Below are 233,955 nucleotides of genomic sequence, written 5' to 3'. Positions count from 1 at the left end.
ATGCAGCACAATAATACACAGTTGAAAAAACGGCCGTTAATGACGTGATGATGTCATAATGTGAATTGATGCACATTAAATTGATTGGAATCTTGTCTTCGCCACCCGGCCCTTCATACAGAATATCTTCTCCGGAAAAGCTTGTGTACACGGTAAGTTTATAATTTGTCAAGTAGCGTTGCAATTGTCGCAATTCTTCCACGGATCCCCCATGATCTAAATTCACTGAGGATCTGGATAAAAGTTCATGTACGGCTGGGAGAACGACACACTTGCTCTGGTCCTGGTATTGTCTGTACAGTTTCTTGTTCGTATCCTTATATTTCTTTAAACCAATAGCAATCACAATTGCATACGCTAAACATTTCTTGTCGGTGTTTTTTACACGTAAAATGCCTTCCTTGCGTTTTAATAATTCGTCGTTTGATAAAAGACCTCGACGCATTCTTCCAAATCCACGGGGCACATCCACATGATGAAAATGGACAATGAACGGTTCGTTCATGAGAAAACTATCGTTACTTTGAAGGATGCGATCAAAGGAAGCCCATAAAGTCTCCAGTGTCAAATTACTTGCATGCCGGAAAGATAAATAAAATGGCTTGTTCTTCTCATCGTGGGATAAAATCGATAATCCAACCATCGATGATTCGTCGACGTTTTCCAATAAATAATCCAACATCTGTTGAAAGGAGGCCTGAACCCACTCCACAATATCGGTGCCACTGGCCGGAGCATTAATTTGAATTTCCAGCATTCGTCCTTCGAGATTAAAACGCCGATAATGTCTATTGATTTCTCGCAAGACAGTAAAGCCAGAAGTAGCCATATTCAAATAGGGAAAAAAGGTAAGGTAAGCAAAAAAGGAATAGGCAAAGAAAACAAATATCTAAAACGAGAGAGAAAAAAAGCACGAATTAAAATTGAATTCAGAGATCACTACATTATCAAAATGACTACACGATCAATCCTAAAAGAATTATCATATCTCAAATAGTTCTACTACTGAAACGTTTTATTGTCGTCATACTGGAAATCAAACCCGGACCAACATCAACATGTAAATGACCTAAGTTTCTGTAGTGATAAAAAGAATGAATGAAATTGTTTTTCTAACTGTGCTGAGAGAATCATTTTTCCTCTGACACTGAACTTTAAAACGTATGACGAACATGAAACGAAAACAAAATCTCATGCGCTTGCTTTTCTCGAGCTAAGGCAAGAAAGACTCGAATTCGTTTCTCGGCGGGAGATCAGATCCCACATTAAACTGCAAGTCCACGTCTCACGTTGTAGGGAACAAATTCGTGCGTAGTTTCTTTGTTTACTTTCAGAAACTGAGCTAAGTGGTTAGCGTTACGCAACTCTGGCCCTGGTTCAACACCCAGTATGCGCTCAGATTCAACATTAAGCTGTATTCCTAGCACCCCACTACTGAAGGGACGCTAAACCAAAATCAACAAATTTCTTGTGCTTACTTCTAATGTGTGGAATTCCTAATTCGATCCCCGGTCAAGTAAGTGAGTGTTATTCTTCCATTTGCTAAATAATTCATGTTAAAATAAAACAGTGATAACAATGTTATCCTCATGCAAAAGCACTCCATTGATGTTAAGAAAACGCGGTTGATACTTACCTCAAATTCAAGGAACGGAGTAAAGTCACTCTGTCACAAGAGGTACACCTACGTTCATTCAAGATCTTCGTGGAAGTAGGACTTCAAAAATGAAATTAAGAAATTTATTTAGATCTAAAACGTGTTCAACTATAAAGTGACATCACTATCAGCCAATCAGAAACGAGGAAAATGAATCAATGACATCACGGAGAACCAATGAAAACACAGCTTTCATCATGTATCATGAGCCGAAACGTGATGTAAGAAGCAATCTGATTGGTTGTGACATTATTCACGTTTTTCTCCTTACACATCAATCGTTACGACATCTAGTATCGCAATTTTGATCATGACATCATACCGTTGACTCGTTAGTTTCTTACGACATTCAAATTACCACATCTAAAATGTGATTCATTTTCCTTAAACTTGATTGAAAAAATGTAACACTCATCGATATGTTACGAAACTGTCTTTGACATAAATGTAAAGTAGTCCGTCAGCTGAGAAAAAAAATGCTGATGTAGTATAAGCACATGCTGCAATTTCACAATAACAAGCTTCTATGCGTAACAACGAGCAGAAATGTGTAATGTAACATAATCTGTCCATGTTCTTTTCATACGCAAAACTGCTTGCACTGAAGTTGGCATGGTAGCTCAGCGTTTTTTTTTTCTGATGTGTGAGGTCTCTGCTTCAATCCGCAAGCAAGTAAGTTTATGATGTTTTCTCATTTCTCATCATCGTTTCAAGTGGGACGATAACATTTCCTGAAACTAGCACCAAGAATCAAACTCGGGACCATTGCATAGTAATCAACACACGTGTACGATGGCTCAGCGCTTGTCTCTACTGTATGAGGTCCCTGCTTCAATCCTCAGTCAAGTAAGTTCATGTTTCGTCCTATCATCTCTCACCGTTTTCGCGGGGACGTTAAATTCAACATTTCCAAGAATCAAACTCGGGACGATTCCAAGGTATCCATGTTTACCCCTAAAGCGGAACAAAATGCCCCCTAAAAGGGAACGAGGTGGACCACCCAAATTTTGTAGTAATATATATTAGGGTCCAGTACTATGATACCAAATGTTTAAATTTGGCAATTTCTAAAACTTAAGGGGCGGGCCAAGGTACCATTCCTGGGGGTGCACATATGTACTTATGTTTCATAATAGGGAATGGACTCCTATACATGGCCATATAACCATATAAGGTAATAGGATCTCATCCAAGGAAATGAATTAGGTCAAAAACCAAACACGTGGTACAACGTATTGCTTACGTTTATATTTTGGCAATTTTGTACCCCTAAAAGGGAACGAGATAGACCACCGAAATTTATAGTGATCTATATTAGGGTTCTATACTATTATACCAAATGTTTAAATTGGGCAATTTCCAAAATTTAAGGGGTGGGCCAAGGCACTCCTGCCAAATTTTTAAAGGGGTGCACAAATGTACCTATGTCTTACAATAGGAAATAAACACCTGTATACACCCATATAAGGTAATAGGACCTCATCCAATGGAATAAAATGAGCCAAAAAAACCAAACATGTGGTTGTACTAAAATTTTGGCAATTTTGTACCCCTAAAAGGGAACGAAGTGGACCACCCAAATTTATAGTAATACATACTAGGGTTCTATACTATTGTACCAAAATGTTTAAATTGGGCAATTTCCAAAATTGATGGGGTGGGCCAAGGTACACCTCCCAAAAATTTAAAGGGGTGCAGCAATATACCCATGTCTTATGAAAGGTAATGAACCCCTGTATATGCACATATAACCATATAGGGTAATAATACCTCATCAAAGGGGATAAATTAGGTCAAAAAAAACCCCGAAATTTGAATTTTTGGCAATTTTTTACTCATAAAAGGGAACGACATAGACACCCAATACTGATAGAGGTACATACTGTGGTCCTAGGCTACCACACCCAATTTTTAGATTTGGCAATTTCCAAAATTTAAGGGGTGGTCCTATGTACCCCTGCCAAAATCTAGAGGGGTGGTCCTAAGTACCCCTAGGTCATTGACACAGGCCAGGGACCATGGGTCCTGGGGGTGGTCCTATGTACCCCTGCCAAATTTTAGGGGGTGGTCCTAGGTACCCCTAGGTCATTGACCCCGGGCCAGGGACCATGGGTCCTGAGGCAGGGACCCAGGGGCCAAAAAGTTCGGCAAAGTGCAGCCAATACTACTATTGTGAAATAGATAATTCAGGAAGTAAAGATGAGGTCGATCGATTCCTCAATCCTAACTATATATATATATATACTTCCGATTGACGCGGAAAGTTGAAATCTGGCATGACACACCGGAAAATTACCACAAGTGAATATTTTTAATTTTTAGAAGGGATGAAGAAACTCCTTATGTTATTTAAATGGGTCTTTTTTTGGACCTATATCTCATATGAAGGGTAAGGGGAAAAAACAAGGAATGTCCATGTGTGTGCTTTATCTGGTTCTTTGTCCTATCTGTTGGTGACTATTGGTACTATTTGAACTTATATGCCATGCATGCGTAGATGGCGAAATGTCCATGTAAATAGGGGCTAAGGATTTAACTACCCTATTCATTTTACGCGGTTTAAAATATAAAAACGCTGTTTTCTCGAAAATGCAGTTTTGTGACATTCCTCCTTTTTTCCCCTTACCCTTGCAATAAAAATTTGAAATTCGTTGTACTTGTACGTTGTCTTTAACGTTACCAAAGTGAATCACCAAAAATAAAAAAGTTCCAACTGTAGTGTGATTTTATGGGCAGTTGAAAAATCTTCCCTATGTTATTTATGTAGGATATCTACATCATAGATTTATTAGGCACTTTCTGTAAGACTACAATCATGAAATTTGACATAGTTGTAACTTTCTTGGGACTAACTCACAGAAAAATCTCCAAAAGTGAATGTATTTATTTTTTGGAAGGGGGATGAAGAAATTCTCTGTTATTTAAATGGACCTTTTTTTGGACCTATAATTTCATATTTTAGGTACTTGGAATTGGAATAAAAATTGAAGATCAGTATGCTTGTACGTTTTCGTTAGCGATACCCAAGTAAATCACCAAAAATAAAAATTTCCAACTTTAGAGTGATCTTACGGAAAACTGAAAAATCTTTCCCATGTTATTTATATGGGTTATTTTCTACACCCCAAACTGTTTAGGCACTTCCGACAGGATTAGAATGATGAAATTGGGCATGATTATAGATTTCCGAGACTAACTTACAGGATACTTGCCAAAAGTGAATGTTTTTAGATTTTAAGGGGTATAAGGGGGGGATAAAGAAATTCCCATGTTATTTAAATGGACGTTTCCTTGGGATACAAAAGCTTATCTTTTAGGTCATTGAAATAGGAAAAGAAACTTAATTTCAGTAGAATTGTGGGTTTAAGAAATGCGAGGTCGTAGGCCGAGAATACGCGGGAGTTTTGGGAGCGAAGCCTCCAGCTGGTCAAATTCAGGAAATATTAAGAGCAAATGCTCGAAATTCACTCTTGATGCAAAGGCTGATAAATAAGAGATGCGAGACCGTAGGCCGAACAAAGCCTGGGGTTTGAGGACCAAGCCCCAAGCTAGCCAAAGGCTAGTAATCTTTGTACAATCAAAAGTTATGATAATCTCCAATTCAGCCTTGCGTTCTGAACAAAGACGTTTGTGTCTTATTTTCTCCCCTTACATAGCAATTTGCTCCGAATTATTTGATTAAGTATTGCCAACCTGACAATTTTCATATGAGCATTTATAAGCATTTGAATCTAATGTTCGGCTCTTATTTGATTTTTATCTTATCATAGATTCACAAAACCACAAACTAAATATTTACAATTATTTTGTTAGAAACTATTTTTGAAGTAGTAAATGTTATAAAAAAAAAACGAGCTCTATAAATCCGTTATTTCATTACCTATGGCTGTTGGTAGAGACATTGTGGAAGAGTGTGCGTATTAGGGTCAAAATGTTATAGACAGGGGCGTCATTGGGGTGGTGTAAGGAGGTGCAGGCGCACCCCCTGACTTGACCTATGCTAGTGTGCTAGTGATGAGTGCAAGAGTCTTGGTCTTGCAGTTTTTGCAAGAGTCTTGCATGCAAAACCAAGACCAAGACCAGGAATTCCGATGCAAGACCAAGACCAAGACCAAGGGGTGCAGGACCAAGACCAAGACTCTTGCGCAAGAGTCTTGTACAAGTATCGGCACTACTCTAATTTTTTTATAGAATGTAAAAAAGAAGATTAATTTCTTGGCTTCAGTTAAAATGCTGCTGCAGTGGATGTGTTCCCAGTAGTTTATGCAATCCGTGTGCCCCTGTAGCATATACCTAATCTCTTTCCAGCCTTAGAAAAAAGTAGATGTAAACAAACCCGCCTGACTACCAGTGGGTCGATGACCAGTGATTGGTTGTTGGTCTCATTGCACTAGTATCCTACCGCAATACAATCCCTACTAAAATAACAATTTCGTATAAAGATATCTAAATTTATCTTGCATTTTGTGATAAAGAAGCATATATATAATATTTAACAACATATATAGCTTTATTTCAACCTCACCAGTACTTGAACATATAGTATTTACTGCGCATGCGTATGCATTTGCGCACCGATCCCGCTCATTTGAAATTGCAGAATGCAGAGTTCCATGGCGTCCATATTTGTCTCGTGTTATAAAACTCAAAAGAGGACAACAGGAACAGAGGCAATCTCGTTTATATAACAACTTGAGGAAATGCATATTTCCAACATAGCAGTAGTCAGTGTCAGTATGTTAATTATTTACCAACCAACTGTAACCTTACACTTTGGAAATTGTGCGACGACAGCAAGTAAGCAGGCGATCTTGCTGTTCATCGTCTGTCGCTGCCGAAGCACGTGTGAACCGCGGAGTAATACATTTCGCTTTGTTTACGTCTACTTTGTTCTAAGGCTGGAAAGACTATACAGTATGTCGTTTTCTGAATTGATTGTTCGTGTTTTCTGTAGAGATTGGTCTCGTTTTCAAGCTACACAGGTGTCATCTTGCGCCATGTGAGCTTTTCTGGTGGACAAACACTGTGTACGTGGATTTTCTCGGCGTTTTTCCGTTTCCTCCTACTTTCTTTATTCTACCATTTCAATCATTTCTCATCATTACCGTCTCCCTTAGTCTTAGTGAATAATCGTGGGACGTTAAACTAGATACTTCATTTCATCTCAAAGCATATTAGTGGTGTTCTTCTTCCAAAACTAAAGATAAATGTAGTAATGAACATCGGTAACACCGTACACCATAGGTGTCGACTACATGGGTATGGCCTTGGCTCCGAGACTCAAGCATCCGTTGGAAATTTTTAATATGTGCTCATAAAATTAATATCAAAATAACATTTTCATGACATTGACAAAAACTTAGTGCATGTGACGGCAAGTTTGATTTCATGGGAGGATGCTTGTACGTTGAATAATTGTTTATTAATATAACTTTTAGCCTCCTTAGGAGTACGCTACATCGAGGATTGAACGATATAACAAGACCCGCAACCAGAAGGAGGCTAGGGGGGGGCTGGCCCCCATAAACTTTTCGTGACCCCTCCAGACATCAGTACAAAAATCACAATTAAGATACTTTTAAGGAAATTTTTAATGACTTGCCCTCCCCCCTAACATATTAGTGCCCCCAAACCTCTATGGCTGGTTTCGGGCCTGGATATAACATTATACTATCTATATTATAAAATTGAAAGTGACTGTTTTTGTGACTCCTAATCTCTTGAACCACCCGACCGATCTCGATCAAATTTTCAACATAGATGAGGTTTGGGCCTGGAAATGTTTCCATCAGTTCACTTTGACGGTAAAACTTATGGGAGGGGATAAGGGGGAGTTATCAAATAATAAAAAATAAAAAAAAAATAAAACTTAATAACTCTTGAACCTAAATACCAATCTTGACCAAATTTTTAACATAGATAAGGTTCAAGCCTGGAACGTTATCTGTCAGTTCACTTTGACGGAGCAACTTAGGGGTGAAGGAGGAAGGGTAGATGTACAAAAATCAATATAAATGAAAATAAAAGTGACTAACTTTGTAACTTAATAAATCTTGAACCGATTTCAATCAAATTTTTAACACGTATGAGGTTCGATCCTGGAAAGTTTTTTTACGAGTTTGTTTCAGTTTGATGGTAGAAGCTAGGGGAGGAAAAGGGGAGGGGGAGGTATATATAAAGTAAATAAAACTTAATAACTTTTGAAACACCCGACCGATCTTGGTCAAATTTTCAACATAGATGAAGTTCAAGCCTGGAGCAATTTTTATTATTTTACTTTGACGGTGCAACGTAGGGGAGGGGAGGAGGGAGATATATGTAAAAAAAAAATAAGTGACTGTCTTTGTGACTTCATCACTCTTGGACCAGCTGATCGATCTCAATCAAATTTTCAACATGAATGAGGTTCGAACTTGGGGTGTTTTTTATGAAATCACTTTGACGGTAGAACTTAGGGAGGGGGAGGGGATAGAAAATGTACAAAAATAAATAAAATTTAATAACTCTTGAACCACTCGACCGAACTCGATCTCATTTTCAATATAGATGAGGATCGGACCTGAGATAGTTTCTGTCATATCACATTCACGGTGCAGTTTAGGAGAGGAGGAGGGGAAATATATTTTAAAATGATCGAAAATGACCGATATTAAAATGGAATCTATAGTTTTGGGGGTCGCTGAGGTAAACAGTGACACTTCTGATGCTGTTTAAATCCAAATTCATCCCAGCAACTTGGGGAGAGAAATATAAAAATAATCGAAAATGACCGATATCAGAGAGTAAAAAGTGACTGACTAACAAAATATATTATTATTATTATTATTATTATTATTATTATTATTATTATTATTATTATTATTATTATTATTATTATTATTATTATTATTATTATTATTATTATTATTAAGTTTAACCCAACGAAGTGGGTAATTGATGCTAGTAATAAATATTCACAAGTGAGACTTCAAATAACTTGGAGTTTGATGCCGTTATTTTGTATTTCTAATGCAGGTCAACAGTATTTATATAAATTGAGTTTACACAAAAGGCATAGACAGTTGAGTCGTTTTCAGTTTTCACTCAAATTATTCTAAAATATTAAGAGGTTTGATAATAATAATTATTATTTTAATTTTCTCTCTTTTTATTTTTATTTTGGACAATATTGCTAAACGTATGATCATCATCATAATAGCTATTCTGCCATTATTGACAGGTTTCTTGCTGCAATTGAGAAGGTTCGACGGTCCTCAGCTAGTCTCTTCGTCTACACGTAGCAATTTTCTGTTTTAATACCTTCCTTCAACTAGTCTCCTTCGCTCTCTCCCCCTCTTTCCTTACAGAATATCCTCTAGCACGTCCCTCATAATTCCTCCTCAGCCAATATCCTAATAAGTTCCTCTTCCTCCTCTTAACAATATCTAATATTCTTCTTTTTTCCCCTACTGCTAATATTTCTAACACCTTCTCATTCGTTTTACGTTCAACACAGCTAATTCTTTCCTTTTTTTCTCCATGCCCATATTTCGAAAGCCCGCAATTTTATCATCGCTTTTGCGTGATGTCAATGTGTCTGCTCCATAGAGTACATATTGGAATCAGTAAAACAAAATTTCAATATTTAATTGGAAGGTTGTTTAATACAAGCATTAGCTAATCGTGGTTGAAAAGAAAGATCAGACGCCTCTAGAGTGTAAAAATAATTTTGCAATTCATGGTATTTCAATAATCTGTGCCTTGTTTTTCTTTTATGCGTCTCAGGGGTAGCCTTCCCAGTTTGGGAACCAGTGGAGTGTTAGGTCTGTTAAAAAATATAGAAAGATTACGAAACGTTGTGATTTAGGCATATCTTATAAGTAGTGAAGCGTGGGCGCCCATTAAAAAAATAAAGGTCATCACCTATGTTGTACACTATCATCATATTTACACGAAGGTAAACTATGTTACATTTAGAAACATGCATTGTATTTCCGTTACTATTGGCACATTGGAGAGTTTATTATCCCTTATATCCATAGTAAGATTTACCTATGAAAAGCTTGAGATTTCTTAAATGCAAGACTTGCAAGACTCTTGCGTGCAAGACCAAGACCAAGACCAAAACCAAGACTGGATATGCAAGACCAAGACCAAGACCAAGACCACCCCGATCTTGGTCTTGGTCTTGCATTTGCCCAACACTACGTTGCATCCCCAGTTTTCAAGGAAAATACAGTTGAATTTATAAGTGAAGATTAAAAGCATCATAAATTTTAAAGTTCTGAAATTATAAGGCAGCAACACTAAAGCAAAAAAAATAATCAAATTTCGGTTACTATTAATGCTAGAAACATGATTCTTTTTAAAAATTCAGAGTCTTGAAGTTATCCCTCCCCCCCTAAAAAATGAAAAGTTCGTAGAGCTGTTAGAAAATTTATAGACATTTTAAAAGTAATATCTTGAGGGAAAAACTAGAACGTCATTTTGTAATTTTCAAACCTTTATTTCTCAAAATCCCCGTGATGGGTTTTAATGAAGTTTTTTTTTTTTTTTGTATGAAAGTTTATTACATTTATTTTTCACATATTTTTGTTGGTAAATAATTTCAAGACAATCTGAATAAAAAAAGAATCATGTTTCTGCCATTAGGAACCGAAATATGATTTTTTTTTAAGTTGAAAAAAAAGGGGCCGTTGCCATAGAAACACCGTTTCCATAACAACGAATCCCGTCACGGCTCGTCAATCTAAAACTGATTGAGGGAAGAAAGAATCTGCAACAAATGTGATGCACGGAATAAGTCGTGAGTGGGAACCCTTCACCCCTGGTGGGGATGTTCATGAAGCTATCAGCTTATGTCTAATTATATTGGAATATAATATCCATTTCTTAATTTCGAACATACTAGGTTCGATCGAAACGAGAAAACTTTTTATCGGACTTCTAAAGAAAATAAAATAAAATAAATAAATACATGACCGTGTTTATTACATATAGAATTCCCAGTCACGACCCCCTTTTCAGTTTTATTTAAAAATAGAAGAAGAAGATGAAGAAAGGAAAAGGAAGATAGAAGAGAAAAGAGGTAAAGTAAGAAGGTGATAAAGAGGAAACTGTTACTGGATATTTTGAGAAATATGGTAAAGGGAAAGTGAATAATTATCGAATTGGGATCATTTCCAATAGCTATTGGGTGAATATTTGGTATTAAGGTGATCAAAGGTAGACACATGTTAACCCATACATCCCCGACCTAGATCCATTTGACCCCAACTACCGTATTATCCCAATCTAGCTCTGAGATATATGAGAAAGTTTAATTTAACCGTTTATTCAATATTTCCAGAAGTTCTAGACTAATATCCAATATTTAAAAAATGAACGACGAAGTTGATGGCATGTTAGAATCGACCACAGAGAAAAAAAAATCAGAGTATCACATATTTGTCGAAGATTTTGACTTTCACAGTTCTCCCATGATGATCATTCGTTCAGGCTACTTCGGTCCTTTTTACTTCCTTCATAGAGCCAACTTAAATTAAGTTAGTATTGACATTCAATGACTTTAATTGCCAACTACCATTAATTATAATAAGTCACACATATATGTCAAAATAATTGGTGCACTTAATACTAAACCTACATTTCACTCACACACACATTCATACAGGACAATGTATACTTCGGGTTGTATTTAGTTGAATTAAACTAACCTAACTACATTTATTACATTTCAATAAAAGAAAACTTAGTTTGACATAACAGGAAAAATTTAATACATGAAAAGAATGTTTCATAAGCATGCACAGAAATCTGCTACTTTCAACAAGATCAAATAACACATTTCTCTTTCTAGATATATTAAAAGTTGGATTACATAAAAAAAATTCGACAAAACACGAAAGACAAAAATAAAGAAAAAAAATTCAAAGGTCAATATATTTAAGATTCAGTGCAATGAATACATATCATTGCGGAAAAAGAAAGAAAAAAAATATAATTGGTTAATCATTCTTTAAAAAAAAAACACTTTAGTAGCATTTTATTGAGTCTCTGTCCCAAGAGGAGACATTTCGACAATTTTATGAGTCTTTGTTCTCACGTCGATAATAACTCCTTTTTTTTTTAACTCTCTTTACGCACTGTGATTTGTGTCCATGAGAGTATTTAATCGTTTTTGTTTTAACTATAGACAAATAGTTGCTTCATATCACATATATATTTATATTTCTCATTTCGTCACTTGACGCACTTGATATAAAATTTCAAAGTTTATCAAGATTAAAGAAAAATTATCGAATCCAGTCACAGACATTGGGAACATATTTCCATATTCCTGTATTCACACTACTAAATTATTAACCTAATTTCAGTTCGTTGAATTTAAGATCACTTTTTTTTTCTAGTATAGATCGTGTAGTCAAAGATTCTAGTCACTGAATAGTTAGGTTTCCGATCGTAGGGGAAGGATTTGTTTCATAGTTTACTGATAAAAGATTCGTTGGTGGGGCACACTGTTTCGTAGCTTACTAATTTCACTATGATCTCGCAAAATAAATGTGGATAAGGATTAGGGTTATTTTTACTTATCTTACGACCTGCTACTTGTTTTATTTACATGCAGTATTTAACATGATATTCAACTTTAATAGTTACAAACATCAATAACAACTCAACAAAATGTCATTTATTACAATTTACGCGGTAATACTATATATCACAAATAGTTGGTAAATGTCGGGTGTCAAAAATCTATGGCAACCTAACAAAACCAGGGTAAATACCGAGCCCTTTACATACATACTCGCATATATATATATATTCATATTACTCAATATAATAAATTTCACTTTAATATCCATCGTAGTATTTCGTCGACATTTAATATCTACATAACCTTTTTATATTCGATAAGTATTCATATTTTATTGGCTCAAAAACAAAACAAAAACCCTGACTATCAAAATTCACTTTTTTCCTCATAAGGTTGCAACATTGTACTTTATATGTAAACCCGATAATCAATAATCATTCTCAATTTACTAAAGATCCGCGTATATAAAAAAAAAAATAGTTGGTATTATTTAATAAGTTGACATAAGAGGTGGAAATACAACAAATAGAGCAGGCACGTAACTTTTAAAACTATGTAAGTACATATATAGATGTATATACAGAAAAAAAAATCAATGTTATTCGAAACTAGTGGGCCCAGACTACTAATACATACACACTATATGACCAATCAATAGAAATAAAACCAGAAATCAGTCGTCAATGGGTATAATTTGTACGATCAATGAATAACAAATGTTTCTAGGAATCTGAAAGCATAGTGTACCTTCTCGTCAGTTTCTCTCGTGGTGGATTAAATATCGCGAAAATGGTCCTGAGTTGTGCTGCAATACCTCCACGAATTGCATCCCTCGATGTCTCAGTTAGTACATACGATCGAAATAAGTGATATGAATATTGTACGTTTTCATGAGTTTCAGAAACCGGGGGGGGGAGGTTGAAAAATTAAAAAAAATAACTCTAGAGGTAATGAAGACAGAGAGAGAGATAGAGAAGAAGGAAGACGAAGAATAGGGGCGCCAAAGACTTAAGTGAGAAATAACTAACGCTACAAAGATAAAAGTCGAATTTCGCTCTCAACAAAATCCATAGCCAAAATATTCTTAACATGCCAAAAGGGTGGTCTACTCAAATACGTAGACTCAAGGAGCGCCCTGCTGCCAAGGATGCAAGTTCTGTGTCCATCAGATCCCAATCCCACAAGAGTTTGGTTGTAAGATTGAAATCCGATCCCCGTATCCGGCCCAAACCAGCAGGGTCCCGAAAATCCTCCGGAAGGTTAGAGACGGCGTTGATTTAGAATTTCAAAAGAAAAAAAATCATCCGACCTCTTGGAAACTAGAAGATTCCAGAATAGTAATGAAATTAGAGTAATAGCTAAGATATCCCTAATTAGTTTGCCAAAATAAAAAAAAATTAAAAATAAACTGAATTTTGGATCGGTGATTTCAATAACCAAACATCACCGATGGCTACCCTGCGCAGACATGCCACAGTCTGGGACGTCGTTAATTTCCCTCATCTAATTAAACTAAGAAAAGACATGAAAATACTTAAGGGGACTAGGGGTCGACGTCCGGGTACGCTAATGACATGAATATTAATTTAGTAGCAGTTGATTTAATCGGATAGTCCGAACTGAGTTATATGAACACTGCACAATAAATAAATAAGGTAAGCAACGAAAAAAAAAATCTCGGAGAGGCAATGAATGTTAAAGGTACAAATGACCGAAACCTGTACTTTTCGATGATCACAGGAAATAGCAGTTGGTTTTCTTAATTATCATTTCTGTCAACCTTTAGAAGTAATTCCCACATGATGCTACCCTATCTATTGAAAGTTTTAAGATCCGGGGCTGTTAATATGAGGTACATAAATGCGAAGTAACACACAATTCCCAACTACAATTTACTATCCAAGTAGCAAACTCGGTTGGATGAATGTACTGGTGTAGAAGTCAAAACGCGAGAGATTTTTTTTTTGTAAACATATTCATATTTTCACTACATAACATACACTAGGCCTATCCATTTAAATATAGGTGTCATCATCTCATTCATATTTTATATCATATTATTAATATATCATTACATTCATTCATTATCTACTAATTTTCGCGCGAAGTAATATTTTACAGACACCCTATTTCATACATTTTACACGCAGGCCATACACATATTTACATTACACAGTAATAAATATATATAACTATCACAATCTATCACGCTCAAACTACTACACGATAACATTCATCGAACCACGTACTCTTTGTTTCGAAGCACCCAAATTGTATTTACTTCGCAGGTTTAAAAAAATCATACGTGTATTCACTGAAAGTTAAATTGTCAACGATGATTTTATTTCTGATATGCTGATAAAACTAAAGCAACAATGGAATTTTCTACAGCCACGGGAAAAGAGAATTTAATACTACATTTTGAAACAAACAGTAACAGCATATGGGCTTTACTTCTATTAAGAAAATAGGTATTCTTTATTTCAGTAGATATTTCAATTACTACTGGACCTAGCAAGCTGAAATTTTCAGTACAGTAAGATCTCATGCTATCTTATATGAATGTATACTCATCTGAACCGAAAACCATGTCCACGGGATGTAATTTAGAAATAAATGGCCAAAATCAAACAATCTAGATCACTAAGTCATGCGATGTCGTAATGTCAACAAACAATTGATTAGCGAAACCGGACGCAATGGCGCTGTAGTGGAGGCATAATTTACCGTGTACTGAAATATATACTTGTACTCATTAATCAGAAATTTAATATTTACTCCGGTTTAGTATACTTCGAGTTAGACAAATGGTACTAAATTAACGCATATTTATACACTGTCCTAACCGAAAATTCACACACTCACACAAAACTACTAACTACATACACCACTGTTAGTACTATACATAAAGACAACTAACTAAACCAAACATGCACCATTTAATTACATGCATGTTGAAGAAAGTAACCTAACATATTAGATTTAAAATACATTACTCCCTCGTCGGTATATACAGTCGGCTCTATTAAACTTAAAGGGGGGCAAAATGAGAAAGGTAACCCTAGGTCCAATTGACCTGACCAATTGTTTACATAATGATTACTAAAGATTGAGGCCCTGGGGGCACTTTAACGAGATTTATGGAGGGACCCTTCCCCTGCGAGGGGAAAAGGCCCTAAAACAAACAATAACTAACCCATCCCCCCGCTAGAACTGGTTCAATTTGGAAAAGGGGATAGGAGCCCTTTTAAGCTAACTTAAGCTGCCATTATGATTATTTACATCACAACTATCAAACCTACTACGTACATGCAATTACTAAATAAATAATAAAAAATCACATTTACTGTATACACGAACAACATGCACTAAACAGGTCGTAATTTCCCTAATCCCTAACTGAATATATGGTTTGAAAGAAAAGGAAAGTAAAGTCACTATTTCACTCTGTATATTCTAGCTGGGCAGCAAACATGGCTTCCTAGAAAACAGAAATCCGGAAGTCAGATATTTTCCCCTGATTTTACAGTTCTTTGAACAAAAATATGTGTTTCTGGCTCCTATATGATCACACGACGTTTATCAATGAAATTAACTGGATATTACCTTAAGTTCGTTTGAATTTCAGTCCTAATGAAGTCAAAATATGGTGATCACTTCCACAGATAGTGCTTCGTGACGTGTCTTCGATTATTCTGATAACATTGCGCCGAAAAAGCCAGAGGTAGGAGAATTCCTCCAATCAGAACGAAAACTTTAGCCGCGGAAATTACAAAGCAAATAGAAATTTGGCAAATCCAGATATAACCGGATCTGAAAGTGACTATGGACTAGTGAGAGGGGGTGAGGGAAAGATTAGGTACCTGACTAAATTCTACATTGGTCTGAAATTAAGAAAATTTTATATCCAATGACGGAACTATGTTTCGGTATGACGTCAGAATGGTAAACCTTGTAACTATTCAACTTATATATCCGAAAATGGGATTTACACTTAATCAAAATATAAATAAAATATATTATTCAGTGGGAATATGGTTACTAATGAAACCTTTCGATTCATTATATTTAATTCGAAGTAAAGAGAGTAAATAAATTGTGTAACTAAACCGAAATTGAATAAAAATTACTAGGTACAGGGTGCGTAAAAAAAATTGCCATTACTTTCAACTGTAATGGTACATTACAGTTTTCCCCGGCCCATTAACAAAATTTTGTTAGAATAACAAAATTTTGCTAATTGGGAATACTAACTACTGATGCTTGTTAAATTAACACACTCATTCATCCCATTCAAACGTTACCAGTCACATTAGGACAGTATATTATATCTACTTGGGGTATTGCGCGAGTAATTCACTACGTTTATCTTCTGTACAATTGAAAATCTTTAAATTTCGAAAATTGTGAGTTCCGATACTTTCTTTTTTTTCAGTAGTGTTCATATAGCAATAGAGCGGACAGAAGTTCTAACTGTGACATCAACAGAGACAACTCGTGAGGCTTCACTCGCCGAGTAGCATATCAAATGACATTAGGATGCAGTTTCCCGACGATCACTCCCATTTAATATTGTTCTAGGCTCACCGTTACCACGCACTTGCGAAGGGACTGAATTCTGGGGTCGATTTACATTATTGTTACTATTATTGTTATTATTATTGCCCTGACTATTACCGTTCTCCCTTCTTCCGTACGTCCTGTTAAAATTCCTCCTGGTGTTATCGCCCCTATCCGGGTTCGATTCCATGTTGGTACGGTCATAGGGACGATAACTCCGGCGATTGTTGAACATGGGCCGATTCCTGAATAGTCGCCGGCCATTAGTGTTGTTTTCTGAGCCATACCCACTAGGATAACGAGATCCAGCTTGGGTATAACTCAGGAAATCTGTCTGGCAACTTGCCGTTACCTTCGTCTTCGTCGGTTTTAGAATCTTTGCCTGTCGGGCGAAGTATCGTTTTGGTGGACCACCAACTTCCTTGCCGCACAAGGCAGCTAAACGTGAGGTGACTTCTCGCACCGTTTGGCACAAGTGGGACGCTATGGCCCGGGACTCATCGGGTGGAAGAGCGTTAACTATAATATCTACCAGTTCGGCCTGAGAGGGATGTTCAGCTATCTGATAATATAGTTCAATGATTTTCCAAGCATAGTCCAAAAGGGACCCATACTTGGAGCGATCATACCGGAGTGATTGTAAGTTTCTCTTTTGGAGCCGCTCGATGTGCTCATTACAATACTCTTCTTTGAAAAGAATCAAAAAATCACTGAACGTCCGGATTTGGTATTTAACCGAGGCAAACCATGCGCCCGAAGCGGCGATCAAACATTTTTCGACTATTTGTAGGCGTTCCCCATCAGTAAGTTTGTACATATCTAGATATTGCTGCAATCTTCGCAGGAAAACTCGAGGTAACCCGTTAGCAATGTTCCCATCGAAAGTGGGAAAACGTTCAATATCCCGGAGGGAAACTTTAGAGCTCATACTATACGGGGCAGGAAAAGAATCTATTGGAATCAACGCGTTATCCTGAGCGGTTGGGGTTGTCACCGGATTTGCCACCGACGGAGTGGTCACCGAACTGAACGCTCCCATATGACCAAGAGAGGTTTTATAATTAGTGTTGACCATGTGAGGTTCGAACTTAGGACCCACCACGGCAGTAACCGACGGTCCGGCACATCTCCTTTCCCCTCCTGGCAGCACGCTGTAAGATTGTACCATTCCAAAGGTAGAGTGAGCATTTACGCTAGTGACTGTTGTAGTCACAACACTCGACTGCATCGGTACATCGAAATTACTCAACCATGATTTCGAGGTTGGCTGATGCGGGGGACAATACATTGCTGTGTCCCGTGCATCAGGCAACACTTGACTCTTTCCCGGGAGGACGTTACTTGTTTCTGGGAAAATTTTCCCTGGAGAATCGCCATCAGGAAAAGGATAGGAGATATCAGACTTGACGATTTCCAATTTAGTAATATTCTCCTTAAGACTGTCTACTTCGGTTTGAATTTGACTAATTCTTTGATCAACCGACTCTAGTTTAGTTTCTATTGATAGGTTGGATATTACAACATTTAATTTACTTATTTCAGCCTGCTGCTGTTCAACCTTTTGTTCGATGTTACAAAATCTTTTGTTTGTGCTCTCAAACCTTACATCTATTTCATTTAATTTTTCATTTGTTTCGTCTCTGAGCTGCTCGATAGAATGTTGGGCCTGATATCTAACCTGCTCTAGTTCAGTAGACGTTTGCTCTTTCAATTTGCTAATCGAAGAAGCAAAGTCTAAACAGATCTGGTCAAATTTATTGTTTAGTACCTCGAATCGAGCATCGGTCTCTCGTTTGGAGGTATCAAACTTTTCATTTATTTCACGTCTCATTTCTGCATTCTCACGCCTCAGATCTGCACTATTTTGATCTAACTTCTCGTTTATCTCATTTATCTCACGCCTCATATCTGCACCGTTCTGTTTCAATTCATCAAATTTGTTGTTCATCATTTGCATCATTTGGCGAATTAATGCAGACGTGTCAGACCCTCCAGATGACATTCCTTCCTTCGGGTTTGCCGTCTGATCCCGAGAATCACTGTGATTTCCATTCTTTTCCTCATCATCGAGGTCAGATATCTCCGCTGGAGATATTTGGCCTCGGTCCTTTTCACAATCCTCACAATATTTTATTATTTCGCCGGTTTGAACTTTTTCTGCATTTTCAGCAGTATCATCCAAATTGGTGCAAGCAAAGTGGATCCATTTTAGTCCACAACCGGTGCATCTTATTAATCTCCGCGGGGCGCGAGATCTTTTCTCTTTTTCATCTAACGTGCATTGAGTGCACGTGACTTCACATTCGTCCTGTGACAAAACAACTTTTTTCTTTGTTGCCATAGCTTTGACACACTATACACTTTACAAAAGACAAGATATATATCAAAAATACACATATACTATAAAATACTTATTCGCTATCAAGACAAGTATTATTCATAAATTAAAGGACTCCCATTCTCTTTCCTTCCTTGAAACCCTTCTAGCGTTTAGTTCTATTTTAGAAAAAATTTTGACACTCCTTCTCTTTTTCCCCCTTAGAAAAGGAAGCAAAAATGACAAAGTAGCCAACGACTCTACTTGTTTCATTTGACTATAAAATTTCTCTTATTAATTTCAATGTTGTAATCAATTCAACATGCCTTCAACCTCACTCTTTGACATTCTTAAAAAAATTCAGATCTATCGGTCGCCATTTAAACTGAGATCTGTTGCCATGGGAACAAACGTTGCCATGACAAACCATTCTTGTCGCGGTTCACCAATTCAAACTGATTGGCATGATAACTTGTATTATTCAATAAGCATTTTCAGATCCGTTACCACAGCAAACATGCGTTACCATGGCAACAATCCTGTCACGGTCGCCACTCTAAAACTGAAAAAAAAGGGGCCGTTGCCATAGAAACACCGTTTCCATAACAACGAATCCCGTCACGGCTCGTCAATCTAAAACTGATTGAGGGAAGAAAGAATCTGCAACAAATGTGATGCACGGAATAAGTCGTGAGTGGGAACCCTTCACCCCTGGTGGGGATGTTCATGAAGCTATCAGCTTATGTCTAATTATATTGGAATATAATATCCATTTCTTAATTTCGAACATACTAGGTTCGATCGAAACGAGAAAACTTTTTATCGGACTTCTAAAGAAAATAAAATAAAATAAATAAATACATGACCGTGTTTATTACATATAGAATTCCCAGTCACGACCCCCTTTTCAGTTTTATTTAAAAATAGAAGAAGAAGATGAAGAAAGGAAAAGGAAGATAGAAGAGAAAAGAGGTAAAGTAAGAAGGTGATAAAGAGGAAACTGTTACTGGATATATTGAGAAATATGGTAAGGGGAAAGTGAATAATTATCGAATTGGGATCATTTCCAATAGCTATTGGGTGAATATTTGGTATTAAGGTGATCAAAGGTAGACACATGTTAACCCATACATCCCCGACCTAGATCCATTTGACCCCAACTACCGTATTATCCCAATCTAGCTCTGAGATATATGAGAAAGTTTAATTTAACCGTTTATTCAATATTTCCAGAAGTTCTAGACTAATATCCAATATTTAAAAAATGAACGACGAAGTTGATGGCATGTTAGAATCGACCACAGAGAAAAAAAAATCAGAGTATCACATATTTGTCGAAGATTTTGACTTTCACAGTTCTCCCATGATGATCATTCGTTCAGGCTACTTCGGTCCTTTTTACTTCCTTCATAGAGCCAACTTAAATTAAGTTAGTATTGACATTCAATGACTTTAATTGCCAACTACCATTAATTATAATAAGTCACACATATATGTCAAAATAATTGGTGCACTTAATACTAAACCTACATTTCACTCACACACACATTCATACAGGACAATGTATACTTCGGGTTGTATTTAGTTGAATTAAACTAACCTAACTACATTTATTACATTTCAATAAAAGAAAACTTAGTTTGACATAACAGGAAAAATTTAATACATGAAAAGAATGTTTCATAAGCATGCACAGAAATCTGCTACTTTCAACAAGATCAAATAACACATTTCTCTTTCTAGATATATTAAAAGTTGGATTACATAAAAAAAATTCGACAAAACACGAAAGACAAAAATAAAGAAAAAAAATTCAAAGGTCAATATATTTAAGATTCAGTGCAATGAATACATATCATTGCGGAAAAAAAGAAAAAAAAATATAATTGGTTAATCATTCTTTAAAAAAAAACACTTTAGTAGCATTTTATTGAGTCTCTGTCCCAAGAGGAGACATTTCGACAATTTTATGAGTCTTTGTTCTCACGTCGATAATAACTCCTTTTTTTTAACTCTCTTTACGCACTGTGATTTGTGTCCATGAGAGTATTTAATCGTTTTTGTTTTAACTATAGACAAATAGTTGCTTCATATCACATATATATTTATATTTCTCATTTCGTCACTTGACGCACTTGATATAAAATTTCAAAGTTTATCAAGATTAAAGAAAAATTATCGAATCCAGTCACAGACATTGGGAACATATTTCCATATTCCTGTATTCACACTACTAAATTATTAACCTAATTTCAGTTCGTTGAATTTAAGATCACTTTTTTTTTCTAGTATAGATCGTGTAGTCAAAGATTCTAGTCACTGAATAGTTAGGTTTCCGATCGTAGGGGAAGGATTTGTTTCATAGTTTACTGATAAAAGATTCGTTGGTGGGGCACACTGTTTCGTAGCTTACTAATTTCACTATGATCTCGCAAAATAAATGTGGATAAGGATTAGGGTTATTTTTACTTATCTTACGACCTGCTACTTGTTTTATTTACATGCAGTATTTAACATGATATTCAACTTTAATAGTTACAAACATCAATAACAACTCAACAAAATGTCATTTATTACAATTTACGCGGTAATACTATATATCACAAATAGTTGGTAAATGTCGGGTGTCAAAAATCTATGGCAACCTAACAAAACCAGGGTAAATACCGAGCCCTTTACATACATACTCGCATATATATATATTCATATTACTCAATATAATAAATTTCACTTTAATATCCATCGTAGTATTTCGTCGACATTTAATATCTACATAACCTTTTTATATTCGATAAGTATTCATATTTTATTGGCTCAAAAACAAAACAAAAACCCTGACTATCAAAATTCACTTTTTTTCCTCATAAGGTTGCAACATTGTACTTTATATGTAAACCCGATAATCAATAATCATTCTCAATTTACTAAAGATCCGCGTATATAAAAAAAAATAGTTGGTATTATTTAATAAGTTGACATAAGAGGTGGAAATACAACAAATAGAGCAGGCACGTAACTTTTAAAACTATGTAAGTACATATATAGATGTATATACAGAAAAAAAATCAATGTTATTCGAAACTAGTGGGCCCAGACTACTAATACATACACACTATATGACCAATCAATAGAAATAAAACCAGAAATCAGTCGTCAATGGGTATAATTTGTACGATCAATGAATAACAAATGTTTCTAGGAATCTGAAAGCATAGTGTACCTTCTCGTCAGTTTCTCTCGTGGTGGATTAAATATCGCGAAAATGGTCCTGAGTTGTGCTGCAATACCTCCACGAATTGCATCCCTCGATGTCTCAGTTAGTACATACGATCGAAATAAGTGATATGAATATTGTACGTTTTCATGAGTTTCAGAAACCGGGGGGGGAGGTTGAAAAATTAAAAAAAATAACTCTAGAGGTAATGAAGACAGAGAGAGAGATAGAGAAGAAGGAAGACGAAGAATAGGGGCGCCAAAGACTTAAGTGAGAAATAACTAACGCTACAAAGATAAAAGTCGAATTTCGCTCTCAACAAAATCCATAGCCAAAATATTCTTAACATGCCAAAAGGGTGGTCTACTCAAATACGTAGACTCAAGGAGCGCCCTGCTGCCAAGGATGCAAGTTCTGTGTCCATCAGATCCCAATCCCACAAGAGTTTGGTTGTAAGAATGAAATCCGATGCCCGTATCCGGCCCAAACCAGCAGGGTCCCGAAAATCCTCCGGAAGGTTAGAGACGGCGTTGATTTAGAATTTCAAAAGAAAAAAAATCATCCGACCTCTTGGAAACTAGAAGATTCCAGAATAGTAATAAAATTAGAGTAATAGCTAAGATATCCCTAATTAGAGTTTGCCAAAATAAAAAAAAATTAAAAATAAACTGAATTTTGGATCAGTGATTTCAATAACCAAACATCACCGATGGCTACCCTGCGCAGACATGCCACAGTCTGGGACGTCGTTAATTTCCCTCATCTAATTAAACTAAGAAAAGACATGAAAATACTTAAGGGGACTAGGGGTCGACGTCCGGGTACGCTAATGACATGAATATTAATTTAGTAGCAGTTGATTTAATCGGATAGTCCGAACTGAGTTATATGAACACTGCACAATAAATAAATAAGGTAAGCAACGAAAAAAAAAATCTCGGAGAGGCAATGAATGTTAAAGGTACAAATGACCGAAACCTGTACTTTTCGATGATCACAGGAAATAGCAGTTGGTTTTCTTAATTATCATTTCTGTCAACCTTTAGAAGTAATTCCCACATGATGCTACCCTATCTATTGAAAGTTTTAAGATCCGGGGCTGTTAATATGAGGTACATAAATGCGAAGTAACACACAATTCCCAACTACAATTTACTATCCAAGTAGCAAACTCGGTTGGATGAATGTACTGAAGAAGTCAAAACGCGAGAGATTTTTTTTTGTAAACATATTCATATTTTCACTACATAACATACACTAGGCCTATCCATTTAAATATAGGTGTCATCATCTCATTCATATTTTATATCATATTATTAATATATCATTACATTCATTCATTATCTACTAATTTTCGCGCGAAGTAATATTTTACAGACACCCTATTTCATACATTTTACACGCAGGCCATACACATATTTACATTACACAGTAATAAATATATATAACTATCACAATCTATCACGCTCAAACTACTACACGATAACATTCATCGAACCACGTACTCTTTGTTTCGAAGCACCCAAATTGTATTTACTTCGCAGGTTTAAAAAAATCATACGTGTATTCACTGAAAGTTAAATTGTCAACGATGATTTTATTTCTGATATGCTGATAAAACTAAAGCAACAATGGAATTTTCTACAGCCACGGGAAAAGAGAATTTAATACTACATTTTGAAACAAACAGTAACAGCATATGGGCTTTACTTCTATTAAGAAAATAGGTATTCTTTATTTCAGTAGATATTTCAATTACTACTGGACCTAGCAAGCTGAAATTTTCAGTACAGTAAGATCTCATGCTATCTTATATGAATGTATACTCATCTGAACCGAAAACCATGTCCACGGGATGTAATTTAGAAATAAATGGCCAAAATCAAACAATCTAGATCACTAAGTCATGCGATGTCGTAATGTCAACAAACAATTGATTAGCGAAACCGGACGCAATGGCGCTGTAGTGGAGGCATAATTTACCGTGTACTGAAATATATACTTGTACTCATTAATCAGAAATTTAATATTTACTCCGGTTTAGTATACTTCGAGTTAGACAAATGGTACTAAATTAACGCATATTTATACACTGTCCTAACCGAAAATTCACACACTCACACAAAACTACTAACTACATACACCACTGTTAGTACTATACATAAAGACAACTAACTAAACCAAACATGCACCATTTAATTACATGCATGTTGAAGAAAGTAACCTAACATATTAGATTTAAAATACATTACTCCCTCGTCGGTATATACAGTCGGCTCTATTAAACTTAAAGGGGGGCAAAATGAGAAAGGTAACCCTAGGTCCAATTGACCTGACCAATTGTTTACATAATGATTACTAAAGATTGAGGCCCTGGGGGCACTTTAACGAGATTTATGGAGGGACCCTTCCCCTGCGAGGGGAAAAGGCCCTAAAACAAACAATAACTAACCCATCCCCCCGCTAGAACTGGTTCAATTTGGAAAAGGGGATAGGAGCCCTTTTAAGCTAACTTAAGCTGCCATTATGATTATTTACATCACAACTATCAAACCTACTACGTACATGCAATTACTAAATAAATAATAAAAAATCACATTTACTGTATACACGAACAACATGCACTAAACAGGTCGTAATTTCCCTAATCCCTAACTGAATATATGGTTTGAAAGAAAAGGAAAGTAAAGTCACTATTTCACTCTGTATATTCTAGCTGGGCAGCAAACATGGCTTCCTAGAAAACAGAAATCCGGAAGTCAGATATTTTCCCCTGATTTTACAGTTCTTTGAACAAAAATATGTGTTTCTGGCTCCTATATGATCACACGACGTTTATCAATGAAATTAACTGGATATTACCTTAAGTTCGTTTGAATTTCAGTCCTAATGAAGTCAAAATATGGTGATCACTTCCACAGATAGTGCTTCGTGACGTGTCTTCGATTATTCTAATAACATTGCGCCGAAAAAGCCAGAGGTAGGAGAATTCCTCCAATCAGAACGAAAACTTTAGCCGCGGAAATTACAAAGCAAATAGAAATTTGGCAAATCCAGATATAACCGGATCTGAAAGTGACTATGGACTAGTGAGAGGGGGTGAGGGAAAGATTAGGTACCTGACTAAATTCTACATTGGTCTGAAATTAAGAAAATTTTATATCCAATGACGGAACTATGTTTCGGTATGACGTCAGAATGGTAAACCTTGTAACTATTCAACTTATATATCCGAAAATGGGATTTACACTTAATCAAAATATAAATAAAATATATTATTCAGTGGGAATATGGTTACTAATGAAACCTTTCGATTCATTATATTTAATTCGAAGTAAAGAGAGTAAATAAATTGTGTAACTAAACCGAAATTGAATAAAAATTACTAGGTACAGGGTGCGTAAAAAAAATTGCCATTACTTTCAACTGTAATGGTACATTACAAAGTGTTCTTACAAAATGGAAAATATGACGTCGCGACTGTTAAAAATGAGAAATGACAAGCATAACTTGCATTTGACGAGATACACAAACTCACTAAATTTTCTATCGTTACATTAGCTTGAAACACAGCTTGTGAACGATTTTTTTTTTTATTATTATTATTTGGTATGCGTCCCTTAAAAGCTTATTTTCGTAATAGAATTGGTCATCAGAGTCTTAGTAACTTCGCCGTCCTATCTGTTGAACGAAACACCACCAAAACTCTGCATGGAGAAGACATCGTCAATAAGTTTGACCCTGTTCATGGGAATCTACGTATTTGCTTTGCACTGATATCACGTCTCCAGGTAAGTGCAAATGCTTTTTTTTATTATTTTTTTTTTAGTTTCCTCTCTTTTTTTCCTCCAACTTGATTATCTTTATTTGTTTAACTTTTATCAATGGTATCTGTATCTACAATTGGTTTCGTTGTTATAAATGAAGCTATTGATTTGTTGCTACTATGCGCACATATCCACCACATATGCATCAAAGCTATACAAGATATGGAGTTACATCTTTAAGGGTCTTAGGCACGTAGCCAGGATTTCGTAATAGGGAGGGGGTCCGTGAGGAAATACTGTCGTTATCACACCACGGGCTCGATCATACTAAACTATTTTACTGGTAACTTATGTTGGTCCGTTTAGTCAGTATTTCGTAATAGGGGGGAGGGGGGCGTGACATGAAGTACTGTGGTTACACACCAGGGGCTCGATCAATCTAAACTATTTACTGGCAATATACCTATATTGGTTTGTTAGGACACTAAAATGAGGATATGTCAGTAAGTATTTTAATAACAAACTATGAAGAAATCTCGAGTAAAAGAATATGAAAAACGTTTTGAAATATATACCATTTTCCGAGGTCATTCGAACTCAGTTCTTGTCTTCTTTCTTCTTTTTTTCATCTTCATTTAATGTCGTCAAGGATGGCAACGAGATCTCTTTCGGCAGTAAACACATCCTATAAAATGGATTAGTGATGCCGAGAAATTGAAAATTTCTTCAACAAGTATAACTGGAATCTATGTTGCCATCCATTTGATCGAACCAGTTTATCGATCGTCATTTGTAGTCCATAGGATTAGCATGGAACCAAATGGAATTCGAAATGCTCCATTACAATAATATACATTTTTAACTTGAATCTCCCGTTTCCTTCACACATAGTTCTTCATAAGAAAGAGTAACCAAACGCGTGCTGTGGCCTTTTATTTTTGATGCTGGTTATTCTTTTTCTTTTTTCTTTTTGTTTCATCCTTCCTTAATATTTTTTTTTCATTTCCGGCTAAAGGAGGGGTCCGGACCCCCCGGACCCACCCCTTGGCTACGTGCCTGAGGGTCTTCACTATAGCGAAATTAACTACCGCTAATTTTAGAGCTTTTCTGTAATATCTTCAAAACAAATAAAAACATTCGAAAAGTAGAAACATAGTGAACTAGACAATACGATTTTGCATTTGATACCTTTACCACAATTCGCCTATTTACTTTTGGTATTCCGCTATTTACAGAGCCCGCAAAAAATTATAAATCTATCAACAGTTGCAAATCGAAAGCAGATAGATGAGTTGTGATAACGGTATCACATGCAAAATAATATTGTCTAGTGCACTACGTTTTTGTTTTTAGAACGTTTTTATTTGTTTTTAAGATATTACAGAAAAAAATCTAAAATTAACGGTAGTTTAATTTCGCTGTAGTGAAGACCCTTAAGTGAAACTGAAAACATAACCAGAAATCAAACTCAGATTTTCTACTCCGACGGTTCATTTAACCCTGAGGGAGTTTCAAAACTGAAGTAAGAACCACATTTGAACTTACATAATTCTAAAAATATTTTTTTTCTAGGAGGTCGTGGTGGCTCAGTGGTAGAGCGTTTACCTCTGGTGCTTGGGGTCTCTGGTTCGATCCCAAATCGCGCCGTGTGGATTTTGTGGTGGACAAACACCGTGCTCGTGGGTTTTCTCGGGGTTCTTCCACTTTCTTCATTCCACCATTTCCTTCATTTCTCGTCGTCACCGTCTCCTTTAACCTAACCGGCATAAGCGTGGGACATAGAACTTAAAAATTTCATTTCATTATTTCGATTACGAAGAATACTCACGCCACCACTGAATGTGTTCATTAGGCTTTATATGAGTTTCATTTTGCTATCCCAAACAGAGTAACCGTGGATCGAGTCCCTTTTCCTGTCCCTCTCTGGACAATTGTTAAACGCTCTTTGTATACACACAATCTCGAAATCCTTGATCAGTGCGGTTTGTGTCTCATGTAACTTTCTGTAGTGTTTCGGTTTTCTCTTTAATCAGTAGCTCTATCTCTTATAGCCTACAGTGAGCAAAAAAAGTATTCGTCTCAAAGCGCACACAATATAAATCGTCTCATATATTAAAGGAAAGAAGACTATCACACAATAATACGCTCATAGGTTCGTCTATATCTCCCAGCATGAAATAAAGGAAGAAACAAAGGAAACTTTATCTTTCCTTTTATACAGGCTACAATAAAGAATAGAGACGTCACACTTATTGCCAAAAAAGTATTCGTCTTATATCTATAACTGAAGCAAAACACTCTTCGTAAAGCGTGTCTTTGGGTACTATAGCTGCAGACGCTTGTGTCAATTGGTGAACTGTAGTCAAAGAGTGTGTGTGTGCGGTGTGTGCTGCTATTGGAGTCAACAACGAATAGAAAGCAACCAAGGGAAGATGAAGATGGGCCGGAAATCAAAAGAAACAAGTGAAAAAGGAAGACGAATGATGATACGATTGTTTGGTAAGGGTAAACCCTTTAGTTAGATCAGTGATAGACCCCCTATGATTGGTCAGCCTATTGCCACCATTAAAGGCTTCATATATAAGTTTAAAAAGACAAAAACATATAAGAATCTATTGAGATTTGGGCGTTCATCACAACTAACGCAGCAAAATAGACGTCTCATCGTACGTAAAGTTAAGAAGAATTCGAAGTGAGTGCATCACTCATAGCTGCGGAGCTCGAACAGGAGTCTCCAGAGAAAGTATCAGTCCAAACCATGAGAAACGTCCTCTATGAAGCTGGATATGGAGCCCGAATAGCCCACAGAAATCCATATATCAGAAAAGCCAACACAAAAAAGGGCCAGGAGTATGCAACATCACAAAGAAACGACATATTCGACTTCTGGATAAGTTTTTTTTTTTCACTGATGAAGGCACATTTCTTTTGTTTCAATCAGATGGACGAGTTCTTTTATAAAGGAAGAAGAATTGTGAACTTGAGGAAAATAATATTACAGCTACAGTGAAGTATAGGGGCGACTCAGTATTTGTGTGGGGGTGCATGAGTGCGTACGGGGTTGGAAGATTGTTTCATTCTGAAAATAATGGATCACACAGCATATATGAACATCCTGAATACACATCTTCTCACGGGCAAATGGACCTAGTAGGGGATTACATATTCATCCAAGATAACGACCCGAAACACACTGCGCTGAATACAAAGCTGTGGCTCTTATACAATACTCCGAAGTTGATGGAAACCCTTCCACAATCAACGGATATAAATCTAATTGAGCAGCTATGGCACCTTCTGGAAACAAACATACGAAAACACCATATTTCAAATGAGACTGATCTTTAAAACGCATTGTTGTCGAAATGGAGGAAAATTACCTGCGTAACAACAGAAAATCTAGTTAGATCAATGCCAAGGAGGTTGCAGGAGGTCATACGGCGAAAAGGAGAACCCACAAAGTATTAAAAAGTGGAGCACAACGACCCAAGCTATTGCAGATGAATAGTATTTGTTAATAGACGAATACTTTTTTGTTCAGTTCATTTTGTTTGTACGTCTTCGTATGCGTTGAATATGAAATAACTTTATTTCTATGTTTGGTATATATAAATGTAGTGTAATGAAATATCTGTATTTCGTTCTTCCTTTTACTATTGAGTTGAATGCAAATTATATGCGTACAAACATTTCAGTTCTTGTCGGACGAATACTTATTTTGCTCACTGTAGGTACTGAAAACGACATTTAAATTCAAACCAATCAATTAGTCTTTCGCCTCGCCATATTGTTTTCATTATAGTGACGTTTGTGTTCAACAACTTCTTTAGCCTAAACAGAATAACCTTTGAACGTAAAATTAAATGAAGTACACAATAACGATGTTGGACAATAAAATGATTTTGTTTTCTGGCAACCCTGCTAGAATTACAGAAACTTGGATACGTATTATTCTGTTTTCTTTCTACTTTATCAAGAGGTTGATTGACCCAGAGAGATTAAAATAAATAAATAAATAAAATCTCTCGGGACTCTACTTCACTGAGCATGGTTAAGAGAAAGGATTTGTTGTAATTTTGTGTTCAAGAGGAAGAAGTATGGATGCCAAAACACGTAATGAAGAGTGATAAGAAATAAAAATGCGGGTAGAAATGGAGAAAATTACATTGGTAATAATAATAATAATAATAATAATAATAATAATAATAATAATAATAATAATAATAATAATAATAATAATAATAATAATAATAATAATAATAATAATAATACAGTATAAACCCGATTTTAAGTTCTCGCAATTAACGAAAGATTAATTTGGTATCGACAAGTAACGCTATACACATAAACTTTTAAATCCTCATTTAAATAAAACTATGTGAGTAAATTTCTCACATTTGTCAAAAAAAAGTACATAGAAAGTATTCATATACATCACTCACCTGACGTCATATATTTCGTAGAATCGAAAACCCACTTGTATGTGGGTATTTCGGTGAGTGTCGACGAAAGCTAGGTCATATATTTATCACTATCGACTGACATTAGCATCGATATTGCTTTTCTGAGGTCAAAACTACAAGATGGCCTCAAAGTCCCCTTGTCCCTTGGTAAATGCTAACGTAAGTTTTCCCGTTACCCCTTTATAAATGCTAATGTAAGGTTTTCCATTGTTTCAGATTATGTGATGATATAGGCGGGCGTGAATAGAAGACGCAAGTTTGGGTTCTTCTTTTCGATGGTGTTATGAATCACCAGCGATACCTGGACATGTTGCAGAACTAGTTTGCAGAGATAGAGTGGGTCTAGTGGGTCAAGTTTTCTGAGTGGATCAGTGGGTCGTGGGTCAACAGCATGTGACCCACTGCGATCCACCGACTGACTCTGACCTGCCGACCCTCTCTGCTCACTGCATTGTAGACAGTATCTTCTGAAAACTGGTAAATTTGTCTGCGTTTTATTTTCAAGACCTCCATTTCCCTTCATTTTCCATTTGTTTCTATCTACTTACCTGAGGTGAGTATATCTAAGTGAAAAAAGAACTTCAGGCACTTTTGGATATTGATATTTGTAATTGTAATAATAGCAATATGACTTATACTATTATTTGGCTTTCGAGGCCTGTGAGTTTTTAGAGGAGCTAACTACTGGAAAAAATACATTTTTGAATCACTGTAATATATAAATTATTATATAAAAAATTGAACGTAACTATGTGTGCCTGACCATCACGGCCAATATGCAAAGTCAAATGAAATTACTTTTGGTATGTACAGTAGGCCTAGTTGAGCCTTAATCCAGACTATAGGATGTTATATAGTAACAACCTCCAACCGTCGTGCCTAATTTGCATGGGGATGAATTTATGTTTGACGTTTGGAGATCGCTACTACTCACCATCTGAAATGAGTAGGTTCGAAACGGGAGCAGAGAAAAACCACACAAATTTAACTTTCATTTAACTATCTGTATTATACGAAATATCAAGTGTGAATGTTGGTAGTGTAGACTGTGTATAATCGCGTCAGATCACATATCGTTAACATTTAAGAATTCAGTCACGAATAACTCGAACATAGCTGAGATACACATACCTTGCTGATAGATGATTGCCTGGACTGGATGTTGAAGTTCTATAACAATGAATGGCTCGTGCTGCGAATAGTCGGCGAATAGTAGAGTCCGACTATAACCCAACCATAATCCAAGTTAATGGTTGTACTAGATAATGATAGATCTTCCTAGATCTACTCCTGGATTGGATTCGCAGTTGACTAATTAACTGCGATGAGCTTACAAGTGGTTCTCTCTGTCGATCCTTCACTTCTGATCCTAATCCTCTCGGACCAGAGGTTTTTATTCTCCGTTTCCAGACATTCTGGAATTCTCGTTGTTGACTTTCTGTTTATCTCAGCTATTGGTAAAACATTGGTTTCACCCGAATTACATCGTGATCAAATTCTCAGACCAACAATTTTCTGCAAGTCTGACGGTTATGCCACAGTCAAAGTGTGTCACTGTTACGTACAGAGTTTCACATTGATGACATTTCAATTCTTTTAACCATAACATTGCAAATCACAATAAACATACAAACTGACGACTTAGCGTCTAGCCATAACACAACAATTACATCCAACGCATTTACAAATTATTGACATACGTCAACAAATAAACACAAACACGTGTTTATACTACATGACAACATTTCATTACTATACTTGGATACAACATTTAATAACTGAGATTTTCTATCTCCAAAATAATATGTCCCAAAACCATATATCTCTACATCCCCCCCTTCAAAACGAGGGAACTGCGTTCACGAATAAATTTCTGTATAGAAATTGACAAAATATTTGGTATAACATACAAACAAAATAATCGAATATATTTGTCCATCACCTATATATATATGCATGTTAAATTAACCATTTATCATACATAGAAAATCTGTCAAACATCATTTATTTATTTACATTCATTCTTTTTTTAAAAAAAAATCTTGACGAGAGTCTTTATAAAAAGTATCGGCTCCTGCCATCCATTGTATTATACATGAAACTATATGTAACTATATGTTACTTCCTGCGCTCTGAAACGCACATATATATACTTTTTATTCTCTTGTTCTCGTAATTTTCCATTGCATTTGGTAGCAAAGTTCAACTCAGTGTTTGTTACCACTGCACTTATATCACAAATGTCAGTGTCTTCACCACTGATGTATTAATGAACACATAAATACTTTATTATACACTCTTCACTTCCTAATGATACACTAATATATTCGGTAACAACGTCCCATCTCGTTGTCTGAATTTAAAACACAATTACAAATTTGAAAATATAAAAATCACTCACTGTTGGTATCATTCCTATTCGTACAGTTAGCAACTCTGCGTAGCTTCCATGCCGTAAACTGATTATTCAGCAAAGTTTTTGGCAATGACATTGAAACTGTTCCACGTAGTATCCTTTTAGTTGCGTCGCGTCGTTACTTACAGTTGACCATGAAATCGTGTCTGTACCGTTTTCGTTCAAAAAATTCGTCACAAAATCAAGATTTCACATGGACAGAAATATACTTTTTCACTTTTCGAGTTCGTGGATAAATGTTCATCCGCTTTTTCGGTCTCGAAATTCGATAAGTTCGTGATTTCTGGTGCATCATTCTGGATTTTGGTGTCGTGGAATGCTTTTTGTGTATCTGCTACATTTGAATTATTTTGTGCTAATTCTATGTGCTTTGGATAGTGATCTGAATTATTTTCTGTGTTACTAGTGTGTTTTCTAGTGTTATTTTTATTAACAAGTGCATAGATCGAAGTTGAAGCGTAATATTTTGTGTGCTTAATATCATCATATATCTTATTTTTATTTTCAACTTTTCCTATCTGTTCTTTCTTCTCATTAAATTTACGTAATTTAAAAATTAAATACAATATAACTATAAACGTCCCTAATACCAATACGGTTAAAGTTGTTAATGCTACAGTAACTATCATAGTCTTCTGCTCCATATTGCCTGTAAATATAAATGACTAGTTGTGAAAACCCGTTTTTGTCTATTTTAAAACCTAACATTACTAAATCTTTGTCTACGGTCACTTTTCGTAAAATATTACGTTTTCTTACCATAGGCCTACTTTTAATGTTCTAAATCTGTTCATTATTCCCTATAAAATGCACAACTGATGCATATTCTGAACAATGACTGATGTTCTAACAGTTATGTAACCCTTCGAGTACTAAAATGTTACCCTTGTTACATTTTAATTCGTTTAACGTCGTATTTTCATTTTTTTCATAGTCGTGAAATCCTACATTTTCACGCATATTTATGTTTTTAAATACACCTTACTACTGCTTTTACTGGTATATGTAGGTACTAATATCTTTATTGATGTTTATTCCATCATTTTTTAACATTACAAAGCTTTATTTACTGTGAATTCATTCGTATTGCATCAAAATTGCCGTGAATCAGAGTTACTTATCATGTGTAGGCGTGGCCTGTTGCTAAGGATCGGCCATCTTGGCTCGGAAGCTCCACCCATAGTTACGGATTCCTCTCTCGCTGTGAGGAGCGATTCCATCCAACGCAACTTCTCCGTAAGTAGTAACGACCGCTATAATTTGTTACTTCTCTACACATGAATATTCAGTTAACTAATGAACTGAATACTTTAATTATTATAATAATAATCGATATGCCAATTGATTATTCTATAACTATTACGGATCAATAATTTTTACTCTTTCTTTCTTTTTTTAAAAAAAACTTGAATTTAAAAAATGAATTTAACTTAAAATAACTTGTTTACATACAACTTAACGACAATTATAGACATGATGCATTACGACTGTATTCTCTTTTGACTATTTCTCGTCTATTATCTATAATTTTCTACTTTTCTCTTTTAGATGTTTACTTCTTTTAACGACTTTTTATTCATACTTTTTACGACTTCTATTCTTCATTCGTAAGCTTACTTATCTAGTTTTATGTTAATAGCTTCTATAATATTCACTATTTATCTATTTATCTAGCTTTTACTAATAGATAATTCTTTCTACTTTTCGATGTTTTTCATAGCTTAGAGCTACTGATCTCACTAATTTTAGGCTGTTATATAACTTAGTCATTATCTATTTACATGCTCTTATCTATTTTTATCTATGATCTTCTATTTACTATGCTTATTGTTTACTGCTTTTCTTACTTTACCAAAATACTGAGTTTTGTCGTATTAGTACCGCGTAACCATTCTCGTTTAAAACTTATTCGTTTCACCAATTTGAATAGTCTACTCCTAGTTTGTCTAGGATCATATTACCTAAGCTTTCCGACTCGTGACTACCACATGCTGTTGGTAAGTATTTCTACATGTTACCAATTGTTCCATATATTAATAAAATAATTCTTTTCAGGTTTTTATTGCAACATAGAATTTTTTCTGTTTTTTTTTCAAAATAACATTCTTCTTCATATCCCAAAATGTAAAACTCTTTTTTTTCAACCCAAGCACATACAACATCGATTTACATGATATGCTTTACCTCATTAATACTTATTGATGATTATTATGATTATGATTATGATTATGATTATAATGATGATGATGATGATTATTATTATTATTATTCTTGCTTTTGAACTTTATACTGCCGAATTGATTTATAAAGCTTACAATACAATACTAATAGCAATAACGTTGTTGATATTAACGCTATGATTATTCCAAATATTACGTACATAATATAATCTGTTTTTAGATGCAGTTCTGGGATTGATGTATCGATTTTAATTTCAATAACTTTTCGGTTAGACTATTTAACTCCTGCGTATGTAACGAAAAATTAACTTGTCTCTCCGTGCAATTACCAATTAATTTAATATGTTTATTTTGAACTTGTATTATACGTTTAGTTGAAATTACCAGCTCTCCTATTATTATGTTGTCAAATTTATCATACTTTATGAAACTTGATTTAGATTTAGTTTGATCCAATTTTGTAGAAGTAACTTCTTGATGTACACCCACTTTCGTCATGTACGCCTCCTTTTCAACAGAAGAGTACATCACGCCTGCGTGTGTATATCTGAATATCACATTCCCCAAAAATTTCTCAGAATTCGGCTGGCATCCTTCCAAAGAATTATTTAAAATAATATTATTTAGACACTTAGCTTCATTATCCATAGTTATGCTTTCACAAAAGTACAAGAAACATTTAAATTCACATTTATTTTTATCCAATGAATGATATTTACCTTCCGCCAAGTAAACTGCTTCCGGTAAATCGTACAATATTCTGATATTATTTATTAAGTAGCCCATAGATATTATGTCATACATGATTGAGATACTAGTATCATATATTATTGGAGTTTTTAATATTAAATCAACATTATTTTCCTCATAATGATATTTTACTAAATATACGCTAGACATCTGGTAAAACATCCCAATGTCTGACCTATAAATAGTATTCTTCAAAACATCATGAAGACTTATTAATCTTTTTACATCAGCATTAGATAATATATGATATGTTAGTTGATTATTTAATATACTGTTTATTATTTTATTTACCCTCTCTTGCACAAGATGAGCAAACAAGTTTGCCATTAGGATTGGTGTAAATAACAATATAGCTCTTGAATTTTATTTTTAAAATCTTGCAATACGTGTTGCACTTTAACTACAATTCCATGGACTACAGAAATTTCATTATTAAATGATGCTTTTAGATTTTTAATTTCACTTGTTAGCAAGTTTTCGTGTTTATTTAATTTATCAATTGAATGAGACAATTGTTGATTATGTATTAGATTATATGTCGATAGACCTATAGACGATAATCCCAGTAACCACGAAAATATGAACCTTTTATTTCTATGATTATTACTACATCTAGTTTTTCCATTTTCATAAACAAAATGACATGGTAACAAATTTACAATATTTTGTCTAAATTCTTTTTCTTTTACAGCATAATCGTTAAGAATATCATATGCATCAGTACACTTGTCATGCACTGGCACAGCCTCTTGAAAATTTAAGTGCAACTTTACAGTGGTATACACCATGTTTGTAGCATGTACGGCATATGCATTCTGCATTAACGCTAATCCAATTTCCGTTAACGTTATCTGTTGATGTTCCTCCTCTGCTATGCCCATACTCATCAATAGTATTTCCAAAATTAAAATCTTGAACATGGTGTTGACTGTAAATAATTGAAACTTAAAATTACTACTTGAATTTATTTTATTTATTTTAATAATTTTTTAACTCTTTTATTTAGTTAATACTTATGTTTATTTATTTATTTATTTATTTTATTTACGTTGTATGCGTACCTTGGATTATTCAACAAACCAAACAAATTTACGAAATATCTCTAATTTTAAAAAAAATTCCCTATGTTTTTAATCACTCTAAATACTGTAAACAAAACATGTTTACCAGTTCAGGGGTTTTTCAGATGGAAACCAAAATTTCCTTTGATTTCGGTCACGGACTTTTGTTGATAAACGGCGGTCCACCTCACCGTCCACTGACAAAAACATTTTGTTTACAGATCCCTAACAAACAAACTTATATACTTAATTTATTCTTGTTTTTGTTGCAAAAAATTTTTTAACTTTTTGTGATGTAGTCATTGAGTCACTAAACCTCTTGGTTTTTTCCCACGCGTTGTTTACTTTTTTTCTTTTAGACATCACTGTCTAAATCCGAATCATCATCTTGCTTATCAGACTCTTCATCATTCGCGCTAATAAATGGTTTTAAACGCCGAATGTCAATCGTGTCAACCTTCTCTTGACCTTTCTTCGTCTCATACTTTACTTTATATGAATTGCTATTCATTTTTTCCACTATAACACCACGAGTATTAAATCTTTTCCCAAAACAAGCTGCAATGCCTGCTCTCGGCATCTCACGTATCCATACCTTTTGACCAATGTCAAAATTAGGTTGAGAAAACTTCTCAATCTGTTTCTTCTGAGACTTAAACCGTTTTTGCAAATTTTGGTATGCTACCTTCCTTGCTTTTTTAACAGTTCTTATTCGCTCATCATTCTCCACATACTCACAGGGAATGTCCAGATCTTGTTCCAAGAACGTTCTGGGTTCACGTCCTGTTAGCAAATAATAAGGCGAATGTTTCGTTCCATCATGAACTTGAGTGTTCATGGTGAATACTATGCAAGGTAGGATTTCATCCCAATTTGTAAATTCACGGTCTATGTAGTGCTTCATGACTTGCTGTATGGATCCTATGGCTCTTTCTGATGTTCCTATGTTATAGTGCGCATCCGTGTTGGCGAAGTTTCACTTCATTCCAAAACGTTCTGCCATTTCCTCCATCACTCGGCTTCGGTGGGTGCTATGCCTGTCCATCGCTAGAATCTAAGGAATGCCGTGTTTCGTGATTAGCTCTTCAAAAATCACTTCTGCTATAATCTCGGATGTTATTGCAGGAACTGCCTTAGCAATTACATAACGTGTAGCACTATCTACAAACACAATCACATATTTATTACGATGATTCTTAGACCTTTTAAATGGCCCAATCTCGTCCATAGTTACATGCTGGAATGGCATATAACTTGGGTACGTCTGTGGATGCAATGGTGTCCTACCTGCCTTACGCTTTTGAATCTGACAGCTTACACATTGGCTGACCTTCTCCTGATAAAACTTTTTCATATTAGAGAAGTAAATCGATTTTAATGCCCGATTGTAGCATTTGGTATAGGAGTAATGACCTCCTCCATAAATCGAACAGTGCAGGTTTTTAAACACTTGCTCCCTTAATGAAAAAGGAATGCACAATAGAAATTTCCTTCCACTTGCCATCCTTTGTGTTCTGAAAAGTTTTCCATCTTTTACCACATACCAACGTGCTTGCCTCTCAGCTTTCTCGTTTGCTACCTCAGGATGTTCAACAGCATTCATAATGGTTCCGAAGAAAGAATCCTTTCTCTGCAATTCAGCTACGTCTACATCATCATCAAAGGTGATGTTTACTTCCAGATCTTCGGTTTTCACTGGCAATGCATCCAAATCAATATCTTCAGCCGTGGGTTGAATATCAGTATTCCTCGACAATACATCGCTCGGGTTCTTCTCACCCGGACAATGCACAGGTGTATACTGGTATTGTGCCATTTCTAAACTATATCTCAATAACTTTGGTGATAATTTAGGTGTTGTTTGCAAATATTTAATGCATCTACAATCTGTATACAATTCGAACTCTTTGTTATATAGATAGTAATTGAATGCTTTAAAGGCACTCACCACTGCCAAAATTTCCAACTCTACTATGTGTCTTCTAGCTTCATTCGGTCTCAATACCCTACTATAATATGCGATTGGGGTCCATTCTCCATTTACTTGTTTCTGCATGAGAACTGCTCCGATTGACTTCGTCGACGCATCTGTATACACTCTTGTCTCTAGATTTTCTCGGAATGGCGCTAGTAATGGTGCATTCAACAATGCATCTTTTAATTTTTCAAAGCTGTTTTGATGCTCCTCGGTCCATACGAATTTATGATTTTTCCTCAGCAACGGTTGAAAAATTGCTGAAATTTCTGCGTAATCTTTGCAAAATTTTCGTACGTAATTTGTCAAACCCAGGAACGATTTGAGTTCCTTTGCGCTTGTTGGTGGTTTACACGCTTTTATGGCCTGTATCACTTTTGGACTAATTTCGTATCCGGCCTCACTTACAATGTGACCCAACGCTAAAACTTTTTCCTCCATAAAGTGACATTTTTCCACTGACAATTTCAAGCCATACTTTCACAGTCTTTGAAAAATAGAATGCAATACTGACACCATTTTTTCTTGATTGTAAACATAAATGAATACGTCATCCATGTAATATGACACCGCTTCCGGATTAACGTTAGCTAATGTCATAGCCATGATCTTTGTGTATACGGCTGGAGACTGAATGTAACCCATGGGTAATTTGGAATATTGGTAAGCACCGACGCCAGGAATGTTGAACGCCGTGTACTTCCTAGACTCCTTTGAGATGGACACAGTGTGATAGGCACTTTTAATGTCAAGTACACTGAAGAATTTATGACCACCCATACATGTTAGAATCTGATGTATGGGCGGCAACGCCACGGAATGGAATTTTACGTGCCGATTCAACGCCCGACAGTCGAGCACTGCTCTTATCGCTCCATTAGGCTTTTTAACGAACAACATAGGTGAATTATAAGAGCTATTACTCTCCTCGATGATGTTCTGTTCGAGCAGGATGTTTATTTGCTCTTTAACTTTGTCTTTCATCGCAATTGGGATCGGATACTGTTGCCTTCTAAAAGGAACTTCCGTTTCCAATTCTATTTTGTGTTCTACGCCTTTTACTCTGCCTAACTCATTATCTCTCCACGCAAAAACATCTGCATAATCGTAACAAAGCTTTTCCAATTTCTTTTTGACTTCAGGTTTAGTTTTTTCGCCAAATTTTAATCTTGTCTTGTCGTAATTTTTCGGTGCGTCTAACACTTCCTCAATTTCATCATCCGTTAGCCCTTCCTGTCTCAATTCCGTCTCACTAATACATTCTTCCGCATCTCCAATCTTCAAATTCCTTGTTAACATTATTGTCTTGTTCGATGGATTAATGATCTCTAATTTCTGATTTTCTTTTGATAATATCGCTCTAGGTCTAAATACATTATACTGTTTTTCTAATAACTTATCAGGCTCTAACAGATACTCGTTACTCGCCCAAGAATTTACTAGATTGACTTCAACAGTCGTTCTAGTCCTTGGTAACAGTTTAACTCTATGTTCTAAAACCCATTTTGGTTTTAAACTTGTCTTTACACTTATCGCGATATTATCGGAAACTGTTCTTGGTTTTTGATCATTCTTACAATTTTTAGTCGGTCTCCCGAACCTTTAAACTAAGATTTTACTGTTCCCATAGTCTATTTGACAATTTTGTGTTCTCAAGAAATCGTTCCCTATTAACATTTGATACGGAAAATCCTTTATTATTCGGAACTCTTGATGAAATGTCAGATTAGATATTTTAAATTTAATTATAACCAATTTATTGATTACGAGTGTGTTTTGCGTTATACCCCTAATTTTCGTTTGTTTTGGAATAATCCGCGCACTTGGTGGCACTAATTTTTCATTGATAATGGAAATTTGTGATCCACTATCAAGTAAAGCTTTAATTTGTCTGTTTTCTATTTCTAATGGTAAATATACCATATTATTTTCCAATTTTACTGAGGCTATAACATCTCGTGTTCTCACATTTCTGTTACCAGTAAATGTGCCTCGCTCATTTACAGATGTATTCAGTTTAAATGACTAGGTCCTGCAGGTTGGTAATATGTTGTACCATTCACTTGGGCAGGTACAACTTGCACAAACCTCTGCGGATTATGATTATCTGAATATTGCCTTTGTTGACAACAAGAATTCTGACAACTGCTTTGCCAGTTTCCTTGTTGACCACGTCCACGATTATTTCGCCAGTATCCGCCTCTATTACCACGTCTATTATGAAAACTATTGTTTCCTCTATTACTATTTTGACCTCTATTATTATTATTTGACCAATACCTGTTTTTATTTCCGCAATAATTATTCCTATTATTACCTCTATATTGTCGATTGTTTTTAAAATTTTGATTTTTCCCTTGTTTCTAATTTGATTATCCTGTTTTTCTTCTTCTTGCGTTTTTGCTGACAACGCGATTTGCAACTTATCGATCTTTTTCTCCAATTCCGCGATTTGCGTTAGACTTTGCGGCTCTTGTTTAATTTTGTGTTCTTCTTTACTTTTTCTTACAACCACGTGATCCAACTCGGACTCACTTCCTTCATCTTCGACTTGTTCCCTGATCTTTTTGACTAAGTCTTTTATTGTAACCTTTCCTGTTTCGCGCTTCACCCGCTTCGCGATTTTACATTTGTTTTTCTCGATCTTTTGTAGATCGTCTACAAACTTGTCTAAATTAGAGTAGGCTACCGTCCCTACTTTCTCCATGTAGTATGGATGTAACCCACTAACTATTATTCCAATTTTTTTCATATCCGTCATATTTGGGTCTAACCTCTCGCAAAGAACGAGCATGTCATATACATAGTTTATGACAGCTTCGTCTTCTTGTTGCAAACGTTCTTTAATCCTGTCTTCAATATCGAGCGTCACATTCGATTTAGTAAATTCCTCGACGATTTCTGCCTGTAAATCCTTATATTGGATTTCCGCTATATTCTTCCGTTTCAGGAACAACTTTATCCATTGTCTCCCTACTCCTTTAAAAATGTTTGGTATCAACTCTTTCCTTTTGTTTTCGGCGATACCTGCCATCTGACACGCATCGTCGAACTCATCAAAGAAAGAAACGATGTCACTATCGTTTTTCAAATCAAATTTTGGTAATTTATTTATGTCCGCGTAAAAAGTGATGTTCGAAGCCATTTTAACGTCCTTACTTTTACTGTTTACTAAATTCTCATCTAAATTTATAATAGAGGGAAAATCTTCCGACACGGATTTTATTACTGGACTACTTGGAAAGTTGAACACCGGTTCCTTACTTAAAATAATTTTGGGAGTCACGGCTGTGTCTTGACTACTAGAATGTTTTCGTCGTTCAGGTGTCCTTACACAAAATAAATTATGTACTTCAATATTAATTCCCTTACTTGCCTCTTGTGCCCTCGTCAACACAGTACTTCCGGTCATTTATTAATATATATACTTAATACAACTTATATCTTTGACTACGTAGTGTAGGAGGGTGATGTGGGTTAACCTGATAACTTTATATACTAGAGTCACTGTCTAAGCCTTTCGAGATCCGAACCAAATCTCGCATTCAACTGGTGAACGTTAAAACTACCTTGACTAAATTTTACCATACTAAATTACTTAATCTACAATTAATTTTGAGCCGGGACTCGAACCAAACATGCCTTCACCACAACAATGGTGGGCCTTACACTTAAAACTAAAACTGTACCGTCGCGGGATTCGAACCAAAGCTATCTCCACCATAACAAGGTGGATCATACATTAGGACCGCTACCAAAACCAGCAAATCTCCACCATAACAACCTCCAACCGTCGTGCCTAATTTGCATGGGGATGAATTTATGTTTGACGTTTGGAGATCGCTACTACTCACCATCTGAAATGAGTAGGTTCGAAACGGGAGCAGAGAAAAACCACACAAATTTAACTTTCATTTAACTATCTGTATTATACGAAATATCAAGTGTGAATGTTGGTAGTGTAGACTGTGTATAATCGCGTCAGATCACATATCGTTAACATTTAAGAATTCAGTCACGAATAACTCGAACATAGCTGAGATACACATACCTTGCTGATAGATGATTGCCTGGACTGGATGTTGAAGTTCTATAACAATGAATGGCTCGTGCTGCGAATAGTCGGCGAATAGTAGAGTCCGACTATAACCCAACCATAATCCAAGTTAATGGTTGTACTAGATAATGATAGATCTTCCTAGATCTACTCCTGGATTGGACTCGCAGTTGACTAATTAACTGCGATGAGCTTACAAGTGGTTCTCTCTGTCGATTCTTCACTTCTGATCCTAATCCTCTCGGACCAGAGGTTTTTATTCTCCGTTTCCAGACATTCTGGAATTCTCGTTGTTGACTTTCTGTTTATCTCAGCTATTGGTAAAACATTGGTTTCACCCGAATTACATCGTGATCAAATTCTCAGACCAACAATTTTCTGCAAGTCTGACGGTTATGCCACAGTCAAAGTGTGTCACTGTTACGTACAGAGTTTCACATTGATGACATTTCAATTCTTTTAACCATAACATTGCAAATCACAATAAACATACAAACTGACGACTTAGCGTCTAGCCATAACACAACAATTACATTCAACGCATTTACAAATTATTGACATACGTCAACAAATAAACACAAACACGTGTTTATACTACATGACAACATTTCATTACTATACTTGGATACAACATTTAATAACTGAGATTTTCTATCTCCAAAATAATATGTCCCAAAACCATATATCTCTACAATAGCTTTCATTATAATACATATCCTAAGGATGTGGTAGCAGTGACGATGTCAGATTTAATTTCTTAGGGGGCAAAGGACTGGCAGATACATTTTTTTGGGGGGGAGTTCATACCAAAAATGATAGTTTTATTATGTTTATTTACATTACAGTACAACATGTATTTCTTGTTGATTAGCATTAAATTACAACATGTATTTCTTGTTGTTCTCATATTATATAATTGTAAATTAAACTTATTTCAAGTAAAATTTGGAACAAGTAAAGTAATGCCTGTACATGAAATATTTTTCAATGCAACTTTTGATAGCCCAACCTAAATTCAATGACTTACATATGCTACAAGTAACACATTCGTTTATATCATACCTAATTATATATATATATATATACAGTGCGTTCCACGAATAACACTAAGGTCCACCTCCTGAAGAAACGAAGGCAGATAGAAACATGAAACCTTTTGGAACCTTCAAGGAACTTAAAAGGCAACATTATGCTGAGAAGGAGAATCTCCCACAAGGGGGACTAAAGGGGGTTACTGGGGGTAACTCAAAAATTTTAAATAGCAACCCCCATCGTGTGGTACTTCGTTTGAAAGGTAATCACGAGTAAAGACCACTTAAGAAAATTGTAAGTCGCTAGCATGTCCGTAGCCAACATGGCGGCCATCCGTAAACTATGATCGAAGAAACATTGCAAACCTGTAAGCAGAGAGTAACATAGTATGATTTGGAACATACCTCATTAATGCAGGAGATGCTCGAAGTGTGCACCGCCCACTTCCTGGCAGTAGTGTAAACGTTGGACGAACTCCTCTCGAACACGGATGAAAGTCATTACCGGTATAGAATGACAGGCATCACCTATGCGTTGGTGCAACTCCGCAATGCTGTTCGGCTGCGTGCGGAACACTATAGTCTTTAAATAGCCCCAGAGAAAAATGTCCGGTGGAGCAAGGTCTGGCGAACGGGCTGGCCATTCAATGGTGCCGCGACGACCAATCCATCGTCGCGGAAACTCACTATCTAAATAGTCACGTACAAGGCGGTGAAAATGGGCAGGACAGCCGTCATGCTGAAAAACGGGCGGAATCTCTCCAAATTCTTGCGGATTCTCTTCCATTGCCTCGACAATCAACGGTGCAATAAAGTCCTGCAGCAGCCCCAGGTACTTCTCACCCGTTAATATTCCATCGATGAAGAGGGGCCCGATTATGTGATTACCTAAGATACCCGCCCAGACAGTCAGCGACTCTGGGTGTTGAGTGTTGCCTTCACGAAATACATGAGGGTTTGTGTCACACCAATATCGGCAGTTATGCCTGTTGACCTTGCCATTCAAGTAAAACGTACTCTCATCGCTGAAACACACGTTTGTCAGCACAATGATCCCACTGCCAATGCCTCACACATCTGCTCACAAAACTCGATACGCATATCGGGATCATGTTCACTTAACTCCTGGACCATATGTAGTTTGTATGGATGGAACGTATGTTTTTTTTAAAGATTCTGTATGTCGTTGTGCGTGACACACCAAACGTTTGAGCCACAGTTGTTATGGACTGTTGAGGATGCACATTCAGCTCCGCCAACACTTGTATCTGTGTTTCTTCCGTAGCAACACTAGGGTTTCGAGGCTTTGGGGCATTGGTCACACTGCCTGTCGTAAAGAATTTGATTAATAAATGGCGTACAGAAGAAACACTAATTGGGTTGCGCACATTTTGTTCATTGAACAACCGTGCTGTTGCACTGTACGAACGATTCGTAGCACCAAAGAGTAACACAATTTCAATTCTCTGTTCAAGAGACCACATTATGTATGCAATGTAGGATGGTCAAACGCACCTGCACAAACACACGTCTACGTCCTTCAGACCTACTGTTCCGGGTTGTAATGTAGCGCACTGTTGGTCGGAAAAGCACATCTGATAGTGGTGCACGAGTAAACAGAGTAGCTTTGCTAAAGTACGTGTGTCCAACATCAAAGCGCCACTACGGGCAACTCGTCGTTATGAACTACATCTCCTCGTCCGTAAGAGTAGCAGTTCGACAGTAGTGCAACGGTAAAGTGTTGGTTCAGTACACGTGCGGTCAGGGGTTCGAGCCTCGGAGGGTTCAGATTTTTCAATAATAGTATGGTACTTTCTTTTCTATCGGTTTCAGTTCAATTTGCATGTTTTGTATTTGCAATACTGTTATAGTGTTAGTTGTGTGGTATGTGTATTGTGCATTCGTTCCGAACTAGACCTACGTTAGACTTTAGAGTTTGTTGTGGACACGGTCTGGTCTCTATACGCGATTACTTTTCCAGCGAGGTACCACACGATGGGGGTTGCTATTCAAAATATTTAAGTTACCCCCAGTAACACCCTTTAGCCCCCCTTGTGGGGGATTCTCCTTCTCAGCATAATGTTGCCTTTAAGTTCCTTGAAGGTTCCAAAAGGTTTCATGTTTCTATCTGCCTTCGTTTCTTCTGGAGACGAGCTTTAGTGTTATTCGTTGAACGCACTTCGACCGTCCTTTACAGATGGCCGCCATGTGGCTACGGACATGCTAGCGACTTACAATTTTCACAAGTGGTCTTTACTCGTGATTAACTTTCAAACGAGGTACCACACGATGGGGGTTGCTATTTAAAATTTTTAAGTTACCCCCAGTAACCCCCTTTAGCCCCCCTTGTTGGTGATTCTGCTTCTCAGCATAATGTTGCCTTTTAAGTTCCTTGAAGTTCCAAAAGGTTTCATGTTTCTATCTGCCTTCGTTTCTTCAGGAGGTGGACCTTAGTGTACAGTTTTGAAAAACGCATCTCTGTATGTACAAATACAAATTTTCATATTAACAACGGAATTCTTATTGTGTTTTTCAGGCCTTTGAAGTGATTATGTGTGCCCAATCAGCGAATTTCAGGGATATGAGATCACAGCTGTCATAAGTTTTTTCGTTCCACCAAGGAAAGTCACCGGAGAAAATTCATGTAAAAATCCGTGAAACACTACGGGACTATCCCCAATATATACAGTGGTGAAAAAGTGAGTGACACAGTTCCAGACTGGTGATTTCTCAATAGATAATGCTTTACAACCAGAATGACCAAAAGTAGTGACTGTCCCGAAATCATTGGTGAAATTCGTGATATTATAGTTGAAAATTGCAGAATTTCACCAAAACGTGTGCCAGAGATTGTGGGCATTTCTCTGGAATGCGTCGGTAGCATAATTCATAATGACTTGGCCATGCACAAGTTCTCGGCATAATGATTTTCAAAAAACTGTTAGGAGATTAAAAGAGTGAAAGAGTAACGATATCAAGGGAAGCCTTTCACTATTTTGACCGGAATGTCTATCAATTTCTATCACGAATTAAAACCATGGACGAAATAGGCTGTACCACTACAATCCTGAAACGAAACAACAGCCAATGGAGTGGTAGCACTCCCCTCGCCGCAAGAAAAACAAGAGACAGAAGTAGACTGAGAAACTGTTTGCAACATTCTTCTCGGATACGAATGGAGTCGACTACCTGCGCACGGGTTAAACATTTAATGCAGAATCTCTGCATTACTTGCAAAAGTGAAAAAAAAAATGAAAGTGCAACGGCGTGGAAAATGAAGGAATTCAGTTTTTTCAGGGAAATGCACCTGCTCATCAAGCACTGCAAACACAACTGACATTGCATACACAAACATAACTTTCAATGTCTAGATCATCCTCCTTATTCCCCAGATTTAGGTTCGTCTAACTATTAATTATTACCCAAACTCAAATAACACTTGAAACGACGCCATTTTAGATCTGATAAGGGTAGTGTTAAGAACAGTAGTGCGAGGATGTCTCCAGATTCGTTTAACTGGTCTGCAAAAACTGCAGCACTCTACAAGGAAATGTATTGAACCTTCGGGGGCGGGAGAGAGCATATAGAATAATTAAAATGTCATCATTCAACGTGCACTCCTTCTGGGTTGCACGTTGAGCACTAATCTGCTACATAGTAAATGCATGGATAGTACAAGTTGATAAAGAAATTAATTATTATACCAACCTATAAAATACCATATGTAGAATGTTTTAAGATTTTAGGAGTCTGGGGGGAGGGCAGTTTGGGTGGCAGTCAGGGAGCAGGAGTAGCCTCCAGGGGGACGCTCGTCCTCTTGTCCCCTCTGGTGTCGTCATTGGGTGGTGGGAATCCGAATTTTTGCGAAAAAAAATGGAGTATCTCGCAAGCCATTAAACTTACAGAGCTGAAATTCAGTGTATTAACTCTTTATTGAAAATAAACAGAATGTTTCCTAGCATTTTTTAAAACTCTCCTTTATGGGGGAGGGGGGCATTTTCTATATATGGAAAATTGGTAGTGGGTTGATTTGTGAGAGTGATCGAAAAAGATCGATATTAGTTGAGAAAAAAATCAGAAACAAAAATACAGTGCTTAGGTTCATATATCCACTGTTTGCTACTATAATAAATGTTGAAACTTATGTTTATTATATGGAGCGTTTACAGCACAGGGTAATCAACCCATAAAGTTGTGAGAAAATAGACATAAAATTTGTACTGTAAGCTTAATTACACGGAAATTTTAAGTTTGGACTTTACGCATAATTATATAGAAAAACATACACTATTTTTCACTTTACGTTCGTCTACTTACCTTGATTTGGGACTTTCAAATTTCATCGTTTTTTTCCACTGAAAAGTACCGATAATTCAACAACTAATTAATTGAAATTCATGGTAATTTGGCCCATGACAAACAACAGTGTGGTAATTGAAGGGGAAGAAGGTGGAAATTCAAAAGCACCTCTGAACACTTCCCCGGAACCTCGTTCCCTTTTGCTTTCTAAGGGGAGGGGGAGGGAACTTGGTAATGACATCAAACTTTCATGTGTCAATACAAGAATTAAATTGATAAACAAATAAGAAATCATCAGTTTATCAGGCTTTAATTGATAATTTGTGCGCAAGATTCCCTATCGAAGGTGTGGTAGACTGAAGTTTCTGTTATCCATGAGTCGACATTGCCAACTGACATGGTCAATTTGGTAAAAATGTTGTATGGTGATAGAGAGGTGATACTTCTTGCTGAGTATTTCAAAACTGACCGAGAAAATTCGTTATCAGACTGAAGTCTAACAAGCAGATTGTCGATGAGGAGTTGCAGAAATTTCTACGTCGGGTAGTAGTATTATCAATTTCCACGACAGAGCGCGAACGGGGATTTCCTCTTATGAATTTACAGATGACTGATATTAGAAATAGACTAAGTGCAAAAACATTGTCTAACTTGTTAATCAATGTTAATGGCCCGCCGCTAGACAAGCTCAAAGTTAACGAGCTAGTTATTTCTTGGCTGAAGGATGGAAATCTTTCTGCTGATGATGATTTACTACGAAAAAGTTCTGTAGGCCAACAGAAAAAAAAAACGATTTCAGATTTGGTTTAAGCTGGCACATTACGAGTTATGGAAAATGTATACTTGTATTACTAATGGCTTATTTGTGTTAGTGAACTTTGTACCTAACTTTTAATAAGTCTCTTCTTTGATTTTTATAAACTAGAAGGTAAACTACTTCGAATAAATATTCATAATAATTGCAATTATGTCCACGTAACAAATTTAACGTGGTGATTACACAAATTACAATTATGAGCATACTTTGTGGAGATACTCTCACAGAGGGTACCCGAGCACCTTTATACGCTATGAAAAACTGTTTTTCAAGTCTTTTGTGCTAAAAATACTGTGAACTAAGAAATCATAACGTTTTCCATATTGTACAGGAGAAGTTTCTTTTGGAATGCGTTGAGAAATTAACACTTCCAAAAATACTCTCTTAGTACAAGTATATTTTAGGCACACACTACTTTCTCCCCCATTCCACCCCGAAATGCTTCAATTTCCACATTGACAAACACTTTACCATTTTATATCGCAAAGGTCAGATCCACCGTTATTGTAAGAGAGTGGTACTTGCGCGATTGACCGTAGAAACTCAAACTCCGATTAGTGACAATTTCACATCCTTGTTTTATTACAAGTGTAAACTCTTTAGTCAGTTAGTCAGTAGAGAAGAGGCCGTGGATTGTCAGAGTTAATGACGATGGATTTTGGTGAGTCAGAGTGGGTCACAGTGGATGATAGTGGTTCATGATGGGTGGTGGGTCAGAGTGGGTCACGGTGGGTCATGATGGGTCATGGGTCAGAGTGGGTCGCGGTGGATGGGGGATCAGTGGGTCGTGGGTCAAGTTTGCATTGACCCATGCCAACTCTGCTGGTTTGTTCCTCTCTTGGAGAAGCACGGAATCAAAGAGAGAGATAGGATACCTGCCCATTATGCCTTCGCCGTATGCGAATATCTTAAGGAAGTCTTTTCTGGGCGTTGGATTAGTCGTGGTAGTCCGGATCTGCCCGCACCACTTACCTGGTCACCACGAAGCCCAGACCTCACCACCTATGATAATGCGCTATGAAGGGGTTCAAAAAGGGCATCGTTGCAAAAAACCGTTGCGATACCACTACCGAACTGACAGAAACTGTGAAACAAGTTTTCACTCAAGTTATACCTGCAATGCTCCGCAAAATGTCGCACAGAACCTGGCGGAGTATTATCATTTGTCATGAGAATGATGGTCAACAGACTGATCCTTTGAACATTTAATGCTTCCTATTTCAATAAAACTTCTCGAAAGCATTGTTGTTCATGTCATTCAGTTCTTTCCATGTAGTTATTTACGTAAGTTTACTGTTTTATGTTACTGATTTTCAGAGGTAAATGGACTTTGTGTCCATCCTTTATCAACCACTTCAGGATTTATAGTAACTTTTGTTACCATGCCGTAGTATCATCTTTGACCGCTTATTTAGGTTCTATAATAGGCATCTAAGCCATTTTAGATTGGTCAAGTCAAGAACATACCAAAGAACACCTCAGATCCGTTTTGGGGCCGGATGATCAACTTGACGGCGCCAAATGGGGGCGGAGAAGCGTGACATGTTTTTCTTAGGACAAATTTTTAAAAAAATGTCATGCCTTTAGTTTCAAAGATATCAGGTTGAAACTTTGCATAGAATTGTGTGCAACTTTGAGTATTTCTAATATATTTTTGAGATCCCTGAGTGAACCTGGGCCCGAGCCCTAGGGATGTAACTATTTCGCGGGGGCGTTTAATAAAGGGTCCGTTGAAGGCAGGTTTTACTGTATATATATATAATGGGTCGCCTTTAGACTTTCAAAAAATTCTCCCGACCTTAGTTTTCAAAATACAAGATTGAAATTTTGCATATGTATTGTGTGCATAGCTATGTATTTTTCATAAAAAAAAGAAAAGAAAAGAAAATCAGATCCCTACGTAAACCCATGCCCAAGCCAAAGAAGCTCAAAAATTTTGAATTCTTTTCTCGAAAAACTCCCAGTTTTCCCTGATTTCCTCGTTTCTGGTTTATAATACGGACAAACAAATGGCGCCTTTGGAAAGGATGCTCTATTCTGAAAGAAGCGAGATATGAACCATGATCCTACGATAAATAGTAAAGAAACAGTAGGTGTTTAAGTGAAAGTGTAAAATTTACCTAAAAAAGTGGAAACCCTAAACGGGTTAATGTTAGCAGTTCTGTTTCTTCAGAATTTTGTTAGTATTTGTTTTAATGTCTTTGCTTATTTTTGTTCTGGATTTCAGTACGGTATTTTTCAGTTTTGGGGAGGTGAAAATACTGATAAATGTATATGTTTTTGAAAGTAGTAAGTCGAATTTAGTGGTTCATTATGTGGCAACGTGTTTGAAGCAAGATGTTTCTATATAGCAAAATATTTATTAAAACATAATTTTTTGGTATTTTTTTAAAACATAGGAATTAAGAATAATATTGTGTTTCGATTTTTAAAACTTGATTGCTTTTTTTTATTTATTTGATATACAATGTTTTAGATTGTTGACTTTGGTCCTTATTGCTATTGAATGATAAAGTTTAATTTAAACAAAATATGATTTATTGGTTCAAGAATTAATATATAGTATATGGCTAGTGGTAACAAATATATTATCCCCTCGCGGCATGCCAATTTTTACTACCCTGTCCACAGCTCAGACCAATGGGTTAGAAAGAAAAACAGAATTACACTACCATCTTCAGTTCCATTCTTTAAAAGGTTGGATTCTTGCTTATTTGTACGCTCGGCAGTCTTAGGTTGAAGAGACGTGATGAGATGCGGAGCGATGAGATGACTCCGCTGATTTTACCCACCTTTATGTTTGATAGTTTATTTTTGTTGTTGTTTAGTTTTTATTTGGTTTTTAAAAGTTACTTTCATAGTTATTTATTTAAAGGTTGGATGTTAGCATGCGGGGTCAGGTTTAAGTTAGTTTTATTTTAGTTTTCGTTTATTGGCAGTTATTTAGTATTTTAAAATATATGTTTAACACTTAATGATAAAATTTTTCTTTGTCCTTTCTGGCGAGTATGTAAAAGTTACTTTAATAGTTATTTATTTAAAGGTTGGGTATTAGCATGCGGGGTTAGGTTTAAGTTAGTTTTATTATAGTTTTTGTTTATTGTCAGTTATTTACTATTTTAAAATATGTGTTTAACACTTAATGATAAAATTTTTTCTTTGTTCTTTCTGGCGAGTATGTAAAAGTTACCTTAATAGTTATTTATTTCAAAGTTTGTTATTAGCATGCGGGGTTAGGTTTAAGTTAGTTTTATTTTAATTTTTATTTGTTACCAATTATTTACTATTTTAAAATACGTTTTTACACTTAATAAATTTTTTTCTTCGTCCTTTCTGGCGGGCATATAACAATTGGATGGCAGTAACATGACAGTAATATGAAACCCAATGTACCCTATTTTAGTTTTATTACTTGTTTGACCTTGGGAAACTGTACAAGGACGTCTATATACACTAATAATTATTTACAGTAACTTCATCTTTAAGGTCTCATTATTTATATAATCTATGTAATTTACCTAATTGTTTGTTTTACTTTTTTATTTATGTATAATTGACATGTCCGCTTCCAATGCATTGTAATGTATGACAAAATTACGAAAATAAATAATACAATACGATACAATATACTTATGTAAATATTTTAATTTTGTATTATCTTTAAAATGAATAACCCTTAAAAGTGTAGCTGAAAAACATTCAGATATACTGAAAACATAAAATGTATTACAACATTAAAGATCTCATATTATACATCTTCATGAAATTCTTTATAATGCTCACTTCTTTTATACTAAACCAGGGATGCAAATAAGCAACAAATTTTTACTAGTCTAAGCAAAAAGCTACTAGCCCAGATCCCACAATAGAAATCATTTACTTACCTTCAGTATGATATTAAATACTCGCCGGCACCGGAACCGGGCGAGTGGTTATTTGCATCAATGTACTAAACCCTTACTTACCAAAAAAGTCTCATTTAAGGATTTAAAGCAAGAAAGAAGAAGAAAGAAACGAAATACTCCAGCAATTCGTTAAATTGGGGTAAATATGAAGAAAGAAAAAATTAAAGATATTATATTGTCCTTATGGCGTATTAGTCTTCAACTACATCATGTACCTCAGGATCATTAACAAACAGCTATTATTATTATTATTATTATTATTATTATTATTATTATTATTATTATTATTATTATTATTATTATTATTATTATTATTATTATTTCAGTAGCTGGCGCTAGGGTGACAATATAAGGTTGTACCGTGAATGGACTGCGACCTTTCAGCGAAAGCCCCACGAAACACCTTGGCACCTTATGTAACATGCAAAGAGGTGTTGTCGTGGAACAAAATAACTTCATTTAACAATATGCTAGGTTCAACGATACCGACTTTCCAAAATTTATGTGGGTGCATATCAATGGCGGGACGTGTTATGTTTTTAGGGAAGTCTCGATATTTTTTGATTGATTTCCTTTTAGTTAATATATTTTATGAACAAAGCCATCTGTGCTCGATTCTATTCACAATATAATTCCATTTTTTATTGTAGGAACCAAGGGACTCCTTTTGACTTGTATAGAGACAGGCAAGGAAGAGGAGAGAGTGTTGCTTGGTTCCCTTTGCACAAACGCATTTGAAACAAACAATTATGTTCTAGAGGTTAGAAATTTTAACTTCCATGGTCGTGTTTTAATTGCTTACTTTTTAATAATGGCAAGTGAGAAATATTCATTTTATTTTGTTTCTATGAAAGTAAAAATCTTGTGGGTGCAGCACACCCACGTAGTCGGCGCGCATGGCTAGGTTGCTTACTTTAGATGTACTTCATTGAGATTTTGTAACATACAACGCCATTTAAAGAAGTAAAACCAAGATCTACGTATTGAAAAGGAGATTGTTGCAAACATAGCTTTCATTTTCAGTACTCTTTATGATAATAATAATAATAATAATAATAATAATAATAATAATAATAATAATAATAATAATAATAATAATAATAATAATAATAAATTATATTAACATATGTGAACATAATAAATTTTCATGATTCTTTGTTATGATACTTCTTTTCTTATATTAATGAGCATATATGCAAAATATTTTAAACCATGCGCTAATGTTCTTGTCTATATTGTACTAAAATTTTTACTATTTCCGATCGCTATCCATGAAAACATTTTGCAATAACTTTTTTATTTTTCTTCTCAACGCGTAAGAATTCAGAAAATAACTGTTGATCACATTTGATTTCATTTTAAAGGAACCGAAAGGTAATATATGAAGGTAAGCTGAGAAAATGTTCTACACCAGTAATTCCTAATGGGTCGCGACTGTAACGTATGACGTTCCATGTTTACGTTATTATTCTTACCTAGGTCTGATGCAAATTCAATTTACTATATTGTGATTTTTCTTTAATATTTTTTGTAAATATGTCGAGATGGATTTATGAACTTTTGCTACATGGTGTACTTGAAGGGCACGTGTATCTACGTAAGCTTCTATTGTATTGCCCTCTGGTGGAATTTTTTGTGGTTTCTGGCCATTGTCATTGATGAACAGGTCAGAAGCCATGAAATCTACTTTACGTATGGGAGCAATATTTTTCGACGAAAGCAGCACTAAGTAAAATAGTTGGTTAATTTGAGTTACATTTTGTATGGATATATTATAATTAATTTATTCTATATGGTGCTTGACTGTTAATTTTTAAGTGAAGACATTATCAAGAGTATTGGATTGAAAATTTTAACTTTGTGTCGGCATTACACGGAATAGTCAGCCATATGCAATACGTGATGCAACAGAAAACGTAAGTATAGAGCCTTTCCTTTATATTAATTAAATAATTGCTTTAACTAGTCTCTTTGTTCGCTCAATTGATACCCTTTTACTTTTTAAATCAAACTTGCTATACCTTACGTGAATTTTTGTCTGTTGTATCACGAGGAATTTCTGGTTTGTAAAGCCATTCTAGTGACCCATCGAGGTAAAACGGGATTAACTTAGTATAGTCTGTTAAATACATATAATACCATTCAGGCATGGTATCTTCTATTGAGAAAACTTTGCTGTAATTGTTTTACTTGGATTGTTATTTTGTATCGTTAATTTTGTTGGAACGGTTATTGTTAAAATCTACATATATTCTCATGGTATTTTTGAAATTATCCTTTAAACAAAAATAGTCTTAAAATCTCAGATTATTGAATTTTGAATAATAATAATAATAATCAGTTAATAGCTGCATTTTTTTATTAGACAGACTTGACTCGTTATAATTGGTGTAGAGGAAACTTTTTTCTTTATTGATATTGCATATCCCTCTCCCGAATGTATGTGTGTTGTTAGTTTATAACATACAACACAGAATTACATTACACGACCCATTATGAGTACTGTGATTATGTTTGCTGACTTGCTAAGTCCTCCTAAGGAAACATTTGTTAACGAATTTTAGGATTTCAATAAAGATAAATAACATAAATCTGGATGTAATGTAATGTTTATTTTGCTCTTTATCTTTCATTTGCATAATCACAAAGCAAAAAAAAAAAAAATTTGGGGTGGGGGAGGTCTGTGATTGAAGCAAAGAGAAGGAAGAATATATTGATGCGGAATTAGATTTACGACTTGAGTTAACCAATAAAATGCACTTTGCACTAAGATAATAAATAGGCCAAAAAAGAGACGAATTTTCCTTTATTCTTTCACCACAAAATCAAAAGTAACAATAAGAATTAAGAGGGAGTGACAGCAGGAAATATATATTGTATTGTATGTTCATCTTTTTTTCATATATTAAGTACAAGAATACGTACTGTACGTATGGTTCGGGTACGTCATAAAGTTACAAACTATCTTAATCTCTACATAGTTCACATACGTATTTTCACCACTCTTACAAATACAAATAGTTGACGTAGTTCCGTATACTATACAAATTAATAGTCTTCTTTACATTATATAATTCCATAATTAAGATGTTCAGCTACCGAATAAAAATAATGCTACAGCAAAAGTTTTGGCATCTGTTTTCTAAATTTTCCCGTTCTTTCTACTGCTGTAATGTTGGTGGGTAATTTATTATACAGCTAATTTACATAATCTCGGACCTTGTTTATATAAGGAAGAGTTATGAAGAAGCATACGGAAGTGTTTCTTGTTTCTGGTGTTATATGAGTGTTTATTTTCATTTACTACTGAAATATAATTTTGTATTTATTCTTACAAAAATAACTTAATATTATGAACATGACAGTAAACTGCTCAGAAATCCTTCTGAATAATTCTTGGATGGTTGTGGAATTCCCAATGGATGTGACTGACATTTTCAGCTCTCGCGGTGAAATGTCGCACACGTCCGTTTTCACATTGTTTGGAATTCATTCCACGAAATGTGGTGTACTTCGAAAGATGATTCCATACCTATTCCGTGAATGAGTTTGTTCAATGAGGCATTTTTCATAAGAGTAAGATTTCGTCTAATTCTTTTCCTGGTGGTATAGTTCCACGAATTGAGGCAACATTGCCTCTTTGTATGGCCATGCTTATACATTGTGTTAGAAGGGAACTGGTTCTGTTAACTCCAGTTAGAAGAGTAATTCGTTGACCAACTTTCTTGATAAAATTGAGACCTTCTTTGCCCCAAGCTCCACTGGTTTCCATAGCTATAGTTACGAATTGGTATTTGTCAATTAGGTTACTATATTTGTATCTCTTTTCTGTTTCTTTTCTACTAGCTATGGTGCCAGCTTGAACCGATGAAAAAGGTATATTGGAAGGAGCGAACGTGTCGGCGCATGTGAAGTCCCAGACCAAGGCTTTACCTCTTTTCCAAGGTATCAATGTTAATCCATCAGGCCTCTTGCCGTCTGATCGATTGCATCCAGTTTGTTCTCATATTGAAGGTACTCCTGCTGAGATAAGAGCTCTCATTATTAACTCGTTAACCATAGAATGTCGTGGGTGTCTGCCAGCACTTTTTATACATTAAAGTCCGTGTAGTCCTCTTTCATCTACTGGGCTCCAGCAAGCGAAACATTTATGAGGTACGCATAACTCTGCACCTAAACGTAATGCTATAGCAATACGGGAACTTTCATTGGGTAGATGAAGTCCTAGCGAAGAAGATGGTAGGGCCTTAAGCCAATAGCCTGCTTCAACAGATGTGACAACGAGTAGTCTGACTTTGTCCTCTAGGTTATTGGTTGAATGTATTGTGTAAGAGGAGTGCGATTTGATGATAGGATCATCCCATGATGATTGCTTTGTCCTTGCACCAGGCACGTAGCCAGGATTTTGTAATAGGGGGGAGGGGGTCCGTGACATGAAATACTGTGGTTATCACACCAGGTGCTCGATCATTCTAAACTATTTTACTGGCAACATATATTGGTTCGCTTAGCCAGGATTTCGTAATGAAGGGGGGAGGGGGCGTGACATAAATACTGATTATCACACCAGGAGTTTGATCAATCTTAACTATTTTACTGGCAACATACCCATATTGGTTTAATGGGCTTGGCTTATCTTCGTTTAATGTCTTCAAGGATACAACGAGATCTGTTTTGGCAGTGAAGACATCCTATAAAATGGATTAGTGTTGCCGCGAAATTGACAACTGGAGGCCTAACTGGAATGTATGTTGTCAGGCTCATGTTATTGGTGATTGTGGGCCTTTCTTAAGTTCTATCTGAGAGTTTATCTGATCGAACCGGTTTATCGATCGTCATTTGTAATCCATAGGTTTAGCATGGAGCTAGATGGAATTCGGAATGCTCCTTTACAACAATATCCATTTTTAACTTGACACCCCGTGTCCTTCACACAAAATTCCTCATAAGAAAGAGTAACCAAACGCTTGCTGTAGCTTTTTATTTTTAACGCTAATTCTTATTTTTCTTGTTTCTTTTTATTTAATCCTTTAATTTTTCATTTCTGGTTCCGAAGAGGGGGTCCGGACCCCCCGGACCCATCCCTTGGCTACGTGCCTGCTTGCACTTAGTGGAGGAAGTTCAGAGCTGACTAGTAGAGCCCATGTAGAAGATCACTCTGTGATTTCTGAGTCTATGTATGGGTGAAGGTGCTGTTGAAGTAATGATTCTATGAGGCTTCGGGAACCCTGGAGCGAGGCCACAAAGGCTGGAATAGCTATGTCTAAGGTTCGACGAATGCCCAAGCCGCCATTATTAACAGGAAGAGAAGGCTGGAGCCAGCTGTTATCTTTCAGAGCACAATTGGGTATAGACTCTAGTCCAGATTTTATGGCGTTGTCATAGTTCTAAAAGGTCTTCATCTTTCCATGTTGGAAAGCATCGAAGGAAATATAATATTCTTTTAATAAATACTACTGAAATACAACTCTCAAAGTTTTTTCTTTTAACAAATAGCAAAATGTTATACTTGTGTATATATATATATAATATGGTAATGGTAGAATACTGGGTTTTTAAAATATTCTTTTACACGATTCGCTTGGCTTTGCGTTTACAATAAGTCTAAGTGCTCTTTTTTGTAATACAAATATACGTTTACTAGCTGTACTGTTTCCCCTAAATATTATTTCATATTTAATGTGTGACTCAAATAAATTGTTCGTGCAATGCTTTCATTAAATTATGTTTATAGTAAAGCAAATAGTTCTAACATTATTGGCTAGTAATTGGATATAAGTGTCCCATTTTAGCATTTTCATTTATCGACAACCTAAAAAATTTTCGTTACATTGATAATTAATAATACTATTTCCAATGTTAATTTCCTGTTGGTTTTTTTTTTTCTCACATGATAAAAGTTACTGTTATCGTTTAGTTTGTATTTACTTTGAGCTTGTTGTGGTTAAACCACTGTGGTAAATTATGTTTGTTGTATCCTTAATTTTAAAGATCATCTTTCCTTTTTTATTGTTTGTAATAGCCAAGCTTGTATCGAGAGCGAAAAGAGTTGTTCTTATTGATGGTAGCGCTAGAATTAAATCGTTAATAAATATTAAGAAAAGAGTTGGTCCTAATTTGATTTGATTTGATTTTCAGTTTAGTGTTTCTTTCAGCAGCGAGGGTATATGAGACGTGAACCTACAGCTTGACGTGAGATCCGAACCACATGGCTCCCGGTAGGAGTCTCCCGTGTCAACAACTAAACCTAATAATGCCCTTGTTGTACTCCAGAATATACATTATTATTCTCTTACACATATGTTCTTCCAATTCCATTTGAATTTGTATATCGTGTCTCAACTGCTTGAGAGCGAGTTTCAAAATAAGGTTTAAACCAATTGCTTACGTGATCTGTAATATCATAATTTTCCATTTTCCCTGGAAGTTCTTTGTACGGAGCTAAATCAAAAGCTTTTTTTTAGATCAAAGAATATTTCAGTATATGTATGTATAAAACCGTATAATAAGTTGCCTGCAACACTAACAAATGAACATATAAATAGATTTAAAAGTAAGTTGTGTAAGTTGTGCAATTGGTTAGTTGCGACGCTCTCTTTTTCTTTACAAGAGTATTTTAAATGTTCAATAGAAATGCAACATATTTCCTAATTTCGTGTTGAGCTACTATTTAATCTATGCATATCGTTATTGTCATTCATTTCATCATTGATTTAGTTATAAATTATTATTCATTTATACTTATGTACCAATATTATATCATATTTTAATGTTGTCTATTGCTATATATAGCTTCACGACATTAAAATTCATTATTATTATTATTATTATTATTATTATTATTATTATTATTATTATTATTATTATTATTATTATTATTATTATTTATTATGCATATTTCCATCTAGTGTTTCTCGTATGTAATCTAATTAACTAAAAGCTGATTACACATTGCCGATTCTATGATTTTTTTTTTTTTTTTTAAAGAAAACAAAGTTGTGGAACGGGTCTATAATTATCAATGTCTTTTCTCGATTCCTTTTCTGAAATGGGATTTAACTTTAGGTTATCTGGGAATATACCTGATGTGATGAGAAAGAGAGATTTATCAGAAAGCATAGTAGTTCTGAAAAAAAAAAAAAAAAAAGTAGACTTGATTTACACAATAGCTGAAGGAATCCCATCTAGACCAATCTTATTTTTCAACCTGTCAATAAATTTTTGTGTGTAATTAACCGGTAGGATTTCCAAAACGTTCTTTCATACTTACGTAATTTGGAATTTTGTGTATGTGGTAGCTTTATCGTAGTAACGTTGTTAATTTTGTTGGCTATATCAACAAAATAGTTGTTAAAAATGGCAGCTATTTAACCAGGACTATTTATTCTGTTTTCTTTTCTAGTCAGGTAATTTTATATATCCTTTCGTGCTATTTCCTAAAATAATTTCTTTCTTGATTAGTTTCTGCGCAGCTGAGGACTTACTGTCATAATTTTTAATAAAATTTTCGTTATATTTTGATTTGGCTGTTTTTATCACCTTTCGATAAATTTGTTGATACTGGTAGTAGTAAGCGTTGAATTCAGGAGAGGTATTTCCTTGTCCTTTTTTATACTTAAGTTGTCTCATTCTTACATTTCATTGAAACCAGTTGTCACCCACCGTTTATTATGCTAAAGTGCTTTTGAAGTGTGCCTTTTCGAAAAAGCTACATCAAAATAATGTGAACACGTATCTAGAAAATAGCTCAAAGCCTCATTGGCCTCTCTATGGAAAGTATCTAGAAAATAGTTCCAAGCCTCATTGGCCTCACTGTGGAAAGTATCTAGAAAATAGCTTCAAGCCTCATTGGCCTCACTGTGGAAAGTATCTAGAAAACGATTCAAAGTCTCGTTGGACTCACTGTCAAAATGTATTTAGAAAACATTTCCAAGCCTCATTCGCCTCACTATGAAAATGCATCTAGAAAACAATTTCAAGCCTCATTGATCTCACTGTGAAACTGTATCTAGAAAAGAATTTCAAACCTCATTGGTCTTACTACATGAAAATACCTCATTCAAGTTTTCATTACTTAATAAGTAATGAAAGTAGGGCTTATTTTTGCACATCAAATTCACTTTTTTGTAACACTTTGGAGTTGATTAATACTCCTTTTGCTTCATTATATTTATTTTATATTATTGAGTTTGATGATCCGTGAATCCTGTTTCAAAAATGTGAGCTTCATATAATTAGTTCTATCCAGTAATGTAGTGTATAGTCAATGGCTGACTTTGCAGATTCCGTAATGGTTGTCGTTGTATTAACCCTAACTTCTAAATTAAAGGTCTGGAACTGGTTTAACACCTGGTAATTTATATTATTACTTAGGAAGTTTATATTTATAATCCTTGTTAGAATTGTTCCCTTTTACTTGTTTTGGGAATATTTTAGCATAATTTCTACATTTTTAAGAAATATTATTAGGAATTCTATACATATATATAATTATTGTATTAAACTCAGGCAAATCAGTTACACATGATTCAAAATATGTTTCAATATTCAAGTTTTCAAATATTTACAATATTTTGCTTGTATTTTACATTACAAAATACACACGACCCGCCTATGTCCGTATTTTCCCATCCGTAGAAAGACACTAATCCAAATTTTGACAGTTTTAAATAGCTTAGTTCATTGCTTTTTTAACCAGTGTTCTGTTAAACAAAGAATTTTTGTCCCAATCAACTTATCTTCAAGGAATATTTGAATCTTGTAATTTTATCAATGTTCAATAGAATATATTTAAACATACATCGCTTTCTTTATTTTTTGCATTCAATTTATTTTTGTTACGAAGTACACCCTCCATTCCAAAAGAAACCGAACTTTTGAAAACATATAGTACCACTAGTGCCATCTGTTGTAATATTTTACCGGTAGATGGCGTAGTCCCTCATTGACAACTGGTATAAATGTCATGACATTTGGATGCACGGCAACAAAGTTATTGCGTTTCAACTGTCAGTGTGTTGTGTACATCGGTCGGAAAATGAGTTTCAAACAACGAGCTGCAATTGAGTTTTGTGTTAAACTGGGTAAAACTTTTAGTGAAACGCACCAAATGCTACAAAATGCATATGGTGATGAGTGTCTATCCCGTACGCAAGTTTACGAGTGGTTCAGGCGATTCAAATCAGGTAGAGAGACGCTGGATGATGACGAAAGATCAGGCCGTCCCAGAACCGGATTATCGGAAGAAAACATCGAAAAAGTGCGTGAATTCATCAAACATAACAAAAAATCGTCGGTGAAAGTTATTGAAATGGAATTAGGCATTCCTCAAACAACCGCATACCGCATTTTGACCGAAGTTTTGGGCCTTAAGAAGGTTAATTCGCGGTTTGTACCACACAAACTCACCGAAGACCAAAAAGTTGATCGAATTGTGCATTGCAAAGACATTGTTAAAAGTGCTCGGCAGGATCGAAACTTCTTGAAATCGATTGTAACTGGTGACGAGACGTGGTGTTTTGAATATGAGCCCGAAACAAAGCGGCAAAGTGCTGAATGGAGAGCGCCGGATGAAGGAACACCCAAAAAAAGTCGCTTGGTGAAGTCAAAAGTTAAGGTGATGCTGATTTGTTTTTACGATTCAAAAGGAATTACCCACAAAGAATTTGTTCAGCCCGGCCAGACAGTCACTGGAGAGTTTTACTTAGGCGTCATGAAGCGTTTGCTGGCAAGAATTCGTCGTATTCGGCCCGAATATCGCGAAATCGGCAGTTGGACTCTTTTGGACGATAATGCACCATCACATAGTTCGCGACTTGTAACTGAATTTTTGGTCAAAAATCACATTATTCGGTTGCATCATCCGCCCTATTCACCAGATCTCGCTCCGTGCGATTTCTATCTGTTCCCGAAACTGCATTTGGCGATGAAAGGAAAGTGGCACGCATCGATTGATGCCATTGAGAAGGCGACGACCGCCGTCCTAAAGACCATTCCAATAAAGGACATGGAGAAGTCGTTTGACAACTTGTTGGAGCGTGCAAATATGTGTATCGATGCAGAAGGGGAATACATTGATTAATAAAAATGATTTGTTCCAAAATGTACATTGCTTTTTTGTTTTTTTTAAAACGTTCGGTTTCTTTTGGAATGGAGGGTGTATTTATATTTTGAAATCATGATCATACCAATTAGCAGGATCTAAGACTGTGGAAGGTAAGTTAATATCCACTGCAGATTATGATTTAACCTTAATTGTGTTGTTGTCAGCTATTCTTACTGTACATTTTTGTCTCTAGTGTTAAATAAAATAGATACATGTACTTTTTATACCATGAAATAAATATTATTGTTTTGTAGCATAAAATAATCTTTATTCCTTAACTTTTCTGCCTTCGTCTATTTGACTTTATTCGCCTTCGTCTATTTAACTTCTGTTTATGTTCAGTTAAAGTATCACTGGCTGACATTGACTCGTTGTGCTAGTTCCTCACATATGAAATGTGATGCTGCAACCCAACAGATCAGATCTTTCACTACACTTTTAATATGATAGTGACAACGCAAGGGTGAAGTAAAGAGATCCAATCCTTTCTCACCTAAAGGACAAGAATCACAAAGAGAAGGCAATTTGGATTTACGATAAGTAATAATAATAGTAAAACTTTTGAATCAAAATATCATCTTTAATTTTTTAAATTGTATCTTTGTAATGTGTTGTATCATTCCTGGTGAGCGTGACGATATGATTTATGTACATTATAGAAAATTTTCTCACGTACAGTTTAAATACCTCCTCCAAACAATAATCCTGGTTACAATTATACACGAAGCTTAATTCTTCTTTTTAGTACCGATGCGATAAGGGATAAATTCTGCTGGTAAATGTGAAATGGAACGACAATTTGTGTTTGTATCGAAGGGAAGCACTTCCACTGGGAATCAAACACTCGTTAACCACATGAACACTAAGGGAATCGCAGGAGTCTGTGTATTACAATAATAGTAGCTCTGCGGCCTACTACAGGAAGCTATTCCCATATGGCTAGGGCGAATGAACAAGATATCTTTTAATTTTAGCCCTAAAGACTACCGACAAACATATTCGCTTGTGCAACGTTAAAGTCTTATCTAGAAGAAACTATTTTTTTTTAAATTAACCTATTTCACGATGCTTTAATCGTATGCAGGTGAAATGGTCACGTGTAAGGTTCTTTTCTTAGACACAATAAATGAGATCTATTGCGGTGTTATTATGCTTCTCACAAGTCTCAGATGACACAATATAGGAGCAGCTTCGGTAGGCTTTGTTTAACGTATTCTAACTTACATTAGAAATCGGATTCTTCGATTTCATGGGCCGCGGTGGCTCAGTGGTAGAGAGTTCACCCTGCTCCCGCCAAGTGAACTTTGTAGTGGACAAACACCGTGTGCGTTTGTTTCCTCGGGGTTCTTCAGTTTCCTTCCACTTTCTTCATTCCACCATTTCATTCATTTCTCATAATCACAGTCTTCTTTAGCCTAGCCGGCATAAGCGTGGGACGTAATACTCAATGATTTCATTTCATTTTTTCTTCAATTTCAGTAGTTCCGTAATTTTTCTTTTTCCTTCTTTTTTTTAAGTTTTAAGTATTTAAAAAGGGCTTTAATTTTTGGAATTACACAATTACGGTTTCTAAATCAAATGAATATTAATTAAAAAGTATACTGTATGTGCCTGGGGCCAACAAGTCTACAAATGACATTTAAAACCTCTTCCCTTCCCTGTTCTTATCAACCTTATAACATTAACACGTAATTCTGAAACAATTTTGTGCCCAAATAAATAACTCATTCCACTTCCCACTCGCTTTTCTTAAAACAAATAAATAAATATTCTCCTTTCTATCTTTCAAGTATTTTATTCTAAAATATAAATTTTTATTCTGAACGTTTTACAGTAAGACCTATATAAGGTGTTGAAATCTTTGATAGAAATAGCCAATCCCCAAGTATTGTTTTGTTTAGAATAAAGGTAGATCATTTTCTTGAGGCAGATTACAAGTAATCACTGCAACGCACGCTATTTCCTCGTATATATATATGTACTTTTTTATTTTAGTCTTTCTCTCCCTTCCTTTCTCTTTGTTTCTTTGTTCCGTGTTATAAAGTTTTTTCTATAAGGTTATGACTCAATTACTAATATAAATAGAAAGTCGCCATGCAATAATTTGTTTAAAATAAAATTAAAATAATAGTTTCGTGGAGCAGACTATCGGTAACTAGGAACCTAAGTGCTCCCTCGTATATTATGTTTTCGTCATTTTCTTAATTAGAAACGTATAATGTTTTTCTGTACTTTATATATATATATATATATATATATATATATATATATATATATATATATATATATATATATATATATATATATATATTATTTTCTTTCATTGTATTTATCCTTCTTAAATCAGTGTATTAAATGACTGGGTGTATGAAACAAAGAGTTAGTTAAGTAGTAAATATATGATGAAGTATTTAGCGAAAGTGTCCCGTTTTTTTCTTAAGAAGGAGAATTTTGTAAGTTAGTTTGGCGTAGGCTTTAAAACTATTCAATTAATTTAGAGGATTTTAAGGTGAATATATTATTAACATCCATTACGTTTGGAAGTACCACTTCAAATACGTTGATAAAATAGAGAATTTAATTATGTTACTACATTTTATGCCCCTGAACCATTTTATATAGAGTAAAGTGAAAAGTGTGATACACATAATTCAAATATGTCGTTCATTTCATTAATTTCGAAAACTAAATTTGAATAAATTGATTAATACTGGAACATAACAATTATTACATATTTCTTCTGAACAGATGTGGATCATCATTATCGTAATATTGCTCATTTCTGACCGTCGTGATCCCACTGAATTTGCAAGTCACACGTCTAATGTACTGGCATCGTTTTGTGCAATCTTTAGCTTTCTTTAAGGCTCTTTCTTTAGCCAGGGGTTTCCTGCTACATAATGGAGTAGACCAGGCACATAGCCAGGATTTCGTAAAGGGGGAAGGGATCCGTGACGAAACACTGTGGTTATTACACCAGGGGCTGCATCGTTCTAAATTATTTTACTGGCAACATATATTAGTTCGTTTAGCCAGCATTTCGTAATGCAGGGAGGAGGGGGGGGAGGTGGTGACATGAAATATTGTGGTTACATACCAGGGGCTCGATCAATCTAAACTATTTTACTGGCCATATTGGTTTGTTAGGACAACAAAATGAGGATATGTTAGTAAGTATTTTAATAACAAACTATAAAGAAATCTCCAGTAAAAGAATATTTTTAAAATATTGAAAAAGATATAGTCTTCCGAGGTCATTCGGACTCGGTTCGTCTTGTCTTCTTTCTTCTTTTTCTTATCTTCGTTTAATGCCGTCAAGGATAGCAACGAGATCTCTTTCGGCAGTAAAGACATCCTATAAAGTGGATTAGTATTGCTGCAAATTTGAAAATTTTTTTAACACGCGTAACTGGAATCTATGTTGTCAGGCTCATATTATTGGTGATTGTGGGCATTTCTTAAGTTCTACCTGAGAGTCTATCTGATCGAACCGGTTTATCGATTGTCATTTGTAGTCCACAGAATTAACATGGAGCTAGATGGAATTCGGAATGCTCCGTTCCAATAATGCCCATTTTAAACTTGAACACGTTCCGTTTCCTCCACACAAAGTTCCTTATAAAAAAGAGTAACCAAACGTTTGCTGTAGTTTTATATTTTGAACGCTTATTCTCCTTTTTCTGGTTTTTTTTTTTTTTTTTTTTTTATATATATATTTTATTATTGCTCCTTAATTTTTTCATTTACGGTTTCGAAGTGGCTACGTGCCTGAGTAGACCGTATTGTCAGCGACTCCACACCGAATGTTGGGTGGCTGAAAATAATCTAACTTTCCACAAGAGCCAACGGTTTCGGACGAATGAGCTCTCTTGGCACTCTCAACAAAGGAAATGCCATTGGAATCCATTAGCATATGTTCTCGATGTCAGGAGAAGTTATCAAAGACGTCTGTTCCCAGGTTAAGAGCGGCCTGTACATATGGGATCAGTTTACTATCTCCCACGCAAACTTGGTATGATACACATGTCTTCCTTTTGATAACAATTTACACAAATTTCTTCTAGAACAGTGCTTCTCAAACTTTTCTTAAGTGAGGACCACTTTTATTAATCAGAACATAATGTTCTGTCTTGGAAATCTACAAATGTCAAGATTAAGCTTACGACAGGTTAATGCTTTGTCCACGCTTTTCTATCAGTTCTTTCTTGTTTCCCTCACTTATTGATTTTTAAATGTACTGTTTCTATGTCTTAGTAAATACCATCTTTAAATGGAAAAATCCACTAAATGGTAAATTTTAGGAGGAAATGTGAACTTATGTTGTAAACGATTCTAAGATTACTTAATAATGTACTAAATATTCTCTGGAATTTATTAAATAAGACTAAGTAAAGATATTTTCATTATATTTGTTGTGCACGTTTTCAGTTCGAACTGGATTATGCACCATATTTTGGGCAAAAGCTGTGGAAAACATAAGATATTCCGAATTGAGTAGCGAGTCATAGACACCATTTCAGGTATATAGTAAGGAGAATCCTGTACATATTTTTAAAATAAACTAACACTTTTTCTCCATTGTGTAATTATGTGATAAGACAGCTTAAGAAAATACCAGTAAACTATGTTTGGTTGGATGTACAAAAAAAAGAAAAAAAAAAACCTGCTATTTGTATGCCTGTTATTAAATCCTTATCAGAGCTCCTTTGTGGCTAAACGGTTAGCGTATGCGCCTTTGGTGTGGGAGACACGGGTTCGATTTCCGGCAGGGGCTCATATGGTTCGGATTCCACATTAATCAGTAAGTCCCGTCTCATATAGCCTCGCTGCTAAAATGGACATTAAACTCAAAACCAACTCAAGAAATCCTTTGATCAAGTATAACATTCCAGCTTATAGATTTATTTGCATCGGCTGTTCCGAGCTTAAGGTATAAATAAAAGGACATTAACAACAAATAATAAAGAAACTAAGTCTACCTGATGAATAACCTATAAAATACAATGAACTGATCAGTACGTTACTGTATACCTACTTTTGGGCCACCCTGTATATCAAAATGCATAATCATTTGTTAGAAAAACTAAAACAAATATTCTTACCTTGATAAAGATTTGGTAAAAATATTTTACGTGTTAGTGCTAATGTAATTAAAAAGATTATTTACAGGAAAGCGTTAAGACGAATTTACGTATAGCACTATAGCAGTGGTTCTCAAGCTAATTCCTATCACGACAGCGATCCCCTTATAATTTCTGATTGGTAATAACCTTGTGTGGAATATTTAATACCTATTGCGGAGATCTCACGATATCCATCTATTTCTATAATAGTAGAATCTATTTCTTGTATATAGTGGATACAGTAATTTCCCTCAAAGAAAATGGATTATAACCAAATTTGGTCAGTTCATTCATATTACAAATATCAAATCCGATCCATCATATTGTTTCAAAATAGAGGACGTTTGAAAATTTTAAAACTTCATAACTACATTTAATTTTGAGTCATATGATAAAAAAATTAAGTGATTTCTAATTTTTGTTTTTTTAAAAAACTTGGGCAGTCTTTTAAAATGTTATTGGGTATTTTAATTTTCGAGAGGCTGCCACCTTTAATTACCTCATATTGTGAATTTAGTACATTGTTGTGTATGTGTTCAGTATTACCAGAAGCTGTTAAAGCAAAATGTTTACATTTAAAATTTAGGAAACAAATGAAACCACACACCAAAAGTATACTTTCATTGTGGCCAGCTTGCTGGAAAAAGACTATTCGCTCACACACATACGTGCACAATTCTGCAAAGAATAACAAAAGATCCTAAACACAAGCAATCGCTTGTATTGCCCACAGAATAATTTGTCTATTGTTGATTTATCAACAAACGCAACACAGCTATTGCGGATTAGTGTTTTCAATGTTAATTGTATTTCAATATGCAGGTTTTGTTTCATTTGTATTTTTCTGGTATTTCAATAATGCAGTTCTCATTAGTTTCATATCGTACCTCTTTCATTTAAATTGATTTTTGAAAACTTTGCACTTGTTAAAAATGTTTACTATACCTATTTTTTCTTGTTCTTAACAGTATGTATAAAAATAAAAATACGCCTATCCGAACAAAATTCAAAATGATATTTAAAAATATTTTCCTTTATTACATTGTAATTATATTTATTTCATCCGCTTATCTTCGCGTGCCTTTATATCCTCTTCAGGTTCTACCTGTCGTATACGACACAAGCTGAAATGTATGACTGAAGTGTATGCTTGCAGAGCCATACGACACAAGCAATTCTCAAGTTCTCAGTTTTCAAAATTTCAACTTCAGTGAATTTTTAGTACTAAATGATAATAATTAACTACATAAAGAAGATTCGTAAAAGCTTCTGAGAGTGGACGTGAAGAGTATATAATGGTATATAATGGCGCGAAACCCTGCACTATAGTATTGTTTGTGGCTTTTATCTCTTTAATTTTCAAAATTACATTTAAAGATAGTTGTGCTAAATGCTTATAGCATAAATAAAAGATGACCGAACATCTAAAAAAAAAAAAAAAAAAAAAAAAAAAAAAAAAAAAAAAAGTAACTGAATTATTGAACTCGACTACAAAAAGCTTCAGTGGAAAGCATGTGATATTTAAGGAAATACAAAATGTGATGTGATATTTAGTGACCCTCCTCCATCTGACACTACTTCTCTGAATTATTTTAAGTTATTTTTAACATATCGTAGAGTTACTTGTTCAGAAAATAAATATGTACTTCGTACAGAAGTGTTGAGCATCTATAAATACTAGTAAGAACGAACTTGAGCAATTCATTAGAACACATATTATCTGGCAGTTTACAAGTTCCCTACCACTAGCTACCACTAGCTAGAGACTAGAGACTTTACTGGCCAAATCGCACATGGTTCCCGATTATTTCTGATATTACGTCACGTAAGCTTAGGAATGCATTTCATGTAAATGACAATACACAATATCCACGCTGAAGTGATCCATGCTATGATAAACTGTACAAAATTTGGCCATTCATTTACAAAGTGCAACAGAATCTTTGGAGAACAGAACTAGATAACAATATTGTACAATACGGTACTGTCGATAAAATACTGATTCCTTTTAAAGGCAGAAGCAGCTTGAAATAATATATTAAAAACAAAACTTGTAAGTGGGGTATAAAGGTTTCTGCATGTGCAGGCATGAGTACAGTTGTATATGATTTCGAAATTTATGTCGGAAAAGGAATTTTGACAAGTGAATCTGAACTTAGTATTAGTGGTGATATCGTTATGCGTCTTGTTGAACATTTACCAAAGAACAAAATTTAAAGTGTCATATTACAATTGATTATACTACATCCCCTTCTTTCTAAGCTGAAATTACAAGGACTATTACATTTGCTGTTGGTACTGTCAGTCCCAATTGCTTGCCAAATGAAACTTTAAGTCTGACAAAAGTCTCAAAACAACTAGTCGTGGAAACTTTGATTACTAAACTGAAACAACAATATAATTACGTTAAAATTGTATGACAATAAGTTAGTTGTTTCATTTTACGTAGGTATTGAGTCAGTAGATAAAGTAAAATGGAGATTCTTGGCTGAAAAGGGTCATGTAAAGGTGAGGTGACCATCAATTATCAAGGAATATAACGAAAGGATGGGAGGTGTTGATTTCCATCACATGATTGTTGAATTATACAGAATATATATAAGGGCAAGAAGATTATGTCTTAGAATTGTTTCATTTAATTGATATGTGTGTTGTCAATTTCAAGTTATTGAATAGGTGTCAGTTTGATCAAAGATGTGTTGGCACACATAAGAAGTTACTTGAGTTTCTCGCAGATATTGAAAATGCACTTCCCATAGTTGGAAAAGATATGTCGAGGAAATGTGGTAGACCTTCCACTGATAAAACACCTTAGGTCAAGAAGACAATCGGCATAACGCTTGGCTTAGGTGTTACATTCGATGCCATTTTTCACTGGCTAATTCATGCTGAAAAAAAGTAAGTTTCAAATTCTGCATCAAAGCAAAATCAAGGATGCAGTGGCTAACATATGGTGTAGTTTTGTGATTGACAAAAAAAGAAAAAAGTTTCATTAACTACCATAAAAAATAACCTGTTTTCAACAGTGCATAAAATACATATTCCTATATACATGTTTCTCTTTGGAATTCTGATTTTGAATGAAATAGATAAAATATATACAAGGATATTTATGTCCTACTGTTTGTATCACGAGTTTTGAGTTGAGTTGATTTTGAGTTTAACGTTCCGATCAGCATCGAGGCTATATGTGATGTGGAATCCGAACCACATGAGCTCCGCCGGGAATCGAACCCGGGTCTCATACAACAAAGGCGCGTACGCTAACCGCTTAGCCACGGAGGAGCTCACGAGTTTTATGAGTAAAATATACTAAAAATTTCTCCATAACTAGTAAGTATTTTAAAATATAAATTCAATTATTTCTTCAATGGATTATTTCTGTTTAGTTATCAATACTTTTTTTTATATAATATTTTGTACCACTAGAAATCTAGAATATAATACATATATCTAACTCAAAGTATAATACTAAACAATTCTCAATACCAGCATATTTTATATTATATGCATCGAGGGATAACGTTTGGAGCCACGATTTTCCTGCCAGTTGGAGTATTGAAAACTAAAGTATGAACATTTTATGATAAAAATAAGCCTACTATTAACTAAAAAGAAGAAAATAAATATCTTTTTATTAAGATAAACTAAAATGTTGGTATGAAAGGGTTAAAAATGTTCATGAATAAATATACATATTGTTTGAAACAACACCGACAACGTTTGGGAGGTGATTTCTGATACCAAGATAAAACAAAAAATATGAACTAACTTGGGTACAGAAATGCATTATTTCGGAGTTATAGGGTGCCAAAAGCATGAAATAACTGAACTTTAAATGATTACGTCTCCAATACTATTGAACCTAGCATAGTCGGGTTAAGACTTCACTTAGGAACTGATATGTACATTATCCAAAAATACATGTTTCAGAAACCTGTGGTACTCACGCAACAATTTTTATTGAGGAAGTTTGGCTACGGGCATATAATTTGAAGTACTCACCAATTACCTCTATAAAAATTGTTGCAGAAATACCTCAGGATTCTGAAACATAGATATTTGGATAGAGCACATATTAGTTCCTAAGTGAAGTCTTGACCCGACTACGGAAGGTCCCATAGTTTTGGAGATATGGATTTTTAAAGTTCATTTGTTCATATTTTCATCAGTCTATAATTCCGAAATGGCGGATTTCTGCACCCAGATTGGTCTATACCTTTTTTTCTTATCTTGGTGTCAGAAGTCACCTCCCAAACGTTGGCGTTGTTGTTTTGAAACACTCTGTATATGGAGAAATAGAAACATGGAAAATTAGGATCTGTTGCTGCCAGAAGAAAGAGAAAATTGATTAGTCTTTGATATATTGCAGATACTAGTTCACAAATATCTGTCCTTAAGGCACACAAAAGTGAATGCTAAAACCATAAATTGTAGAAATGTTCACGTGACAAAGTGGAGGTAACAGCACCAATCCTTACAAACGAGTTTTACTTTGTCCTAAGATTTCTCATTCGTAGTGTTACAGCTTGTAAATACACTTTTCAACTTCTAAACTCAGAATAAGTCCCTTACTGATTCTCCTTTAGAAACATGATTACCATGTAACTATAGCAATTTGAATCTCAAGATAAAAATTGCTTTGCGTAAAATGGTAATAGGAAAAGAAGTCTACATTGAGAACTAGTAGAAACATTTATATATGTTTAAAATTATATGTATATATATTATTTAAAATATATATTATTAAGCAAATAAATAAATAAATAAATAAAATAAAAATTAAATAAATAAATAAATAAATAAATAAAAGGGTTTGTAATAATGTTAAGACTAATGATTTATTTTGAGAAACAATTTTTTAATACAAACTAAATTAAAATTTGTTTTGTCATATAAGTAATATATCTCCATTATATATCTTTTCCTAAGTGTAACGCTATGTATGCACTTTTGTAAGAGAAGGATGAATATACATTTAAACAAGTTGGGATTTTAAAATATTTTTCCATAATTGTTTTGCGTACATTACTATATGAGAATTAAATAATATTAAAATTTTATACTGGGTCTAATAAAAGTTCGGGTTTAAAATCTATTAGAGTGTGTTACAAATGTAATATATACAGGATGACTGGTAATTAGACCTTCCCTTGAAGAGGATTATTCTGCAACTAATTTGGAACAAATTTGTCCCTATAAACCGGGAAGGTATGTGATTATTATTATTATTATTATTATTATTATTATTATTATTATTATTATTATTATTATTATTATTATTATTATTATTATGTGATTTGCCGATTTATAACGAAAACCAGCAAATTGAGAACAAAGTACTCCACTCTGCTCATTAAATGGATACCTCTCTAAACTGATAAATGAAGACTACTGTAAAAGGAAAGGAAACAACTAAAATCATCAGGAAAAGTTAGACATGAATGGATCATGAATCGCAAATCATGGTATTGTTTCTTTAAGAAAACTCTTTATATCAAAGTGAATAAAGGAAATTAAAAAAAAAAAAAAAAAAAAAAAAAACTCGTTTAAATGTCGTCAGTATAGCACTAATTTAAATTTGATTCTTAAGTTCACTTGAGCATGAGAAAATTGTTAATGTAGCGAAATAAGTGAGAAAAACACACAAAGTAATCAAGTTTAATGAAAGAAATTTTAAGAAAAATAAAATTACAAATTACAAATCTTATTCGAATTGCCCTCTTGGTTGCATATACAAGTACGCAATCTGCGACGCACTTCAACCACTGTCACTCGCGATGACAGCGTGTCTTTATGTGTTGAGCGGCTGCCACGATTTTCTCTCTCATTTCTTCTACGGATGCTACCGATATGTAGTATGCCAATTTTTTCATGTGGTTCCAAATGTAGAAGTTACAGGTCGGTAAATCTTGACTTCGCGTTAGCCATGGTATTAGAATCCATCAAACTGGTTATACACGAGGAATGGTAAGTTTTTTTTTTTTTTTTTTTTACTTTTTTATAATAGTATTTTGTTTGTAAGCTACTAGAAAAGTGTCACAGGCTACAAGGATATGGAATATGTGCTTTTCTTTCTGCTGCAAAACTTAGACTGCATCATGTATGATATGTTTGAAGAGAGAAAATTGTCATGCTGGAAAAAGGATCTGACAAGAAGAGGCATGGTATACTAGTGTGATTTCTGCCCAGTCCACTTTTACCGAGGAGTGAGCACTAAATCACTAAACGAGTAACGATTGTCCACTCAGATGGGTCGGTTAAGGTGGCGCGACACCATGACCCTTGTGACTTCTACAATTCGGGGTCATAAGCCAGATGCCACATACCATACACAGATACTATTCGTAGAAAAGTTGAGAGAATCGGTCTTAGCAACCGCCCAGCACATAAAAGATACGCTGAAATACGTCGTAAGCTATGTATTTGAATCCCAACCAAGAGAGGAAATTCGAACAAGTTTGCTAACTTATAAAGGTATTTTCGATTTGTTTCATTGAATTTAATTACTTTGCAATCTTTTCCCCATTTATTTCTCTACGCTGAGTACTTTCTCACTCTGAAGTTAATTTACGAATCAAATTCAAATTAGTGTTATAACGGATTTTTTTTTTTTTTGTCTAGGTCTTTCGAAACTTGGCAACATTTGTACCTTTGTAGAAAGCTTATGAAATGAGGTAGATATTTTAGCAATTTGTACACCAAGTGTTGTCACGTTTTCTGAGTTAGCCACTCTGATATAAAAGAATTCCTCTAAATAATACTTTTTTTTTTTTTTTTTTTTTTTTTTTTTTTTTTTTTTACAGTAGCACTTTATTCATCTGCCATTAAGAAAAGATCAGTTTAATAGTCAAAGTGGAGTAGTTTGTTCACAAGTGGTCGAGTATAATATTGTGGTCCAGTAAATTGACGAAATGGAATATTGATTAAAAACATTAGGCGCTCTTCCTAAAAATGTTACTTAAACATTGCCCTGAATGGTTTTAAGCTTATTCGTTAGTCTATTATCTTTATTTCCCCTTCCAGAAAAAATAGTGACCTATTTTATAAAAGTAGCGTTTATTAAAACTTTTTTTATGATTATTATTTTTCACTGTTTCTAGGTCTTTATTCAATATCTCACACTCACTTAAAAGGACACTTATGGAGGAAGGTAATATTTCCTAAGTTTATTGTTTAAGATATTACAGAAATATTTCTAACCAGTACTGCATCATTCTGTTATGTATTGATTAATTCTTAATTAAGTGATAATACCTTCACACGTACACAATCTAAATATATTTATTATGCCTTAATTTATTTTGCAGTGAAACAATAACCAAGAATGTTACTTGCATTTACAACCACTGTATTTTGATTTGGTTTATGTATCTGCAAAATTTCAGAGGGCTAGTTAATACTGGAATACGTAATATTTAAGTAGAAATTTGACTCTTTAACAAATACTAAAATAGGAAAATATCCTAACAAAAGCAGTGCAAAAATAGTTTGCTGTTATCAATTCAGTTATGCAATAACACGATTTTTCACATAGGATATGAAATTCAGCTGTATAAAGATATCTTTCCCCATACGTATATGCAATTCAATTATATACCTAGATAAAGATGCGCTAACCCATATAGCGCATATAGAATAATCCATATAGAATATGCAATTTAGTTTTGTAATGATACTCTCCCCCATACAGGATATGAAATTCAATTATGTACCTAGATAAATATATGCTTCCCCATACAGTACATGCAGTTCAGTCATGTAAAGATACCATCTCCCATACAAGATATGCAATTCAGTCATGCAAAAATACCGTTTCCCATGCAGGATACGCAATTCAATCGTGTAAAGATACTGTCCCCCTTACAGGATATGCAATTCAGTCATGTAGAAATACCATTTCTCATACAGGATATGTAATTCAGTCATGTAAAGATACTGTCCCCTATACAGGGTATGAAATTTACTTCTGTAAAGATACCCTTCCTCATATACAATATACCATTGTTATTCACGGGCAGTATGAAAAGAAGGCTTCTTTCTTTCATGATCTCGGCACTCAGAGGCAGACATGCGATCAGCACCAAGCTCCGGGCAGCTATACTACACACTCTCTCAGACATCTGTTTGAGCTACATTTGCACGAGGATAGAAGAAGAAAATAAATCCTCCAACACAAAGATCGAACACGGGCCATCTAATTGGTGAACTTCTTACCAACTACTCTACGGTGACTCTAATTCAGTTATGTATTCCTATAATATTCAGATATCACAGGAAAAGCCTGCTTCTTACAAGGGAAGAGAGGGAGATTATATATCGAAGTGGAAGATGGCTTATACACCAATCGAAAGAACTAACGACACCTATCGCGAAACTGTAATAAATATTTTCCGAATGCATATACTGTGTGAGTTATATTAATATAAGGGTGTCCAGAAAATGCGTTTCCACCTCTAGAATCGTAAACGGTGAGACAGATGCCAAAACAGGAAAACACGTGTTTGATCATTTTAAAAGTACAACGTATCAAAGCGAAAAGTGTTGTCCCAGGGCCACCCGCAGAGTCCCAGGCGGAGTCCAACTCAAAAATTGCAAATGGTAAGGGGGTCAAAGTAACACGTCGTTGGAAACGTGCTGGGAAATGAAAGAAGACGGAACAAGTGTCCACTCTCTAAAATTACGCGGTGCAAAATGGCGGTTGGTCAAAATGTCACCAAAAACGTCATTGTAAAGTTTATGGCCAACCCCCTAAAAACCTGAAACAGTGAGACAGATGTCAAAACAGGAAAACACGTATGTCATCATTTCAAAAGTACAATGATTGAAAGTAAAACTATTTGTCCCAGGTCCTGCACAGGGTCCCAGACCTACTCAAAATTTTCAAATGACAAGGGGGATCAAATAGCATATCGTTGGAAAGCTGTTGTTAAATGAAAGTAAATGAAATAAGTCTGGGCGCTCTACTATAACACTGTGCAAACATCTTTCTTTTTAGTTCTTCTTTCTGTAGTCGTGTTTAAGTTTGTTTTCACTTTAATTCTTGTACTCAACGGAAAGAAAGGTATGTCCCTATTGTAAGATTCTGCTTTTTGGGACCTGTAATGTGTAACAAAATAAATAAATATAATAAAATAAAATAAAATAAAGAAATAAAAGAAAATAAATAACATTTGACATCTTCGAGCATAGAACTGACTAGGTAATATATAGGTATAATAGTAGTACTTATACTCTTTGTCTGGATTATCAAGTATAAAATGATTAAAAAAAAAAAAAAAAAAAAAAAAAAACTTTCTTGCAGCTGGAACAGCGAATACGTGCAAATGTCTCACAATGATAAGTGTCAATTGCAAAATGGAAAGCAAATGCGCTTGGAGAATCGAAATGAGGATTACACTCATGTCCAAAATTATTGTCGCATGTCTACAAATATGCTATTGTAGGAATATAATTTGATAACGAATTCGCCGGGTATTTCTTATAATGTTAGTGTGTGTATGATCAGCAAAGACATGTATGTGGCAAATTTCATGTCAAAAGAGCAGTAAATAAGAACAATACAACGAAAAAGAAAACTTTCTTGTCCAAGATTAATTACGGGAAGGAGTAAATCCTTAAAAACGAAACATTAGTAAATCCACCCTGCTATACAAATGTGAACAAAAACTACAGACTGTGTTCTCATATCACTGTGCTTATTTTAATCTCATAATTTCTATGTTTTAAAAAGTTATTCATATATAAACCATAACTGTCATAAAAATAAATTCTAAAGAGAAGTCACTGAAAGTAAAGTAGATTTTCGATGTTATACTTCACCTACAAGACTTTGTCCCAACTGTGCTGTATGTTTGAAAATGATCTCTTTTACTACATTGTTAGTGCATATTTTAACACATTTAACAGCATAGTTGTATGCATATTTAAGAAATTTTAAGTGCAGAAAAATTAAATGTCTAGTGATGGAAGAAAGTTTCTGGTGGTGAGCATCCTAATCGTGCGTTTCCTCGGAATTCTCTCGTTTCCTTCCACATTTTTGTCATACTTGTTATTTTATAACTATTATCTTTCATTAATTCATTCGTCTCCTTTAGCCTAAAAGACATAATAGGGAGACGTAAAACTAAAATGTTAGGGAGCTGAATTACAGGACCATGCCAATAAGAGATAACATTTTATGACAAAGCCTCTTTGGTGAAAGCCCCATGAATACAAAGTGCTTAGCGGACGGTAGAGGGCTGCCTTTGGAATGGGATACACGATAGTCATGATTAGGTTAAAGATAATATATTATGTGGATATCCTTAGTTGATGTAAGTTCAGTATCTACGTCATTAGGTATTCAGATCAGCATTTCTGAAAATATTTTTCACAACAATTTCACTCAAAAAGCTACAGGGTTCAGAATACTTTTCAGTAGACTTTAAGATTAGTTATAATTTCATATGAATAGTCAGAAAATTAACGTGTTGAATAAAAGTGGTTTCCAAAACAATTAGAATTAATATTCCTTACATATTTACACAATTAACCGCAAAATCTTCATACAGAGAGTTACATTACCTATTTATCAAAGAAAACTATGCAAATTGGTCTATTTGATGCAATTTGTTCCAACAATGTCTTGAAAGGTCATAGACCAATTTTAATATTTTCTTTATAGGAAATGTGACCTTATATCTTTCATGAATTATCGATAATCTATACATACAGTGGTATTATTTTAATTTTTTAACAACTGGTTTAGAGAGAGGGAGAGGGAGAGAGAGAGAGAGAGAGGGAGAGAAAGAGAAAGAGAGAGAGATAGAGTAGATGGGTAGATATAACTTTCTTAGGAAACAAACCATACAAGGTAGACAAAACCAAATTTTGTTACTGGATAAGTGACAAGTAGAGATCTTCACAGTATCCTAATACAAGGTGATGTGTGTAAATTAGGTAGCACCCCGAATATCTTGGATACGAATTATTCAAGATAAATGTCTGTCAAATAGTACTGGAAAGACTTTCATCCAGCAATGTATCGACAGTTGTTAATAATGGTATGTATGTGTTTGAAATATAAATACCCCTCACCACTAAATTCTTGTTATCTGAGCATTTGAGATTAAGAAATAAACGTTAATACCTTATTCTGAGAGATCATATGTTTAACCCTGTAACGGTAAGAATTTCTAAAAACAAAGTTAGTTAAATTAAAATTTAATGTTTCTAGGTAAAACTGGGTAAAATTTACTGTTATGTCTGTGTATAACAAACTGTTCTGCGAACTCGAAATATTTTAACAACCGGTTTGAACCGGCTGAATAACACCACTGCATACATATGCATTTATTACAAATGTATTAGGGAAAGAAATTTTAAAAAGTAATGCCACTTCAACAAGTGATTCGTACTATAGTAAAATTGAAATACCAATACTATGATTTTGTTTTTAAAACCAGAGCTAATTTAGGTAAGTTGGTGTAAATGAACTCAAATCGATCGATTTCTTCCAAAATTATTATATATATACTCACAGACGCTTTTACGCAATGGGCATGTGTCCGGTGATGCAAGAGATGGAGAGCAAGACGTCGGGAACTATGTTATGTAAATATGAGAAAATCCTTAATTTAATAATACCAATTAAGGAACATAATTCAAATTCCTTGAAAATTTGGAAGGGAATAGGAAAGAAACCACAATGACACTTTAACCTTGCGCGAGTAATGGGAGTAGTATTAACCATAGTAGTATACGGATCGGCTCGCCCCCCTTCTTCTCCATAACGTTCCCACCATTACCTGCTGCCTTCGTAGGAGGGAGGTCTGTGACGCTGAAAAGGTTAAATCCATATCCTGGCGATTATTACGTGAACAATGCGTTTATTTCATTTTATTAATATGGTTTATTTTACTATTGCCGGTTACCAGTTGAAGAAGGTGGGCCCATTGGTGCAGAAAACTTCTCCCGAATCAAAGGCTAAAAGATAATGCTAAGGAAGGATAGTTGCCCAAGGCACTGTTGGTGTCAAACGTAGATCTGTAAGCACGCCACCCTATTAGCTTCCTGACATTTACCAGTTATTGCTTATTTGTTCAACATTTCTCTTCTTTCCACTTCTGCAATTTCTGTCTGATGAAGCATTAGCGAAAACTCTTACAGCGTAGTTTCTTCCATGTTTTACAGCAGACTCAGCCTCTGGTGTAGTGAGGCATTTTCAAAGTAAAATGGAACCTCCCTTAAACAAAGTACTAGTAAAGACTCCTTGAGATATGTATTTCATAACTTGCTATTTAAAATTATAATCTGCTGTCAAACTTGACAGTAATTAAACTTGTAATAATAATTAATTTTGATTCAAGGATGATCGAAGGGTACACGGAAAATGCCGAGCATTTTCATAATGAAAATTTTAGAAAGTGGAAAAAAAATATACTGGGATATATGTTTGTTACAGAAACTTAACCATTTCAAACTGTAGTTTTAATACAACACGATTTGTTTCATACAATATGATTATTTCAATAGATGAGGAGTGTTAAATAAAAGTAAAAATAAAAAATAAATAAATAATAACAATTTCAAATTGTGGCTATCAAGGTCTGCTCTTCTGGTTCTCTTAAAGTCATATCAATCAAAGGAGACTAACAAAATACAAATTCACGTGAGTTGTGTATCACATATCTAATTGATACAAATTATAAATTTCAAATACGGTAAATGTTATACAGACTTTAGTAGCTTATGTAGATATTTTTAAGGATATATTATAAAATATCTTTGAAAGTTCATAGTATTTTTATCGTATAATATCAAGGGACTAAATTTATTAAAGAATTGAAAGAAAATCAATATCTTAATATAGTGGCATATACTCTGAAAATAAATAAAAATGAAGTGAAATAAAGGATCAAAATACTTTCGAAGGTTTACATAAAATTGAGTAATAAAAGAGATCTTCGTTTGAAGAAAGTTTGAGAAAAGCTGTTTTAATCTGAGAATGCGAATTTTCCACTTCCGTGGGTTTGATATCAGCCTTTCTGTTACTTCTAATTTTGCTGTATTTGTATCTGATATATTACATTTTTGGATCAAAATCTCCAATATATTTCAGTCAAAAATTTTCTTGTACGTCTTATATCTGGAGAACTACATATAGTGTAGCCAAACCCAAACTATCACTTAACTCAGTATGATGTACTAACTAACAAACTAACTCTATGGCCTACGGAACCCGGAGATTTAATGCCGTTTTCTCAAAAGCTCTCCACTGGCTTCTATCCTTAGCCAACTGGATTCAGTTTCTACTTTGTATTCCTATTTCTACGAAATCCATCTTAACAGTATGTTGTACTTATTCTGTAAAAAATATGAAAACTTGATTTAAAAACTTTGAGACCCCTGATCCAAAAAACTCCAACATATTTGCCAAGATCGCAATCTTTTATTGCATTTGTTTGGATTATTCCTAAAATTCTTGGCCGAGATCGAAATCTTTTGATCCATTTTTTAAAATAATTTCTAAAATTCTTGTTTAAACTGTTTTATAAGTTCCATTTTCAATTCCATTTCTTCGACACTCCAACTTACCATGAAATTAATATAACCTGAATTTCGAAATGATATTTATTAAAGAAGAAACACGGAAACTGATTCCCAGTCTGCTAATTAATTATCAACTTGACAAAGTAACGGATGCTTATACATGTATAAACAGCAAAGTTTTAGAGTATAAAGCATTCATTGAGTATAAAGCCTTATAAGAGATATATGACGAAAGTATATTCTAATGAGGACTTATTTTCAAATGAAACCTGCAGCCTCCTTTCCAGAATGAACTTCATTTTCCGAAAGAAGTTTTAAACTCAACAGTATTTATCGAATATACCGGATGTAACAAAATCCCGAGGCCATAGGTTATCTTTGTTGCGAATAAAGTTACGAAAATACAGGAGTGGAAAATCGATTGGAAATATGTGTTTTTTAATCTAAAATAGTGGAACTTTTCCAATTGCAGCACCCGTTTGAACTGCAGACTGATAATGTGCCCGATGATAAATGAAAATTCAACGTTGCTACTTCAGCAGACCGGTCGAACGGAATGTAAATTCAAACAAAAATGGGATGGGAACGAGCACATTGTTTACCGAGTTAAGCTAAAACACGTCGAATTTATTCACTAAGAATTCTAAATTGTGGATATAGTGAGGGGTAAAAGGAAACTGGAAACGTTACTTCTTCATTTAACATTGGAATCATCATCAGTATCCCTTTTAGAATTTCCACTTTTTGAGGTAAATTTTAGACTTTCAGTCAAACAGCTACTGCTTCTTTACTATTTATCGAAGGATCATGGTTCATATATCGCTTTTTTTTTTATATAGAATAAAGCATTCTTTCCAACGGTACCACTCACTTGTCCGTATTTTACACCAGAAATGGAAAATCGATGTACGGTCAAGAGAAAACGCAAACTCTGCCGGATTTCATACCCAGAATAGTGCATCTGTCTCTTCAACATTCGAGCAGTGAAAGGGTGCGTTGCTTTCTAGGAGGCGGACACTTTTTGTCAGCATACCACGTTCTGGGATTTCACAGAATTCCACGTTTTGAGTTATTAAAGAGATGTATTCGATTGCTATATCTTTTTTTCCTTCTTTCTTTGTTTATTCATGTATTTATGCAAGTGAATGACTCAAAGAAGGGTTCCGACCTCCAACTCCGGGGTCACATCTATCTTTTAGGTGTATCTAGGATTTGGGGAGGAACTGGCCCTGGCCTTCAAGAAGGTACCATCCCGGACTTCGCCTGGTGGGAGTGAAGAAAACCAGGAAGACCTAGTCAAACCAATGACAGCGTGCCGATGTACCACCACCGAAGGGAGTCCGTGTTCAACTCTGAGCGATCAAAGTGATGATCATATTTATTTGGGATCAGCATAGAGAATTACTACTTGGTTTCAGGGCAAAGGATTCCACAATTACCAGGATATACTATAACTCACTCGCGCGTGCGTTGCGGGATTCTGTGAAATCCCAGAGTATGACATGTTGATAAATGTGTCTATCTCCTGGAAAACAATGCACCCTTTCACTGCTCGAATGTTGGCCAGACAGATGTACGGCCTGGATATGAAATTCGTCATAGTTCCCGTTTGTCTTGACCGCACACCATCTTCATTCCACCTCTTCCCTACTATGCAGTCACTTCATAGAGACAAGTTTTCAGCAATTTTGCCACGCTGCTTTCTGAGGTGCAGTAATGGAGTTTGGACCACAACACCTTAGTTCACGTTCAAACCTATAACACAGCAATGGTGCAGAGTTACGGGCTGTACATTACCTTAATACCTATATACGTATGCAGGATTACACATGCAAAATTTCATCGCTCTACAAATTTTGAAAGTGGGTCAGGGTAAAACTTTCTCGCGGACCTCTCGTTAGCAGGCAAATTTCAAAGAAATCACACATATGCAAATTACTCAGAAACCATTGAATTCCGACCCCTCAATTCATATAGGCGAAAATGTTCCCAAGTATGGTAGAATATCCCCTCGCAAGGAATGCATCGAATTACCAATTACCCTGTATATTATAAAAGCTTACTGCGTCATTACTATTTGACCTAGGGCCATGGATCAAAGGCCATTTTTTTTTTTTTTCAGAATAACGCACCCTTCCCAACGGTACCACTCAAATGTCCGTATCTTACATTTGAACCGGGAAATTCGGGAAAAGCCTGATTTTTTCTGAGAACCCCCCTCCCTTTGGAATATTTGCGCCTTCAGGCCAGAGCCCTGGTTCACACAGGGATTTTAAAAATGAGAAATACTCAAAGGTCCACACAATCCGTATGCAACATTTCAATCTGATATCTTGAAAACTAAGAGCGTGAAAAAATTTTTGAAATTTGCCTTAAAAAATAAAACCATGTCAGGTCCCTCCGGCCCCACTTGGGGCTGCCAAGTTGACCATCCAGTTCCAAAACGCATCTGGGGTGTTCTTTGGTGCATACTTGACTTGATCAAAAGAAAAAAAACGGCTTAACTGCATGTTATAGGACCTAAGTAAGCGGTCAAAGAAAATACTACACTATGGTGACAAAAGTTATCATAAATCCTTAAAGGGGTATTAGAATTAGAATTAGAATTAGAATTAGAATTAGAATTTATTAATATGTATATGAGTACAAAACAGTTACTTAACAATCTTTATAGCGATTCAGGGAGAGGCCGAGCTTCTGCTGTTTGTGGTTCTCCGTTTCAGAAATTATTTACATATTATAGGATGGCGGGTAAATACTTAATATATATAGATAACACAAAGTGGAGCCCAAACGGCTGGTGCAGCTGTAAATATTCCACCATTTTACAATGAAAGCTACATGTTTCAACAATTTTCCTTTCTTTCCATTTTTTTTACTTACCTTTACTCATAACAGAGATCCTTTATGCCATTCAAAAATTTAATATTTCAGCTATGTGCGATGTGTGCGCAAGGGATTCTCCACAGGGCATAATTCCAAGACATGCTCTGAACAGGATTCCCAGATATATATATGCTAACTTAAAGATGGTTCCAAAGTAGGCAGAAAATCAAAACTTACGCAGTGGCTCAGTGGTAGGGCGTCTACCTATGGTGCATGAGGTCCGGGGTTCGATTCTTGCTCGCGCCAAGTGAACTTTGTGGTGGACAAGCACCGTATGCGTGGGTTTCCTCTGGGTTCTGCCGTTCCTTCCCACTTTCTTCATTCCACTATTTCATTCATTTCTCATTATCATCGCCTCCTTTAGCTTACACGGTGTAAACGTAGGACGTAAAACTCAAAGATTTCATTGCAGTGAACATAGAATGCGTAGTTACTTGTGAGAAATTAAATTATTGTGTTTGGTCTTAAAAGTGAAAACTCACTTCTCGGGCTACGTAGTGCCAATTTTTACTTATTTCTTGACTTTATTATGAATTGAGCGACATAATAGAAAACTCCATATAAATACATGAACACATTTAAAACGAACTACACCTTCGCAATCTGTGGAATGACAAAGTTGGTACTTTTTTAAATATAATTCCATTACTTTGCTCTTCATTATCATCACTGTGTGTTGTACACAAATAGTTTATCTTTATCATTATCGCCCAATGTTTGTTCCAACTCGATAACAATTATATACTTTTATATTCTCCTTTCAGTATCAACATGATTAATGTGATTCCCCATGATGCTAACGCCTAGATAATATGCAAAAAGAAGAGCACTTGATATATATATTAACGAAACAAATTTTCGAGCAAGAAATTTTTATGTTGTTTGTATATATATTGCAAAATCATTGTGTTGTCCAGCCTCGATTTCAAAAGTCAGCGGAAATGTTGCTTGCATACGTTGCTTCATAAGTAACAATTCTTGAATACTTTTATCTATAACTAATACATAAACTACAAGGAGGTCAGAAAATTGTGCTTATTGACTATACAATAACGTAATTACTTTTGAATTTAATAACACGTTACATCCTGCTGAGCCTGTTTTGATTATTGTTGTGGTAAGTCCAGAAATATTCGAAGATTCATATTTATTTAGCTGTATCTAATATGGATTAGCTCGTAACATGTTAAGCCAAGATCGTCAACATTCTTTTTTTTTTTTTTTTTTTTTTTTTTTTTTTTTTTTTAAATCAAGATGAGGTCTTCCGAGGACCCCTGATTTTCCTTTCCTTTCTCAATTTATGGTGCGGGAGATTACTCAGATTAGTTTTTAGGGGCTCCTGAAACCATATCTTAGCATACGATTTCCTATGCAACGGTGTTATATATAAGTGTCAGACGTCTTTTAGGACGGCTATGTTTGTCCCGCTGCTTCTCTGTGTTGTCCATCTATCTGCTCGCAGGTATCACAGCAAACATGGTAAGACATATCGAGAAGTTTTTTTTTTCTTTCTTGAATCGATTCTGCGTCCCAAGAATATGCACCACTTCATCCGTCAACCCTCTGTTGAAACTAGAAATGCAAATAATTAACTATTTCTAATTTCAACTTTGATTACAAATATCAACATAGATCACAAATGCCAATACATAGTGACAAGTGATTTTCTTGAAATTGATTCAATGTCGTAATAATAAGTTCTATTTACACCGCTAACCCTATATTTGAATTGGAAGTAGTAGAAACTAACAATTCTCGATTGCAACGTTAACTCTATAGAACCAAAACGATAACAATAGCAACAAGTGGTTTTAGGAATATATTTAGCATTCCAAGAATAGGGTCTGTTTTTCTGTTAACCTCTTAAATTCAAATTAGAACTCAACGATGTTCGGTTTCAGCGTTGGTAGTTATAGAACAAATATTGTGATAGTTACCAACAAACGATTTTTTGGACTCAATTGGAAGGTAAATTGATATATATTCATCTGTAACTTCTACTAAAACTGGAAGTGGTAGAAATTAATTTCTATATCAGATTTCAATATCGGCCTCCTTAGAGTAAAAACACTAAGAGACTGCGAGTAATGTTTTTTTTTTTTTGTTTTATTATTTTTAATGCATTTAGTGTCCGAGGAAAAGTTCTACCTTTGATCTCTCCATTGCCAATCAAAAGTTATCGATGTACTTCTTCCAGTTTCAGTATTAAAATCTCATAGTTTGGAAGTCTGCTGCAGTTTCACATTATAAAACGAAAATCACTTGTTTTGTTCGAAACCTTACAACGTTCGAAACATGAAGAGAAGACAAAATTTAGTAATCTGAATTTGTAATACATTATACTAAGCGGGGTTTAATTGTTTCTCTGAAAAAAAAAAAGTCGACAATTGGTAGTATACTCTTAGGAGTGCTTTTTTTGGGACGATTTTCTCATAAATAAAGCAGGCGATTTTTATATTTCGTAAATAAATATGTTATTAATGTCTAACAGTATAGTATTACTTAGCTATTTGTTATCAAAAAGTCTACGAAGATTAGTTTGTTCCTGAGGATAAGTTTTTTTCGGGACAATTTTGTCTAAAACGAATAAGGATATTTTGAGGCGAGTAAGACAACTAAGTTTTCCCTTAATAACTTGACAATATGACATAAGCCATTTCCCCTGAAAATATATACTATGGGTAGTTTTCTTCTCGGGCTGAGTTTTTATTCTTGCGATTTTTTCAAAAGTGATTCCTATGATATTGTTTATACTTCATAGATAAATATTTCATTATAAACTGACAAAAGTACATAGATCATTTGTGCTGAAAAGATCTAGGTGAATATTTCATATATAATTGTATAATGTTGCATAAGTTACTTCTTATGAAAAATTCAGAAAAGGTAGTTTAGTCTTGGAGTGTTCAAAAACAACTCAGGAAACTTTGTTCCTTTTTTTTCTTAAATCATTTCCATCAAATATCCACAAGGGGTAGTTTGCTCTTGAGGATGAATATTCTGACAGTTTTCTGACATACTACTAATGCGATTTAATTGACTTTGGCATTTTTCGAGGAAACCAGCTCTCGACTCTCTCGTAAAATACTCTCGTCTGCTTTCAGACAGGGAAGTTCTTCGTAGAATTTACAACTTATTAGTTTGATTCCTTGTAGATACATTTATTAGCTATTCAACGAAATCACTGAGACTTGGAGATGTAGAAAAGTCAGCGTAGCCAAGTAGATATAGCCAAAATAATTTCCTACAAAATTTGAATTTTCTATCTTTTCCTAACCTACGATTGATTCTCTTTTTTAAACAATTCTGCCTATTATTCTCAATCTGTGTGTAGAAAATTATGCTCTTCGGAACAAGAAAAATCTCAAGAGAATACGTCGTCCGATCTTAGTACACGCCCTTCTGAGCCAAATCTTCATTCAAACCTCAAACTAATGACGTCTGGTTTTGAACATTAGAACATTACATTCTAATGTTCGAAACAGCTCTGTATTTTTAAAATTTTCACCAGTGTTTTTTAAAAGGGTAGTGTACTTTTGGGAGAGATCTTTCTTAGGGCGAAGTTTTCCGAAATGGTTTTATAACAAATTTTGTCCGTATTTCAGAAGAAAATGTTTCGTTAATAACTACACCACAATATGATTTAGTTTAAGGAAATAGAGCGATAAAGTTTTGTGCGATGGACGTGATTTTTATTTTTTTAAGCTGGTGCAACACACATACAAAACACAACAAAGAAATATTTGTTATAGTTCTAGCAGGATAAGCTAAAATGTGATGCTGGGGTCTTTCGAAGATCCTGCTTAATATGTGAAGGGTTTAATTAAGATACAACCTTATTGAGTAGCTGATGGTCTAATAAAGAATAGCTAGTGCATAATTAAATATTCAATAAATTTATTATATATAAGGTATTCACAAAAGACGACGAAGAACTGTTATTCTTTATTTAGGATAAAAACCTCTTGGAATCCACCAAAAATTATCACTCTGTCATCTTTTATAACGTTTTCGAAATATAAGATGAATTTAGTACCACGTGATACATAATTTTCATGTTTCATACATTGTGTCAGATTTAAATTAACATTTCGAATTTACCACTAGAAACAATTATTCATATTAGAAGCTTTAAATAAAAAGTGCACATATAAGTGAAAGGAAGAAGCATACATATGATATGGAAGCAGCGCATGCCAGACAATGGCCTTTACCACCTACATATTTTCTCCATTTTTCAAACAGGTCCTTTCCTTCTTCGCACTTTTGCTTTATTTTTGCGATGTAACCTTTGAAATGTCTGAAAAGAATATATAATTAATAGGTTTAGAATATATATAATTTTATATATAGTTTTAGTGCTATAGCATGTCCAATATAATTAATATTCTGTAACTCTCCATTGCGAGTGTCTATATTGACTCAGTATACGTCTAACACGACCATTTAATCATTACGGAAAATTGAGTAGCATTCATGAATTACAGTCATCTAATGATTCTGTGTACGAGTCATCTCTTTTATTAGTTCCCACCAGTTCAAGGAAGCAAGACACATGCGCCATATATCATGCACATAGCATTACAAAGATCTGTCTTAGAATCCATTGGAGGCAAACGCCATTGGTCATAGACGCAATGGTCGATGCAGCAAAATCTTTAAGAGAAGTCACGGTCGATCGTACAGTAAGGGACACTTCTGGATGACACAGCCATATGGAGATTTACGGCAAAAGTGCTCCACATGTTGAGTCCGAAGCATTTGCCAGGAAGTATTGCAACCGAATTAGCTTTAAAGAAAGGCGGTTGGCATAATCACCAGCCACTGAAAATTCCCGTACACTTGGGCGAAATTCCCACTACCGTCTACAGCATCATTTCACCAAAATGAGATGAATCTCAGACGTGTCGTTCTTTTAGCAAACATATTACTTGATATTTGTCCTATTCGTAAAGATAAAGTGCAACAAAAAATGAAAACTCAATCCTGTTGCTGTTGGAATGAACACTGTTTCAGTCGTTTGATCTGGAATGATTTCGCAAAGCATGAATAAATAGTCTGTCACTTCAAGAGGGTAGGAAGAGTGAATCCCCTCTCCTTCAGTGTGAAAACACATACATTTAATTGAATGCTTAGTGAGAGTGAGGCCATTGGTATAGCGCTTTTATGATTTGAAGTTTTGCTCCCAAGCCATCTTATGTTATAGTTGATGACAATGGAGAACGAGAGATGCAAATATGTTGAAAGAGAGATACAGTCACATGTGCAAATTTATAATTTGAGACAAAATGATCGGATAGCATCCATATTTTGTCGAAAATTTTGATTTTGTAAGTAGACATGTAAAAAAGCTCACCCGTACCTGACAGCATCCCACTACCAGTTGTTGAATTCAGGTGGAGAACTCAGTTGAGAGCATCAGATGATTACGGAGGGGGAGAAACATCTTAACCCTTTTCCGGGCCGTGGGAAGATATCTTCCCAAAATCATATTTAGGTTAGTGGGAATAGCATTTCCCACTTGGTTATCGTGCAGTAAGGCAGGTCGACAATGACTATTTTGGAGAAGAAATCCCTGCTTCTGCTGACGTGATTAGCACGCACGTTAGTATGCACCATCTGGTGTGTAAATAGTAAGCACTTTTTATTGATTTCTGTTTCCATACAATTCGATCCATACCCATTAGCATCGGGAGGGGAGGGCAAGAGGGGGCATTTGCCTTCCCCTGGAAATTGAAATACCCCTAATGTTATGCAATTTGAGGCACTTTCGAGACAAAATTACCAATTTTCAGGAGTTTTGCCGCCCTGGAAAATGTTCCCCTCCCCTGTAACAAAAATCCTGCCGGCGCCCAGGTCCATACCATTCGCTTTCCGTGTGCGTTCTTGTTTTCTGAAAAGAAATTTATCTAAAATACCGAAAATAATAATTTTGGTGATGTATCCAGGGACGGCGCCAAGGGATTCAGGGGGCTAGTGGCCCCAGATCTTCCCTTGTCTTCCCTTGTGTCCCCACAAAGTTTTATTATTTTGATTATTATTGCACATATTGTATTAATATTGCCCATTTTTTATATGTTTTGTTTGATTTACCCCCATTCCAATCTTGTCTTTCCCCAGGGTCATCGCAACTCTGAGAGCCTAGCGGCGAACCTGATTGTTTCTGGCAATTCGTGCATGGCCAGCATGCAATATAAAAAAATATTCATTCTTCTACTGTGGGAAAAAACCCTCTTTAAATTAGGCTCGTGGGAAGAATACTTCCCACCCCATAATCTATGGGAAATATATAGAATAAATGGAATCCACCAACATAATTATTCATATTCGCCTGCTGGAGATCTTATTTTAATAGGCATAACACAGCATCATATCTACAAAAAAAAAAAAAAAAAAAGCCCGGAAAAGGGTTAAGATATGGAAAACAAAGAATGAAAAAAAAACTTTCAACTGTTCTGGATAAGATTCGATCCATATACTTCAAGATTACCAAGCAACGACTCTACTCACTCTTCCACGAAGCCACACAGAACGATAAGTAGTCACACGCAGGCCCGTGCTGGGATACTAATGAGGGCGGTGGACAAATCTACTGAAAGGGCGCCCATACAAACGTATATTATATATATATATATATATATATATATATATATATATATATATATATATATATATATATATATATATATACTGTATCTTATGTACAGACTTTGAAAGAAAGTATGGGTGCATTTTATATCAAAATCACCACATTAATTTGTTTTAGCATTAACATAAATAGCAAATTTGTGAAAACCTCGAATCGAAATCCTCTTTACTAGAGAAAAATTTTTAGTTCCTATAACAACATTTCTGTCAAATAAAAAGAAGCTCTATTGCCTATGGACACTGGAGGTTCAGTGCCCGTTTGCAAAATCTCTCCATTGATTTCTGTCCTTAGCCAACTGGACTCAGTTTCTACTTTACCTAGATATATTCTAGTCTCTGCGAGAACCATTTTAATGTTGTACTACCATCTGCGCCTCGGTCTTCCTCATGGTCGTTTTCCTATTTGAATTTCTTGTTAGAACTTTGAAAGCGTTTGTAATTTCTTCCATTCTAGCTACATGACCTGCCCATTTGAGCCTACTAGATTTGATTACCATAACAATGTTTGGTAAACGTATAAGTTATGAACTTCCTAGTTATGAAGTTTCCGCCATTCCTCATTCCCGTTCCTCTTGAAGTCCGAATCTTGTTTTCAAATACTTTCAGCTGCGATTTTCCCTCAGAGTCAGTAACCATGTTCCGCGACCTTACTGCACAACAGGCATGATTATCGTTTTATATTTTAAGCTGCAAATTTCTCAACAGATTCCGCGACAACAAAAGATTTTTAACTGAATAATAACACGAAATTTCTGCTTTCAGTCAACGTCAAATTTCATAGTGATTATGGTTTTGGTCTATTAATAATGATTCTAGATATTTGAAAGTATCCACTTTATCGAAAGTAAACATTATCTGGTATTTTAACGCATCCATAAAATGCAGTATTACGATCCCGGCAAACTTGCATGTATTTAGTTTTCTTTGCATTTACTTCTAAGCCCATATCCCTGCAAGCGTTAATTAAGATTTCTGCATTCCTTTCTATTGTTCTAACATCCCCTATAAAATTTACATCTTCAGCATACAGCATAACCTCGTAAATACAATTCAGCTCTAGGACCTGATTGCTGTCTCTGATTTTCCTTATAGTGTTCTCAAAAGAAGTTAAATAATAATGGCGAGAACGCATCTCCTTGTTTTAGGCCATTCTCAACGTGAAAGCTCGTAAACGAGAATTTCTCTATTCGAAGCTTATTTTGGGATTCATTTAAACATACCTTAATTAATAGAACTTTTTCGGCATTCCAAATTCTGTTAGCATGTTGTTCAATGTTTCCCTCCTACCCGAGTCTAAAGTCAATAACTGATGTGCCCGGATATTGTATTCCCATTTCGTTTCAAGTATTAGTCGAATGGTAAATATCTAGTCGATAGTTGATCGATTTTACCTAAATCCGCTCTGATAATCTCCAATAATTTCATCTGCGTATGGAGGCAATCTTTCTAATAAAATGTTTAAGAGGATTTGTTGGATGTTGATGGAAGAGAAATGCCTCGATAATTATAACAATCAGTTTTGTTGCTTTTCTTCTGAACTGGAACAATGATTGATTCTTTTCACTTTTGTGGTAATTCCTCCTTGTTCCAGATAAGGAGAATGAGTTTGTGTATGTTGCTGTACAATTTTTCCCCTCCAGCTAAAATTAAGTCAGCCAGAATTTCGTCTATACTCGGAGAGGTGTGTTTCTTTAGTTTTCTAATAGCGATTTCTATTTCTGTGTGGTTAGGTTCTGGAATATACGATTATGCTGTGTGCATTTCACTTTCTCGCCAAACATTAATTTTTGGCTATATGTTAAGCAAATCTTCAAACAAATGTATCCATCTATTTAAGATGCTATCCTTATCAGTGAGAACTGTTCCGTTGGCTTTCTTTAATATGTAAGCACAAGGTTGATATGCTTTCTTAAATTCGTTGCTCCCCTTATACATGGCCCGAATGTTTGTGTTTTTATTCTTATCTTCAAGTTAATTTTAGCTTTCAAAAATCGCGTTTCTTTGTTCTAAAAATTTTGGAAGTTTTCAGCCAGATGACATTTAAATTTTATGTAGTTATTTCGTTCCGATTTTTTAACCAACACTGTTTCTTCTATTTTCTCTTCTCTGCTATTTTAGTCCATTCCTGGTTGAACCATGGTTTGTTCCTAGGTATCTCTGGGTGCCCCAGTTTTTCTTTTCCTGAAACTTTAATGTTATCTCTAATTGCAACCAAGTATTCTGAACACTAGTGCACTCCGAACCTTCTAAAATCGAGAATCTATTTGACACTTTAATCTGGCTCCCCTCTCACCTGACTCTCCTCAAATTTCTTTAAATTAAACCATTCAGTTTTCAGATATTGAATATTTCCTTTATTCAACGATAGTCTCTCTTATTTATCGCTGCTACCAGGTGGTAATCAGTATCACAATCAGCTCCTCTGTACGACCGAACATTAATTGTGCTAGACTCTTTTCTTCTGTACACTAAAACGATCAGTTTGATTATGTGTTTTTCCATCTGATGAAATCCAAGTATATTTATGAATGTCGCGATGTAGGAAGTTTGTAATCTTCACGATAAGGTCTAGATGTTGCAAAGTTCACGACGTTGTCACACCCTTTCTTATGCAGACATTTACTCCCTATAATCGTTTTGAAAATACCCTCTCGTCCTACCTTCGCATTGAAACGATCTAACAGAATTTTCATATGGTATTGCGGGAAATAATCAAATACGCGTCCTATTCTTTCGTAAAAACTGTCCTTTTTAATGTCATCCTTATTTTATGTTGGGGTATGTGCATTTAAAACAAAATATTATACTGTCGACCCTTAAGAGAAGTAAAAGAAAATCTATCATTAACAAATTCAATCCATGTAATTGCTAATATTATCGTTTGTGAACGGATAGCCCTGTTCCTAGTTGGTAATTTTTAATTCGTTCCCCTTAAAAGAACGTAAAATTTCCCAACTTGACTCCTCCATTTCCTTCTCATCTAACTTCCTGATGTCCCACTAGGTCCATCGTCTATTTCTAAACTCATTCCTTACAAATTTTAACGCCGCTGCCTTATAGAGACTTCTTATATTCCATGTTCCAAATCTCAAGTCCATTTTACTTTGCTGAGTTCGTTCCAAGTTATCAGTTCTAATCCGAGAATTCTGAGAATATATCTGAACAAGTCTTTTTTTTTTTTTTTTTTTTTTACAGGATGAGGTTCGCCCCACATCAAATCCCCAAGCTGGAGGATCATCCCTTGTCTGTCCGCCACTGCTTATTCAGTATATTCGCAGCTAACCTATATATCTAGAAGCCTTCTCCTCGATCCACAACCTGAGGACGCGCCATGCCGTGGTGACAGGAAGACCACACTTCACAAAAATTAATATAGCTATATCTTAGAAATACAATAGGTGATGATTATCCAAAAACTGCTTTAAAACACAAAGGAACAATCAATATGCTCGAGTATATGGATGCATATTAAGACTGTGCAAGCTTCGATGCCGTAAAAATCGTAAATTAGAGACTAGTGTCAATGTAGTATTTCATGAATGCATCGTACGTTTGAGTATCCGAACTATTTTTGATGTGTCACATTCTTTCGCTCTATAGCTACATAACTTTATTGTTATTTTTGTAAGTCATTATACTCTTTACCTGATCTTCACCAATAACAACTGTATGAATTTATATAACACAAAACTGGTATCCAGAAAAACATTTTTTAAAAAATATTGTCTAATGTGATAATGCGCAGGGCACCTATTGTGAAGGGTGCCTTGTACCCTTCACTGTTTTTTTTTTTTATTAACCGCCACTATTTGAATATATTTTACAAACCTGGTATACAGAACAACTAAAACCACTTATCTATAATCTGATTTTTCGTAGGGCGCCATATATAAAGGGCGCACTGTATGTTTCACTGGTTCTTTACCAATAGTAACTCTATGTATATTGTACAGGACTGTAATATACAGAAGAGTGAATAAAATCGTCCCTCTTTGATGTGGTCTCTCAAAGGCGTCTAATGTAAAGGGTTCTTTACCGATAAAACTGTAAGAATATATTACTAAAAACTTGTACCTTTATATGTACGGTGATGTTTCGGAGGGCGCACCGGGACACGTCCCGGTGTCCCAGTGGGCCAGCACGGGCCTGGTCACACGTCAGATACAAACCGTTCATTACTTACAAAACGTTTATTTTAAGGGTAAAGCTAGGAAAATTCCTCGACTCTAGTTTTTCTTTCAATGGCACTAATTTAATTACTGTTGTCTCAGCCTGGGAAGAATATTTTCCATCAATCTAGAAACTTTCCTAACATTTTTCATACATTTTTAGCAACACACAACATTTATCCGTGGCTGTTCTGCATAATTATACTTACAAATAACATTTACTTCCAATTCTATTAATTCCAGTGCCAAGTAAACAGAAGTGCTGGATATGAAATTCTATATCTCGTGAATAGTCTTACAGAAAATATCCAAATTCAATTTTTCTATGTGGAACAGAGGGAGCACACACGCGGGGCTTTGGGAGCAGGTTGCGCCCATGAGATTTGTTTTGGGGAGGAAGTGACATAAATTTACTTCAAAATGGCAAAATCGCACGTTTAATTATACCATAATTTTACTTTTAAGAACGCCAAATGCGAAGGAGAACGAATGTATTGTCTTTCGCTTGAAGAAATAAAATTATGGCTGAAGGTGAAAGTGAACAGAGAATCAGAGATTGATGATGTTTAGGAACAATGGATGCTACCAAGCAATGGCGTAGCCAGAAGGTCTGGACCCTCCGACCAGGGGCGTCATTTCAGACTTCATTTAAGGGGGGCAAGAGCACCACCGACATAGGACTTTCACGTTTTGTACTAGTATATTAGTAGATAATCGATTAAAGTATATGTATTCCTCAAACCCTTGGGGGGGCAATTGCTCACTCCTGCCCCCTTAAATGACGCCCCTGCCTCCGACATTTGTAAACGATATTAAATTAAGATCTAAGATTGCGGTTTTATACATAATTTTTCCGGGGGTGGACCCCGGATTCGCCTCGAATTAGTCAGCGATCCCTCGAAATCAAATTCTGGTTACGCCCCTGCCACCAAGTGATGTACTCTTCTATGTGTGCGACATGCAAATCAATGTGGAATTTATTACAGGAGGGGAGAAATCTAGCTAACAATTTAGGCACTCTTTTTCTCATGGGGAGGAAGAGAATGATAAATGTTGGAGAAATTTCTCCCAAGCACTTGGAGGGATAGTCACCCTTCGCCTAGGAGGGGAGCTGCAATTCTTAAGTTGCCAAGAGCTAGCGAAGAGTCTTCCCCTCTAGAAAATTAGTAAACAAAACAATGGTTACTACTGTACAAGTTAAGTTTTATTTGGAAGAACCGTATGCTAAAAACTGATGCCAAAAATATGATATAAAACAGTTAATATTCAAAAATGTCCTAAACATATTATATTTGTGAAACATAAGACACACACACACACACACACACAGAGAGAGAGAGAGAGAGAGAGAGAGAGAGAGAGAGAGAGAGAGAGAGAGAGAGTGAGAGAATTTGATCTGCACAAAACAGTGTCACTCGGTTATAAATTTAAACAAAGGATTTTAATTTAAACAAACTTACCATTAGGTTTCTTAGATGAGTGGTTAGCATAGTGGACTTCTGCATAGAGGGTCACGAATTCGAGTCCGCGGAAAGTACATTGCTTTCTTTTTCCTTTATGGCTTTTTACAGCAAGTGGAGTTAGCGTGTTTGTGTAGTAATACGTTTTTTCGGAGAGGACGTGGCCCCTACACGGTTATTCCGCACAAAGTAAAAAAATACGGATTCTTTTATTTGTTGCGTATTTTCCTGACACTGTTTTGTTGCAGTTCTCTTTTGACGTACAGTCTGTCAGGAAAGTAAATGTACACCTGTTTTTTGAGTCTGGCATTCCTGCGCTCCAGCCATGGAGAATAAGAGAATTAAACCAATCACATGTTTACTGAGGAGCAAGAAGAAAAGTCTAATCTGAATAAGACATTGCAGAGGGGCACAAGCTGTGAATACGAATAGTTGATAGTGTAAATAAAGGACGATATCAAAAGAGAAAGCCAGAAACAGCTGCTAAACGGAGAAAAAAGAGTAAAAATTGTCGAAGTAGAAAAATAAAATACAAATGAAAAAGAAAATACACCGACAACTAAACGTCTACCAAGCAATGATCTTGGTGTAGTTGTTAAGGGGCTGGGTTACAAATGCAAAGGACGTCAGTTCGAATCCACTGTAGGGAAGTTTTATTAAAATTTTTATTAATAATGCATACAGGTCATGAGAGATGGTAAAAGAGTTCGTATTTAGTCTTTCGTAGCAATAATTTTTGGTAGTACTGATAATACTTTTTGTATTTGAGTATTTTTTATTTTTGTCTTCATTTCGAAAGAGAATAATATCCGAACAAATGCCACCAAAATTCCTCTTATTTTGAATGTAAACGCTATTTTGAATTAGTAAAGAATAAACATTAAACGTTCCGACATAGCTGCAAAAAGTAAAAAAAAAAAAAAAAAATGGAAGTGGAGAAGTTCGAACCCTTACTCATGGTCATTAAAAATACAATCATTACATGCCTTAAACCTCTGGACTACGATTTGTAAGTTGAGAAGTAGGGGATTGTGTTTAGGTTACGCTGGTCAATACGTTTTGCAAAGAGGCTGGTTTAGCTCTAACGCAGCAAGGGTGCGAGAAGAGAGAAGGGTGCGAGGCACTTTTGCCGATCATTACCCTCTGAGACAAAAATCATTGTCAGTTCGAAAGTTTCTCTCTGTGTGTGTGTCCATCTACCTGTATATATATATAACGTTTCTTGTGAATGCCATAACCAGCGTAATTTTCAGCGGATAGAGACCAAACTTGGCACAAACATTAACTGTTGAAATATCTTGAATGAGTTCGTTAGCCAGAATAATCAGATGAAAATGTTCAAAATGCCGTCCCTTCAAACTCTTAAAAAGTTCCAAGGGAACCAAATTTCGCCCATAAATGGGTATTCAAAATGTTTGAGTGACTTTTCCATTTTTACTGAAATATTTGTGTGCAGGAACTTATCCTCTTTTATTGAAATATTGAACCCGGTTAATCATCTAAAGAAAGTTCCCGCCCTTTCGCTACGGTCCGCCTTTTTCTTTTTTGCAGGGTGGGGAGAATTTTCTTATCGGAACAAGACGATTGTTAGTGATTATATCAAGTTACAGATTGAAAGTGAAGTAACTTGTGAAACGTTATTTAAAAGAATAATATAATAAATGTGCTTTCTCCAAACACAGAGAACTGTAAATCATGTAATTCGCGTTTAGGAGCGGGAATGGCAAGGAGTGTTATTTGATTAGCTTTTTAGTAACACATTGCATTGCTAACAGTGGTAGGCAACATTAGTGGTAAGTAAAATAATAATAACAATTATATATATATATATATATATATATATATATATATATATATATATATATATATATATATATATATATATACGAAATTTGTTCATCAAACGTAATGATTGAAACGCCATATCTCCCTTATTTGCAAAATATTAATAATTTATATCGAGAGAACGTGAAATCGTAGAGTGATGAGAGCAACGTTGGACAGTCTGCACTCACAGTACTCAGAAAAATAAGCGATTTCAATGCACAAAGAACGAAGAGGCATTGTCATGGTTAGTCATGGGGCAGAGCCCTCTTTAGGCAAAATGTCGATAACATATCGAGAGAACAGGAGGTGGTAGGGGGATGGGAGCAAAGTTGGACACCATGGACCCAGAAGGCGCATCGATAAAAATATTAGAGGGTGCCAGCCAGTCTTGCTTATTTCCACATGATAATATAAAATTATATTATGCGAAATACACGCACGAGGTATCTAGTAATATTTAATATTATTATTGTTAGATCCATCATTTGTAGAAATAATAAGAATAAACAGTTACTTTAACTGTGAAGGACGACGAAAATTACGAAAAGAGTGACTACCTGTAGCGAAAAGAAATAATAATTTCTCTCAAATGGATAAAAAAAACCAAGCAAATAAAGATTCGAGCTCAGGTGGCCGGAGCGAAAAGCTAGTGCTTTGTCCAACCACCCACTATGTTGTTAGGGATTATAACCAGTGTATTAACAGATATCACTTCCGTGGGTTGTATACTATGATCACGTGTTCCTTCTTTGCTGGAAGTCGACAATGTTCTTACATGTAGTAGTTAAACATACATGCTATGTAATACATGGGGTATTTAGACCTACATGCTCTCCATATAATGTAATAAAAGGGCCATGCTGGAAATAAGAAACAGAACATTGCTTGGACAAAACGGCAGCTATTGACATCAGAAGAAATATTTATCTACGAGGCATGCGCAGTAACATAATTCAGAATAGTTACTGTTTAGTTCATTAACCGAAGAAAAGGGTATAGAAAGCAAATATGCCGCGTCAACGAGATCGACCAAAGTTGACAGGCGGAAGCAGATGTGTAATAATACAACAACTTTGGTTAAGTTGATAATTCGTTCTGTATCATGTAGAGATAGACGGGAGAGCAGAGCTACAGGAGAGCAGAGAAAGACTTACTAGCCCCATCATATAGAAAGCTTTACTAACACGATCATATAGACCCAAATGGATGGAACAGTAAGTACTACAATTTTGATTTAACGAAAACCGTGTAGACATTCAGTGGTTTGCAGAGTTGTATATTCACTAAAAGATAAGACACAATACAAGTCTTCATACTTCAGCTTCCAGTAGCTACATACATGCAATTTCTGGTTAGATATGAAATGGATGTCGGATTTTAATACATGACCTAATGCAGGGATACAAAATGCTTTGCATTATTTGTTTGTTTGTAAACAACTATTATTTAGTCTTCTGAAAGGCTGTGTGTAAATTAGGAATGGCCAATTGCGGAATTTTTACTTTCCGGACTCCCGAAAATAAAACAGGAGACATTCCAGAATTTAGGAAAAAAATGCGATTTTAGAAAAAATCCGGAATTTAGAAATTTCTGATTTCGTGAACATTCCCGAATTCGAAAAATTCCTAAATTTTTACGAATTCTGGGATTTTTCTGAATTCCAGAATTTTACCGAATTCCATAATTTCCAAAATCCGGAAAGTGAAATTTTCGCTTCCGGAGAATGATTTTCTCTCAGTTGATATGTTTCGTGGCGAAGATAAGTCTTTTACCATTTAATTGCGACTGCCTTGAAACAAATTAAGCATATAAGAATTAAATCTGTCAAATCTAATTTTGTGTGAAGAAGAAACGAACTTGTGAACGAGAGGTTTAAGAACAACTCAAGTTATTAATATAAATTTTGCCGGCCGAAGATTATTCACTTATAAAAGAAATACGAAAGACGTTTTGAATCGAAGAAATATAACGACAACTTTGCAAACGGAGCAAAGAAACCTACTGCCAACAGACTAAAGACGAATCGTTTACCGCACAGTGATCACCGTTCAGTGGTCAAGGCGCTTGACCAGTAGTCTGGATTTCTTGGTTCGAATCCACGTTGGGCAATTTTTTTACTTTAGGATTTTTGATGGCGATTGATCGGCGAAGACATACGCTTCATTATATTCAGATATTTGAATACTCGGATGTTTCAATACTTGAACTATCAAATCTTCAGGAATAAAAGTAGTAATAATAATAAACTAATAACAATTATTATTATCTGGTTGAAGTTTAAAAGCTAGGAGCTAATTATCGTTCAGGTCATACCATTACATGCAGAAACGTGATATTTGGAAAGAATATTTCGGTTTTGTTTAATGTTGCCCACGAGAAGATGAATTTCTCATCTCGTTTCTAAAACAAACCAAACAACATGAGAATTAACATTTTACATTCGAGAAAGGACAAGTCTAACTCAAATTATCGTCTCGCTTTGGAGATGAGAATCGAGACGAGACGAAAAGTATCGTAAATATTTCTCGTCTAGTCTTCATTCTCGAAATAGTGTATGTCCATTCTTTAAGTAACAATCGCTCTGTAGACTGAATCTTATAGATTATTTTGTTACTATGTATTTCAGAGCTCATTAAATTATAATCTGTGTAGGTATTTTTGAAGCAAAGCTTTTATAATTACCTCTGCATATCCTATAAATTAGTTTATTTTATGCCTTACTGTTGTGTGATATTCAGTTATTTTTATTTGAGTTGTTTTCTTTAAAACATACAGTAGAATACTTTATGCATGAAACTTTAGTGGAACGCTTTAGTACTTCCCCGAAATCTCCACTTTTAAGTAAGTTTTGCCAAATTTATGGCAACTTTAAAACTTTTAATAACATTATTATTATTATTATTATTATTATTATTATTATTACTGAAGTGTTGTGAATTTAATGGTTAACTCTATTCCACCCAGTTCCTGCGAAGTAGGCATTGTCCTGGACAAACATCGTATGTATATGTTTTCTCCGGGTTCCGCTCGCTCCCACTTTCTTCATTCCAAAATTTCTTTCACTTTCATCATTGATGTCTTCTGTAGTTTAGCCGGCGTAACCATTACTAAAAACAAATTTTCTTAGGGCTCTTATGAGTTTAGTAGCAATACTTTCTACATGAAATTTGCTGGAGACATTACATTTAACATTTAGCTAGTCGTAGGGACGTATGCGCAGAATGCGTCTTGATGATCCTGACAATTCTCTCCAATCGCGACAATTTTGTAACTTTTGGCTAACGCTAGGGGTGATTTTACAGATTTTAATACAATCTGTCCTCATACGGAATTTATCCTCTGTTATTAATGTTATTATTATTATTACTGAATATTTTAGACCTCAATATTACCTCTTATCAAAATGCAAATAAGCATACTGAAGTTAAAAAAATGAAAAGAAATTTCTGGAAACCCTATAAAGATGAATTGCCTTATAAGAGATACTTTCGAAGGAAAAGAAGGGGAAAAGGTGTCAGCTCCTCGCCAATACGACAATCGAACCTTCGGATGCCTTTAGAATTTGTCTTACAATACACGATACATAGTAACGCCTTTTGTTAGAGTAAAAGACTTTGGGTTTGGTTGAACAGATATATGAAACGCGTTGGAAACGGCAAACGAAAATATTATTATTTCTAGTAAAAGTGAAAGAACTTAGAAACAATTCCACAATGAAACAATAATGTTTCAGACATATTTACGACTCATACTTTATGTACTCACGAATTGTTTGCTAAAGACGCTAAGTTTTCAGAGAGTACGAATCGAGATTGTATCGTAGACTGTGGCGTCATGTTGTCAGTATATCCAATGTGAAGGAAGTCATTTCAACTCTAACTTGTAAGAACGAGATAAATTGACAATTTTTCATGTTAATATTTTTCAGAATTGTTAATATTTTTTTTTAATTTCTTCACAGGGAATCAATCCGCGGACCCCCAAATTACGAAACGAGTGGTCAAGCCACTACTCTAAGACTGCTGTGTTAAGTAAGAGTCAAGAAACACTCGTCTATGTAGCAAATTGCACACTTTTAGGATTCCAATATTTTATTAATGACGAAACACTGATTTTGGTCATGGTAAAATACTATAGTCCATAGAATTCAAATTTAAATTAAAAAAGACTTACAAACACGCAAGAACATGAAGGAGAAAGTGGTCTTAAGAGGAATTTGAATCCTTAACCTGGAGCCTCAGACCACTCTTTTTTCTGATTCTTCAAAAGTACAATATCTCCGTAACTTAGCTCTATTATATATGGTTATTCTTATTTTACAATTATTTCCAGTAACCTCGAACAACAGGGACAAGACCACAGATACATCGAGGACATTTAATATTTCAAAGCCTCTCCCACCAGGAATCGAAACTCAGACCCCGCCTACTAAACTATCTCTTGGGGGTACCTGGTTCGTTCCCAAGGCAAGTAAGCATGAGACGGACAACATCGTGCCCGTGGGTTTTCTCGAGACACTCCCACTTTCTCATTCCACCAATTCGTACATCATAATTTACTTGGTTTAATCATATTCTTCCTCAACTTAACAGGTATAATCGTCGGACATTAAAGGGAAATATGACAATTTCAAGCTGTTAACCCACACCAATGCGAAGCGAAAACCAGTTATAGTTTCTTTTTCTCATTAACATGTTTTCACAAAAAAAATATATATATAGACAAAAAACACGGGGAATCGTAATTCCATTCAAAAGTGAAACAGCAGACTCATAATACCTTAACCTAAAAAGAAAGCTTTACATATCGTTCGGAACTTTTACAAAATATATACGGATATTCTGAAAGTGGCAACATAGTGTATGTTTTCAAACAAAACTGAACCAAATTACGGTTCGTTTTCTAAAATAAACGGACGCATTCTCTTTCAGGCTTAAATCGAAGCCAAATCAGTTAACCGAGTCGTGAGTCAATGAAAATTTGGCCCACGACCCATTGACCCACCACCCATCGTGATCCACTTTGAGCTTTGACCCACCATGATCCAACACCCACCGTGATCCACTCTGACCCACCACCTACCATGACCCACTCGGACCCACCACCCTCCATGACCCACTGACCCACCAAAACACATCGTCATCAACTCTGACACGATCCACGGCCTCTTCTCTACCGACTAGAGAGTTTACACTGATAAAACAAGTTTGTGAAATTCTAACTAATCGGAGTTTGAATTACTATGGTCAATCGCTCAAGCACCGCCGTGTTACAATAACGATGGATCTGACCTTTATGTCACAAAATAGTAAAGTGTTTGTTACTGGCAAAATTCGATGAATTTCAATTATCATGGTGTAATTATTTCTTTGTTGAATTATCGATACCTTTCAGTGGAAAAACGAATGAAATTTTTAAAGTCCCAAATCAAGGTAAGTAGACCAACGTACAGAAGTTTAAATTACAAATTTTATATATATTTTTTTCACAACTTTGTGGGTTCATTGCCCTGTGCTTTAAGCGCTCTATATAATAAACAAGGTTCAGCAATTATAGTAGAAAGCGCATGGTAAGCATATATGGATATATGATACGAAGCACTGTATTGTTTGTTACTCAGCTACAGGCAATATCGATCGTTTTCGATTATTTTTACAAAACTAACGCACTATTAATATGCCATATGTAGAAAGTGTTCTGTTTATTTTTAACAAAGAGTTAATATACTGAATTAAAGCTCCGTAAATTGAACGGCTTGTGAGATACTCACCTTTTTTTTTGCAGGAATTCGTATCCACTCTATCCCTTAGTAATTTAATACAATGAAACCAATATGGTAACATCCGAGTTTGGATTAAGGCCTAATTATATACCAAACTTCATTTCATTTGACTGCCATTTGGCCGTGATGATTGGGCACACATAGTTACATTAAATTTTTTAATAAAATAATTTATATATTACAGTGATTCAAAAATGTATTTTTTTCAGTAGTTAGCTAATCTAAAAACTCACAGTTTGTGTGTCTCGAAAGCCAAGTAGTAGTATGTCCTATTGCTCATTACAATTATAAATATCAATATCGAAAAATACCTCAAGTTTTATTTATTGACTTAGAGATACTCATCTCAGGTAAGTAAGCAGCAACAAACGAAAAAGGGAAATGGAGGCCTCGAAAGTAAAACGTAGACAAATTCACAAGTGTTCAGAAGCATATTTTTAAATCACGCTCGACTCTACTCATAGGAGCTATATACGCGGTTCTGATTAGTTAGGGTTATCGGTTTCTATTCACGTGCCATGAATATAGCAGAAATCAAATAGCTGTTAATGGTGGTCTTCGTGGGCTAGCGTACTAGCTCAATGAGCTGGTAATTATAATTGCTTTTGGTGTGGGTTCAAACCCGAGCCGAGGAATTTTTTTATTTTTATAAAAATAATACTCAAAAAAGTGATTTACTTACCTTACGTATGCAGTTTTGCTATACAAGTCCACTGTGTAAGCAGTAGTAGTAGGAATGGGTTAGAAGCCCTGCGGGGCTCGTTTTGATCCACCTTGACTGCCATGATATAAATTTAACCTCAATTATTTCTTCAATGTCCTTCTTCTTCAATTCCAAAAAGTGACAATTTTCTTCTATAGCTGCTATAATACACAGTATATACACCAGAACGTTGGGACAATCGAAAACTGTAACCAATCAGAAACGTGTTTTAGTTTTTGTGGCTAAGGTCGAGGGTGATGAAAAATATGCTGTTCAGAAGATGCTCCCTACAATTCAAATTTGGAGATAAAGCCCCAATAGTTCGCTCTTTCCGTCCATATATATACACACTAGTGTCCAAAAAGGTAGCATAGTCCTAGTGCACAGACAAAAAGATAGTAGAACCCAAGTTCACATAGAACAAACATACCTGATTGATCCTAGATATTCATCCTAGACAGGGGCCGCTGTGTGTCAGTGGTAGAGCGTTCACCTCTGGTGCTTGGGGTCCCGGGTTCGATCCCAGCCCCCGCCAAGTGAACTTTGTGGTGGACAAACACCGTGTGCGTGGGTTTTCTCGGGGTTCTCTCGTTTCCTCCCACTTTCTTCATTCCCCCATTTCATTCATTATTCATCATCACCGTCTCCTTTAGCCTAACCGGCATAACGTGGGACGTAACACTCAAAGATTTCATTTTTTTCATTTCAAAACCTGGACACCTGTGCGATAAAAAGTGTGCAAGGGAAGACGAACACTATTGCCAACAAATCTGCTTTGCACACGACTCAGCAATCGACTGTGGTGTGGTGTGCTGTTATCAGCTCTTCTTCGGGCATTTCTCTTCCCTCCCTGCAGCAGCCCTTGTATGCCGTTCAGCTCGCTTTCTTCTGTGTGACAAGGTCAGTTCTGATCGCACTGTTCTATGAGGACTGTTCTGATCGCGTTTTCCCATTTTTCTTAATTATGCTATCTTTTTGGACACCAGTATATATATCTACATAGAGATAGAGATATAGATATATAGTGTGTTAATGAACAAGACCGACAAACTGTAAGAGGTGATTTCTCACATCAAAATAAGTGGAAAAATTCGTATGGACCTGTGGAAAATTGCAGTTTCAGAGCTATGGCTGTCCAAAATCGCGAAAAAATATTTAAGGGGCCCTATTTCGAATTCAAGAAATCGTGGAGTGGCGGTTCTTATCAGCTGTTGCGTGTGATAACTTTTATCACACTTTATTTTAGTTATATATAAAGAAAGAGAAAGAAACCATGTTATCCTAGAGGTTATGTTAAACTTCCGAACACTCGGCATATGCAGCGCCTCTAGAGGAAAACTATAGAACTACTGAGTTTCGAATGAGCTGCGGGTTACCTAAGCGGCCATTCGGAACGAAATGTAGAACTGGGCACATCGAAATTAAACTGGTTCTATAACATATATTTAAATTTAATCGGAATACGGTAATTCTTCAAAAGTTTCAAGTGATTTACTATTCGAGTTGGTTAAAAGTGTTAAAGTTCTCCTGAAGTTAATCAAGTGTTATATAATATTATAATTTATATAAATCTGTAATTGGAGTCGAATTGTGTGATTATTTGATGGAATTCAGAGGCAATATTGTGAAATACTCCTTCTGGCTGGTATTTAACAAGGCATAAAATTGTCATTGTCAAATGGTGAGTGTTATACTTTTTCAATTTAAATACTAGTAATTTATTCAATTTATCATATTGTGAGATATATTAAATTATTCTAAATTCTTATTGAATTTAAGGAGGAATTCAAAATCTATTAGTTATCCACGATTTATTGTATTATTGTAGTAATCAAATAGAGTCAGTTAATGTATCTTTCTGACCTACTTGAACACGTAATGACTTGTATAAATGGGATAATATACTCAAAGATATATCATAATTGTTAATAATCTTCAATTGTTTCAATATTTAATCTGTATTTTCGATACATTTTTGATAGTTCATTTTTTTTGTTTTTTTTTCTAAATAAAATAAGAAAAGATAATTTACTGATTTTCCGTTAAAAAGAACCTGATATTGAATTACCTATAAAACGGTCTATTTCTAGTGCAGTTCGTAAGTGTATTATTAATATATTTGAATTTAATGCTAAATTTAATCAGATTCATAATCTTTAGCCATAGATTTGATGATACACCAGTTAATATATTTTGATAGAGAAAATAGGTCTAACAACTTTAACCCCTCAAATACTTTATATAGTTGTCCTGGATCTAATATCCAGCGGCCCAGAACGGAGTTCATCGAGGCACGTTACACAGCGTAAAGGAAGTCATGCCTACACAATCTAAAAATGCACATTTCATTAATGTTCAATGGGTGTGATGAATATTTCCTGGAGGGTGAATTTCCCAGACATGCCATCAACCAATTTTGAGACATGCTCTGACTTTATGATTGGTCCAAAGTAGGCAAACGATGTACATTGGCAGCCGTAACACGGAATCCCTTGGCGCGAAGTCGGAAGTGTTAAGAATCGTCAAAAGCACGGTCCCTCGTACTCGGAAAAAAGAATGCTGCGATTTTTTTCTTTCACGCTTATAAGTGAAGAAAACGTGAAATATTGTGACAAAATACATCGCATCACACGTTATTCCGAACACAAAAAAACATGGAGCTGCAGGTTCCTAACACTTCCGACTTCCCTCCGAAGCACTCGATGTCGATTGTTTTCAAGGCTTACCTCCTGTCTAGTTTGGACACTCCTTGAAATGAAGATATATCTGAAAACTCTATTGAGAGGATATTTGAGAATTATACCCTGCACGGAATACTATGTACCCCATTCAAAATTTATGTAATATGCATTTTTGGATTGTGTATGCTTAACTTCCTTTACGCTGATAAGGAAAACCATAAACAGTTTTTGAAATTCGAAATAGGGTTTGTTGAAATTTAGCTTTATCGCGATTTTGAACAACCCTAGCTCTGAAAACATGCATTTTTCACTTTTAGGTTCATATGGACTTTTTCTCTTATTTTGATGTGAGGAATCACCTCTTAGAATTTGTCAACATAGTTAATTAACAACATATATATATATATATATATATATATATATATATATATATATATATATATATATATATATATATATATACCGGGTGAGGTATTTAAAACTGTTTTTGGAAATATCTGGAAAACCACAAATCTGATTTTAAAAAAGTTGTAACAAAAGTTGTTCGTCTCAAAAGGGAACATCTAATGATACCACACTCGACTCCCTACTCTCACCCCCCGGGGGAGGGAGGGGGTCAACTTTGAAATCTTAAATAGGAACCACCATTTTTTATTGCATATTCTGATTCTCCGTGAAAAAATACGTAACTTTTGTTTCGAACATTTTTTTCGATGCGTGATAGATGGCGACAAAAATCAAAATGGCTTACAAATACGAAAAATGAGGCATTTAATTTTTTTTTCAGAATATCAGGAAAACTACAAATCGGATTTTGAATAAGTTGTTCGTCTCAAAGAGGGACATTCAATGATACCACACTCGACCACCTTCCCCCACCCCCTGGGGCGGGAGGGGGGTAATTTTGAAATCTTAAATAGGAATCCCCATTTTTTCACCACCAGCGACATTTCTCCCTTCCTCTAATGAATTCCACATTGATTTCCATGTCACACACTTAGAAGAGTACATCACTTGGTGTCAGGGACGTAACCAGGATTTGATTTCGAGGGGTCGCTGACTAAACGTTCATTCGGGGGAAATGCGGGGTCCACCCCCGGAAAAATTTGGAATAAAACCGCAATCTTAGGTCTTATTTTAACAACGTTTACAAATGTCAGAGAGTCCAGACCTTCTCGCTACGCCATTATTTGGTAGTATCCATTGTTTCCAAACATCATCAATCTTTGTCCACTTTCACCATCACCCATAATTTTATTGCTTCAAGCGAAAGAGAATACATTCGTTTTCCTTCGCATTTGGCGTTCTTAAAAGTAAAATTATGGTTTAATTAAACGCGCGATTTTGACATTTTGAATTAAGTTAGTGCCATTGAAAGAAAAAGAGGAATTTTCCTAGCTTTACCCATAAAATAAACGTTTTGTAAGTAACAAACGGTTTGTGTCTGACGTGTGACTACTTATCGTTCTGTGTGGCTTCGTGGATGAGTGAGTAGAGTAGTAGCTTGGTAATTTTGAGGTTTATGGATCGAATCTTATCCAGAACAGTTGAAAGTTTTTTCATTTTTTGTTTTCCATATCTTAAGATGTTTCTCCCCCTCCGTAATCATCTGATGCTCTCAACTGAGTTCTCCACTTGAATTCAACAATTGGTAGTGGAATGTTCTCAGGTACGGGTGAGCTTTTTTACATGTCTACTTACAAAATCAAAATTTTCGACAAAATATGGGTGCTATCCGATCATTTTGTCTCAAATTATAAATTTGCACATGTGACTGTATCTCTCTTTCAACATATTTGCATCTCTCGTTCTCCATTGTCATCAACTATAACATAAGATGGCTTGGGAGCAAAACTTCAAATCATAAAAGCGCTATACCAATGGCCTCACTCTCACTAAGCATTTAATTAAATGTATGTGTTTTCACACTTAAGGAGAGGGGATTCGCTCTTCCTACCCTCCTGAAGTGACAGAATATTTACTCAGGCTTTGCGAACTCATTTCGGATCAAACGACTGAAAGAGTGTTCATTCCAACAGCAACAGGATTGAGTTTTCATTTTTTGTTGCACTTTATCTTTACGAATAGGACAAATATCAAGTAATATGTTTGCCAAAAGAACGACACGTCTGAGATTCATCTCATTTTGGTGAAATGATGCTGTAGACGGTAGTGGGAATTTCGCCCAAGTGTACGGGAATTTTCAGTGCCTGGCGATTATGCCACCCGCCTTTCTTTAAAGCTAATTCGGTTGCAATACTTCCTGGCAAATGCTTCGGACTCATGCCGTAAATCTCCATATGGTTGTACCATCCAGAAGTGTTCTTTACTGTACAAGCAGGCCCAAACGTAGAGCTGTTTCGGCCTAGAGTGTACACTCAGAGGAGGTGTCCACTAAGAATGTGACTGCCTATGAAAAGATGTGAACTTATTATTCAAAATATATTAATAACAAATTACTAACTAGAAATTTACTATAATTATAAACTCATTCTTATAATTTTTGGGATCTTCTGTTGTTGTTTGGAGAAAAAATCAAAAGAAAAGTAAAAATATAGTGAATATAAACATAGCATAATTAATATTGTAAAAGAATCAAACCAATCTTTTGCAAAGGTGATTTTTTTTTGTGACAGTCAAGAGTCGTTAAATTAAACAAGTTCAAGTTTTTATCCTTTCCTAACATATTAAAAAAGATATGATTGAGTAGTTGTCATGATTTCGAATAAGCAAATTGTGTTAACATATACAGTTATTTTTCAAAGTATCGAGAATTATTGCAAAATAATGTACTTGAAGTGCAAAATCTTTGAGAAATCTTTCAGTTTAGCGTCCTGCGTTATGTCCTTTAGCCCAAGGGAGAAGGATGTTTAAGGCAAGTGAATGATGAAAGGATAATCGGTGGAATGATAATGCGGGAGTTAACGGGAATTCCCCGAGAAAATCCACGTACACGATGTTGTCCACCGCAAAACTTACTCTGCTAAGGAACAAACCAGGGACCCCACGTAGCAAAGGTAAGTGCTCTACCACTGAGGCACTTTGTCCCTAATTGAAGTGTATGTTATTCATAAAATCTTTGATGTTATTCATAAAATTCATTGATAAGTCAATTGTACAGGAAATCGGAATGCAGTATGTTCGAACCGCATTAGGAGGTTGAGCCAAATGGTGGTTTAAGTGCTGCCATCTCTGTTAGTAATGGTATTCCATAAGGGGTACCATGTCTAGTATTTTATTCCTTTTTATTCTTAGAACCTCTCATATACTCTGCACACTGTCTACCCCCTGGCGTTCCTGTGTATAACAAGAGTCTAGCGATTCAATAATATATTGTTGAGACAAATTATCTATTACACAACACAGCAGATCTGTAATGCATACAGAACTTACTAATATAGCATCAAAACCCTAGACATGCAACCTAATAAAGCAAAACAAAAATATTTTCACTGCCCTACAAATTTTCACTTTTGTCTCTTTCCTGAATGAAAGTAGGTGTTCTTTATAGTTTTTGACTTTCTGATTACGAATCGGAAGTCAGATATGCTGTATCTGGTCTGGATCTTGAGAAATTGTAAATAAAAATTAAAAGGCTTTTTTTTTTTAATGTATGAATTTTAATAGATACAAGTATTGTGACTGATGTAAAAATGAGATGTTGAATATACATCTGTTTTAGAAAATATTTAAAACTGCAGTGAGGCATTTAAAACTGTTTACCACTTATTCTAGCTTTGGAACTTCTTGTATAAATTAACAGACAAATTCTGACCAAAGTTATATTAACTAATAAATAATAGCGTTACAGTTTCGGCAAATTAACTTTGCCTTCATCAGACACATTTATTGTGTCTGATGAAGGTAAAGTTAATTTGCCGAAACTGTAACGCTATTATTTATTAGTTAATATATGCTTTGGTCAGAATTTGTTTGTTAATTAAAACTGTTTTTCAAAATATCTGCAAAACTACAAATCTGATTTAAAAAAAGTTTTAACAGAAGTTGTTCGCCTCGAAGGGGGATATCCAATGATACTACACTCGACCCCCTACCCCCATCCCCAGGGGCGGGTGGTGGTAAAACTTTGAAATCTTAAAGGACTCTTTCGTGGCTAAGTGGTTAGTGTACACGCCTTCGGCGTGGGAGACCCGGATTCGATTTCCGGCGGTAGCTCATATGGTTCGGTTTCCGGGGGCGGGAGGGGGTCAACTTGGATACCTTAAATAGAAACCCCCATTTTTATCGCATATTCTGATTCTCCGTGAAAAAATACGTAACTTTTGTATTGAATTTTTCATTGCGTGATAGATGGCGCTGTAGTCGACAAAAATCAAAATGGCTTAATAGCACGAAAAATGAGGCATTTAAAACTGTTTTGGGAATATCTGGAAAACTACAAATCAGATTTTGAAAAAGTTGTAACAAAAGTTGTTCGCCTCGAAGGAGAACATCCATGATACCACACTCGACACCCTACCCCCACCCCCCGGGGGCGGGAGGGGGCAACTTGGAAATTTTAAAAGGAAACCATTTTTATTGCATATTCTGATTCTCCGTGAAGAAATATGTAACTTTCGTATTGAACATTTTTTTGTTTGCAAATAGAAGGCACTCTAATCGACAAAAATCAAAATGGCTTAATAAGAAAAATGAGGCATTTAAAACTGTTTTAAGGAATATCTGGGAAACTACAAGTCGGATTTTGTAAAAGTTGTAATAAAAGTTGTTCGCCTCAAAGTGGGACATACAATAATACAACACTCGACCCCCTACCCCCACCCCTCGAGGGCGAGATGGTGTCAACTTTGAAATCTTAAATGGAGACCCCCATTTTTTATTGCATATTCTGATTCTACATAAAAAAACATGTAACTGTATTGAACGTTTTTTTCGTTGCGTGATAGATGGCGCTGCAATCGACAAAAATCAAAATGGTTTAATAACGAAAACCGAGACATTCAAAACTGATCTAGAAAACTACAAATCAGATTTTGAAAAAGTTGTAACAAAAGTTGTTTGCCTCGAAGGGAGACATCCAATGATAACACACTCAATCCCCTATCCCCAACCCCGGGGGCGGGAGGGGAGTCAACTTTAAAATCTTAAATAGAAGCCCCATTTTTTATTGCATATTCTGATTCTCCGTGAAAATGTATGTAATTTTATATTGAACATTTTTTCATTGCGTAATAGATGGCGCTGTAATCTACAAAAATTAAAATGGTTCACGAACACTTGAAATATGGGACATTTAAAACTGTTTTTGAGAATATCTGGAAAACTACAAATCAGATTTTGAAAAAGTTGTAACAAAGGTTGTTGGTCTCGAAGGGGGCATCCAAGGATACCACACTCGACCTCCTACCCCTAACCCCCGGGGGCGGGAGGGGGATCATCTTTGAAATCTTAAATAATAACTCCGTTTTTTATTTCAGACTCCGATTCTCCATGTAAAAACACATAACTTTTGTATTAAACCATCTTTTCATTACGAGATAACGCAGTAATCGAGAAAAAATCAAAATGGGTAAAAACTGTTAGAGATGGGCACGATTCGAGCAGTGTTGGGAGTAAATTTTTAAGTAACGTTTCCTAGTAACGCGTTACATTTTTTCCAAAGTAATTGTAACGGTAACGCGTTACAAATTTTTAAGTAACGTACCTAGTTTGCGTTACTTTTTTCGCGTTATATTTCGGATGAGTAACTACAATATCTGTATTTTTTCTCGGAAACAAATGTTTCTTTCCTGTAAGTGAATTTCTCAGAATGAAACAATCGAGCATGAACTACGTATGTCAGTGACCGGCAGTCACAGACACACAGAGAAACAGATAAGTTCGTAGTGCCACTTGCTGTTTTTTGAAGACGAGGATAGCCTTAGGGAAATCACGTGTACTGATTGCAAGAACCTAGAAGGTTTTGTCGTAGATTTTGACAGCTCCAAATCAATACATCCAGTGAGTGAACTAGGAGTGCAATGATACCGGTAGTCTATTTTACTTTGATTGGTGTTATTTTTATAAAGATGGAGAACGAAAATATTTTACCGTTCGAACATTTGAAAGAATAGTTTTGTCTTAAGAACTGAGGATGATGGTGGACAGAATTTAAAAGTAAAGTGTCTGAAGTGCCCCGGCGGAAAATATTTATCTACAACTAGGATGCCATAATTAACGATTTACAGTAAGGAGTTAATATGAATAAACTGTGTTTCGATGAGCAGGCCTACTTTATTACTAGAAAATAGTTCGCTCATTGTATGTAATATTGGAGTTCTTTCAGATAAGTTTGCTTATCCTAGAGTCCTGTTGATTATAGAATATTGTAATGTTTCTCTATATTCTTTATTTTTAATTTTACATAACAACATTGTTATTATTATATAATTAGTTTAGCAGAATAAAAATAAGCAACCATTTTTTCTAACGCATAGGGATGAACACGAGTCAAGCTAAAATTCGACTCGACTCGAATTCAAGTCGAGTTTCGAGTCAAGTCAAGGGTAATATCCTCGAGTCGAGTTCCGAGCCGATTCAGTTTTTCGCGTCGAGTTTCGAGTTCAGTCGAGTTTGATAAATTGCTCGTTCGTTTCCATGGCCTGATTACACTGGAAAACGAAAGCCATGGAATACTTTTAGTGTTGCTCACGAGAGGGGACACTGCTCGCATCTCGTCTCGTCTCGATACGAGACCACAAGAGATTTTTTTATAACAAGCTCGGCTTGGCTCAACTGAGAAGATGGCTCGAGCTGGCTCACTTGGGGTAAACCATCGGCTGGAGCTGGCTTGGTAGGGATGAGCCATTTGCTCGGTTCGGCTCAACTGAGTCTGTTGGATGAGCTCTTGTGTCGGCTCATTTCTCGGTTCGGGTCGATAGTGAATGAGCTGTGAGTCGAGCTGCTCGAGTCGTTGACAATTCTAAACCCGGGCCGAGCAGTTTTAAAGATATTTGGCCAGTACCCTATATCTTTTAACAGTGTTTGGCTCGACCCGAATACTCAACCTTGACCCTCAACCCAAATTCAGAAGCTCGTGAACAATGTCCTTGACTCCTAGACTTCACGACTACCGACTTTTGTTACAACGTTTTAAAAATCCGACTTGTAGTTTTGCAGATATTTTCAAAAACATTTTTTAATGCTTCACCCGATATATATATGCACGTGGCACATCTGGATCTCAGAAATATAAATGAAAATGTATATCTTTGTATTTCGTGGCATTTCCGTTCATATTAGACTGACAAACAATAAATAGTGGCAAGAGGTTTTCTGTAAGTTGATGAAGTACGTATATTATGCCTGTGTTAGAGTCTGGATAATATTTAATCTTGTAAACTAATTTACTCGGCGACGAAATGCGCAATTGTATAGCCGAAAATGCGACAAAGTATGAGATTTGTAAAAACAATTTCGACATTTTGTATGTCAAACTGCGAAAAACTTCTGTGTCCCTAACAATGAAAACTACAAAGTTTCCATGTGTAAGTGAAGCAAAGCCGCGGCTGAAATCACTGCATTTATACATTAGCAATCAAACGAAAAGAAACACTTCTGAAGCTTGCCTCTTGTGTGTTGTGGGGAGAGTGTCATGTGCCAAGTTCGAGCAGAAATCTGCGAGCATTGACACAATAGATTTTCCTTTGTGCCGCTGGTCCAGGGTCTGAATGGATTGGTGAAACCTTTCACCGTGATCATCAGACACAGCTCCTAAGTTTTCGTTAAATAAAGATGGGTGACTGTGTAGAAAATGCTGCATCCCATAGTGTGCAGGTTTGACAACTCCTCCACTAGTTGCCCATAGTTCACACTTTTGTTATTTCCCAGAAAGTTTTCTAAGACACTCTTAAAAGAATTTCAGGTTTCCCGTTCCACGTCAGTCAGTTGTAATTCGAATATATCATCTTTCATCAATTGACGTATCTGGGGTTCAATGAATACTTTTTCTTTTAATTTAGCATTTGATATTTTTGGGAACTTTTTCTGGAGATACTTAAATCCTTTTCCAACTTAATACTTAATACTTAAATTCTCTTTGTGTGTAGTGCAGGTCGCTTGCTCTACTGTCCCACTCACACAGAAAACATCAATACTCTGTATAGCTTAAGTGTAACCCTAGCATCAAATCAATAACCTTCAGGTTGCCACATATGTTCCACTGATGCTCAGCATACCTCACTTTGTTGAAAAGGAGTTTCACATTTTGATACGTCTCCTTCAAATTAACGGAATATCTAATCGGAATTCACTTTCATCAATATCACTGATGTCTACTGTCGATACGTCTGGCGGCACTGGCACAGGAAAACCTCCACCATGTATTACCGTTGTGGAGCAGAACACACTTCATACTCGTTTTTGACGAGTCCAAGAATAAACGCCACTTATCGACTTTATACTTTATTTGTAATGCCTGCATCAGTCCTTGCACGTCAGTACAGTATATGCAATCATCACTACTGCTGTAAATTTTGACGAAGTCATGCTGTCTATTACGGTAAAATGTCACGTTCGTTTCCGTTTGAAGAAGGTTCCAACCTTGAAGTTTTGAAGTGTTGTTTGAGTAGGTCCAAGTCTCTAATAAGGTCGTTCAGTTCCTCTTGCGTTATCAAATGTAGTTCTCTGGTACGTGCACTGTATGTAGAGTCTTCACTCTCAGTATCCACAGCATCTTCACTTTCATCAACATCACTGCTGTCTACTGTCGATACTTCTGGCGGCACTGGCACAGGAAAACCTTCACCATGTGGGATGGGTCTTCTTGCAGATTGTAGATCTGGATATTGTACTGATCGTTTACTCTTGGAGGCAGTGATTTATCCAGAATTTTGAACTTAGGGGGGTGTACAAACACCTAGGGGGTGCAATCTTGCATTAAGGTCGTATACTATTATCATCTTTTTAATTAGCGTTTTTTTTACAAGCTTAAAAATTCGTTGATGCAACGAACGATTGCATTGGATTTCCTTCCTCAGCCAGAGCCAATTAGCGTCGATTTTCTTATGCTTGGTGTGACATCGAGATGAAATCTTTGGCAATCAATTGATCAAACATTGTTGTGACGATCACAGCCGTGAAAGGTTGATTTCCACGGCACGTTAAGCCGTGATCTTGCTTTGCGTGCTTTGCTTGAAAATGTATCTTGTCGAAAATAAGTTGTTTTATGCTATTGGCACTTAAAAACAAGAATTCAAAATCTTTTAAAAATCAAAACAGCAAGATTTTTAATGGTGTCTTTACGTTCTGCATAAAGACCCTCCAGCACTTTGTAGAAAATACTTTAAATGATTATTTTTAGGCGGAACGGAAATTCCTGTTCTGCCTAATCTTTCGAGACGAGGAATTCCGTCCAGAGAGGGTTTCTTCAAGAGATTTTTCTTTAGTAATAATAACAGTTCTGTAAGAAGAATAACTATTTCTTTAAGTTTTATCATAAATTTTAGATGTTATTCTACTTGTTCTTCTCGAAAAAATGATTAGATGGAGTTCTGTTATTAACAATGTTATTCACATCTATTTTATTAAAAATGAATGTTATTTTAAACAAATCTACTTCCAGAGAAATGGAAAATTGATTGACTCGGTTGGAAGAAAGCCGTTTGATATTGTAGATGAAATGAAGATAAAATAAACTTACTTCGGTCTAGTATCAAGTCATTTCAAAACAAAATTTTATTCAGTGTTACAGTAGTTCACCTCCAACTTGCTAAGGCACGCAGTCAGGGTTGGCTTTAGGATTTTAATTTTGAGTAGGCTCGCTCACTTGCGTATGGATACACATGCACATTTGATTGATTAATGACAATAGGAAATTACTTTTACAATAGTATTCGATGCTGTTTATTAAATAATTATTTATCGTTAATATAAAAAGTGGAAAATATATTTTCTCTTTATTGTATCTTTCAGTGTTTATGTATTTTTCGAAATTTTTGGTTAGGCCCGTGCCTACCCGTCTTTTCCGCTCAAACCGACACTGCCCGCAGTACGTAAAAGGTGCCATAGTTCACATCCTCAAGATATGTTTGGCCATATATTAAGCAAACAATACAAAATGATGCGTAAGACGGAACTTATCCCCGATTATCTGACCTTTTGATTTGATTGAAACTAAAAAAAAAAAAACATACAATTATTTCAATATTGATGTTGATATTTTGTATTGCTGCTATATACATTGATAATATAATTATGAAAATAGAAGTATACCTATTATACCATTGCATATAGTATACAATTATGTATAGTAGCAAACCTGCGCAAGCCCATGACACTATTGTTGTCTAAAGGATTGAATATGATACAAAATTAAAAATATTTATGGCTAGCAAAGTAATTTTAATAACATATTCTCGATAATTACTCGAATTTAAGACGTCCCCCAATGTAAGATGCATCCCGATTTCACTGGGTTAAATTATGGAAAAGTAGTAATGTGTTCCCTTTTTACTATTACTAAAGCGCTCTTTGATATTGGTCATTTTCGGTGATTTTTATATATCCCTCTCCCCTCTCCATGTTGCGAGGCACGGTATGATAAAAATTTCCCAGGCCCGAATGTCATGTATGTTGAAAATTTGATCGAGATCTGTTGGGTGGTTCAAGAGTTAAGTTTTATTTATTTTTATATATTAATCTCCGTTTCCCCTCCCCCTAGGTTCTACCGTCAAAGAGAAAATATTAAAAAAAAACTTTCCAGGCTCGAACGTCATCTGTGTTGAAAACTTGATCGAGAACGGTCAGGTAGTTCAAGAGTTGTTAAGTTTTATTCATTTTTATATCTCTTCCCTCCCCTCCTTCTACCCTAAGTTCTACCGCCAAAGGGATATGATAAAAACCACTCGTTCCGAACCTCATCTATATTGATAATTTGATTAGATCAGTTTGGTGGTTTATGCGTGATGAGGTCACTTTTATTTTTTTTACATGTGTCCCCCTTCCCCCATCCTCCATTGTGCGTTCAAAGTAAAATGACGAAAACATCCCAAGTCCAAACCTTATCTATTTTGAAAGTTTGATCGAGATCGGTCCGGTGGTTCAAGAGTTATTAAGTTTTATTTATTTTTATAGAGTTACCCTCCTCACCTCCCCCCTCAACCCTAAGTTCAACCATCAAAATGAAATTATAAAAACTTTTCAGGTTCGAACTTAATCTATGTTGAAAATTTGATTAAGATCGATCGGGTGGTTCAAGAGTTATTAACTCACGAACATGGTCACTTTTGTTTTTATATTTATTGATTTTTGTATATCTTTCCTCCTACTCATACTCTTCGTTATTCCGTCAAACTGAAATGGTAAAATCCATCCCAGTCACGAACACCATCTATGTTGAAAATTTGATCGAGATTTTCATTATCTATGTTGAAAATTTGATCAAGATTGGTCGTTTGGTTCAAGAGTTATTAAGTTTTATTTATTTTTTATAATTCTCCTCCCCCTCTCCTAAGTTCTGCCGTTAAAGTGAATAGCTAAAATCAATGCCAGGCCAGAACTGCATACGTCAAAAATTTGATTGAGATCAGTCAGGTGGTTCAACAGATTAAGAGTCATTAACATAGTCACTTTCAATTTGGATCTGAAGTTTTTGTTCACAGGCACCGCTATTAACATAAGACAAATCAGCTGATAAGGTGATACCGAAAATGGAGTTGTGATGTAGAACACTAACATTCTTTCTTAAGAGTCGCCTTATGCATCCTCTTGCATATGGCCAAACATGTCTTGAGGATGTGAACTGTAGCACCTTTCACGTACTGTGACTCTTAGTATGTTAGAGATGAACTACTGAGAAAGTGAATAAAACCTTGATGTGAAATAATTTGATATTATACCGAATTACAGTAAGTTTATCTTATGTTCGTTTCAGAACAATGTCATGGTTTGCTTAAAACTGAGTTAATCAATTTTTCATTTTCCCGTAGGTATTTTTAAAAAAATCACATTCATCTTTACCAAAGTATATGTGAATAACACTGCTGATAAGAAACTATATCCTCGTCATTTTTTCGAGAACAAGAGGAATAACATCTAAAATTTGTGATGAAACTTGAAGGAATAGTTATTTTTCTTATAGCCTCTGTTAGAATTACTAAACAAATTATTACGAATACAGAACAAAATTCAAGAGGACAACCCGAAAGGAAAATTAAGACAAAACGAACTAAATTCAAACGACAGAATTATAGGCGCAGTTTAATAAAAGAATGACTATTTTTCCTCAATTGTTATGTATCTAAAATGTTACCTGAAATTCTTCACTTTACGGAAATAACATTTTTCAAAAAATGATGAAAACCCAATAAAAGACGTAAGGCTGTTATAATAAATATATATTTCATATCTTGATCTTTGCTTAAAAAAATCTTGATCAGTATTTCAGAATTAAAACAAATATTTATACATTACTCAAAATAAAAGACTGCTATATGCTACCACTCAAAAACGACTTTTTAAAATCAAATAGCATCACAGTTACTTTTCGTAATTAAAATGAATGGTCTTACTGTAATATGCTAAACATATTTCAAATGTATTACAGGCACATAGCCAAGGGGGGGGGGTCCGGACCCCCCTTCGAGACCAGAAATGAAAAAAAAATTAGAGAAGGATGAAACAAAATGAAATGACAAAAAGAGGGATCAGCATTAAAAATAAACTACACGAAGCTTTTGGTTACTCTTTCTTATGAGGAAATTTGTATTACTGGCAATACATGGTTGCGAGGTGAGCAAGGTATCCTGGAAGAGTCAGGGAATTTGAAATTTGTAGAAAAGTGGCGGAATTCTCAGAATTTCTGCTACTAGTCAGGGAGATTTCAAGCTTCCGAAAGCATAGTGGACATTTTTTTATCATAATTTTTCGTCATCGCGGCCTTGCAATATCAAACATGATATTTCAAAAACAATTTTCTACTGCTCCTATAACCTGTCATTTGAAACAGACAGTAGTTGACGGAATAATAAAGACAAAAATATATGTGGAAAGAAAGTTCTATTAGCATTAGATTCAACAGAAAAAGGAATGCAGATATTGCAAAATATTTTACAAGACATTATTGAATATGTACTTTTTATAATAGTGAATATGTATTTTTTATAATAGTTGAGGTCATAATGAAAGGAAAATTGTTATATTTGAATAAACAGAGGAAGGATGTAAATATTGTATAATCTTTTTCAATACTTTTTTTGTATTATTATTTTACTCGGGATTTCTTCATAGTTTATTAAAATACTTACCAACATAACCTCACAAATCAATATATGTTGATAGTAAAGTAGTTTAGATTGATTGAGCTCCTGGGCCTTCAGAATTTCATGTCACGACCCCCCCCCCCTTACGAAATCCTGGCTAACGAACCAATATATGTTCCAGTAAAATTGTTTAGAATGATCGAGCCTCTGGTGTGATGACCACATTATTTCATGTCACGGAGCCCCCCTCACGAAATCCTGGCTACGTGCCTGTGTATTAAAGGTATAATAAATAGGAATATCCATAACTTTTCTTATGGGTATGTGTGAAAGTAATTAAAGCTAATCTGCCCTTTTGTTAAAATATTTTTACGTTTTATCCAGTTTTCAGCATTTTAAAAGAAAGAAAAAGTTATTCCAGTTGAAAAAAATAATATAACATTTTAGAATATGACAATTGAAGGGAAAAATAATCATATAGGGTGTACCATAGAACATCCAATATATACTCCTATGATTTTGTCGTCGTCAGAATTTGCCTTGCATTTTGACCGCTTGGATTTAGTTCTCGCCCTCCTTACTATAACCATTTTATACATGAGTTGCGATTTGCATACAAACACGCTACGAGTCAAGCGTTTCGGTGTTGCATTTCCTAAAAAATTCCTCCTCGCATAGAATACCCCGTCTCCAAAGATTAGGCAGAACGAGAATTCCCGTTCTGCTTAAAGATAAGATCGTTTAAAATATTTTCTAAAAAGTCCTGGTGGGTTTTAGGCAGAAAGAGAAGAAATCTTTGTAATATTGCACCCCCTAGTTGAGGGGGTGTAAGGAATTCATTTTCGGGGGGTGTCCGAAAATTTTAGGGTGGTGGTGGGAGGGTGTTAGGGAGGTGTAGATAAGTCACTGCTTGGAGGTTACTTCCTTTACATTTGACAGACAAAAGTAACAGTCGTATACATGATCACGTGATTCAAACCATGACATTAGTGTAGCAAATGGCATATACTCGTCGAGCCACGTAACCAGCCCCTTAGGTTTACTGTACAGATTTACAACAGAATTTCGATGCCCAGGGTTTGTCTACGTCCACTTTCGATGAAAAATACAATTTATACGCTTTTTTCACAACAGGCGTAATCTTAGTGAGCTTCGGTTTTGGAGTTATCCCTCCACAAACATAACAAGTTGTCAGAATCATTTTTACACTTCCTAGGCATTTTCAAAATTGTACCACTATACAACACAAACACAACAACGTTTTCAAATGTTACCCAGTTAACAACAAATATCCACAAGTTATGAGTCACAAGAAGACACATTTCAATGTTGCTTATCTTCTATTAGCACAGTACGTCAAGAGAAAATGCAGCTCACCACACCAACAAGCCAGGAAGTAAACATACAGTATTGATTTTCAGCAAGGGATTTTCAGTTGCTTCACGCAGTCCGCTGTTGCCAAGTGTAGGTGGGAAAAGTTAGTTCTGACGGTAAAGTTTCCACTTTTTCAACTTTTCTCTGCGGCAGGGATGGAAGTAACGTATTTTCCATTAATGATCATTTGTATTTATATAGCAATGTATGAATAAGGCATGTTGTGTGCAGTATATATATGTACACACACACACACACACACACACACATATATATATATATATATATATATATATATATATATATATATATATATATATATATATAGATATAGATATATATATATATATAATTATTATAAAGCGGATATTTTTAATAACAAATCCAAATTAGTCCTAGACTGTAGATACTTGTAATTAAATTTTCTTTGTTTTCCAAAATTGAGACCTGATACGCAAAAACTATTATTATTTTCGAATTCAGTGGGACAAAACCTTTCAGAAGAGCCTATTAGTTTTCAGGAAAGAAATTTGGTGTTGAACAGTGTTATGTATGCATGAAAAATATCAGTCTTCATAAATACTTGGTTGTACGGTTCCCTAATGTACAACAGAGTGAGTTAATGTAATTTGATGTCATACCTTACAAAATTAAAAGTTTTTAAATATCAATTAAATCACGTAATCTTAGTCTTTTAAGTAGAAATTTGTTCCTTGAAAGCTGTTCTCAGTTTGTTGCGGCTGCCCCTGGTGTTTCCTTTACCAAAGCCTATTTTTAAACGTTTTTCTTATGGCATAATAAAAAATTACGAATGGGTTATATAGAACTGCATTAACTATAAGATAAGGGGAGCAGTTTAAGGATATTGGAATGGAGTCAAGTCATAGCTACCGATATACAGGCCTGTAGACAAAAGTGTGACGTCATCATCGGTAGGGCTTTCGTGTTACAATGGAGGAAAGATTGAAAACCCATTACATTGAAAACGGCTCTAACGATTTACATGAAATTTGGTGATGAAACGTTTCTTGATACGAGAAATCGATCTAGCTAGGTCACAAGTTTCGAAAAGCTTGTTCAGTGGCGTTTTTGGACGCATCAATTTGAGGGCGCCTCACTTGTATAACAAAAACAACAAAGGATGTTTACAAAATTTTGTGAAAGTGCACTTTCTCGTACAGAAAGCGATGTAGCTATGGATCAATTACCTACAATTAGTTTACTGGCGTTTCGGGCGCTTCTTTTTAGGTGCACGTCAATTATATTTCAAAAAGATTAACTATGTAAGCGAAATTCTTCGCAAATGCATTTTCTTGTACAAGAAAGCGTTTTGGAGAAGTTTCAAGTTTCGCAAATTAGTTCAGTGGTTTTCGGAACTTCATTTGGGGGGCGGAAAAGTTTAACTTAAACGGGTTCTTGCGATCATCATGAAATTTTGTAAAACTACCTTTTTTGAGCACAGTACAGTGCAGAGATTTAGCTTAGTCTCAACTTTCGACAGAACTTACTTAGCGGCGTTTTCGAGTGCTTTATCTAGAGGGTACGTCACTTATATTGCAAAAATAACAAAGGATCTTCAAGAAATTGTGTATAAATGTGTTGCAAAGCTATTTAGCTGTGGCTGAAATTTAATTATGGCTTAACTATAAATCACTTCAGCGGAGTTTTCGACGCTTCAATCATATTTCAAAATGAACAAATTATCTTTATGATATTTCGTGCACATGCGGTTTCGCGTGCAAGAAAGCAATTTAACTAAGACTCAAGTATCTCAAATTAGTCAAGCGACTTTATTCGTAGGCGACTAAATTTCGTGTTATAAGAGCTCTTACGATCATCATGAAATTTTGTAAAACTTCTTCGAGTACAAGAAATAGATTTAGCTTAGTCCAAGCTTTCGAAAAATTAACTTGGCAGCACGTTTAGAACTTTACTATATGGTACTAAAATTTTAACTTGGAAGCCGGTCAAACGATCTTCATGAAATAAAAAGAATCCGTTTATTGCTTGCGAACTAGCTATTCGAAAGGTCAAAATACGTAAATTATCTGTCTAGAACATTTCGTCATATAACACTACCTGTAGATCCTCCTAGCACCAAAATAGTCCTAACTAAAGGAATTTCGTGTTTTAAGGATTCTTATGCAACAGCGGTGTTATTAAAATAAATTTACCATTTCAAAATACCACAGAATACAGATCAAATTTAGTCCCTAGTTAATTCACTGCTCAGAAACACGTCTTAATTTCATTTGCATATTAGTAAAAGAAGTGAATGTAGATACAAAATGTGATTTCACTCTAGTTTGAACCATTCATTTTATATTTTTTGTTTAAACTAATTGATTTAAAAAACTGGTTTAAACCAAGGTCTCATTTAAAGCAGCCAACCCTGCCCAGGACCCTGCTGTACTGTATAGAACCTAATACAAAATAGAATCTAGTTTACTCTTCAGGCCTCTCAACACTGTGCAGATGGACAGGGGATGACAGGAATTTCCCCCCTGACAAAACTTCATCGTCACTCTTCCTCTATACATAATTAACGTGTGTGATGACTGAGTGAATATATGGCTGAAATTCATGTCCCATGGGACAAATATTCAATTCGCACACTATCTCCACAGACACCAAGCCAGATACAGCCAGTGGTGTTATACAAGAGTTTAATGATTAGTAATTAAAAACTAAACCAGGCTCTGTCCAGAAGAGCTGTAGAAAAATTGGGGATGAGAGCAGATATCTTCAGAACTCGTTAGATGGTGATTAAACAATTAAAATATCGAAGGTAACACTTCTGCAACCAGGGCCTTCATTGTAAAGTTCAATATTCAAGATGGGGCCTACGCGTCAAGTACCAAATTATATTTAAAGTGAATATCTTATCTCAGAAACAAGCTAGAAACTTCGTTTTTGTATCAAATTAAAGATAATGGATACTAGAAGTAAGAAAACTGGGTATATTGTTTACACGTTGCCGGAATATTTAAAAATAACAGTCATTCGGTCCAAAAAATATTTTTCCCGCTTCTTTCTCTTCATTTCATGACAAATAGCTATGAAGTTATTACAAATATGAAAACGCAACCCAAAAGAATTAAAGGAGCATAATCTTAGCCTTCTATCATTACTAATATCTTTAGAACATCTTTAAAAGTGACGGAGCTAATTAAGTTTAAGTGGCGCAGGTTTGGGTACAAAACCTCGCGGGGACAACATTGAGATCAAAACCTCGCCGCCTAAAACCTCGCGGCCCAAAATCTCGTTGCCAAATCCTCGAGGGACAAAATCTCGCCAGGCCAAACCCTCCCCTGTCCAAAACCTCGCGGTCCAAAATCTTGCCAGGCCGAAACCTCGCCTTGCCAAAACCTCGCCATACCTAAAATATCGCCTGCCAAATTCTAGCGGTCCTGATCTGTGGACACAGAATCTCACCTGGTTTAAACTACGCGGGACATAATCTTGCCTGGGAAGAAATGTCGTCAGTATCAAACCTCGTCACGACGATTTCTTCGATGTACAATGCTCTATACATTGCTATATGTATATATTTTGTAATAATACATAATTGTATTAAAATAATGACCAGAAAATATTCTAAAACGTGCTTTTAAAATACGTATATATAAAAATGAAAATTACTGTGTTTGTGACATCATACCTCTTACGCCACCCGACCGATCTCGATCAAATTTTCAACATAGATGAGGTTCGGGCTTGAGATGTCTTTTGTAACTTCACTTTGACGACATAATGAAGTGGAGGGGGAAATATATAAATCTTAAAAATAAATAAATCTTAATAACTGTTGAACCAAGAGACCAATCTCGATCGAATTTGCCAGACAGATCAGGTTACCAACTGGGATGGTTATTATCATTTCACTTTGACGGGAAGCGGGCGGGAAAGGGGGAACATATAGAAATACATAAAAATTAAATTGGCTGCATATGTGACTTAATAACTCTTGAACCACCCGACCTGTCTTGATCAAATGTTTAATATAGATTGAGTTTGAGCCTGGGATGGTTTTTATTTTATTTTGAGGGTGACGTTAGTAAATTCTAACAATATCGAATAGTATTTATGAAAGTATGAAATAATATTTGAGTTTTTACGTCCCTCGGTTATGTCCTGTAGGTTGGAGGAGACGTAGATGATCAGGATGAAGGAAATAATGGAATGAAGAAAGTGAGAAAAAACGGGAATACCCCTCGAAAGTCCAAAGACACAATGTTTTGTATATTACTATTATTATTATTATTATTATTATTATTATTATTATTATTATTATTATTATTATTATTATTATTATTTGTAATATGGAATTGCGTATATCAGAAACTCATTGGGTAAATTTTAAGGAAAGGTTTCATTTCGCAAATTTTTGGCCAAGGGAGATTTTGGTCAGCGAGGTTTCGGGCGGCCAGGTTTTGGTCACGCGAGATTTTGGGCGGCGAGGTTTTGGCCACGCGGTTTTGGCACGGCGAGACTTTAGCCTGCAAGGTTTCGAGCGGCGAGGTTTTGGTCTGGCGAGATTTTGTCCCGTGAGGTTTTGGGCTGCGAGGTTTTGGCCCGCGAGGTTTTGCTCGGCGATGTTTCGGCCGCGAGATTTTGTCCGTATCGCAGTGGCGCAGGGTGTAGCGTTTTTAGACTGTTTAACAAATTACCGGAAAAACACTTACTACGCGCAAAACTTTCGAAGCTATTACTTTTCAACAAATTAAAATTTTAACATTTTATCAGTAAATTAAAGGTAATAAGTTGCTGTGTTGCAGGAAATGAAATGATAATGTTATTGCATTTGTCAAGTATTATTATTCACTTGTTTGTTCATACAATATGTAGCTCGTGTAATTATTATACTGTTTCATTTGGCAAACTCTGATGTGGCCAGTGAAATAAAATAATAAAAATGCATAGTTGACACTAATATCCTAAACAATAACTACAGAAAACTTGTTTGGCATCTCCCTATCCCGGGACGACTCTTCTTCTGTATCCATTTTAGATGTAAATGCCTGCATCATTTGCCAGAATCGTGAAAAATCTTTTGGTAAGACGTCTTGTTTCCGAGGGAGAGAAGCTATTATAACTGCGGCTCAAATTCGCAAGGATGATGTTCTGAAAAGACTTAAAGACGTTCAACCAGGTACAGAATTTGTGTATCATTGTAATAACGCATGTTACAAGTTATATACAAACAAGAATATGTTGATACGAAAGAAAAGGAAAAGAGAAAGTAATGAAAGTGCAGAACTGAATCAAAGTTCAATAAAATATCAATCTGAGCCAACACTAAGGAAAATGAGAATAGATATTCCAGCCTGACAATCACCATCTTCAAATAAGAAACCTAGAAATATTTTGGGCAATAATCAATAAAGTATAGGAAGAGAGTTGTGGATTGGCATTGTCGGAAATTCGCGACTTTATTAATGGAAAGAGTGAACTGACTTTTAATAACAACTTAGTTAAACTTTATATCTTAAAAGTTTTCGGAGGAAAAGTAAGGTTTCCGAAGCCTTCGGAAATAAATAAATCGATTCTATTTTTCAGCTCATTACTTAGTGCCGAAGAAGTACGAACAGCTCTTCTTCACACAGATTTCGGTATTGAAGGATAATTTGCGGAGAGTCACCAACTTCATAAGTCCTGGTCAACAACTAGAATTCCTCAACGTGTTTTGGATTTCCTAGCAGAAGTGCTACAAGTGGACAAGCTGAACATCATATTTGCGGACGCAAGTCAAGATGAAGACAGTAACAATGATCTTGAAGAATTTCCAGACCAACAAAATCTAAATTTGCAGAATGTATTTTGAAGTCAATCTTCGAGATTCTATCCTATAGTGTACATCGTGGTAGGAAAGCAACCCCCATGCATTTGATGGTGGCACATTCAATTCCCGAGAAATGCAAAAGCAGGCAACTGATCTCAACTATGAATAAATTAGGTGTGTCAGTTGGCTATAAAGAAATCATGCAAGCACGAAGCAACCTTGCACAAAATACACATAAGACCTGTTCCTCCACCTTTTCTCTCCCAAGCCACTTTCAGGGTGATAGTTTCCTGATAGGAGCTATGGGTAATTTCGACCATGAAGAAGCTACTCTGTCAAGAATCCATGGGAGCCTCGATACAGTCACTGTGCTTTTCCAGGAGGTGCCGACAAAAGTGCCATCGAAACCGAAATTGTCTGAAGTCGGTATTAGCAAGACCTCCAGTCATCTTCGATCCTTGCTTCCATCTCAGGAATTGAAGTAATACCAAAGGAAGGTACAACCTATATATATACAGAAAACACAGTGACAATTTCTCCTGAATTGTATGATTTGGACATCGATAATCTGCGTCAGAAAGAGTTAATCCAAGACATAATGCACCCTGCGTACGATCTAGAAAGTAAAGAATTCGCTCTAACATGAGGTGCTGTGAATGCCATGATAACGTATTCAAATGTTGCCAAGAAACAAGTTGGCTTCCTTCCAGTACTGCTGTATCCAGTAACGGAATATGATACTGTATGCACAGCAATGAAAAACTTCCAAAGCCTACTTGAACCCTTAAACCAGTCTTCAATGACCGTAGTATGTGGCGAAGGAGTGTATCATATTGCTGCCGAAATTCAACTTACGAGCAATAATTTCCAAACATTGTCCTCATTCTAGGCTCATTCCACATGACAGAAGTCCTGGCCTGCATAGGAGGGTATATTTCTGGTAGGGGTTTGGAGTCTCTTTTCATAGAAAATTCTCTTTTTGGGCCCAAAGTGACGGAGAGTATTCTAAAGGGAATATGTTAGGGCAGTGAGAAACATATTTATGTTTGCAGATATTGTGTTTATGCTAAAGTGGAAGGGTTTCCTGGAAGAAGGTGAATGTTATACGTCTGTCATCCAGCAGTTCGTTGACACTATGACTATTATGAAAGAAAGGCAAGCTGAACGTGCTTCCTATAAGTTCATGGAGTTCGTCAGTAATTCAGAAGAAATATCGAAAGCTTTGCAGAACTTTTCATAGAAACTCAGCTCAATTTCAGAGCAGTGGGGCTACCTTGAACAGTTTTTACATCTAGTATTTCTGCTGAGAATCCTTATAAGAGCTGACCGAGAAAAAGACTGGCCGCTGCATCTATATACTGTACAGCAGTTGCTTCCGGTATTCATGGCACTCAATCAAATTAATTACCTACGGTGAGCGTCCTTCTATCTTGAACAAATTAAGAATTTGGAGATTCAACACCCGAAAATAAATGCATAGCTCATGAATACTCACTTCGTAGTCAGAAGAACGAACAATGTATTTAGCGCAGTTGGAGCTTGATATGGCACTTGAACAGACTATAAATAGATCTGACAAGTCGTGGGGGGAATCGTCGGTCAGACGTGCAGAAAGAACTATATTACGAAGTGGGAATTGTCATACCACGAAGTTCTTTCAATACGCCAAATCTTCAGTCAGATTCTTGGTATATCACAGACTATGATTTGCAAATTCATCATGAGTTCCTTGGCAATGTAGGTGATGAAGTTCGTAACTCTATTAACAGAATAATAGAATTTATGGAGTGCAGAGAAAACCCGTGCAACGTACACAGTCCTGTGAAGTTGCACCATTTCATGTCAAATGAAGTTGTACTATAATGTGATGCCTGAATTGTCTGACATGTGGGCATGAAGCTTATGTGGCATTCCGAAGCAAGCGCTTTTTGTACAAAACAACTCCGTTGCCGAAGACCATTCACAGACGAAAACTTCCACAATTCCGTCAAGAAAATAAAGTAGTGTTATCTTTCACTTTTTCCAAGATGTCACCTGTCAAATCGCTGGCTTCTGCGCAGAGACTTGTAAACATTGTTAAGGAGAGAGGGATACTGTTAGATGATATATTGCGATATGACCTGTGCCACTCCACCACATTGCTGGACAATTTGGGTGCAACCACCGAGCCAAACAAATTGGAACTAATATCTACTTTGCAGAAGTTGTTAGAACCGTCTGAGTAGATCTTCGAAGAACACTCATCAATGAATACAGCAATTATTGTTGATGTCCGGAACCAACTTCACAAAAATTGGATGAAAGGTTTACAAACATTTGCTGATCTGTTTGATGTATTCTTCAGGAGCTGCAGCGGTGTTTGTACATGCACTCTCGACGATTTTGAGTTTGATAGCTATCTAAACACCTCATTGAAAAATGTGGAAAGGCAGTGAAAAGTAACCGCCTCACCTATGCTAGTAACAAATCTATCACCTACCACATCCCCACCGGTACAAATGGACATATTTTGGGTTTCCTTGGCAAACAAAATTGAAATTCAAGATGTCTTAAAAGACTACCTCTGCACAAAAGCAAAGATTATTCCTTTTGAAATATATCTGAGTGGATTACTACTTGCAAATGGTGAAACTCCTGCTATATCTGTCACTTCCTCTTCAATTGTTCCAAAATTACACAAAGAGTTATAAAGGCCAATAGTAGAAGCAGATTTTAAAATAATTCTTCACAACGAGTATTGTGTCAGGAAGAATATTCAACGTATTGTAGTGATTTCCAATGACACAGATGTTCTTCTATATCTGCTACATGATTTCTCACTCTATGAAATACAAGGATTGGCAGAACTATGGATGAGAAAATATGTATCAGAAATAATTACTATCCATATACTTTCTGAAAAAGCAGGTCCTCTTAGTGAAGTCATTATTGCCACCCATTATCTTTCAGGCTTCGACGTTACAAGTAAAATAGGTACAAAATCAGCAGCTATTAAAGCAGAGCCTGTTAAATTGTTTCAAAACTTCGCAAAACAGAGGTCTGAAGAGCCGAAAGACTTTGAGAATGCAGAAAAGTACCTTGTTCAAGTTATCAAATGTAGAAGTTCTTCGAAAACATTTGACGAAATTCGAAAAGAACAAATTACGTACTCAAAAACGGCCAATTTCTTAACTATTCTGCTCTTACAAGTCACTTGCAAAGGTCATTCTTCATAGTAAACACTTGTTTAACTGTGCTTGAAGGAGACGTGCCAATCTCAATCCTTTGGAGTATACTGGACGAGACAACTCACTAGTTCCTAGTGCAACACTCCACTGTTTGCCAGAACATATTATAAGTGTATGTGGATGTAAGAGTTGCGGAACAAGAAGGTGTAAGTGTCGAAAACGTGATGTAGATTGTGTTTCATACTGCAATTGTACTGGTTCGTGTGTGGATTCGTCCTTAAGTTCATAGCAAAAGAATGTGATGTGAACAAGTTGAGAACGTAGAATAATGGGCTGTAGTATTCCATATTAAAATACGTAGAAAAATACCAAGGAAGTGATTGGAAATACTACACAATAGATAATTGTTTTCCCCGTTTTCCATAAGTGAATAACTACAAAATACATTTTAGCATTATTTGCAAGTTATTTAATTATTGTTACTTTTAGGTGTATCGAAATGTTCGCATCCTTTTACTAGTTTGAGAATTTACTTTTTGTTTGTAATTTTACTTTGTATTCCAAAAAACAATTTAGGCCCATAAAAATAATTACATTAAGATTCATTTCTAGAAAATTATCTCTTCTTATTTTAATAACTTTATGGTGTTGAGTGTGAGTAGTTTTACTTTATCCTGTAATTTTTCAATTTACAAGAAATATACAAATATTGCTTTCAAGTACCAGCAAAAATATTTGGAAAAACTTAAATATTATTTTGAGTATTCTTTTGTGTCAGTAATTTTACATTATATTCTGAAAAGAAATATGTAAATATTCTCTAAAGTACACCTAAATTCATACGTTTGTAAATATTTTGAAACTGTTAAAAAGCTTTACGTTAAATATTACTAGCTCTCACAACAACATATCATGTTATCATCAAATCAAAGTAAATTCTCATGAGATCAGAGTCAGCAAAATAAAACAATATAACAATTACATGAGCTACATATGAACAAACATGTAAATAATTATACTTGACAAATGCAATAACATTATTATTTCATTTCCCGCAACACAGCAACCTATTACTTTTAATTTACCGATAAAATGAATGGACTATTTTAGTTTGTTCAAAAGTAATAGTTTCGAAAGTTTTGCGCGTAGTAAGTGTTTTTCCGGTAATTTGTTAAACAGTCCAAAAACGCTACTCCCTGCGCTACTTAAACTTAATTAGCTCCGTCACTTTTTAAGATGTACTAAAGATATTAGTAACGATCGAAAGCTAAGATTATGCTCCTTTCATTCTTTTGGATTGCGTTTTCATATTTGTAATAGCTTCATAGCTATTTGTCATGAAATGAAGAGAAAGAAGCGGGAAAAACTAATTTTTTCGGCACAAATGAGCGTTATTTTTAAATATTCCGGCAACGTTTAAACAATATACCCAGATTTCTTACTTCTAGTATCCATTATCTTTAATTTGATACAAAAACGAAGTTTCTAGCTTATTTCTGTGAGAAGATATTCACTTTAAATATAATTTCGTACTTGGCGCGCGGGCGCTTTCTTGAATATTAAATTTTACAATGAAGGCCCTGGTTGAGGAAGTGCTATCTTCGATTTTTTTATTATTTAGTCGCCATCTAACAGGTTCTGAAGAGATCTGCTGTCATCCCCAATATTTCTACAGCTGTTATGGACAGAACCTAGACTAATTCTGTACTGTGATTAGTATTTAACAGCCCGTATGTTTTACGGTTAGTATGGTCACTTAGTATTAATATGATTACTATGTAATTATATTATTATTATGTATTTGTATATAAGTCTATGATTATTTGTTTCAGTAATACTATAGTAATAATAAGTAGGTAATAGTAGTAGTAGTAGTAGTACATTGAATTAGCTTAGGTTCTGTTTTGTTAAATAATCAGGGTCACTATATTATCACGGAAAGCAATCCGGAGGTATGCCAGCTACGGAACTTTACCGAAAGTGACTACCTACCACAGGTTCGTGCGTATTTTTGCATAAAAGCGATTCTTAAGTAATAAAACTCACAGTATGCATTTTTGATGTGAATTTGTATTGAAGAATGCAACACCGCATATTAAACACGATGTTAGGTACTAAGAGTGTCTTTCGTGAAAAGGAATGGTAAGTAATGAAAGTCAATTTGGAACCAGGTTTTATATCTGCACCCAACTTAATGAACTTCGCCAACTCATTCATGAGAAAAATCATACTAAATACGTACTCAAAAATTTAAATAACCATGATACAATTGATACACTACATTAAGGCTCCTTTCCAACCACTTACATGCAATTTTAAAATGGTTAATTTCCCAAGTGCATTTACATATTTGTGTACAGATATTGTGCAAGGTGCAGCTGTTTGCACTATTCATAATGCACTTTATACACTAAAAATTTCTACATAAATTGTTTGCAGTGTTTCATTGTGCACACTCCTTGGAAATATATTTTTGTGCATGTATGGACTTAACATATTCAATTAAAGCCTATTTGCGAACTTTTGATTCATATTTGCTATTTACAGTCTATAATAATAAATCTCTCTTATTCTTCCAGACTATAGTATACATACCATTCAATCTTTTGTTTTCCCGTGCAAGAATAAATAATTATGCATCATTTTTGATTTTACGATTTTTATTGATAAATTACAACAAATGCAACAGAAACAGATATTAAAATAAATCTCTTCTGTTTATACTGTGAACGAAGCTATGAAATCAAAGTTGCTGCTAGAGTTATGAACTTTATGTTATATTCACAGGTTAAGCTAAGTATATTAACTACCTTTCACCTTTCACTTTTCTTCTAAAGCTTCTATAACAATTATTGTAGTTTTTGCTCGAAAAGATGTGTTTTATCTTCACAATTTCCAATAAAACATCAAACAAGCAAGAGTGTGATATTAATAAGTTAGCCCTGCAGCTTATGACGTATGAACCTCGTGACGTCAGCGCTCTCAGCCCTGTATATCGGTGGCTACGGTCGTGCTCTTCTCGTGAACTGAATCTGTCGTATGGTGTGTACATATTCTGATTCTATCATTGCTACGATTTCCAACATCTGTTTTCAGGGAATTGGCCTTTTGATTCCAATTCCTACCTTTTCTTGGGTAATTAAATTTCATCACCTTCGCAATGTTGTTCTTGACATGTATACCCATGTAGCTCAACAAGGGATCGAAAATAGGTCAGTAAGGAAAAATTACGTGCAATACATGCACACGTGTTTACGTATTCCGAATAATATTATGGTTCAAATGTCATAATTAACTGGAGCGCTGTATGGAAAAACACCACTGCTAAGCAGGGGTGGAAAAAGAACCGCTTTGATAATTCCAGAAAGAGTTCAGGAACCGAGAACCCATAATAAAGTTAGGAACTTTTCCAAACTGTTCTCATTACTTTGTTGAATTATGCGTTTCCTGTTCTGCGTTTCGACCATGATTCAGGTACCGGTTCAAGAACCTGTTTGATTTATTACAAAGTGGTTGTAAAACATGTTCCGGAATATGAAGAAAAAGACCAGAACCGCTTCTGAGATGTCAAGAAACTACAGAGACCGTTCTTGTGTTAGTCTTTTATGCAAGGTAAAAGTTTACCCGGTTTTTAAATGTAAGAAAAATCTAGAACCGGTTCAGAAGAAGAAAGGACCGGCGTTTGTACCAGATCTGAAAAGTGAAACAAAAGTCCGGTTCTGCAACAGTCGGCACCGGTCCGTGGATATCGTACGAGAACAAGTAAGTCACACTAGGGATGTCCCATGAACATTCTATTTACGCCGTGACGTACATGGGATATCCACAAGGTGTCACCAGGATACTTTCTGCTACTAGAGCGACATATTTGAGAAATGTTAATGAAAATGCAATGAAAAACAAAGTGTCTTTGTCTCATGCAATTGCAGTGGTTTTGATTTGATTGTATGTATGTGTAGTCGAGAAGCCGAAGCCCATCACAAGGCGAAAGTAGTGAGAGTAAGCGAAGAATACAACGTGTCAACAAAGTAAGCTTCAATCATGTAGGGTTTACCAAGTCTTACTAAAGCTATTTTTATTGGCGGTGAATGATTTGTTTCATATGCAACCAAATAAGTTGATCAATTGGCTGCACATTTTCTTCCCCTTGGGTTGCTTTCTCAACCAGACGTTGTTTCCTCTGTAGACAATGATGGACTGATTTATTTATTTATTCCAATATTTAGTTTCTTAATTATTCCCTCAGTCGACTATATAACTCCAGTTATAGAAGGAGTACAGTATACGTTTACACACAAATAAATATGTGAGATATTTGTGTGCAATAGGATAATATAATGGTAGTAATTAAAATATATGCATTCGTTAACTATATACTATTATATGTGATAATATAGAACGTTATAGAATAGAACGAACTAAGATTAGTGGAAAATACATGAAATAATAAACAAATATTAGATTCATAATACTATCGAAAAGGAAAAGTATAGTAATTTGAGAAAGGTAAATTTGTGAAAAAGCTCTAATAGAAGAGCATGTTGAGATAATACATGAATGTATAGTACAAAAATAAAAAAGGAAAGAAGGAAAATGTAATAAAGATTTAATAAAGAGATTTTCAGATGCATAATATCAATATAAAACAAATTACATTCAACGGAAGATTAAAAATAAGCGCTGTCACTCAATAAATGTATACATACAAAAATTTAGTATCAGTATCACTGGGCTCATATTCATTTTCGATATATATTTCACAAGGATGTAAGAACTGCTGTCAGAACCTTTATGATGTTTCCTTATCATATCAGAACCAGTTGAAGAAACGCTCCTGTCTTAACTCTCAGAGCTGGGCCCAGAACCACTTCGTATGAAAACGGTTCTTGAACAGCAACCGAAACTCAGAACCACTCTCAGAACCGGTTCAACCTTTTCCCTAACATCTGAGAACCAGTTTTTCACTTTCTTCATGTCTCAGAGCCGGTTCAGGAACCGTTCGTCTCTGCCTTTAACGTCCCATAACCGGTGCGAAAACAACTTCCTTAAGAAACAGAATGGTTCCTGAACAACAGCCAGAACCCAGAACCGGTTCAGGAACCAGTCTGGAGCGTTTTCACAAGAACCGGTTCACTTTCCACCCCTAATGCTAAGTTTTTAATCAACAAGCAAAAGATGTGGTGTTTAATTGTTAATAATGTTTCTGAAATGGTCGACAGGTTATTTAATTTAGGTCTCAAATATACTAATATGTGTCACAATTGTAATTAGATATACACTCTTTAACTTAGATTTCATAGTTCTGTAGACATACGTGTACCAGCCATTTGGAAGAGTTTTAGGACTATCCTTAGTAGAATATACCAACTTTCACTCAATATTTTCACTCTAAGTAATGTATCTTATTTCCATATTTTCGTTACTTTCCTAGTTGCAAACATAATGCTGTAACTTATCTACTCTACAGACCAAGGGTAAAAGTGAGGGGGAACGTGGGGGACGTCGTCCTCCGCATCGAAAAAGTATGTACGGCTCCCCTCAGTTCCTAAAAATTACAATGGGCAAAGATAGGTAGGGGACGGCGTCACGTCATGCCACTACCTACCGTCGTCCTACCTTTTTAGAGCCATTTTACCCCTGCTACAGACTATAGTGTTTATTCTTGTAAGATGAAGACAGTTGTCTGTACAACTGTATGGAATATATGAATATTTAACATGTTAGGTTCTGAAGTTATCTTCCGTATATAAATGCAAGTATTTCTTTAACTACTCTCCAGGGTCACCTATTCCACCCTCCATGTAATGTTAAAAGGACGAAAAAAATCCGAACTGAAAAAGTAAACTCTACTTGACTACACTTTTATATTAAGCATTTGACTTTTAGTGAATCTGGGTAAAATGCCTATATACTGAAACTGCTTATATTTAAATGAAAACAAAGTATATTCTTTTTAAAAAGCTAGTCTAACTTCTATCGCTTGTGTCTTTGGTGAATGTAGTCAAGGATTCAATTCTCGATGAAAAAAGCAAACGATTTTATTTCACTTTAATTAATCGTCAGTCCTTTTAAGCCTAAATAGCACAAACGTTGGACGTTAAACTAAAGAAATTAATTTTTACAAACTTATATTATTTATATGAAATGCTCCCAACTTCTACTATTAATTATCGTTCCCAGGAACGATGCATATACTTACTGTTATAAGAAATATAATATCTGGTGTATGCGTTTTCGTGAACTTTGAGAAATTAGAAAAAAAAATACCCGAACTACTGTATATGAGGTTCATGCATTGATAACTTTACGCCAACCGAGAATTGAAAGTCTACGTATAATTTTACTCTACTATAAAACGGAAAAATTGTATAGGAAATTATGTACGTATACTTTCCTATTTCTGCCCTTTTCGTATAATACGTCGTGGATCGAACATCGCTCAGCAATGTAAAATAATTACCAGACCTTCTCTATTAAGCTAAATATACCTTATTGAGGGCATTTTCAGAAAGTTCAAACCCATCTAAAATGCTTAGTGATACCCGAGAAGCATTTTCATCAAATATCATTGAAATGTTGAAACTGCTTCCAAGATATAGATGATGCTATTCCGATTTGTTTCTTAATACGACAGTCAACAAACATTCGCAAAATCACAGGATGGCCTTTAAGGAATGTTTCGTACTAATGTTTCGACATTTTTGAAACAAAGGTTACAAGCGAAAAGATATGTCCGTATTACACACACACACACAAACACACACACACACACACACACACATATATATATATATATATATATATATATATATGCATGTACAAAATGTGTGTATGATAAATTACAGTGTATTTGCGTGAAATTTATCCCCTACGAAAAATATCCAATTCGCACACTACTCCATATTAATATATTCACTATGTCAAGTGACTTTCTGTATACTATAAAAACCTGCCAATCGGGTAAAGATCAACGAATAAATCATTCTAATTTTTCGATTTTATCAATGCTGCCAGCTTAAAATAAAAAAAAATAAAAAAAAACTATAGACTATATTAGATCGCCTTCTTCCTTCAGAGCATATAATTTGTATTATTAAAGTAGCACTTAAGAATTAGTATCGTAATTTATTTTTCAATGAGTACTGGTAGATACTGTATTGCTTTAAATAGTTAACGAAATATCCAAGCTCTATAATCCTATATGTAGCATAGTTCGTATAATGAATGTTTCCAAACCTGCACACTTTAGGGCTTTCATCTATCCTAATTACAAACCCATCATTCACGTCATCTCTGTAGTTCGCAAAGGTTTTGAACATACAATCCAGTATGCGAGGAGTGAACTCTGAAAATATAAAAGTAAAATATAAAATATTTGAGATATCTAAATTTTTATAACTTCCTTTGTTACGTTTATTTTACTTACAAGTAACAATAGGAAAGGAGGTGAAGTGATTGCTTAGAAAAGCCAACTTTCGAATTTCAGCAGATTTATAGCTTGTCTGGTCGTGTGTTCCTCAAAGATATTAATGAATCCATACAGAATATTAAGGGACTTTCCGAATTTTCTTTATACCCAAAGTAAGGGTCGTTTATTTGAGAGGGTAGATAAAAAACATTTTTCTGTAATGGCTTCATTAGGTCTTTGTTTATAGTTCATACATGAATATTTCCTTAATAAGCCTATAATTTACTATAAATATTTTGTCTGGGAAATATCCAAATGTTCTAATCGATTCTTACTGTAAGAGCAAGATCATTTCGGACGATTGAAAAGAAAACCATCAGATGGTTTTGTTCATATTCAATAAGTAAATAAAACATTGCTATTTATATAATTTTAAAATAGGAGTTTATTTAAAAAAAAAAACATTGAGATTCTTAATGTGATGGCTTGTACCTTTTAATTTGATTTTCATCACTAGTTCGAGCATAATTATCCTCAATAGAAAACTGCGGGTTTCATGTTAATAATGAACATTTGCATAAGCCCAAAGTGAAAAATGCAGCTTATATTATTATACAATATTTACATGGAAATAAAGCATTGTTTTATTTTCTAAATGATTTTAAGTACATCAGCGGGTAACCAATACCAAAGATAATCCGTCTCTAATGTAATTAATACAATAGTATGATCTTACTTTTTTGTAATCTTAAACCATTAACTGCATCATCCATCAATGTAAGTCAAAACTTATGTATTCGGAAAGTTGAAATTTCTATAGAATATTTATTTTATAACGCAGACAAAGGATAAGAAAATATTGTTGGAAGTAAGAACTTTCAAGGAACAGAGATTTAGAGTTACTTTCGTTTGCAGATATGGAATTTAACTGAGTATATGTTCGTTAACAGAAGTGTTTGGAAACAAAAAGAAATATGTGTTTTAAAACATTTTTGAGTTCAACTCTGAAAGAAAAGAAAAAGGTTAAATTCAGGACAGAAAGAACATCAAATTTCAAATAGTAATGTTCGAAACACGAAACTCAGTACCCAGTGGACCCATCAAAACATAGTTACGATTTCAGAGAACATCAAGTAGAGTTCTAGCTCTATTACCCAATTTCACAAACCATCTCATTTCTGTCATTTTTAAAACAAAGAGAAAAATATAACCAACTCAATCAGCGAACTTTATGTCAAACCTGAGGTTATCTTGGCAACTCTGGCAGATTTGTTCCGTTATTGCAGGAAATTTTACCGAATGATACATTAGAACATTAGATAATCGAAAATCACAATAGGGAAACCATGTGAAGGCTGAACGAATACTCTCAAAAGAAACAAATAGCAGAGCAATTTCAAACAGAATTTCAACTCTCATAAATAAATAGTAAATAATACGAAAGATGATATGGGAAATAAGAAGTAAAATATTGGCTTCTAATTCAGTACTCTCATAAATAAATAGCAAAAATACGAAAAATGATATGGGAAATAAGAAGTAAAGTACTGGCTTCTAATTCAGTACTCTCATAAATAAATAGCAAATAATACGAAAGATAAAACGGGAAATAAGTAAAGTACTGGCTTCTAATTGAGTAAGGGAACCGAATTCAAATGGAATGAAAGTAAGGCACACTTGTGAGAGAAAAAATACTCATATATTGTGATTCAAGATTCTCCTGCGTATGTTATATTTCCTTTCCATCTTTGGTTAAAATTGAGGTAATAGTAAATGGCGATAGTAGAAAGCAATGCATTTATGAAAATGTTCCCAAAATATATTATAAAATAATTAAAATATAAATCGAAATGAAAATAATCTAGATTGAATAAGTAATGACAATCATGCTTTCAAAGAACTCTTGTAGAAACACCAAATATAGAAACTAAGAACCCGACGTAACTCCCAGTAAGAAAATTAGATCAACAAACTGAAACTCAACAAACTCAACAAACAACATAGTATAACAAAGAAAACTTCTCTTGAAACTTGAAGCGACACGATCTTGCTGAAGAAGTATGTGATCATAATATAGTGCTTAATTCGCAGAGAAAAGCTATATTAGAGGAGAGCTGGTGGAGCCATCAGTAACGTTACAGATTAAGGACACATACCTTTTGAGCTCGACCCAAATCCCTTCATGTTTTCATATTTTCCCTCTTCTTACAGAAAGTAGAAAATGTGTAGCAATTTCACATTGATAAGAAGCGTTAACTGTAGAACAAGGAAGTAAAATTGATTTAAGTGTTCCAAGTAACCTACGTCTCTAGCAAGAATCAGCAAACCTTTTATCAGAAAGAGTGTTTGTGCTCATTTGTTCTCTTATGTATGTTTCTTCATTCCTTTTTTGTACAGCAGACTAACTTAGAGCTAAGATAAACCGAGAATAAGAGTGAGGCTATAACACATAGAAACGCACATCATATACCAACGTATGCAACATTAGTAAACATATGCATCACATACCAAACGTCGTGAAAAAATAAACGAAATAGAAAGGAATCGTCATCATATCAGCCGATGCTAAATTATTGTAGTTAGAATTTTCAGCTTTTCAGAAAGTTCTAAAACATTTTCTTCGAAATCTTCAGCTTTACGTCTTGCAACTATGTCCGGTTAGCTAAAGGAAACGATGGTCATGAGAATGAATGAAGTAGTGGAATGAAAAAATGTTCAAGAAAACAGGAGAACCGCCGAGAAAATCTACGCATACTGAGTTCGTTTATCACCGTATTTACTTTCGGAAAGCATACTCAAGCTAGGAACGAGATTCAAAACATATTTTTAGCTAATGGGTGAACGATAAACTTTCTCTTTTTTTCGGTAAAAGTAATCTATATATTTAGATACATGAAGCATTAATACTTATAGTAGTTTATGCATTTGCTATACTATATAATTTGGAAGCATTTAGTGAAACGGAATATTATTATTAGAAACTACACCCAATAGACGTAAGCATCATTGTTTTGTAGTACTAGAGTAGATTATTTTTTTTAAAAATAAATATTCTTTTGATCAGCATTTTTTACAGGTACTCTTTATAGGTAGTACTCTTTGCGAATCGAGGAACGTTGCGTGACTTTGTGGTCAAGTGACTGAAATGCACATTTTTGGGGGTTCTATTCTCGGTTATCGCTAATGTATTTTGATGGACATAGTGTAGCGTTGGAATCACTAGTAGTAGTGGCTTAGTCCTTACAGGGTGACATACTATCATCACTACGAGTAACAATTACTTTGTTCAAGATTGGATTTATGTCGAGCTGCAAATAGATTGAAAAGGAACACAATGATTCGAGCTTGTCTTAGGTCCGGATTAGGCATTTGACATATCTGTTTACAATCTAATATAAATAAAATAGAGTTCGTGTGTGTGTGTATGTGTCTGTCTGTCTGTCTGTGTGACTTTGTGCGGCCTGCGGACTAGACGAGTGCACCGAGAGTTACCAAATTTGTGTCACGGATATCTTGGTCAAGGCCACAGACCTAGACGAAGTGCTTTTACCAAATTTCGAACCAGAGGAGACTCAGGGGGGCGTTTATCGGAACCGGTCTGGGGACTAAACAAGTCGACCCAGAGTTACCAACTTTTGGTCACGGATACCTTGGTCCAGGCCTCAGACCAAGGGGAAGCGTTTTTCTTTTAAAAATTCGAAGTAGGGGTCCTCACGGAAGCGTTTTCCTGGACATGTAAAAGCAATAGAAAATGACCTAAATTAGTGTCGAATTCATAGTTTTCGCTGTCGCTGAAATCAGTGGCGAAACTCTGATCACATTAACTTCCAAATTCACTCTAATCCGCTACGGGTCGGGCTTACTGGAGGGATACCGAGACATGTAAATCAATCCACAATGACCGATATTAGTGTCAAATCCATAGTTTTCGCGGTCGCTGAGATGAATGGTGACACTTCCATTAGCGATTACTTTCAAATTCAGCTACTATTGTATGCGAGTCGGGGGTCAGCGGAAGGGGGGATAACGAGACATGTAAAATAGCCAAAATGACCGATATTAGTGTCAAATCAATAGTTTTCGCGGTCGCTGAAATGAATAGTGATATTCCCACAGGTGTTGACTTCTAAATACAGCCCCCATGCAAGGAATGGGTATATTCAGCTAGTATATATATATAGAAATAGATTGACACAAAGTATTCTACTTTGAAGCATTCACAATCTCTGGATGTGTTTCTTCAAATCTAAAATGTGAACTGGAAGCCAGCGAGTATAGTTTAGATGATCCATTGCGAAAAATCATTCTGCTATTAGTTTTATGTCTCAACACAGAGCTTAAAATATTATTTGCGTATAGCTCTGAAGTAAGTAATCACGAGACGATAATATATTAAACAAACATTTAATCGTTGGGAACGAAGATTCCTTTTCATTACACTACTCTAAAGATTGCAGCAAATGACGTAAAACCGTTAGAGTAATTTCAGGAGCAAAACGAGTTTCTTCTACTGTGTATTACTTTCAGCTGACATCCATACAATTTCTACCTAATCACTTCCATCTAATCATTTACCTATAAAATGCAGAAATGTTTGTTCGATATGTAACCCTCCCAGATTCAGAACTTGGTGATATTTACCATATAACTCTGGCCAATCCATTGAATACGTTTCCCCAAGGAAAATAATAATTGATTCAATACAAGAACCAGAAATTATACTTTGTTGAATTTGTCTGTAGGTTCTTAGCCAACATTCATCGGTACCGTTTCATAGAAGCCGATTTAGTCTCTTCGCTGAACAACGGAAGCAGGCAGCATAAGCTTGGCATTCCTGTAGATTTTTCACTTTTTGAGATATGGTAAAAAGTGAAAATATAATCTTTAAGTTTTACATGCGACTGTTATGCCGATTAGGCTAAAGGAGACGGTGATGATGAGATGGTGGATAAATGAAATGGTGGAATGAATAAAGTGGGAGGAAATGGGAAGAACCCCGAAAAAACCCACGCACACGGTATTTGTCCACCACAAAGTTGACTGGGCGCAAGCTTCGTAAGGTATGAATTTGTTAAACTTTTCCTTTTAGCTTGAGAGATGTCAGACACTATAAGAATAAAATAACATATATCCGCAACACAAACAGACACATATACACGAAAATTATGATACAAAATACATATTAAATATAACTCAAATTTTGTTTATTTTTTACACAGAAGGTTGTGTTTTGCAGTCTCAAAACAGTGATGGAGATCCCCATTAGTACCTCATATCAGATATATGTGCATATTCTTAACGTTAGCAATAGAGGAATTTAAGATGTTCCGTGAGCTAACGCTACCAATCTGGGATTACTTCAAGTGCTTTACATTAGATAAAATTACATTAAAAAATCAATTTTAGAGGAGTAATAACCCAGGTTTACAATATAAAAGATACACACAGTATCAAGTTGATGTGGCTGGAGCGGATTAATTATATTTACTTAAATTTCAATGGGAAAAATAAGTTTTGAGTACGTGCATCTCGAATCACGAACAGCATTACTGAAAGATTAAGCTGTCACCGTAGCCGACAGCCTATTGCAGTAATTTTAGTTCAATTTGTAAAATCGTAGTACGGACACTATGAACGAAAATTGACCAAAAATTAACAATGCATATGCTTTATTTTTGATAGTTCTTGAGAAATATATGATCCCTTTCTATTTCGGTGCAATACAACAGGTTGGTTTCTTTAAAGAAAATCAACCATACGTACATTGATACTTGATCAAGAATTTGAAAGTTTGTAAGGATGTTAACGATTGTGAAGAGATAAGTCTGAAAAACCGAGTTGAATTGAGATCAAGTCCAGCAACTAGAAAATATATAAAGCAACGTTCCTTTCTGTTACTTAATACTAAGCATAGTAACAAATTATTTCAGAAAGAGTATCGATAATTATCTTCAAAACATTGAACTTACCATTCATATTGTCACATAGAAATATGATACTTTGTTTCCTTACGCCAACAAGGCTTTTGGTATCTGGTCTGTCATATTTGGGGAAGCATTCTTCATACATCTCTCTCCAAAACGAAAAGCACTCAATCAAATGTGATTTTGAACTGAAACCAAGAAAGACAAAAGTTATTTTGAATGAACAGGTTTTCCTCCTATTTTCATGACTAGAGAGCAAGGTGTAAGTGTGTGTTGGATGAGGAATATCATTATGGAACTCTGAATACGAGCACAATTTATTGAATGCAAATTCAAGGCACTTTCTTCGAAAAAGTTTGACTTCAAAACTAGATTCTGAGATTCAAGCCTAGATCTTGATATTCCATTTGTCGTGAATCACACAACGTAAGATATGCACAATGTTAAAATGATTATTGCATGAACCATTCGATTAAAAAAAAAAAAAAACTAGGTGAGCAAAGTTTACCAAGGTTTTTGTTCATTTATTTCCACTTGAGTCTGCATCGGGGTAAGCATAACCCATAAACTCTGACATACCTATAACATTCAATGTTCAAGTCATTACTCCATTATCGAGAGTTAAGATAAAAGTCCTCAATACGAACACCGATGACTGAATTGGCAATGGTCAGGCGGCGGCCGGAACACCGTGTTTTCGGTGGTGCTGTGTTACAACCAGTTCCGTAGCTAGAGATTTTGGTGCCCAGGGCGAAGTAGAATTCGGCACTCCCCTACAATTACCTTACCAAGCTTTTACTTTTTGGTTAACATATAAGAGAAGTACCTTTGTTTCTTATGTTACGCTGAATTTTTATTAAGCTGTTTGGACAGACCATTGTAACATCCAAAAGCGATCATTATGTATTCTTTTACAAATAAGAGTGTTGTCAAGAGGTTTATTTTTGACTTTATATTTAACTTGACAAAACTACCTTTGGTTTTACACAAATCCACTTAGAGAACAGTTACGAAAAATTACAACTATTTACAACGTTTCGTACTATCGATAAGAAATTATATTTCAATACATTTGAAACTATATTCTTTTAGAATGTTCAAAATGGATGACAGCATTAATTTCCAGTAATAATTGTAAACTTTTGTAATCAACGAACTTAAAAAGTTTGTTAGTCTCCTGAATTCTCTATGTCTGTGTATGTCTGTTATTTGTGATATTTTTAGTTTTGAGAGCTCCATTGGATAGAGCATCAAAAACTCTCTGAGAAAGTGATGACATTTTCCGCATCACTCTTATTACCTGACCAGCGAACGAGTGCGGGCGGCCGGTTTTGAAACTAAAATGCAAGCAGCAGTGTTTCTAACCGAATACTTGTGATCAATCTATCAGAGTTCATTTTGTCCTGTTCGTAATAAACCACTTCACGCATATGCTTAAGTCAGGGGCAGATCCAGGGCGCGGAGCGATACGGGCAATTGCCCCCATCCAGAATAGGATATTTTTTATTTTAAAAATAAAACCTAAGAATTTTCACCTTTGTATAATAAATGTAAAATAAAACCTAAAATAGGTAGGCCTTACCATTTTTTGTTTTACGTTGCCGAAGTCAAATAAAGCAATAAATTGCAACAAATTATCTACATTGGCGTTCTTGCTAAAAGAAAAAAAAATGCACCTTCGAAATCGCAGGTGGCAATTTCTGTTCTAGAAATTGCAGACAATAGCTACTTCTCCTTCTGTAGAGTTGTTTTACTTTTTTTTTTGGCAATACATTCAATACATTCTTACATTGATTTGACTTCGAACGACCGCCCCCCCCCCAAAGTTACGACAAACAGTTTCAAAAGTTACTGAAGGGTTGCGTAGAACATCTTAAGTAACAAGCATATATATATATATATATATATATATATATATATATACAGATGGTGATCAGAAAAATGGAAACACCTGAACGAGGTACATAATAGGAACACATGAGTGGTACGGTTGAGAATGTTACTTCATTTCGAACAAAATGAGGTACGAACCATGACCTTAGGATAATTGGTATTGATGAAATAGCTGGTTGGATGAAAGGTTACAAATTGCCTAAAAAAAGAAAACAAACTAGTTAAAATTGAAATAACTACTAAAACTCAAAGAAAAGCATCTATACATTTATTTACGTTTTGTCTATCCTAGATTCATTCATGTGTCTATTTTATAAATGGTATCAGTCCCATGAAACGAGAGATGATATACCATATACGCTCGCGTAATGTCCGTACTTTTTTTAAAAAACTAAAATCGCGGTGTCAAAATGCTGGTGCGGACATTACGCGGGTCGTTCAAAAAGCGCGCAATTTTCAGTCACATTTTTTTTGAAGTAAATTTCGTTTTGAACTTCCTACATAATATCGGTAAATAATTAAATGAAAAGCAAATGAATATCACTAATTGTTAAAAAAAATATGGCATTTAAAATCAATAAGCAAATTATTTAAATCTTATCTTTATTTTATCCTCGAACATTGTTTTCAACACGTCAGCACACACTTGATGTAAAGTCACAAACACAACACAATCATAAATGTAAAAAATTAAAATTACTTGTAAGCAGTTTTTTTCACTCGAAAGAAATAAATGTTAATACACAAGCAGTTCCGGCACTTTTGTTCCTTCTTTTTTTCACTAGTCATCTGACGAACTGACGGTAAAGTCCGAGTCATTATCAGTGTTTTGTTTGTTCACTTTATCTTCCCAAAGATCATCTTCCGATCCATCAAGTGCGTTTGATATGCCAGTTACCTTAAAACTTATAACAATGAGATTATTGGACATGCTTTTCCACGCTGCAAGAATCCACGTACAAACTTCCGAGATTGACATCCTTCTTAGACGTCCAGTTGCAGTTGTACCCCCTCCACCAGAAGCCAGCCAATCACGGTAGCTGCGCCTGAATGCAATCTTAAATGACGTGTTGACAGAAACATCAAGGGGCTGGAGAACTGATGTTAGGCCTCCTCGAGTTACAGCAAGATCAGTTCTCGAAGTTTCAAGATGTTGTTTCACTACCTCTGTGAGATGCCCTTTGAAGCTGTTCGGAACAAGAAGAGAACGTAGCCGTAACAGTGATCCAGGTCGCTTACACCAAACACACTGTAACCAGTCCTGAATGAAAGCGTCATCCATTCACCCTTTTTCTTGAATTCGTACCACAATTTCAGGTGGCAGTTTTCTTTCGGTATGATTTTTTCTTTTGAAAACCACATACGGTGGAAGTTTCTTTCCATCTAACTAACATAACGCCCACTAACATAACGGTAGCGCGTTGCTTTTCGGATCCACACGTGCGAATGGGCACAGACTTCGCCCCGGTAATTACCGGGATCATCACTTACTGTGTAATTACCGGGATCATCAAAATAAACGGGTGTCTGATCAGCATTTTCAATTTCCGAGGCTAAATATTGATTAGATTTGCGCTTTTATTACGAAGCGTTGAAAGTCCATTAACTTTGTTTCGTAACCGCTAGGCATTTTTGACAAATTGTTCTATGCCAGTTAAAGGAAAACCCATTCCTCATTATCATTCTTAGCATCCAGCCTTCACTTGTCTTGAATTGCGAAGTAGGAATTTCTTCTTCTCGTACTGCAGCAAGAACTTTTATTTGGCACATTTCCCGCGTCACCGAATAGCCCTGCGGTCGCATATCAGGAACATATGAAACCACTTTTTGCTCGATGTTCGGCAACTTGCACTTTCCACCACGAAACACGCATGTGTTTTTGTATCTTGTCGTCTGTTCATTGCATTGATTGCACCAGTTGCGCATGCATTTTTCATTCACCTTAAATTCTCTCGCTACAAATCTTTTCTCGTTTTTTTGGGCAAATTCAAAGACTTTCAATTTAAAAGCCACTGTATATCAGCTGTACTTCCCCATACCCTATTCTACACACGCCATTTACTAGCAAGAAAGTCGACCGGCACTGTTACAATGAATGAAAACAAAGCTTGTAACACGCGATTCACTAGAGGAGGAAAGGAGGAGAAAGGAATGTCGTTGCAAGGCGAGCATTTTCCCGAAATCCAAGATGCAGAAAACCTGTACGGATTGCACTTTGTTCTTATCTCCCGTCTGCTGACTGGCTTTCTGGCACCGACGTTATGACTCACTCGTGTTTCGTGGTGGAAAGTGCAAGTTGCCGAACATCGAGCAAAAAGTGGTTTCATATGTCTGTGGTGCCAGAAGTACGAAAATGTGCCTTATTTCCTTTTTACAAAGGAAAAAAGTAAGTTTTATTACAGATATTATTATATCTCATATACTACCGGTACTAACTTATTATTCTAGAAATTATTATTAAGGTTGAATTCAAGGAATTGACTCAAAATTCATAAAGAATATGTAACTAATATATAAATTATTTTATTTAGCTCAAAATTAATTTTACACAAAATAAAATAATCCACAATTATTTTGTATGATTTATTCTAAATTTTTAAATAGAGTGTCCGGTGCCAGAAGTACGAAAATTGGTACCGTATTAGAAATACCACAAGACGTAACTTAGATTTTCAAGCTGTGATTTCTACGGTGCGGATATTACGTGGGTCACTTTTCTTCCCAAAAAATATCTCTGAAGTTGGAGCGTGGACATTACGCGAGCATATACGGTAGAGCGTTCAATAAGACTGATACGAATACTTCAACTTCACTTACACCGTCTCCATTACTTTCGCTACATAATCGTGAGACGTAAACTAAAACAAAATGAAAAGAAACTCCTTGACAGAAATCCTGTAGCTAATGTCGATAATTTGAATCTGGAAATGTGTGGTCAGCATATTGCGAGTCTCATCGCCATTATTACTGAATTTCTGGACCGGAGTCCGCCACTCCTCTTATTCAATTAGCTCCCTAATTTGCCCCAAGATACTTATTGAACACCGAAATATTTGAACTCTATGCGGCACACGCGCACCGGAAACACATTCTATCTACTAGATTTCTTAACTATTTCTTACCTCTGCTGACCGAGCGGCAAAACATGATTTTCCCGTCGTACACTAGGTCTAGGAATTCCGTCATGCATTGATCAATCAAAGTATTTTAAATTTTTCTTTCGCCATTGCACGTAAAATTTCTTGTCGATGTAGACCTCTACAAGTAGACCTACATGGGATGTACGTTAATCCCTAAAAATATACCAACGCATCCCAAGTCTTCGAACTAAACATTCAGAGATGATTTCTAATTGTTATATGATTATTGTACTAGCCTTTGGTACAGGAGATCTGGCTTCGATTTCCTGTGAAACTCATGTGGTCTGGTACCCATATTAATCTGTAGGTCAATGTCTGAAATAGTTTTGCTGTTGAAAGAAACCTCAAACTTTAAACTAATCTACAAAGGAATCAAAACACAATCCTGAGAAACTGTGCTCAGGTACTGCATACATTTGATTTCATAAGAACTGTAATGAGCCCGTCAAGATCAACACAAGTGTCGTGAACAATATCTAAAAATCAACGTATTAAAAAATTAAAATAATGCTATAAAAGAGAAGTAAAAGCTAAAAGAAGAGACAAAATATAAATATGTATAAAAATAACTAATATGTAGTAGTATCGATAAATAGTAACAATAATAATATAGTAAATATATAACAGTAACAATAAATATTAATAAAAGTAACAATAAAATATATTACAATAAGAACGTGAAGTCCGTTGCCATAGAAACCACCGTTTCCAGGGCAACAAGTCCTGTTACGGTTCGCCAATCTAAAACTGAAAAGGGAAAAAGAAGAAGAAAAAGAAAGAAACAAAAAGAAAGAAAAAATAAATACTAACAAGGGACATCACCCAATTGTCCGGCTCCGATTTCAATGAAATTTTTGTTGCTGATAGAGGACATGCATTCATTACTTGTGATGACAGAAATTTTTGCCATCGTGCATATTTTCTATTTTTTAATAATTTTTAAAGGTTGTGATATGGTTAATTTCTTATTATTACATTTGTATTTCTTTACATCACATAGGTCCATAGGTTCCTCATGTACTCTGGGTAAAAATAAATAATTACACTGCCTAGGAAATTAATAATTACATGGCAAGTCTTCAAAATTCAGAAAGATTGCTGGATGTTTATCCCAACACTATTCATGAACTGACAAATCGCAACTCTTTAAAAAAAATGTAATAAATTTAGAAAACATGAGCCATGGAAACAATTGCAAAGTGCCAGTTGGAATCTTAAAACATGCGGTGAAAATTAGGAGTGTTGCCAGTTTGAAAGATCGAATAATGGATGTTTCGTGCACATTAGAAGAGTCATAAATTCATACTGGTTAACTATAGAACAAAAACAACCATACCATTGGCTTTTGGGAAAAATTTTCTATTATAATTTGGTGCCACATGCTATGGTTTTCAGTTTTCAAAACTTCACTTTAATTCAAAATGGCGGATTTCAAGATGGCTGCCGTCAATGATACCCTTATTGTACCACTTCCCTCTAGGCATAATATGTATTACCGAAACCTTTATCCAGTTATTATCATTAATACGCGGGTTAGAAGCGGAGGTAAGGGACTTACGCAAATAGTAAGTATAAACAATTAATATGCCTGTAACTTTTCACCAAATGAGCGCATCTTAAAACTAACTTCACCATTGTCTTCCTGATTAAATTCTAGCCCGAAATTACGTATCACATTACCCTATTCCCATTTAAAAAACTTGACCTTAATTCAAAATGGCGGATTTCAAGATGGCTGCCGTCAAGGTCATACGTACCATGCGACTTCTCCTAGGCCCTATACGTATCTACATGGTTGTTATTTCATTAACACTCCGTTTACAAAGGGTAGTAAGGGACTTCTGCAGTAATCTCTATTAACCACATCACAACCTTTAAAAATTATTAAAAAATAGAAAACATGCACGATGGCAAAAATTTCTGTCATCACAAGTAATGAATGCATGTCCTCTATCAGCAACAAAAATTTCATTGAAATCGGAGCCGGACAATTGGGTGATGTCCCTTGTAAGCTCTGTAACAAATGTGATGCATGAAATAAGTCGTGAGTGGGGACCCCTCACCCCTGGTGGGGATATTCATGAAGCTATAGGCTTATGTCTAATTATATTGGAATATATTATCCATTTCTTAATTTCGAACATACTAGGTTCGATGGAAATGAGAAAACTTTTTATCGGACTTCTGAAGAAAATAAAATAAAATAAATAAATACATGACCGTGTTTATTATAGATGGAATTCCCAGTCACGACCCCCTTTTCAGTTTTATTAACAATAAGAGAAGAAGTAAAGAAGAGAAGAGGAAGTTGAGATAGGAAGAGAGGAAAAAGAGGGAAAGTAAGAAGATGGTAAAAGAGGGAAACTGTTACTGGGTATTTTGAGAAATATGGTAAAGGAAAGTGAATAATTATCGAATTGGGATCATTTCCAATAGCTATTGGGTGAATATTTGGTATTAAGGTGATCAAAGGTAGACACATGTTAACCCATACATCCCAGACCTAGATCCATGTAACCCCAACTACCGAATTATCCCAATCTAGATCTGAGATAGATGAGAAAGTTTAATTTAACAGTATATTCAATATTTTCGAAATTTTATTAATATCCAACATCTGAAAGATAAATGAAGAAGCTGATGGCATGTTAGAATCGACTACAGAACAAAATAAAACTCAGAGTAACACATATATTTCTCGAAGATTTTGACTCTCGAAGTTCTCCTATGATGATCATTCGTTCAGGCTTCTTCGGTCCTTTTCGCTTCCTTCATAGAGCCAACTTAAATTAAGTTAGTATTGACATTCAAAGACTTTAATTGCCAACTACCATTAATTGTAGTAAGTCACACATATATGTCAAAATAATTGGTGCGCTTAATACTAAACCTACATTCCACTCACACTCACATTCATAGAGGACAATGTATACTTCAGGTTGTATTTAGTTGAATTAAACTAACCTAACTACATTTCTATAGACATTTATTACATTTCAAGAAAAGAAAAACTTAGTTTGACATAACAGGAAAAATTTGGTACATGAATCAAAAATATATATATATATATATTAATAATGATACATAGGCATGCACAGAAATCTGTTACTTTCAATAATATCGAATAACATATTTCTCTTTATAGAGATATTAAAAGTTGGATTACATTAAAAAAATCGACAAAGAAGAAAGACAAAAGATGGAGGAAAAAAATTTAAAGGTCAACATTACACATATTTAGGATTCAGTACAATGAATACATATCAATGTGGAAGAGGAAAGAAAAAGAATATAATTGGTTAATCATTCTAAAAAAAAACTTTGATAGCATTTTATTGGGTCTCTGTCCCAACAGGAGAAATTTCGACAAATTTATGAGTCCTTGTTCTCACGTTGATAGTAACTCAATTTTCAACTCTCTTTATGCACTGTGATTGGTGTCCATGAGAGTATTTAATCGTTTTGTTTCAACTACAGACAATATAGTTGCTTCATATTATATATAATTTTCATTTCGTCACTTGACGCACTTGGTATAAAACTTCAAAATTTATTCAGATTAAAGAAAATTATCGAATCCAGTCACAGACATTGGGAACATATTTCCATAATACTATATATTTCAATGGAATTAGGTCTTTGGAGCTATCTAGGTCCGGTATTCACATTACTAAATTATTAACCAAAATCAGTTCAAATTAAGATCACTGAATTTCTATTTCTAGTATAGATCGTGGGGTCAAGAGATTTTAGTCACGAAACCGACGAACGACAAATAATTAAGTTTCCAATCGTAGGGGAAGGATTTGTTTCATAGTTTACTGATAGAAGGATTTGTTGGCGGGGCGCACTGTTTCGAAGTTTACTGATTTCACTATGATCTCACAATAAGGATTAGGATAAGGATAAGGATATTTTGGTTAAGGATAAGGATTAGGGTTATTTTTACTTTTCTTACGACCTGCTACTTGTTCTATTTACATGCAATATTTAACATGGTATTAAAATTTAATAGTTACTAACGTTACTAACAAATCAGTAAGGTGTTATTAATTATAAGTTACGCGGCAATACTTTACATCACAAATAATTGGTCAATGAAGGGTGTCAAAAATCTATGGCAACCTAAAACAACCAGGGTAAATACCGAGCCCTTTACATACATACTCGCATATATATATATATATATATATATATATATATTCATATTACTCAATATAATAAATTTCACTTTAATATCAATGTTAGTATTTTGTCGACGTTTAAATTCTACATAACCTTTTTATATTCAATAACTATTCACTATTCAATAACTATGTAAGTACATATATATATAGATGTATATACAGAGAAAGAAAAAAAATCAAGGTTATTTGAAACTAATGGGCCCAAACGACTAATACATACACCATATAACCAATCAATAGAAAGAAAACCAGAAATCAGTCGTCAATGGGTATAATTTGTACGATCGATGAATAACAAGTAAGTTTCTAGGAACCTGAAACCATAGTGTACCTTCTCGTCAGCCCCTTCCCATGGTGGATTGAATATCGCGAAAATGGTCTTGAGTTGTGCTGAAATACCTCCACGAATTGCATTCCTCGATGTCTCAGTTAGTACATACGATCGAAATAAGTGATATGAATATTGTATGTTTTCATGAGTTTCAGAAACCAGGGGGGAGGTTGAAAAATTTTAAAAAAAACTTTAGAGAAGGAATAGAAGAAGGATAGGTAAAAAGAGAGGAGACAGAACACTACAACTACGAAAGATAAGTGGTCGAATTTATGTATACAACATACTATAACCAAATATTCTCTTTTATGCCAAAAGGGGTTCGGCTTACTCAAATACGTAACCTAGGGGGCGCCCTGTTGCCAAGGATGCAAGTCTGTGTCCATCAGATCCCAATCCCACAAGAGTTTGCTTGTAAGATTGAAATCTGAGCCCCGTATCCGGCCCAGACCAGCAGGGTAAAAAGGGAAGGGGAGAGGGACCAGGTAACTGCGTCCCCAATTTTGAAATCTCTAAGTAAAAAAATATTCGACCCCCTCAGAAAAACTAAGAAGGTTCTAGGACAGTAAGGAAACTAGAGTAAAAGTAATAGCTAAGATATCCCTAACTACTGATTTGCCAAAATTAAAAAAAAATAAACTGAATTTTGGATCGGTGATTTCAGTGATCAAACATCACCGATGGCTACCCTGCGCAGACATGCCAAAGTCTGGGACGTCGTTAATTTCCATCAACTAATTAAACTGAGAAATGAAAGGAAAATACTTAAGAGGGTCAGGGGTCGACGTCCGGGTACGCGATGAACATACATATTAATTTAGTGGCGGTTGATTTAATCAGATAGTCCGATCTAAGCTATATGAACACAGCACGGTAAATACGGTAAGCAATGAAAAAAAATCTCGGAGAGTCAATGAATGTTAAAGGTACAAATGACCAAACCTGTACTTTTCGATGATCACAGGATATAGCAGTTATTTTTCTTAATTATCATTTCTCTCGACCTTTAAAAGTAATTCCCACATGATGCTACCCTATCTGATGAAAGGCTTAAGATCCGCGGCTGTTAGTATGAGGTACTTAAATGCGAAGTAACGTACAATTCCCAACTACACATTACTATCCAATAGCAAACTCGGTTAGATGAATGTACTGGTGTAGAAGTCAAAACGAGAGAGATTTTCAGTAAAACATATTCATATTTTCCATATATAATATACACTGGGCCTATTCATTTAAGTATGGGTATCCTACCATCTCATTCATATTTTGTATCGTATTATTACTATATCATTACATTCATTCATTATTTACTCATTTTCGCGCGAAGTAACATTTTACAGACACCCTATTAAATATATTTACACGTAGGCCATACACATATTTACATTACGCACTAATAAATATATAATTATCACAATCCGTCACGCTTAAACTACTACAGGATAACATTCATCGAACCACGGACTCTTTGTTTCGCAGAGCTCATTCGTGGCAAAGCGGTTAGCGTACGCGCCTTTGGCGTGAGAGACCCGGGTTCGATTCCCGGCGGGAGCTCATGTGGTTCGGATTCCACGTTAATCAGTAGGTCCACGTCTCATATAGCCTCGCTGCTGAACGGGACGTTAAACTCAACTCAACTCAACTCAACATCTCTTTGTTTCGCAGCACCCAAATTATATTTACTTCGCAGTTTTGTAAAAAAAATCATACGTGCACACACTGAAAGTTAAATTGTCAACGATTATTTCATTTCTGATTTGCTAATAAAACTAAAGCAACAATGAAATTTTTCTACAGCCACGGGAAAAGAGAATTTAATATTACATTTTGAAACAAACAGTAACATCATGTGGGCTATTAAGAAAATAGGCGTTCTCGATTTCAGTGGATATTTCGATTGGTAATTGACATAGGAAGCTGTAATTTTCAGAATAGTAAGATCTCATGCTATTTCATATGAATGCATACTCATTCAAACCATAAACTATGTCTACTAGATGTAATCTAGAAATAAGGGGCCAAAATCAAACAATCTAGATCACTAACTTGGGCGATGACGTAATGTCAACAAACAACTGATTACCGGAAACGGACACGATAGCGCTGTAGTAAGGAATAACCCGCTGTGTACTAAAATATAGCCTTACACTTATTAATCAGAAATCTAATATTTACTCTCGTTTAGTGTGCATCCAGTTATACAAATGGTATTAAATTAACGCATGTGAACTACACTGTCCTAACAGTAAAAATCATGCACTCACACGGAACTACTAACTACACACACCACTATAAATACTACACATAAAAACTACTAACTAAACAAGCACCATTTAATTACATGCATATTATAGGCAAGTACCTAATATATTATTCCTTGTCAGTATATAGAGTTGGCTCTATTGAGCTTTATGGGGGACAAAATGAGAAGAGTTAACCCTAGGTCCAATTGACCTGGGCAATTGTTTAAAAAATGATTACTAAAGATTGATGCCCTGGGGGCACCTTAACGAGGTTTATTGAGGGACCCTTTCCCTGAGAGGGGAAAAGACACTAATACAAACAATAACTAACCCATTCCCCCGCTAGAAATGGTTCAATTTGGAGAGAGAATATGAGCCCTTTTAGTTTAATTAAGCTGCCATTAAGATTATTAATATCACACTACGAAACCTACCATGTACATGCACTTACTGAATAATAATTTTAAAAAATCACATCTACCTAATACACGAACAAAATACACTAAACAGGTCGTATTGTCCTAATCCCTAACTGAGTTTTAACAGATCAAAAATCACTCTCCCATTTCGTCTATTCTAGCTTGATTGGATGACGAGCAATATGGCGTCTGATGAACTGGTTCCTATTTCCCCTTGGTTTTACTGAATTATTAACTGTCCTTTTAGAAAAAAAAACAGATTCTTGAGTTCCTAAATAATCATACGGCGTTTATTATATGATTAGATTAACTTTTACCTTGCTTCTCCTCGAATTTCCACCATAAAAATGGTAATCAATTTTCGCAGGTCGTATTCACAAATCGTCCTAGTTAAGAATGATAATATTGCGCCGAAAACGACAGGGGTTGGAGAATTCCTCCAATCAGGGCGAAACCTTTAGCCGCGGAAATTACAAAACAAATAGAAATTTGGCAAATCCAGATATAACCGGATCTGAAAGTGACTATGGACTAGTGAGAGGGGGTGAGGGAAAGTTTAGGTACCTGGCCAAAATCTACATTGGTCTGAAATTAAGAAAATTTATATCCAATGGCGGAACTATGTTTCGGTATGACGTCAGAATGGTAAACCTTGTAACTATTCAACTTATATATGCGAAAATGAGATTTTACACTTAATCAGAATATAAATAAATATGTTATTCGGCTAAAATGTGATTCCTAATGAAACCTTTCGATTCATTACATTTAATTTGAAGTAAAGAGAATAAATAAATTGTGTAATTAAAGCGAAATCGAATAAAAAAAATACTAGGTACAGGGTGCGTAAAAAAGTTGCCATTACTTTCAACTGTAATGATACATTACAAACGAAAATAAGAATAGAACATGGGAAATGAACATTGGCGTCGAATCTTTCCACCTGGAGAAACCAAATAGGCGACCAAACGTGATGTGGAACCTATAGTAATTTCTGAAATCAGAAAATATCATTTACCAGCAGATCCTTAGCAGTAAAAGGCATATTAGAAATTGTTCTCACTTACACTATAGGAATGGGAACCATTTTAATAAAATTTATCTATCTCTATATTTATCTATTTAACTATATAACGACTTACGAGCAGGTAGCATTGAAATATTGACTAATTGGATAATTTACTGAATATCGTTTTCTAGCAATCTTTCTCATCACTCCATTTTGAACTCCCCACATACATATACAATCCAAGTAGTTATCAGCGACACGCTGTTTAAAGAATCCAAAAAATAAATAAATAAAACACAATTAAATCGGAAATTCAATTAGTAAAATTATCTCATATTACAGTATCTAGGCCAACAACAAAAATTGAACGAGTAACAACGAACAAGGAAGATGAAATGAACTTATGTACACCTTGTCTCATAAAGGTTGGCCGCACACTTTATTGCTATTTTGAGGCAAAAATTTTCAAAGTTCAAGTTCGGAAAAATGTAAACCAGGTTCGAACCCCCAAGCCAAACTTCACAATCGGGAAAAATTTTGCAGATGTGTTATTCGTCTTTTAAATATAACAAGACATGTTACCAAATGTAGAAAAAAGGCAACATTGATTGAAATACTTAATGATACAATATTTTGAAATCTTGTATTAATGTCAGAACATGTTTGTGTGTCATTTAGCTGTCCATACGTAATGGAACATTTAGATACGTAAAGGAATTTTTCCATATGTAAAAGAATGCTCAAAATTAAGACATAGAACATAATTCTCTCCTGGGTACTAAAATAAAAGTCAAAGTAAAACAAAAACAGCATTTGCAGTGAATATGAATGTCATAATTGTCTTGAGAGATAATTGTTATACAGCACTAGAAGCGTGTTACGAAGAGTGTTTGTGTTAGCTCAGTAGTAAGCCGTTGGATTTCAAATCGCAAGATTGAGAGTTCGATTCTCATCTGGGTGAATGCTTTTTAAAAATGAAATTCTATTTTCCGCAATGCATTAAAATTGTATAAAATAATTACATTAAGATACATCAGTTGTATATATATTGTGGCAGTATCCGTTTTTAAATTAAAATATCATGTATAATAATTTTATTTTATCGATTAATGTTTATTTATTTTGCGAATATCGCGTTTTTATAAAATAATGAGGTGAAGGTAAATAACAGTCAAGAGTTGAGATTAATGCAAACTGAGGAAAATTTATTATTTAATGGTCAGCAAAATTATGTAAATAAAATGTTCTATTGAGAGTCTGCGAATGCAGGAAGACAATGCATGTAATGCGTCAATTCCTACATAGACTAAATTCTGTAAATTATGAAAAGAAATTGTAAGCTTTTGTGAACATTTCACACATTCACGGATATGAGGAAATTGCTTAGAATCGGGAAATCGGAGTGTGTCGAGAGTTGCAGTTTTTGAGTCTTGACACAAGGAAAGAATTTGTTTTTCCAGTGAAAGGAGGTCACACGTGCCGACCAGCAGACGACAGGAGAGAATTCTAGAAGGACCAAGTTGAACAAAGCTAAGAGACGGGAGGTCTTCAGGATCGAGTCGGATGAGTGGAATAGATCAGTTGGATCAGTGGGACAGATCAGTCAAAGTGATCAGTTAGAGCGACAGAAAGAGCGAGACAGTCAACGGACAGTCAACCTAGTATTTGATCGTGTGAGAACACTTTAAGTAATTTGAATGGAAGCTTCAGGTTATTGAGAAGTTCTAATATTCTATCTACGGAGATCGTCGATTCGTCTATAGCATTTGGGAGTAAGCCAGACTCAATGCTTATCAACAGCACCCGTCTTTAAGAAGTGTCAACTTGGCGATACTGGATACAACACCGAGGTCATCAGCGAGCGTCAACTGGAAGAGATAAGGTATGTGTTACTCCTATTCAGGGTCAATTGCTCAATGCTCGATAGGCGATACTCGACTGGCAAAGTTTCCGAATATCCGTAATCATATCACAACACTTACATTCATTACCTTTTATCAAAGAGAAATACAACTGTTATTTAATTACTGAAGTCAATGTTTTATTACCAGAATTCAATCCCCGATTGGTATGTGTCGAATTAGTAAACCTCTCGCATATGTATATGAGAACTTGCCCACTCATTCTAGATGGTGAGTGGAAGTCGCTCAGTATCACTCAATTAGCATCCCCAAATTTGGCACAGAGTGTGCTGGGTTGTGAGTGAATATATATAACATATAATCATTGCAGAACATAGTAATTATTATGTTTAAAATATAATATCTGAGATACGTGTTGAGAGTACGTCGGTATTATGTATGAGATTGTTAAATACAAATTAAGAAAAACGTTTAATAGCAACAAATAAATTATGTAGTGTATTTGCAGCTATTTGTCAAATAGATGTTACTTCTCAACATTCTTATTATAAGATGTCATTTATGTACTTGAAAAATTATCCGAGGCATAAAGAGGGGGTATAAACAGAGAATCCAAAGTCGGAACGCTCGCAAGAAATTCATGAACCCCACTGGTCTCGTGAGCAGACTGGAATTGTCCATATGAAATTTGCCACAGCGGAAAGTCTTTATATAGCTTTTCAATTCAATTCTTAATATATGCTTTTGCAATGTGGAAGTGGTGTCTCTCTCTCCTTCTCTCGCTTGTTCACTCTGTATTTGTTTATATAAAAGTGGATGTTTGTGTGTGTTTCAACATAATTCTGATAAGTCTAGAGCAATTTTAACCATATTTCTTAAACTCTGGAAAAGATTACTGTCGGGATACATTTCAAAAATGGTAGAAAGAATCGATATGAGTATCGAATCCTTAGTTTCGTGGTCGCTTAGGTAAATAGTTCTAGTTTCAATTAAAGTCCAATTAAGCTCCCATTAACACCCAGGGTGGTTACGTAGCGACGTAAAAATCTCAAAATCAACCGATATTAGAGTCGAATCGTAAGTTTCCAGCGCTAACAGTGCTACATTTCCCATTAGTCCAATTAGGCCCATGCCTAGAGGGCAACGTCTTTAAAGAGCGCAAATTTTAAAAATTAAATAATACTTTTTTCGTATGAAAGCTTAAAAAATAAAGAGCAAATATACTATTTCATGAACAATCCTCTTTTACTATTCTAATGTGTTTAATGATAGCATACGAAATCTAAAAATAATTTAGAACTTTTTCTCATTTGTTATTTTTTGTTACGTAGTTGTAGCTGTAGCATTTAGTGAGTGATATTTAACTGTAATAAATGGTTAATTCACTAATTAAGCATATTCGAATTAAGTTTTATTTTTAAGTTAGGGATCAAGTTGCGGAGAAATATGTACTTATTTGGGGCACCGAGAGCAAAAGTTCGTAGGGACGCCGAGCTTCTAAATGCAGCACTGGCCGCAAAATAATTGGAAGAAATGTTAATGCCATTTAAAACCAAATTTAGTCCTAGCGGTGTCAATATCGGTTTGCTCTCTAGGAGGAATGAAAGAGGCTGACATCAAAATTATAAAAAAGACCGACAGTGTCGAATGCATAATTTTGGGGGTCGCTTCGAGAAAGAATGGCACTCCAGATGCCATGTAAGTTAAGCCTCCATTAGCACCCTTGAAGGGGGTGTATAATTTTGACATGTAGAAGTAATTGAAAATGACCAATGTTAGTATCAAATCCATATCTTTCGGGGTCCCCAAGTTCATTGGGAGCAGTTTTGATGACATTTAAGTTTAAATTCAACTTCCAGCAGGAGTAAAATCCCCTAGCACATCTAATAATGAGAGTCGAAGGGAGTAACATATACAATGATTCAAAACGACCGATATTAGTGTAGAGCCCATAGGTTCGTTATCACCAAGATAAATAGCAACATTTCTGAACGAGTATGTCAGTTGGATTTTGAATTTACAGGGGCAGCATCATAGGCGTTGCTCGCACAGCTCTAAGTATTTTAATATTTCTGTATAAATGTATATTTCAGCGTAACTCTGAAATGTCTTGAGCAACCTTTACCAAACTTGGGAGACATATTACTTTCAATCTAACAAGGAAACAATTTGGTAGTATGAAGTTATGGAAGTTGGAAGGTGTGACATGTAAAAATAATGTAAAACGATTGATCTTAGTGCATTATCCATAATTTTCTTGGTCGTTGAGATGGATAGTGATGCGCAGATTGAAGTTTGCATCCAAATTCATCCCCATCTTCACAAGATGATGACCTTGTAGAGCTAAAAATAAAATCTCAAAAATTACTGAAATATTTGTCCAATTCATAGTTTTCGCGGTTGAGAAAGAGCTTCTAATAACTTTGGAAGGTAGTTTGTACCCACTTTAAGATGGGATTTTTAATCATATCAATTTCTCACCGTGAGAAGAAGTGACAATTTCAACTAATATATGTATCAAGCCAACCTTTGCAATCGAGGAGAAAATTGTGTAGATGTATGTCTTGTCTTTTAAATGATATACATGTTAAAACCAGAGAAGGAGTGGATCGGAGGGTAAAATTGGTCAAGATATGTGAGTGAGTCAGTGGATCATTGGTCAAAAGGACAAGACCTATTGCAAAACACCATTCACCGTGACTCATACGGACCAACTGACCCATTCTGTTCAGTGCATTGTAGATATCTTCTGAACATATGTGAGCTTGTCTACGTTTTACTTTCAAGATCTCCATTTTTCTACTTTTTCCATCTGTTTCTAATGAGAAAAGTTCAGGCACTTTTGGATTCTGATATTTGCAATTGTAAGAGCGGCAATAGCAATAGGAGTTGGCCATAAAATTTGTATTCCAAACTTAATTACACGGGAATTTTAAATTAGTACGGTATGCTTAATAATATGGAAACCTAACTTTTTTTTTACATTGGCCTACATTATCTTGATTTCAGAGTTTCAAATTTCTTCCTATTTTATACTGAAATGTATCTGTAAGCCGACAAAGAAATAATTGTATATGATACATTTGAAATGAAATGAAATGAAATGCTTGAGTTTTACGTCCCACGTTTATGCCGGTTAGGCTAAAGGAGACGGTGATGATGAGTAATGAATGAAATGGTGGAATGAAGAAAGTGGGGGGAAACGGGAGAACCCCGAGAAAACCCACGCACACGGTGTTTGTCCACCACAAAGTTCACTTGGCGGGTGCAGGGTTTGAACCCGAGACTCCTAGCACCAGAGGTGAACGCTCTACCACTGAGCCACCGCGGCCCCCTGATATGATACATTTGAATTCATCTTAATTTGGACGATGAGTGTAACAAAATTAATCAAAAGACGAATTCTGATCCGGGCCAATGAGCACATAGTAATAAAACACTCAAATGCCCACTACACAATGTTTAATTAGTACTCTCAGACGTAGTTTCACTAATTCTAATAAAAGTGAAATGAGAAAGTGGGAGGAATTATAGTCCAACATTTTACTTCACATACGTTGTTTCATTTTTTTGTTAAATTAAATACTTCCATATAAGCAAGGTATACGAATAATTTTCAGTAGCTAATATTTCTCAAACCATATAAATAACCTGGGTTATAAACGACAGGCATAAATGAAAATTTATTAATTTCAAGGAATCCTCTTTATAATGAAAATATTTTCAAATGAATACAAACAAAATACAATAATTCCCCAATAATAATATAACAATAATAAATCAGGAATATTATGGAAAACAAGACTGTATTTCAGCTATTCTTCTAATGGTAGGTCTTATGGTTTCAAGGTGTACTCACAACATACAAGGATTTGCTTCCTATGTACCATACGCTCAATATCTTGACAAAATAACTTAGAATTGCTGTTATTGAAAAAATGATATATAAATGATATACAAAGTAAATTAGGAACTTAACTAATATAAGGTATAGATTAATTTGTGAACAGCAACTCCTCGTTATATATGACTTCACCATTCAACCTAGAATCTTATTAAAAAGGATAGCAGGTACACAAAGTGGCAGATAATCATCCTATTTGGCACGTTGATTGTTGAATATATTAATGTTGAAGAAATAATTCCGAATAAATGACTTAATTTATAGATTTCCACTCGATCATCCACACAAACAGTCCACTCGTGGAAAATTCCATACTACCAACAGAACGTAAAGATTGTAATATGAATGATCAATCAATTAAAGAAACAATTTCCACAGAATGCCAATTATAATGTAATTCTAACACCATATTGTGTATTGGACTGCACGATTAAATCGAGAATCACTGTCAAAAAACTTCTTTTCTTTCATCTCATACAAAACTTTTGGTTCGCTAATATATATATCTATATAACCTTATCAGACCTCTTCAAAAAGATATTGCCCGTTCCCGATTTCACACTTATTATGCCAGTGCCTACTCCAGGGCGCTTTTTCTTTCCAGCCATTTTTTGGCATTCCACCACTCAAAACAAGTGGCGCTTTAAGTAATACTAACATGTATAGCGCGCTGGTCTTCCGATAATTTCGAAATACGTAAATAATACATTTATTTGAAGGAGGTTAGGTAGATCCCACTTCACATAATTGTCTTTTTTTTATTAAATCATTACGAGAAATCATTACATGAGAAACACTTTACCATTGTATATCGTAAAGGTCAGATCCACCGGCATTATAACATAGCGGTGCTTGAGTGATTGACAGTAGAAATTCAAACTACGATGTGATAATTTCACAGTCTTGTTTTACTGCAAGTGTAACCTCTTTAGTCAATGGAGACTAGGACATGGATCATGGGTCAGAATTGATGACTATGGGTTTTGGTGGTTCAGAGTGGGACACGGTGGGTGGTGGGTCAGAGTGGGTCAATGGGCCATTTGGGTGGTAGATGATAGTGGGTCACGGTGGGTCGTGGATCAAGTTCTCATTGACCCACACCATCTCTGGTTAAACTTGTACTAAAGAGAAGAAGCACCGAAGGTGCACGTCGGCGATTATGCTCACTCAAATTTTGCACATAGTATAGTACCTCACCAGAAAGCAATTAATCTGAAACGGTTCACCGTACCACCTCCTAGAACTCGAGATATAGGGGTTTCTCTGATTAGCTAAACTAAGACCTCAATGATTTATCCTTCAACAAGCGAGCTTTTTATAATCGTTTCCCTGGCGAAGTCAGAACAACACGTGCCTAGTAATGGTAACGTTGATAGTTCGGAGATCGTCGCTGCGGGCGTCAATTTTTGGCGAGAGGTCGTTAGTTGCTCATCGGTGGTCAACCGACGCTTACGGAATGGTATCCGTGAAGTCCGTTCAGACCCTAAAAGTCTGAAACTGAAACAGATGTAGAAACCGGAAAACACGTACTTAATATTTCAAAGGGTCCCACGTCAAGGTAAAAACATTTTCTAGAGGGCCCCCCGGATGATTCCAGGAGGGGTCCAACTCAAATTTTGAAACTGGCAAGAGGAGTTGAGTAGTACATCATTTAAAAGTATTCTTAGAAGAAGGAATATTTGAAGGGTCTCGAGTCTCTATGCTAAACTTGCGCAAAAATAGCGAGCGTTTAAGATAGTAATAAATCCTTCATTGAAAACTCCGTGGCCACCTCTTTAAATGTGAAACTTTGAAACCGATATAAGAAGATGTAAACACTTGTCTTATCATTGCAAAGTTTAATGAATTAACGTAGAACAAAAAGGGCCCCAATGTAGTTTTATTAAACCACTGATATTAAATTCTACGTTCAACGGTTGTGTCCTTTAGGACAAAGGACAAATGATTATGAATTATGAAATAAGTGGTAGAATATAGAAATGGAAAGAAAGGTGGGCAGGATGAGTTTTATTTATTAGTAGAATTGACAGTTCGGCATAATCTTTAACAATATCTACAGTTTGTTTAGCGTTTACATTTCTTAAGCACTTGGCTACGTAAGAGCCCCAGCATGATTGATGCCCCAGCATTTCATCCATTTCTGTATTCTACCATTAATTTCATAACTCACAATCACCCTGTCCTTTAGACTAAAAACGCAACCATGGAACATTGAATTTAACGTAGGACGATCCATGGTGACCCCACTTCCGTTTTCAAAGTTATACCATCAGCGGCAGAGACTCTACGAAACTCCAACAAACCACAAAATTACTCCCCCAAAATATGTTAAATCGCTTATATACCAGATTTGTTTAAATTCAGGTGAGTGTAAAAGACACTAGAAAAAAGGCAAATACCCGAGGTGGGCGCGAACCTTCAACCTTAAATTTACTAGCCGCGTATTCTTCTGACTTCACCATGAAAACGATAAAGGAAATTTCACTTGTAGAAGGATAAATTGTTGAGGTTTTAAATTTGGCAATCAAACAATCCCTCTATCTTGAGTTCTATGGGGTGGTACTGTGGACCTTTTTGAGATTTATTGCTTTCTGGTGGGGTATTATCTATGTGCAAAGTTTGAGCAAAATGGCTGCGCAAATCTTCTGAGCCTCTCCTCTTTAGTACACTGTTAACCAGAGATTGCATGGGTCAATGAAACTTTGATCCACAACACACTGATCCACCACATATCGTGATCCACGACAAACCGTGAACCACAATGACTCCACCCAATGTGACCCATTGACCCACCGTGACCCACTCTGACCCACAACCATCTACAAACAACTCTGAACCATTTTTATCAACTAAGACCCACTACATCGTAATTAACTTTGATCCATGATGCGCGCCATTCTCTCTACTGACTAAAAAGGTAATACTTGTAATAAAAAATTTTTTCAGTAGTTACCTCTAAGAACTCTCAGCCTGCATCTCAAAAGCCAAGTAGTAAGTTCTATTGTCATTGTTACAATTGCAAATAATACAATCCAAAAGATCCTGAAAGAGACCACTTCCATATAAAAAAGCATCGCAGAATATTGAACTGAAATCCTCTGGAAAGAAACTCTGTTCTGCTTTCTTTCTAAAGTATAAACAAGTCTCTTAGACATGACTTCGTGTTCGTAGATTTCCTGTTTACATGGGTTTAGGGTTCGTGAGTTTTGTGTCTGGAACCGAGATTCGACTTTGTATACCCGCACATTCTCCTTACCTTTCAAGAACGTAAATCACTTGCTGTAATGAGAATATTGACAAGTAACCTCCGTATGACAAATAGTTGCAAATAAATGTACCATATAACTTATTTCTTGCTATTATATTATTTTCTTAATTTGTATTTGTCATTCACATATAGAATACCAACGTACTGTGAACACCTATTTCAGTTGTTATATTTTAAACATAATAATTACTATGTTATGCAATGATTATGTTACATATATATATATATATATATATATATATATATATATATATATATATATATATATATATATATATATATATATATATATATATCCAACTGATGTATTTTAATGTATTTATTTTATATAATTTTCATGCATTGCGGAAAATAGGATTTCATAAAAAATCATTAACCCAGATGGAAATTGAACTCTCAATCTTACGGTTTGAAATCCAACGGCTTACTACTGAGCTAACGCAAGCACTCTTCGTAACACGCTCCTAGTGCTGTATAACAATTATCTCAAGACAATTATGACAATCATATCCACTGCAAACGCTGTTTTTGTTCTACTTTGACTTTTATTTTACTATTTACGCGAGAATTATGGTCTATGTCTTTACTTAGAGCATTCTTTTACATATGAAAAAAAGTTCCATTACGTATGTAGAGCTAAAAGACAAAGAAGCAAGTGCTGACATTAAAACGAGGTTTCGAAATATTGTATCATTAAGTATTTCAATCAATGTTGCTTTTTTCTACACTTGGTAATAAGTCTTATTATATTTAAAAGAAGAAAAACATATCTACAAAATTTTTCCCGATTGCAGAGTTTGGCTTGGAGGTTTGAACTTGGTTTACTTTTTCCGAAGTTGGACTTAAAACATTTTTGCCACAAAATAGCAATAAAGAGTGCGGCTAACCTTTATGAGGCAAGTTGTACAAAAAATATCTTACGTTAAATTTTGTCAAGTTTTAATTCCTCATTTTCTCCATTTTCAAACTTGATTGCAATGTGTCTGCTCTTGTGATTGGCTGCAATGTCCATTCTCCCATGCAATATGTAATTTAATGAAATTGTAATTATAAAAATACATAAAATTTTTATCCTCTATTTTTCACATTAATTTTGTACAGTATACTCCTTTAGAAAATGCGTTTTAGTCAAAGTTGTAATTGAAACCAAGCTCAAGGCGATACGAAGTATGCTTCAAAATTCATTTCAAAGTTCTCAGCCATTTTCCTGGAATGCTAGCACAAACAACATACAACGTCGTTCTCTTTGCAGTGGTAAAAATAGGAAATGCCCATTTCATTTTAAGAGTTACATATTGAAAACCGCAGGTGCACTTATCCGCTTACGGAAATTTATATGTCAAATTTAATCTCCTTGATTACAGAAATCTATATGATAACCTATTGGAGGCAAAATAGTTTAATTCCCTTTACCTTTCACATAACGTACGATTTTCTTATATAAAATTGCTTTCTTTTTTTTTTGCTTTTGCAACAATAGAAGTTTCCTGTTCAAATTCCACGTTTCAGAGATACATTAACATTACCGTAAATTTGAGTGTCACTTTCACTCTTCCAAATAATCGGGGGCCGCGGTGGTTCAGTGGGAGAGCGTTCGCCTCTAGTGCTTAAAGTCCCAGGTTCGATCCCTGCCCCCGCTAATGAACCTTGTGGTGGACAAACACCGTGTGCATGGGTTTTCTCGGCTTTTCCCGTTTCCACCCACTTTCTTCATTCCACCATTTCATTCATCTCTCTGTATCACCGTCTCTTTTAGCCTCGCCGTCATAACCACGGGGCGTAAAACTCAAAGCTTTCAGTTTCATTTCTTCCATATAATCGTAAGTATTGCCCGCTTTCCTCTTCCTCGAGCTAAATTTTGGACAGCACTGAAATATTTGTTTCTTTTATTTTTAATTAAGACTATATAACGAACTTCACGTCTAAAACAAATCCTTACGTTAAACATTCTCTGAATAAATAACGCGAACTCTTAATATTATTGAAATTACTTTCTTGTCCTCTTTAAAGGTGGAATTTTTGTACACGTTAAAATGCGTATTTAATTATTTTTATTTAAAATTTATATACGGAATTTTGTATCTCCAACTTAAGCAAATCCTTCCAAAGGGCACCTTCTCAATAAAGAAAAATAAACTTGGATATTATACTAATAACCCTCCAAAATGCTGAAAGCTTTTGTCATATTGTTTGTATTTAAGAGTGTATATACCGAATTTTACATTCTAACTTAAGCAAATCCAAACAGATCGTAAACAAACAAACAAACAAACAAACAAACAAAAATTATTATACAAATATTCCCTCTTCCCCTTTAGAAGCGGAATTTTCGAAAATACTGAAAGGTGTTTTCACTTATTATTAACAAGATGTTATATGCCAAATTTCACATCTTCAGTTTCAGCGAATTCTCACATAGGAAGTGTTGTAGAAAGGAAAAATTGGAAGTTCTAGAATTGATCCTACTTTTCGATGTTCTATAATTAAATCCAGCTTTCCTTTTCAGGAGCAGAATTTTCTAAAATGCTGATATATTTGTTCCCTTATTTTTTATATAAAAATGTATAGACCGAAATGCTCATCTCTGCCATAAACGAATTCATACATTTGTAAATTTGTGAACAAATAAAGGGAAATTTCAATATTAGAGCAATTAAACCCTTTCGCTCTTCAGGAGCGAAATTTTCAAAAACATTCAAAATGTATTCCCTTTTTTGAATTTAAGAGTTTATAAATCGATTTTACATCTTCAAATTAAGACATTTGAATATCATCGACTATTAAGAAATTTTCAGATTTAGAAAAGAAATAAATTAGTTCTGATATAAAATAACTGCTACTTCCCTTTTTTCTTTTTAATCAATATTTCTGTTTAGTTATCCCAGTGTTCCCAGTTATGGTCAATACGATTGTAAATACTCTCCATCCAGATGGTCGCTGGGAAACACACATACGATTGTTAACGCTATTACGCGGGATAAATTTATCTTATGAAATTAAACACGAACTGTACCTTTTCGAAACTGTATATATACAGGGTGACTAGTAATTCGATGAATTCTTTGCAAGGGGATATTCTACAAGTTGTTAGAAACATCTTCACCTATATGAACATGGGTCGCAAATCAATAATTTCTGAGTAATTTTCACATGTGTGATTTCTTTGCAACTTGCGGGCTAAAAAGAGGAGCACTGGAAAATTTTACCGCGACCCCGGTATATAAATTTTTGATAGTGGCGTGGTGTGTGAGAAGAATTCTATTCATTAGAACTTCTTGCACATTTTTGGTCCAATCTTTGTGTTTCTACAAAATGTTAAGTTGGAATTAGATTATTAAAGTTACTGCTGGAATTGCAGATTGTGAACATGAACTTGAAGTGATGTCACATGAAGGATTATCTCACATTGATGGCTAATAATTTGTGTTGAGCTTGTAGCTGCTTACTTGTCTTCGGAAGATCCAGTAACTTCTTTCGAAGAAAGTCTGAAAGGGATGGTGTTTTGCAAGTATGTAGGCCTACGTAATAATTTATTTCGGAAGGGATACAAATTGTATATGAGGATACAATATATATGAATTTGTAAATTCACGCCTAAAATTAGGTTCATTTACATAACATTCGTGAATTCGGAGGTTCCAAGTCCCCAGTACCAACTCCCTGCTTATGTCCTCGGTACTTCGTGCAATATTTCATGTACGGAGCAGTAAAGGACATGATGTATAAATACCTGTAGTTTGAATATTGCACTGATTAGAAACCTTTAGTATGGGATTCGTGTACACAGTTTATAGAAGTATTGTTTTTACAGAAGCTGTTCAGGCTACTCCACTCTGTGTTTATAAGTTCGTTCCATTTGCCTAGTTCAATTACAGTCCTAACTTTTTCTCCAATGTCTACAATAATGCTGCTCAATATGCAAGCAAGCACAGTAGTTTGTGAAAATGCTCAGATGAAGAATATTTTTATGATTGCTATGAAGAAGTAGTGGTTTTTGAGGTAGTCTCCCTTCGCAAAAGTAATGGCGCTACAGTAAAATGTAACAGATCTACAAGCTTTTCGCCTATGCAGATTATTGGTAAAAGATTTTGCCTCATTTAATCACAAAAGGAAATAACAATACTCTCGCAGATGGTATTGTGATGGCATTGCAATTCCTGTGCAATTGAAAGATATCAAAGGTTGAAAAAAAGAAGTAATATTTCTATCTATATTTACAAGAATGATAAAAATTATAACATGCATCCATTCTAAATCTCAAAGAATAAGCAAGAAAAGCATGGAAATTTATTATATGTAAAAGGCGCGAAAATATAATCATTTTGTTGGATAAAGGATTTGTGAAGAACAAAACAAGGAAAAGCTACACTTTAGTCAGAGATGCTTAACAAAACATTTTATGAGAAGAAATTGCGAAAACTTGAACTATATTGTGAGGAACTGTTAGAATAGAACTTCCAAAATCATATGGTAATCAAATACAATTTTAAAAATATCATAGGTAATCAAGAGTCCCATTTTTTTATGCTAAGTTTGAATGTTTGAAATGTAAAATGAAAGTAGAGCATAATTGTACTAAAACTACAAAATATCAAAATTATCTTCAAGGTATTTTGTTTCTTATATTAAGTATTGAAATGGAGATTATAAAAGCGCTGTTTGTTATATTGGTTTAGATGTTGTGGAAGTTAGAATGTTCCAGAAAAAAGCAATAGAAATGAAGAAGATATTTGATAAAAATGAAATTAATCTACTTATCAAAGAAAAAGTAGGAATTTATAACAGCTCGAGTATTTATAGTATATATGAGAAAAAATTCAATGATTTACCGCTAGTAGTTGAAAACGAAATAAACATATTGAAGAAAAAACTAAAATTATCCAAGGTTAAAGGTATTTGAAAGATAAGTTAAAAGAATAAATAGGTGGGCTAAGAAAATATTTCCATAAGTAAGTAAGGCAAAGTAAGAGTTCGTGATCATTTAACTGGAAAGCTTAGACGTGCAGTTCACATTTATTGTAATTTGGACTATAAAAATCCAAATTTTGTTCCAGTGTAAATTGATATTTGAGTGGTTGTGATGCTCATCAGTTTCTTAAAGAACTTGTTTACGATAACAATGAGACAAAATGAATTTCGAAATAATGAAAAATAATATATAACGTACTCAAAATATATAAAAAATTGTAAACAGAATGGAATTTATTTAAGATTTCTACATCACTTTATGTTGAAGAATTTAGCAGAATTATCTAGTAATTTAAACCCAGAACAATTTCGAGAAACAAGAATTTATTCAAATGATCTACTTGATCTACTTACTACTTGAAGAGATTATCCATTTGATAATGTTGATTCATTAGAAAGAAGAGAAGAATTCCTTGTATTACTCAGAGACAAATTCAAAAGCAGATTGACAGGGGAAAAATTTGTGTTGCACGCCATAATCATCATATAAAATCTGTAAAGAATTCAACTCTATAAAAGCTAAGAGATTATATTGAGCATTATAACAAAACAGATATTCTTCAAAGGAAACGTATTTAGCAGGTAGATTTGAAAATTCTAGAAAAATTTGTTTAAAGACACATGGATTAGATCCTGCCAAGTATTAAGCTGCTTCTGGCTGATTGTAGGATTCAATACTAAAAATGATTAAAATTAGTTTAGAAATGTTAACTGATTATAGTAAGATACCAATGATAGAAGAGGTATCACAATAGAAATCTGACAATATAGTAAAAGATAGTTAAAATCAAATAACAAACGCATGGAGAATTACAAATTAGAAAACTGTTTAACATATTTTGCACATTTTGACGCAAATAATTTGTTTGGCTGGGCTTTGAGTCAAATGTCTTTAAAAGGAGATTTGAAAAGAATTGAAACTTACATAGATCTAATGAATATTCCAGAGGATTGTGAAACGGGTTTGTATATTACAAGTGATTTAGAATATCCAAATCATTTACATAATCAACATATTGATTTACCATTAGCACCAGATAACATGTGTCCTCCAGAATCGAAACAATCAACATAATTAAGAACACTTTATATTAGAGAAAGGTATGTTATTGACGGTTGAAACAGAATAAGATTAAGGAAGATTCATACAGTATTAGAGCTTAAACAATCGGATTATTTAAAGAAATATATTGATTTAAATACGGATATAAGAACAGAATCTAAGAATAAATTCGAAGTAGAATTTTACAAATTTATGAATAATAGTGTCTCTGTAAAATGATCAAAAACATTAGGAAGAGACATTGTATTATGTTAGAATGTGGTCCAAAGAAAGCAGAGAAATTCACAGCGAAACGAAATTGATTACAGAGCAATATTTACTGAAGATTTGTGTGCGATATGTATGAGGTAATAATAATTAACATTTAGCAAACCGATATATGTGGGTATGAGTGCCCTAGAATTAATAAAACTATTAATGTATTAATTTCATTATAATGTTATGAAACCTAAATACGAGAATAGTATAGATTCATATTACATGGATACTGATAGTTTTACATACGAAGTTAATACAGATGATTCTTATGAAGACAGAAAAGGAATGATTCATCATTTTGATATAAGCTAATATGAAAAAAATCAGAAATATGGTATACCAATGGTAAACAAAAAGTATTAGGATGAAAACAATGATGAAGAATGAAGATGTAAACAAGGGTAAAATAATGACCGAATTTGTTGGACTAAAACGAAAGACGTATTCTTTTAAAGTAGAGAATGAAGGAGAGAAAAATGTACGGGAAAATCAAAGTGTGTAGTAGGAAGAGAGTTAAAATTTCATGATTATGAGAAAACTCATTCTAGAATGTAAAACAAACGTCATTAGAAGTTACAAGCTTGATTTAGATTGTAGCGTTGATAATATATATATATATATATATATATATATATATATATATATATATATATATATATATATATATATATATATATATATTGTAGCGGTTTACGAATTTAAGATTTTATTTTGGTGATGGAAACTAAGATTTATTGGAATTAAAATTGAAGTGATAATGTAATGTTATGTCATATGAACACGTGCATTTGTTTGTTTACGTAAATGGTTGTGTTGTCACTGAAATAATAGCGAGACGTTAAATCGTCAGATTGTTTGTTTTGTTTTGTTTTGAAAAGATGAAATCGAAATTTGTAATGTCATCAATGTGCAATCTCCTTTGTTAACATTGACACAATTTGAATGTGGCACAACTTTCAGATCTGCAACGATTGTTAGTCTGGAAATTTGATCACGATGTAATACGGGTTGAAACCAATGTTTCACCAATAGCTGAGGTAAATACAAATGAACGACGTAGCGAATTCCATTGTCTGGAATTGTGAACAAAAACTCCTTGTTGGAGAGGATCTGGATCAGAAGTGGATCAGACGAATCAGATACACATGAGAAGAGAATTAGCAGCCTAGCAGTGGTCTGAGATCCATCACGACCACAAGTAGATCAAGGGTGATCTACTCTCCGTCCGACATCCAACCATAGTCCACTAGTAATGGTAGGCTTCTTAGTTGGTATTCCATTGGAGACTACATACAGCCAACAATCCTGTCCAGGAGATCCAGAGCTGAGGAGTACAAACCATCTATCCAGACACTCATCGTATAAATTAGGTATGTGTGCCTCAGCTATGTGCGTGTTGATCGTGATACAATTTCTAGCCGTTTACGATTTGTGATCTGATTTGTTATGCGACATTCACACCAAACATACACACAGACATTATGACATCATTTAGACCAATACATTTATTAAACGAATCATAGAGTTTGTTATAATTTCCTGTCACTTAACGTTAACCTACTCATTCTGGATAATGAGTAGCAGCAACTTCTGAACGTCACTCTTTGATCATCCCCATGCTTTTAGGGCACGACGTTAGGAGGTTGTTAATATATATATATATATAAATACATTTCACAAAATAATCCTAGTGAGAAAGCATTTATAGAGTGAATACTATTAATAAAAACTTTATAAGAACTTTATAGTGTTTAACTATAAAGAACTTACATCTAAAACTATAGTATGCTGTAAACATCCTAGCTGGAGATTAATACGGGACAGAGTAGAAATCTAATTATGAATACAGTACAACCCCTCAAATCCGAACTAATTGGGGCTCGAACCTGTTCGGATTTCGGGGGGTTCGGATTACCCGGGAAATAATATTACGTACTTATTTCGTCACTGAATTTATAATCTTCAACAGTTAAAGATAACTGACTTCAAGTGAAAAATCAGTGTTTGTTTAATCTTGTGTTGCAATTTTTCGTGTGAATCGTAATCCAGTTAACCTAAAATGATTTCATTGTTTTGGATGTTTTGAAATGCGTAAGTAGACGTAAACTATTGCCTATTTTATCTAAACTTAACTGTATTTTATAACGTTTTGAATAAGCATTAAATCTAAACATGTTAAAACCTTTAAAAAAACTAAATTTGTGTGATTAAATCTATTTTTTTCATTTTCTAGCTGTAGTTATTTTTTCCCTGAGAACGTGTTCGGATTTGCCGGGTTTTCGGATTTCCGGGGTTCGGATTTGAGGGGTTGTACTGTAGTTTTAGATGTAAGTTCTGATTAATAATATTCTCTCTATAAATCCTTTCTCAGTAGGATTATTTTGTGAGATGTGCTTTAATTGTGAAATTTATATATAAAAATCTGGTCAGAATGAAACTATACTAGAATCCCCATTTATAGACTTCTAATATCTATTCGTAAGAAGAAGAATGGAATGAAATTATCTATAAGTTTCATCGTACCTTTACACCGAATGTTCCTCTGGTTTGAACACCTATAACTTTAACTTTGAAATAAGGATTTGCTTTGTACGGATATATAAACACCAACCAAGTTCCATGTCATGCTATATGTTCTTGTTAGACTCATTTATATTGTTAAACACTCTTCTGTCTGGTCAAAAACTTTTCAATTCATTATTATGAATATTTTTAATTTTATCAATTTATTACAGAGAAAGTCTATTTTTAAAACACAGTTGTAGTTGATTCCAATAAATCAATCAAGTACCCATCCCTCATCTGTAGTTTTTATTTTAATTTCATTAATCTTATATCGTGTTACAGGAAAAGATAAAAGATAACAACGTTTGCACACAATTCTATGCTTAAACTTTGATTCTATTGAAAATTATTCTATAACTTCGTTTCTCTGTAAATATACGCACTAATTTTAAAAGTATTCCTTCAGACAAATTATAATGGACATTAATTATGGTGAAAGGATGAAATTTTGGCAATTTGTCGTCGATACGTAATTTATTCTTTTCAAACTTTCCGTGCTCAAATCGAGGAACAACGACCATATTTCTACGGTTGTTACATCTTCGTTTCCTGTTTCCATTTGTACTGTTTCTCAAACAATTTTCTGATAGTATGATGCTTGTAGATTGAGATTCTAAATAGTCGTTAAGATCTTTCATGATGTACTGGACTTCCCAAACAACAATTTTTCTATCAAATTAAACAAAAAATATTCTTCTCTAATGTGTGGGATCAAGTATGTACTATAAAAACCGACCAAATGTATATTTCACTCCGTAGTATTATTATCTGATTCATAGTGAAATATTTTCATTAATACTGAATTTTTACAAGTCAAATTAAAAACCGCACTCATAATTTATTATATAACAAACGAATGAAATCAATTGCCTAAAAGCATTCCAAGGGAAAAAGTAATAAAATAAATCGAAGACATCATTCTAAAAGTAGAATAGAATTTAGAAAAGAAAATATTATGATTTGTTAAGTATGCTTGTTTCAGGTTAATCACTTAATCAGTATTTATCTCCAGAACTCGTTTTATTAATGCAGTTATTCCTGTCATTGTTTATTCAGTTATTACATATTTTTAGCCACAGGAAGTGCAGTAGTAACTTATTTATAATTTAAATTAAATGTTAGCAAGAACGAAGATGAATGTAAATCTATTTTAAAGGTATTAACTAATTACAATAACAATTAAAATGTAATAACATTAAATGCACATATGGATAATGAGTATTGGAAAGATATATTGAAGAATTAAAACAAACAAATAAAACTATTTCTCTATAATAAAATAGAAATCTTAAAAACAGTGTTATTTACGATTGTAGATGATTACAGAAAAAACCTCCCAAAATGGACCATTATTACCTGATGGTATATAGTGTCTTGTTACAGTTCCACCTGGATGTTGCAAAACTTTCTTCTTATTTAAATTTGTAATAAAATCAGACTAGATAAAGAAGAAATTACTTATATATATATATATATATATATATATATATATATATCGAAACTGAATCAATTTAATTAACAACTTCTAACGATTTCAAGATTTTAAGAAACAGAATTCAATTTAAAGATCAAATAGCAAGACTTTCTTCAGTAATGATTCAATTGTACCAGTAGTTAAATGTGAAAATGAATTTTTGCGTTTAATAATTTTGTATTAAAATCAAAACGTTAGAAATTATTTTACAACAGGAATACAATTTTTTACGTTATTTTTACTTTGCACAAACAGCCATTCAAAAGTGCCAAAAAGAATTACTCAAGAGATGATGTTAAATCCTTAGTATGTTCCGTGAAGGAGATTTAAACCTTAAACATATGTATAATGAGTTTATAGGAGAACCTGTGTTATGAAAATGTAAACAGTCATGTTTTACTTGCTGGAGAGATGATTATGGTTTTATAGCGATTGATATAAGAACATAAAATAAACAATATAATGTATAGAAAGAAGATTAAGAACTTTATAAACATTTAACGAAATGATAGAAACCGCAGTCAAGAATTGAAATACTCAACATATGATTGATATTTTTGTGGTAATTTCCATTAAAATATAATAAACGTTTTAACGTCTAAACATCCACATACAACGCCCAAGTCCAACATTGAAACGCTAGTGTATAATATCAACATGCGACAATTAAATTTACAACGTTCAACATGTTATGTTCAGCGTTCAACATCTAAGGGTAAAAAATCTGGTGTTCAGCTTATAACATCCAATATTTAATGTTATAACATCTCTTGTATAACAAATAGATGAAAAAGAAATTGACACTAATAATAATTGAAGGAGTTATTTATTGAAGGCTTTAAAACATGGAATTAAGACATACAAAGAATATCTCATAAGCACAAGAGGCAACAACAGACCGCAATAGATGCTATTCACGTTTTAGGAAATAACATTAAAGAAGTAATAGAACGATACAAAAATCTCTTAACAGATCTTGTTCCTGTCGTATAAAAATATATCTTACCCAAACACTATAAGAAACAACATATGACGAAGGTTATTTAAATATGTAAAAACTCCCCCTCAAAAAGCTTTTCACCAATGGAGAGGCTCTCCAATCTCTGAAGAAATAGGAAATTTAGAATCTACACTTTCAATTTGTAAAAAAAGATCAATACAAACGCGAATAATTACATCAACAAAAGTAAGAACGTGATTATACTTTTAATTTAAAGGGATTCAAGCAAACATTTATAATTATACTAATAGGAAAAAAGAAGAAACGCATTGAAAGTAAAACAGATCTTAGTTAACGTACAGCATTTACAGAATCAAGTGGTTTAATGTAGTTATTAGCATAAAAATGAGCCACGAGAATGAACATGAATTTGAAACTGCCTCAAAAGAAGATAAAAATCTATACGAAATAATGTTACCCCCGAACTTAATACACTGAAGTAATTATCCGAGTAAAAGTGTTAAATTAAGTTATGGGCTTAAATATGAGAAATAAAATAAACATATTTGAGATGAAATATAAAATGTACGAAAATAAATCATATTGCCAGGACAAGGGAAACTCAGTGAAGGAATACAATAATAAACAGCATTCTCGAAAGAATATATTTCAATGGATGATATTAGTAAATTAAGATAGGATAATTGTTATTGATGGAGAGAAATTTGATAAAAGATGGTAATTACAATTTTCGTAATAAGAAAGTGGGTATAATGGATATTATTAATTATGCCTTATGGGGATTTGCAAGGAAAATAAATTAAAAAACAATGAAAAATATTTGAAAGACAAAATATTATTAGATGGAAATAAACAAAATGTCTACAAAAGCTTATAAATTTAATCCCCAAAAATAAAGTAAAAATTTTCCATATATTTTATAGAAAAATCATAAGTAATAACATATAAAGCTTCGTATAGAGACAAATTGGTCCAAAAATCTCGAAATCATTCAATTTAATACATCAGAAAAATAGCCCTGTATTTTTACCGTGTGCGTGTATGTATTTTTTGAAATAAAACGTTAAAATGGGTGTAGCCCACATTAACCTCTTGATTCAGCGCTAAAATGTACGTTCTCAGATGTACGAGACTTAATTCTTCGTTAACTCTTTAATAATTTCTTTTGCGATATTTTTGTAAAATGTGTAGATATAATTTTTGCATATGAAATACTTCAAAGTGAGGATGCTCCGAACCAGTATTAATAAACCTACTTGTAAACTACCTATATGGTTCAACTAGTGAGGTAATTAAATATATATTTTATGATCAGTTGAGGCCATGGTCAAGGACACAACTATCATATGAATTAAATTTTGAATGTACATACTTTTCAATGTGGAAGTCGGTGAGTTATTTGTGAGAGGACAAGAGAAAAGGAGAAAGATAACTTGAGGGTTGGGATGACTGAGAGATACGGCGATCACTTAAATGTGATAGATTCAGTGCATACTGGAACTCTTTAATTTTCTCAGGATCAATTTTCCTGTTGCTAACAACTGTTGACGCGCCCCTTTTGACATGGAATCAAGATAGCATTTCTATAATATAAATTTATAATGTGGCATCTCATTTTAACTTTGAAGTAATTATTGTAGAAACCGACAAGGAGATAAACAGTTCTAGTTCCATAAATCTGCGACACATTGACATGTTTCGTTGTTAATATCCAAATCCACTGACATTTAGTCGTCCACAGACGAACATTCCCCGAATATTTTTTGGATGCTAGTTTTCCACATTTGCCGAGTACTTCCTGAATATTCATTAACTGTCCAAACTGACCAACTGGAAACGCATTCCGAAAATTTAGTTTTATTATTCAAAGAATATTGAAAGCGTATTATTGCAGTACCTGGCATTTTCCACTCATAGTTTCACAAAGAATTAAACGAAACCGTACCAAAACATAATTCATTTAATTTGGTTTCTGGTTCCATGATCAGAACTAATATGTAAAAATGTATTTGGTTTTGTTCTAACAGCACCGAATGAAACCTTCTCTTTTCGTTCTGGTACTAGAACCTAAAATACTTTGATTTTCGGTTCGGGGAACAGAATTAATATGTCTAAATGTGTTTGAGTCCTATTCCCAGAACATATCCTAATTCAGAACCTTTATTTAGGTTTCGGTACTGAGACCCAAATTGTTGTTGTCGTTTCCGGGAAGAGGACCAATATGGAGAAATATATTTCTGTTCTATTCTCAAATCAGAACATATTAAATCTTTTAATATTAATTATTACCATTAACAACTGTACTCAAAACTTTCATCTGTTTAACTATAGAAACACTTGATTTCTATACACATAAAATTCTAAAGCAGGAGCTTTTTACTTACAAATGCTGCGTTAGTTCGTCCGTGGCCTGAACATTCGGCATAATACCGCTCACCTATAGTATAATATGGAAGTTCAGGGGAGTTACGAATTTTAACTTTTCTAGATTTGTTTTTAAAATTAGTTTCAGTCAGCACGGGATTTCCTACAAAAAGAAAATAATTCATGTTATGTATTTTATTACAATAATAATGTAAATAGGCTGTTAAATGAGAATAATATAACAATTTCAACAATGCTTTCAATTTTCTTTAAGAGCAAAAATATTTTTTAATATTATATATATATATAAATCCTTCACGCATGTCATTTTCTTCATCTCAATGTGATACATCGATTGACAAATGCCCTATCTTCGAACAATATCATAAAAGAGCAAAAAATAAAAATTTATACATTTGCATCAAACAGTAATTTACAGCAATATATGATTGTAAAAATATGTAAATAAGTTTCGGAGATATAGCGTATAGTATGTAGTATTTAGAAACAATGGATAACAATATAATATATATATGTAAAATTTCCCTGAACAGTTGATATATTATTTTTATTATTCTATTGTTCGCTTGTTTCTGTTCCACTAGAGAAGAAACACCTCCTCCAGTTCCTTTCCAGGTGGCAACGTACCAAGAACTGACGAAACGTTGCCACGTTGGACCGCAATGGATATACGTTGGAATAAGAAGGATGCTGAACGAACATCTCCAGAAACGATAGATATGCGTCTGCCTACCTCTCTGATAAAATCAAGGCTTCTAGAGCCCCATGCTCCACTGGTCTCGATAGCTATTGGAGCAAATATAAATTTATCGAGGAGATTATTGTATTTCCTTTCCTTTTCTGTCTCTCTACGTCTAGCAACTTCTCCAGCATTCACAACGGTCAACGGCAGGCTTGAATGGGCGAATGTGTCCGAACATGTAAAATCCCATACTAGAGATTTGCCTCTCTTCCAAGGTATTAATGTCATGCCATCAGGCCGTTTACCATCGGAACGACAGCAGCCTGACGGTTCACGAATCGAAGGAATTCCTGCCGTCGTGAGGGCTCGCAAAATAATTCATGTTAAATTAAAGCATATACTAACTTAATATAACAAACACGCAACTTATTTTTCTTTATCTAATACTAAGTTTCGCAAGCTTATGTCCACGAAGGACGATTTTGTTATAGCGCTGTTAGATCGTTAAAGAAAGTTAGGACAACGACTTTCAGCAAAGTTACTTCAAAATTCCTTTGAATTTGGTATTTTTCTAATTGCCTCTTCAGCTGAATCAATATAGTTAAACGTGTTTTTATTATTCTACTATATATTATGCTTACTCAATATGGTGATCAAAGTTGAGACTTCCAGGTGGTCAGAAGTGTTTCTTTTTTACTTCCGAGACGCAATCAACCCCGAAATTGGTATGTGCAAACAGTACATGTTACATACAAATTATTCTAGGTGATTTTCTCATTCGTTATAATATGACAAATTCTTAGCACCGAGAAATTCCTTAGAACAGTTTTATAGTTTGTTCGTATGACGAAAAGTTAGATTTCATAGGAAATATTTCAAAGCAATGATTTTGCAATTAAGTAGATACAATATGTCCTTTTGAAACTATTTGTAGTTATGGTGTTCTACAATGAATGCAGCTTCCAAACTTGTCTCCTGGGATGTGAGACAAAAAAAAAAAAAAAAAAAAAAAAAAAACTTGTCGATGTTATTGCAAAGTTCATGTATTCTTATTGTATATGCACACAGATAAACGCACTTAATATAGTATGTAATGTAGTTTTTTAGTTGTCGTAATATTAAACAATATGTTATATTCTTTGTCTCCTTCTCAGTCTGTAAGTTGATAATAGTAGCACAGTAGTAATTACGTGACCTGAGGATAACTTTTTGTCCCTGGGTCCCTGCCTCAGGAGTCATGGTCCCTGGCCCGGGGTCAATGACCTAGGGGTACTTTGGACCACCCCCTCTAGATTTTGGCAGGGGTACCATGACCCACCCTCTAAATTTTGGCAGGGGTACATAGGACCACCCCTTTAAATTTTGGAAATTGCCAAATCTAAAAATTTGGTATGGTAGCCTAGGACAATAGTATGTACCTCTATCAGTATTGGGTGTTTATGTCGTTCTCTTTTATGGGTAAAAAATTGCCAAAAATTCAAATTTCGGGGGTTTTTGACCTAATTTATCCCCTTTGATGAGGTATTATTACCCTATATGGTTATATGGGCGTATACAGGGGTCCATTACCTTTTATAAGACATGGGTATGTTAATGCACCCCTTGAAAAATTTGGGAGGGGTACTTTGGCCCACCCCTTAAATTTTGGAAATTGACCAATTTAAACATTTGATATTATAGTACTGGATCCTAACATGTATTATGATAAATTTGGGTGGTCCACCTCGTTCCGTTCTAGGGGTACAAAATTGCCAAAATATAAACGTAAGCAATACGTTGTACCTCGTGTTTGTTTTTCTGGCCCAATTTATTTCCTTGGGTGAGGTCCTATTACCTTATATGGTTATATGGTTGTGTATAGGGGTCTTATGAAAGGGAATGGACCCCATATCTTATGAAAGGGAATGGACCCCTATACATGACCATATAACTATATAGGATAATAACACCTCATCAAAGGGGATAAAATCGACCAAAAACCAAGCACGTGGTATAACGTATTGCTTACGTTTATATTTTGGCAATTTTGTACCCCTAGAAGGGAACGAGGTGGACCACCCAAATTTATCATAATACATGTTAGGGTCCAGTACTATAATACCAAATGTTTAAATTGGTCAATTTCCAAAATTTAAGGGATGAACCAAGGTACCCCTCCCAAATTTTTCAAGGGGTGCATTAATATACCCATGTCTTATGAAAGGTAATGGACCCCTTTATACGCCCATATAACCATATAGGGTAATAATACCTCATCAAAGGGGATAAATTAAGTCAAAAACCCCCGAAAATGGAATTTTTGGCAGTTTTTTACCCATGAAAGGGAACGACATAAATACCCAATAATGATAGAGGTACATACTATTGTCCTAGGCTACCATACCAAATTTTTAGATTTGGCAATTTCCAAAATTTAAAGGAGTGGTCCTATGTACCCCTGCCAAAATCTAGAGGGGGTGGTCCAAAGTACCCCTAGGTCATTGATCCCGGGCCAGGGATCATGGGTCCTGAGGCAGGGACCCAGGGGCCAAAAGTTATCCTCAGGTCACGCAATTCTACTCACACTTGCCCTGAAATCCACGTGTTCGCAGTTCTTCTAAAGAAGAATGACAAACAAAACGAAGCTAGTCACACAGACACCAATTAACAAGAAAAAGTATTGCTGTTGTGAAAAGTCGCAAAATCAGTGTAATACACTACGCGTAAGACTGGCTAAAGAAAACTGACATGGAGACGAGAAAGTTCATAAAAAAAAACTTCCATAAAAACTTTCAGGTCTAAGAATTGACACTACAAGACTGCACCCCTTAACGCCAATTTGCATTAAAATTTCTACAGAATGCCATACAATCAAACAGTGTCTATCACTGGGACTAGCAACGTTTTACGAAATTACCATGGTTGTTTAGTCAGTCTGTTGAATCATGTTGGGCGGAAAATTGTACATTCTTAGTATATAATTTAGAACATTTGGAGCGTACTACTGCATGACAATGAGGCAGATATCCTGTTTAACGTGGAGTAGTGCGTATTTTGCCAGAAATAGATCTAAAATGGGGATCACGGAAAAAGGGAATGAATGTTTCATGGGAAATTTTAGTGACTTGTTTCACTAGAATTGCTGAACGTGGCATTGAAGGAGCACCTATTCGAAAGGAAAATGAATCGCTACTGTTACAGATTCAAGAAGTGTATATCATAGTAGCCGAAATGAGGTACCACAATTTGCACCAGATTATCGAGCTGAAATTGTTCATGGAATAAACATATGTAAAGATAAATTTGTTTAAGGCGCACTCCATGCATTTATGTCAGTAGGTCTTATGGTTATTGAATCAGCTTTACTGTTACTGCGACTTGTTCTTAATCACCATCGAGAAGTGTGAGTTCCTTTGTGTCTGCCCACGTCGGGAATGCTACATTCCAAGATATCAGATTTACCTCATCTCCCCATGCAGTTTATATTTACCCTTTTAACTGTAAGTGTTACGGACGCAAATGCTCGGAAATTATCCCATCGAAAGGGAGAGAACACAGATGGATCTTTTAAGAGTTATGGCTGGAAGTTACCACCCCCTTCAATAACAGAATTATGCATTACTGTTTCTAATTCAGTTATTTGTAAATATGAAGATGAGTGGCCCTTGCGGTTGAGCAGAGTTATTAATTGTATACTGCTTGTGAGATATCTGACTGTTATACCTAGGAACATCTGTTTCGACATCAAACATAATACACTTGAAACCGTTGAACAAATATCTTGCGCCAAAAATTTGGCGACACGGGTTTTCCGAAGACTTGGGCCTGTATTACTTGCAGCTAAAAGTATAGATATAAACTAAATAAGTAGATGACGTAACTATAAGCTCTTGGAATGTAGTAATATTGCCTTGGGTAGCCACGAAAGAACTGACGCTTATCAATGGTGATTAAAAACTGCTCGCAGTAGCAATAAATCTGCTGTGTTAACCGAAACACTTAGTGACATACCTACAACGATTCCTTCTTCAACGAATTTCTATTTAGGTCTGTTTCTTGTACAAACCACTTCACCTCGACGACCTGGCAAAATAACAGAATGCTTTAGCAACTTCTTTTTGGAACCACACATTATGCATTCCTGGGTCTTCTTCTTGAACATACATAAGATATAATTTGACATTTCTACATTGTCCTCCTTAATTATGTGCGCTGTACATATGTACAAATCACCATAAAAGCTTTTTCATGTGCCATTTAAGCATTTGTTTGAATTTTGATTTTCACTGGCATGTGCATCAATTCTAGTGACACATGTCACCAAAGAATCCGAAGGAACATCCTTTCCGTTTTTTTCGTGATCTTTATTTTAGCTGTTTCTAGCAAAATACACACTGCTCCTCATTAATTATTATGTCTCCTACATACTGTCGTGCAGCAGTAAGCTTTAAATATGGTAAAATATCCACAAAGAGTGTACAATCTTCCGCCCAACATGATTCAGCAGACTAACTTAGCAATCGTGATAATTTTGTAAGTCTCAGCTATAGACTGTGTTTGATTGTGTCGTATTATGTACGAATTTGAATGAAAATTGATGTCAAGTGGTGCATTTTTTAGTACCGTTTTCTTGCAGCAGTTCTTTTTACCTGAATGTTTTTAGTGAAGTCTTTTTCGATGAAATGTCTTGTCTTCATGCCAGTTTTCTTTTATGCGTAGTGTATTACACATATTTTGCGATTTTTCACAACAACAATACCTTTTCTTGTTGCAATTGTTATCTGTCTGACTGGCTTCTTTTTGTTTGTTATTCTTCTTCAGAAGAACTGCGAACACGTGGATTTCAGGGCGAATGTGCTACTATTATTAACCTACAGACTGACAGGAACAAAAAACTATAAGATTGTTTAGTGTTACGGAAAATTAAAAAAAATACATATTACATACTATTTGAAGTGTGATTATCTGTGTGCATATACAATAAGGATACATACACTTTGGAATAACTTGAAGAGTGTTTTGATAGGTTCACATATCAGGAGACCCGTTTGAAAGTTGTATTCATTGTAGAACACCAGAACAAGTATTTTCAAAAGAACATAATGTAACCGGACAACAGTAAAGTTATTACTTTAAAACATTTTTTATTTTACCATGAACCAAAACACACCTTAAAACTTTCTTGGATGATTTCTCAGTACTGGAAATTTTTCATAATATAACAATTGAGAAAATCACCTAGAATAATTTGTACCACTTGTTTTCGATAAAAGAAATAAAGCGGAACATTCGTACAGAGTCATACTCGTACTTCCGTGAAAATCGATTATTATGAACTCTGTGAAGACTATAAAATATATTTTCCTTTGCTGTTATTTGATAGATCAAGATGAAATTTTCAGTTTATGTTGAATATAAAATAGGACACATAAGTACATTTTATTATTACTTAGTTAGTAGTGTTGCCACGTAATAACTAAAAGAATCGCGAGAAGGAGTTGTTTAGCAAAATTTTCTTAAATATCCCTCAATTATTTTTCCTTTGTACACAGAATTTCCCCGTTCATTACATAAACTAAAAGCCTACACTCTTACAGATCAATCGAGGTATAACTTGTTCTAGTGTTGTACTGAGGGACGGAACATTGACAAATAATGTCATACTCGTATTTCCATTAAAATCGATTATTATGTATGCTGTAAAAACAATAAAAAATATATTTCCTCTACTGCTATTTGATGGATCAAAATGCACTTTTGAGTTTAAGTTGAACACAAAATAGGATACATAAATACGCTTTATTATACATCCAATTTGCAGTGTTGCCACGTAATAAATAAAATAATCTCAGGAAGGACATTTTTAGGGAAATTTTCTTAAATATCCCTCAATTATTTTTACCTTTGTACACAGAAATGCCCCATTCACAACGTAAACTGCCGTAAAAACCCACACTCTTACAAATCGATCGGGGTATAACTTGTTTCAGCGTTGCACTGGCGCAAAGTGTTTCAGGACAAGCAAAAAGCTAGCCAAAAACCCAATGTTTGAAAATTGCGTCAGAAAGACACTGGTTTAGTGTGCGGGTTACGAAATATCCATAGCTTACTATATACAAACAATGAACACGAGTAACGTGTAATGTGTGAGTTAGAAAGGGCGAAAGTTAACCATTGTGAACACGTCTGTAAAATAGCTGCCAAACAGAGTATATGTCATTCAAATTCATGGCCTGGTATGTGAGAAAATGTGGTTACAAGAAATATTTGTTGTATATGGCACCAACATAGATCTCAAGCACTGCAACTGTCCAAAATGGCTATGCAGTATCTTCCATATCTACGTTTCCTCGAACAAAATATGTTAATGTCACAAAATCTAATTTGCTTTAGGAAAAGGTCCACAAAACTACAGAGATTTAGTATAGTGCCAATCGTTCCCCAGCAGAGTTCTTGAAATGGCCTGAAAGAATAATCCATGATGAATTATTTTTTAGGAAGATTAGGTGCGAATACGTGCGAATTCGTGAAATACGTGTTCCTTTGTGACTGTGTGTTGTGAGAGGACGCTGAAATTAATAATTCCTACTTTCTACTTACAGGATATCTATAGTTCATAATGAAGCTGAGACGCATTCAGCTCTATGAGAAAATGAGAGAAATGAAAGGACGTTGTCAAAGGGAGCAAACACAGCATGTTCATGCCTGGGTTTTGACGCAATTGGACCTTGGTGATCACTCAGCCCACCTTAGTGAAAACATTCGACGAACTGTTTTCAGGTTTTGCACCCACGTGTACCAAAAATTATATAAGAATGGCAGAAGTCATGACAACTTTCTGAAGAAACATACAGAATGGCTTGATGGAGAACTATATTTAAATCCCAGAGGCAGAAGAAACGTCGACCAAATCCTGACGGTCGTCCATCGAAGGATTTCAGAGAATCTATTGACAGAACTAAATGGAGAAAAGCGCAAGTTTTACGCACACCTGCAAGTACATCTGAACTGGCTTTTGCTGCCAAAACGAGCCTTCGAGCATCAAGACAACACGATGCAGCAAACGTACGTCGTGAGGTGACAGAAACAACTTGGACTAGAGTTCGTAAGATGAGACAAGCGTTTATGAGCGAAAAGGATCAGAACATTTTACCCAAACCGTACACCAAAGGAGAGGCGCTTGTATTGTTTCTTGATGCTAGGTTAACCAGAAGCCAATACAACTTTCTAGGTCTTGATGCCAAAACACACAAAGCAGACATAACCAAGTTGTCACCAAAAGAAAATTTATTACCCGTCAGATGAGAGAATTACTGTTTCAGATGTCAGTGATCAAACTAAATTGCAGGCTTTATTGTACAAAAAAGTTGAACGTCTCCTGATGGCTAATGATTACAAGGTCAGCTGTGTTCCCAGCGAGAAATCTAATTTCGTGATCTTAATATCTAATTTGGGTTGTGATGGAAGTACAGGTCACAGTGTACAGGTCATAGCAAGACATGACATGTTTTGAGGAAGACCTGCTTACGTGGCAAGTCGACTAGTTATAAGCGAGGAAATTGTAATGTAGCAGAATCCTCGAACGTCATCACGAGATACTACTGCCCCATAAGATTTCGGTTTTGCAAAGGTACGTAAAATATGACAATTCGTGCAGTCGAGTGCATCGACCAGCAGATTCAAGATCTTCACCCCATCAACTGTGAACATCAATGAAACCCAATTCACTGTGCATCACGAGCTGATTCTCACTATGGTAGATGGAAAAGTGTATTATGCACTCATGAACAACAAATCTCCTCAAAAGTGTTATATTTGCAAAACATCTCCCAAAGAAATGAACGACTTAGAGAGTTTCTATGAAAGACATAGACGCATCCATATTTCGCTTTGGATTGTCAGTATTACATACATACATATGATTTTTTGAATGCCTCCTCCAATATTGCATATAGACTCGATTTCAAGGCATGACAAATTCAAAACAAGCACAAGAAACTATTGAAATCACGAAAACATGAAATTCGGAAGCAGTTTAGAGAAAAATAGGCCTTAATGTGATAGATCCAAAGCAGAAGGTAGTGGAACAAGCACCGCTAGGAGATGTTTTGCGGACTCACACCAATCTTCGCAAATAATGAGGATTCTGAACAACTGATTACTAGTTTTTCGGTGATCTGTAATCAACTCTGGACTTGATGTTGATCCCAACGTTTTTGACAGTTATGTGCTAGAGACAGAAAAACTGCTCATCTTCAAAGTTGGTTTTCTATATATCTGCCAGTGTCCATAAAATTCTTGCTCATGGATCGGCTGTGATGCAGAATGCCATTTTACCAATAGGCCAGCTTTCTGAAGAGGCACAAGAAGGACGGAGTAAAGACTTACGAACATTTTGGAAAGATCACTTACGCAAATTCTCTCGCACTATTACGAATCATTATATGCTGCATATCCTTCTTGTTACTTCTGACCCCTTTCTTTCGCGTATTAGGCACCTGGCTACCAGGATGAACAGACACTGTTTGTCACACGAAGGACGACTGCTGTTAATGACGTCGGAGCGTAGAGGGAAAGGAGCCCGAGTCCAGCGACCAAAATAATGAAGGCATCCCATTTTCATTCAGCCTTATTGACAGTGGCAGTGATGATTGACGTTCAAATATGGTTGACAAAATCAATTCTCGTTTTTCATTTGTGTGTGTGAGTATAATGAAGACTCGTATGTGTGAGTGTAGTGCAGATTTGTATGTGTGAGTGTACTGATGTAATGCATACTAATACGCAGTACTTTATCAGTGTTTAAAACATTTCATACTAACTCTTTCCTGCAGATAAGTGTCTAGTGCAACCGAACGATGAACGTGTTCGTTAATTCTTAGTACTATATATATATATATATATATATATATATATATATATATATATATATATATATATATATATATATATATATAATTTTTACATATTTGGGATATTAGAAGCATTTTGCACATTGTTATAAACAATTATAGGTTTTGGCCAGGTTTTTGCTCATCCTGAACCACTGTTTGAAGGTTTGTTCTATGGTGTTTTAAAGAGATCCCATGGATGTCTGTAACTATACACAGGTGCTAAAGGATTAAGGATCCCAGGACCCAGGTGTTGCACTTATATGTTGAGCAACAATTATCTTTTGATACTAGAAACCCTACGGAATGTTACTAACATAGTGGTGAAAATTCCCCAGGAAAGGAGTTATCACCCCCTTGGCCTATAATGTTCATTTGTTCCTATTTTTTTCACATTTTTATATAGTACTTCCAGCTTTCACCCATTTCGTCTCTTACACAAAATTTTGAGGGACGCTTCCCTCATGTTGCCCATGTAATGGGCCACCATGGAAGTCACCTTCACCTTCGCGTTCTGGAATGGCACCATAGGTAGCGTTGATAACAGTCTGTTCAAACAGATCTATGCAGCACAACACCAATATTATCAGGAGGATAAAACTCAGATAGCCGCTGAATGTTGGGTTTTAAGTACGCTTCCAGTTGGTAAAAGGCGATAATATATATCATCAATATGCAGGCCTTCAGTAATCACTGGAACATGATCGCTGCAGCAGAGATTTGAAAGCACTTTCCAAGGGAAGAAACACTAGTCGGGATAGGTCATTGCCCAAGTATGTACGAGATCCATTAGAAAAGTTACAAGACCTCCCATCATTAGGACGAACATCCTACCCTCATCTAGGAATTCGGTCACCTGACAGCCACGATATTCAGTGCAGATACAGCTCTATTGGTGATGGTACTTTCCCCTCTACCCCCCTTTAACATCAAATTTGCAAGGTTTTTGATTATCGCCCATATCTCCGCTATTATTAATCCGATCTTCAAACTCTTTTTGCAGTTTTCTTCCTTGAACTACCGTCTAAACAAAGTCATTCCTAACAATTTTCGCTAGGTCTAATACTTTAAGAGATATTCGTAGAAATGTGTAAAATATTACATTTTTATATGAATTTTTCCGGTTTTTTTTTGTTTTTTTTATATATATATTTTAACTTTTGTGTATTCGATGATTTGTAGAAACACTTCATAGAAAAGTTGTAGATCGCTTCTTTAGCTTTAAAACGGTGTGTATGTATGTTAATATATTTAGAGATATGGGAACGTGTAAAAGGGCCAAACTGTTTTCCTGATGTAAACAACCAATGTGAATTCAATGGACTCACTGTTGAAACATATTATCAGACCTTACATTGTGTTGCAAAGTGTTATTTCGTATAATATTTTTAAATGTTTCTTACAGAACATGTAAGTATAACAAAAACGTGTTCCTATAGTGTGTACAATCGCATCAGTGTTGCCATCTGATGTAAAATTTTGGTGGAACAAATAACAAGATAGTTTAATCGAACATTTTAACCCTTTCAGACCTGATTTTTTGTTTACTCTCCGGTGTTATTGTTATTTTGAATTATTATTCTTTATGACTTACCAAATGAAATACAACCGTCAATTTGTTTGCGGATGTCATATTTAGAGAATTATGGACGAAACATTTTGCGTGCGTTAGGGTTGAAATACGTATGTAAAATAAAAATGGGATTAATCGAACACATCATTGTGACCTATATAGTTTAGAAACTCAAAATACATCACTAAAACAAAAAGAGAATTTATTGCAAATAGCTTGTTTCGCCAAGAATAAAACAGCCTACGTGGGTGAGCTTTGTCCATTGTGATAACTCCTGCAAGTAGTCTACAAGAAATGTGCATTGCTTCCTCACAACAGATTAAAACACCACAGAAATAGTGGAAAGTGATTTAGAAAAGTTCAAAGAATTCTGACATAAAAACCCAGCCATTTAGAATCCTCCAGAGTAATTATATTAAGCTTAAATTTTAATGTACACAAATGTGACCACCAGGTCTGAAAGGGTTAAAAGAAAACATTTTTTTTAAACTACACAATTATAAAGAAACATCTTTCACAAGCTGCTGTAAGCTTTTAGAAACAATACAAGTAATATGATTGCCGGTTTAGAAAGATCTTGTACTCTTCTGAAACTACAAAAGGACATACTTCATTTCACGTGTTTGTTGATTTGCATAATAGAAACTTCAGAACAAACATGATTTTGGCAAGTCGGGCAAGTTTCCCTTTCCATACGTTCTTTCCAAACATCACAGAAGTAACACTTTTTTATTTATTTCTCCAACTACTTTGCTAACATGCATTACATCACTATGTTTCAACTCAGCAACAGCAGACTGGATTGATTTCTGAAAACCTACAGCACTTTTATTGTCAATATGTTGCTGGATGAGACTTTCTGGGATTGCAGTCATGAAGTCTTTTCTGGAAGTCTTCCGATCAGAATGTAATATACTCCAGACAATATAGGCGGCAATAGTACACACATCAAGTATATTCATGAAAAAAGCAAATGACCGTCTGTTGGTCTTTCTTTTGAGTGAATATTCATGGATGAATTGGTCCAACATGTCTACACCTCCTTTAGTCTCATTATAATTTAACACTATGTCTGGTTTTCTTGCTTTTGTTACGTAAACGTCTCTAGAATGGTGCATGCTGGAGAGAAGAATTATAGATCTGTTCCTCTTAGGGACATAAAATACAAATGAAAAATCTTTCTGGAAACCAAATATTGGTGACTCCTTTTCGTTCCTTTTGCTTGGCAAAAATTCAGGTGGAACGAAGCTCTTTTTTGTTTATCACTGTTCCCACTAGCGCAAGACCATTGCGAAGCAGTGTGTTGGCGAGATCAAAATGTGTGAAATATTTATTAATGTGATATTTGTTTTACTCTGAAAATGAGGCTCCGCCAAGTGCAAGGTCACATTTTGTCCCACGTTTTTAGTTGTTGTGTTATTTTCTTTCCTAATATAAGATATACCATACAAAGTGTAGCATGGTTTCGAATCTACTAGCTACCATATTTTCATCCCATAGTTATCAGGTTTGGACGGCATTTTTTGCGTAAATTGACACCTACCTGGGAATGGAACAAGCTGTTTCGTCAACAGTCAAATTTACCCCTGTCTCGTGGTGCTTTCTTAAACATTGTTTCATTCTTTCCCAAACGTCAAGTATTAGCGACAGTTCATCTTTGATTCTTCTGTCACTTCTTGTTGTTTTGCCATTATATCGGATGAATATGCACAAATACTTGAACCTGTTTTTACTGATATATTGGTGGTCAAATTTTTGTCCCATAGCACTTTTATGTTCAGATCTTTGGCTTTGAGATGACCAGCAATATGCAATAGTCCAAGGAAACACTTCAATTCTCTCTCATCGGCCGCCTTCTACTGATTCTGCATGTTGCGTCTTCTGTGTTCAAGTACCGCTTCTTCGTTGGTATACTGAACAATAGTCTTGAATAAATAATAAGAGAGCGTCTAAGGGATTTTCGACTGTTTTATTAGGAGAAAGGATAACCTTATTGACTTTTCTCCTAATGATGGCCTGAGATTTCGTCTTCTGTGGTCCAGGAGGTTCAGAAAACCAGGTGGTTTCATCCTTCTCATGGAAAATCTTTTCATTAGTTCTGTACTAATTCCCAACACCTTCATTCCCAGAATCACTAATCATATCAGAAACTTCTGACGCTTCACTTTCCCAATCACTTCCGCTATCTTCAAATTCCCTGCACACAATAAAATCATCTTCATCCTTCAACAACTAGCAAGTTATTTCATCACACCGCACAGTATAAGAAGAAGCTGTCATTTCTGCACTTCCACTAACACTGACATACACTAACAGTTCCACTACCTGCACCACAAGAACCAACTCAGAATAACGTGCCATTTAATTAATATTTTAAGAAAAATTATATATATATTTTTTTTACCACCGGGAACTCAAATATATAACACAAATTAGTAACGAGTCCATTGGACTCAACTTGGCCTTTTGTGTTACGAAATAACAAATACATTTTCTAAAAGTATAATAGTGTATATTTCTTCAATTCCGAATTGTATTCACACTTTGCATTACCTACCGATTGCACATCTATAAAGAGATATCTATTTAGCAACAAATAATTTCCAGCCGAATAAAGACTATACGTAGTGAGTTCATTGGTCTCACGTTGGCCGTTTAGGGGTCAAGAGAGCGAAGTGCGTGTTCACCAGTACCAAACACACTGGTGCCGAACAGCCGCTCCCTGCGAATTGTTTAGTCGACTTAAATGTCAACATAATAGTGAAGTGTTTCGTATGGTTTGCATCTTTCGTTCGAAGTGGTGATGTTCTATTATTTTGGTCCCGTTTGTGCTCATTAGGACAACCCATGGTTAGTTAATATTTTTACTGAAATAGAATTTTCGGTAAGTAAGTATAGACTTTAGACGTACCTTATACTTAAATGTGATTTTTAAGTTAAAATCTCTTATTTATCCAATGTTCAAAGTCTATTTAATTTAATTTTGTTTAGCAAATCGGAGCTCTTGAAAACGGGCCTATTGTTAGAGCTCTATACGAAGGTCAAAATAGTATATTTAGCAAAAGTAAATGTACCAATTAGTTTCTTACATCTAAACTGAACTTTGTGAATTAAATTACGTCTCCTAACATTGAAATTCCATTGTTATTATGGAAACTTTGGACCATTTTAATTTACCACAAGTAATACGCAGAAAATTTAATGTTTTTTAAATTATCGAGTCAAATATTAAGATAGAACTTCCAAGTACATTCGTATTGTGAAAAGGAGCCAGAGTTACTTCCGTGAAGTTTCGGGAGAACAAACAAAAAGAAATTACTCAAAAACAGCAAGGATATGAAATGTAGTTTTCTGATTCTGTGTTCTCTATTACCGCACGTGTTTAATATATATTGAGCAGTATCTGAATTTTTCGAATTTCTAAAGGCAATAAGAGGAAATTGCTGTATGCCCCCCCTTTTAAGGGCGTAAACACGAAAGTTCATTTTCCTTACGGGAGATTCAATGTTAAATTTTGGAAGCAGTTTTCTCCCTTTTGGGGGCAAGAGGCGTAAAAAGGTACTGGGTAATGTGTTACTAAAATCCTAAAATTTATTTTCGGAATGCCAGTAAGCGTCAGATTAATCACGAATGTCACAGAATGAATGCTCCAATGCTCCTTACATTTAAGAGTGACTGATAATGGGGTTATAGCCCACTTTCAAAAATAAAAAAAAAAACTCGCCATAAATATCCATAGTAGGGACATACAAGAAGAAGGTCTCTTTTGTCAATTAACGTGAAATTTTGGCGTGATTGTAGCAATAGAATATGCATTTTTCAAATGTGGAATGTTAATTTGGTAACGCACCGCCTTAGGGGGCACAGGGGGCGAAGCATTAGACGAGGATCTTCATAAAATTCAAAATTCTGTTTCGGAAATGTCAGTGAGCGTCAGATTTTTCACAACTGTCACATAATTAACATTCTAATGCTCTTTGCCCGTGCCAGTGACTTACATGGGGCTATAGCCCCCAATTCAAAAATAAAAAAGTCACCATAAATATCCTTAGTAAGGGCATAAAAGAAGAAGGTATTTTTTTGTCAATTAATGTTATATTTGGCTTCGTTGTAGCAAAAAGATATGCGTCCTTCTATTTAACAGATTTACGCATTTTACGAGTTATCAGCATTTAAAAAAAAAGAAACACTTATTTCAGTTGAAACATGCAGATAACATTTTAGCATATATGACAATTGAAGGGAAAAGATAATCATATAGGGTGTGCATATCCATTATATAGTCCTGTGATTTTGTCCTTTGGATTTTGTCCTCCTCACAATTTTCCTTGCATTTTGACAGCTTGGATTTGGTTCCCGAGCTCGTTACTACAGCCATTTTTTTTTTTTACACGAGTTCCGATCTGGATACAAACACGGTAGGAGTCAAGCTTTTTGCTGCTGTATTTCCATAAAAATTTACTCCTCGCATAGAATTCCCTGTCTCCAAATATTAGGCAGAACGGAATTCCCGTTCTGCCTACAGGTAAGATCATTTAAAATATTTTCTGTTAGGGGGTGTAGATAAATCACTGCTCCTACTACTCCTACTTCTACTCTTTGTACTACTACTACTAGTACTACTACTTTTCGTTGTGATATTAGTGATTTGTGTCCCCCTAGTACAGGTTGTTTCTTGTAGAAGACCTGTTAAAGTGAACCTGCACCGGAGAATGCAAGAGCACACCTCGAAAATGATTGCTGAAGCTACAGAAAGTGACACCAAAGAGAAAGAAGTATGTTTTTTTTTAATGAATTTCTGAGTGCATCCGTATAGTAAAACTGCACGTATTCTTCGTCACCTGTACTTGCTGTCCGCATCACTTTATGTTTCCAGCAAGTTAATTACAATGGGGGGCAAGGGTTTGACTTCATGCCACCGGATATTCACTGCAATAGTTCTCACTATCTTGTGTATGTTGTGTCTATCATATACGGCAATAGTTCACTAATTTTCCATATGTCATTTCATGTCTCACTCTTCTTTTGTGCAACGTTCATGTCTTTAGTCTTTAGCTGGGTTTTATTTATAAGTTCTCTCCACCACACTGTCACTATCTTAATCACTAGCTTCGTCTCTTCTCCTATAGGAGAAACAAAGATTTCATTTCTGTGTATGGTTCTATCCTTAGGGAGCTCGGGTTTATAGGAGGAGGGTAATTAGAGAGAAATTCCGTTTTTGCGGTGTAATAAAAGCTACATATAAAACGAAACATTAAAGTTAACAGTTTTTAATCAGTGTTGCCAACTAAGGATGCTAAATATCAAAATTTATACGGGCTCTATAACAGTAACAAAGAAACTGAGACGAATGAGGCGGTATATACAGTATCTAATGTAACTTAATGTCGCACTCTACGACCATGATATGATGCATTTCAGACAAATAGGAACAAAGTCACAAGAAGTTGAAAATTTACTTTTCTTATGCAAACTTGAGGCCCTATTTCGAAAAAAGTGCTAGGACAAGCATCATATATAACTAGTTACATGGTTTTCTATTGAGAAAGTAATCATATTATTGTTTACATCAATTTAATATACTAAACCGTTTATGAGATATGGTAGGTCTAAACAAAAATATCGGCAAATTTGGCAACGTTGCTTAAAAGTATTGTAAATACACCTAAAAATACTATCGCTGTAATTTTATGCGTTGATGCAAAGGAAAGTAACAGTCATTTTTAAAATTCCTTACAAATTCGTTATTTTAAGCAGTGTTCCAAACAGCCAATATTTATAACATCTTTGGAATGTTAGAAGAAGTCAAATTTCTGTGAAAGACATTATGATTACTTGTCTGTTGGAAACCATGCAACTCCATAGATACGATGCATAACAAAGCATTTTTCCGAAACAAAGCCGGCATTAAAATATTCTTCAATTTCTTGTAACTTCAATCCTCCTTATCCGAAATGCATCTCATCATTGTCATATATCTGACACAAAGTTACTTTCGATATGCACCGCCTCGTTTCTTTCAGTTGCTGTATTACTGTTATAGAACCCTTCTAAATTTGGATATTTGTGATTCTGTAGCCAAGGGCGCCCATCAGTGGGGCAAGGTGGGGCGCTCGCCCCCTAGAGGATATTGTACTTCAGAATTTCGAAAACCCTATAGAATTGTTAGTAACCCTATATACATTTTTTACATTAGTTACAGCAAAATTTGAAACCATATTTGAAACGTAATTTACACTTGCCCATTTGGAAACAACAACCTGGGCGCCCTTGTCTGTTGCATGTTTAGTTGGGAACAATGAATGAAACGTGTAATATTTTAATGTTTCGTTTTACATGAAGGTTTGAAATTTGTAATAACTTGCCGTAAAGCTTCTTGAAAAAATGAAATTTTGTTTAATCTGGTGATATTGTCGAGAATGTCAAACTATTCCGTTTTCTGATATTTGCTTGGTATAAAATTTACAGTTATTTCTGTCACTTAATTTAGAAGTTACAAAAAGATGTCATATTAAGTGGATCACCATGTATATACAAGCTATAAAGAAAAGGTCGTAGCAAGTTTCAGGAGGTGGTCCTTGAGATCTAACGAAGATGGAAAAAAATATTCTCTTGCAGTTTCTCGATTTCAGATTCGGTTTCGGGATATCGGATTAAAATGACGTAGAATAATGAAAGTTAAAGCACTGTGGAAGAGAATATAGGAGCAGAGTACAGTAAGGGGAAACAGTAGCGTAACATTGAGTAGTTTAAATCAGGAAACATAGTGTAGAAGCAGGCAGAGTAAAGTAGAGTTTGGCACGGTTAGGTTTGCGTAGAAAAGAGTACCGAAGGGGTAGGGTTAGAGTAAATTTTTTAAAAAAAATAAGAAAGTAAGCTATAGCTATGTTAACGTAGAGTACGATAGAGACCAGTGGAATAGAGTTAAGTAGGGTAGGATATCATAGAGTTAGATTCATATATAATAGCGTAGAATATACTAATGAAGATTACGTTAGGGTAGAGTAGCGAATATATGTAGAGTAACATACAAGTAGGTTACGATCGAATAGGGAAAGGCACGGTTAGATTAGGATAGGTCCGAATTCCTTCTGTGAAACGTAAACTCTATACATTTCACTCTAAAATTCGCTTATATATTCTTTAACAACGCCGGGATTTTAGTGACGCAAACGATTTTACGATTGCCATTGGCTCAACTTGTTTGAGAAGAGACTGCATACTGGTTTTGCATCTAAACCGATTCAGGCCACGGCATCGTCCCAGTGGTGCGTCCATACAAGAACGTTTGGTATGGTTGGTATGCAGTTAACGAAGATGTTTTCGTACTTTAATGCCAATTTCAGCCCGCAAGGAGAATCCGTACCCTAATGTTATATGTATTCTCTCTCTCTCTGTCTTTTTTTTTTCTTGTTAGGTAGTGCAAGGGAGGGGACAAGTTTCGTTGTTCGTCCGTTTGTAGCAAAATTTTGAAAATTTACCGGGAAAAATGGGATAATTTGCTATTTTGTGTGCTTGATATATAAGGAGAGAGGAACTTACGTTTATTCTCTATTAACAGTTATAAATATGGAACCACTTATCAAACTGAGAGAACTATTTCGCACAAGGTTACCGGATGGTTGGATTGTGAGAAAGTAACAGGCATCTGTTTTCTGAATATGGCTGCATGTGTACACAGACACTCCAGTTGGTATCCTTACGGAGAGACGAGAAATTACACTCTATTTTTTTAAACAAAATAGGTCCAAACTTCCCTAACCTTTAGCTAACCCGACCATACCTTACCCTGCTTACCACTACTTTACTCTACTCTAGTACACCCTTTTAAAGCAGTCTTAAAAATTTATGAGTTTTGAATTTTCGTACGCTTTTTGTCGAAAACCAGGCGGACGACCAATTTGAGAATAAATGCCGAAGGGAGTAGTATGGTACATTGTTGGTCATCATGTAATGTTCCTTACCTTACGTGATGAGGTACTGATAGTGCGTATAACTTAAAGATAACGGATTATCCATTATGTGAGGATAGCCACACCAGAGTTAGCTTATTTATTTCATCATATAATTGTCAAACGTCCAGTATACATTCATAATGTGGTGCTGGTTTAGTTTTGGCGCACCACATTTTGGAAGATTTACAGGTGAAATTGAATACTTTGTATGAAAAGATATATTCATAGGGAACATATTTCTGCAGGCGACAAAATTTTAAATAAAGTAATACACTGCGTTTCAGATTTACAAGTGTATGGTTACTAGTGTAAAATCATTACAAGTGCTTTACGGTGGATAAAATAAGTGAGTGCATATGAAAGATTACTCTATTAGAAGTTATTTTCCGCAGGCGGTGTATTTCTGCACAGTGTACAGAAGCTGTATTTTATGTTTACAAATGGTACGTTACTGGTGTTAGGCCATGACAAGTAGTATTGAAACTCGCATATTTGCCAAAATCCACTCCTTTTTCACTGTCCTCGCTGACGCACCTCTTTCCTTCGGACGCACCCCCGCGTTACCTCGCAGGATCACCAGCTTCACCCTACGCTGGCTCGGTTAGATAGTATTCGTGCTTTTTAGTGGTCACCCAGCACAGGTTGGTTTGTGCATTTGTACTGTAGTTCTTATGTCGTATATCTGAAAACCGTATTTATACGCAAATCGAAAAAGAATTGTAACTTTTCAACAATTTTCTCAGCTGCCACCTTGAATTTTATCTATGGCAAGTGAGATACTTTCATGTCGCCCAGCGCAAATCTTTTAGGAGACAAGAAGTAAATTAGTGAACGAATTATAATTTATCAACAATTATTTCTAGTGGTGCGCCAAAACTACACCTACATACATAATCTTAATTTCTTTACCCAATATACATTTTTCTAATTCATCAAAACATTCTGGAAAGTACTAAAGTAGAAATCATAGAATTTTACTCACCTAGGATCCCTGCTAGCCATACAAATATAAACAATTTAGTTTCTATCTTCATCTTTTCATTTATTTTATTTTATTTATTGAAATAGAAGATAAAGCAAGTATATAAAGTTGCCTAGATTTTCAGATTTCTCAATAAACTCTATTCAGAATAAATTACGCAAAAATAATCTCTGTTAGATGAATATCAGGACTCTTAAAGTGCAAAAATGCATATAATTGTTAAATCTTGTTTCTTTTTCTTCTCTCTTATTTCTTGTATATCTTCAGTGTGATAACTATGTCTCTATCTCCTAAATCAATGAGTTTTTGTATAAGTAATTGTTACGTATTATAATATTTCAGTCAAAAATTTGATGAAAATGATTGGATATCAGTGGCGGCTGGTACTATATGTTGCATAGTTGTGCAACCGGATATTTTTTTTAATACTAAAAATATTTTTAAGCGTTAAAGTAGTGTATCAGTAAAAAATAAACCTTTGCTCTTGAGCGCAAAACAGTATTGATGCATTTCTGAAAAAAGTCAATTAAAAAACGGAAAGAAAGAGAGAGATTTACCTTTCCAGTGGCAGCGAACGTTGCCACTGGAAGCAGTAACATTGAGCATATGGCAGCGAGCTCCTATCTCTTAACATGGAGAAGTGGATTTATTCTTGCAACGCTCGTATCTTCCCGTATTGGTCCCTTACGGTTGCATTTTTTCCGCAACTGGTCAGCTTCTGTAATAGTTACGAATTCCTCCGCTTAGCAGCGCTTGACTCAATTGATAGGGTGAGGAAGATACAGACGCGTGGAAGAAAGAAGTTATTCACAAAACATAAACTCGCAAAGAACAAATATAAGTGGTGGTAGCAGGGACGGATCCAGGCTGAAAGTTTGGGGGTCGGTCGTTCGAAGTCAATAGATTTTATTTAACATTTATAATCCAAAGGTGAAAATTCTTGAGATAAGATTTATTAAAAAAAAAATCCTATTCTAAGGGGGGGGGGGGGTCAATCGAGTCTCCAAGAAGAAAATGTCTTACTACTGGTCTAATTCCTACCTCTGTGTCTATCGTGCACATGATTCTGTGTTCGATTTCCGGCGGAGAGCATAAATCATTCACTTTCAATACTCATCTGTCTTCTTTAGCCTAATTTGCTGGAATGTTAAACTATTTTTTTTTTCATTTTCAAAGGAAAACATCTTAGATTTCATGCTTCTTTACAGACAAAAAAAATACGTGGTTCCTGAAAATGGACTTTTTGTTCCGTATATTTATACAAAGAAATGCTAACAAAATGTATATTGTCGGAGGAGAGAGATGTTTCTGGACCCTAAAGAAAATAAAGCGGAAAATATTTGCGGTAGCGGTGCTTTCTATTCCGAGAAACTTGGCGAGCAGCATTTCAGATTAGTCAATGAAGTCATAGAAAAATTCAATAAAGTCATAGAAAAATTTGAAGCCCGAAAGATCGAAGAAAGACTTTCCACTCTAAAATAATGCATAGTTTATATAATTAAATAATTTTGTTTAACTGCGTGCATGCAATTTTCTTGCTTTTTTTTTCTTCTTTTCGGATTAACGTCATCATTCATGGCTTACAGCACATACTATATATTCGATTTATCTTGTGTTCAATAACATGAGTGTAGAGGTTTTGTATATAAATAGTGTATAAACGTACATTGATAGTGGTTGTTTGAAAAAAAAAGGAAATAGCTTATATATTAAATTAATATTAGAGAAATAATTTAATCAATAATATACAAATAGAGGTTAAAAGACTTTCCTCTTCATATTTCCTGAATATTTCTTGGATAAGACTCAAGAATGCTGGGGGAGGGGAACACTTGCGCGTACCTACATACCTTTGATATTGCAACATTGCAACCGGTGCTTGTAGAGACTACGAGCCGCTACTGTTGGATATAATGAAAGATAATATTCTAGACCTCACTTGATTGTTTTTACACATAATTTGGCACTATCCTAGTTTATATATCCATACAAGAATTCGCGAATTGTGACTTCTTGTTTCGTGAAATAGACTACTAATGCGTTATAAATTTGTTTTTTGTGAGATAGTTGAATTCACCGGTGCAGATTAACTTTAGAAATGATTAATCGGTATATGATTATGTTGTGGAGTTACGTCATAGAAGCGACAGTCCAAAAATTCAAACCAACCTAAGTTAGGTGAACTAGAAAGTACGATGTCTATCTAACCAAGTCAAGGCAGGATGAATCTGGTGGCCTCTTTGCGTTGATTTCAAAGGGTACAGGTGCATCCCGCGACGGTAGATGTGCATGTAAGCCTGGATTGTGGGAACACATTGTGTTTCTCATGTTACTAGATGCCTGCAGCTTTTATGTTCCGAATCATCGCATAAGCCACTGCTGAGATTCGAAGTCAGTTCATCATGGCTTACTAATAGATTATTAGGTGCTTAAAATCATAGTTTGAATTACATTTCTTTAATTTGTTAGGGATGTCACAGGTAAGATCACCACCTTTTGAAATAAAATTTGATATTTCTTGTTAGTTTTTACAGATCTATGGATATCTAAACTGGGATAGCACCCTCTATCTATGCATATAACATTCAAATAAATTTACAATTACGCAGCCACACACACAAAAAACTTGTGCAGTGGACCTCAGGGTATGGCATTGATGCATTTTGTTACGCTGAATCCAAATTTCGAATCTCCAAGACTGTGTCAATTTTTTATGATCGATTTTGGATAGGGATTATACACACGAAACACAGCTACACATCCCCAAAATGTTTTGTATAGTGGACCAAACACATGGTATGAATACGATGCATATTGTTACGCCGAATCCGAATTTCGAAACCTTAGGACGATTGACCGTGTCAAAATTTTTATGGGCGAAAAGCTTGAGTGATTTTGGACACGCATTATTGAAATCTTGGTACATTTCTCTTATTTTACCTCTTATGAGGGATTCTATTGTGGTGCAGAAATAAGTTCAAGTCGCCTATCTCATATCTTCGTTCAACTGAAGATTCGAGTTTTAATAATATATTTGAATTTTGTTCCGTTTAATTTTGTGATCTTAGCCGACGCCAGCTATTTGGGAAAAGGCTTAAGAGAAGAACGAGGGTTTGATTTTTCTTTTTTTCCTTTCTTGTTTTTAGAATACAACAATTATTAGATAGCCTTCATAATATTCCAAACCACGAAATGATATATTTTTTCATTTTACAAAGTTTTCCAATGTAACTCTTTTCTGGTGCTGCGCGAACATTTTTCAGGTTTTTATATCGAGGAGAACAATAGTCGCAATTTTCGTAGAAGAACAGATCTTGTTTCGTTTACTACACAGGCGAGTTCTTAGTCTGTAGTCTGGAGACTATATCTAAACTTTCAATCACATTTTAATGTAAATACCTATTTGAATTTTGTCAATGATATTCATTTTTCCTTTAGACTGTGTGATTGCTATAAATTTCTTGACACAGGACTCATTTTTGATAGCACTAGTATTCTATAACAACGGTTGCAAAACTGTATTCCCTAGTTGAAGAGCGCCATTAATGACTGTTGGACAAAATCCTACCTGATTAATGGTATAAGCTGACAAAGTCCACTAGAGCTTTCTTGGAAGTCTACGTGATATTTTAAGGGAAAGAAGAAAAGACCCATTGTATATAGAAAAAAAACTTTTTATACGGCAAGAACACAAGGAAAGCACTAATTTTAGATAAGCTGATTTTTTATTTCAGTGTTTTTTCGAAATGTTTATTATTAATTGGGTGAAATGGAAAAGAGAAAGAGGTGTAAGCTTGCTGTAGTGAATTTTTCCTACGGACGAATACAAGATACATTAATCGAGACCACAAGAACTATCGACATTATTGCTTTTGATACAGATTGAATAATACCGTGCATTTATATAAATGACCAAACGTAGAAATGAAAGGAACAAGTGCTTTGGGATAGTTATCCACATTTTTCGAACATACTTACAAATACTAAATTAACTAAATCACATACCTGGTCATTACTGTTTCCGTTTCTTTCGACATTATAGTTGATCAATACTCCCACACTACTTTCATTTCTTCTAAAACCTAAATGACCAGTTGTAATCAAGTTTTTCCGTCCTTAAAAGTGGTAGACAAGAATTCACAACAAACCTGCCATGAAATCAGCCACCGTTTAATACTTTTAATACATTATATTATACATTTTAATACACTGTGCCTTTATACCAATCACCTTAATATAATATTATGCATTATTACATTGCACATTTCGTAAGTTGTCAAATTATTTATAAGATCACATACCAAAACATACTTACAGTATCACATTTTCAAAATTTAATACTGTGAACAAGTGCCTGAAGCTTGGAACATCACGTTTGCCATGTTTAAATTCATTAAATAATTCGAACAATCTCTTATCCATTTTCACGGTTTTTCTTTTCCTTCTTTATTAAGAGTACACTTTTAGTTCAGCTTTATTAATTTGGGTTTCCTCGATACTTTGGTCTTTACTTACGTTACAAATGGTTGTTCAGAAGAAGCGATTATGACTAACAAGAGCACTAAAGGAGTGATTTCATCTTTCTGTTAAATTGTTCGTACGCTCTTTCTTTTCAGTCGTAGCCTGATAAAGTTTCACGTTTATTTTGGAAAGATGGGAGGAATGCTTCTAAATTTTTCATGAAGAATGTTATTTGAATTACACTTAACATTGTAAAATTTTCTATTTACAAATGTATATTCAAAGTAAATGAATAAATTATACATTTTTCTTCAGATATAAATTCCTTTAAATAAAAAAAAAATCCTCCTTCAACAAAAGAGAAATCCAATAAAATAAAAGTTAATCCATCCAACACCTTACCAAATTGTTTAGTATCTTCGTATTCAATTAGTTTCCAACATTTCTTTATAAATATGTCTATTTTTATTTCAGAGAAAAAAGCGTATACCAATCACCAAGAACTGCACAAATGATATATATCTGCTTACATATTTCAGAACGCATAGAAAAACTACCATCACCATACCATGTCGATGTACTTTCTAACTTATTTAAGGAGAGGCTAGAAGTGAATATAATGATCTTATTTCCAGGCGCTTGTCTATTAGCTTACAGCAGTAACCTCCCTGGCTCAGAATCTCTGGTAACCCACTTGCCCTCTGAAAAAAGGAAAGGAATATAGCACACCTTTTAAGTAGCTAATTGAAAGTGTTAAGTCATAATTAATTACTCCTTCCCTAAAATATTTCCATATCAAAACATAAATCTTTAATCTGGAATCTGGAAACATAGAAGATACGGAAATATATCTGGAAATAGAATAAGCTACGTTCATCCAAAGATCGTTCTATATGAAATTATACCTAGGTAAATGCATATTTTCTATAAAATCTAACCCTATATGCGCTTAAAGGAGCATTAGCTTTAGAAACCTATGCGCTAATGATAGTACATACAGGCATATTGGAATTATAAATGCAGACTTACTTTTTTTATTTTAATATATTCGTATTAAATTCGTTTCTCTGTCACGACTATTAGTTACATACTTCCAACTACAAAGATCCGGAAAAAATACAATAAACACATGGTGAAAGAGTGAAATTGACTAACTGAATTTAATTAAGACTGTTTAGTTCTCCAAGTAAAATCCTTCGTCGTTGACACCTAATGTCGCGCTTTAGTGCCATGTTTGGAATCGGCACTTTCTCAGTCCCCGTAGCTCTTTGAAGAGATTTGGATATTATTTGTTACAGATTCTCCAGTTTTGTTCGAGCTTTATTCTGTCCACTCTTCGCGCATATTTTTAATCTCCTCAATTAATGAATTGAGCTCATGATTATGTTCAGGAGCCGTCGTCCCTTCCATGGTCGAGATGTAATATTAATTTTGAAATAATCTCTTTCGAGTAATCATTTCATATACCTCTTTCGAGTAATCATATACCTCTTCATAATTTTGCAAGAGTACTTCGAAAAGTCTTTTCGTACTTTTCCGAAACAGTAGCACGCAAATCCAACCACAGGATCATTCTCTGATTCTCCTTCAGACAATTAATGTTGCAAATATATAACTGAAATTAGCTACGGTGCGAATAAATTCCAATGTCAATTTTAACTTCAAGCTTAAGTAGCTAATAAATTTATTAGACCCTCAGATTTTCTTTATTCAAAGGTAGAAAATAACTATGAAATCGCTTTCTCCGTGAGTTGATAACGATCTACGCAGGATAAGCATGCAGATTGTCAAAGATAGCACGATTACAAATAACCACGATATTTAACCCCTCAAGTCGGAAGTTAAATACCCATCAGCTGCTGCGAGAGGCGGTAATTGTAAACAGGAGTGCCCACAAAGGGAGGCTATTACGCATACTGCATCATTGAAATATTTTGGGGGGTTAGATCTATTTAAATATGTTTAAGGGGGTGTAAAAATTAATCGAAAAGATTTTTTTTCATGGAAGAACACCTACGGATAGACAATTGAGGGGGGGGTGCGTCATGGATATGAGGGGGGCACCACTGTTTTAAATCACCAAAACAACAATTTTCGCATAACGTGACAAAATTGAACGTATCTTTAGAACACATATGCTCAATTACAATGAAATTTTCAGGAATTCTAAACGAAATATTGCTCTACCCAAAAATGTATAAATAATGATAATAAAAAATAATAATAAAAATAAAAATTACATGTTACACTTATAAAGTATTGTTCCTGTCTTGTGTATTTGTTAGGTTAGAGGTTCCCTCAGTTTTACAACTTTTCTCGTCTTTCCAACTGTGACATTAATATCGGTAATAATATCAGTACCTTTACCCTCGTACATAAAAAATCCCACAAAAAGCGTGACGAGATTCACAGAGCTCAAAAGTTTTGATACCAAATTTCACTGACTTGCTTGAAATATGTTACTTGAAACCTAATCTTCCCCTCCATAAAGTAACTGATTCATCTATTGCTATATTTTCCGAAGGCAAAAGTCACTATTGAAATGTTCCCTTAGCAATTCAGCTATTTTCGAATTTATTTAGGGTCTGGATATTAATCTCGTTTCCTGTTATGAACAAAATGTAAAACTTTGCATATGAGTTCAAACCTATCCCTTTATATCGTATTAGGAAATATTAGGGTCTTAACAAATGCAGAAGACTTGAGAAGGATCGGACGAGGAAGGAGTGATATATTGGGTCTTATTCTGTGATGTTTGCTAGATGGATGCTGAGTAAGAACGGATTTCGTACCTTACTTGTTGAACTGTGCTGATTAAGTGAGGACCACGTTGTGTCCAAAGAAAACAAAGAAAAAATTAAGATATGTTTATTTTATCCTTTGTAGCAAATAAAATGCTTTCAACACATAGTATATTTTAAATCATTTTGTCTTTCTGCATGACCGTTAAATTGAAGGTTTCGTTGTTTATTTGGTAGACATGATTACCACTTTGCAATTGAGAGTGTATTTGTGCACAAACGTTTTTAAGAAATGGGCGGGATGAGGAGTTTTGGGACATTAAAGTAGGGTAGCTTTGAGACGTCTCATTCCTGCCGGTTCAGTGTGTCTCAAACTTCCCGACAATATATGTGAAAGTGGATGATAAAAATATAGTTTATTTTCCACTTTCTGTTTGCAGTGCATCTTTTGCAGACTTTCTTTTAGCTTCTCGATGTTGCCATATTACACTAAACTGGTTTCTCCAGCAGGTAGTCACAGCTTGTCCCTGATGAATATAATTTAACAAGACATACAAGAATAAAATATATTTTATATAGAAAACCGAATATTTTATTCATACTAAAGCTCTTGTGTCCGCATTAATGCCTCTTCTAGTTCTTAATTAGAGCGTTTGATTTCAGGTGCTTTCCTGGTTATGGATAATCAAATTTCAGCTTATAAATTTGGTTAATCGATTGACTTATTTTTAGATGACTGATTTATTTTTAGAGCTTTAAGCATCTATGTTCAGACTAGAACAGGAGTAAAGAAATTGGTATAGGAAAACAATTGACAAACACACTTTGTATCATTATGTGAGGAAAATGTAGACAAGAGCTTCTAGAAAAAGAGTTTCGTTTGTTCATAATCGGAAACCTTGAGATATTTTCTCTGATCGGGAAGAAGAACTTTTGGAAGATTATCTAATAATAGCATCAAAGGTAAATTATGGCCTCTCAGCCTCAGCAGCACGTCAACTGGCGTATGAATAGCAAAAACTCACCAGAAAACCATTACTCAGGATATTTCGTTTTAGCAGCAGGACCGTACTGGCCAGGCGGGAAACCGGGAAATTTCCCGGTGGGTCTTGGACGGTGAATTTTTTATTGGGCCCTACACCTCGTGTCGTAAGTATCGGTATATGAACAAAAAGGCATACGGCACGCACTCCTCGCATACAGGAGAAAGGAAGCGAAGGACGATAACACGTCGAGTACCGGTAGTACAGTCAACTAATCCTAGACCAGAGTTGACAGTCCATGATGTGAAAACAGCCTTTAACGTTTATCGTAATTCAACTTTTGAAAGTTCCCTCATTTCCCACTCTGCTTTATACTTTTGCTAATATTGAAGTATTATGCTACATTGAAAAAATCTCAAGTAATGCCAACATCTGGAGTTGTGAAAATCTATGAGATGTGTGATAAGGAAAACCACATTTCTGTTAAGTAGTTCCGTCACTTGTGGACACTTTTAAAGGTATGTTGATATTTCTACGTTAGCAACAAATTGACTGATTGTAAGGCATAATAGCATTTCTCAACTGCTGTGTCGCAACACATTGGTTTGTCGGGAATACATGTCAGGTGTATCGGGAGATTTTAAATATAATATCTTCTTATATTTCTGATGGTAATAATTCTTTCTCACATTCCTGCTTAAGAGTCATAAGTTTCTTTTATGTAAAAATGTTTCTCTTCAATAGTCTTACGTAATTTGCTGGTGAGATTTGTATCTCATAATCGTTCCATAATTTTAATATATATATATAATTTTAATGTATATATTGTATGTATTTATATATATTGTATGTACTTTTATGTTTGGTTTTCTGCATAGCTCAAATGGAAAGTTAGAAACGTGCTTTGGTGTGCCCCCCATAAGAAAGGTTGAGAAGCGCTTGTCTAGAGTACCGTTTAAAGATTAACCGCAGTGTTACATTGAGCAACATAAATGACCTTAGTTCGATGTAGATCATTACGAAAGAATTATGTTATTCTACTCGTATCGGGGGCCAGCACTGCGAAAACGTCCAAACTGTTATTCTTCTTTAGTTTGTATGTACGCTATGTAAAACGCACACTAGCGCTTGAACACTTATTCAACCAGAAAGTGCATTTTAAAGGTGTCTCGAACGTGTCGCGCCTTGAAAGCTCACTATTACATAATGAATATGGGGAAGATTGGGTTATTTCTAGGTCTGGCTTAATGTAAAGGCCAGCACATATCTTCCTGATACGTTAGGCAGTAGTTAATAAAAAACACCTAGGTCGACGTGTGTAATCTCCGCTCGCTAATCAGTGACAAACTATAACATGAGTTTTGGTAAGTCAGTGTATATATTTACGTATATACATACCCTTGCCAACGTCACCACAGCGCAGTCCCAGTTGCTTCGCTTTCCCTCATTTGATTAGATATTTTTGGTATTAGTGGACATCCAGCACAGACTAGTTCGTGTTTCTACAGTTTACGTACATACTATTTTTGCTGTCGAGCTTGTTCTCTGCAGACGTGTCCGCAATGCCCCACATGCTTCGTCCAATGCTTACTTGATTAAAAACACTCCTAGATTTATTGGCACCCTACCACAGGTTAATTGTGTTTTCCTTTGCTTAGATAGTTATTATTTTCTAGGAATTCTAGCCTTTTGTTATATAATGAAGATGGAATTGCTATTTTTTTTTATTATAAATAAATGTAGATTTATAATATTCAGAAAGTAATTCTAGCCTTTTGTTATATAATGAAGAAGGAATTGCTAATTTTTTTATTATAAATAAATGTAGATTTATAATATTCAGAAAGTAATATTCAGGGACTAGGAAAACATATTTTCATTATCATTATTTCAAATGCTTTACTTTAGATAAAGACAAATTATAAATTTCAGCTTTTGCCACAGATTACTACCCCCTCCAAAAAAAATCATGCCCGTATCATGCTGCGTGAGGGAGGGGTCAACATACTACCACATTTCGACTGTACCGAGGGGACTGCCACTGTGAAAATAAGGTTTATTAATACCTATTCTTTCATAAGGGTCCATTAGGTGTCACCCTTACGGAAGATTCATATATTGGCGATATTGGACGATCTCATTGGGAAAGAAACGTATTTCACCGTCTAACATTAATGAAAATAGTTGAAACAAAGAATAAGCGACCCACTCTATTTCTCGTGCCTGTGGAAGAAGATGAAGGCAAGATATTTCACATGTAAGTGCTACCATACAAGAGTATGGTCAACCAGGAGCATCATTTCAGGTTTTGCTTTGGGGGGAGGGGGCAAGATCCTTCATATATATATATATCCAGTGGTGTATTTACGATTTTGTTTCGGGAAGGGCTTTGCTAACTTTCGGTGGGGCTTTGCCTGGAAATTTGAAAATTCTGCAAGATATTTCATTTACTTTACTATACTAAGTAAGATTTCGGGGGGGGGCTTAAGCCCGGAAGCCACCCCCCTAAATACGCCACTGTATATATACATACATATATGTATGCTCTACCTTTTCAATTCATTTTAAAGTTATATCCATGTGTTAGCTATATATTCATTAGAGTATATTATATCACCTGTGGTTCATATTGTTGAGCACAAATGAAAAAGCACAGAAGTGCATCCTCATATTACCTAAAAATTTCAATGGTAGTTATATATATTATTGATACATGGCTCATTTTTTCTGCAATATCTTAAAATCAGTAATTTAAAAAATAATTAAATTAACAATTAACATCCATCTCTATTCAGTTCCGACTTTGTTTACCCATAATTTATCTTTCTAATAACTGTGCGTATGTGAAACTCAGGAGGCAATTGCCCCCTCCTGCCCCCTAAATGACGTCTCTATGGTCAACTGGAAGCACACATAGAAATGAAGTCTAATTTGGGCTCACTTTACACTCATATATACACACAGCAAACAGCTGAAAGTTTCATGAGGCCGACAATAGTTAAAAGGGGATTGGGCTTCTCCTAGTCACTCCTAGCTACGGGCCTAATTTCGAAACTTCATGGTACGTTACTGGAATTAAAATATCTACTAATCTCTATTTCGGGGCTTATTTATTTTTAACTAACATTAGGACACATTATTTTATATATATTGTGAGTACCAATATAGTGGACATAGTAATTACCCTTCCGTAACAACAACTCGTTCTTAGTGTTATTGAAATTGCATGGGTTATTATTTATTTATATATCTGAACTCAGAAATAGAAATGTTTCTATACCTAATAATCTTTGATCCTACGTGCCAAATATAATATACTAGAAGTGATAATAAATAACAAATATGATCGCAGAGACTGGAATACTTTTAATTATGTGGCTTGCATCTGTGTTAGGTAAGTCAAGAGTTAACTACTCTATTCCGTAAAATTTTATGATAATGTTTTCTGTACTGTGTTGATAAGATAGGACTTGGACTTAGTAATTAAGCTTATTGTTAGTAGGCATTGTGTGTTTTAAAGTTCACATTTGCTGTATTCTCAATTGCTCCGCACAAATTTTCACCTTCATATCACTTGAGCAGTAAACTTTTACAAATATTCATCGAAAAGTTTCAGATAAATAAACTTTCTCTGTTTACTTTACCAGAGCTAATGTACAAGGAAATAATATAAAAGGTGAAATGAAGAGCTACTGTCCCAGTTGCTGGAAAAATTGCTTTAAAATATACGGAAGAAATGTTAGTTTGGAAGTCCGATGCATATGTTCTCATGATATATCGAGATCATACCTCTCACATATACAGTAAGATAGAAATACGAAATGCAAAGTGTGCTCTTAAACACGTTCGCAATGAGGAACCCATGATGATTTAAAGTGCTACTTGAAGGCAGCATACAAAGTGATCGAAGAAGTGGGCTTAAGTTTAGAGTTGCCCCTCCAGTCCAGAGTTGCCCTTGGACTTTGCAACATACAAAAAACAGTGCTTAAAGTATTAAAAATTGTTACATCTCACTTAAATTCAGTATTCCGTGGGCTTCACAAAAATTTAAAAGGTTTTCTTCATTATTTTTGGGCATCCGTTACACCTGTTCGCCATATTCGCCATATTTTACAACTACCATGCTGCTGAAACCTTCCGCGAATGCTTCCGCATCCGGCAAATAGTACTAACTTCCATATATCTTTTCTCGTATTAAACATAACTCTCCTGACGAATTTATATTCCTAAACATCAAATAAAAAATTCAAATTATCATTTCTTACCTCATTTCTCCTGTAAATTTTACTGATTTTTATAAAAAGCGGAGGGGTAACTCTAAACTTAACCCAAGAAGTGTTGTACAGCTGTGTCACACTTAATGTGTGTTTTATGCCATAGTGTATTTCCACTATATCCTCGTTTTTCTGTATACCCAACATCACAGAGGCATGTGCTCCCTATGGAAGCATACCCCAGGGTGTCCCATCAGCTCTCTGCTGCGTTCCTGCCCTCATTCGGTTAGATAGAATTCTCGGTTTTGTCCTAGCCAGCTAGCATAAGTTGGTTATTGTTTTTAGCACTGGTTTTCATAGCATAAGTCACCACACTGTATTTATACCCATAACGCAGGACTTTGGGAATAATGGCAGACTTTTTTTAATGATACTTTTTGCTAAATATAGCCTAATCTTGGTTAGTTTACGTTAGTTTCAGTTAGCTTAAAGTAAGTTATGTTAGGTGTTTCACCTGAAGTGTAAGTTTGTGTCTTTTCTAAACATTAATAGGTTTTCTAAATATAGCTTTATTTTGCGTTGTTTAAGTTAGTTTTGAGCAGGTTAGGTTACGTTACTTTAGGTGCTTCACTGGGAGTGTAAGTTTGTACGTTTTTTTTAAAAATTGACACTTTTTTTGCTAAATGTAGATTAATTGTGGTTAGTTGAAGATAGTTTCGGTTAGGTTACGTTACTTTACGTTTTTCATGGGAAGTGTAACTTTCTATTTATCTTCACGGTTTATGTAGATCGGCAACGGGTTCTTTTTTTTAAAACTAATTTTGGCTCCGGTAACATTTGGTGTTCTTCCATTATATACATTGCACTTGACAGATAACTCACACAGTAATTACCCTTCCGTAACAACAACTCGTTTCTCTTGTAAACATTCTGCTTTTTTTAAAACCTATTTTTGCCTCCCAATGCAGAGTTAGCCCGATTTACGGTGCAGGATATATTGTCTGGGAGCCAATATGTTAAAAATATAAATGTAAACTATTGTGAGTCACAAAAATATAGTATACTAAGGAATATCTAAGGAACTCACTCATGTGGAAACCATATTTAGGGCTTCCAGACGTCGCAGTTTAGCTGGAATAGTTTTGCGTTTACTTCAATTATTCTCCCAAACATTCTTGGAAACTAAGATCTTCCGATTTCCCTCCAAACAGGCACGTAGCCAAGGGGTGGGTCCGGGGGGTCCGGACCCCCCCCCTAGAGACCAGAAATGAAAACTATTAGGGAAGGATGAAACAAAATGAAATGAAAAAAAGAAGGATCAGCGTTAAAAATAAAAAAGCTACAGCAAGCTTTTGCTTACTATTTCTTATGAAAAGATTTGTATTACTTACAATACATGGTGGCGAGGTGAACAAGATAACCTGGAAGAGTCAGGGAATTTGAAATTTCTAGAAAAGTTGCGGAATTCTCAGAATTTCTGCTACTAGTCAGGGAGATTCCAAGCTTCCGAAAGCATAGTGCCGTTGTGTAACAGCGTGGACATTTTCTATCATAATTTTTCGTCATCGCATCCTTGTAGTATCAAACTTGATATTTCAAAAACAATTTTCTACTGCTCCTTTAACCTGTCATTTGGAACAGACAGTAGTTGACAGAATAATTAAAGCAAAAATTTATGTGGAAAAAAGTTGTTAACAGTTGATTGAACAGAGAAAGGAACGCGGATATTGTAAAATATTTTACAAGACATTATTGAGTATGTACTTCTTATAATAGTTAAGGTCATAATGAAAAGAAAATTGTTATATTTGAATAAACAGAAGAAGGAGGTAAATATTGTATAATCCTTTTCAATACTTTTTTTGTTTGTTTTACTCGAGATTTCTTCGTCATTTATTAAAATACTAACCAAGATATCCTCACAAACCAATATATGTTGATAATAAAGTAGTTTAGATTGATCGAATTCCTGGGCCTTCAGAATTTCATTTCACTCCCCCCCCCCCCCCGTTATGAAATCCTTGCTAAACGAACCAATATATGTTCCAGTAAAATTGTTTAGAATGATCGAGCCCCTGGTGTGATGACCACAATATTTCATGCAATGGACCCCCGCCTTCACGAAATCCTGGCTACGTGCCTGCTTCAAAACATAAATTAATACAATTTGTGCGACATATAAAAAGGAAATCATTTTTATCATTAATCGATTAATAGGAATCATCTACTCTCTGCCAATCATTTTTACTGAGTGCTGATCTATTATTTATTTTTAAATTTTTAAGAAGCATGGCAATACTACATTTAGAAAAGAATCGTTTGGTTTTTCAATCTAGGAAAATGGCTGACTTAGTCATAAACCTTGGTAAAGTAATATGGAAGAAATAATTTATGTGAACGATATCAATATATAATACTTAATAAGAGAAACTCTGCTCACTGGTCTAAGAGCTACCACACGCGCCATATATAAGTATGGTTCTGGTTTCGATTTCCGGTAGGAAAGCATTGTGTTGGTACGGATTCCACTTTAAAATATATATCAATGCCTCATACTGCCTCGGTGCTGAAGAGGATGCTACTAGCCTACACTTGAACAAATTATGCTTCATAATAGTAGCACTTTTAGAATATTCAATATCCACTTCTCAAATATTCTAAAGAGATCCGAGGTTCGGTCTCAGGCAATGTAGCTTTGTCGGGGACTACATGGTTTCCGTACGTTTTCTCGGCTTCTACACGATACTTCCAGTTAGTGATTCACTTTCTATGATTACTTCAGCCAGTCATCAAACTCCTTCAGCTCCTTACAAAGAACATAATTGTTGGGCGTTAAACAAGTCGTTCATTTATTTATTCTTGCCAAGTGCCTTTGGTGCCTTAACCTTATTTGATCTTTGGTTGCCTTCGCTTATTATCGCTACATCATGCTTCCACATTTTACCAGTGGGTTAGGAAACAATTCCTTTGTGTGAATATATTAGGGATGGGCAAAACCGGTTTTTATAAAAACCGAAAACCGGTTTCTATAAAACCGAAACCCGAAAAACCGACATTTCGGTTTTCTCCAAAACAAGTTCGGTTTTCACCGAAACTGTTTTCGGTGAAAACTTTTAGGAAACACAAAACTATGTGGAAATGGATTCGGTTTCCGGAGAACAACCAAACACCATTCTGGTCAGAAATAGAACAAATTTTGGAAAAAAAAACTGGAATCGATTTTGAAGAAAACCGAAACCGGATCAAGAGAAAAACCGAACCGGTTTCGGAGAAAACCGAACTGGTTTTGAAAACAGAAACCGGTTTCGGTGAAAAACCGAAAAACCTGTTTTTGTGCCCACCACCAGTAAAATATATATGAATCGATTACTGGTAAAAGGGTGAATGTGCAGTAAACACATTTTTCGAGAAATGACAAAGAAACTTCTTTTTTCACGAGTCGGTTCGGTTGATCAAAAAAAGAAAAATGTGTGTAAATATACATGGTTACTGATTGTTTATTAGCTATATAGGATGTAACCGTAAATTATGGTTTAATCGACAAAAAATATTAAACTTTGGGTATATACGCCCTCTTAACAGAAAACATGGAGACATAAAATGTGAAACCAGGGTTTTTCTGAAATATATTTAAAATTTTAGACATTTTTACATTGGTAGTATATTAATGAAAGACAAAGATACTAATAATAGTAATTAGTAATAATAATAATTTGAAAGCAAACATTTTTTCCCAAAAAGTACTTTTTTTTAAAAAAAAATCTATGTCAGGATAAGTTCTGAATTAAAACTTGTCATCACTGGTTGCCTTACTCAGACTTGTAAAGTACTTTGAATCCAGATCTGAAAATACTGAGGTTAATGCTGGAATATACTTTAGCCACCAACATGCTAAATAAAAATCTAGCAAATATTAATATTGTGCATCAGTATTATTAATCAGTAATCAGTATAAAACGTGAAATTTTCTCACGGCATCTTTCGCGGCATCTAAAACTGTGGCTGCAAAATTGAGACTGATCTTCACCTGGTGCAACGCCAAAGAAGGCAATTATAAGTTTAGGTGGATTTTATTTATGTTGTGCGACGAGACATAATTGGGAATTCAAGGAAGTAGCATTGCATAAGGAAATATTATTTTAATGGTAGGACTTTTGCTTTAATCCAAGCGAGTTTTTTTTAAGTTTTATTCCCCAAATTCTTGAGCTTATGCCCAGATTCAAGTACAGCTGATAGACCAACCAACATTTCACATTAATATATTATATCATATTATAATAATATATTTTATTATAATACTATAATAATATAATTCAATGGGTTATATTTTCAACACGTTCGAAGGAATACATTTCCTTTTACTTATGTGAACATAGGTTCTATTCCATATCATTCCGAAGGTAGGAGTGTGGGTAACTTTTTCGCCTCTTACACCTGCCGAATTTCGTTTGAAACATTCTAGCACACCCTGTAGTTAGGGTGTTATACCTTGTTTGAAAGCTAATGAAACAGGCTTGCAGATTGCATACAGATTGTTTCAGTACTGGATACAAGAGGGAAATAACGGATGGAATTTTTCGAATTTCAATATGAAATTCCCTTTTTTCAACAATTTTACACTGTTCTTGAGTGGAAACACTGTTGCTAGAGGAACAGTATCTGATTCAGCGAAAATGATACTGTATAGTATACAGTATGGTAATTGAAGGGGAAAATTCCCAGACACCTCTGAACATTTCCTCGGAACCTCGTTCCCTTTGTGATTTCTAGGGGGGGGGGGATTGGTAATGACCCCAACCTTCATGTGTAATTACAAAAATTAAATTTATATACAAATTAAAATCATCAGTCTTTCCATTACTAATAAGGACTCTGTGTCGAAATAGAATCTATTCCGAGAAATTTTAGTACAGTGCAGTGGCGTATTTAGGGGGAGGGTTCTCCCGAAATAAATTTGATGTTTTTTCGCATCCATGTAGGACTACAACATTAATCCTTCTCATTATTTCTAAGAATTTCATTGACTTTCCATTTTCTTATGCTCTTTCTTCACAAATAATAGTGCATATGTCCAATTTCATTTCATGTAAGAACTGTGTTGTTATTTTTTTCTATCTTTCGTCTGTTCTACTCTTCTGTTTGTTTTTCTTGATTGCTACTTTCTTTCGTTTCTCCTATTATAGTTTCGACAGTTGTTGGTTGTGATTTGAGTCGGCCGTCGTCAGTAACACCAAAACTATGAGAAACTGATAAGCCAAACTGATGTTCAACATCAACTTGCACGGACATCAGCATAATGGGATTTTAGTTATTATAGCAAAGGAATGTTTACATTGTTTAGTTATAAACAAAGATAATGTCTGAATTAAAGAAAATCAAGAGAATGGAAATACGTAGCCCAGGAAATTAGGTACGTCAAGAAGATGGTTCCTTTTTCTTCTATGAATAGAACAAAAGATTTGATTGTTAAATTTTATATTATATCACATTATATTACATAAGATTAACTAGTCTACAATTGTTGCCATTAAAACTGCAATCAGTATATTTGAGCTTCAACTTGTCTCAACATTTTCTTTCAGGTAAAAATGTACACAGATAAAACTCAATATTTCCATTTTTTCTAAATTGAAATCAGTTTAAGTTGAAATGAGATTACAAATCTTCAACGTGTGTTTGTAGGAGTGTCATTTCGGATTTGCATGGGAGGTAAGATCCTCAACCGACATACGAGTTTCACATTTTTTCCTAGTACAGAATTATTACACTTGATTAAAATATTAATTCTCAAACTCAGGTTGGCAATTGCCCCTTTCTTCCCCGTATTGTGCATAGCTCTCACCGAAACAAAATCCTAAATACGCCACTGGTACACTGAGTTATCCTAAACGCTGCAAAGTAACATCTCCTGAACAGTGAACAGATTGAGGTGTGTTTCAGTCTCTCAGGTTTAGCTCTATGTTTCGTTGGAAGCTACTTTACTGTGAACAATAGATATAAGACAGTTTTTAACAAATAACTGTTTTACCTTTTTTGTATAATACACCTTTTTTTTAACTAAAGGGTTACTACTTTGAATGCATATTCATAATAACTGCGGTTATGCATATTTGTAAGTTAAATTTAACGTGGTGCTCTAGTGATTACACAAATTACAATTATGAGCACATTTTCTGGAGACACTCTCACAGAGGATACCCAAGATCCTTTATACACTGTGTACATTAGAAAAACTGATTTTTCAAGTCTTTTTGAAAAAGATACTGTGAACTAAGAAATTATAACCTATTCTTTTATGTACAGAGTTATTTTCCTGTGAGTGCAAGTTTCTTTTGGAATGTGTTGAGAAATTAACACAGTCTGCGAGACAGAGGCGTATCTTGTGAACTACCGGACCTACCGGCAGCAGCCCTAGAATATTACAAAATAAAGTTATAATATGAACTAAATTATATTAATAATTTTATACTTTCGTATCTTCTTTCAATGATAAAAGTTCCTGAGAATTTGAATGTATTTAGAAAGATCCACTGAATTCTTTGCACGCAGCCCTTTTCGCGAACTTAAGTCTTCAATTTGACAACGCAGCAGAAATCACTCTCTAGCTACTACAGTAAGAATCGCATCAGAGCATTCCCGTTCCCTCCACCTCCACCCACAGCGTACGAACGGTAAAAGCAGTTGCCTCTAGGGAAATCGGTTTCTAGGGCGAGTGAAGAGTAAAAGAAAATTAGACGAGTAATGACAGTGGATTTTGGGAGTCTCTGTGAATTATGTTTTACATCACAAGCCTCGTTCCGTAGCGATTTGCGTTATCGCAACGAAAATTTTGTGTTTTACAGTAGTTTGCGTATCTCTCACAGACTGAGACTCCTTCTTACCTAATCGCCTATTTCAGCGTTCATTATTACTCGGACAGCTTCCATTTGCTCTGGTGAGTAGGGTTACCATTTATCCAATGCGAAATGTAATGATGCTTCATGCAACAAATAAAGGTAGAAATGTAAGATCGTTTTACGATAATACTAATAAGTTAATATAAGTCTTACTAGGGAAGAGAAAATGATATTTATCTACTTGATAAAAGGATGGTGTGAAGTTTTTTTTCTTATTTTGAAGATTGTATAATAAAGTGGAAAACGTTCAATAATAATAATAATAATAATAGTATTCAGGTATTATAAAGGTTAGTGGTAGCACAAGCCATCAAACCAGTATACGCCACTACTGCAAGAGTACACTCTAAGCACAAGTATATTTTTGGCCTACACTAACTTCCCTGCCACCTCGAAGTGCTTGAATTTCCACACTGCTGTATACCAAACATAGAGGTGAGGTGTCAAATTCTTAGCTACATTAGAAGCCGTAAAAAATGCATTCTTTCTAACTCTACTCTAATAAGATAAGTGTTCCAACTTTTCATGGATGACAATGGTCACGAATATTAATAAAAGAATGTTTTTATGTAAAACTGAAAATACAAAACTATTCCCTAACATACGATAGCTCGACATTTCTATGCGGGAACACTCATTACAGTTCTGAAGAACAGATGGCAGTGAAACAAAATCCACTTGAGCTAAAGTTTTCGTACAACATACTACACCAGAATGTTCACTGCAATAGGGCTGTCGAAATAATAAATAATTACTTCTAAAACATAAACAATAATGCATACAGATAGAGACGTAACCCTTCTAGCGTGAACCTACAACGTAATTATTTTGCGCTTGCAACAAATGTTCATAGAATCATCATTCTCGTCAATACACTTTGCAGTGCGCGTCAGTGCATGCAGTGTTGCCCGATGGATGTCTTCTCGGCCCTATTGGACGCTGTAGAATGCCTTTAGAATGTTCTAAATTAACTCTTGTTGTGAGTTGGCCTTTCGTCGGTATACAATGTCCTTCAGCCACCACGATAAGCAAAAATCCAAAAGTGTAAGATCCGGGGAGCGGGGCGGCCGGTGAATAAACGACCTCCGTAATCCGCGATTCATCCACCGATGGGGAAACTTGGAGTCAAGATATTGACATACATTTTGTGTCGCATAAGAGGGACCCAAGTCGTGCTGGAAGTACATTGACGGCCGAGTTTGAAGAGTCACATCTTCCAATAGTACTGGTAATTCATGGCGCAACAAATGCAAACAATATTCAGCAGTCAAACACTGGGGTAGAAAAAAGGGAACAATGATCTAATCACAGATAATCCACGCCCAAACATATACAGAAAATCGTTCCTGATATTGTCTTACTATGGTTACCCTAGATTTTCGTCGCTCTAACGATCCCAGTTGCGGGTGTAGCTTATCCCATTCCTGGTGAAAGTGGCCTCATTTCGGAAAGATGAATGGCAAAACATTAGAATTCTCCTGTACCCGTTGGAAGAAACCAACACATGGTTCACTATCTCCTGGATGGAGGTGTTGCACTTTTTGGACAAGGAATGGATAAAGCCCTTCTCCTCGCAGTACTTCATGTACAGTGAAAAGCATAAATTCTTGAGGTACAAATCAGTGAGTTAGGCAATCCAAGTAACGCCCGCTAAAAGATTAATTACGCCTGGTAGAGAAGCTAGAACAGCAGCATGAAGTTGCTTCCATTTGTTAAAGAACAAATTATAATGAGTGTTTTTGTGCAAGAGTGAGGCCAAATCTGGCTGACGAAATGACAAAAAGGAGTCTTTGCATACTTGTACTCACAGTACACTGAACAGTACCACAACAAAATATACGGACCCCAGAGAGGGCTGGGCTGGGTTCTTCCCCCGAATGATCCATCCATACTTTAATTGATTTGTAGGTAGTACTACTGTTAATAGTTTCAACACTCAGCGAAGGCTTTCTGTTTACTTAAAAAAATAACCTAATACGTATATCGCATAATATGTCCGTATATTATTTGATACCCATATACGAAATTTGAAGTAAATTAACTTGTTTATATAATAAGGTGGAGCGTTCTGCACTTTTGTTGGAAATTCGATGACGGCTAGTGCGGAAAAGGTGGCATTAGTGGCACCGAACTTACTGATTTTGTAAAAGTTTTTGGACAACCCCTTACCCTGCCCCAATGGGCTTAAAGGTTTTTAAGTGTTTGGTTAGGCAACACGCACAACACCAATGACAGAAAAACTACTTGTGGTCGTTTCTAGAGTTACCTGATAGTTATAATACAATTATTTTATTAAAAGACGCTTGCAGCAATGCAAGTAAATAATTTTAAAATGTCCATGAGTCAAAGTACAGCCATATTAGCTCAGTTGTTGGAATGAACTTCCAGATTTTGTTTGGAATGCCACGTTAACGATGATTATAGGCATAGCTCTTCATATAATACGATTTGTTTTTTGACAACTCTTCGCTTGTTATGTACACCGACAGCAAATGCCATCTAGCGGGAGGCTACACAACTTCGTGGTTGCTCCACAGAAACATATTTAAAAATGTTTAAAAATTTGCAAAGGCAAACTAAAAAGTTTGCAAAAAACTTGCCTTTACAAATGAGAAAATTTGCCGAAAGTTCAATGCAAGTAACGAGGTTGACGCTGGCTCAATTTGCAGCAAAGTTGCCTCAGAAAATGAAAACATCTGCCAATACAAACGAAATGTTTGCGACTGCACAGCAAGAAAGTTTGCCAGGACTTTGCTGCAAATATTTTGTGCAAATTTTCTTTGACAAAATTTCCGAAAATGAGCTGATAAATTTGGTGAAAATATTAAAATGTTTGCAGCAACATTGCAGAAAGTGTTTCCACGATCGCAAGATCATGTTTGCTGCAAATGTATCAGGTAATGTTTGCTGCAAATTTATAAAGTGAAACCTAACTTTATGGAACACCAAAATTTTTATAATGTGGATCCGTCTTTTCTTAGTGGTAAGCATTAAATATCTTTAGCTACTTGCCAAAGATAAACTTACGAACGATAAACGCACAGACAAAGGATATCGCAATTTATCTACTTACTCAACGATCATATCTCTCACACACATTCACAAAATACGTCAGGCTGCCTATGTCAATAAAAGCATCTGATAAGAGATCAGTGAGTTTATTCTGGAGTCCTCTGGTGTATTAGTTTTTCTCGATTCTCACTTCCCGCTTGTTTTGTCACAGTTGATGTAGGCAGTGAATTCTGGGTACGATGCGCGTGCACTCGGTAATATCATCACATATTTGCTTTCAGCAAGTTTTTCGAAACGTTTTTTTACAGAGTTGCAAACTTTGCGACGGCAAACTTTCAACGCTATATTTTCAAAAAAGATGCAAGTTAATTGCAGTGGTGAATTTATTTTTACAACTCAGCGAAAATTTGCAGATCATATTGAAAGCTTTTAATAAATATTAAGAAATTTTGCCTTCGCAAACTCTCAGATTGTTTGCTCCACTAAACGAAGCAAAAATTTGCCGCAAGTATTCGTGCTATCTGGCTTACTTTGGCCACGTTCCTCGAGCGTCGTTGCAACGTCCGGATCCGTGCAGAAGATTCGCGCTCCTCCCGCCTGCCTCGTTGGCTCCAGAACCTACGCCGATGTTTCTAGAATATTCTTGCTCGAAGTTCGGCGGTGGTATAAATATTGTATACGTCGGCCAACCAATCCAACAGACCACTTTATTGCAGCTTAAGCTTTAACTATTTTGGTTCGCTACTTTTATTTTAAGACAGAGAGTTTGTGCATTGTACCTAAAGTTACAGTCTTCTTATTGCGATACGATTCAGAGACATTTTCTATACTTTGGTTTCCAAGTTCGAAAGCAATGGAAAGCAAGATAAAGAAAAAGCCTCAGAGAAGACCAACGCAGGAAAGTGTGAAACGAGGCTTATTTGGCACTCCAAGTGAACGTTATGCAACATTATCATTGGTTTCGAAGTGGTTTAAGTGGTGACGAAAGTGTCACTAAATTGCCAGTGACTGATATTTGTAAACTAGTTGGACAAGGAGATGTACATATTTGGCATAAAGCAAGCATTCCTGTGGTTTCAGAAAATAGTTTGACATGCTGAAAACATTTTATAATAAGTGTCGCACCAAGAAAAACATTTCAGTCGACAAGGATAAGAAGCAACAGTTCGTGCAGGTTTTGTTGCACACGCGGAAAAGTATTTTTGATATTTCGTCTTGCAAATGTAAAGTCGCCTAAGATTGAAACTGTGAGAGGACACGCAAGATTCTAAAACGAAGATTCTAGTTTCTTTTGAACCAGAGAACATCACGGAAACTGAGCATTGGTAACATTGACATCCGAACAAGCAAATCTCTGTCAAAGATGTTTTACCGCAAAGTGAGCAGATTTAAGAGGCATACAACGAAGAAAGACGCTGGAAGTGTTGAAGGAAGTCCATCAACTAGTGGGACTAGGCATGGGCACAGGTCAAAGATACTGGCGTCGTAAGAGGAACCAGCGAACCTGTTGAGTTGGGAAACACGTCGAGATCTGACTTCGAGGCGCGACCAAGAAGGAAACAGCCTAAAGCGCATCTGTCTTCAAAATACAGCGGAGGCAGCGTTTAGAATTGGAGCTTCAGACAGACAGGTTGCCTTGATCGTTTCTGCCGTACTTCAGGATGTGAGACTCATAACGCCAGAGGACAAAAATCTTGTTGTTGGCAGATCTAAGGTACGAAGAGGAAAAGATGAACTGGGTGAGAAGATCCAGAAAGAAAAGGCTCAACTAGGCCGGGCTATTACAAGTATCTACTTCGGCGGAAAAAAAAGTAACTTTTGTGCAAGAAAAAATTAACGGTAAACTACGAAGACGAGAGGTTACAGAAAAGCATATCACAGTTTTATCGGAGCCCGGATCAGAATACTTGGGTCATGCCACACCTAAATCAGGCCCTGGCAAGGATATTGCCGACTCTATATTGGAGCTTTTTGAGAAGAACCAGTACGACGTGTCAAGTCTTGAAGTCGGCAGCGGTGGTAAAGCCACGAACACAGGATGGGATAACGGCGTGATAAGTCAGGTACAAAGATCCCTAGGAAAGGAACTGCAGCATCTCATTTGCCTTCTTGATACCAACGAGTTGCCATTTTGACACCTGCCTTTTTCCGGCCCCATCGGAGAGAAATTAAAGAATTGTGAACGTTCACTGATCGTCTCCTTTACACCCATTCCCGTTGAGTGGGTGTCTCAAATAAAAAAAACAGATGGTTTAAGCAGCGACCAGAATTATCTCTTTGAAATTGGTAAGGCTGTTGCTACAGGAATGTGTACTACCGATCTAGCAAACAGAAAACTAGGACCATTATTACATTCACGATGGCTTACATTGGCCTGTAGGATGCTTCGCCACTACATCAGTACTGATAAACGTAGTTCAAGTTTGTGCCTACTTTAACACATACGCTCACGTCTGGTTTTCGTTACGGCGAACTCCTTCGTGAGAAATGGGCGCCATGCATCTGTTTAGCATAGTTAAGCTATCACATTTTCTGCCAGAAAATCTACAACACATAGCTCATTCTGTTCTACAAACAAACGGATACTACGCTCGTCATGAAAACCTGCTGATACCGATGACAGCAGATGAAAATGTGCATATTCGAACATTAGGCTAGAGAAGGATAAAAAAGTGCCGTAGCGAGAAGACTCCGAGATCAAGCCGTCCAAGTGACTTCATTGTTCCGAAATTAAACTTTACAGCTGAAAATTACTATGACATGATTACTTGGCCTAAATATCTAACAGAGCCGCCAATCACGCGAAACATAATGGATCAGTAGCTTGAAGAAAACATCCGAACTTCAGGTACTCTCACAACAACATTCCTTTGCCATAGAGAAACTGTGGAACCCACAGTGACGCTGCTGTCCGAGGCAGCGTCGGAAAAGCGCGGCAAGAACACAAGAGATATCTACGTTAGAGCCAAACTGAAGTGTAAAACAAGAGTGCCCCGCTTCGATAAGAAGAAGAACTACGTGATCTAAGGTCAAATGTCAACGTATGCCTACTGGGTGGGTGGGTGGTTGGAACTCGATGTGCAACCATCTCCCCGTGGTGAGTTCTGGGTTATTTTGCGTACAAAGCAAAATAAGCGAATAATTGCAGAAAGAAAATAGTGTTATATCAAGGGCTATGTCTATAATCATCCTTAACGTGGGATTTCAAACAAAATCTGGAAATTAATTCCAACAACTGAGCTAATATGGCTGTACTTTGACTCATAAACATTTTGAAATTATTTACTGGCAATGCTACAAGTTTATTTTAATAAAATAATTGTATTATAGCCATCAGGTAGCTAGGAGCGACCACAAGTAGTTTTTCCGTCATTAGCGTTGTGCATGTTGCCATAATAAACACTTAAAAAACTTTAAGTCCGTTGGGGTAGAGTAAGGGATTGTCCAAAAAAACAGTAAGTTCGGTGGCACTAATGGCATCTTTTCTGCACTAGCCGTCATCGAATTTTTAACAAAATTGCAAAACATTCCACCCTATTATATAATCCTCCGTTTAAATTAATTATGTTTATTTAAGTCCCTCGACTGTTATCTTCTCAACGGCGCCTGTGGTGTCCGTGTATGTTTTCTGGTATTGTGTTGTGTACTGTGAGTAAAAGTATGCAAAAACTCCCTTTTGTCATTTCGTCAGCATGGTTTTGCCTCACTCCTGGACAGAAACACTTCTTACGTTTTGTTTTTTCAACAGGTCGGGGCAACTTCATGCTTCTGTTCTAGCTACCCTACCAGGCGTAATTAATCTTTTAACGGGCGCAGTTGGGTTGCTTAACTCACGGATTTTGTACCTCAGGAATTTATGTGGTCCACTGTAAATCTGTCTAATCTCAGAAGAACATTACTACTCTGAGCCACTATTCGACTGTTAAAACGAGGAAGTCACGAAATGATGAGAGTAATGCTTTCTTATGGTGAAAGTAGATGCAAGGTAAAGCATCAATCCGCCTTATGCAGAATCGTTTTGTCGTATGATTAGCATAATACTAAAAGTCTGAGTACTGCAGGAAACAAATGTTAGTCGAACTCTTTATTATGGTTCTAATCACACTTCATAAAGACTCTGCATAAGGCCCAATGTGTTTATGTTTTTAAAACAACGTGGTATCTCGGACTTACCGATCACTCAAGGACGGTGTTTAGCACTGACGTCTTCATTATATAGAATGACAACAGTCAAACGTTCTTTACTGCGTGCTTCACCGTGGTACGACTTGGAAAAACATTATTAAAAAGTCCCGTTTCATCCATATTGTACACATCACACAAGGCATACTTGTCTCTCACTTTGTCAAATTCACTCAATCAGTTGTTTGTCCCTTCTTCATCAAATTGAACACAAATCACTAATGTTGAAAATTAGTGTCTCTTTTGGAAACAGTAAAGCCAACCAGCAGAGTAACTGAAATCTTGAATGTCTAAACGTTTTGCAATCTCGTTTGCTTTTGAGTGAATTGTAGGTCCACTTAAAGGTATGTTGGAAGCGCGCATATGATTGAACCATTCTAGAAGTAAAATTTCGACATCTTCGTACTTAGCACTGCGAAATCGCTTAGATTTGTTCCCGGAATCCGATGCAGCAGCATTAAGAATTTTTCACTATATTTAAGTATTATAGATAAGGTAGATTTGGGATGTTCATACCTTTCGGCAAGTACACTTTTCTTCAACTACCACAGTGTACTTCCTCTAGGGTTTTTAGTTTTATTTCCAGATCAAAATTTGTCTGCTTCCTCCTGGCCCTGACTCCTCTCGTACTAGCTCACTTTTAACACGTTGACCGCCGAGCCTTCTGATGTATTCCTTCCATTCAGGCCATTATTACCAGAAGTTCCCATTCCGTGTAAAACATTTATCTTTAATCTCATTTATTCACGTAGAGTGACTGTTACGAAAAAATAAAACATTTTTGAGTGTCGGTCACGTGTGCCCGACGCGGCGTAGAACTTAAAATTCCTTTCTCTGCACCGCAGGCTTCGGTTACCGACCCGATTTGCATATTTATTGTTCTATTCAACTCCTCATGGGTTGTGATGATTTTTTGTTTTGTGCTGTTACGCTAGCCTGGATGTAGAAAATATTGAAGTATTACTCTTGTCTCTTTCACCAAGAATTCATTATTGATACGAAAATACTTCTTTTCGCTTGTTGGAATTACCGTATAGTGAGCTATTTGTAAAACTGCAATATGAATAAACGAAGAAAACACAGTAAAACCGCGTGAATTGTTTGTATCACAATAGGCCCGTAGCCAAGTCAAAATGTAGGGAGGGCCCGCTAGAAGTTATGGGGGGTCGATCAAACGATATTATAGTTCATCACCATATTATAAAGTTCATTTGCAAGCCTACCTTGAAAATTTTAGGGTGGCGGCCCCCTATCCCTCGTGGATACGGGCCTGTATCACCATCAAAAATTGAAGATACACTTTATGAGGACATGTCAGTTGAGAACTTTCATATATTTTCCGATGATGATTTCGATTATATACAAAGTGTTTCGGAAGAAAACTTTTTGTGATGGCAGCGAAAATCAAAATGGTAAAATAACTGTCAACGTGAAGAAGAAAGTACATATTTCTGCTCCGCATAGCTGTGATCTTCCCTCCTCTGCCTCTACGTCTCAAGAAGAAAATATACGAAGTGTACCGCCTAACAATTGCACATCTTCACGCAAGTAATGTAAGTTATGGAAAACGAAGGTGTAAACACAAATTTTGCTGGAGCTTTAGCACAGAGTGGACCTGGGGGTCTTTTCTCTTGTATGGTGGATAAGGTGATAAATATGACAGTTGATCAAACTAGTATAGCCCTATATGTCACTCACGTGCAGAGATGTTCACCCTCGCGAGGGTGGCCCTCTCGAGGGCATCCTCACCCTCAAGTTCCCTCGCACACAGTGACGCGAGGGCGAGGACAAGATTCGATGGCGAGGGTGAGGGTGCACGAGGGCGAGGACAAGTTCCGGCAGCAAGGGCGAGGGTGCGCGAGGGCGAGGATAAGCTTCGATGGCGAGGGCGAGGGTGCGCGAGGGCGAGGACAAGTTTCGGCAGCGAGGGCGAGGACAAGCTTCGATGGCGAGGGTGAGGGTGCGCGAGGGCGAGGACAAATTTCGGCAGCGAGAGTGAGGATGCGCGAAGGCGAGGACAAGCTTCGATGGCGGGGTGAGGGTGCGCGAGGGCGAGGAAAAGCTTCGACGATGAGGGTGAGGGTGAACGAGGGTGAGGGCCAAGTGTTACTGCGGGAGCGAAGGTGCACGATGGCTAGAGACAACTTCCTTCAGGAGAACGAGGGCACGCGAGGGAGGAGGACAAGCTTCCTTAAAAGCAACTCTTTTGGAGTTTGCTGTTTGACCTGTTTTGGAAAGAGGCAAAATTTAAAATATCATCTGCTTTGTCCCATAGATGAAAAGTTAGTGTCATAGCAAGGTTATACATTAATCGTATTTTTCCTTTCAATTAATTGCAGTAGACAATTTCTTGTGTGTACGTACATAATTATTAAAAATAATAATGTGAAGATATGTGTATTTGGACCATATGGAAAAGTTTCTTATTTTGAACAATGGGACATTTTATTTTAAAAGAACATTTTAGTCAAAAGAATCATCATTCGTTTCAAGTTAAATTACCTATCGACTCTTTTTTTTCTAAGTTAATTTGCCTTTGCTGTCTGTCATTCATTTCTTACGTTGTAATTTTTCAATTAATAAAATAACAGATTGCTTCCTCGTCCGCATTCCTATCATCACCTTACCTTGGTTAATCTACGAGCATGCACTTTTTTCATCGAGACACAAATCAGAGTGAATAACCGAGTGAAATCTGAGCTAATAGTGAATTACAAGACGCTCATTAAAGCCAATTCGAAAGAACGAGTCTTTCAGTTTAGTACACCGGAATTTATCGCTAAGATAGCTGATGTTTCATTGCGCGATAATTCTCATGTTTCATTTCCTCTCAAAGAACAACAGAAAAAAAAAGAAATGCTTGCACGTTTGCATTATGATATCTTATCCGCTGAGAAAGAATGCGGTGCTCAACAGTCAGTAGATTCTATTCCGTCTCATCAACAGAAATGTAACTCTTTTTCTTCTTTTTGTCCCTCTGAATGTAAGAGTGCTAATAATAATAATAATATGCATGTTAGAATGGGCTCTGCGACGAATACTTCTGTTATTCCTAAGAACGAACACAACAAGCGCAAACAGAATCATAGTACGTCTCACGTGAATAATAAAATATACTGTCCGGCCAAAGCATTAGTGTGCAACATGGCACAATTCAAGGGAAGTAATAATGGTAATGTTTTCCATAGCGGAAATAGTTCAGGGAATAGTGAGAGACCTGCTTTTAAGACTCACACAATAACTAAGCCTATTGTTAGGGATAGGATTCTGCCTTGTATCAAAATTAGTATTGGCAACAAAGAGTATAAAGCGTTGTTGGACTCTGGGAGTCAAATTTCAATTTGCACTAGAGAGCTCCTTCCTCCGAACACTAGACTTGTTAAAAGACGTACTATCATCCGTGGCATCTCGGGTAAAGGACTTGAAACTAACACGTTAGCTATGCTGAAGTTCAAAATTGACGGCTATTCATTTACGTATACTTTTAGAGTTGTTGACAAATTTGCTTCTTCTGTTTTGTTGGGGAATGATTGTTTACTTCCTCAACATGTCACTATTAATCAGGATATTCACGTAGTTCATATAGTTAGATTTGAGAAACCTACTGATCACGCGCTACCTGAAAGTCATGCTATAGGCACAGTTTCCGAACAAACAGCGAACCTTATGCAAGCGTATTTCATAACGGCGAAATCTGTTACTTTGCCACCAAATTCCAGTGTTTCAGTACCTGTTCGAAAAATTAGTGATTTAGTGGGACTTAAAAATGTTTTGCAACCCAATGAGAAAATCTGTTCTAAAGCCGAAATTTTTGTCAATGAATCTAGAGTGGATCCTGTTAATCCTGTCATTAGAGTAGTCAACCCAACCAACAAAAAGTTGTGTTTAGAGAAAAATCTTCATTTAGGTGAAGCCATTGACATTAGGCCGGGTGCTCATTACCCAAATGATACAGATAGTGTTCAAAATAATGGTTTAGCCAGTAAACAAGACAACAATAACTTTCCTGTCGGTTTTGATGTCAAGCGTGTGGACATTAACCCTCAACTTTCGGACGATCAGAAGCAAATGTTTTATTCTGTTATAGAGGAGTATAAGGATTGTTTTTCTTGGTCAGAGGATGACTTTGGAGTGGCCAAGGGTTACGTACATGAAATTAAAATGCTAGATAACGTCCCAGTTCACACCAATCAGTTTCCTATCCCCTTCCACTTAAGAGAAGAAGTTAAAAAACAGAATGATACTTTGCTCAAACAAAAGGTTATTAGGAGGTGCATCTCGAGTTACAACTCGCCTATTCTTCTCGTGAAAAAGAAGTCTGGATCTTATAGATTTTGTTTGCATTGTAGAGCTATTAACCTACACATTGCACCAGACAGTTTTCCTGTACCGTCGATAGAAGACATTCTTTCGCGTCTTAGTAAGTGTCGCTACCTGTGCTGCTCCGATTTGCTCAGTGGTTTCTTCCAAGTGAAAATCGCGGAAGAATACCAACACGTCACTGCATTTTCAATCCCAGCAGTTGGTTCATTTTGTTTCACAGCACTACCACAAGGCCTTATCACGAGTTCCGCTGGTTTAAACAGATTAGTGAAAATGACATTGGAAGGATTAGAATCTGAACAAGTTTTCGGGTACCTTGATGATTTTTTTGGGGGTGGGAACACTTTTGAGGATGTTATCAATCTCACCAAGAAGTTATTTCAACGAATTAGAGAACGTGGTCTTAAACTTGCCCCAGAAAAGCGAAATTGGCTTATTTTTCTTTAACAGTTTTGGGACACGATATTTCGTACGATAGCTTGCGAATTTCCAAGAAAATAACTGACTCCATTAGTAATTATGAACGTCCGAAGACGAAAAAACATGTGAAAAGTTTTCTAGGATTAGCTAGCTTTGTAAGACGATTCTTACCTAATTTTTCTGAAATTGCGGAGCCTTTGCATTCACTTTTCAGAAAGGATGTACCGTTTAAGTGGACACAAAAACAACAAGATGTTTTTGAGAAAATTAAAGATCTTATCATAAAATCGCAATATTTGATGCATTATAATCCGAAACACCCTGTATACTTGTTCTGTGATCCATCAACTCGCGGTCTGGCTGCCGTGCTCAAACAACCTATATCCTCTCCAGATGACCCAGAGTTAGCACCCATTGCTTATTGTAGCCGTAGCTTAAGTAAAAGCGAAAAATCTAGGCACCCCTATGAACTTGAACTTTTGAGTATTATATATGCCTTTAGATCCTTTCGTTACTTTTTATTAGGACGTCACTTTTTTTGAAAACGGATTGTAAGTGTCTTTTGTTTTTAAAGCAGACAAAAAATGTAGGCAAATTTGCTAGGTGGCTTAGTTTTATTGAACAGTATAACTTTACTGTGACACACATTTCTGGGGTATCTAACACAGAAGCTGATGCACTTTCACGTTTTTCCCGTGCCCCCAGGGACATTTCTGATGAGCAACAAAATGAGGAAGACCCTCGAGTATTTTCTTCCACTGTTACAGAGTGTAACAATATGCTAAGTGACGAGCCTTCTCTCAGAAATGAACAAATGAAGGACCCGTTTTATAAGGATATTTTTGATTGGTTAGAAAACAAGGAAAAGAAAAATCCCAAAATTGAAAGACAGGCATTTTATTTCACGGTTAAAGAAGGAATCTTGTATAGAAAACAAAAAAAACATCTAGTGGTATGAAATTTTTAGTTGCTGTACCTGTTTCATTACGCTATAAAGTTTTTGATGCGGCTCATACTTCTGCCATTGGTTCAAGTCACGGAGGCTTTTCTAAGACATATGATCTTTTAGTGAAATCTGTGTATTTCCCTAATATGAAACAATATATCTATCAGAAATGCAAAGAATGTTTAATTTGCCAGTCCAGCAAAAATAAAACTGGTTCTGCTTATGGTACATTGCAAACGTATCCTCAAGTGCCGCCCTTCTATCGCATTTTTGTAGACATTGGAGGGGTGTACTCCTCGAGTAATATTTTGAGACACAAGTATTTGATTGTCGTAGTCGATGCAGCTACTCGGTATACTATTTGTGGTTCATTAGCAGATATAACAGCGTCTTCTGTAAGTAGTTTTCTCTATGAAAATGTAATTTTGAAATACGGTATTTTCAAAGAATTAGTCACAGACAAAGGTCCATGTTTTACAAGTAACCTATTCAAGGAGTTGTGTGCAATGATTGGGGCTAAGATTCGATTTGTTAATGTTGAAGCTCATTACGCTAACGGGACTGCTGAGATAGCTATCCGAAACATTGAACAGAGACTGAAATATGCGTTGTGTAATAAAGATCAAGGAAAATGGGTCGAACTGCTGCCATCTATTGTGTTAGCCCACAATTTAACTGTTAACTTATCCTCTGGATACAGCCCCTTTGAACTTTTGCATGGATTCAGATGTAGAATGCTACACGAAGCAATTTTGGACACCCCCTGTCAATTTCAGGACAATGCTGAACGTTTACAGCAACTTGGAGGAATACGAGACAAAGCCCATGATAAATGGTTCCAGAGACATAAGACGGCAACGAAATTTTATGACAAACGTCATTCGAAACCCAATTTCAAAGTCGGAGACAAGGTATGGATTTTGGACAGCACCATGAAGAAAGGATCCACCAGAGCTTTCAGTGGAC

General features: G+C 35.3%; 2 protein-coding genes across 6 annotated transcripts in view; one reads left to right on the top strand and one right to left on the bottom strand.

The window, feature by feature from the left end:
- Positions 1 to 88,624: 88,624 nt before the first annotated feature.
- LOC145685844 (uncharacterized) lies at positions 88,625 to 201,017 on the bottom strand. Its single transcript, XM_081758466.1, has 6 exons — positions 200,812 to 201,017; positions 180,749 to 180,891; positions 158,175 to 158,302; positions 144,862 to 145,004; positions 138,721 to 138,829; positions 88,625 to 88,992 (listed from the first exon to the last, which is right to left on the bottom strand). Exons 1-6 carry the CDS (start codon positions 200,861 to 200,863, stop codon positions 88,824 to 88,826), a joined length of 744 nt encoding a protein of 247 aa, XP_081614592.1. The 5' UTR covers positions 200,864 to 201,017; the 3' UTR covers positions 88,625 to 88,823.
- A 10,940-nt stretch (positions 201,018 to 211,957) lies between these two features.
- LOC145685843 (uncharacterized) overlaps positions 211,958 to 233,955 on the top strand; it is a 120,352-nt gene continuing 98,354 nt past the window's right edge. For 2 of the 5 annotated variants that reach the window (XR_014131493.1, XM_081758465.1), the window contains exon 1: positions 211,967 to 212,390. Coding sequence is in view for 2 of the 5 variants with exons in the window: in XM_081758465.1 (XP_081614591.1) it covers positions 212,339 to 212,390 (52 nt within the window). In the remaining 3 variants the exon portion in view is untranslated. Of the gene's footprint in view, positions 212,391 to 218,423; positions 218,621 to 233,955 lie in introns of those variants that run through there. The other 3 variants (XM_081758461.1, XM_081758460.1, XM_081758464.1) reach the window with 3 other exon arrangements.

The sequence above is a fragment of the Thermobia domestica genome, chromosome 5 (assembly GCF_964235325.1).
Source record: "Thermobia domestica chromosome 5, izTheDome1.hap1.1, whole genome shotgun sequence".
Classification (NCBI taxonomy): domain Eukaryota; kingdom Metazoa; phylum Arthropoda; class Insecta; order Zygentoma; family Lepismatidae; genus Thermobia; species Thermobia domestica.
The sequence above is the reverse complement of the archived record's forward strand: the minus strand, read 5'-3'. Positions and strand labels throughout refer to the sequence as shown.

What these genes read in the sequence shown, in the direction of transcription:
- LOC145685844 (XM_081758466.1), bottom strand. Translation starts at nt 200,863, where the DNA reads ATGAAGATAGAAACTAAATTGTTTATATTTGTATGGCTAGCAGGGATC. An exon ending in ATGGCTAGCAGGGATCCTAG is followed by an intron (nt 180,892 to 200,811) that starts GTGAGTAAAATT and finishes TTCTTTTTGTAG; the next exon opens with GAAATCCCGTGCTGACTGAA. An exon ending in TATTTCAATGCTACCTGCTC is followed by an intron (nt 145,005 to 158,174) that starts GTAAGTCGTTAT and finishes TCTTGGTTTCAG; the next exon opens with TTCAAAATCACATTTGATTG.